The sequence below is a fragment of the Cnephaeus nilssonii genome (assembly GCF_951640355.1).
Source record: "Cnephaeus nilssonii genome assembly, chromosome: 4".
NCBI classification, from domain to species: Eukaryota; Metazoa; Chordata; class Mammalia; order Chiroptera; family Vespertilionidae; genus Cnephaeus; species Cnephaeus nilssonii.
Window position 1 is genome coordinate 44,014,863 of NC_137075.1, and position 288,358 is coordinate 44,303,220.

At 42.3% G+C, this 288,358-nt stretch overlaps 3 protein-coding genes and 4 pseudogenes across 7 annotated transcripts in view; 3 read left to right on the forward strand and 4 right to left on the reverse strand.

Moving 5' to 3' along the window:
* Positions 1–12,388: 12,388 nt before the first annotated feature.
* On the reverse strand, positions 12,389–183,419 carry INO80 (INO80 complex ATPase subunit). The gene is made up of 36 exons (XM_079768167.1): positions 182,890–183,419; positions 143,375–143,560; positions 142,964–143,133; positions 142,805–142,872; positions 138,576–138,764; positions 132,760–132,880; positions 131,460–131,674; positions 123,749–123,802; positions 122,343–122,546; positions 119,196–119,391; positions 117,979–118,046; positions 116,579–116,788; positions 116,031–116,111; positions 115,121–115,216; positions 106,568–106,627; positions 106,015–106,157; positions 104,009–104,093; positions 102,972–103,089; positions 101,062–101,147; positions 97,235–97,402; positions 96,887–97,020; positions 96,051–96,118; positions 95,251–95,344; positions 92,981–93,152; positions 74,392–74,532; positions 69,594–69,819; positions 64,553–64,680; positions 51,309–51,403; positions 41,890–41,962; positions 27,742–27,900; positions 26,466–26,568; positions 22,712–22,800; positions 19,847–20,002; positions 19,402–19,561; positions 18,479–18,694; positions 12,389–15,552 (listed from the first exon to the last, which is right to left on the reverse strand). Exons 2-36 carry the CDS (start codon positions 143,515–143,517, stop codon positions 15,335–15,337), a joined length of 4,707 nt encoding a protein of 1,568 aa, XP_079624293.1. The 5' UTR covers positions 143,518–143,560; positions 182,890–183,419; the 3' UTR covers positions 12,389–15,334.
* LOC307097904 (DNA-directed RNA polymerases I, II, and III subunit RPABC1-like) lies at positions 135,162–138,564 on the forward strand (annotated as a pseudogene). Its single transcript has one exon. The product of its transcript is annotated as a DNA-directed RNA polymerases I, II, and III subunit RPABC1-like (transcript).
* On the reverse strand, positions 143,965–149,929 carry LOC307098594 (cathepsin L2-like; annotated as a pseudogene). The gene has a single exon. The product of its transcript is annotated as a cathepsin L2-like (transcript).
* An 11,322-nt stretch (positions 183,420–194,741) lies between the features above and the next one.
* Positions 194,742–258,268, forward strand: LOC307097905 (large ribosomal subunit protein mL42-like; annotated as a pseudogene). Its single transcript, XR_013815249.1, has 2 exons — positions 194,742–194,844; positions 257,750–258,268. The product of XR_013815249.1 is annotated as a large ribosomal subunit protein mL42-like (transcript).
* On the reverse strand, positions 221,844–267,311 carry EXD1 (exonuclease 3'-5' domain containing 1). The gene is made up of 11 exons (XM_079768169.1): positions 266,668–267,311; positions 257,292–257,360; positions 251,074–251,131; positions 250,370–250,494; positions 247,003–247,061; positions 242,374–242,460; positions 234,051–234,155; positions 233,888–233,968; positions 230,703–230,846; positions 229,705–229,896; positions 221,844–222,589 (listed from the first exon to the last, which is right to left on the reverse strand). The coding sequence occupies exons 1-11, from the start codon at positions 266,798–266,800 to the stop codon at positions 221,933–221,935; spliced, it is 1,710 nt and encodes a 569-aa protein (XP_079624295.1). The 5' UTR covers positions 266,801–267,311; the 3' UTR covers positions 221,844–221,932.
* The window catches only part of LOC307097903 (ribosomal RNA processing protein 36 homolog), a 415,062-nt pseudogene continuing 379,266 nt past the window's right edge, over positions 252,563–288,358 (reverse strand). The window contains exon 2 of the transcript XR_013815250.1: positions 252,563–254,040. The product of XR_013815250.1 is annotated as a ribosomal RNA processing protein 36 homolog (transcript). The remainder of the gene's footprint in view (positions 254,041–288,358) is intronic.
* Positions 270,794–288,358, forward strand: part of CHP1 (calcineurin like EF-hand protein 1) — a 46,388-nt gene continuing 28,823 nt past the window's right edge. Inside the window, exons 1-2 of the mRNA XM_079767871.1 lie at positions 270,794–271,087; positions 288,297–288,358. The exon at positions 288,297–288,358 is cut by the window's right edge and continues 11 nt beyond it. Of these exons, the coding sequence (XP_079623997.1) occupies positions 271,021–271,087; positions 288,297–288,358 (129 nt within the window). The 5' untranslated portion in view covers positions 270,794–271,020. The remainder of the gene's footprint in view (positions 271,088–288,296) is intronic.

Consider the following 288,358-nt stretch of genomic DNA (forward strand, 5'->3'; position numbering starts at 1 on the left):
AAGAAAATAAACAAAAGGGACTACATCAAAATAAAAAGCTTCTGCACAGAAAAAGAAACCATCAACAAAACATCAAGAAAGCCCACTGCATGGGAGAACCTATTTGTCAATGTTATATCCGATAAGGGTTTAATCTCAAAAATTTATAGGGAACTCATACAATTTAACAAAAGGAAGATAAACAATCTAATAAAAAAAATGAACAAAGGACCTAAATAGACACTTCTCCAAAGCGGACATACAGAAGCCCAAGAGGCATCTGAAAAAATGCTCAAAGTCAGAGAGATGCAAATCAAAATGACAATGAGGTACCATTTCACACCTGTCAGAATGGCGATCATCAACAAATGGCAAGTGAGGATGTGGAGAAAGGGGAACCCTCATACACGGCTGGTGGGAATGCAGACTGGTGCAGCCTCTGTGGAAAACATTATGGAGTTTCTTCAAAAAATTAAAAATGGAACTCCCATTTGACCCAGTAATCCCACTTCTAGGAATATATCCCAAGAAATCAGAAAGAACATACACACCCCTATGTTCATAGCAGCATAATTTACAATAGATAAGGTTTGGAAACAGCCTAAGTGCCCATCAACAGATAAGTGGGATAAAAAATTGTGGTACATCTACACAATGGAATACTACGCTGCTGTAAGAAAGAACTCTTACCATTTGCAACAGCATGGAAGGACCTGGAGAGCATTATGCTAAGTGAAATAAGCCAGTCAGAGAAAGATAAATATCACATGATCTCACTCATTTGTGGAATATAATGAAAAAAAACAGATGGACAAAAATAGATCCAGAGACATAGAAGCATCAAACAGCCCTTCAAAGCTCAGAGGGAGGGTAAGGGAGGGTGGGTGGGTGGATGAGTGGGCTAAGAGATCAACCAAAGAACTTGTATGCATATAAGCATAACCAATGGACACAGACAATGGGGAGGGGGGTGAAGGCCTGGGGGGAGGGGGAAAGGAGGGGCGGGTGTGTGCTGGGAGAAGTCGATGGGGGGAAAAGGGGATATATATAATACTTTCAACAATAAAGAACAAAAAATAATAATAAATTTAAAAAAAGAAAAAAAATGCATTTACAATTTCACCACCAGGAAAATTTACTTCCTTTTCATTGTCCCTCTTAACAACTCTCCTAAAAAACTTGCATCAAAGTTGAGAAACTGTTTTACTCGATTATTCCCTGGAAATAGATCTCTAACAGTAGAATGGCTGGGTCAAAGGGCATGTATATTTCTAAATTTCTTGACACTTATCATCAAATTGTGCATATAAGATTATCACTTTACATTCCCACCCTGGCATCTGGGTGTATGAGGCCTAGAGCTTTTGCAATTTGGGAGAGCCCTCTTTAAGAAAAAGAATACAGACAGCTGGTGTGGCTCAGTGGTTGAGGGTTGACCTATGAACCTGGAGGTCACCGTTCGATTCCCGGTCAGGGCACATGCCTGGGTTGGGGGCTCAATCCCCAGTGTGGGGCACGCAGGAGGCAGCCAGTCAATGATACTTTCTTATCACTGACTAGAGGCCCGGTGCACGGATTAGTGCACTGGTGGTGTCCTTCGGCCTGGTTGCACCCTCTCGCAATCCGGGACCCCTCAAGAGTTGTCAGACTGCCGGTTTTGACCCCATCCCTGCAGGCTAGACTGAGGGACCACACCAGTGCACGAATTCATGCACCAGGCCGCTAGTGTGCATATAAGATCCTTGGTTAATCTCTTTCTGCCCTTCCCCCTTCCCCCTTCCCTCTGAGATTCATCAGTCTGTTCCATGTTTCCATGCCTGTGCGTTGAGCGTCTGCCCCCTGGTGGTCATTGCGCATCATAGCTATGGGTCAGGCGGTCGATTAGGCTTTTATATATATAGATGTTTCTCTCTCTCCCTTTCTCTCTGAAATCAAAAAATATACTTAAAAAAAGATACAAAATGAAGTACAAAAGCTAATATTTAGAATAACAAAACAGGAAAACTGACAAATACCTCAAAAATCATAAAATAACATTATGTTTAATTATCAATAGGTTAAAACATGAAATTGCCAAATTTGTAGGATATAAAGTCACATATGCTTAAAAGCAAACATTTTCCTCCTACATTTTTGGCTGCATCTTCTCCTATTTCTTAAGAACTTTATTGAAATACAAGTGGCCCGGTGCACGAAATTCGTGCACATTAAAAGGGGACCCAGAGTCAAGTCCCGCCCACCCACATGCGCCTCAAAATCGCGTGAGACCCAGACCTGGCCAACCCCCCCCCCCCCCTGCATTGGACTAGATCCAGACCTGGCAGTCCCACCCTTGTCAAGCCCCTCCAGGCAGGGGATGTAGCCTCAGGCCCCTTGGCCCAGCGCCAGGATGGGGGGCGTGGCCTGAAGTCTCCAGCCCAGACTCGGGCAGGGGGGCTTGCATTGAGGTCCCCTGTCAAGCCCTGCCAGGTGGTGGACATGGCCTGAGATCTCCCGTCAAGCCCCGCCAGGCGGGGGGGGGGGGGGAGGGTGCAGCCTGAGTTCCCCTGACCCATTAGTGGGGATGCACCTTGAGGTCCCCCATCAAGCCCCGCTGGGTGGTAAGCACGGCCTGAGGTCCCCTGTCAAGCCCTGCCAGGCAGGGGGGCACAGCCTCAGGTCCCCCCGCCTGGCGCTGAGAGAGAGATAGAAATATACATGATGAGAGAGAGTCATGGATTGGCTGCCTCCTGCAAGTCCTCCACTGGGGATTGAGCCCACAACCCGGGCATTTCATAATCATACTAGAGGCCCAGTGCATGAAATTCATGCACGGGGTGGGGGTGGGGGGGGTGTCCCTCAGGCCAGCCTGCACCCTCTCCAATCTGGGACCCTTTGAGGGATGTCCAACTGCCCTCTCACAATCCAGGACTGTTGGCTCCCAACCGCTTGCCTGCCTGTCTGATTGCCCCTAACTGCTTCTGCCTGCCAGCCTGATCAACCCCTAACCACTCCCCTGCCAGCCTGATCAACCCCTAACCACTCCCCTGCCAGCCTGATCAACCCCTAACCACTCCCCTGCCAGCCTGATCAACCCCTAACTGCTCCCCTGCCGGCCCGATTGTCCCTAACAGGCCAGGGCAAGGGTCTAACTCTTAAGAAAGCAGATGAACCTCCTCCCCAGTCTTCCTCCTTCCTATACAATGTTTCTGAAATCCAGCATTGACCATGCAGATGCGGACAATGCATGGAGATGGCAGAGAAACAAGATGGAACCTGAAACGATGGTGTAGAACAGATACAAATTCAAACTCTTGTGTGAGAGAGATACGGATTTATATCTTACTGAGCCACTGCATTTTAGGGTCTCTGTTACACGACGTGTGTTACTCTAACGTAAGCAGTGATATGATTTGGTCAGAGGATTTATGACCCAACCAGTGTGAGAAGGCACAGGGACCTGGACCTGGCATGAAATTACCAGGTGGCCAGGAAGCCAAGTTGAGACCAGGTGGACAAAGGAACTCGAGAAAAAGAGTCACCACCTCTCCACTCCCTACTCAGAAACAGAGCTAACTGGTTTTTACCTCCCTTTTAGCTTCACCGCCTGCTTAAACAACTGGCCCGCAGCGCAGATGATCAAGGTTTGTAGGACCTGCCTAAGGTGGCAGGAATGAGCAGGCTGTCATCTTGCCCCCACAGCACAGGTGCAAACATACCAGGCAACACAGTTGGAAAGGGGAGTCACCCAACACTGAAATGGAAAATTCCACAAGCCGGCCTTTTTCAAAACAGCTCACCTTTTCTTTTTCTTTTTTTAAAATCTTTATTGTTCAGATTATTAAAGATGTTCCTCTTTTCCCCCCCATAGCTCCCCTCCACCCGGTTCCCACCGCACTCCAGGCCTCCCCCCTCCACCTTGTCCATAGGTGTAAGCTCTTTGTCCAATCTCTTCCCGCACCTCCCACAACCCCTTCCCCCGAGAATTGTTAGTCTGCTCCCTTTCCATGCCCCTGATTCTATTACATTCACCAGTCTGTTCTGTTCATCAGGTTTTTTATTCATTTGATTTTTAGTTCACTTGTTGATAGATATGTATTTGTTGTCACTTTGTTGTTCATAATTTTTTATCTTTACATTTTTGTCTCTTATCTTTACCTTTTTCTTCTCCTTCCTCTTCTTAGAGAATACCCTTCAGCATTTCATATAATACTGATTTGGTGGTGATGAACACCTTTAGCTTTTTCTTGTCTGTGAAGCTCTTTATCTGACCTTCAGTTCTAAATGATAGCTTTGCTGGGTAGAGTAATCTTGGTTGTAGGTTCTTGCTATTCATCACTTTGTATATTTCTTGCCGTTCCCTTCTGGCCTGCATAGTTTCTGTTGAGAAATCAGCTGACAATCGTATGGGTGCTCCCTTGTAGGTAATTAACTGTTTTTCTCTTGCCGCTTTTAAGATTCTCTCTTTGTCTTTTGCCCTTGGCATTTTAATTATGATGTGTCTTGGTGTGGTCCTCTTTGGATTCCTCTTGTTTGGGGTTCTCTGCGCTTCCTGGATTTGTAAGTCTATTTCTTTCACCAGACAGGGGAAGTTTTCTGTCATTATTTCTTCAAATAGGTTTTCAATATCTTGATCTTTTTCTTCTTCTGGCACCCCCATAATTCAGATTTTGGTACACTTGAAGTTGTCCCAGAGGCTCCTTACACTATCTTCATATTTTTGGATTCTTTTTTCTTTTTGCTTTTCCGGTTGGGTGCTTTTTGTTTCTTCATATTTCAAATCTTTAACTTGATTCTTGGGATCCTCTAGTCTGCTGTTGAATCTCTGTATATTATTCTTTATTTCAGTCAGTGTATGCTTAATTTCTGATTCGTCCTTTTTTATATTGTTGAGGGTCTCACTAAATTTCTTGGAGGTTTCTAGAAGATTCTTGAGTAACCTTATAACCGTGGTTTTGAACTCTATATCCAGTCGGTTGCTTTCCTCCATTTCTTTTATTTGTGACTTGTTTCTTTGTCTCCGCATTTTGGCTGCTTCCCTGTATTTGTTTCTATGTACTGGGTAGCTACTAAGTCTCCTTGAGTTGATAGAGTGGCCTTGTGTGGTTGGTGTCCTATAGGGTCCAGTGGTTCAGCCTCCCCAGTTACCTGAGGTGGACACTCTTGGTGCACCCCTTTGTGGGCTGTGTGCACAGTCTTTTTGTAGTTAACCCTTGATTGCTGTTGGTATCACTGGGAGGAATTGACACTCAGGCCAATTGGCTGTGAGGACCAGCTGTGTCTATACTGGAAGATCTGTTGTGCAGGAGACACCCTTATGGGGCAGGACTTGCTTCAGTGGGGCTTTGGTGCTCACTGAGTCTGCCCCTTGAGTGTGTCCCTTATGTATGTGAAGAGTTATAATCCGGTCTGGTCTCACTCTGACCACTGGATACACTGGCTCTTGGGTCTCCAAGGAGGTGCAAGGTCAGCCTCTGTCTGGGCCGCCCAGCAGGAGCTACAGAGAGATCTGAAGATTCCTCCTCTTTGTATGGGGTTTTGAAGTGCCTAGACAAGGCCCAGCTGTGAAGCAAGACAGGCTGCTGCTGCCAGGCCTTGGGCCTTCTTTTGGAAGCTCTGGGGCTCTCTGACCCAGCTGCAGTTTGACAGGTTTTAGACGGAGATAGGACAGGCCATTCATATGCAAAAGCCACTGCACAGAGCTTGGGTAGGGTTGTAAATTGGGTGGGACAGGGTCTCTGGGAATCACCAGGGCGGAGCAAACAGCAATGTCTGCCAGTCAGCCCTGCACCAGAGAGGTGCCTGGGTCTCCGCGTCCCGTGCCCCCCATGTAGGAACAATGATCGCTGGGAGCACCTCTGAGAGAAAGCCACCCTTGCATTCCTGTACCAAGGCCAGACAGTCCAGTTTCTTCCCATGTGTGTCTGGGTCCCCCAGAGTCTTGCCCGGAACTGGAGTTCAGAGCAAGCGGGAGCTTGTATCTCCCTCCCGGTTAAAAGAGCAGCACATCCAGGTGCCAGCACTTTCCACGCCTCCACACCTCTTACCGGTCTCAATGCGCTTTCTTCACCTCTCTAGTTGTGGAACTTCCACTCAGCCAGCTTTCCCGCGGTTCTGGGTGGTCGTTGTTCTGCCGTTTAGTTGTGGTTTTGATGTGGTTGTGAGAGGCAGCAAGTACAGGTTTACCTGTGCCGCCATCTTGGTTCTCCCCCAAGAGCTCACCTTTTCGCACAAGCCCGCTTCATCCCCTGCGTGTGAGAGCAGCCAAGCAGAGCCAGCCCCTGGCCCCGCTTAGAGGCCCTTCCTCTCCTCTGTGTGCCTCCCTTGTGCTGGAGCATAAGCTTAATAACATCTGTCTGGGGATTTCTCTGGGGTTTCCTCTTTATTTCCATCTAGGGAACCCAAGCACCCCAATGTCAATAGCAAGTGTACATCTGCAGTTAGTCCCTCGGGATGACCAGCCTATTCCCACGACGGTGAAGCCGGGGGAGGGAAGGAGGCCAGGAGGTCAGCTTCAATGACACTGGCCTTTGAGATCACCCGTTTCAGTGTCCTCGCTCTCACTGAACTCGAATGATGGACTGTATTTGCTTACGATGCCTTCAGATTGCCTTCCAGTGGAGAGCGTGAGCCAACCTATCGCCTGCACCCCTTGGCAGACCTGTTCCTAGGTATTTAAATTTATCAATATGGCAGGGGGCGGGGGGGGGGGATCAACGAGATTTAGTGAACTGGTTCAAACCAGAACACGCCTATCTAGAACACTTGGCTTACCTAGAACATTGAGGTACTGGAGCCCAACAGAGGACCAGAAGGCAGGACAGACAGAGGCAGGCACTGAGCTCAATTACTTTTTTCCTAGGAGATCCCACAATTCCTCCTTCAGAGTACCTTTCATTGGTTCAGAAGTTCTGAATCAGGTAAAACAGTGAAGTTGCACAGGTCCTATTCTAAGCAGACTAAATTGCAGCAGTGTAGCTGTCAGCATCATTTAGTGTTAGGCACACGCAGTCACATCACAGGGGACCTGAGCACCGGGCGCTCACATGACCCAGGTCCTCAGGAAAGAATATGTTCTGTTTGGTTTGTTTAAGCAATGACATTAAAAACTCTATTAAAGCCCTAGCCAGTTTGGCTCAGTGGATAGAGTGTCAGTCTGCGGAATGAAGGGTCCTGGGTTTAATTCCAGTCATGGGCACATGCCCACCTTGCAGGCTCAGTCCCTAGTGGGGGGCATGCAGGAGGCAGCCAATCAATGATTCTCTCTCATCATTGTTGTTTCTCTCTCTCTCTCTCCCTCTCCCTTCCTCTCTGAAATCAATTTAAAATATATATATATTAAAGAGAGTTCTAGCCAAGATAAATCCTGGTGCTTCAAAGAATTAAATTTCAGCTCTCTGAAAGACTTAGCTATTCAGAAAGATTCTGGATAACAGTTTATGCTGCTTTTTCCAAATCCATTGCGCTGAGTGCAAACTGAGACCACTGTGCTGCACTGTCCCCAAACCCCTGCCCCCTCCCGCAGACTGCCCTCCTCAGACATTCCCAGGCCAGTGGCATCATGACTTTTCAAGGGTGTGTCCACAAAAATTACCAACCCGAGGTGGGGAGAGAGATTTTATTCAGCTGAGAGACTGTTCAGCTGAACAGTTTGCAAACCCAGGAAGCACAGCTTCAGGTGGAAACTGAAAGTGCACTCCACCAAGACAGAGGGAAAGCTGCCTTTATGGAGGAATTTCCCCACCCAGATCCCCAAGTGGTCCACTTTTATGGAAATGAAGCATCTACATTTGTACAGTTCTGATTGGTCCAAGTGGTGCAGTTCTGAATGGTCCTTATGGAGCAGTTCTGTGTAGCTGGTAGAGATGCAAATAAGGATATAGTTGCGCAGTTCTGATTGGATGGCAAGTCTCAGTAGAAAGCCGGAACTGGGAACTCCCTGATAAGGGTTGACTCAGGAGGCAGGAGGCTGAAAGCTCAGGGAATGGCTTTCCCTGAAGTGCAGGGTGCCGGAGAGGCCTTGTCAGCAATGGCTGTTAGACTCCGGTGACAAACTCGAGCCCAGTTAACCATGAGGAGTCCTTCTCGGTAGATAGATTCCTTCTCTAGGTTCACAGGTGCAAGGGGCGGAGTTCTTGGGGCGTGCAGGACCCTCACCCGGGAAATGGGAAGGCAGCCCTTCCCTCTCCTGCGGTAGCAGGAATAGCCACGGGGGTGGTGTTAGTGTTGGGTGCTGGTGGCAGTGAGGGGTGGGACATCCTCACAGAGTGCTCTGGGGGCCGTCAGCTGTCTGGGGGCTTAGAAAACTCCCCCTGGCTCCTTTGGCCCTCTGTGTCCCTGCTTCCTTTTCCTTCACAGGCTGCCGGCCTAACCCCAGTCCAGGTGAGACCCAGAGAGGCCCCCTGAGCCTTGAGGCCAGGCTATTTCTTCTGGAGCTTTGGGACCCAACACAATGAGATCCCAAGGGCAGGTGGGCAGAGGCACAGGCCCTGCAGGGCTGCTCACAGGAGCACATTCCCCTGCACTTTGGGAAGAAACTCTTACCTCCGAGGAGGGAATTAGGAGTTGGGAAGCCTCCCACTCAGGGATCTTTGTTTCTCTCACTCAAGGTGCCAAGAACTGTAGGCCAGGGACTGTGGGAAACAGATATCATCTTGAGCTTTGTAACAACCCATAAGTAAATAAAAAAAGTAAAATGCTCATTTGGGGCAGTAGCTAGTGGGGAACCAGGAGTACAACATGGAGCAGAGGGCCCAGCCAGTTTTGTTCAGTAATCAAGCTTCGGCCCACGGACTGAGGGCCGCGGGTTCTATTCCAGTCAAGGGCACGTACCTGGGTTGCAGGCTCAATCCCTGGCCCCAGTCGAGGTGCGTGTGGGAGGCAAGCGATCCATGTGTCTCAAACCAAAAGACCAAAACTAAAGTGAGATCATAGGAAGAGGCCAGGGGCCTGGTGATAAGGGAGGCATCCAGCTTCCTCAGGGCCCTTGACACCCAGGAAGTGGGCCTCAGGCATGTCTTCCCTCCTCCTCCTTTTCCTTCTCATCTTTCCTTCTACCTCCTCTATCACCCAGCCCTGGGGGCTGCCCCCTGGAATTAGCATCTCCACAGCCCAGTCCTGGCACTGTTTGCCCAGACTTTTCCTGGGTGCAGATGGGTAGGTCATTCCCATAAAGACTGAAACAGCCCAAGCTCCTGCATCCGAGTCCTCAGGAGCCGCCATGTGGGGGCCTCCCCCCCCCTCCCCCCCGGCAGGTGCCTTCCTTAGCACCATTTACCACCATCGAGCAAGTGCCTGGGCTCAAGGTTTCAAGACAGCCAGAGGCCCTGCTTTCTCTAGAAGGGACCCTGCCCTCCCTATGCCCTCCACATTTAAGTGGTTTGAATGTGCATCATGAAGATGGCTCAGCTGGGCAGCCGGCACTGACCTCGGCCGCCTCCCAAACTGCACGGCCTCACCACACTCCAGCAGCCTCAGAGAAGCATGGAGAGCAGCCAAGTTTCTCCATGTCCCCGAGAAGGGCTCAGGAATCCACGCAGAAAGACTGACCCTGAGGAGTCTGGTGGTCATGATAAGCAGCAGAAAATAGCGAATCCAGGGATCACAGACCCTCCAGGGAATGCCGGCAATTACAGAGGCTACCCCTTGGTGGAGGCCACACAGGACAGAGGGACAGCAGGTAAGAGAGCCTTTCTTGTACCTAATATGTCTTACAGGTGCCACCCAGGGGAGAAAGGTGATGGAAAAAATCATGGACTGACAGGTGTTTTTTTTTGAAATTTTATGTTTATTTGAGTCAAACTCATGATATATGCCAGGGAGCAAGATCTCAAATGCTCTATGAATTAACAGTTAAAAAACAAACAAACCCTGAGAAAACACGTATGGGACTGAATTTTCCTGGAGATGCTAAGATTTCATTTTCTGTCATTAGGTGGATTAAGACGAAAAACAGGGAAAATAAAGTTGTATTTCCCACATAGGGCCGCCTGGCTGGGGTGGGGGCAGAGGTCAGTTTATTCTGAATGGCAGGGCTGGAGGGTGCCCTAAAGCCTGGTAACTCCAGGGGTGGCCCAAGCACTAGCAGCAAGGCCATCACTTGGGATGTGCTGCAAATTCAGTCTCAGATCTCATCCTAGGTCTTCCAAAACTGAATCTGCATTTTAAGAAGATTCCAAAGTGATTCACATGCATATAAAAGTCTGGGAAGCATTGCTTTAAGGAATGATTTAGAGGTTTCTTTTTTTTCTCTTACAGCTAAACTCCACCCAAAATCTTTACCTGCAGTAGGAGAAAGCACAGCTGCTCTCTTCCATCTGGGAGGCTCAGAGCCCTTTAGCTCATCACTCAGGACAACCCTTGGGGCACATTTGAGGATCTCTGAACACCAGAGGCCAGCTAAAACCACTCATCTTGCCCAAGCTCCTCAGTTTGGCATTTTATTTTATGTATTTATTTATGTTTGTTAATCCTCACCCGAGGATATTTTTCCATTGATTTTTAGAGAGTGGAAAGGAGGGGGAGAGACAGAAACATCATTGTGAGAGAGACACATTGAATGGTTGCCTCCTGCACACATCCCGACCAGGACGGGGGATCAAACCTGCAACTGAGGTGCGAGCCCTTGACCGGAATAAAAACCAGGACCCTTCAGTACCCAGGCCGATGCTCTATCCACTGAGCCAAACGAACTAGGGCTTTAGTTTGGTATTTTATAAAAATACTAGTAGCCCTGCCCATGATTCGTGCACCAGTAGCTCTCTGCCCGATGCCCCGCCCTCCTGTAGCTCCCTCCCCACTCCCTCCCCCCGCCCCCCCCTCATAGCTTGCTGCCCTGCCCCCTCCTGTATCTCTCTGCTGATCCGTGATCCGGTAATTATGCGGTCAGGTCAGTCGTTATGCTTCACGGCTTAACGGCCATTTGCATATTACATCTTTATTATATCGGATGTTTTTATTGATTTTAGCGAAAGAGAAACAAACATGGATATGAGAGACACACCATCCCCTGCCTCCTGCCTGTCCCCTACTGGAGATGGAGCCTGGGCATGTTCCCTGACCTGGAATTGAACTGGCAACCTCTTGGTGTATGGGATGATGCTCAACCAACTGAGCCACACCAGCCAGGGCCTCAGGGAGCTAAGGAACTATTTCTAATGGCAGGTGATGTGCTGTGAGGGACCAAAGTGAGGGTGTGTGGACTACATCTGAAAGCCAGAGTGAGGCTTTCTGGATGGAACAGGCTGGCAGACACCAGGGCAAGGCTGCACAGAAAAACGCAGCTCATTGCTCAGAGCGGACTACCAGCCTCCTTGCCCAGCCCAACCCTCAGGACCAGAGAGACTCACGCAAGTCCCAGGGTGGGTCTCCAGAGTCCTGGATGCTTCAACAAAGCTCTAGGCACAGAAATGGATAGTAAGCTTAGTGCAGGCCCTGCATTTCCAGGACTGCTCAGACAGATCCACCATCTTCAAATCCACTTACCTAGGACTCCCAGAGCTGGCTCCCGTGGCAAGGCGGCCCTGAGGCTGAAGGGCCGGCCCTCACTGTGATGTAGCCCACACCTGCTCCGTGGGACACGGCTTCTTTTAGCTGGTGGGGGTGGGAGCCGGGAGCCCTCCCAGCTTTTTTGTATGTTAAGGGACTGGCTCCCTGGATTCATAAGGTAACCTGGCTCTCACATGGGAGATGGACAAGTCTTCAGAAAGTGGGGTAGACAGGACATGAATTCGGGACTGGAAATTGTTAATGAGTTTGAAAACTTCACTTTTAAGATTCAAGTTCCATCTCTACCCTCAGGTAAGGGAGGGACAGGTGAGAAGGCACATTAAGGCTGTTGGCTGTTTCTTCAGGGATTGAATTGAAAATGGCTGAAAGGGGAGTATGTTTGGGGTCAAAGGAGACTGGCAGGCTCTGATCCAAAACTTACACGCTTTTCTGGAGAGCACTAGCCTATCACGTCTGGGCAAAGCCGTGCAGGGACCTCAGAGCTGCCAGATCCCCAGAGGCAGCCATGTGGCCTTGGCAAGGCTCTGGCAGGATTGTCAGGGGCCTTGCTGAGTAGTAATTGGAGAGAACCCACCCTAATGGGCTTGTTGACTAGAAGCCACAGTGGTGATGACAATAGGGCAAGGTTAGTCGGGAAACTGACACTGGTTTGTTCTGTGTGAGGCCTTGGTCAAGTTTGCCAGGAAGAACAAGGCCCCGTGTATCTGACAATGCTACTTGAGAACAACAAAATGAGGAGGCGGGACCTTGTGACTGGGTGAGCAGCAGCTGCCCAAGAGCCAGCCCACCCCATCCAGGGTGCGCAGGGTGAGCCAAAGCCCAGGAGGCCACTCTGCCAGCAAACTTGGGAACAATGTGAGCCCTGCTCAAAGGTGATGCAATAGCACTCTAGAGTTTTAGCTCAGAGAAACACCAACTGCCAGCCCAGGCTGGGAACTCAACTCTTTTCCCAACTGATCAGAGAGCCGTTTTCAAAGCCTGGATGTCTTTGGAATTCCTAGTAACCCATTTCACTGTTTTCTTTCATGATTCTTACAAACACAGCTAACCTTGAGAATACTGAGTTCCTGTCGCAGTATGTTTTATAGCAGATAGCAGGTCCTCGAGCAAAGTTGTTTCATTATAAGGTTGAAGAGGAGAAAAAAAAATTCCCGGCAGGGCCACTGTCTGTGTAGTTTGCATGTTCTCCCATGTCTGCGTGGGTTTCTCGGGGAACTCTGGCTTCCTCCACACCCCAAAGACACGCGTGTCGGGTAAACTGGTGGGTCTAAGTTGTTCCGGGCTGAGCAAGTAGGGGGCTGAGTGTGCCCCGTGATGGAAGGGCCTCCTGACCAGGGCTGGGTCTTCCTTGCCCTCTGAGCTGCCGAACAGGCTCCAGCACCAAAGACCCTGAGCTGGAATAAGCGGTTTGGGAAATAATCATCTTGTTTTTATTAATCTTTATTAAATTTATGTATAGCTCATATTTATTCCCATGTTTAACATTAGAAATATTTTGGGACTTTATTTAGAAATTTAGTGATGTTTTGTGACCACAAATATGCTACAGGAACTTACTTCTTATTTGTATCACTTGGCATATGGTAAATCGGTTTTCTTATACTCATTTTGCTTAACGTTTCAGTTTTTAAGAACCTATCGAGGATGTTAGAGGACTTACTGTATCTCTGCTGGCTTAATGGATCCACAGTGTACTGAGACTTCAAATGGGCTACTTTCTGGGGTTTATACACATGTATTTGTATACATATCACTGGTTTTTGTTTATTTTTTAATATGTTCTTACTTATTTCAGAGAGAGGAAGGGAGAGGGAGAGATAGAAACATCAATGATGAGAGATAATCATTGATTAGCTGCGTCCTGCTTGCCCCCTACTGAGGATTGACCCCACAACCCGGGCATGTGCCCTGACAGGGAATCAACCGTGACCTCCTGGTTTATAGGTCGACACTCAACCACCGAGCCACACCGGCTGGGCCATATCACAGTTTTAGAAACTGGGACCAGGAAGTTGCTATTAGATGTAGATTTTATATACAGGGTAGGCAAAATTAGGATTACAGTTGTGAGTACACAAAACAGTTTATCCTTGTATTATTATTTGTTATTGTATTATTTTTCACACAAACTACTATAAGCCTACTTTTGCCCACGCTGCACTGCACACTGCCAGGATGTTCTGTCGCTGTGGTTAGGAGAAAGAACCCGTCAGTTACCACAATGTGACTGCCTGATGGGGGACTAGCCAAGCTGCCCACACCTACGGGTAAGTCCTGGAGTCTAGGTCCTAGTCGTAACCAGACCACACCCCAAGGGTCTTGGCCTTGGCACGCCAGGCAAATTCATAAATCCCATCAAGGATACCACCGAAGAAACGCCACAGGAACATCCTTGTCCCACTGATCACCTGTCCCCTCCGACCATAGGAATGATGTGGGGCTGTCATTTATCCTGCCATACACCCCCACCAAAACCCAAAATACCCCTAAGGAGAGGCAGCTGCAAAGACCACAGACACCCCAATTTACATAAAATTATCTCACTCCATTTTATTTAAGATTTTTTTCTCCAGTTAGTAAAAGAAAGATGTGTCTCTCTTTATACATATGTACAAGTTCAGTTATAAAAATAGACAGCACATTCAAAGAGAAAAAAGGCTTGGCATTTTTCTGATTCCCTCTAAATAGCATCTGTACATAGGAGTCTGGATTTGGGCAGGGAAATCTTAATGATTTAAATTAAATGATTCCCCTACCACCCCTACTCCAAAAAAAAGTTTTAAAAATTAATCTATCTAAATTCAATTCCGCGATTTTCATGTGTGCAAATTAGAGGCTGGCTCGCCTGGAAGCACCTGCTCCACCAGGAACATCAGGCCGGGGCAGGCAGAAACACCTCCCATGCAGACACCTTCCTTAGCCTCTCTTGGAGGGAAGCAAGCTCAGGCTGTGGGGCGGGGCTGGGAGGGTGGGTGCTGAGCTTGCCCCCTCTCCATCCTCTCCTCCTCACTCCTGCTGTCCCTTCCTTTCTCAGTGCAATACAGACAGTGCATACAGCCAAGCAGGGGGCTGAAGGGCAAGGGTGGGGAGACTGTGCATTCAGGAAGGGCAAGGGGAATCTGTAAGAGGGGCGTGAGGCTGTCCTGCTGATTGAGGTGGTTCCTGGTCTCTTTACTGGCTTCTGGGAGTCCCAAGGTGGGAGCTGCTGCTACTGTTGCTGGTGGGACCTGAAGGTTCCCTGGTGTGAACCATGCAGGACGGGGAGGAAATGCTAGGAAAACAACTGCCTCTAGGCCTGCTTCTATCACCCTCAGAAGCCACTACTGCCTTTTGCACTCACTGCTCTCCAACGGTGACACTGACAAATGGGGTTTAGAGACCTGGGCAGCTACCCAAAGACTGGGCATGCCAGATACACGATTTCCTCCCTTCCTGGTCCTACAGGAAATCCCAGCTCTAAAAGAAGTTTCCACCACAGAAGGCTCTTCACCACACTTGTGAAGCCTTTGCAAGGGACAGGACCAGAGCTGAAGAGCGGAATGGGAACGGAGACAGTGTGCCTGAGCATCTGCAGGGGCTCTGTCAGGCCCTTCCCCATATGAGGTTTAAGACGTTCATCTGAGATGCTGCGGGGCTGATCCCCGTCCTTGGGCCTTTTTCTTATAGGCAACCCCAGAGCACACTTCTTGAGCCACAGGTGATAAAAGTGCTCACACTAACCACCTGCCGTCCTTCTCTTGCTGCAACTGGTCACCTCTGCCCTCTGACCTGGGATGTAAGATGCTGCACTGGGCAAGCCATCCAAAGACCGTTGCAGGCTAGACCTCTAGCATGTGGTTTGGCTGAAGGAAGCTGGAGGCCTAGGTGGTTACCGTCCTCCAGACGGGTTGGTGCCTTTGCCCTGCTTCCGGACCAGGGAGTCTGGGGCTAGGCTGCTGGTCAAGTGGAGGCTCTTGGGAGTCCCAGGAACACTATTTCCTTTGCTCAGAGGGGAACTCAAGGGAGAAGAGGCGCTTGAAGGTCCAAAGTCAGCAAGGCCAGCAGGCCGAACCAGAGATGTCTGCAGAGGACTGCTGGCAGAGATTCCTGTAGAAATGGAGAAGGACAAGAGCGTGAGCACCAGTCCTGTCTGAGCTGCCTCAGGCATGACCTTGGTTATTGGAGTCTGGGTTGGAGGAGAAGTAGTGGGGAACCCCTCCTGCCAATCTCCTCTTAGCACATTTGCTTGCTCTTCCTGTCAACTGTTTTGTTTTTCAGTAAGAGGGATGTACTTTTTAAATAGAAATATGACACCTACCCAGCCCTGCCTACATGACCTCGTCAGCAGGGAGTTAAGATATCACCTTGGTGGCTCAAGGACAGAGCACACATTACACCATGTGGGGAAGCCAAGGGTGAGGGATGAGCTGTAACTTTCTAGGCACTAATGTATTTTTTTTTTTAAGAGAGAGGAAGAAAGGGGGAGAGAGAAACGTCAATTTGTTCCACTTATTTATGCATTTATCAGTTGATTTTTTAAAATTTTTATTGATTTTTAAAAAGGAAGGGGGAGAGAAAAAGAAACATTGATCGATTGCTCCCACACACACTCTGACCAGGGATTGAACCCACAACCTGGGTATGTGTCCTGACAGGGAATCAAACCTGCCAGGGCCATTGGTTGATTCTTGTGTGTGCCCTGACTGGGAATCAAACCCACAACCTTGGCACATCAGGAAGATGCTCTAACCCAGCGGTCTGAGGACCACTGGTGGTCCGTGAGGTCCGAAAGGTTGGCGACTGCTGCTCTAACCAACTGAGCTACCTGGCCAAGGCAAGCACTGCTGATTTTTCTGTGACGCTCTAGCCCTTGCTGCCTCCTTCGTCCCTCCTGCCCCCTTTAGGTCAGGCAGGGCTCCAGGAGGAAGTCTGATGAGTGAGACTCTGCCACAGCAGCCTTGACTGCTGGCAAGATTGTTGTTTTCCAAAGACGTGATGAGGGTTAAGAAACACTGGCCTAGGCTATTATCTTTACACTAGTGACCCGGTGCACAAAATTCGTGCACTTTATAAGGGGATTAATTAGAAGAAATAATTTAATATTGCTATTTGCCCTTTCTCTATAATAGAAGTGTCAGAGATGAAAGAAAATTAGTAAAATGTATATGAAAACCTTCCTCCTGTCAGAATCTGGGGCTCACCACGGGACCCAGAGTCAAGTCCCCGCCCACCCACATGCACCTCAAAATCGCATGAGACCCAGATCCGGCCGGTCCCCCGCACTGGGCTAGATCCAGACTCGGCCAGTCCTTGTCAAGCCCTGCTGAGCAGGGGGCGTAGCCTCAGGTCCCCTGGCCCAGTGCCAGGATGGGGGGCGTGGCCTGAGGTCCCCCAGCTCAGACCAGGGTGGGGGGTGTGCCTTGAGGTCCTCCGTCAAGCCCTGCCAGGTGGGGGACACGGCCTGAGATCCCCTGTCAAGCCCCGCTGGGTGGGGGGCATGGCCTGAGGTCCCCTGTCAAACCCTGCCGGGGGTGGGGGGGGGGTAACGCAGCCTCAGGTCCCACATCAAGCCCCACTGGCAGGGGGGTGCAGCCTCAGGTCCCCTGGCTCGGTGCTGGGGCGGGGGGCGTGGCCTGAGGTCCCCCGGCCTGGCACTGGGGCGGGGGGAGCAGCCTAAGGTCCCCTAGCCCAGCACCAGGACAGGAAGCGCACCTTGAAGTGCTGTGTCAAGCCCTGCCGGGTGGGGGATGTGGCCTGAGGTTCCCTGTCAAGCCCTGCCGGGTGGGGGGCACGGCCTGAGGTCCCCTGTCAAGCCCTGCTGGGTGGGGGACTTGGCCTGAGGTCCCGTCAAGCCCCACGGGGCTGGGAGAGGGCGTAGCCTCAGGTCCCTACTGATTGCTCGTTAAGGTTCCTTATGGGAACTTGGCCTCAGCTGTGGGTGCAGCCATCTTTGTGATGGAGTGATGGTCAATCAGCATATTCCCTCTTTATTAGATAGGATTTGTCCAATGAACAAATAAATGACAGCTGGCATCCCTACAGGAGGCGGAAGGGGAGGTGAACTAGCACTTACTGAGCACTCTACTCAATAAAGCCTTTACTTGCTACAAAAACCCTAGTAGCCAAATACTGAGCCCATGTTTTAAATGGGGAGAGAGGTCTGTAAACTGGAGCTCCCCTCCTACCATCTCGGATGTCTTGCATTCCATCGCTACAACTACTCCCCCTTGTCATGGTCACAACAGCCACCTCCTTTCTCAAACTTTCCAGAGCCCATTGTTAAATCCTTGGTAAGCTCTTGCCCCTCCAGTCTTGCCATGTCTTGCCAACCTTGACTCACATTGCTCTTTTCCAAAGCAGCCTGCCTGACCTGCTCGGTAACCCCCAATATGCCCACCTTGGTCACTGCCAACTTCGTCGCCAGTCCAAATCCTTCCTCACCCTTCTCCTTCTTTCTGAATTATGTGTCTGGCTACTTCGTCATCAGTTCTGTGGTTCCTCCTTTTGATCTACAACCACAATTAAGGCCTCTCTCTCTTTTTTGACTCAGTGCACACACTGCCTTGTACTGCTGTTAAACATATTACACGTACAGCTTTCCCTTCCTACTTCTATTATATAGACAAGAGCAGGGTCCATGTGTTATAGCCTATGCACACAGCAAGTGCTTAATACCTAAGGTGATGGATCACATTGCTGGGTAAACTTAACTATGCTAGCCTGCACTACTGAAATGTAATTACTGGAATATGGGGCTTGGGAAAAACATCTGTTCTCAAAGCAGAAATAATTCTGACTGTTTAAAGTAGCACAGTCCAGAAATTCAGCTCTCTTTTCACAGCTGCTTCCACCTCGAAGGTGGCCCTGTACTAGTCACAAGGACAAGGGGAGAGTCAGGACTGCTCAACGCAGAAGCAGAGCCTGATATGGGCTTTGGGAAGGAGATTCCTGGACTGGGGTGTCCTGCCTGCTTTACCTGGCCGAATGCTCAACAGACTGTCCCTGCCCTGAAGGGGGCCCTCCCAGCCCGTACCTTTAGACACATTGTACCCGTATGCAGCGAAGGCGGCCGCGGACGCTGCCGCAGCCCCTGCTTTGGCGCCTGCCATTGCTGCAGCACTGCCCGCGGTGGATTTTCTGCTCCGGCCTTTCGCTGTTCCTTTGGCTGTGCTTCCTGAACCTTTGGGGCGGCCTCGGCTTCGGGCTGAGTGACCACGTCCTGCAGTTGGCATTTCCTGGATGGAAATTCCTGTGGAAACAAATGGGCCAAGAGGAAAAATGTCAATCTCTTCCTACGTTAACAGAATCTTCCCTGACAGGGAAGGCTGGCTCTCAGGGTGTTTGTTTCAGGACTTCAAGGGAAGTCTATGTCCTCATTTAATGGCTGGGCCAGCAGGTCACACAGAGTCAGTAAGAATTCTAAACGGCTAACACAGGCCGACTCCTCAAGAGTGGTTCCATTACTCCCGAATCTCTTCTCTAATGAGATCATTACTAAGTGAACCCCAGGGACTGGCTACCTGAGACCCACCTGCACACTCCAATGCGCCTGCCTCGGAGAGTCAACCTTTACTCCCAAGCTTAGCCCTAGAGCTTCTCGAGACATAGAAGCCTGGGCCCCACAGAACAAAGCGAGGAAAGGCCCAGCAAAGCTAACTAAACTAGCAGAAATAAGGGTGAAATATGAAAGACTGGGATGACTAGAAAACAAGGAAGTGTGAAATCTTTATAAAGTTCTTACTTTGCTTTCCCTAACCCTTCTCTTTTTTCCTTTCACTTGACAGGGCTAATGAATGATCCTACAAATTCTTTTTGCTCCATTATACTCTTCTTTAAAGGAAGTAGAAAAAAAACATTATCCTAGAAGGAATCGGGACCTCATCTTACAACTAAACCAACACTTTTCTTGAGGCAGTGGCCCAGGTCCAAGTTGTACGGGATAGCAGCACCACTTACCGTTCACGGTGTCCGAGACAGAGCCTGTGATGGAAGCGGGAGAGTTGGTGGCTCGAGACTGAGGGGCTGAAGAGGCTGGGTCATCCACAATGACCAGCATGTCACTGCTGCTCTCGTCAGGCGGAATGGAGCCGGTGTGCAGCTCACTGCTGATGGAGATCTAGAGGAGGAAGGGTTGAGGTCACTACTCCTCCCTGCGCCTTGCTACCTATGTGAGGGCGTGCTTCTCAAGTCTTGCCACTATTTACCTCTCCTGCCTGGCTTCTCCTGAGCGTTAGGTCCCTGCTTTAACTCCTGAGAAGCCAGCCTGTCCTCATTTGCTCTCTTTCTTATGGATTTTATGTGCAACCCCCTTCTAAAAGGGAGGAATACTTCAGGAGAAGCAACGACTATAAGGTCAGGATAGTCCCCCTGCTGTGATGAAGGCATCTAAAAGGAGACTCACCTCACTGAAAGGGCTGGGCATAGCTGAGTCCACACTAATGAAGGAATCATCCCCATCAGCAGAGAGGTTGGAGTTATCAGCCGAGGGAACAAATGGGATCACCAAGTTCATACCCTCCTTTCTCCTTTTCCCATCCAATTCATCTTCTTTTTTTTTCTGGGAACACACAAAGTAAGACATATGGACAAAGCATGAGGATATACACCAAAAGAAAAGTGGAGTCAGGGAAGAAATTTGACTTTAAAAATTAGGTTTCATTTTTTGCAATTAATGTATTTTTAAGGAAAAAAACTCTTAAGGAAGCAGAAAAGGGACGGCTTAATAAGAGTTCACGTAGCCTGGCTGGTGTGCTCAGTGGTTGAGCATGGACCTATGAACCAGATGGTCACGGTTCAATTCCCAGTCAGGGCACATGCCTAGGTTGTGGGCTCGATCCCCAGTGTGGCCAAGAGGCAGCCGATCAATGATTCTCATCACTGATGATTCTATCTCTCTCCCTTCATTTCTGATATCAATAAAAATACAGTCTTTTAAAAAAAGAGTTCATGTACCCCTAACCGGTTTGGCTCAGTGGATAGAGCGTCGGCCTGCGGAATGAAGGATCCCAGGTTTGATTTCGGTCAAGGGCATGTACCTTGGTTGCGGGCACATCCCCAGTAGGGGGTGTGCAGGAGGCAGCTGATCGATGTTTCTCTCTCATCGATGTTTCTAACTCTCTATTCCCCTCCCTTCCTCTCTGTAAAAAAAATCAACAAAATACATTTAAAAAAGAAAAGAGTTCATGTATATTCTACCACAATAATACAGAGTTGAAAGGTAGGTTAGTCACACTGAAAGCTGCACCAAGCCTAATCCTCACAGGGCACAGCCAACTCTGGCGTGTGTGTCCAAGCTGCAGCACTCACCGGGGGTTGCACTGATGTGGTCTCACAAGACAGAGGGCTAATGCCTTTAGCATATTTTCTGCACATCTGTTTTTACTCTGCCTTCATTTATTTTATTTTTATTTATTTTTTAAGTATATTTTGTTGATTTTTTACAGAGAGGAAGGGAGAGGGATAGAGAGTTAGAAACATCGATGAGAGAGAAACATCAATCAGCTGCCTCCTGCACACCCCCTACTGGGGATGTGCCCGCAACCAAGGTACATGTCCTTGACCGGAATCGACCTGGGACCCTTCAGTCTGCAGGCCGATGTTCTATCCACTGAGCCAAACCAGTTAGGGCTCTCTGCCTTCATTTTAAATATGCATAAAGAGAATGAAGGTTCTTACCATACACAAGGAATAATGTTTTCTTTGGTCATTATTTCCTCACTTTACATGTAAAAAGCTTAAGGGGTGAGTGACTGAGCTCCACTTAGCAGGTCTAGATTAGGGACCTGGAATCAATTACACAATGTGCTTGGAAAATTCTGGGACTCACATCCACCTAACTACTTTTGTTTCTGCACCTATATTAGGGTTAATACGGTGTATCTTTGGCTGGTTTGGGTCAGTGGATAGAGGATCTGCCTGCAGACTTAAGTGTTGAGGGTTGGATTCTGATCAAGAGCACGTATCTCAGTTGCAGGCTCGATCCCCAGCCCTGGGTGAGACACATGCGGGAGGCAAGCAATCCATGTATCTCTCTCACATCAATGTTTCTCTCTCTCTGTCTCTCCCTCTCCCTTCCACTCTCTCTAATGATCAATAGAAAAATATCCAAGGGTGAGGATTAACAACAACAAAAAGGTATATCTTTGTGTAGGTCATATTGTCACTGGGTCTTTATCTGAAACTTCTATGCTCAGAGTAGGGATGGCACCTGATGCAAACCCAGTAAGCCCTACAATGTCCTGCATGAGAAAACAATCTTCCCTCCTTTGATATTGTTTCTGAATGTTAACAATATTTTAATTCTAAATAGCACTAAGTAATGGATTAGAGATTTGAGGATGGAGTCATACAAGAGAATCTGAGGAACTGGGTAGAGATGGCAGCCCAGGCTAAGCAGGAACATGATCCTTCATTTCTGGGACTTCTCAGGTTTGTAACCATAGTGGGTACAAACTGTAATGGGGGCATCCTTCAGGCTAAAAACAGTGTTGCTTAGCAGAAGGTACGATCTAGGGTGTGGGCTTTACAACTGAAAGAGCTAGTGTATCTACTGGAAGATGATATAATATACATAGGCTCTTAAGCTGCTGACTATCAAGGCTGTACGGCCCTGAGGGACACGAGGTCCAATACAAGTGTGGGTAAAGGGAAGACGCTGACCTCCACTTAAAACAAACAATTTTAACATGTTTAACATTGATTTTAACCAATCAATATGCTTCAGATAAACCAAAAAGTCCAAGGAAATGGGGCATATGCAATTGTCAGACTTGAGGGCCCAAAGCTACCAAGATGCCTGAAGCTCAGGTGGCTAACTTGTTCAAGAGTGGGGGCCAAACCAGGGCTGGGGAAGATGAGAAGGGCAGTACAACCCAAACCCACCAAAAAAAATAACTTACTAGAAGGTAGTAAAACCAACAGTCCTTGGACATATAATAAATGAGTCAAAACTAATGGGCTAACTCCTAAAATAAGGGAGACAAACAGCTCAAATCCTTGGCATAAATTGTAGAGAAAGAGATGTACAGACTAAGCTGGTCAGAGATTTATTTTTCCAGTGGTAGAGGACACTGAATGGTACACTAGCAGAATCATGGTAGAAGGATTGGATCTAATAACCTCTTAATATCAGTAAGAATAGAACACACAACTGGAGCTGTATAACCAACCAGTAACCAAGATGGCAAGCCACGTACTCCGAAGCCTTTTCTATAGGTACTGCCTTGCCCCCAACCAGTCCTTGTCAGCCACCCCAAACTTGAGGTACCTTCTCTGCATACTTTTCCCGCTTGCGCTTGCGCTCTTTGACTCGGTTGGTTTCTTCCTGCTGCCGTTTCTCTTCTTGCCGCAATCGTACTATCAAGAAAATCAAAATCAGATGAAGTATCTGGGGCAATCATAATTCTCATTTTGAAATTAAAGTGACCGTATCCCGTCCTGGCTGGTATGGCTCAGTTAGTTGGGCATCATCTGTGCACTGAGGGGTTGCTGGTTCAATTCCCAGTCAGGGCACATGCCCGGGTTGCAGGCTCGATCCCTGGGAGGGGGGCATGCAGGAGGCAGCTGAAGTTGCGCTTTCAGATTGATGTTTCTCTCTCTCCCTTCCTCTCTCTCTAAAAATCAATTTTAAAAATCTTAAAAAAAAAAAAAAAGAAATAAAGTGACCATATCCTTTGATATTTATATTCCAAAGTATGACTTCTATCTGTCCAAGTCAGATAACCGGTGGTTTTCTAGCTTGGAGAAGGAATAGAGTTTTTGGATTCTTTTATTTATTTAATTAATTTTTATTGATTTCAGAGAGGAAGGGAGAGGGAGATAGATGGAAATATCAATGATGAGAGAGAATCAATGATTGGCTGCCTCCTGCATGCCCCCAACTGGGGATCGAGCCTGCAACCCGGGCATGTGACCTTGACCAGAATCCAATCCGGGACCCTTCAGTCCGCAGCTCAATGCTCTATCCACTGAGCAAAACCGGCTAGGGCAGTTCTTGGATTCTTAACAGTTTTTGGTTCAAACCATGATTCAGTTTAATTATGATGGGCCTTTCCTTGCCTTTGCTTTTTTCTTTCAGTTATTCAATATCTCTGCATTGCACAGATCAAGTGTGGTTTTGAGCCCCAAAAGGTTTTTAGAAGATGGTGGCAAACGTGAGCACATAAGAAAGGAGCTTCGAGAAGAAACCCAGGTTCCCCAAGATATGTGATCAGTGCTGGGGCCCCGCCAGCAGGCGAGGGGATCCCAAGGCAGGTGCTGGGCGTGGAGGTCATGGGGACATAGGCGACCAAGGAGACAGAACTGAACCTCACATCACCCTGCTTGGCCCTGGAGGATGGCTGGTTAGCCAGAGACGGGTAAGATTCCTCAGGGAAGGAACAACCTAAGACAGGCACAGTCACAGAGGGGCCAACAGGAGAGAACCTGGAGGTCAACGAAGGTGGGGCACAGACCCTCACCCTCCAACTTTGCAGGGGCCTGAACACTCACCCCTTCTGAAGGAAGTCTCCTGCCCCCAGGGCTGCTTAACGTCCCATGCCCAGCTCAAATCGGGACCCGGGTAACAGACAGAGACTTGGCCGACAGCGGCTGCCCTCTCATTCCAACAAGAATTGTTTGAGTTGTCTTGTACCCATGGTGTGGGGAAGTGGGTTTATGATATCTAAATCCAGCCTACCACCAGGAATGCTCAGGACCTACTCAAGAAGGCAAATAATCCTTTCCACTAATATTTACAGGGTAAAATAAGATTGTTGTTAGAGTAATAAATTTGACAGTAAAATAGTAGTCAAGTTTTCAGGCAAATTTAAATTGGCTAGTTGAAACAAGCGAATATTCTAGAAAAATTAATTGTACTGGACAAAAAGATGTTCCTAAAGTGTTAACTAAAATTTTTATTGGTAGTTCATCTCATGATAAAATTGCGCACCATGTAATGGACCTAAAACAGTAATATTATAGTGCAAAAAATTAAAATTTAAAAGCCATCAAGACTACATTATAAAATTTTCAAAAGCCTCCTAATATTTAAATCAAAAAAGAGGGGGAGATAGTAGAAGAATATCATGTAAGGAAAAATATCCTGTAAGTAAATTACATCTGGAAAATTAATACTTTAGAAAATTAATTTAAGGCTAAAAACAAGACACCCATGAAAAACACACAAGGTGTCAAAACAAGCCAGAAGAAAATCATTTGGGCAAAAAATGAAATAGGATCCCAAGTCAAATTTATAGAAAATATTCCTTTATTAACTTTTGGTCGAGAATATGTTTGTATATTTTCAGAAAACAACTCCGAGGCCATGTGGATTCCAGCAACAGAGAGGAATCGACAGGACTACTCCAGCCATGAAGACAGAAGAGAAGCAGTCCAGAGATGGAAGACGCTGACGTCGCCTTGCCATACTAGCAGTTAGCAGCTGTACGTCACTGCAGGTTGCCCAGGACCAAACCAGAGAGAGTCGGACCTGCATTACCACCATTTGTCCACCATCCAGAACTGAAATGTCATTGCTGACATGTACACATAAGGAACTGTTTGACATTGAAATTGGGTCTCAAAAGAACTGTTAGCCCAGAAAGAAACTCACTACAGACTGATTCATTTGCCTGTCAGCATAACCATTATTGCTTGTCTCATTTTCGGTTCTTATAAGTGTATTTCTAATAGCACATGATCTCACTCATCTAGGGGAAATAATGAACAACATAGACTGATGAACAAGAACAGACCCAGAAAGAAGGAGGCATGGATCAGACTGTCGGGCCTCAGAGGGAGGGTAGGGGAGGGTGGGGGTAAAGGGGAGAGATCAACAAAAGGACTTGTGTGCATGCACATGAGCCTAACCAGTGGTTAAGGACAACAGGGGGTTGGGGGTATGTGTGGGGAGGGGTGTGGGATGGGAATGGGTGGATGAGGACAAATATGTGATACCTTAATCAATAAAGAAATTAATTAAAAAAATAAAAACAAATAAAAACATTTGGAATAAAAAAAAAAAGAAAGGAGCTTCGTCACGTGATGCTACGTAAGTCCTCAGAAGCTCACAAGGTGAGTCTGAAACCCACTATTCTCAAAAGCCAGTAGTAATACATGGGAGAATGGTTTGTATGTTACATCAGTAACATACAAAGGAAGCTACTTATAGCTTCTCCATCTTCTCCCCATAAAAAAATTTCTCTGGGCAGAACAGAGTAAATTTATTACTGCTGAGGAGTTGAGAAATATAGCCTTCCTGGTGCAAATTTATTTGAAGTCATATTAACTTAAAAATATATGGGAATTTTACCTTCTACTCCATAATACATCTTTATTTTGGTTTTAATATCTATAATAATAAAAGTGTAGTATGCTAATTAGACCAGACGTCCTTCTGGACAACTTTCTGGACGAAGCCGGGGCTGCGAGGGAGCCTGGGTTCTAGGTGCCTGCCGGCGGCCAGAGGAAAGCCCGGGTCTTGGGTGCCAGAGGGAAGCTGCTGCTGGCAGCCGGGGGAAGGCAGGCCTACTCTTGCACGAATTTTGTGCATCAGGCCTCTAATCCTATATAATAAAGAGATGACACGCAAATTGACCGTCACACCCTTGCACAAGATGGCCGCCCCCATGTGGTCACAAAATGGCCACCAGGGGAGGGCAGTTGTGGGCGACCAGGTCTGCAGGGGAGGGCAGTTAGGGGCCAGCAGTCCTGGATTGTGAGAGGGATGTCCGACTGCCAGTTTAGGCCCGATCCCACAGGAACAGGCCTAAACCGGCAGTCAGACATCCCCCGAGGGGTCCCAGATTGGAGAGGGTGCAGGCTAGGCTGAGGGACAACCCCCCACCCCCGACCCCCGTGCAAGAATTTTGTGCACCGGGCCTCTAGTATTAACATAAAAATATTTCCCCCCAAATACAGTCTTTGGCTTTGCCTACCCTTGGCACAGAGCCAAGGGTCTCTTCCATTTTCAGATGTGTGGGGCCAGAGAAACATCTTTTGTAGGGAGGAGAGAACACTGATAAGAGGTTTAGAGTACATACGTTTCTTTTCCAATTCTTCATCGTCTAGAAGAAGACTAACCACCTCTTTTGGTTTCAAGGTATCTGGTTTGAAGTTCCCACCAGAAATCACCATCCGCTGAATCTACACAAAAGCAGATCAAAATGTCACACCCAGCACCTATTCCATGATGGCAAACCTCCGAAGAAAGAAACATGTCTCTCCTTCTATCGGGGAGGCCCCTGGAGCCCCTATTTTCTTTTTCATTCCGCTGACTGGCTCATTTAGATTATTTATTCCTTTCTAAAGAGAAAGGACAATTTCTTTGGAAATTAACAAATCTGGCCTACTATTCAGAACCTGATCAAATTGAGAGTACCAGGGTGAGAGCTTGTGAAAGTAAGACAAACATGACGGCCATGATTGGTATCCTCTCCACATGAACAACAGCTAGATCTAGGCCAGTGGTCGGCAAACTCATTAGTCAACAGAGCCAAATATCAACAGTACAACGATTGAAATTTGAGAGCCAAATTCGCCACTTCTTCAAAATAGACTCGCCCAGGCCGTGGTATTTTGTGGAAGAGCCACACTCAAGGGGCCAAAGAGCCGCATGTGGCTCGCGAGCCGCAGTTTGCCGACCCCTGGAGCCCCTATTTTCTTTTTCATTCCGCTGACTGGCTCATTTAGATTATTTATTCCTTTCTAAAGAGAAAGGACAATTTCTTTGGAAATTAACAAATCTGGCCTACTATTCAGAACCTGATCAAATTGAGAGTACCAGGGTGAGAGCTTGTGAAAGTAAGACAAACATGACGGCCATGATTGGTATCCTCTCCACATGAACAACAGCTAGATCTAGGCCAGTGGTCGGCAAACTCATTAGTCAACAGAGCCAAATATCAACAGTACAACGATTGAAATTTGAGAGCCAAATTTTTTAAACTTAAACTTCTTCTAACGCCACTTCTTCAAAATAGACTCGCCCAGGCCGTGGTATTTTGTGGAAGAGCCACACTCAAGGGGCCAAAGAGCCGCATGTGGCTCGCGAGCCGCAGTTTGCCGACCACGGATCTAGGCGATAAACTCCATTCTGGTAGAAAAGGAGTGAGAAATAGCCAGGGCAGTAAGAGATTACTATTGTAATAGGACCTGATTTTTTCTTTCTTCTTTATTTTTTCCTTTCTGATTTTATTTTCCATCCAGGAAAAATTTAGCCCCTTCAGACCAACAAAAGGCAAGAGTCACAAGTCTAGTCAATGGGGTGGAACTTTGTATTTTCTTCACCGAGTAGTACTTCCTCTGCTTCATGCTTACCTCACTCTTCTCCTTCGCTCTCTGTAGAATGCGTTCTTCAATGGTGCCTTTACAAATGAGCCGGTACACGGTAACCTGCTTTGTCTGCCCCAAGCGGTGGGCTCTGTCCATGGCCTGCTGGTCCACAGTGGGGTTCCAGTCGCTATCATAGAAAATAACCTGCATAGGCAGACAAGAATACAGCAAAGATTAAGGGACTCAACGTAGGAGCAGAAAATCTGAGAGCAACCCAGCCACTCATCTCTTTGTATATGACATTAAGATGAGCAGGTATCCATTTATAAAACCAAGCTAGTCCTGGGCAAGAGAGCTACTCTGGACTTCTGGACTTTTTTCAGGATTTTCATTTAAAAAGTGGTGATAATATTAATAGTGAATACATACTTAATGCTTACTATTTGCTAGTCATTGTTCTACTTGCTTTGTGTATAGTCACTCACTTAAATCCCATAATCACTATGACTGAGGTACTATTAAGACCTCATTTTATAGATAAGGCAACGGAGGCACAGAGGAATTAGAGAATTTATCCAAGGTTACACAGCCTAAGTAAGCAGTGGGCCTGGTATGTGGAGACTGTGAAAAAGCCTTCTCCCTAACACCAGGCCTATCCTGGTGAGAGACAGACATGGCTTTCCTGGCATTCTCAGGCTCCCATCAATAGGGTCATTTCCTATCCCTTGAATTCCAAGGTAGAAAAGTTTAAAGATTCCCTGGAAGCTACTTATAGTTTGCTAAACAATAAATACAAACAGCAACAAAATGTACTGCTCCCTCCCCATCCCACAAGTGATCCTAAAACCAACAGATGCCCTGGCTCGTTTGGCTCAGTGGATAGAGTGTCAGCCTGTGGACGCTCAATTCTGGTCAGGGGCACATGCCTGGGTTGTAGACTCGATCCCCAGTAGGGGGCGTGCAGGAGGCAGCCAATCAATGATTCTCTCTCATCATTGATGTTTCTATCTCGCTCTCCCTTTCCCTCTCCCTCTCTGAAATCAATAAAAATATATTAAAACACACACACACAAACCAACAGACTCCTGGGTTCTCAGCCAACACAGTGCACATCCTGAAAGAAAGCCAGTTTCCAAAATGGCCACTTCTCATGCATCCTTCTCTATATTTAATCAAGTCACCAAATCCAATCAGTGCTTTTTCAGAAACGAACCTACCCTTTCTACAATTTCACTGTCCCTATCCTGGACTAGGCACTCACCACCTATGTCTGGTTCACTAATGCGATAAGACCAGCTCACTAATGCTTCCTAGATTTCTACTCCCTCTCTGCCAGCTATAACACATCAAGTTCAAACACCCCCCAATCATCAGGCCCTGCTATTTCTAACCTTTCCTAAAATATAAACATGCCCCTCACTTTCGTCAGACAGGTCTCTTCAGTCTTCCTGACTTGTATTACACATTTGTTTGTACCACTTTTGCTCAAGCTGTTTTTCTGACCTAGAATCCTTCATCTCTTCTCTACTGGTCCTTTAAGATTCTGTTCAAGCTTCACGTGTTCAGGAAGGCCTCCCTGATTTCTCCTGCCTCTGACAATGTCTTCTTTTCCTATTCCTCACGAATTTCTATTAGAAATAATAATGGCTAAAATCTGTTGAGCACTTACAATGTGTCTGGCACTAGTGTGCATACATATCTCATTAAATTTTCACAAAAACCTTATGTATTTCCTTCACCTTAAGTTAGAAAGAGAGTGACCTAACAGTGCTAAAAGTCTCCCCCTGCCTCCCCGCAACCTGCATTATCAACAATCCCTTGCATTGCCTACCCTGGTCCAAGTTTCCACTGAATCACTATCTTGTATGGGTGCTCATGTGTACTATTTAAATGTCTTCCCATCTAGACCTGAGGACAGACAAGATTCATCAGTGCAAACTAGAATCCCAGATACTAGTTGATTGATACTAGAAAGTCTAAAAATGTAAACTGAATACTGATTTGTCTCTCTTGAAACTATTTCTCTATGATGCCTTTTCCATTGCTTAACATTATTCCTAAGTAATTTATTAGTTTTCTCATTTAAAAACAAAGGTTTCATTTTCTGGTGACATCACAAGAGGGGGACTCCTTTGGGGTGAATACCGGGGATCCCACTTGCTGTCTGGACCAGGAAGCCTGGACTCTTTTATTTGCAGCACTGCCAGGAATTTTCTTGTCTTGAGTCCCAGTCACAGCCTCAGCAATCCTTGCCATCTCACCTAAGTCCTAAGTTGAATCAAGCATTTTTGTATGACACGAAAAGCATTTGCTGCCTCTTGTCTGAGCTTCTTTGTAAGGCACTGGAAGCATTTACTGTGTATGGTATGGGAGGCATTTACTGCCTCTGGTCTGGACAAGCCTGATCAGCTCTGGGAGGCAAGAGACCTCTATCGGTCCTTGCCTAGTCTCCAAGCTCGTAGCCTGGTCCGCTCTGGGATGAGAGACATTGCTTTGCTTCAGTGTTTTTGTTTTTTTAAACGCAGGGCATTCTGAGGTTTCTGTGGCTGGGTAGGTAAGAAGCATGGTGTAAAGCTCTTGTCTGTGGGTTGTGCATGCCTGTAAATACTGTACATAAGAGTGTCTCTGTTGTTTGGGTTAATTTGTTTAAAGATAGGGCATATCCCACTTGGCTGAGGGCCTCAGCTGCTGTGGCAGGCCGAACCCATCGCAAGGATTGCAGGAACTTCCCAGCAGCTGCCTGGAGTTCTTAATCTCAGACACCCTCCCTGCTCTCCCTCTCAAGGCATCAGCCACCTGAAACGTGTAGCTAGTAAGAGCTCTTGTCTGTCTGTAATGTAACTTTGGTTCTGATGTTCTTTGCTTGCTTTCTTATCTTTTGGGGACTTAGTTCACTCCTCGCTGTTTTATGAACACAGGGAATCCTCTGTCCCTGCTGTTTGGGCTTTCCACCACCCAGATCCTTCAGACGCTCAGACCAAAGAGCAAGACAGTCATTTGCCTTGCTGGGTAAATGTGAGGTAAGATTCTCAGGCTAATGTCCCAGTCTCACCTTCTGAGAGTAACCATTTATTTAATTTAGAGGTTGTTTTTGTTTCTGTTTTGAAATAGGATAAGATCTCTTCTTATATGCAAGATTTCCATGTTGTTGCATCACAAGGATTCTACTCAGGAAGAAAAATATGGAAATAAACCTTCTAACCCCCATGTCTTTCTCCTAGAAGGGCTGGAGCTGCAGAAGAGCCCTCAAGCAGGCTGCAAAAGCGGCACCCCCTTGGTAAAGGAAAAAAAAAAGGTACTTTCACATTAAAGCTGGAGTTGTTGCAGTCTTGGAAACAACTGCAGGGTCTGATATCTCCTTCTGCCCCCCACCCCTCCCCTTTTCTCCAGCCCCCTAAAAGTTGTCAAGGTCATGTTATCTGTTACAAAATTTGCCAAGAAAATACCTTGGGTAATAATTGGTTTTAAAATCTCATAAAGTTGTTAAGACATAATAAATAGATATAACTAAAATGAAGGGTTTCTAAAAAAATGTTTTTATCTCAGAGAGAGGAATGGAGAGGGAGAGATAGAAACATCAATGATGAGAGAGACTCATCGATTGGCTGCCCCCTGCATGCAGCCTATTGGGAATTGAATCATGATCTCCTGGTTCATAGGTTGATGGTCAACCACTGAGCCACACCAGCCAGGCTAAAATTAAGGGTTTTATAAAGCTTTTTAGTATTAATTATATATACCTAAACATAGTTTTCCGAAGTCTTTGGGTAACTTAAAACTTTGGAGTTTTGCTATGTTAAATAGTAAAAATTATTAAATATCTAAGTATTTTGAAATGACAGGACATTGAAATCCTATATAATAGAGGTAACATGCAAATGGTTGTTATGCTGTGACGCATAATGAACGATCAGCAGGAGGGCGGGGTGGAGAGCTACAGGAGGGCAGGGCAGCGAGCTAGGTATGGCAGAGCTACAAGCGGCGGTGTGTGGGGCAGCCAGCTGAGGCAAGCGGCAGAAAGCTACTTGCACATGGATTTGTGCACAGGGCTACTAGTATTAATATAAGTTTGCCTATGTTTGGCTTTGAATCTGTTAATGAGTATGTCTTGTAGTTTATTTAAATAGATTTCTTAAAAATGTGAATGCATTACTAATCTGAGAAATGTTAATTACTTGTCACAAAAAAGGTCAAGGTTTCTAATAATTAAAATTCTAATTACACTGGAAAGAAATTATATGGTTTTGGTAATATGGAATTGAAAATAGATGGTTCTGAAGTTGGTTATTTCTGAATGAGTTAAGAAGAAGGAAAAAAACAACAACTGAAAGGGACTAGGAAAATTGCAGAGGGTCTGTGCAAGTTAAAACAAATTATATGGAGGAAGAAGAAAAAAGAAATATATAGGTAAACTGAATAATACACTTAATTAGATAAATGAATCTACAGTAAACTAATACAGAATTTGGTCTTTTTCCAGTCTGTTAAAAGGGAAATAGCTTTTTCTGTATTTGCCTAGGAAGCAAAACTTCTGCAAAGTATTGAAATGGTTATATATTGTTATATTAATCATGTACTTGATTACTTTAAAAAAAAAGCCATCTTCTTAATCATGGGAACTGAAGTTTTATTAGCCTATGTTTGTTTTTAATACCCTTTTGTTGTTACTTTGAATGAATACATAATTTAATACTGTTTCGTCATAATAATTAATATACAATCTTTTGGTCAAATATGTTTGACAACCTTCAAACTTTCTTTAAAAGTTTGAATTTTAAGAAACTTTTTCTTGACCTAGAATTGGCTTTAAGTCATTCCAATAGGCCCTGGAATGCCTTAAGGACTTGTTTTCTCTCCTATAAAGGCAAATTTTATGCCTATGGTACATGGGAAGCTTTGTCAAATAAAGAAATAATTATTTATGTATGCATATTAAAGTGGATGCTCTGGAAATTATGTAAAAATCTCCAGGAGTCTATAAATTCAGATATACTTTCATTTATAACTGTTATTCTGGAATATTGTGTTTTGCAGAAAGGATAGGGTTCCATGTCAATTTCATTATAATCAAATCCATAACCGTGCCATTTTAAATTTCTTCTTGTTAGAGACAGTCTCTTTTGTTATAATGCATTTGCAAAAATGTTACATCTTCTGAGAGATCCATGGAAAGGACTCTGACTTATTTCTAATAATTAAACTTGAAATCCTATATAATAGAGGTAATATGCAAATGGTTGTTATGCTGTGACAACCATTAAGTATTGTTACATATCTCTTAGAATAGTTTCAGATCATCCCCTTCAAACTGGATGAAAATTATTAGAACTCTATAAAGTACCTAGATTTGCCCTAACTGGTTTGGCTCAGTGGATAGAGCGTCAGCCTGCGGACTGAAGGGTCCTGGGTTTGATTCTGGTCAAGGGCACATGCCTGTGTTGCAGGCTTGATCCCCATAAGGGATGTGCAGGAGGCAGTCGATGAATGGTTCTCTCTCATCATTGATGTTTCTATCTCTCTCTCCCTCTCCCTTCCTCTCTGAAATGAATAAAAATACATTTAAAGTATCTGGATTTATAGAAGTACTGGCAAGAAAAATCAAGAAAACCAAAAATTGATTATGGGACTGAATGAAGTGAAAATAACTATCGTTTTTGTTGTTGAAAGTATTGCTGATTTTTAATCTTTTGTTTTTCAGACATAAGGAAACTTGTTTCTTTTCTTAAAGCAATCTGATAAATTACACTTTCATAAGCAATATTAAGGCATTTACATTTTCCTCCCTACACGCCCCCTCCAGAATTTGGAAACTCTTAATGAGTAACTATTATTGTTCTCATGGCAGCATATTTATTTGCATAAATCCAGTAAGAATCAAATTTCTTCATAACAGGACATAAAGTCAGTTTCCAAGTGTGGTTTTATTAACCCAGACTCTGACTGGAATGTCATGTCTGAAAGTGACATGCCAGGACTCTGGATGTCACCAGAAAGCTTTGAGGAATGAAGATTGAATTTGAACCGATAAGCCTTGAAGAAACAGCCTGGTACGTTGCTTGGTCACATGGTTCATGACAGTCTTTCCAGGTAAGGAATGAAGGTTGCTTTCCTGAGAGATGGCAAGGTGTCCTCAAGACACTTTGGGAACCTCAAGGACTTGAGAATATGACCCAAAAATTCCAGGAAACCTTGCCTTTGGCTTCTCTGCCCTGAAGGGCCTACAGTTCACTAGAGCTCAATCTAAAGATTTCCTATCAATTAATGAAATCCAGCAAAGCAAATCTGAGAAAGCCCGTGTGATCAATTTGATCAATTGCTACTCTTGTGTTTATGCAAACCGGACAAAAAAACAACAAAATTAGACTTGAAGTAATCTCTTTGAAAATAAGGGTAATCTTAGGGAGAAAAATTAATGCTTTAATTAAAACTACAATGTCTAATTGTGGGTACTGGATTCCAGTATAGTTAAATGTCTTCAAAGTTTTTGTTTTGTTAATCCTCACCAGAGAATATTTTTCCATTGATTTTTAGAGAGAGTGGAAGGGAGGGGGAGAGACAGAGAGAGAGAAACATCAATGTGAGAGAGACACATGGATTGGTTGCCTGCATTCGAGGTATGTGACCTTGACCAGAATTGAACCCAGGATACTCCAGTCTGCAGACCGACGCTCTATCCACTGACCAAACTGGCTATGACCAAATTTTGTTTTTAAGGCTGTGTCTGTGTATGCCACATTGGTTCCAGACCTCACCAGAAATGTAACTACAATCTATCAGATTGTCACTGTGTGGTATCATTCCACGGGAAGCCTTGAATCTAAAAATCTTCTCAACTGGTTTATGATTTACTGCATGCACTAACCTCTGTGTTTTGTTTGCTTCTGTTTTCATAGAATATATGCCTATATTTACATGACTGCTTGCTCACACAGTATAGGGCTCACTGTAGAAGCCATCAGCATCATTGTGTCCTAAAAGTAAGACTAAAACAGTTTAGACTTATGATTCAGTCAATGAAGCATGGATTGTCTATTGACTTCACTTAAAACTGTTTTCCCCTTTTTGGCTCCCTCCTTCTTTTGTCAGACAGGGAGGACTTCAGAACTCTGCCATCGCATAAACCAAAAGCAGTTATAGGAGAGACCCAACGTCCCTTTTCCCTGAAATGATTCAGAGCAAAAAATCCATAAGGGGAAATTATAATAGGCCAGGAATAATACAATTCAGTAGCAAGACATTTTCCATATAGAACTAATCTCATAGATATAAGGTGATAATATTAACAGGGGAGAAATTATTGGGAGGGCACACAATAAGAACAGGACCACACCCTAGCCTGTTTGGCTCAGGAGTGAGAGTGTCCTTGGCCCGTGAACTGAAGGGTCGTGGGTTCGATTTCGTTCAAGGGCATGTACCTCCGCTGCAGGCACAATCCCTGGGTCGGGGCACACGCAGGAGGCAACCAATTGATATGTCTTTCTCACATTGATGTTTCTTTCTCTCTCTCTATCTCTCCCCTTCCCTTCCACTCTCTCTAAAAATCAATGGAAAAAATATCCTCTGGTGAAGATTAACAAAACAAAACACAAAAGAACCCTCTCTAATAAAATGGTAATATGCAAATTAACCATCACTCCGCTACATAAGCCACACCCACCAGCCAAGCCACACCCACCAGCCAATCAGGGCGAGTATGCAAATTAACCCCAATCCAAGATGGCTACAGCCACAGAGAGCAAGGTTTCCCAGGTAACAGAGGAAGCCAAGCTTTCCATAGCCGTTGCAGGCCTAAGCCTCCACTCAAGTTACAAAGTTTCAATTATAGAAGGTAAACAAATTCAAACAAATGGCGGCAGAATGGAGCTTGAGAGAGCAGGCCAGGGTTGCCAGCGGCAACAGGGGAAGCAAAGCTTTCCGCACACCCTGGCCGGGCTCACCCACTTAAGGCTACAAAGTTTCAATTGTAGAAGGTGAATTAACTGCCACAGAAATGGCTGCCGGAGCCCCAGGCTTGGCTCCGCTCCAGGCTACAAAGTTTCAATTGTAGAAGGAAAATAAATTCCAGATACCAGGGCCTCCCCTTGGGTTGCCAGGGGGCGTGGCCAGCCTGCAAACCACCACAGGCCCCTCGCTCAGGCCGCCCCACACCCCAAGGGAACCCCCACCCTTATCTGTGACACCCTTCAGGGCAAACCAGCTGGCCCCCACCCCTGTACCTGGCCTCTATCCTATCTAATAAAAGAGTAACATACAGATTGATCATCACTGCAACACACAATATAGCTGCCCCCATGTGGTCAAAGATCCTGCCCCCATGTGGACACAAGATGGCCACCACAAGATGGCCAGCAGGAGAGGGCAGTTGGGAGGCACCCGGCCTGCAAGGGAGGGCAGTTGTGAGGGACCAGGCCTGCAAGGGAGGGCAGTTGGAGGTAATCAACCCTGCAGGAGAGGGCAGTTAGGGGTGACCAGGCTGGCAGAGGAGGGAAGTTGGGGGCAAACAGGCTGGCAGAGGAGCAGTTAAGCATCAACCAGGCTGGCAGCAGAGTGGTTAGGGGGTGATCAGGCTGGCAGGCAGAAGCGGTTAGGGGCAATCAGGAAGGCAGGCAGGCAAGCAGTTGGGAGCCAGCAGTCCTGGATTGTGAGAGGGATGTCCCAGATTGGAGAGGGTACAGGCTGGGCTGAGGGACAACCCCCCGCCGTGCATGAATTTCATGCACCGGGCTTCTAGTAGGACCATAGTTGTTTAATGATTATTCACCTTACTAACTATAGATAAGAGGCTTTCTTACAGACCTTGGGAAACTGGAGGATGTGCCGCAAGAAAAAAGACGGAGTGGTAAAAAGGTAAGAGACACCCTGGGGCCTAGATGGGTCCATTCCTCAGAAAAGAAAATACATTTTGAGAACAAAGAACAAGATGTGCTGTGCTTTGATTTGGTTGCTGTACCTAGATCCTGACCTCCTCCGGAGTTTGCCTCAGGAATGCTAACCATTCTCAGGGTCCCAGGAACTGGTGGAGCTGGTTTTAACACCACTGAAAATTAATTACCTTGTTATTGGACTTCAAGGTCCTGGAAGGAGACACAAGGGACCATAGACCCTGTAGCCACCCCTGTCCCCTTCCCCCTTCCATGTAGCCTCTTTTCCTTATCCCTATATAATCAACCAGCTAGTAGGAAGTGTTAGAGCAGATTTTTTGTGGATGACCTGCTACTTTCCCATATTGCTGGCATTATTAGTATAATAATCATATATGATTCAACCCTGTCTCTGCTTAATTGGCTCAAGTAGTGACAGACGGCCCAGACCCATTTGTTGTCCGGTTTCACCTCTAGCTGCAAGAACCCCATTGGTTCTTCTTTTGTCTTGCTTCTATACCAGGTATAACTCCTCAGTGTTTAGTATAGGTTAGAATTCTTGGGGAGAAAATTATAAACTGCCTGCCAAAGAAAGAAATCATTGTGAAAGCTTATTGTTAATCCAATGTCCACAGAACTAGGATTTGGAAGTGCACAACACTTGTCACTTATAGAGGAGCACAGCAAACCTGACCACAGGGCATTTTGCAGCTTCAACAGATAGGCAAAATTCTAGAAAATCTGTTTAAACTTTGAGGAGAAGAGAAGGCTGGGTTAATAAAAAGGAGACTGTCAATTGGACTAGTGGGGAACATTACTTGCCTACTATACCTAAAATAACTACATATGTGGAAAATGAGGGCTTATATCACACCTAAAACATAGTACTTTTAGTGTCAAAGCCTGAGGCAATGGGTCAGCTAAATTCATTATGGGATGTTCCATTTCATAGGTGCTTCCAAAACATTTACATTTTTTTCCTGGAAGTGTCAGTGGCAACCAAACCTGATCCCACTTGCATTTTTTGAGCTCATAAACAGTAAGAAGATTAAAGCCTAAGGAGATAGGTTTGCAATTTAACTTCAACCTCCTCCTCCCCTGCCAAATTTAGTGGCTATTTATCATTTAAATGGATTAAAAGAGATGAGGAATCTGTGAGGAAGAGAAGACTAAAATAAGGTTCTATTTAGAAAAATACTTGCCTAGGGGAAAAGAATATGAAATATGCATAAGTTAATAAGTTAAAAGAAGAACAAGAATGAAAAACTAACCTAGTTGTATGGTTATTATCTAATTTTACAAATAAAATGAACAATGAATCAGCCATGACAGGAATTCAGGGTGGGGGCGGAGAATGAAGGAGACAATGACCAAGGCAGTGGGACAGAGAAGACACCTGGATTTGGTAATCAGGTTTATGGAACTGAGTGAGACATTCTGGAGAAAAACAAATAATAATGAAAGCATCAGAACAACTGACTTAATTAGGGAAAAATGACAGCAAGTCAATCCACAAAGCGTGGCCCAGCAATGACTAAGGGGAAATATATTAATAGTCAGTATCTTTCATGAAGTTGTAAACACCAGGCTGGACAGAAATGACAGGGGAAGGTGAGAGTTGAAAAGAGATCGAGGCACTTAGCTATAGGTCAATGAGAAGTAGTTTCAGGGGAGAGGAAATGAAATGGAAAACAGGACCAGCACTTGGAGGGTAGGAACGCCCCCCGCCCCTTCCCTAGAGCAGGGATGGAAGTTCAGTCCTTTGGGAGGGCTGAAAGCTGTCCCCATGTTGTCTCACAGGAACAAAGACTTCTCACATTGCAGCCAAGGGACAAAAGCTCCTCATTCTCTCCTACACTTAAGCATTTACACTGTGACACAGAAACAAAACAAACAGTGCAGATTGTAACAACCCCTCACTAAAGAGTCAAATGCAAAGAGACTCCTACTTCAGGAAGAACACACAAAGGACACAGACAGTAAGGGGCAGCTGCCATTAATCACATGCTAAAATCATGTTTTTACTAACAGAGTGGGCCAGAGTCCCACTGTTTATAAGCACGTTTATATATGCATTCTCGTCATAAGAGGAGAGTTTGTTCTGGCATTTTAGGCTGACTATCCTCTTCTTGTCCATAAATGTCTCTGGGGATCTTCCAAAGCTAAATAAACTCAGGACAAAGGAAAAACACCAGCCAAGCAGTTAAGCCTATTGTTTCTCAAATAACATACAGAGAGTATAACCTGACTTCACACAAACCATAACCTAAGAATTCATTTCAATCTGTGGTCTCATTTTTCTGAGGAGTATTCCAGAAGGTTTTAATTTACAAGTGAATCCCCAAACCCTCCCTTCAAAATTAATGTAAATTATTTTGGAATTGAGAACTCAGAATATTCAGAGCCTCTCTTTAGCCCCCGGGATGAAAAGGGAATTCCTATTTCTACTCCCCTAGCTATGGGTTAGGGGCCTATTTTGGTTCTTTGTGGCTGGCAGGAGCTCTTACCCCCACAAGGCAAACTATGTGAACATTGGAAGCATGATGCAGATCTCTCCCCCTCAAACCTGCTTATTTTTTTTGACCACTCAATTGGACAACTAGGGGAACTACTCCTTAAGAAACCATAGACCAAACCTGAAATAGGCAGGCTGCAAAGGAAAATACATTTTGATCAAACGAACTTATCCAGCCTCATGGTCTTAAATGATCATCTCTGACCTGATGATTCCAAAACACATCTTCAGCCCAATCTTCTTCCTGAACTCCAGAGACCCCGCTGCCTGGGTGATATTGCCATTTAGTGTTAGCTAAAAATCTTGAACTTAATCCCCCCCAAAACCAAACATGTGAGTCCCCCCAATCAAACCTGCTCCCCAAATATTCCCCTTAATTAGTAATTGGTATCTCCATCATTCCAACTGCTGAGGTCAAACACATTGGAGCTCTCCATCACACCTCCTGCATATCCCACATCCAATCTGGCAGCAAACTCTACTGGCTGGGCCTTCAAAATACATGCAGATTCCAATTATTTCTCACCACTTTCACTGCTTCAACCCTTGTCCGTCACCATCATCTGTGTCTAACTTCTAACTGAACTTATTTCTACCTTGCTCCCTATAGTTCTCCCCACCCCTATCCTATACCCAAGCCAGAGGGACACATTTAAAACCTAAGCCAATTCACGTTAGATCTCTGTTCTAATTCTTCCAGTGACTTCCCATCTCAAAATCCTTACCATGGCCTATTAAGACCTACATGACCTGCTTCTGTAACATTCATCTCACACCATTCTCCTCATTCATTATGTTCCACTTAAATAGGGCTGTTTGCTGTTGCCTGATTATGCCAAGCATGTTCTCACCTCAGGGCTTTGCATTTATTTCCTCTGCCTGGAATGCTCTTCTTTCTGATAGATATATGGTTGGCTTGCTTCCTTACTTTCTTCAGATCTTGGCTCAAATGTCATCTTAGTCATCTTACCAGAGAAGCATGACTAGGCCATATAATACAACAACCGCTGATCAAAAATGAGGTTTTAAAGTTTACCAGGTGGACAAAGAGTGATCTATGTTGAGGGAAAAGTTTATACAACAGTGTGATACAGGATGGTGTGTTCAGAAAAACTACAAGTGAATCATTTCTATAAGGTAAATTTCAGAAGGGGAAGTAATCTGTTTATTAGGCTGGAAAGGGAGATAAAGGCCACAAAATGAATGGCCTGTGTGCCATGTAAAGGAGCTTATCTTGTAGGTGATGGAGAATTCCTGAAGAGTTTTTTAAGCAAGGGAGTGGCATGGTTGTAAAGAAGGGTATAAATAGAGTAGGTATGAGGCTGGGGGCTGAGACTCGAGTCCAAACGATCAGCTAGGAGAAAGGGATGAATCTTTTATTCACATTGTCAGTATGACTTCAAGTTGAGACAGTACAAAATGCTTACAGAGACGCAAGGGGCAAAGAGAAAGCCAAGTTTCTGCTATCTGATATGCTATCAAGTGAGCCACCATATCAGAAAACCCGTAAGAACAGCACCTACCACCAATGAGAGCCTTCCCTTAAGATGACCGTGGCTAATGATGTGCATGTAAGACAAAATATACCTAGCTAGCTATGCCCCCGTGGGTCCTCAGGCCCTAGAGCCCTGTCCCAACCTGGTTAACTGGCTGAAGAGGTTCAGATGCCAAGGAAGGTATAGCTGATCCTATGTTTGATATTTAGAATCTGTTTTTCATTCTTTTTTTCTTTTTTTTTGTTAATCGTCATCTTAGGATATTTTTTTCGTTTGATTTTTACAGAAAGAGGAAGGGAGGAAAGGAAGAAGGGGGTAGGGGAGGAGAGAAACATCGATTGCACACACCCTGACCAGAGTCGGGGATCAAACCTGCAATCCAGGTATATGCCCTTGACCGGGAATCAAACCCACTACCCTTCGTGCATGGGCTGACGCTCTAACCACTTAGACACACCGGCCAGGGTGAAAGTAGGCAGTTCTATGGTGTAGTAGTGAATAAGGAAAAAGGGGGGACACAGCCTAGGAGTGGAGACTAGGACATGTGGGATCTAGTTCTAGCTCTACTGCTGTGCATCTATTCAAGCCTCTCCATTCTTGTATTTCATTTATCCATGACCCTCCATTATGCATCCTCCTATTTGTGGGAATTGTGATGCTCTGTATTTCATAGAGAGGCTCCACAACCACCACATGAGATGGCATTTTTAGAGGCATGCCTTCTGCAAAACAATTTCCCATTTATGCATTTTTATGTCTCAAGATTACGGAAATTATTAAATATATTTTCTTCTCCCTTTCAGATGCTGAAGTATTCCTACAAGGAGACTGGGTATGAAAGGATAGTTCATTTGATGAAATGTCTTTTTTTTTTCCAATTCCAATTTCATTGCTCTCCAACCACCTTTTGAAGTTTGGGATACAAAAATATGATGTTTTCCTATGATGAAATAATGTGTAAGAGTAATAAAACAATGCTTCCTTATTTGTTTAGTTAGAGCTCCTGGTTGACTTAGCTGATTTTTTTCCAGTGTTTATTCACTGACACATTCCAAGTGTTTAGAATAGTATGAGACACATAGTAGGCATTCATCAAATATTTGTTGAATGAATGCATAAAAAATTTATTCCAACAGAATGGATAGAAAAGTTCAAAGGAAAGCTAAAATGTTCCAGTTCCAGGCAAAGCACAACTACTGTCACTAATATAACTGAAGGCAAAGAAAAAAGTTTGTGACACAAAGCAAAGGGTGATACCAACCGAACAACATATTTATAGTAGAAAACCTGCATATCCAATGTATTGGCTCTCATGACTTACTGTATCTGCAGCAGTGAGATTGATACCCAGTCCTCCAGCTCGGGTGCTTAGCAGGAACACAAAGATGTCATTCCTGCAGAAGAGGGAGGGATATGTTAAGAGGAAAAAACTGAAAAATAAAAATGGCATGTGGCATAAGAGAGGAATCCCTGAATACAGATCTAAGGCTAGAAAGAGTTTGGTGGTTACCCAGGCCTGATCTAACATTTCTTTGACACACTGTACAAAGGTGCTCTGTTGCTAAGATCAGACCATGCTTATCACCTTCCAATTTGCAGATATACTTTTGCCGCCCACTAATACTGACGGAGAGGCAAGAAAGTTATAAACATGTAGCACATATAACAGAAAAGTATGTTATCATGGAAGTAGAGGCCTTTGTCTATATGTAACAGTCATATTTTTAACAAGTCAAACCATTCATAGTCCATACAGAGGATATAAATAAATCAGTATTTCCTGGTGTTTTCCCCAGGAATCATAACTTCCAGTAATTTAACTACTAATTATAATTCCAAAGCACTCATTTTCAAATGAATAAAGTCAGTCCCAGAAAAATGATCCAAGCTCCTGAGACTAAGATCTAGGTCATGACTTCTATGTACATATTAAGTTGAACTTAGGATCAACCCATGAAGACAGACTGGAATTAAAGTACTTTTTGATGAATGCCAACACAGCTCTTACAAAGAAATGATCAGATATAGTTTTCTGTTTCCCTTTACATTATATGTCCCTTTAAAGAAACCTAGAATTGCAAATAAAACAGTAGATACCACTGTCATTCATTCAGGCAACCAATATTTATTGAATATCTTCTAGGAACAAGGCCATGCCAGATTACAGAAAGCAGGCCCTGACTATAAGATTTATCTATATATACACATACAATTAGGGGCTCAGTCTGAGCCCAGTTCTTGCAGATAACATAAACTTTTAAGATTATCTCGCATTTCTACATTCCTGCCACCCAATGTTATTTTCTAGAATATTTCTAAAGGTTTGCATTATACTAATGAGCAAACTTTACTGCCCTCTAAATCAGCATCGCCAACCGGTGGTTCTCGAAGTCCAAAAGGTTGGCAACCGCTGCTCTAAATCAAGCTGCATACCTTTTTTTCATGACTATAATGAGAACTACAACTGGAAATTCATTTAGATGGGTGTTATTCAAATTGTAGGTCACACCTATCATTGGTCATGAAATCAGTTTGGTGGATCTGGACCACATTAAATAATGTTCACAGCAGCACAATTTACATTAGCTAAGATTGGAAACAGCCTAAGTGCTCATCAGCAGATGAGTGGATTTTAAAATCGTGGTACATCTATACAATGGAATACTACGCTGCTGTAAAAAAGAAAGACCTCTTATCACTTGCAACAGCATGGATGGACCTGAAGAGCATTATGCTAAGTGAAATAAGCCAGCCGGAGAAAGATAAATATCACATGATCTCACTCATTTGTAGAATATAATGAACAACATAAACTGATGAACAACAACAAAAAAAGATCTAGAGACATAGAACCACTGAACAGACCGTCAAACCTCAGAGGGAAGGCAGGGAAGGGTGTGGGGGTAAGAGATCAACCAAAGGACTTATATGTATGCATATAAGCATAACCAATGAATACAGACAGTAGGGGGATGAGAGCATGTGCTGGGGAGTGGGAGCGAGTGGGAAGAGGTCAATGGGGGGAAAAAGCAGACATATGTAATACTTTCAACAATACAGAATTTAAATTAATAAAATAAAATAAAAAGACATAGTATAGTGCTATTACTCATGTGAAAATATATCTACAATGTATTATACAATTAAAATGCAAGTGGAATTATAGTATGAAGTTTTGTAAATAAATTTTAAACTATAAAAAAACAAAAGAAATAGAACAGATTAGAAAACATAGTCATGGCCGGCGTGGTTCAGTGGTTAGAATGCCAGCCCAAGTACCGAAGGGTCGCAGGTTCGATTCCTAGTCAAGGGTATGTACTTGAGTTGCAGGTTTGATCCTGGCCTCCAGTCGGGAGGGGGGGAGGAGAGGAGGGCAGATATGAGAAAGCAACCAATCAATGTGTCTCTCTCACATTGATGTTTCTCTCTCTCTCTCCCCCTCCCAACCTCCCTTCCACTCTCTCTGAAAATCAATGGAAAAAATATCCTTAGAGAGGATTAACAACAAAAAATTACAATACATCATTACAGGTCACAAGGAAAAGGACTGTCTTGTGAAATTTCAGAGATGGTATACAGGTACTAAATCCCAATGTAAAATGAATTTTATTCTGTAGATTCAACTAAAAAAATATATGGAAACATGTTGACATCAGGATGCATTCATCCCTAGATGCTGTTCTTCCTTGACAAAGTCACTTGACTGCTGAAGGTCTACTTCCTGGATATAAAATAGAGATGCTCTGAATACAGTTGAAGCAGCTAACTGATGACATAGCAAGCGCAAACATGAATATGAGAGAGGGAGTTATTTTTTTTAAAATATATTTTATTGATTTTTTACAGAGAGGAAGGGAGAGGGATAGAGAGTTAGAAACATTGATGAGAGAGAAACATCCATCAGCTGCCTTCTGCACACCCCCTACTGGGGATGTGCCTGCAACCCAGGTACATGCCCCCGACCGGAATCGAACCTGGGACCTTTCAGTCCGCAGGCCAACGCTCTATCCACTGAGCCACACCGGTCAGGGCGAGGGAGTTATTTTGAAATAAGCATCCTGGTTAATTTGTAAAGACAGGTCCTAGTAGAAATCTGTCCATTATCTGCATTTAGTTAAACACAACTTTCCTAGAGGCACGCATGGATAACAAACAGAGCATGTTTGGAGGCCTCTTGTAGGGCATGATTCCAAAAGCACTATACTCTTACAAAAGTTCTACTAGTTTATCCTTGAATTTTATCATGAATCTTAACATTTCATAATTTTATTTACATAACTTATTAGATGTCTCTTTTATGGTTAAATCATACAGGGCAAACCAAAAAGTTAAAAGGCATTTGCCAGTTTATAAACACATTTTCCCACAGATATGGGATGATGTAAATGGAAGTTTGATACCTCACAGCCCATAGGAGAATACTTAACCACAATAAATCTTCAAATAAAAACTGAGCTCTCTAGGCTGTACTAATCTCTACAGGACAATCCTTCCCACTCTGGCCCTGAGAAGACTGCTCTTCCCCATACATCTCTCTCTCCTGCTTTGGTGGGTACAGAGGTGGGATTAGGGATCAGAGGCTTCTCTCCAATACTGTGTGAGAGCTGATGGGAGTCACCCAATGGCTAGAATTTTTTTAGTAAATCTGAAAGAATTCCACAGGCTGAGCTTGTGTGGGGGCTGGGAAACAGGGGTGAGACAGGGTGGGAGGGAGAATGCAGTTGGTAACCACAATAAAAGAAGGGGTAGAGGCAGAAAAATGAGTCTGGACAGTCAGAGAGATAAGATCCAAGCTCTGGTCATCACTTACACACAAGGACTATACATAGAGGGAAAAAAAACAAAACACCAGGGAAAGGAATCTAGGTAAAAATAAATTAGCAAAACTTAAGGCAACATGATGGTTTGGGTGCCCTCTAGAGGGCTGAAAAGGGATATCAACTAAGGGTCCTTGATGGAATAAGGCCTTAGATTAGAGACCAGGCTTCTAGATGGTTTATGAAATCATGTAGTAAAGACATGTCTAGCTACACTCTTACTCTTCTTTAGTTAATGGCCCACTGAGGCCACTTTGCTTTAAAATACCCAAATAGTGCTGGGCATGTAAATAAAGACTTGCTGAGCCAGAATGAGACAACACTGGAGCTCTACAACACTCTCACCAAGAAAGAAAAGTCCACACCACACTCACTTTTTCTCATGTTTTCCAAAGGCCCACCCTGAGTGATCAGATAATTGGGGGGGGTCCATTTGGTAAATGTCATGGGGGTAGAAAGAAGTGAAGCCACGAATAAGGCACACCAGAGCAAAGAACTTGTGAATGGCTTCTAGGATCACGCACTGGTCACATGTTCTGAATGTTGCCCAGTCAGGACATCCTGGGCAAACAGTCTTTAGTCTCAGTCAGACTCTTTCCTGGAAGGATCCCTCATAAATAAATCTTGTATGAAGGGAATGTAAATGGCTTTTTATAGGAGTTCTTGTTTACTCTGGCTGACCTTTGAGCCACAGGGCTTTCCAGTTGAAGCTACAATTTTTTTCTTTTGATGTCTTTTCATGAATAATGGAAATATTTGGCAAGGCATGCTTTTTTGTTTTCAAAAACACCTGTCTATTTCTCTATATTGGCCTACTGTAGCCACTCAAATTTGTAAGTTGAAAACTCCCCTCCACTCTCCAACCCCCACCCCAATTTGGAGGAATCTGCCTGGTAAGTTTCTGGTCAGCACAGGCACAGTTCATTCCTATACGTGAGACACAGGAGATTATTTCTTAGTCATCTGTAATTTCCTATCCCAACTGTAATCTAGCTCATAATGTAGGCAGGGAAAGAGATTTTAGTCTGTTTTTTTAGTTTGTCTAATATTAGATGCAGAGTGTTAAAGTGATTATTTAAATGTTGACTAAAAAAAAACCTCACTGCTAAAAAACAAACAAACAAAAGAAAAAACACACCTCACTATTCTCTAAGTAATTCTTAGCTGCAGCGTTTGGAAGCTCAAGTAAGGTTTGCCAGAAATGCTGTGCAAAATAAGATATTTACTAAGTAAAGAATAGTATAATTTAATGGTGAAAATACCCTTCTTTTAGAGCTAAGATTTTCAAAACTATTGTGTGCTAGTGGGATTGCCCAAATAATTGCTTCACAAGTTAAATAAAAGATTTTAGGAACCATTAATTAGATATATCTACTGATTTTTTTTTCCACTAAAAAGGTCACTAAAATATACTGAGCTCTAAATTCATAGTCCAGTTTTCTGGGAATTGGGTCAGCTAGAAGAACAGCTGTAGCTCTACAACCCAGAAATCCAAATCATGACAAGCCAACATACTACAGCTTTGGTTGGAATCTAAACCAGTAGAAATTTCTATAAAGCAATCTGACAAAATGCACAGTTTTAATGTTCACATCCCTTCATTCACTGATTTACCTTGTTTGAATCTATATTAATAACCTAAAATGGTGACAAGGCTTTATAAACAAAGATATGCACTCACCATTAAAAAAAAGTTTATTGATTTTTAGAGAGAGAGAGAGGAAGGGAGAGTGAGAGAGAAAAACATCGGCTACCTCCTGCACGCCTCCTACCAGGAATCAAGCCCACAACCAAGGCATGTGCCCTTGACTGGGAATCAAACCAGCAACCTCCTGGTGCACAGGATGACAGCCAACCAACAGCCACACCAGCCTGGGCTCACTCACCATTTTTAACAATTATAGTATACCCAGTATAATGGAACACTGGTCATTAAAAATAATGATTACAAAGACTTTTTTAATGATATGGGAAAATGTTTGTTTTTTTAAAAAATATATTTTATTGATTTTTTACAGAGAGGAAGAGAGAGGGATAGAGAGTTAGAAACATCGATGATAGAGAGACATCGATCAGCTGCCTCTTGCACAACCCCTACTGGGGATGTGCCCGCAACCAAGGTACATGCCCCTGACCGGAATCGAACCTGGGACCCTTGAGTCCGCAGGCCGACGCTCTATCCACTGAGCCAAACTGATTTCGGCGATATGGGAAAATGTTTATATTATAATGATAAGTGGAGGAAATCAGGACACACAATCATATCTATAACATGGTATCAACCTATAAGTATAACCACAAACATACATTAAAGACTAGAGGGAGCCCTGGCCGGTTTGGCTCAGTGGAGTGTCAGCCTGAGGAATGAAGGGTCCCAGGTTCGATTCTGGTCAAGGGCACCTGCCTGGGTTGCAGGCTTGATCCCCAGTGGGGGTGTGTGCAGGAGGCAGCCGATCAATGATTCTCTCTCATCACTGATGTTTCTATCTCTCTCTCTCCCTCTGCCTTCCTCTCTGAAATAATAAAAATATATTGTAAAAAATAATAAATAAAAGACTAGAGGGATATTCCAAAATGTTAATAGTAATGGGATTGTGGGTGCTTTTTATTTTCTTCATTAACTATTTCTCAAATTTTCCTCAATAGGCATCTATATATATAAAAGGCTAAGTGTCCGTCCGTCCGACCGGTAGCTATGACGCGCACTGACCACCAGGGGGCAGACGCTCAACACAGGAGCTGCCATGACACGCACACTGGTCATTTAAAAAGAAACGGTACCACGAACCTGGCGCCGACAAACCAACACTCAGCTTCCCCCAAGTGGGACACAGGCCCAGCCAACCACCCCGGAAAGACACCCCACCAAATCGCAGCCAACGCTGCCAAGACCTCGTGGCGCAAAACGTGGCCCACAGCCCAGACCAGCCCGGTAATGGTTGCTGTGGGTGCTGGGTAATGACATCACACAGGAACACCCAGCTTCCTCTCCCTAGCAATTAGCCTCCATGGAATTTCTTCAGCCCAGGAACCCGACTTGCTTTATAGCCAGGTGCAAACATTTACAGTTTAACCAAATGTTTGTGAAGCGTTTTCACATGCCTCATCTCATTTGATCCTCACAGAGGTCCTGGAGTAGGTACATAGGAGACTTGGTAGAATCCTATTTTATTTTCATTAGCAAGACAATGGAGATTTAGAAAGTTTAGAAACTTGACCCCACTGAAAAGAAGTAAGAAATGGTGGAACTTGAAAATGACTTCAGGTTTTCTCACTGTGCAGAATATAGTCAAACACTGCTGCAGTTAAATATTTTACCGTTTGTTCTCCCTGCATGATCTACAATGATAATCTGCTTCATGTTGATATTTACTGCTGTGTTGCTAACAATTACCTGAAAGAGAAGTTGGGGTGCTTCACTGGGCTGGAAAAAGTTTAGCTAAATCAGAAAGCAGGTCTAATTAAGCAAGTTTATTCTATCCTATATAATAAAGAGCTAATATGCTAATTAGACCAAATGGCGGAACAACCTTCCGGAATGACCTTCCTGAAAGACCAGTGGGCGGGGCTGCGATGGGCTGAGTCCCTTGCATGAATTTCCTGCATTGGGCCTCTAGTCATAGATAATAAAAAGGTAATATGCAAATTGCACCACTCCGCTACGCCCACGATTGGGCCGGCTGAAGGTGCGGGGGACGGGACTCAGGGTGGCCGATTGGCTGACGGGAGGAGCGGCCTAAATGGCCAGTGCTGCGGGAGGACCCATGGGGCCGGCGGAAGGCGCCGGTGGCGGAACTCGGGGTGGCCGATTGCGTGGCTTCCGGCATCAGTTTTCCGCCACTACCAGTTTTCCTCTAGCCACCTGCCGATAGGAGCGCCTCCAGCCAGCACCATCGGCCACCCCAAGTCCCACCCCCAGCCTTCGGGAGGCGCTCCGATCGGCGGGTGGCTAGATGAAAACTGGTAGTGGCGGAAAACTGATGCTGGCAGCCAGGTGAAGGAAAGTCTATTGCACGAAACTTCGTGCAATGGGCTTCTAGTATATATATAAAAGGCTAAGTTGACTTGCGCATGCGCGACACATATAAAGCTCTCGCTGGCGCCAATTGCACACGTGTGTTTCCATCTATCATTGTCAACTGTGAATTTGGTTGACATTTCTACTATAGAGAAAGGGCAAATAGCAATATTAAAATAGTTCTTCTAATTAATTTCCTTTCAATGTGCACGAATCCATGCACCGGGACACTAGTTTCATTGTAAAATATAACAATGCCAATTGTAAGTGGAAAATAATAGCTTTGCTGTTAATGAGATCCTCAAATGTATAATATCAAACATGTTAGTGAAAAATAAACACAAACAGTAGTAGGTGAAATACTCATTACTTAATGGAGTTTCTTCTAACACACAACTCATGCCACCTCATAACAGTGTGCCCATACCACAGAGGTGTTGCCATGCACAGAGAAATTAAAGGCACCCTGGGGAAAAACATATAATCTATACATCTTGTATGTAAGATTCTTATCTATTGGAGCGCTTAGGTTGGAGTAGGTAAGGACAAAGTAAAATATGTTTCATTTTATTTCAGAATCATGAAAAGATGAAGATTAGCTGGTAAACTTTTTTTTTTTGGGGGGGGAGTTCATAACAATGTGGTGAGACTAGGAGGCACTACTATGCTTACACATGTCTCAAATAATCAATTTAAAAATCTACTGATAGCTTCTGCTAGGTGAGAAGCTAGGTTAGGCCAGGTACATACTTGCACCCATGTAACAAATTGAAATAGGTACAAAGTAGATCTTCCCTTCCATCATTGGTCAAACAGCCTCCTAAATTCAGATGTATAGTTTTAATTTACACAAATATACACTGTAAACCAAAATGTCAGGATATATCTCCTTACCTATGCTCTATTGTAAAGGATCATGCAATAGCAAAAACTTTCAATCAGAGGACATTCTATGTTGAACTATGGATTTGTTTTATGCGAAATTTTTACATTTGAAGTAAACTATGCATTAAAACGGAAAGAAATTAAAATAATTGTAACCTAAATACAAATGGCTATGTGCTTAATTTTCTTCCTAAGAACTCAAAAGTAAAATAGTAACAGACTACACAATTATAGGCCAGAAATTCAGAATGTTCTGATTTATAGAACAGTAAGATCCACTCTATTCTTTAGCTCTTCAGGTTTAAGGAAGAAAATTAAGGGTGGAGTTCAGCAGACCTGTCACTAGCAGAGCTTGGCTTTCTCCTTGGAGAGAGCAGTAACCAGACTCTGCTTATTACAATGAGAACCTGCACTTAGGATAATTATGGCTTTGTGAGCCATCAGCATCCAGCAGGCAGCATTTGAAATTTCATAGGCTCATTATCAGGTAGGAGAAGTACTGAAACTGAGAGCTGCCATCTGAATAGATTACAGACTACTTGCAAGTTGTCATACTGCACTGTACTACAATGCTAGAGGGAAAGCAAGAAAAAGGAAGGTTTTCTTTTTTAACTCATACAAAGTGAAACAGGTAAGCAAAAATGAACTAAGATTAACAATAAGTTAACACCCAGAGATAGCCACTGTTAACATTTAGCAACTTTTTTCTACATACATATTACCCACATAAGGAGGGTCTTGGTTCATACTCAGAAATCATTTATTTTATTGCCTAAAGAAATAGGCACTGATTTGGTAAGAAAGCAGATTTCAAACACAAAAATTACCAAGCATTCCTTTTTTCTCTCTCACAGACACACAGATCTGAACTGCTATAAGCAGATTTAGCTACCTCTTAAAATGGCAGGAACTATCATGATCACTTAATAATATGAAATGTATTGGTATTTTTTAAAAACTCATCATCTGAAGCTCTAGAGGAAAACCAAATGAAGATTTTGTAATTCCTATTAAAATTACCTGTTCTGAAAATCAGCAACCATGTCCCGCCTCTCCGAGATCTTGGATGAGCCATCAAGTCTCATATAGGTATGCTTCCTGTAAACCATATATTCCTGCCAATCAAGAGTAAATGATATAATTAGTATGATGAAAATTACTGTATTCCAATTCCCACAAGCATCTACTCACTTTCTACCTCATCCATACTGTGAGCAAGTCATTATATCCAGAATGAGGAGAAACCAATCTCAAAAGTATGGGAATTTAATTTGTGAGTTTACTGCCAACATGTAAAAATCCAGGGTAACCTGAAGACTACAACCACTCTCAATATCAACTTGGAAACTAATCTTATTTCTCTAAGTTTCTGTAGGTTTCAAGATAAACAAAAAAATAAACAAAATGAAATCACCAAACCAAAATGGCAGGGAGCGGGCCTAAGCTGCAGTCAGGCAGCACGAACATCCTTAGCGCTGTCACGGAGGCGGGGGAGGCTCCCGCCACCACCGCTGCACTCGCCAGCTGTCAGCCCAGCTGAGTGGCGCTCCACCTGTGGGAACGCACTGACCACCAGGGGGCAGCTCCTGCGTTGGGCATCTGCCCCCTGGTGATCAGTGTGTGTCATGGTGACTGGTCGTTCCGCTGTTTGGTCAATTTGCATATTACCATTTTATTATATAGGATATATATATTTTTTACTATATCTATTTGTCTCCAGGTAGTTCTGTAAGGACTTTGATAATCAAAGAGAGGCAGAGCCCCACTGGCGTGGCTCAGTGGTTGAACGTCAACCTATGAGCCGGGAGGTCACGGTTCGATTCCCTGTCAGGGCACATATCCTGGTTGCAGGCTTGATCCCCAGTAGGGGTTGTGAAGGAGGCAGCTAATCAATGATTCTCTCTCATCACTGATGTTTCTATCTCTCTATCCCTTTCTCTTCCTCTCTGAAATCAATAAAAATATGTATTTTAAAAAGAGATTAATACTGAGCTAAGAAAAGAAATTTAATATTTCTTTTATTCACAAATTCTGGCTATATCCAAGTTACTTAGCCACATCTCCAAAAGTCTAGGCTATTGCCCAGCCTGTGTGGCCCAGTGGTTGAGCATCGACCAATGAACCAGGTCACGATTCAATTCCTAGTCAGGTCATATGCCTGGTTTGCAGGCTCGATCCCCAGTAGGGGGCATGCAGGAGGCAGCCAATCAATGATTCTGTCTCATCATTGATGTTTCTATCTCTCTCTCCCTTCCTTTCTGAAATCAATAAAAATATATTTAAAAAATAAAAGTCTAGGCCATTTAGAGATTTTTTTTTTTTTTTTTTTTTTTACAGAGAGGAAGGGAGAGGGATAGAGAGCTAGAAACATCGATGAGAGAGAAACATCGACCAGCTGCCTCCTGCACACCCCCTACCGGGGATGTGCCCGCAACCAATGTACATGCCCTTGACCGGAATCGAACCTGGGACCTTTCAGTCCGCAGGCCGACGCTCTATCCACTGAGCCAAACCAGTTTCGGCCATTTAGAGATGTTTAATCAAATGTTCGTCTGGAAAAAAATGCCTAATTTCTTCTGTTAATTTTAAGAACTGTGCCCATTCCCATTCTTAGTTCAGCGATCCTAAAAACATCTAATGATTTAGTGCCAAATTAAATTTTATTTTGTTAAAATAAAAACACAAATTCTAATAAATTTGCTAGAACTCATAGCATTTTTGAAATTTTATTTAAAAAATTGATATAGCCCTGGCCAGTGTGGCTCAATTGGTTGGAGTGTCGTCCTGTGCACCAAAAGGTGGCAGGTTTGAGTCCAGTTAGGGCACATGCCCAGGTTGTGGGTTCAATCCCTGGTTGGGGCAAGTGTGGGAGGTAACTGACCGATGTTTGTCTCTCACACTGATGTTTCTCTCTCTTTCTCTCTTCCTCCTCCTCTTTTTACCAACCTCCCTTACCACTCTCTCTAAAGTTCAATGGGAAAAATACCCTCAGGTGAGGATTAGCAATAAATAAATAAAATAATTAATTAATTAATTTACTGAAGAAGCCAAAGAGGTTTTGGACAAGATGTACTCTTGGCATTTAAGTAGTGATTCTCAACCAGGATTAAAAATACCTGTGCATGGACCCACCCCAGGAATTCTGAGTCTGTAGGTCTGGGCTAGGGCCTGGACTGGTTTATTTAAAAAAAATTTTTTTTCAAACCTTCACCTGAGGATATGTTTTTATGATTTTTAGAGACAGAAAGAGAGAGAGACATCAAAGTGAGAGAAAAACATCGATCAGTTGCCTCCCACACATGCCTAGACGGGAGCTCGAACTGTAACCTAGGTATGTGTCCTGACCGAGAATCAAACCTGCAACTTTTTGGTGCACAGCACAATGCTCCAACCAACCAAGCCACCCAGCCAGGGCTGGACAGGTTTATTTTTAAAAAGCTCCAAAGATGATTGCAATAGGTGCTCTGTATCGGCAGCTAAGAAAACTTCCTACAGAATCTTACTATTTCCAATATGGCCCTCAGATGAGGAGTACTGGCAACACCTGAAGTGTGTTAGGAATGCAGAATAGAGGGGCACGCCCATACCTAGTGAATTAGAATTTGCATTTTAATTTTAACGTGTGTGACTTATAAGTACACCTAAGTCTGAGAAACACTGTTGTAGAACATATCCTTATGCTGTTTTTAAAGCACTGAAATACTTTTTTCCAAGTAAAATCTTATAAATCTCTACCTAGGTCTGTTATTCTCTAACCCACTCCACAAGCTTGAAAACCAGTGTCTTAGAATACAAGTTATCTATCTATACTAATAAAAGGGTAATATGCTAATTAGACTGGGAGACCTTCCGGATGTTCTTCCAGACAAAGCCATGATGGTGGGGCCAAGGCAGAGGCAGTTAGGGGTAATCAGGGGAGGGCAGCTGGAAGCAAGCAGACCAGAAGGGGGCAGTTGGGGTCGATCAGGCCAGCAGGCAGAGTGGTTAGGGGCGATCAGGCAGGCAGGCAAGCAGTTAGGAGCCAGCGGTCCCGGATTGAGAAAGGGATGTCTGACTGCCGGCAGTTGGACATTCTCTGAGGGGTCCCAGATTGGAGAGGGTAAAGGCCAGGCTGAGGGACAACACCCCCCACCCCCCCCCGTGCATGAATTTCATGCACCGGGCCACTAGTACTAAATAAAAGCAAGCATTCACATACCCAATGGTGTAACATCAAGTGACTAGGTTCATCTTAAAGTAGTAGTGATGATGATGGCTCGCACTTATACAGCATTTACCAAGTGACAATCACTATTCTATGTACTTTATCTGGTTTTGCTTATCTAATCCTCACCATAGCCTTCAAAGGGAGGTGTTATTGTTACTCTCATTTTACAGATATTAAGAAAGGTCTTGAGGAAACCAAGATGGCGGCATAGGTTAAACACCTAACCTACAGCCGGGCACAACAATTTCAAAAACACAACTAAAAATCAAAACGGACATCATCCAGAACCACAGGAAAGCTGGCTGACTGAAATGCGCACAATTAGAAGGAAAAAGAAAACCACAAGGAAAATCAGGGAAGCCGTAAAAGCTTGAGGTATGGAGACACGGGTGGAGACAGGAGCCCGCGCGCGTGCGGGGAAGCCGGAGCCGGAGAGGAAGGGGCGGCTGACGGCCTGGCTGGCGTTCTCTGGCGGGAAGGAGATAAAAGCGCCAGATTGTGCTGAACCCCAGCTCCGACTGCACTGAACCCCAGTCCCGGGCGAAACCCTGGGAAGCCGGGCTCATGCTGGGGGAGTCTGGGCTGTGGGACGGAGACACAGAGGAGCTGCGCCGGAGCCGCGCACGGGAATGTGCGCAGAGGAGGGACTGTTGTCTGTGCCGCTGGATTGCCCTAGCGGGAGGGAGACAAGGGCTCCGGACTGTGCTGAACCCCCAGTTCCAACTGCACTGAACCCCAGTTCCGGGAAAGACCCAGGGAAGCCAGGCTCATACTGGGGAAAGCTGGGCTGTGGGGCAGAGGTGCAGAGAGGCGGCGAAGAGCAGAGCACCGGAGGCGCGCAGGGGATTGTGCGCGGAGGATGGGCTGCTGACTGTGCCGCTGAGTCGCCCTGGAGGGAAGGAGACAAAAGCGCCAGACTGCGGTGAGCCCCAATTCTGACTACACGGAAACCCAGTTCTGGGCGAGAATCTGGGAATCCAGATTCATTGGGGGAGAGACTAGACTGTTTGGCAGCGCGCGAAACTCCAGGGCGCTTTTCTCTCAGAGGTGTTTGCTGGGAGTACGGAGGGACACTGAGACACAGGAACCTCATAGGGCGGGGCTGACGGGAAGCCAAGGCGGTAGGCTCCGCCCTGTAACTCCGCCCCATCCAAGCTGAACACAGAGGCTTTTACAATTTTGCAAGTCTAGTTGAATGGGGCTGTCTCCCGGCATAGACACAGCTGATCCTCACAGCCAATTGGACTGGAGGTCACATCCTCCCAGTGTACCAACAGCAATCAAGGCTTAACAACACCAAGACTTTGCACTCAGCCCACAAAGGGGGGTATCAAGAGCGACCACCTAGGGAGAATGGGGAAGCTGAGCGATAGGGAGGCAGCCAAAAGGGGAAGACACCGAAACAGGTCACGAATATAAGTGATGCTGTAATTCATGCTGAGGGGCCACAGGCAGTAGCTGACCTACACTCCATTGGAGACCCAGAAACGAAGGCATCTAGTGGTCGGTGTGAGATGACACCAGATTTCAACCACTACCATAAGGGACACATTCAAGAGGCAGACGCAGTGAGCGCCAAAGCCTTGCTGCACCAAGACCCGGCAAATAAACGTGTCTCCCGCACAGCAACTCTTCCTTTATAGACACAGAGGGTCCGCACGACCAATTGGCCTGGAGGACAATTCCTCCCAGTGACACCAACAACAATCAAGACTTAACTATACAAACAAGGACCAAGATGGAGGCATAGGGCAGAAGCCTGATTGCTGCCTACCACAACAATTTTGAGACTACGACGGGAGAGCAGAGCAGACACCATCCAGAACCACCGGAGGGCTGACTGAGCAGATGCTCTACAACTAGAATAAAAGAGAGGGGTACGCGGGATGAAGCTGATGCCGGTGACCCAAAGACCACACTTTAAAAACTACGGCTCAGGCGACACAATGGCGGCCTGGATCGTGCTCGGCGCAGTTCCCCCAGCGGTCTCCGGCTGAGGGGAAGGCTTCACTCGCTGCCGAGCACGGACAGACGAGCCCCTGGGAGACATGGGGTGGGAGACTACGCGCTTGCTGACCTCCGAGTCCTTCAAGAATCTCAACGCCCCGGAAGCGGCCAGGTGCGCATGCTCGGCGACCGGCCACCGCTGCAGACCCAAGGGCCGACGCAGCCACCCCGGACCAGCCCGCCGCCGCGCACCGGGCACACCGTAGCTTCGCCGAGCCCGCCGCCCAACGAGTTCTGCGGTGGCTGCCCTGGAACTCTGAGAAAATGGCCGAAGGAATTGCTGAGAGGGAATTGACCAACAGGAATTGGGATCAAGAAGATGAAACCCCGCTGGGTCCCGGAACTGGGTGAAGCCGCGCGCCTCCGGGTCCGGGTGAGGCTGGAAACTGGGTCAGGGTGAGGCTGGGCCCCGGGTCCGGGTGAGGACATGTGCCCCTGGGTCAGGGCAAGGCCATGCGCCCCTGGGTCCGGGTGAGGCTGAATCCTGGGTCTGGGCGAGGCCGTGCACCCCTGGATCCGGGTGAGGCTGAATCCTGGGTCCGGGCGAGGTGGTGGGCCCCGGGATCCGGGTGAGCCTGGGTCCCGGGTCCGGGCGAGGCCGTGGGCCCCTGGATCCGGGTGAGCCTGGGTCCCGGGTCCGGGCGAGGCCCTGGACCCCTGGATCCGGGTGAGCCTGGGTCCCGGGTCCGGGCGAGGCCCTGGGCCCCTGGATCCGGGTGAGCCTGGGTCCCGGGTCCGGGGGAGGCCCTGGGCCCCTGGATCCGGGTGAGCCTGGGCCCCGGGTCCGGGCGAGGCCCTGGGCCCCTGGATCCGGGTGAGCCTGGGCCCCGGGTCCGGGTGAGGCCGTGGGCCCCTGGATCCAGGTGAGCCTGGCCCCGGGTCCGGGTGAGGCCGTGGGCCCCTGGATACGGGTGAGCCTGGGTCCCAAGTCCGGGTGAGGCCGTGGGCCCCTGGATCCGGGTGAGGCCACGCGACCCTGGGTCTGGGAGAGGCCACGCGCCCCTGGGTCCGGGTGAGGCCATGTGCCCCTGGGTCAGGGCAAGGCCATGCGCCCCTGGGTCCGGGTGAGGCTGAATCCTGGGTCCGGGCGAGGCCGTGCACCCCTGGATCCGGGTGAGGCTGAATCCTGGGTCCGGGCGAGGCCGTGGGCCCCGGGATCCGGGTGAGCCTGGGTCCCGGGTCCGGGCGAGGCCGTGGGCCCGTGGATCCGGGTGAGCCTGGGTCCCGGGTCCGGGCGAGGCCCTGGGCCCCTGGATCCGGGTGAGCCTGGGTCCCGGGTCCGGGCGAGGCCCTGGGCCCCTGGATCCGGGTGAGCCTGGGTCCCGGGTCCGGGCGAGGCCCTGGGCCCCTGGATCCGGGTGAGCCTGGGTCCCGGGTCCGGGCGAGGCCCTGGGCCCCTGGATCCGGGTGAGCCTGGGTCCCGGGTCCGGGCGAGGCCCTGGGCCCCTGGATCCGGGTGAGCCTGGGTCCCGGGTCCGGGCGAGGCCCTGGGCCCCTGGATCCGGGTGAGCCTGGGTCCCGGGTCCGGGCGAGGCCCTGGGCCCCTGGATCCGGGTGAGCCTGGGTCCCGGGTCCGGGCGAGGCCCTGGGCCCCTGGATCCCGGTGAGCCTGGGTCCCGGGTCCGGGCGAGGCCCTGGGCCCCTGGATCCGGGTGAGCCTGGCCCCCGGGTCCGGGGGAGGCCCTGGGCCCCTGGATCCGGGTGAGCCTGGGTCCCGGGTCCGGGTGAGGCCGTGGGCCCCTGGATCCGGGTGAGGCCACGCGACCCTGGGTCTGGGAGAGGCCACGCGCCCCTGGGTCTGGGTGAGGCCATGCGCCCCTGGGTCCGGATGAAGCTGAATCCTGGGTCTGGGCGAGGCTGTGTGCCCCTAGATCCGAGTGAGACTGGATCCCGGGTCCGGGTGAGGCCGTGGGCCCCTGGATCCGGGTGAAGCCGTGCCCCTGGATCCGGCCGAGACCAAACCAGAGGGAGTCGGACCTGCATTACCACCATTTGTCCACCATCCAGAGCTGAGGGGTCAGTGCCGACATGTACTCATAAGGAACTGGTGGACATTGATATTGGGTCTCAAAAGAACTGTTGGACCAGAAAGAAACTCACTACAGACTGATTCATTTGCCTGTCAGCATAACTATTATTGCTCGTCGCACATTCAATTCTTATAAGTATATCTCTAGTGACACATGATTTCGCTCATCTAGGGGAAATGATGAACAACATAGACTGATGAACAAGAACAGAACCAGAAACAAGGAGGCATCGATCGGATTATCGGGCCTCAGAGGGAGGATAGGGGAGGGTGGGGGGAGGGGGGAGAGATCAACCAAAGGTCTTGTGTGCATGCATATGAGCCTAACCAATGCTTAAGTTCAACAGAGGGTTGGGGCATCCATGGGGAGGGGGGTGGGATGGGAATGGGGGGATGAGGACAAATATATGACACCTTAATCAATAAAGAAATTAAAAAAAAAAAAAAAAAAAAAAAAAGAAAGGTCTTTAAAGTGACATAGGCAGTAATGAAGCTAGGATTGGAACTCAGGTAGACTTGTTGCAAGCATGTCAAACTTGTGGCAGTTTGACATGCTTGTTCTAAAGCCTTTGGTTTAACCCCTCTACTGCTTAAATGGAACAGAAGCACACCACCACTAGGGTGTAAAGGGGGTACGGGGGCCGGGGGGAGGGGAGGGGAGGGAGAGAAGCCCATAAGGTTTTTAGTATATTTTGTTCATAACCCCCATCCATCGTCATCATAAAGAAAGGATAATTGGGCACTTGAAAAAATAAAGAAAAATGCTTACATATCTATAACATGAACTTCCATTCTGACACTTCTTTTCCATTTCAAAGTTGCCTCTGATGTTCATTTTAATGCAATTTCACTTTCATAAAACGTTTTGGGAGGAAAGACTCAGTATGATCCACAAACCTGCAGATGTGGTGTAACTATTTTCCTGGATGTGTCCCTTTACATCTTTGGAGTCTATCACCAGCAAAAAGTGAGGCTCCTCTCAATGTCTATTACAACCTCTCTGTTGTCCAGGTAAGTTGCACCAAGTGAATGAAATATGGCAGCCATCCCTCTTATATCTAATACAGAACCCTTAGGAGCAAGACCCAATCACGAGGCATTCATGGGTCCAACATAACCTGCCTTCACACTACTTGTGTTATATCCTTTTCTCCTATACCCCATGCACCAGTCACAGTGCACTACTTCCCCAAATGTCATCTGCCTTCCCACCTCTGTGCCTTTTTACACCTGGCTTCCTTAGTCGGGAATGTACATCTCCCTGATGGCTGAAATTCTATTTAAGTTCAGTTCCAATGTCACTGTGTATGTAAAGCCTCCCCCAAGTGACGCAGTTAGAAATAAATGTATCCTCCTGTTATGTTCAGCAATGTTTATGCTTCAGTATTTTTGGCACCAGTTCACGGTACACTTGAGTTATTTGTCTGTGATATATATATAGGTACACACACACACACACACACACACACACACACACACACGCCTGCCTCCCACCCCAAGATACATTCCTAGCAGTCAAAGACCACAGTGAACTGATATTTACATCTGCCCTAGCTCAATGTCTTACTCACAGTTGGCATGAAAAAGAAGTGAACTGCCGAAACCGGTTTGGCTCAGTGGATAGAGCGTCGGCCTGCGGACTGAAAGGTCCCAGGTTCGATTCCGGTCAAGGGCATGTACCTTGGTTGCGGCACATCCCCAGTGGGGGTTGTGCAAGAGGCAGCTGATCGATGTTTCTCTATCATCGATGTTTCTAACTCTCTATCCCTCTCTCTTCCTCTCTGTGAAAAATCAATAAAATATATTAAAAAAAAAAAAAAAGAAGTGAACTAAACAGGATATAGGGTGATTGTAAGTTGACAAATGTCCTTCTACCATGCTTAAGACCTAATGAAAATGCTAGTCAACAGTGATTGCAATTTGCTTTATATTCCATGGGACAGTTTTAGAATACCCAGCTTTCCGGTATGTTCAGAATCACAGCTTCAAAAGGTAACTTGAAGCTCTAAGAGAAGCCAGCTCATAAATGATAGAATGTCTGTTCAGGATGAATCCTTCCCTAGTGAGGTACTTGCTGACTGGGCAAATCATACAACCCAGTGTCTCAAATGTCATTATTAGTTACAGATTATCTGGACTTAATTCTGCGTTGTACTATTTTCATATATTGGTGCAATTCAAGATCTGTCTGGGTTTAGTACTTAGCAATCACACCACATACATGCACCAGCTGGCTAAACCTTTCCAAGTACCTTTGTCGTATTTCATAGAAAATACTGAGGCTTATTTCCTTACACTACAGACTCAGTTACTTGATGCATCAGGAATGAATCTCAAAAGAGATGACCCAGAGATAATGTAAGTCATCTGCAGAGAATTAAAAGCTCTCTGCAACAACCCAAACTGGGGTAAAAATGAAGGTAGTATGAAAAGTTTTGTCTGACATAAAGTTGGACACCACCATCCCAATTGCACAGGGCCTGTCTGCTTCCACAGTACCCCCACCAGCCAAGGCCCTACAGGTGACTCAGTAAATCTATCATATGCTCCCCTATTTATGTCCTTCACTTCTGCCCATGGTACACTAAAAATTCTTGGCCCTGGAAATTAAGCAGTCTCCTTTTACATCCACTATCCAGAAATACTATTTGGATACCATGGGGAAGGATAAAACATTTCAGAATACAGAATTCTATTTGGAAGAAGATCTGATATATTTGTAAGAAATTTAAATTAAAGTCAGACTTTTGCCCAAAGAAGGAGGCTATCGATCACTTTAGAAAATACTGAGCAAAAATTAAGTGCCTAGATCTAGTATTGCTCACAAAATGGAAACCTGGCCATATAGAAATATGTGAACATTTATTGTCTTCTAGTTCTGTGAGTCCCAGATATAGATAGCCAAGGCTGAAGCATTGAACACAAAACCCCAAAGGTATGAAAGAGATGCTGACATGCTCCACAGCTCCACAACAGAGCATCAATGCCCGTCTGAGTTTCTAACTCTGGCTCTATTGAAAGCTTTTTGTTCCCTCTTTGACATACAGGGTACAGGATGTCAAGGGAAAAAGAGAATTCTGGGAAAAAAAGTTAAAAAAAATCTTAAAAACCACAACACACAAGGTGAGGGTCAAGGTATTTCTTTAAAGAACAGGTTACACGTACTAAGGGAAAGCACGTATATAGAAGGGCCTTTCTAAAACCTGCCCCTTAGGTTCACGCACCAGTTATGTTTTAAAACTGAAATGACTCTAACAAATGTTTACAGCGAAAGATTCCATTATGAAAGTAAACCCACACTACTCTGAAAAGGTAAAGAAATGTAGACCTAATCCTGGACTGTTCCAAGATCCATATTTCAATAAATGATAAGACATACACTAAACATTGTGGGCATTGTAATTCTACGTCCACAAAATAAATTTCATTTACGTACTAACCTCTTGGAATACAGAATGTGGTTCATTTGGGTAAATATTAAATGAATAGACCAAAGAAAAAAATAAATGAACTTTTAGGAAATTTAACGTAGAAGGAGAAAGAACAGAACAGTATTAAGAAATCTAAACAACAGTGTCATTTTAATTTTTCAGTAAAACATACAAACAACAGCAACATTTTTGGCTTCAGCTTCCTAGATGCATGTTACACATATGGCTAAGGAATGTTAGCAGTTATGAAATTCAGCCTTTGAATTTGCTTTTCCCTAATTCAGAATTCCTCATAGAGACGCAACTACATTTAGAGGTCTTCATGCTGCCTTGTTTGCAAAGTCTACCCACAAAGTTTACCTCCCCTTCAAAAAACCTGCTGGATTAGAGAGAGATTGGAAGTGACTGTAGGGATAAAGTTTAAAGCACTCATCTTGAACAAAATTCATTGTTATACTTTGATTTACTTATTTTAGTAATATTTACGAGGAACTAGAAGTGTGTAATATACAAGATGACGAACTAAAATGTAGGACTATATCAAACTTAAACCACCCACACTCACCTTCATCTACCAGAGCTAGCTTTTTTGCAGTTTACCCACTTTCCTAGAATTTCCTATAATATGAATCAACTTTTATGATTCTATAACATACTCATATAATCTTAGAGAAAGAATGTTCATCATCTCCCTTACAAAATCCTTAACATACTGCTTTTCTGTAATTCTTAGCAGTAAGATCACTATTTCATCTATACTTCCCTGACTCTAGGGCAAGGCCCACATGCACTTTATCTAAAAAGAGCCCCAATGAAGGAAAGTTAACTCACTGTTTTGGCTGTTGGCATCATCTGCTTTGAACAGAACATTAAAGATGCAAGCAATCCTTTTATTTTAAACTAGTAGCCCGTTTGCACGAAGATTCGTGCAATAGACCTTCATTCACCTGGCTGCCTGCACCAGTTTTCTGCCGGCACCGGGGACCCAGGCCTTGGCTGTGGCCACCGCCTTCTGCCTTCTTTCAGGGTCGGGGCTTGGCCCCGGGCGGTGGCCTTGGGCTCCGCCGCACCCAACATCCCTGCTAAGGATCGCAGGAGCCAACCCCCAGTGGTTTCCTGCGATCCGTGCAGGCTCCCCGCTGGTGCCCAAGGCCGGGAAAGCCTCGGGCGGCTTTCCCGGCGTTGGGCTCAGCCGCACCCAGCATCCCTGCTAAGGATCGCAGGAGCTGACCCCCTGGTCATTGCCTGCGATCCATGCAGGCTCCCTGCTGGTGGCTTTCGGGCGGAGGCTTTCCCAGCCTTGGGCTCCGCCACACCCCAACGTCCCTGCAATGGTTTCCTGATGGGCGTGGTTGGTGGGCGTGGCTTGGGTGTAGCAAAGGTGCGGTCAATTTGCATATTTGTCTATTATAAGGTAAGATTACTGCTATTAGGACCTTTAATACAGTCAAGATTTACATCAAACACAATGGCTTAATCACCTCTCTTACAGTCACATAAGCATTCTCCATCATTTAGAAATAAGTAACCTACTTATCATACAAACCAGAAAGTTTGGTTTGCTAATAGCATTCTGGGGCTAAACACTACATTTAATAATATAAAAGCCTAAGCGACTATTCGACCGGTAGCTCTGATGCATACTGACCACCAGGGGGCAGACGCTCAATGCATAGGCATGGAAACATGGAACAGACTGATGAATCTCAGAGGGAAGGGGGGAGGGCAGAAAGAGATTAATCAAAGATCTTATATGCATACTAGAGGCCCGGTACATGGATTCGGGCACCGGGGGAGTCCCTCGGTCTGGCCTGTGGGGATTGGGCTGAAACTGGCAGTTTTTTTAAAGGCAGAAGAGCCGGCTGGTGTGGCTCAATTGGTTGGGCATTGTCCCATGCACAGAGAGGTTGCCTGTTCAATTCCGGGTCAAGACACATGCCCGGGTTTCAGGCACATGCCCCAACTGGGGATTGAACCCAAAATCCAGATGTGTGTGTCCCGACCTAGAATCGAACTGTGTCTTCCTGGTTCATAGGTCGATGTTCAACCACTGAGCCATGCCAGCCAGGCACCTTAGGAGCTTTTAAATGTCCTGATGCCTAGGCCTCATTCCAAACTTATTAAATAAAAATCTATGGGGATGGAACCAGACATCAGTATTTGTTAAAGGTCCCCCAAGGGACTGCAATATGTAGTCAAGTTGAGAACCATTACATTAACTCAAGATGAATAGCCGCTTTCTATTTTTTTACCTAAAGAAAAAATCTCAAATCTTATTTTCCATATACAATTTCAGAGGACTTTTCAAGAAATTCCTAGGCTCTGATGTACTTTACAATTAGGGAATTTCTTCCCTAGTAAAGGAAGGGAATAGGGAGTGTTCTATTTCATTGGAATAAGGAAGGAAGCAGAAATCCTATGCATACTCTCACATCTGCCAGGAGCTCTTTTACAGACAGTAAAATCACAAAGCTATTTGAGTTCCCATTAAAATCACAAAGCTGTTTGAGTTCTCATTAAGCAGTTCCCATTAGTCGTAGATATCTGATTTCTACAAGGTGTCCTAGGTTGCCAAGGTTCCTTCTCCTACCTCCAGTAGGTCTATCATCCTGGTCATCTGGGAGTAGATAAGGACCCTATGTCCTTGAGACTTGAGCCGAGTCAGCAGGACATCAAGGGCATACAGCTTTCCACTGTCAGTGATGAGGCTCTCCTTGCCTAGGGAGAAGAAAAGGGGAAGGGGAAACTGTATTTAATTGAAGCAGCAAAATCACTCACTGCAAAGCTGTATGCAGCCAAAATTACTGCAACCAGGATGCGTGTCATCATGAGAGCAGGAAAGTATTCTAGAGGAGAATGCAAAGCACTGTTAAATCGTGATCCCATAGTGCTCTGGGAAGAAACATCCTGAAAGAGGGAAGTGTAGGTACCTTCCCAACTGATAGTTCCCAATCAGACACAGGCATCTGAAAACTTCCCCACTCCAACCCTTACTCAGGTACACATGGGCATTTAAAAGTGATGTCCATGTCATATCTTCTGTAAGTGACCTGAGAAACCTGCTGTTTCTTTTTCCATATTATCTCTCGATATCTGTTTCTGCTAGTCTTGTGGCTAAATGGTTTACTTTCTGGAAGTATGAGAATGTAAAGAAACAAGGCCTGCTCTTGCCAACCCCTGGAGTCACTTAAACACTAAGAAATGCAAATAAACATACCCTCTTCTGCCTTTTTTTTTTTAAAATATATATTTTATTCATTTTTTTACAGAGAGGAAGGGAGAGGGATAGAGAGTTAGAAACATCGATGAGAGAGAAACATTGATCAGCTGCATCCAGCACACTCCCTACTGGGGATGTGCTCACAACCAAGGTACATGCCCTTGACTGGAATCGAACCTGGGACCTTTCAGTCTGCAGGCCGATGCTCTCTCCACTGAGCCAGACGGGTCAGGGCCTGCCTTTTATTTTAAAAATATTTTTATTAAACTTTAGAGAGAGAGGAAGGGAGGGAAAGAGAGAAAGAAACATCGATGTGAGAGTGAAACATTTATCGGCTGCCTCCTGCCCTCCCCCTCAACTCCCTCCACTTGGGATGGAGCCTGAAACCCGGGCATGTGCCTTGACACGGAATCGAACAGGCAACCTCTCTGTGCATGGGACAATGCCCTACCAATTGAGCCATACCAGCCGGCTCTTCTGCCTTTAAAAAAACAACTCAACTCACTCTCCCGGATGATTTCAAATAGGTTGGCTGGTAAATGCCATTATCCAAAGCTATAATTTAATAAAGACACTCTAGGGCTTGTTCAGCTTTTTAAAAAGACTGATGTTGGGTTTCTGTGAAATGGAAGCTGCTTTCACTCACTAACTTGTACTGTCTCCTTCCTCTTCCCATTAAAAAAAAATAATTTCAGCCAAAGATCTTAAAGAATACTTAACTCACAAATTTTCATCTTATCCATTCAGTATCATTCAACTCCCATCACATTTCAGGAAGTAGAGTTTCCTGTTTGCAGACTGGTCCATAAACATGCCCTGAACAATTGCTGTTATTAAGAGGGGAAGAGATGAGGCTTAAGGGGCTGGGAGATTTAAGAGCATATGTGGAAGTGACTGGGGAACACAAAAAGGGACAGAGAAAGGCTAAAGTTATTATACAGACAACTAACTGCTAAAAGTAAAAGAGAAAACTATTAAGAAAAAAAAAATAGTCTATCCTTAGTTTCTAGGTTTGAATCCATGGATTTTCCTCAGAATTGTGAAGCAATCCAAGGGTTCTCAATGGTCATTTCTCAGTTCTTGCTACTATTTGCCAAGTGCACAATTATTGTATAAACTGAACAAGAACGGATGTGCTGACAGCACCATAACAAATCATCAGCCACTCTGTTTTGCTACAAAGCCACAGGCCCTGGATGTTTACTCCTCTGCACTGTAGCCTGCCTTTTCCCACCTTCGGAACGCTGCCAGGCTACATCTCTCCCTCCACCCCCTCTACCCCGACGCTGTGACACACACCTTTGTTCAGCCTCTTTGTTTGGTCCTGTTTAGATTATTGAAATGCTCTTCTTTTTGTTGGTCTCCTTACCAACACAATCAAATGACCACAGCTGGGACAGAACTGATTGCTAAGCCCTCTCTCTGGCACCAGACAAGGAGAACTGTACAAATTCCAAGTCTGATGAGGGAGCAATGCTTTCATAGCAACTTCAAGGTTTTCTTCTTGTCACAATTACCCTTCTTCTTTAATTGGATTCCCCAGGGTCCCTCAATTTTGATGGCTCCTAAACATTCCCCACAGAGCTACCAATCAATTTTAGAAAATAAGTTTCTTTCTTTTCTCATTAAAAGTACAGCAAGGTGAAAAAAAAAAAAAGCCCATATATTTTTCAGTCATTGAGCAAGAGTGGGTAAACTAAGCTCATCCGATTTCTACAGCCTGCTAATCTCTCTCTATTTGCATATACTCCCTCAACACAAATATTTAAGGGTATACAAATGTCTTGCATCTGAATTTTTAGAAGTTTCAATTCATCTCAAAATCATGATTCAATGATTGTCACATATTCCTGTTTCCCACATCTATTTTAATTTGCTAAACAGAATGAACTGATGCTAGAATTGGGAAACCTCAGAGATGATGATGTGCATACACTTTGATGGGTAGAACTCTGATGCACCTGAGAGAAGCAAGAAGTGGTACCTGTTATTAGCCTGTCATTGTGTAGGTGGGGTGTGTGGAAGTGGACAGACTGGATTTCTTTGGACTGCCCTGAAGGAAAAGGCCTAAGAAGAAAGAGACTTCTGTAATAGTCTTAAAACACCTAAATAATGAACAGCATTTGTTTTTCTGATGAACATGATAGATAGAGGAAGTCAGCCTCTAGTATTTGTCCTTATAAAGATATGCAGAAAAATTGGTTTCTTTGTACACATTGGTGTCTTCTGGGTCTGGCATCCTTTACACAATTTTTTCATTTTTGTTTTTGTTTTGTTAATCTTCACTTGAGGGTATTTTTTCCATTGATTTTTTTTTAGAGGGGGGGGGAGATGGAGAGGGGAAGGGGGAGTGAGAGAGAAACATCTATTTGAGAGACAGATCAATTGGTTGCCTCCCGACTGTGCCTCAACTGGGGTAGGGATCGAACCTGCAACCCAGGTATGTGCCCTTGACCAGAATCAAACCCATGACCCTTCAGGGAGCAGGCTGACGCTCTAACCATTGAGCAACTCGGGCCGGGGCGGTTACTCAATTTTTTAAGAGCTAGCGAAGTTGCATTGGGCTAGAGTACAACCTATTGCTAAGCAGGGCGTAGAGCCAAGAACACAATTTCCTAGAAATTAGGCTGATTTTGCCAAGTCAAACCTGTGCCCAGCCCCTTCTTTATCTCAAGAAAAATGTTGAAATGAGCAGACTTACTTTCTTGCAATCTTTCCTACAATTCTCTCTTATATTCCTATAGTCTTATAGTATTTTCGCTTTGATACAGGTTCTTACTGACCACAGTGTTAAGATCCTGCTCAGAGACAAAACAAATATATCTCATGGCAGTAAAATCAGGGTAACATTAAATAATTATCTCCTTTTACCAAGGGGAGGAGACTAGACTTTTGAAGGGATTGTAAATCCTTCTTCCAGTGAACATGAAGACACATTCAATGTGTGAAATCCAGGAGATTTTGGTTAGTTTCTCAAGGACTGTAATGGAACCAACCCTTCCCAGGAAAACAGAAAATGTAAAAGTACAGAGAAAAGAGATAAACTATAGGTTTCCAGTGGCCCCCTCCCCTGCTGCCCTGCCCCAGCCAGTCTACAGAGCACAATAGGGTCAGTGAGGAGCTGGTTGGTTCTCACAGTAAACAGCCAGTGAGGCTGGTGCTTTTTATCGATGCGAAAAGAACTCAGACACTTCCTGCTATTTAAACAAGGTCCATTTTTCTTTCAAAGAACAGGAAAAGCCACAAGAGATTCCCACAGCGCCAGCAATAAGTCTTCTACTCCTGTACTGGGAACTAAGCAGCCAGAATGAAGACAGGAGAAAAGAAATAAGGTGTTGTCTTGCTTCTTTCAACACCTGTGTTCATCTTCTGCCTGGGATTCTGTGGTTTCCATATCTGCTGGATGCTATACCTCTATTCCCACCAGTACTCAAGCATTCTTTATACTTGGGGTTTCCCCTCATTTTACAACAATATACCTTCACCCACTGCTTTCACATGTTCTAAGTCAGTTATGAGGCCATTTACAATACTGTTCTCATATACCCAAAAGGTATCTTCCAGTTTATAGCACCCCTAAAGCTACTATAGCAGGTTGACCAGAAGTCTTTTGACACTTGACAAAGTTAACATTAAAATGGAAAAACCAGGCCTTAAACCCTGATCCACTTATCTCTTAGAAATAGCAGATTCTTTCTTTTGAATGTTTATCTCTAGTTTACTTCCGCTATATGCCAATAAGATGAATACAATAAAAATATCAGAGAGTGTGGACAACCAAAACTAACAAGACAGCTCTAAGCTACTGTTTCAGTTTGCCTGCAGGTGTAAGCAAAGAACATGAGCTCATGACCCCTGTGCTCAATTTCCTTAAAAGTAGTCTCACTAAAGCAAAGATGAAAACCTAGTTTCCTTCCACCCCATGACCATGACCCTGGGAGGACTGGGACTCTGCTAGCATTTTGACACAAAACACCCTGTTTTCCTTCTGGTTATCATTCAGATCTCCAGTGTCTCATGCAGGACACTGTTTACGCTACTTGAACTAGGCTTTCTGTGAGTGACGACATTCTCCTTCATTCCCGTGGCAATGGCACAAGACAACCATACTCACTTGACTGAAGCCTTTCCTACCAAGTATATTTCTACCTCCTCCCCTTTTGTAAGAGTGGCGTTCACAGCTATAAGCTTATCTAAGGAGAGTATTTAAACACAAATCTAAAACACATTTCTCTACACAAGTCACAAATTACTTAAATATACTTACCAATAAGTTAGTTACTAAGGGCAGAAGAAGAAACAGAAACCCAAAACTTTGAATTCCAAATATCTGAAACCACCACATGGAGCATCTCCCTGGTTTTGTCCTTGCCAAAGCTGTTAACATATTTCAAGAGAACAGAGGACTCACCTGGAATCCTGATGAAAGACCAGCCATTCTGAGGCCTGATGCTCCACAGTCCTCCAGCTGGCTCTGGGAAGAACTGGGACCGTTGATTTAGCCAGTCTGCTGCCAGTTCAGGGGCCCCATTCAACAAACACTGCTTGGCTGCCAGACTCCCTCCTTCCTTCAGCACTCGCCGCTCATACTCTGCACTTCGGTCATTGCAGTAAGAATCCAATGGCACTGCGGTGACCTACAGTCAGAGTCAAATGAGATGGTTCTTTCACATTTTCCACACCCACTAAGCCCTTTGGGAACCTCAACTTTGAAATCAACTAATTCTTGGGCTATGTGTTTTACCTTCCCTGTTCTAACAAACTAAACTTTCCTTAATAATAATTTAGTGAGCCTTCCCAGGTAAAAGGTCAACCTCTTATAACATGAACCTACAACAAAACTAAAGATCCAAAGAGTGTTGGAGTTTGTGGATAAACTGGGATATCAGGTCAGGAATAATTCTATCATTCATATATATATGATGGCTTTGCAACTCCCTTCAGTGCTGGATGTTGCTTTGGCAAAGTTGTATTTGCCAAATAGACTCAGAAAGCAAGATTTAAGTAGAAATGGACTTGTTGCCCCCTATTGGACCTCATGAGTTTGCTGCTTACGCATTCACATCATGACATTCTATGATTCTGTGTATATCTTGATCCAGGGCTCCTGCCAAAGAAGCTTACCAAAACATTAAAAAATCTTTCACTAAGAACCGTTTTTAACAAGCACCCAGCATCTTAGGTTGAGCCTTGAAAATACTGCCATGGGGTATATGAACAGTCAGCTAGCTTACTATGGAGCTGCAGGTGTCTCTGCAGAGGACTAGAGAATACAAAAATCAGAGAAAGAGCATCATTTACCAAAACCCACAGAATATGCTCTCGGATGAAGCTGACCGGAGTTTGCTAGGGCGCAGTGCCATCTATGGTCCAGATGTAAAACTACAGAGGGTCACAGCAAGCTGGGCCCCTAGAGCTCCAAAATGCAGACAGGCTCATACAGAAATTGGCTTATCCAGGTAGCACTAAGAGAAGGCTTTGATCATCTCATATCACATCTATTCTCTCCACAGGAGTTTATTTCCAAGTTATATTTTTCCCACTTAAAGTTGAGCATAGGCAAATAAATACTGAAATACAAAACAGGTGGATAAAAATTGGGCCTTTCCCTGCTATGGTTTGTCCTGACAGTGGCCCGGCAGATACTGGACCAGAGCCAACATCTACCCTCTAAGGTATGAGTACCAGAACCTCACAATCAATATCTGCTAATTCCATAAAAATGGCTAAGCAAGCAGTGGTCTGGACTACAGAAGTATGAGCAGTTCTATTTATCTCAAATAGCATGCATACTCTTGGATGAGTAAAACAGCCTATGAGAGACTCATACTGGCCAATTTTACACTCAAAGATAACTGCTTTGGGTTGTTTTGTTGTTTATTTTGTAGATCAGCAGAACTTATATAAAAGACTTTGGGCCCACGGTCTCAAAATGAAAAATCAAAAGCTAGAAAATCAGCCTGAAGGAATATGGTGAACAGTGACACAGGGGAAAACGGTTTCCCTGCCTGAGACTCATTACTTAGGCAGTCTTACTAGTTTAAAAACAAACCAACTTTTTTCAGTTATAAACTTTCACCCATTTCCCAACTTTCATTTTGCTGATATCCTTCCAAGTCCAGGACTGAAACTGGGAGGTTTGCAAGGCACAGTTCTTAGTGAAATATTTTTTAATGTTTTGTTAAGCTTCTTTGGCAGGAGCCCTGGATCAAGATATATGCAGAACCATAGAATGTCATGTTGTGAATACGTAAGCAGCAAAGTCATGAGGTCCAATAGGGGGCAAACAAGTCCATTTCTACTTGAATCCTGCTTTCTAAGTCAGCTCTGTCCTAGATAGTCTTGACCCACGTGGCCTTCCTGATGGTTCAGAAACAGGGGGCGATGAAGCATGACACGACATACTATTTGCCCTTTCCCACAAATGGAAACGCATACTCCTTTCAGTACCACATAAGCTAACCTGTTTCTTGCTTCATTAACTTCCTAAACTCAAGTATCTCAGGGGCTGCCTCCTCAAGCATTCAGCGCGTCCTTCCTGAGGACACGTATATTCCTGCTCTAGCTCTAGGAAGCGTGACCGCTCCAAGCGCTACAGTTTTTTAATAAGATGAATTTCCAGGTCTAGTTTATGACCCCTGCAGAATTATGTTCTGGGCTAATGAGAAAACAGCTCCTATAATTCCTTCCTTAATGGCACAGTTCTTCCTGAACTGACCCTAGTTTTCATAGCATGTGCCAGAAAAATTTATTTGTTTTAATTCAAGGCTAAGGTTGAGAATTCAAAGGAAGTCAGTTTCTCTCCATCAGAGATGGGTGAGAAATAAATATAATTAAGACATTGCATGAAATGTTGCCTTACACCCCAGGCCTGATCTGAAAGGTAAGAATTCGTGTATGTGTATATAAAATATCCAGACATGTTTAAAGCTCTTTTTCCTGGCCTCAAAACCATCATGTAAGTACTCCCATTTTCAGGAGGGGCTGAGTAGGATGCTAGAAAGGAGCCCTTGGTCCAATGATAAAAGCTTTCTCCTACTCCAACTGCAACCACATCTTTATACACCATGACAGTCTCAAGCTACTGTTTACTGTTGTTTATGGAAACAGCAGCAAAATGCATGACAGTTTAGACCAGCGGTTGCCAACCGGTGGTCCACAGACCACTGGTGGTCTGTGAGGTCTGAAAGGTTGGCCACCACTGATTTAGACTTCTGCCTCCTCAGAAAACAATACTCCGAAGTACAGTTGGGGTGCATATGTGTGACTATGTTCAGAAAATTGGGTTGTTCTTCAGAGTGGTTGGCTCTAGATCTTGGAATGGTACAAACGAAGAATTTTTATGTCCATAAATGCAATTACAGTTCAAGGCAGTTCACTTTTTATTGGCTCCATAAAATACTGTGAATATGAGAAGTAAAAATATCTTGACATACTGCTCTCAAAAATCTCGACTTCCTCTTATCAGGCCTTGCGGTATACACATATATTAGGAGAGTGAGAAGGAAACAAACCACACAACCATGAAGCCTGAAGGCTGCTTTCTATGGAAGCACGTGGCTTTAGATGTTTCCTAAAAAAAGTGCATTTCTGTATCAACTGAATAGTCAATGTAAATCAAATGAAGAGGACAGTAAGTAGCAAGGGAATCAAATTCATGTAACACATGACCAGCAGAAAGAAATCTAGGCAGGCAGGAGTCCATGGGTCTCAATAATATCATCTCATTTCCAGTCATCATCTTTCTTTGGACCCTCTGCCAGATTCCGATCTTTGATAACTTAATAAAGATGCAAGCTGATATAAATGATGGTAGAAAAAGTCACTAAGGAAGATTCAAAAGACTCTACCTTCTCTGAATAGAACTGTGAAAAAATTAAACTTGCTAGGATGAGTGAAGGAAACAAGAAAAAAGCACACAGAAGGGTATAAGAAATGTCAACCTCTTAAGAGTCTCCTGGCTACATGAAAGTTGCCCCTTAAAGCAAAAGAAAACAAGACAGAAAGACAGAAACTTGATCTTTGCTCAGCGAGTCTAGTCACATCTCTATTCTGCCTCTCTTCCCTTCATATACTTCTTTGAGGTTGTATCTGGCATTGATCAGTAAGGACAGAAAGAGAGAAGATGTAAGCGAAGTAAACCACCACAGCATGCCAAGGGGGCAGCCTTTGCAGCAATGCTGTCACAATCACCCGAGTGCCCTGTTTTAGTAAACAGGGTATAGGAAGAATCCAACAGGTGCTCAAAGTTAAAACTGCAATATAAACTACCCCCAGTCTATAAATAAGATCATGACTGCTGAATGGCAAATACTGCACAACAGTCACTTTTCAGAAGGAACATACTTGTGAACCACAGTCCAGGCAGGACTGCTGAGGAAAGTGAGAACACTAGACTAAGAAGTTTCTTGAAGCCAGAGTGTTATGTTTCCTTTTGTTATTTGGAGACTGCACTGAGGCGATAAGGCCAGATCAAATCTCATTGCCAATCTGGCCCCCTCCTCTGAAAAACCCTCAAAAACCTCAATGCAGGTGACAAATGGCTCCCTCTTCTTTTCAAATATTCCACTGTCCCTGACCTGTTGTCAAATATCACAATTGTTGTTGGGTGATAATCTACCTGACAGATGGCTTGCTGCCATGGTAGATTAGAGCCCCTGACTAAATGAGAGGAACTACAGAGGAGAGACAAGGTCAGGGGGGAAAAAACCACAACTATCTACCATTCAACTATTCTTTTTAAATTTTTTATTTTTTAATCCTCACCTGAGGATATGTCTTCACTGATTTTAGAGAGAGACGGACAGGTGAGAGAGGGGAGGAGAGAGGGGAGGAAAAAGGGAAGGAGGGGCAACGATGGGTTGCCTCCTGCATGTGCCCTGACAGGGTGATCGAATCCATAACCTGGGTATATGCCCTGACTGGGAAGCGAACCCATGACCTTTCGGCACATAGGAGGCTGCCTCCAACCAACTGAGCCACACTAGCTAGGGTCAATACAATTCTTAAACTAACCCAGTTCAAAGTGAGAAGTGCTGTCTTGGGAAAGCCAAGACTGTGGTGAGGATGCTTTTTCTAAATACTAAGGATTTATATGTTTCTCAAGGTCCAAATAGCTTAAAACAGTCGTTTAAGATATGGATGCCTTGAAAATTTGTTTATTTCTTCTAATACCATCTACTTTGTCTCTTCCCTTCTGTGGCACTTACTCGTGGACTGGCCACACACAAAAAAGATGGCAGCTCAGTGAGCAGGCAGCAACGAAGCGAGGAGGTAGCTGATCTCCGCTGATGGATGACCTGGTCTGAGTAGCCACTCACTGCTTTACAGTGGCTGCTGAAAACCAGAGACTACAAAACAAAAAGTCAAATTAGTGCCATTGATTATTATGGTTAATGTAATCAAAACTGGAGAAAATATCACAAGTTAAACATCTGATTTAAAGGCATTCTTCCTAGTATATATTATTAATTCTAATAAACAAACACTACTTAGAACCAAAAGTATATTATAGACTAAGTCCATACTAATTTCAAAATGTGGTTTTATTAAAGTACCTAAGCATCATTTCTAATTCTACCTTTTTCTGGAAAAGATGCTGTTAATTATAAATGGTGATAGCAAAACCTTCATTAGAGAAAACACTATGTATGTATGTGCAGTGAAGTTTGGTTCATTTGTTATACCATGGATGCAAACTCATGTCTTTTTTTTTTTTATATGTATTTATTGATTTTAGAGTGACAGAGGAAGGGAGAGGGAGAGAAACATCAATGACAGAAACATTAATTGGCTGCCTCCTGCACAATCCCTACTGGGGATTGAGCCCGCAACCCAGGCATGTGCCCTGACCAGGAATCAAACCGACGACTGCTCGGTGCATAGGGCAACGATCAAACTGAGCAACATCGGCCAGGATGCAACCTCAATGTCTTGAGTTAAAAACAATGACCACCAACAAAATTTTCTTTAAATTTTTCTTTAAGGCAAATCTGCTTGGCATCACATGTGTGTACTAACATAGTGTAGTGTAATTCTCGTGAGGTTAGCTATTTTATTTATGCAGTGACATCAATACAAGTGGTCAGGAAGAAGAAACAGTATCTCTTTAGTTCCTCTACCTATCATTTAAAAAATATAAATTCATTTAGATTACTGTATCAAAAGTACGTTTTCTTTTTAGTTTATTTTATTGTTAATCCTCACTGGAGTCTAGATATTTCCCCCCTCCCCCATTGACTTTTTTGAGAGTGGAACGAGAGAGGGCAGGGGAGAAAGAAATATCGATGTGAGAGAAACACACCGATTGGTTGCTTCCTGCATGTGCTCCAACTGGGCCCGGGGATCAAACCTGCAACCCAGATACATGTCCTTGACCTTGAACCTGAGACCCTTCAGTGCTCAGGCTGATGCTCTAACCACTGAGCAATGCCAGGCAGGGCAAAAATGTATTTTCAGAGACTCCACAGCTCATGTTAAAGCTTCAGTTGACAGCCATTCATATAAAAGATATAAAGTATGGAATTTGTCAGTGAGATTACATTATTCTATTTTTTAAAATATATTTTTATTGATTTCAGTGAGGAAGGGAGAGGGAGAAATAAAAACAACAATGCTCTAGAGAATCACTGATTGGCTGCCTCCTGCATGCCCCCCACTGGAGATCGAGCCCACAACCTGGGCATGTGCCCTCGACCAGAATCGAACCTGGGACCCTTCAGTCCGAAGGCCGATGCTCTATCCACTAAGCCAAACCAGCTAGGGCTACATTGTTCTATATAACAGATGCAGTTCTTTCTTCGGTGTTAGGCATTTAATGTTGGATCCTCATTTTTTATTACTTCTGTTTTACTGGTTTCTTAAATAAGGCAGGTTGATAACTTAAATAACCATATAGATGAAGATAATACACAATGTAGTCAAATTTATACACTGCTGTAAAGTCAATTAAAAACAAACTGCTAGATGAACAGTAACCAGCATCCTCTGCAGGACAATAGTTACAGTTCCAGTACCAAAAACTTCCATTACCATATCTTCAAGGTGTCTTTATTCAATACATATCTTTTCCCAAAGTAAATGAGTTCTTTAGGATCATAGTTTGATAAGTCACCTCAAGTTGTCTAGTAGGACATGTGTAACATAATCAGCTTCCATGAAACAATCAACATCTAAATAATGGTCATGAACAAAATAAAAGGCTTTAACTGTCTCCAATACAGGTGGGCCAGCTTCAGTGGTTTCTAATCACACCATAGGCAAGTCTTTGCAATGCTTTATTACAATGGTGGGTCCATGTAGTTTTGCCCAGCCAGCGTGGCTCAGTGGTTGAGCATTGACCTATGCACCAGAAGGTTGTCCAGTTCAATTCCTGGTCAGAGCACATGCCCCGGTTTCGGGCTCAATTCCCAGTGTGGGGCATGCAGGGGGCAGCCAATCAATGATTCTCTCTCATCATTGATGTTACTCTCTCCCTTCCTCTCTGAAATCAATTTAAAAAAACACACAAAAAACACACCACCACCAAAATAATGATGGGTCCATGTAGTTTTGATGTGCTTGACTTTTTTCTCTAGATATTGAGGTCCCTGTTATTACCCACAAAAGAATTTGAAGCTTCTGATAGTTTTTTGTTGTTGTTAATCCTCACCTGAGGATATTTTTTTCCACTGCCTTTCAGAGAGAGTGGAAAGGAGGGAGGGAGGGGGAGATAGATAGATGATAGATTAGACAGACAGACAGACAGATAGATAAACATCGATGTGAGAGAGACACATCGATTGGCTGTCTCCTGAACACGACCCAACCAGGGCCTGGGATGGAACCTGTAACCCAGGTACATGCCCTTGACCAGGAATAAAACCCGAGACCTTTCGGTGCAAGGGCTGATGCTCTAACCACTGAGCACATCAGCCAGGGACTGATAGTTTTTCAACATTGTCTGTGTACTCATCTTTATGTTGGCTAGCATCTACATGGAAGTTTATTCATCTCTCTACACGTTTATGTCCATTATCCTCTGAATGCCTAGTGTGAGGATCATTATGATTATCAGACTGGGTGTCACCTGATTCTTCCAATGCTGAATACTGAATAGCAAGGAGCATTACTTTAAAAACCCTATTAATGATGCACAGGTAAAGGTAAAAAAAAAATGTAGCAAATTTTATGGTTTTCTGAAAGCGCATTTCTGATTATCAGTGACAGCTACTCTTGCCCCTCCTGGGGGTGAAGAGAAGACACAAGTCTAGCAACCATTGCTCATGTCACACCCGGCTACGTACTAGTAGGTCTGCTAGTTGGGATGTCCACTGCCACTAAGGTAGCTGAGGTAGCAGCAGTAGCTGACCTAAAGACCTTCTTATTTATTTATTTATTTCATCCTCACCTGAGGATATTTTTTCCATTGATTTCTAGAGAGTGGAAGGGAGGGAGAAAGGGGGGTGGTGAGAAAAACACAGATGTAAGAGAGACAGATCAATTGGTTGCCTCCTGGATCCTTTGGTCAGCAGACAGACGCTCTAACCACTGAGTGAACCCACCCAGGGCAAGGCTTGTATTAAAAATCCTCACCTGAGCATATGTTTATTGATTTTAGAGAGGAGTGGACGGGAGGGAGGGAGGCGGGAAAGGGTGGAGAGAAACAAACATTGATGCGAGAGAGAAACATCCATCAGTTGCCTCGCATATGCACCCTGACTGGGGATTGAATATGCAACCCAGGTATGTGCCCTGACTGGGAATTGAACCCACAACATTTTGGTGTAGGGATGATGCTCCAACCAATTGAGCCACCCAGGCAGGGCTTACCTAAAGACTTTGAATTCTTTACTAACTTCTAAAGAAAAATAACTAAACAATGTCTCTGTCAGGAATTTAAGTCACCCTCATTTTAAGTATTCTCAAATGGCAAAAACCAACAGAACCCTCTTTTTATTTCACTCCTAGCTTATAAAAGTAAAAGATGAAAGCATAGCCCTAGCTGGTTTGGCTCAGTGGATAGACCATCTGCCTGCAAACTGAAGGGTCCCAGGTTCGATTCCAGTCAAGGACACATGCCTGGGTTGCAGGCTCGATCCTCAGTAGGGGGTGTGCAGGAGGCAGCCGATCAATGATTCTCTCTCATCATTGATGTTTCTCTCTCTCCCTCCCCCTTCCACTCTGAAATCAATAAAAAAATATTTTTTAAGATCCTTAAAATAAAAATAAAAAAACGATGAAAGGATAAATATTTCCTTCAGTTATTTTCTCTTCAACATTATAGTGATTAGTAAGAAAGGGATACAAATTTCACGGTAGAAAGTCCTTTTAACACAATATGTCATTTGCCATACAGTTCTGGAAAAAGTCCAACAATTCTATTTCCAGAGGTGGTCATTCTAATTAGGACATGGTTACTTATCCTATATGAGCTAGGTTAAGATGGTAGTCTCATCCTAGCTGGTTTGGCTCAGTGGATAGAACATCCACCTGAGGACTGAAGGGTCCCGGGTTCGATTCCAATCAAGGGCATGTGCCAGGGTTCCGGGCTCTATCCCCAGTAGGGGGCGTGCAGGAGGCAGCCGATCAATGATACTCTCTCATCATTGATGTTTTATCTCTCCCTCTCCCTTCCTCTTTGAAATCAATAAAGTATATATTTTAAAAAAAGATGGTAGTCTCATTGGAAGTCACTAAGTCAAGGTGATTTATAAATTTCTGATTCCTGATTTTTAAAAAAATAATTCACAAGTCAAAATGTTCAACATATACAGCCTTTAGCTTTAGAGAAACCCTGACTGCCCACCCTATTTTACTCAATCTATACTTTTCTAGATTATATTCTCTTAACATTGATTCTACCCAACCTTCCTTAATACAGCGAGTGCATGGTACCACACTATCCACATTCTCTTCACATAAATGACATGAACTGCTAGACACAGAAAAATTCAACATGTAAAAAAGGACACAAAGGACACCTTAAACGCCACTGTGTAGGACAGAAAAGAAGGGTCATTATTTCTTTAGTCTATTTTGGCCTAAAACAAATTAGAAAAAAAGAAACAGAATGTCACACTATAAGAGATGTAACTTGGTTATAATGTGTCCTAGCTTTTGCTATTCTGTTGTCCCTTCCTCATGTTTTTGAATGTCTCATTACATTATTGACAATGGCATCTGTATGCATCTTGCTGCCAGCACAATAACGTACACAGCAGTGAAATCAGGCTTTTGTAATTCTTTTGGCCCCATGTAAAAGTCAAGTGAAAATAAGTAGGGCAGAATTATAGAAAACACAGACGTTTTCCCCTCAGATACAGACGTACCCATTCATACATAAAAAATAAAAATAAATAAAATATATATGTATATTGATTTCAGAGAGGAAGGGAGAGGGAGAGAGAGAAATAGAAACATCATTGATGAGAGAGAAACATTGATTGGCTACTTCCTGCAACCCCCCTACCCGCAATGGGGATTGAGTCCGCAACCCAGCATGTGCCCTGACCGGGAATCGAATCGTGACTTGTTGGTTCATAGGTTGATGCTCAACCACTAAGCCACACAAGCTGGGCCTATTTATACATTTTAAAATTGATATTTAGAGAGCGGAAGGGAGAGAGAAACATTGATGTGAGAGAGAAACATGGATCGGTTGTGTCCTGCACATGCCCCGACCGGGGATTGAACTCAAAACCTGGGTATGCCCTGACCAGGGATCGAACCTGCGACCTTTCAGTGTATGGGAAGATGCTCCAACTGAGCCACACTGGCCAGGGCTGGACTTACCCATTTAAAATGGGCTCATATTTTGCTCTCCATGTCTTATTTAAAATTTAAAAGAATGCTTATGTTAACATTAGTTCTTGGTTACTTAGAAATTGATTTTTTTGTTCTTAAATAACATCAAATTTATTCACACTGGTTGGGCAAAAAGTCTCATTTCAAGTGAAAGGGCATAATATTTATAAATCAACTGCTAGACTACATGGATTCCACTTTCAGAGATATTTTAAGTGACCAAACAAAAACAGGGAAAGTAAAATAGAGACAAAGCCTGAACACAATGGCTTCCCAGAGCTTTCTACAAGAGGTGTTGGCAGCTTTCACAATCTAAGTAAATGATAGATAGATAGATAGATAGATAGATAGATAGATAGATAGATACTGTAGTTGCAAATTAACATTTAGTGAAAAAGTTTTTGAAAACTTCCTGTTTGGGGGATTCTTCATCAATAGTCAAAGCTCTCTAAGCCTTTAATAGAGAATAGTGTTTAAAACTTAAACACACACCACTCTTTAAAAAAATATTATGTTTAGATCCTTTTGTATATTTTAAATTGCAAAATCTGAAATGTCCCCAATTTCATGAGTTAGTTGGCTTACTAAAGTTGGAGCATATATAAGCTTTCAATACATATGATGCCTAATTACCATGAAAAAGTTTGAGACTGAGATAGGAGATAGAAACAATGCTGGTACTCTGTTCCTGTCAATCATCATTCTTAATGTAACATTTAACTGGTTATAGTATAAAATCTGTTTTTCCTCCCCAAAAGATGGCTAAATGGTATATTTCCTACAGAATCTGGTTTTTGTCTAAAACAATAACAACAAAAAAGATTCATATGTGTGAGACTTGCATTCTTTTTTTTTTTTTTTTTTGGACACTTGCATTCTTTAATCCCTGCAAAACCATACAACAAAGGAGTTCTGTCTAAAGCCCACAGAGGCAAGGGAAGTATGTAACAACTAGAGGCCCGGTGCATGAAATTTGTGCACTTGGGGGAGAGGGTCCCTCAGCCCAGCCTGTGCCCTCTTATAGTCCGGGATCCCTTGGGGGATGTGCAACTGATGGGGAGCGGGCCTAAGCCGGCAGTCGGCCATCCTTAGCGCACCAGGGAGCAGCTCCTGTATTGAGCATCTGCCCCCTGGTGATCAGTGCACATCATAGCAACCAATTGTTCTGCCATTCAGTCGATTTGCATATTAGCCTTTTATTATATAGGATAAATTTATGAAAGTTTTTAACTAAATACTATTTCTTCTTGAAATTCTCACCAGCAAAGCAGGATGGAGCACAATGAAATTAATTGGAACATAGCATAACAAAAGAAGAAAATATCAGATAAGCATTCTTGTCAAGAAAGAGATTTTTAAAAGGCCCCAAACTTTGTTCAAAACAACAGTGTCATCTGTTATTCCTTTGATATTTATGTATTATCCCAAAGACATATTATGAAAATGGTACTTGAACTCTGTAACACAGAATTCAAATTTCATATTCACTGCCAGGTGAGAACAAGGGTATGCTGGAGGGAAAAAGGGAGGTTCTCACTGTCCAGATTCATTGCATTCATGTGGGGTCGGGGGTGGGGGTAGAGGGAGAGGAAGACATTAGGATTGGGTTAGAATGCTGAATATGATCTCAATAGTATGTGACCTGTGATAGCTCACCAAGAATAAGATGACAACATGTAGCTAAGTCAACACTCATTATGTGTCCTCAGAATAATAAGAACAAAGCCTTCACCTCAGTTCTGATGACAGAAAGCTGTATTTAGGAGACAGGCTACTGGAACAATACCTACTACTGTTTATAAAAGAAAGGAAGGCATAAAAGGGAAAAGAATAAAGGATTCTCTGCCTTAAGAGGATAAAGCTGACTATGTGAAAACTGATTCAAAGCTAATTTGGTAGCTACAAAGGAATTTTAATTAAAAATTATTATTTGAATAGTGCAAGAGAAAGATTCCCGACACTCACTTCTGATTTTAGCATTTCCCCTCTCTCTTTTCTCAGGTCTGTCTGTCTGCTTGAGAATAACACCAACCTTTACTTTTAAGACTGATCTTGAACATGGAATCTAGATTCAACTCATAGGTTCTTCCATCAAAACTTTGAAACGTAATTTGTGTTTACTTGATTATTAAAACAAGGCTACTCCACTTCCTAGTACCACAAAAGAAAGCAAAACAGAGTTGGAGTAACAGCATCTCTTCAGCATTATGTTTATGAATAATAAAATTTATATAATCAGAAGTAAATTGGCAAATCAAATGAAAATGAAAGATACAGAAGAGAACATAGCTTGCAAGGAAAAGTTCTGCTCACAAGGGGTTAGGTCTTATGAGCAATGAATTCCTCCTGTTGGAGATGAAAGCCAGATATGATACTGTATATAATATAAATACAGTTGACATTTGCTGTGGCTAATAAAACTGTAGACAAATGAATGACCTGGAGAGCAGGGAGAAATACCAACATCTTCTCCAGTTTAAGAACTTTCATGGTGTCACAGTCAGAACCTGTCTATAGCCTAAGCCAAAATCTCAGAACAGTGAATACCAAAACAAACTTTATAATGAAGTAACCAATATAAAGGCATCGGCCCAGCAGTAAAGGTCTATGGTCCTTTTGAGATGTTCACAATTTTTTGGATACTCCTTTCTTCAAAAGGTAGAATGTAATTCCCCTCCCCTTGGGTGTGAGCTAGATGTAATGACTCCCAAAACTAGCTCATAAGGCACTGTGGCTCCTCCTCACTCTTTTTCTCTTGAGTCATTCACTCTGGGGGAAGCCAGCTGCCATGCCATGAGGACATTCAAGCAGCCTCGTGGAAAAGTTGATACAGCAAGGAACTGAGGCCTCCAGCCAACAACAACTTGCCAGGCATGAAAATGAGCTACCTTGGAAGCAGATGCTATGTCTCTAGTCAATCTTTCAGGTAACTGTAACCCTAGCTGTTATTTTGACTTCCTAAGAGCCAGAACCACCTACCTGAGCTGCCCCCAAGTTCCTGACCAAAGAAACTGTGAGATATTAAATGTTTATTGTTTTAAACTGCTAGGTTTTAAGGTAATCTGTTATGTAGGTATCCTACATAATAAAATGGTAATATGTAAATTACCATCACTCCGCTACGCCCATGATTGGGCCAGCGGGAGGCTCAGGGGGCGGGACTCAGGGTGGCCGGGGTAGCTGATTGGGCCAGCAGGACGCTGAGCGTCTGCGCCATGGCTGCGCTGGAGGCTTTCTAAAGGCCTGGTGCACCAGCGGACAGACAGCCAGCTCCCCCGCGATCGAAAACCAAAGCGGGGGAGCTGGCTGTCTGTCCGCTCTGGCACAAGGCCTTTCGAAAGCCTCTGCCGCGCCGGAGGCTTTCGAAAGGCCTGGTGCACCAGCAGACAGACAGACAGCTGGTGCACCAGGTGCATGATTAAATCATGCACTGGGCCTCTAGTCTGTATAATAAAAGCCTAAGCAACCGTTACGTCTGAATGACCAGAAAGACCGGTCACTATGACGCACACTGACCACCAGGGGGCAGACGCTCAACACAGGAGCTGCCCCCTGGTGGTCAATGCACTCCCACAGGGGGAGCGCTGCTCAGCCAGAAGCCGGGCTCACGGCTGGCAAGCGCAGCAGCGGTGGCGGGCACCTCTCCCACCTCCGTGGCAACACTAAGGAGCAGCGAGCCGAGCGATAAGGAGCCAGCAGGCAGGCGGTAAGGAGCGAGAGGTCCCGGACTGCGAGAGGGTGCAGGCCAGGATGAGGGAATTTTGTGCACCGGGCCGCTAGTAGCTATATAAGGGCTAATATCCATAATTGACCATTTTTGCAATTACTCTTGAGATTTCCATTCATTAACTACCTCTACAAGTATTCCTCAGTGTCAAGAAGTACATTTAGTTCTCAGTTCAAATGCAGGAAAAAAATAACTGATGTACAAAAATAAAAAGAAATCAATAAATGATTAAACAGGTTACCAATACTACTGATGTTTCCCAACCCATAAGAAAAAGTTAGGATTCTTCACAAAATTCTATTTTAAATACTGAGAAAGATTACACTTTTTTTTTTTAAATCCTCTCTTGAAGATATGTTTTTATAGGTTTTAGAGGGAGAGGAATCGGAGGAGAGAGAAACATTGATGTGACAGAGAAACATCGATTGGTTACCTCCCATATGCTCCTCAATTGGGAATAGAACTCGCAACCTACATAAGTGCCCTGACCAGTAATCGAACCCTTTTGGTTTATAGGATGATGCTCCAACCGAGTCACTCGGTCAGGGCAACACTAGACTTTTAATTTTAGGCTGAAGGACATTGCCTGAGATAAGAATATACACCAAGTTCCAAAGAGAAAAACAATAATACAATGCACCAACACTCACAGGTCCTTCAGCAAACATTTATTTCACCTTCTAAGTGCAAGGTGCCTAAAATAACCAGACCACAAAGACAAGAGGGACTATATAAAATGCCCAAATATCTAAATTGTATTCTTACTTGGGGGGGGAGGGGGAAGGAATGAAGAAAAAAAGACAACTTGTATTAACAGTGCCCTTTTTCATGTTAATTAAGCCTAGTTTTTGTCTTTCTGGACATTATAAAACATTCTTATGGTAGAGAAGTATCTTCCTATTAATTATAGAGCTCCTACCAGTATTCACTAGAGTTTTCTACCACATAAATTACCCCTTCTTCCTTTCCAGGCTTCAAATCTGAGTCTCCTCTTATAAACTCAACTTTGACTTAAACCCAACTGTCCCTCCTGAAATACCTTCCTTTATATTTTCTTTCTTTTTTTTTTTTTAGGGCTTAGTGCCATTCGGGCTGGTTTCCTTGGTCTTTCCTATATTTTTTTAATTGTCATCCTTCATTACCCACTTGGTACACTTTCTAATCAGAATCTTTCTCCCTGTAAATCCCTGCATCTGATTCCTTCTGCACTCATCCCAGGGATTGAACCTGCAACCCAGATATGTACCCTTGACTGGGAATCAAACCTGTGACCCTTCGGTGTGCGGGCTGACACTCTAACTACTGAGACACACTGGCCAGGACAAAAATGCCATTTCTATAATGACTTTTTCATCCATTTCAACCTAAAGCAATCTTCCTTGCCTGGCTGTGTGGTTCAGTGGTTGAGCATCAACCTATGAACCAGGGTCACAGTTAAATACCTGGGTTGTAGGGGGCGTGCAAGAGGCAGCCAATCAATGATTCTCTTTCATTATTGATGTTTCTCCCTCTCTGAAATCAATAAAAATATTTTAAAGCGATCTTCCATTCTGAACCTTACCATTAATCATCTACCTCTAATCTAGCAATTAATTATGTCTTCTTTCAACTTTTTTTTAAAGAGGAATATGTATTTAAATATATTTTATTGATTTGATTTTTTTACAGAGAGGAAGGGAAAGGGATAGAGAGCTAGAAACATCAATGAGAAACATCGATCAGCTGCCTCTTGCACACCTCCCACTGGGGATGTGCCCACAACCAAGGTGCATGCAATTGACCGGAATTAAACCTGGGACCCTTCAGTCCGCAAGCCAACGCTCCAGCCACTGAGCCAAACCGGTTAGGGCTCTTCTTTCAACTTTTATCTTGAATTGTTTTTATTTAAAAGTCTTTTTAAGTTTGTACATATATTTTTCCTATGTGCGTGAATGGCTTTTCAAACTTGACTATTAACACACCTTGCCCACAGTAGACATTGGTGCATGACAGGTTTGTTTACATATGCTTTCCCATTGGGAGGAGACTATTCTGAAGGTAACTAGTACCAGGGGGGAAAAAAGGAGTATTAGTCAACTCCCAACCACTAAGCCAAGATCACATTCTGTCACGGGAGATTCAATCAATCAATAAGTTCTTCTGACATACAAATCAATCTGCCTATTTACTCAATCTCATTGGCCCTTGGGATCAAAGAATTGAAAACAGCATGAGATAGAAAGAATGAAGGCTGTGTGAAAAAGAATGCTGGGTCCTCCCTTCTATCACTATTTCTTACTAAATTAGGCGTCTTTTACTGTGCAGATTAGTGGTCTCCAAAGAAAGCACATGCAAGTTTCACAATGTAAATAATATGAATATGTTAGTATGTTTCTCATTTTAAGGAAAATAATACATAGGTATTGATGAAATGGATTAAGAATGTTTTAATAAATGGGGACATAAAAAACATTTGGGGACCACTGGCCTACACTATCTACTCTACAGAAAAGAGTTTAAAATAAGTTTTATAAGCTGATTCTAAAATTTACATGAGAATTTAAAGGGCCACTCTGGCTGGTGTGGCTCAGCTGGGTGGAGCATTGTTTCATGCACCAAAGGGTCACCAGTTCAATTCCGGATTAGGGCACATACCCAAGTTTCGGGCCTGATTCAGGATGCATATGATGTTTCCAATTGATGTTTCTCTTTTGAATCAATGTTTCTCTATCTCTCCCCTCTCCCTTACCCTCTCTCAAAAATCAATAAAAACATATTAAAAAAAAAAAAGAAAATGTAAAGGGCCAAGAACAGTCAAGGCACTACTGAAGAACAAAGCTAGAGAACCTGTGCTATCAGTTATCAAGACTTATGAAGCTATAGTTATTAAGATAGAGTGAGACTGGTTCGAAATAAACAAATGGAACAGAACTGAGTCTAGAAACCAACCCAACACTGTAGTGCAATGGGTAATTATGTTACAGTAAGGATGGTCTTTTCAATAAATGGAGTTGGGTAAATGGAGTTGGATATCTATATGTAATAAAAATGACAACCCTTAACAGAGACAAAAAATCCCAATTCCTTGTACATCTGAATTAGAAAGTAAATTGAAAATTCACTCAATTGGTTAGACCATAATCCCAATACGCCAAGGTTTCAGGTTCGATCCCCAGTCAGGGCACACACAAGAATCAACCAATGGCCCAGGCCAGTGGCTGTTGGTTGGAGCATCGTCCCATACACCAAAAAAGGGTTGCAGGTACGGGAGGCAACCGATCGATGTTTCTCTCTCACGTCAATGTTTCTCTCTCTCTCTCAAATCAATAAACATATCCTCAGGGGAGGATTAAAAAAAAAGAGAATCAACCAATGAATACATAAATAAATTAAACAAATCGATGTCTTTCTCTCCCTATTAAAAAAATCAATTAAAAAATACTTTTGGCCCTAATCGGTTTGGCTCAGTGGTTAGAGCAGGGGGTCCTCAAACTTTTTAAACAGGGGGCCAGTTCACTGTCCCTCAGACCGTTGGAGGGCCGGACTATAGTTTAAAAAAAAACTATGAACAAATTCCTATGCACACTGCACATATCTTATTTTGAAGTAAAAAAACAAAACGGCAAAAACACCCGCATGTGGCCCGCGGGCCGTAGTTTGAGGACGCCTGGGTTAGAGCATCAGCCTGTGGACTGAAGGGTGGAGGGTTCGATTCCAGTCAAGGGCATGTATCTCGGTTGCAGATTCAATCCTGGCCCTGGTCGGGGCGCATGTGAGAGGCAACCAATTGTTATGTCTCTCTCACATTGATGTTTCTCTGTCTCTCCCCTTCCCTTCCACTCTCTCTAAAAAACAAAACAAAAAAAACTTTTGGAGAAAAACATAGAGAATTATCTTTAGACCTTGGTATAGGCAAAGATTTCTTCAACAGGACACAAAAATGCTAACTTCAACATAAGACACCACTGAGAGTTAAAAAGTAAGCTACAGAGTAGAAGATATCTGCAGTACATAAAGAACTACAAGTCTCTAAGAAAAATACAGACAGCCTAATAGAAAAATAAGCAAGGATCTTCAATAAGCATTTCATAAAAGAGGTTATCTAAATGGCAAATAAGTATTAGAAAAAGTATTGAATATCATTATTCATAAGGGAAATATAAATATAGCCTCAATGATATACCAACACCCAGAAGGGCTAAAATGAACTAACAATACCACATTCTGACAAGCATGTACAGCAACTAGATCCTCTGGTACACTGTCAATGGGAGTGAAAATTCATGCAATTGCTTTAGAAAACTGTTTGGCATTATCTATTAATATTACCATATGCATACCCTATGACCCAGAAATTTGCCTAACAGATAAATGCCCCACAAAAGTGCATATAAATTTCAATAAAGGTACGTAGAGTAATGTTCATAGCAGCACTATTTGTAATAACAAAAACTAAAAACAACCCAAATATTTGCCTAGAGTAACTTGGGAGGGCATTGGAGAGGATCAGTGAATGGAAGTGAGCACAAAGGGGCTTCTGGAGTAGAGTTCTGGTAGTATTTTGTGAAGTTATTAAGCATGTCAATATCTCTAGAAGGAAAGATCAGGCAACAAGAGAACAGGCTTAAATGTTTTAATGTATTATACTTACTAACTCTCCCTGTCTCTCTAATCTACTTGACCTGATATTTACTAAAGGAAAGCAAATGTCATCTTTTTAAAAAGTTAGTTGCTTCTTAGAATCATGAGATCAAATAGTTACTAATTAATTTTGGTAGGAAAAGATATTTTTAAACCTCCCAATAACTTAGGGTACTGGTTATCATTTCCAAGTTTCCTACTCCCCCAAGCTTTAAAGATGGTTCGCACATTTATATATTAGCCCCTTTCTAATCTTTCTAGACTTTTCTTGTCTTCTGAGTTTCTAATTCACCATATGAATTATAGCAAATACCTCTCAAGTAATATTTTCAGAATATTTGCTGAAAATAATAAGCATAATTGTAAACCTGTTTTCTCTCTGATGTCACAGTAGGGCCCCTATTTAAACAAAGGGTCCTTCCTAGAATTTTTAAATTGTACTAACAATGACAAAAGTACTTTTGTAGACCTCAATGACAGCAAACAAGTCATAATAGCAATGAAAGGCACAAAGCACATACACGATGAATTTATCTCACACAAAACAACAAACAAAAAGAATCCAAAATCCAATTGACAAATTCAAACATCAGCACAATAGATAATTATTACATTTAAGTTTCAGCACTGTTAATATTTGATGAATTACTATGTTTTTAAAATATACTTGTATTGATTTCAGAGAAAGGAAGGGAGAAGAAGAGATAGAAACATCAATGATGAGAGAGAATCATTGATCGGCTGCCTCCTGCATGTCCCCTACTGGGGATCAAGCCCGAAACCTGGGCATGTGCCCTGACTGGCATTTGAACCTTGACCTCCTGGTTCATAGGTAGACGACCACTAAACAACATTGACTGGGCTGATGAATTATTTTTAAAAAGACTAATTTTTGTCTTTTTCTTCACTAATCATTAAGAAAATAAAACAATTAAAAACTTGCAGGACCAGAACAAACTATGACATTGAGAAGTGTGATTTTGATATATGTATGCAAAAATATCATGAACTTTAAGTTTTAACTTTTATACTCTTTTTTTTTTTTTAGCTTTTAAAAACCAGTGTTTATTTTGCAAGTAAAATGTTCAAGAAACTTAAAAAAGGTTTAAAGGCCTAGGGATATCCAGGTTTAGGCAGGTGCTGACTATTGGTTTCCCGTTACTAACGCCTAAACATCTATGTGCTGGATTCTGTAGTTCCATGATTTTTCTTGTTAGGAAGTTAATTACTCCGACTCTCAGCGGTGTACATCAACATTTACCACAATAAGAACGATATAAAAACAGTGGCGGTAGCTATCTATGTCATTGCCAAGGGAAACATTTTCTGACCCAGGGAGAAACCTGCCACAGCAAATCCAAAAATCAAAATCGTTAATCCAGTAAAGAAGAAAAAGCGTTGTTTGCAGAATCTATATGAACACTTTCTTTGGATTATTCTCTGCAACAGAGTCCGCTGACCATAAACTCGAGGTGTTATGATCACGATGAGTCTTCTCTTGGCTAATGCAGCTCTTGAATAACCAGAAAAGTCAAACTCCTTTCAAGACGAGATCAACTTTTATACTCTTAACTAATGAATTTTGAAAATCTGTACTAAAGGATAAGGTGTCCAAAATTTCCTTCTTTACTCTTCTTTGCAAAACAAACAAAACCAATTTTATCTAGATGAATGTTTCTTGAATAAGAAAAATTCAGTTAAGAGAAAGCACTATGAGAAACAGTATAATAATGGTGAGAGGCATATTCTAACAAGGCCATTCTTGGGGGCTGGTTCCCATAATAAAACTGTTCAAGTTTGAATCTGTTGGTTCTTTCAAAATCACCTATTTTTATTTAAACTATCTTTGAATATCAGGGATATAACAGATATATACCAAAATATACTAAGACACAGATGGACTTTGATCACTAGAGCTACATGTCAGGGTAATTCTGGAATGAAATAAACACACTGCTCTCTGAGCAACTTCTGGTCTTCTCTTTCATATTAAGAAAGTGCTACTATTCTGTAAAGTCCAAAATGTCAGTTCCTTTCCTTTCACACTATTACAAGAATGATCCAGAATCTTCTACATAGTGACTTCTCTTTATCTAGTCCTCTAGCTATTCTAATATTGGGCAGTCATCTAGTACTGTATTTTTCAAACCATGAGTAGGGTTGGTCATGAAATCATGTTTTAAAAATATATCTTTATTGATTTCAGAGAAGAAGGGAGAGGGAGAGACAGAAACATCAATGATGAGAGAGAATCATTGATCAGTTGCCTCCTGCGTGCCCCCTACTGGGAATCAACAACCCGGGCATGTGCCCTTGACTGGAATCGAACCTGGGACCCTTCAGTCCACAGGCTAACGCTCTATCCACTAAGCCAAACCAGCTAGGGCATGAAATCATTTTTTAGTAGGTTCCCACCAACATTTAAAAAAAGAATAAAAGAAAAAACAACCAGGGTACACTGTATATGTGGTTACATATAGTTTTGTGAATTTTTTGTTTTAAAATTTTATGTATGTGTAATATTTGGTATATCTACATACTTATCAGGTGGTAATATAAAATATTTTTAACTAGAGTCATGATCACAATTCAATAGCCACAGATATAATGGGCTTTATTATATTTTTAATAACTGTTACACATGGAGTTTCAACAACATAATTCTTTATTTAGAACCTGAGCTAACCTTTAAGGCAAGATACCATGTAAAGATCATCCTGCTTATTTGAAAGCAGAGAGTTCTTAGGATAGATAGATCAACAAATTACAAAATGCACTGCCTGGTTGGTATTTTAATATATGTATGTTGTAGACTAAAAGCAGAACAGTGTTTCTACACTTACATAATTAGCTTTCAGGTTCCTGTGGCCTACTATAGTGCTCAGTAACTCAGTACACATTCTAAGCCACTACAAGAGCAAATATCTATCCATAACAGAAAATAAAATTTAAAAAGAGAAAATGGAAGTGACTATAACTTCAATTAGATGAACTTTCAGATTTCACCACCAATTTCCCATAAAGCATATTGCCCACATCTGAATTTATCAGAAAATTCATTAGTTGTTATAAGGACCTCTCTGAAAAGGTGCTCTGAACAAACTACTATATTTTTCATAAAGCATAAGAATACAAATAAGTGATGCTTATCTTTGAGTGTTAAGGTGCAGGTGTCTACATAAAGGGGCATAATAAACTCTTGGGAGGATAGTGCTTTCTGTACCAAAAATTAAACTACTAAAACTTTGTAACTGTAGTGTAATACTATATATTACTGAATGTCAGGGAATTGATCTGTAAGAGGTTAGGTATCTCTTCATGAGATAGATCAATATTTCACTTGTAGGAAGTCATTCTGCCACCACTGACATTATCCCAAACAGGTTGGGACCACTTCTATTCTCTTTTTGCATTACTTATCTCCAAGAAAGTACATGGAGCAATGTTTGAGAAAGCAACTGAGAAAACAAAAGAGAAGGAAATCATATGGGTTCTCCAGTGTACAGGGGGCACAAACCAGATCCAGCCAAAGAACATCAGGTACTGGATAGCATTTAAGAATAATGACCCGTTAAATGTTAAAAAAGATACAAGAAAAATGTCCTACCTTCTAATCTAGTTAAGGAACTATAATATAAACATGCAAATCTCTTTTCAATTCTCCAGTGGTACCCATTTCATTCAGAATAAAATCCAAATCCTTAGCAATAATTATGAGGCCCCCTAGGATCTGGACCTACATCTATCACCTTATTTCCTGTCACTTTCCCCTTCACCTATTTTACAATGGCCAACAATTATATGAAAAAGTACTCAACATCATTACTTTCCATGATAATGCAATTTAAAACCATGAATTACCACCACAAATTTAAAATCATGGACTGAAAATACCAGGTATAGGCAAGGATGATGAACACAACAGCAAATCTCTCACATTGCTGGTGGAAGTGTAAATTGTAAAACCATTTTGGAAAATGTTTGGTAGTGGCTACTAAATCTAAACATACATATACCTGATTATACAGCAATCCCATTTCTTTGGGACATAAACCCCAAAGTAATTAGTGCGTATGCTCATCAAAAGGCATGTATAAGAATGCGCATAGCCCTTTTATTCATAATAGCTCAAAACTGTAAGCAATCTAAATATCCACTAACAGAACAGATTAATAGCATTAAAAAAGAATGCTATAATGCAACACAGATGAATCTCACAGATATAATATTGAGGGGGAAAAACTAGACACAAAAGAGTACATACTGATAATTCTATTTTCATAAAGTTCAAAAGGCAAAATCTGTGATAACAGAAGTAGAATAGTGATTACCTTTATTGATTTGTTCTGAATTAGAGGTATTAAATCAGAAGTAGCATGAGGGAGACTTCTCTGGATGCTAGAAATGTTCTATATCTTAATGTAGGTAGTTGTTGCACAAGTATTTTACACATGTATAAATTCAGAGAGTTGTGCATTTAAGGTCTGTGTTACAGTAAGGTTATGTACAAAATATATGTTTTATATATACACATAAGTATCAATATACTGCTCCCATTGCTCTGGGAACTTTTTGGCTCCGTCAGGCCATTATTTACTTTATTGCTTCTTTTACTGAAAAGGGAATGGAGTACTACTTGGATAGCTGATGCTGAAGTAATTGCTTACCTTTAACAAAGGGCAGCTGCAAAGGTTGGGAAAGGAGAGTGGAAAATTAACTCCTAGAAGGAAATCCTTGTTGCTCAGATATCTCTGCTGGCTCTCCCCTTCTGGATCTCCCCAGGAGCGCAGCTGATGGAGCCTGTAGGAGGCTTTCAGAGACAGGAAAAGAGCTAACCATCTGAAACAAATCACAGCAAACATGCTTATTCAGTGCTCCATGGAGGTTTGAGGGTAGTTCACAGCAGTGAGGAACTTTGTCTCTCATTAACATGTCTCTTTTCTAAATCTTGAGCATTTTAGAAACAGTTCTTTCCTACTTTGAGATAAAACCATTTCATATTTCTGTTCTATAAATTCTACCTTTTGCATGACTTGGCTTGCTACTATGAAAACTAAAATCCTCTGTAAAGCTCATCTCAATATTGAAGAATATTCAATCCTATCACAAAAACTCTATCATGAAAACATCTTCCTATTAGGGAGAGAGCTCTGCCTAATGAGGTCACTATTTATTACATAAAGGCAAGGTAATAAAATAAGGAAAAGCCATTATTACAAAGAATAAGATCATAGAACTAAGTTTCCCAGAACATTTAAGGCAGGCTATGCTGTAATCACTACTAACTAAAGGAATCATTAGCCATCATTTGCCCTATAGAAGCGAATAAAATATAGTAGACTAGCTAGAAATTAAGAAGACCTGAAGACATGGTAGCACTTGGGAAGAGAGCCTGATGTTTTTATTTATGGTACTAGAGGCCCGGTGAATGAAATTTGTGCACGGGGGTGTGTGTCTCTCAGTCCAGCCTGCACCCTCTCCAATCTGGGATCCCTCTCACAATCCAGGACTGCTGGCTCCCAACTGCTAGCCTGCCTGCCTTCCTGATTGCCCCTAACCGCTTCTGCTTGCCAGCCTGATCACCCCCTAACTACTCCCCTGCCAGACTGATTGATGCCTAAATGCTCCCCTGCCAGCCTGATTGCCCCTAACTGCCCTCCCCTGCAGGCCTGGTCCCCCCCAACTTCCCTCCTCTGCCGGCCTGGTCACCCCTAACTGCCCTCCCCTGCAGGTTTGATCGCCCCCAACTGCCCTCTCTTGCAGGCCTGGTCCCTCCCAACTGCCCTCCCCTGCTGGCCTGATCGCCCACAACGGCCCTCCCTTGCAGACCTGGTCCCTCCCCTGCTGGCCATCTTGTGGTGGCTATCTTGTGTCCACATGGAGGCAGCCATCTTGTGTGTTGGAGTGATGGTCAATTTGTATATTACTCTTTTATTAGATAGAATATCATGAGGCATCCAGCAATTATTAAATGATTAAAAGAAAATTAAGACTTCCTAATATAAATTTTCTTTTTAAAAATATATTTTTATTGACATCAGAGAGGAAGGGAGAAGGAGAGATAGAAACCTCAAAATGATGAAAGAGAATCACTGATCGGTTGCCTCCTGCACGCCACGCACTAGGGATTGACCCTGCAACCAGGCATGTACCCTGACATGGAATCGAACTCTGACCTCCCAGTTCAGAGGTTGATGCTCAACCACTGAGCCATGCAGGCCAGGCCCAATTATAAATTTTCAACAACAGAAAAAGAATGAGAGGCTCTGTAAGATATAACATTAAGTGTTTAACCTTCACAGTATTCAACCTTTGTCCTTGTTTGTTTCCAACTAGAGGCCCGTTGCAGGAAGATTCCTGCAAGAACAGGGCTTCTGGCGGGCTTCCCTCCCGCCCCCCGCACTTTCCCTGCTGCCTCTACCCCTCACCCCCCACCCCACGCTTTTCCTCCCGCTGCCGCCGCCCCCTCATCCTCCGCGCTTTCCCTCCTGCAGCCGCCGCCCCCCCCTGCGCTTTCCCTCCCACCGCCAACGCTGCCCCGCACTTTCCCTCCCGCTGCCACCTGGTGCTTTTCCTTCCCTCCCGCCGTCTCTGCCCCCCACCCCACGCTTTCCCTCTCGCAGCAGCCGCCCCCCCGTGCGTTCCCTTCCGCTGCCGCCCCGCACTTTTCGGCCACCCGGCGCCGCATGCCCCGCCCGCTCTTTCCCTCCTGCAGCCTTCTTGCTTTCTGCTTTCCCTCCCTCTTCCTTCTATGCTGTCTTCAGTCTTCACTCCTCCCTCCCTCAGCATATGCAAATTAACCGCCATCTTTGTTGGGTTAATTTGCATACTCACTCTGATTGGCTGTGGGCATCGCGAAGGTACGGTCAATTAGCATTTTCTCTTTTATTAGTGTAGATGGCTCTCTCATCAAACAACGAGCAAACTCCTCACTCACCTGGCCAAAAGTCCCTGAAGCATGAGGTTTGCCATTTCTGCTGGCGATACATCAATAAAGCGAAGGAAAGAAAAACAGCTTTCTTCATTAACACCTAGAATATCAAAGAACAAAGTTAAACACAATAACAAGCCAAGAGATAATACTCAACTAAAACCTGTTTGCTGAACTGATGAATTTTGGCTTAATAATAAAAACATATTTTAAAGATTCTGAATCACAGCTACTTTGATGGAAGTCAGGGTGTCATATGTTTGTACCACAATCATAAGTAGACTAGGCAGACCTATGAGATATGGCACAGATGAGCTACAGTGAAGTTGGCTCATTAGTTACATTTGGGGTTTTTGGATCCTTGGATAACCGCCTTCCTCCTTTTATCATGCCAGACCAAAAGAAAAAAGCAAAGGACAGAAGTAAGAGATTCTGAACTATGGAACCTTTACTTTAATACTACGGAAAATGTTCTAAGTTGAGCAGCTTCTTTTCCTTAGACTAATAAGAATCCTACACTGTCTCTGTCATGTCTCAAGAGTGTTAGAAATTCTTAAGAGTCAGGTATGAAATAAAGCTGGAAGGTCAACGTAATTTTTTTTTTATTGCTTCCTGTTACAGTCACAAATCACAGCATCTATAGATGAAGATGACTAATTTACTTAAATCTTATTAAGACTGTATAAATAAAAACCTAGCATGCAGGCAAACCACTATTAGTTCCAGATCTGTCACTCAGCAAAACAAAGAGAAACACCCTGATAAATCCTTGGCAAACTATCCTTCCCAAAGATCAAAACACCTACCTTTTCTGTGAAAGAGAGACTGTTGGATATAGTCCGGTGCAAATGGAGAAAGTAGAACCCTTAACCACCTGTAAAGTAAGTAAATAAAATAAATCCAAACCCAAATTTGATTTTTTAAAAAATATATAGCTCTGCCGAAACCGGTTTGGCTCAGTGGATAGAGCGTCGGCCTGTGGACTGAAAGGTCCCAGGTTCGATTCCGGTCAAGGGCATGTACCTTGGTTGCGGGCACATCCCCAGTGGGGGTTGTGCAAGAGGCAGCTGATCGATGTTTCTCTCTCATCGATGTTTCTAACTCTCTATCCCTCTCTCTTCCTCTCTGTAAAAAGTCAATAAAATATATATATTAAAAAATAAAATAAAATAATAAATAAATAAAATATACATATATTATTTATTTCAGAGAGGAAGGGAGAGGGAGAGATAGAAACATCATCAGAAAGAGAACAATTGATGGCTGGCGCCTGCACGCCCCTGACTGGGAATCAAGCCTGCAACCCGGGCATGTGCCTGACCAGGAATCAAACTGTGACTTCCTGGTTCATCGGTTGATGCTCAACCACTGAGCAACACAGGCCTCTTTTACAGATCTCTTTTGGTGCAAGTGCATATTTGCACACAGGTGCATATTTCTCATGTGGAAAAGCAACTAGAAGTGGCTGGGGCCTTTAAGGTCATCCAGTTAAATCCTTTACAGTGCACAGATTTTCCTACCACAAGATCCCTTAATTATGTTTTAGTGAGGAATTCAAACATTCTCCACTAAAATTTTCTCCACAATCCCACATATTACAAAAACACTCTTTTAGAGTAAACAGATATTAATATTTGCTCACCTATCTCGTGAATGGTTGAAGACCCTGATCTGTCCGTGATGGTAGATAAATTTTGAAATCTGGTATGGCTTTAGGGAAATATGAAATGGAGACCAAGTTTCTTGTCGTTCAAATAACTCTGGGTGATTACACACCTAAGAGAAAGGGAAAGAACACAACATTGTTATGTGCAAACATCACTCTATAAATGATGGGGGAATCCCAAACCCTGAATGTTTACCTTTGTGAATAAATACTCTGCCATTTTCATCTCTTTTTAACAGTATTTATTTGGAATCAAGGTTAGAGGCCTTTTACTTGAAGTGGGTTAATAAAGACAACTCCAGGGCAACTGATCTAAGCTCTTACCTTTCTAAACTGCATGACCAGATTCATGAGGCTGCTGGTGGTAGTCTGTGCTTGCTGGGTAGAGCCCATAGAAGATTGCAATAAATCCTCAATAGAAATTTTGTTCTTTAGTGCCTGATATAGTAGCTTTTGTCGACTGGTCAGTTGGCAATACATTAGAATCTCAATCTAAAAACCAGTGAAAACATTTATATTTTGAAAAACAGTTTAGAAGGAAATTCAGTATCAACACATGTAAGCCAGATGATTGAAAAAATATATATGCATCTCTAGAAACACATTATCCCTATAAATCTGTGATGTGGTTAATTATCCAGAAATGTGTTTTTTTTCCTTGACTCTCTTTCCCTGTCACTCAATCTACATGCTGTCCCTGGGCAATTTCTTCCATTTCCAATAGCACAATCATTGCCCATTACAGTGACTTACAACAAAAATATATCCCTAAACTCCGCTAGCCCCATACTGTCAACTGCCTACTATAATAAAAATAGTATCACTCAGAGAATTCACAGCAGTTTTATGTTTTTAATAAAAAATCTGTTTTTTATTTTATTTCAGACAGAGGAGGGGGGAGGGAGAGATAGAAACATCAGTGATGAAAGAGAATCAACTTCTATCGGTGTCTCCTACTGGGGATCGAGCCCTAAACCTGGGTATGTGCCCTGACCGGGAATTGAACCGTGACTTCCTGGTTCATGGATTGATGCCCAACCAGTGAGCCACACCAGCTGGGTGAAGCAGTTTTATATGTTACATATCAGAAAACAATTATCTTTTCCACAATTTACTAAACTGATTAACAGCATTACCATTCACTGAGCTGCCCAAAGAGAAACATTAGTCAGCTTTGATTTCCTCTCTCATACCCCATGTTTAATCATTTCCTAAGTCCCTCAACTCAACCTAGAAATTTACTTCTTTATTTTTATTTTATTTTATTTTATTATTGATTTCAGAGAGGAAGAGAGGGAGAGATAGAAACATCCTATATAATAAAAGCCTGATATGCTAAGTGTCCAGTTGTCCGTTAAACCAATTAAAGCCTTATATGCTAATGATATGCTAAGGCTGCTCAACCGCTCACTATGACGTGCCCGGAATACCAGGGGACAGACAGTCGATTGGTCGACCAGTCACTATGACATGCACTGACCACCAGGGGGCAGACACTCCAACCAGTAGGTTAGCTTGCTGCTGGGGTCTGGCTGATCGGGACTGAGAAAGATGGGCTGGACACGCCCTGGAGCCCTCCCGCAGTCCCTCTCTGACCCCCGATCATGCACCAGTGGGTTCCCTCAACCTGGCCTGCTCCCTCTCACAATCCAGGACCCCTCGGGGGATGTCGGAGAGCCAGTTTCAGTCAGATCCCACAGGTCAGGCCGAGGGACTCCACTGGTGCACGAATTCATGCTCCGGGCCTCTAGTCAATGATAAGAGAGAATCATCGATTGGCCACCTCTTGCATGCCCCTTCTGGGGACCGCAACCCGGGCACATGCCCTTGACTGGAATCGAACCTGGGACTCCTCAGTCCATAGATTGATGCTCTATCGACTGAGCCAAACCGGCTAGGGCTAGAAATTTACTTCTAACCACTTTTTATGTCTTATTCTGGAATCTTCCTGCTGCCAGCCAGTCTCTGCTGATTCTAAAAAAGTTTCCTTACAAATTTTGTAATTCAACTGCTGAAAAAACCTTCAATGTACATTTCTGCCTATAGTAAAATATTAAAAATTCTCCAATAGGTAGAAAAGACCTCCCATAATCTAACCCACCCAATTGTCCCAGTCTTATCACTACGTCTTCCTTAGCAAGCATGGTCTAAATAATGTCTGCCAAACATACTGTATATCTGAATGTTGCTCCACCTTTGTTCACATTGTTCTTGTTGCCTAGCACCCCCTTTCTATAATTTTCCTAGTAAATGCCAACTCTTTATTCCAGATCTACCTCACATGTCATCTCTTTGATGCCTTCCATAACCCTCCCTAAGAGAACTACTCCCTTATCTATGTTCCCATTATACAGTAGTTCACATAGACAATCACTGTATCTCTATGACACAGTATTAGTTATTTGTCTCCTTTGGAAATCTGAACAGAAACTGGAGACTTTACATATCAATAAGTACCAGTGCATGGCATGCAATAAGAGTTCAATAAATAACTATATTAAATATTATTATTTACTAGATCAGAAACATTACTGATGCCTAAGAAATGTACACTCTATACAGTGATTAAGAACCATGCTACATCTTCTGATCACCTCCCTACTGACCATTAACAGTATTATGACACTGCTATTGTTTTCTAAGTCCTCTGTGATAAGAAAAGCCTCAAGGATCTATTTTTTAAATAAAGTATATTCCTTCCATCAGGTACATCTGTGTGACAGTGCTCTTTAATTAAAATCTGCCAGTTTCACAAAACAGCCACCCAGATTTTTAAAAAAAGATATAAAACAAAGGTACACTGCTCCTTTCTTTGAAGGTGTGCATCACCACCACAATCTTCCAAAGAGAGTTACTAATTTCAAAACAACCCATCCTTCTGACAGTGATGGAAAAGAACTGATATTATCAAGGATCTGGAAAGCTGCCTTTGTTAGAAACAGGTGGACTCTATGGAATATGGAAAAAAACTCCAAAGGACTGAGAACTGGTAGAAAAAAAGGAGAATATGGGGAGAATTATAGAAGTCTGGTAAAGATACCTGGCCTGCAATATTTATAAGCCAAAATTATTGGCTTTGTATGAGAAAAATGTTATAACCCAAAGCACATTAAAATTCAAAATCTAACTCTCAGTTGCAGAAATACAGGAGAGAGAAGGAACATGTCTGACACCACCATGATGATGTAATTTGCAAAATCCAGTATGTGGGAAACTCTATAGGACAAATAACTCAGTTTCTTCAACAAAGAATGCAAGGGAAAGCCGAGGGAGGGATTAAAAGATACTTAAGCCCTGGTCAGTTAGAGCGTCAGCCCAGGAATGGAAGGGTTGCCGGTTTGATTCCCAATCAAGGGCATGTACCTTGGTGCAGGCTCAATCCGTCCCTGTCCGGGAGAGTGTAGGAGGCAACCAATCAATGTGTCTCTGTCACATCTATGTCTCTTTCTCTCTCTCTCTCTTCCTTTTCCCTCCCTCTCTCTCTAAAAACCAATGGAAAAATATGCTCAGGTGAGGATTAAAAAAGATAAAGAAATACTTAAGAGACATGTCACCCAAATGCTATGTGTGGATCTTGCTTGGATTCTGATTTCAAAAATCTAATTCTGAGAGTGAGAGTGAGAGAAAAAGAGGCGAGAATCAACTGGGGATATCTGAGCACTGACTGCTATGTAATACTACAATAAAGTAAATGTCATTTTCAGTAGGGGCAACAATGATATGTGGTTATGTATTTTTTAAAAGACCAAATTTTTAGAGATATATATGAAAATTTTTATAAATGAAATAAAAGACGTCTGGGATCTGATTCAGAATAATCTAGAAGGGTGGGGGATGCTAGTATCCATGAGTTGATCATTATTGAAGCTGTATGGTGACTACAAAAAGGTTCATTATATTATGTTTTCTACTTTCATAATATTTCAAATTCTCCACAAATCAGACTATAAAACAAAAAGAAAAAATATTACTTGCTGTGATTATTTGACTCATATGAAATCTTTGATCCACTCAGGTTTAAAGGTCTTCTCTCAATCAAACTAATTTACTTTTCAAGTAAACATTTATCAAGAAACATTTTTTCTCCCTAGACCCTAAGGTGGTGCCTAATTAATAAGGCTTAATAAACTCATGAGGTTTTCTTTCCTTACCTTGTCAGACAATTCATTTTCTACATCTTTCTTGATTCTCCTCAGCATAAATGGCTTCAAGATCATGTGTAAGCGAGAGAGTTGATCTGAAATGCCAGGAGGAACCCCACCATAAGTAATACATTATTTCAATTTAACACAAACAAAAGAAAAGTCACAAACATCTCTCACTAAACTGTGTTAACACCTTTTGGCTTAATGATTCTATGAAAGAAGACTGAAACAAATTTTCCCCCCCAAGTAGGAGACCAAGGGATCTGAATTTTCCATAGTATCTTCGTATAGTCAACCGGGCAAATGCATTTTGCTCTCACTCAGACCAAAAAGACCACCTTATTTTTATTAGAATTCACCTTTATAATGTTTAAAGGAACATTTTTATTAATAAAATAGAGTTCTCATATAGGTCTAATGCAAGCTATCTGTGGCCCCTAATGTTCCCCAAAATCATGTTTTCAAATTATGTCAGCAAATAACAACTGTAGTATAAGAAATTACTTAAGGACTTTTCTAATAGTTAAAAGATGTCACTTCATGTTTCTATAACAAACACTACATGAGTCTCTTAAAAAATAATACTCAACAAGATCAACAGTATTGACACATCATGTTAAAAATGTTCACAGTAGAAACAAATTTTAATATAAACAGAAACTAACAAAAATGAACCTTCTAGTATTTTCAGTTTTTATCACAGGAAAAAAACCTTACCCCATTCCACAAAGAACAGAATTCTGACAGGAATTTTTCAGGAACTATGTGGAAATCTGACTCTGCCTACTCTGTCTTGATTACCCAACAATACAGTAAAACCTCGATATACAGACTAATTTGGGTGAGGAGGTGTCTGTTAAAGCTGAAAATCTGTTGTATAATAAAGTAGGTTTTCTGAATGTGAATGTTAAAAAATTGACAAATTAGTTAGTTTACCTGTTTTTACTCATGTAGACACATTTGTGTAATTAAAATTACGTATGTATGAAAAGCTTAATTTCACAGAAAAGTTTTCTGTATGTGTTCCTGTAATTTTACATTTATACTGAATGGGTCTAATGAAGGTGTGCATTCACCAGTCACCTTAAGTAAACAAATGCATGCAGCTAGGGTGTAGTTTAGTGAACATGGAAACAGCCGGCAAGGCATGCGTTAAAACTGCTGCAGAAAGTCACACCACAGGACAACAGAACCAATTACTGCGCCCAAAGAGATGTGATCGCGTGCTAATCATTCACTGAACATTGTTTACAAGCGCTGACTCTTGGATTTAAATATGTAAACTATAGTTGTAGATATGTAATATTTATTTATTTCGGCAAAATTACTACAATGCTTTAACAAAAACAAAAAACTTGTTAATTTAATTATAAGCAAATCTTGGTTAAAAGCATTTTAAAATTAACAGGGTTTTAATTTTCACATATGACATACGGACCAGAAATTTTGTCCGTTAAATCAGAAGTCCTTTAAATCAAAGTCCACAAAATTGAGGGCTTACTGTACAGCAACATCACCTGAATCAATTAGTCCATTTTTAAATTCTTTTAAACATAAACAAAGTACATAATTTTTTTTTTTACTTTTAAAATTGTTTATTCAACTTGATTGGTAAAGATAATGTCCTTCAAACATGAAAAACTGATCTAAATATGGCATCTGAACAAAGGACCATAAAAGCTTCTAGTTACTATATCTATTATTAAATTGTTCTTTTTAATCTCAATTATTTCTTTCTCTTTAGACAAATATCCCAATCAGGAGGAACCTATTCTTTTTTTTCTTTTTCTTTATTGAAAAAGAAAAAAAAGAATAGGTTCCTAAGTATACAAGAAAAAAATTCTACATATAGAAAAGGCATACAATATGTTTTTGCCTATACTGATCCGTAGAAGAAAGTTCATAAAAGTACTCACTCTCATCAATGGCAGATTTGTTTTCGGCATGGCTCTCAATGTCCTTGGAAAACCACTCATTAAATTCCTCATGTGAATCAAATAATGTTGGCATAATGAAATGCAGCAGAGCCCAGAGCTGGAAACAAAAGAAAAGTGAAATAGCTGCAGAGCAACAAAATGACAGTGTGAGGGTTTAGAGAGAAAGTTGCAGGTATGTGTGTATGTTTGTGTCTTGGTGCATGTGTATGTATGAGTGAATGAGAGGGACAGAAACAGTGTGTGGGCACATACCTCATCACCCAATATTAATTCTATAAAGTGCTATAGCAAAATGTAGTTACTTTTCAATTAATTTCAAACTAAAAGTCAGAAAGTGTACGTCCCCTCAGATTTTGCGGTGGAATAGTTTTAAAGATCTTACACATATTAAAAAACCCATTCCACAATTGTATAAAATCTGAGGTAACATAACTTGCTAATAATAACTCCAGATCAGGAGTTAGCAAATTATAATCTGCCGTGCCAAGTCTGGCCTGTCATCTTATTTTTACAAATAAAGTTTTATTGAACATACCACATTTACTCATTTATGGATCATCTATGGCTGCTTACATATTATAATAGCAAGGTTAAATAGTGTGACATTGACTGTATGGCAGGTAAAGTCTAAAATATTTACTATCTGGCTCTCTACAGAAAGTTTTCTGATCCCTGCTATAGATGATCAAATATCTTTCCTAAAGAAAAAAATGTTACCTTTTAATTCTAGCATAAAAACATCTCTGCTTTGGAAAGGGTAGCATCCCAATGTGGTCACTGTTTATTACATAAATACAAAGAAATAAAGTAACTTATTTGCTTTTTGCCAAAGAATTAAAAAATAGGAACGATGCCAAAAAACCCACTTAGGGTAAGCTATGTTCAAATTCTTCTTTATGTGGGAATTATAATTTGCACAGAGTATTAATACTCAAGATTGGCATGTGTGAAGACTTCTATTCTCTGCTGGAGCCATTCTGTTTAATGCAGACCTAAAACTGAGACCTAGTGCCTACCTCTGCCATGGTGTTCTGAATGGGGGTCCCAGTTAGCAGAAGCCGATTCCGACACTGGAACTGCAAGAGGATCTTCCAACGAACACTGTCCAATAGGATGAATTACAAATTCCAAGTTAGCTACAAATCTTTCTCCACCCTACCAAGTCCCCATATTTCTAAAAATTTTTTCCAAAAAAATAACAAACACTCAGAATCAACTACTCCACTATGTACACAATTGAAAAATACTATTCAACAAAGCTGAGGATAGGAAATTTCAGAGGACTGACTTCTGCCTCTATACTGAAAATATGGGACTAGACTTTACGAAAAAAAGCCCCAAACAAGCAGAGAAGGATCCTTTCTGGCTTGATAAACTCCTCTTTGTGTTGACACAAACCAGTTCATTATAAGGCACTCATCAGTAGTAGGAAGCTTTAAAATTGATTTTAGGGGAAGCCCGTGAAAAGAAAATGCAAAGAGAATCTATCATCTATGGCAATGAACATTTCCTACTTTGAAAGTGCAATATGAAGAACTGCCCTTCAGATGATGGAATGTTCCATGGAAAATACCATCCTGCCAGTTAACATGGACCTTTAAAGAAGTCCTATGTGTTCACCAACAGTTAATAAAAATGCCTCAAACCTAAGGTTTAATACTACTGAATAACACTTTATAGTCAAACACTTGTTTACTATTCAGTTTGGGAACTTAAAAGTATTAGAATATTTTCCCTGGCTGTTGTGGCATACTGCACTGGAGGGTTGCTGGTTCAATTCCTGTCAAGGGCACATACTTGGGTTGCAGATTCACCTTTGGCCCCAGTAGAAGTGCATGAGGGAGGCAACCAATTGATGTGTCTCTCTTACATCCATGTTTCTCTCTCTCCCCTTCTCTCCCCCTCATCCAGTCTCTCAAAAAAAAAAAAAAATGGAAAAAATATTCTCGGGTAAGGATTAACAACAACAACAAAAAATTATTGGAATGTTTTAAACATATAACTTCCAATAAAGATTCTTGGGAAATTCTAATAACCATCCAGGGACTAGGACAACTTACATAAAGCAGACAGAACCTACAATCCACATAAATGTAACATTCTACTTCCTACTAAGACCTGTTTAAAATAATCCCTAGAGGAAAGGGCAGACACTACTTCCTCCACAAAAATTTTCCTTGAAGAACAAAGATCTATTAAAATGTCATAATTATTGAGTAGAGAAATAGAATTAGAAAAATCCTTATATTTTAAACATTAATATTTATGTTCCATGAAAAATGCAAAAGGGAACTTCTGACTTCTGGTCAGATGAATGGCTTATGGGGAGACCATATCATTCCATCTTCTGAAACCTCTCTGATCTTTATTTTCACGTGTGTATATAGCACACAGATACAGTTGACCCTTGAACAACATGGGTTTAAACTGTGAGGATCCACTAACATGGATGTTTTTCAATAAATATAGTAAATGTATTTTCTCTTCCTTATGATTTTCTTAAGTAACATTTCCTTTTTTGTTGTTGTTTTTTTGTTAATACTCACCTGAGGATACTTTTTCCATTGATTTTTTTAGAGAGTGGAAGGGATGGGGAGAGACAGAGAGAAACATTGGTTTCTTACTGCACATACCACAACGGGTCCAGGGATAGAGCTTGCAACCAAGGTACAAGCCCTTGACCAGAATCAAACCCATGATCCTTCAGTCTGTAGACTGACGCTTTAACCACTGAGCTAAACCAGCTAGGGCAGTAACATTTTCTTTTCTCTAGCTTAGTTTACTGTAAAAATTCAATATATAATACATGTAACATACAAAATATGTGTTAATCGACTGTTTATGTTATTGGTAAAACTTCCAGTGTTTGGAGAGTCAAAAGTTTTATGTGGATTTTCAACTGCAGGGAGTTAGGGGGACTGATTTTGGCACCCCTAACCACCACACTGTTGAAGGGTCAACTGTATATCATATTTCTACATATCCTCAGTCCAAAGAGTTTGGGTTCTACTACTCATGTTACCTGGAGCTACTCTTGAGCGCCTGAGCCTCGTCCAGTACCATGTACTGCCACTTGACCCGCTGGAAATACTTTACATCCTGCACCACCAGCTGGTAGCTGGTGATAACCACGTGGAAGGGAGCATCCTGAGTGTAAAGGGTCTTCTGTAAATATAAGAGGGCAAGGGTGAAAAGAGATACCTAACAATTCATATAAGATAATGAGGAATAAATTGTATTTTCTAAGGCCAAGTTTATAATAGCTCTAAAGATGTGCTTCTCCCATCTGGGAGATGTACAGTGAATTAAACTACAACTGTTTTTAAAGTAGTCACCTTAATCACAAATCATCTTAAAAACTAGTATTTAGCTTATTAAAGAAAAAAGTTCTTATTTAATCCTGGACTTCAATCAAATCCAGCTGACTGTCTATATTAGGAAAAACATTGTAACAATGTAAAAGAAAAAAAGTGCACTTGCCTAGTGCCAGAAATATGTAAGAAGATTTTGTATATGAAAAATTACTCAAATCAATTTAAGAAATAATTATCTCATATATATACATTGAGAGTTACCTGACTCCAGAATCTCCTTATGACTTTTCTATCATGAGGATTTCCCCAATATGGTAGCACCTGGAAAAGGACCAATACATTACTCAGAATGATTTTAAAAGAACCTAAAACAAAATAAATCTAGGAATTCCTCTTCTGTCATGGCTTGACTAGCACTCCTCCTGCTGACCAAATTAAAAACACATATTCAAAACATCTGTTTGAAAGTATCGAAGAGCTAAGCTACTGAGGCAGTGGAGAATTAAAGAGACAAGATCCAGAAAAGAAAGCAAGCCCAGAAAGAAAATCCTGGCACCTGTACATGTTCCCCCTGAAGGTGATCCTTTCAAAAAGTTCTGGTTGAGAGGCTAAGAAACTGAGCAGAGTTTTTTGTTGTTGTTGTTTTTCCTTAAGAGATGTGGAGCCCACAGAATAAAAACTGTATTTCAAGGAGGAGGGATTCTGATAAGCATCAACCTCCTTGGCTTTAAGTTAGGATCAAAGAGTATATACACATAGTAGTAATAAAGATAAACTATACACAGGCTGCCTTAACAGACACAGTCATCCCTCAATATTTATAGGAAATTGGTTCCAGTACCACCTGAAGATACCAAAACCCATGGATGGCAAAGTGTTTGCACATAACCTACGCATATCTTCCTGTATACCTGCAATCATCTCTAGTTTATTTATAATACCTAATATAATGTAAATGTTATGTAAATCATTGTTATACTGTATTGTTTAGGGAATGACAAGAAAAAAGTCTGTACACGTTCCGACTTGTACATTGTAGGCCTAATAATACAGTACACATTAGCACAATGTAACTTTCCCACCAAATATTGTTTGAATCCACAGTTGGTTGAATCCCTCAGATATGGAGGGCCCACTATACTGAATTTCAGCTTCAAATCATCTCAATTCCTGACTAGATTAAGGAGATTTGGATTATTAGTGTCCCAGAAAAATAATTTAGTGACAAAAAAACAAAACAAAACCCAAAACACAGAAATCCTCTCTTTGGAAGAAAATATTCTAGAACCCACAAATATCTCTAGAATTTTCCCCATACATTGTCTGGCATACAATTAAAACAAAAACCAAAACCAGACATATGGAAAGATCAGACCATTTGATTGAAAAGAGAAAAAAAGAAACAAAGCCAGGAGAGATCAAGATAATGAAAATATCAGAAAAAGACTTAGAAAGAATTCAATGACATGTTAGATGCAGCTTAAGAGAAAGTTAGTGAACTAGAAGAAAATATCCAGACTAAATCATGGAGAAACAAAAGAATGCAAAGTTCAGCATTTTTGTGTGTGTGATGTCTCTAGGGCTTTCTTTCTTTTTATCCAGACGGGGGTCAAAGTATTTCTTGAATTTATAGCTTGATGTCTTTTGTAGTTTTCAAAAATCTCAGCCAGATGGAAGCACAAATATGCAGAAAGGAATGAATATCAATTAAAACAATGAACATGTAATATGAATAAAACTAAATAAATTTAAAATGTATAAATAATAGAATGTCTTACGTGATTTAAAATATGCTACTTTTAAAAAGTGGTACATGTATTCTCCTAGGTATCTACTGAAGAATAAAATGAATATATAATTAGCAAGTTAAGAGGGGAAGAAAAAAAAGGTAATAAAATCTAATCAATCCAAATGGAGCCAAGAAAGGAGAGAAAAAGGAAAGCTGAACATGTGAAAGAACCAGAAAGCAAACAGCAAGGCAGATTTAAACTACATACACAATAATTACATTACAAGTAAGCATAAATATCTGTCTATAATAATAAAAGCATAATATGCTAATTAGACCGGACAGCCGGACGACCTTCCGGACGAAGCCGGGGCTTCGAGGGAAGCCCGGGTCCCGGGTGCCGGAGGGAAGCTGGTGTCGGCGGGAAGCTGGTGCCGGCAGCTGGGGGAAGGAAGGCCTACTCTTGCATGAATTTCGTACACTGGGTCTCTAGTTTCATAATATTAAAAGGTTCAATTCATCAGGATTATCAAATAATTATAAATTTGTATATATCTCGAAGAACCTCAAAATATATAAAGCAAAAATGAATAAATCCATAATTGTGGAAAATTTTAACATCTCTGTCAGTCAGTAATAGGACAGGCAGACAAAAAAAAATCAATAAAGATACAGAAAAGCTGAACAAGTTAAAGTTAACAAACCTGACCTACTTAACATATATATATAACACTACACTCAACAACTATAGAATAGACACTATTTTCAGACATTTATAAAAACTGACCATATTCTGGGCCATAAAAGCAAAGTTCAACAAATTTTAAAAGATTAATATCATAAAAAGCATGTTATCTTATCACAGTGGATTTAAGCTATAAATTAATAAGAAAAAGGTACCTAGAAAACCATGCTTTGTTTGGAAATTAAGAACCACACTTTTATTTTACTTTAAAATATTTTTGTGGATTTCAGAGAGGAAGGGAGAGGGAGAGAGACAGAAACATCAATGATGAGAGAAAATCATAAATCAATTGCCTCCTGCACACCCCCTACTGGGGATCAAGCCCACAAACTGGACATGTGCTGGGGCCAGGAAATGAATCATGACCTCCTGGTTCATAGGTCGACACCCAACCACTGAGCCACACCAGCCAGGCAGAAACCACATTTTTAAATGACCAATGAGCCTATAAGAACTTGCAGTAAAAGCTAGAAATTATTTTGCATTGAAAGATAATAGAAAATGTGACCCAACAAACCTTTGCATGGCTATACTCATGCTTAGAAAGCAATTAATACCCTTAAATACACATATTAGAAAAAAACAAAAATCAACCATCCAAGTTCCATCTTGAGACGTTAGAAAAATTTTAAAGTTTACCAAAAAAGTAGACAAGAATAACAAAACAGAATAAATAAATGAAATAGAAAACATACAGAATAGCCTGTATCAGGGATGAAAAGTGGTACATTAACTATAAAAAAATAAATCATATTTCATGGGAAAAATGAGGACATCAGAGGCAATGATCACACTAGAACCATAAAACAAGTCTTACTTGCCAAATAAAATGAACTTTCAGATATTATCATCATAGATCTAAGTATCTTTTGAATGTAAACTAACTGTAAACCCGAACAGAGTCTACACACCTATGTTCTTTAGGGAGGTGAAAACATTTCTGACAATCTAAAGGAGTAGTAGCAATAGAAACAATGAATCAATAAAACAGAGGTCATCAAACCTTTTTTGTAAATGGCCATATAATAAATATTTCTGCTTTGCAGGCCATACAGTCTCTGTCACAACTACTGAATTCAGCCATAAGTAATACATACACAAAAGAGCATGACTATGTTCCAATATATACGATTTAAATTTCATACATCCTTTGTTATGAAATATTTTTAATCAACAATTTAAAAATGTAAAAACTATTCTTAGCATGCAAGCTGTACAAAAAAAACAGGTGGCAGATTCCCCAATAAGTTAAATATTGAATGATTTAGCAATTCTGCTCCTAAATACATACCCAAAAGAACTGAAAAACAAGACAGGTGTTCAAACAAAAACCTGTACACGAATGTTCACAGCAATGCTATTAACAATAAGCAAAAGGTAGAAACAACCCAAGTATCCATCAATAGATGAATGGATAAACAAAATACAGTATCCTATATAATAAAAGCCTAATATGCTAAGTATCCGGTTCTCTGGTCGGCCATTCAACCAATCAAAGCGTTATATGCTAATGATATGCTAAGGACGCTCAATTGCTCGCTATGACATGCACTGACCACCAAGGGATAGACAGTCAACCAGTCGCTATGACATGCACTGACCATAGGGAGTAGACGCTACGACCAGTTGGTTAGCTTGCTGCTGGGGTCCGGCTGATCGGTACTGAGCGAGACGGGCTGGACATGCCCTGGAGCCCTCCCGCGGTCCCTCCCCAGCTGGCCAACCTCCCGTGTTCCTCCCTGGCCCCGATTGTGCACCAGTGGGGTCCCTCGGCCTGGCCTGTGCCCTCTCACCATCTGGGACCCCTTGGGGCATGTCGGAGAGCTGGTTTCAGCCTGATCCCACAGGCCAGGCTGAGGGACCCCACTGGTGCACAAATTTGTGCACCAGGCCTAGAATCCAGATAATTATTCAGTCAAAGGAGTGAAGTACTGATATATCCTATAACACAGATGAACCTTGAAAACATTATGCTAAGTGAAAAGAAGCCAGACATAAAAGCCCTTACATTGCATGATTCCAGTTATATGAAATATCTAGCTAAAATAAGCAAACCCATGGACACAGAAAGATTTGTGGTAACCAGGGTCTAGAGGAGGTTTCTGTTTGGCACCATGAAGGAGATTCTGCAACCAGATATCAGTGATCACTGCACCATATTGTATATGTACTTAATGCTACTTAACTGTACACTTTAAATTGGTACATATTATGTTATGCGTACTTTATCACAATATTTAAAAACTGGGAGAGCCCTGGCTGCTCTGCACAGTGGTTAGAGCACTGGCTGTGCATCAAAGTGTTGTGGTTCGATTCCTACTCATCCTCCCTTGGGGCATTTGTGGGAGGCACCAATTGATGTGTCTCTTTTACACTGATGTTTCTTTCTCTTTCTTTTCTCTCTTTCTCTTCCTCTTCCTCTTCTTCCTCTTCCTCTTTCTCTCTCCCCACCCCCCGCCACTCCCTCCCTTCAACTCTCTCTAAAAATCAATGAGAAAAAATACCCTTGAATGAGGATTAACAACAACAACAAAAAAACGATAAAAAATTGGGACAAACAAATGGAAATTGGGATGGGCCCAAAGGTCATATTTTACTGACCTGTAAATTACAGCATCAAAAGAAAATTCAACATGCAAATGAAAGTTCAGTTCACGGATAGGTATAAAGTCAAAAGAGAGATAACAAAGATATAAATAGAACTTCATTGCCATCTATTGGTCAATGAAGGAAATACTGAAAACTTAATTTGATGGTAAATTTTAAGACTTAATTTCTAACTTCCTGATCGTTCAACTTGTACTGAACACCACAAACAACAACAACAAAGGTGGAAAAAAAGATGGACCCCAGTCAGGTGGCCTGGATGGTTGGAGTGTCAACCCGTGCACCAAAACATTGTGGTTCGATTCCGGGTCAGGGCATATACCTGGGTTGCAGGTTTGAACCCATCAGGGTGATAAGAGAGGCAAGTGATGAATGTTTCTCTCTCACATTGATGTTTCTCTCTCTCAAATCAATAAACATATCCTTGAGTGAGAATTTTTTTTAAAAAGATGGGGAGCTCCATATCCCACATGACAAATAACTACAGAAAATATTCAACTAATTGCCTTACTTGATCTCATCTTAGAACATTAAAAATTAGTCAGCCAAGTTAAAAGTTATACTCTTTTTAAAATATATATTTTTTTTAATTTCAGAGAGAAAGGGAGAGGGAGAGATAGAAAAATCAATGATGCCCTGGCCTGTTTGGCTCAGTGGATAGAGCATCGGCCTGGGGACTAAAGGGTCCCAGGTTCGATTCCCATCAAGGGCACATGCCTGGGTTGCAGGCTCTATCCCCAGTGTGGGGCGTGCGGGAGGCAGCCGGTCCATGATTCTATCTCATCATGGATGTTCCTCTCTCTCTCTCTCTCTCTCTCTTCCTTCCTCTCTGAAATCAATTTAAAAAAAAAAAAAGAAAAATCAATGATGCGAGAGAATCATTGATTGGCTGCCTCCTGCATGCTCCCCACTGGGGATCGAGCCCGCAACCTGGGCATGTGCCCTGGACGGGAATTGAACCTGGGACCATTTAGTCCACAGGCTGATGCTCTAGCCACTGAGCCAAACCGACTAGGGCAAAAGCTATACTCTTAATGTGCTATGTAAAGTTTCTAAATCTTCAAGATTTAGAATATGCACTGTGCACAGGGAAAGGAAATAGTGCACTTTATGATACTGTAGTGTAAAGTGGAAAATGTGATGTCTAATATAAAACTATTTAAAATTGGGGGGAAACAACAATGCGGTACCATCTCACACCTGTCAGAATGGCTATCATCAACAAATCAACAAACGACAAGTGTTGGCGAGGATGCGGAGAAAAAGGAACCCTCGTGCACTGCTGGTGGGAATGCAGACTGGTGCAAACACTGTGGAGAACAGTATGGAGTTTCCTCAAAAAACTGAAAATGGAACTCCCATTTGACCCAGTAATCCCACTCCTGGGAATACATCCGAAGAAACTAGAAACACCAATCAGAAAGGATATATGCACCCCTATGTTCATAGCAGCACAATTTACAATAGCTAAGATTTGGAAACAACCTAGGTGCCCGTCAGCAGATGACTGGATCAGAAAACTGTGGTACATCTACACAATGGAATACTATGCTGCCATAAAAAAGAAGGAATTCTCATCATTTGCAGCAACCTGGATGGAATTGGAGAACATTATGCTAAGTGAAATAAGCCAGTCAATGAGAGAAAAATACCACATGATCTCACTCATTTATGGATAATAAAGAACATTATAAACTGATGAACAAAAATATAGATACAGAGACAGTAAAGCATCAAACAGACTGTCAAATTATAGGGGGAAGGATAGGGAGAGGTGAGGGAGATAAGAGATCAACCGAAGGACTTGTATGCATGCATATAAGCATAACCAATGGACACAAAACTCTGGGGGGTGAGGGCATGTATGGGTGTGGGGTGGGGGGGACAATGGTAAGATATGTACACATATAATACCTTAATAAAAAAAAAAAGTGAAAAATAAATAAATAAATAAATAAAATAAAATAAAATAAAATTGGGGGGAAAGGTTTCTAAATCTATAATTCAGCCACAAATGTGGGACAGAGTCATAAAGGTGTCTTAAAGTAGAATATCCCAGACACATTCCTATTCCTTAACAAAACATATGACAGAAAAATACCTGCTTCCCATTTCCACTATACTAGAGGCCCAGTGCATGATTGAATCATGCACGTGTAGGGTCCCCTACACGCTTTTGCTTTTGATCACGGGGAGCTGGGTGCCTGTCCGCTAGTGCACCAGGCCTTTCAGAAGCCTCCAGCACAGCGGAGGCTTCTGAAAAGCCTGGTGTCTGAGCGGACAGGCATCCAGCTGCCATGCTTTCGCTTTTGATGGCGGGGAGCTGGGTGCCTGTCTGCTGGTGCACCAGGCCTTTCAGAAGCCTCCGGAGCGGCGGAGGCTTCTGAAAGGCCTGGTGCCTGAGCGGACAGGCACCCAGCTCCCCCACTTTTGATGGTCCATGGCCGCTGAGGGGGGCTACCCTGCTGTTGAGAGGCGCAGGGGGCAGGACTCCCGCCCCCTGCGCCTCTCAACGGTCGCTGAGGGGGGCTGCTGCGGACACCTGGCTACCTTGCCGTTGAGAGGCGCAGCTGGGTGTCCGCGGCAGGCCCCCTCAGTGGCTGCGGATCTGGCCGTTGAGAGGCACAGGGGGCGGGAGTCCCGCCCCCTGCGCCTCTCAACAGCAGTGTAGCCCCCCTCAGTGGCAGCGGATCCGTGCCTCTCAATGGCCGGATAGGCCACCCCGAGTCCCGCCCCCCAACCTCCCGCCGCCCAATCGTGGGCGTAGCGGAGTGATGGTAATTTACATGTTACTCTATTATTAGATAGGATTATGTGTACCCTTTAAATTGCACAGGACCAACAATTACTATGGAGACCCAAAATCAGAGCAATCATGTAAATATCCCCATACATAATCTCCATAAAATCCTCCTCACCATGCAACTTCATTATCATTATATCTTAGAGGAACAGAACACATACTTAACTTATTTTCCCCCTTTTACTTGCAAACAATAAAATAAATCCTACCCATTCTCTTATATTCCAACAACTTTCCATAATTAAACCCGTTTAAGTCTTGTTCATGTCTTACCTTGATGCAACATACTTCTGTATTGATCACTTCTTACCTCAATCTAAATTTTTATCCTCTGAATTAGTTAAAATCAAATTTCATATTATCAACGTTAGACATTACCATATCTATCTTAGTACTAATCTGGACTAAGACTAAAGATCTGGTCCTGGAGGATGAAGAAAATGGGTAATTTATGAATACACTAGAGGCCCGATGCACAAAATTCATGCAAGGGGCTCGGCCCCCACCGCCGCAGCTTTGTTCGGAAGGACATCCAATCTAATTAGCATATTACGCTTTTATTATTATAGATGGGGGAGGAATCACGACCATGCCATATATTACAGGACATGTGCCCTGATGATGATAAGCCAAAAATCTACATTAAACCAGCAAGGTAGATATTTTCTATTATGGAAGTTTGACCAAGAGCATCAATTCATTTGGACAATATAGCACATCACTCAAATTGGACTTTGGCTTTCTCACTTATGATGCACAAAGATTTATTGCTTCCATTGTAACTTTTATATGAAATGTATGCAAGTTATTTTTGGGGACAAAACAGTAAGAAATTAAAAACTATTATGAGCACTTTAATAAGCAAGGCAGCAAAAGAGTCAGAAAGTTTATTTTAAAGAGCAATATAATTTTTTGTTGAATGATTTTTACCTTGAATTTAGGAACAAATCTAGTAAACTCCTGATGCCAATTGTTAAGTGTAGAAGCAGGTGAAATTATTAAGAAAGGTCCCCAAATGTTCTCTCTCTGAAACAGAAAAACTGGGTTAGCAAACTGCAGGAAAACTGAAGATATTTAATTCAAAATTATAATTAACTACAAGAGCTGTTTAAGAATAGAAAGTACATTGTAACAAGAGAAATGGTGTTTATCCCAACATATCGGCACACTCAATAATATTCTACGTTAATAATAACACAGGAAGGAAGTTGCTCATACACACCTTGAGAAAAAAATAGCAAGCAATTACTGCCCTCCCCATCCACCTCTTATAGGTCCCAAGTTACATCATTCACAAAGCACTTAGAACATACTGACTTTGTGTTGCTTTCCCCTGTACTAGATTATCATATAATTTTACTATTATCTAAAGCTTTTGCTTTTTTCAAAATGCTTTTACACATATTTTCTCATTTAATTTTTAAGAAGAAGTTTGCAGAAGTGGAAACAACCTTAGAGAGTTAAAGTGAAGTCAGGTCAAAGAGGTTACATGAATTGTACAAGTTTACACAGCCAGTAAGTGTAGAGTTGAGATGTGAACTCAGGTCCTCTGATCTAACCATACATTGTCTTTGCCACCACACTGGTGGTTCTCAACTGAGGGTGGAGGTGGTGGGGGAGCTTGCCAAACCATACATGCTCAAAAATTGTCCTCGTCTTCTTGGAAATCAAAATGTTTCAGTACATTATGTTATGCTGTAAAGGCTTTGAAGGCAAGGAGCAAATGCTACTGACTTGGTATGCTATAGAGCCTAACATAGTGCTTGATAATGGCTGATTCTCAATAGAAAATGACCCTAGGATCTAGAGAGAGAAAAATAGAAAGATAGCATCTACCCACCTCAGCCAGATGGGCAAGGAGGGCAATGCTCTGTACTGTTTTACCAAGGCCCATTTCATCTGCAAGAATGCCATTGATACCCTGGAAAAAAACACACATGGTTAACACCTCTCACATTCCATCATACACGGTTCAACCTACTGCCAAAAAGAACTGACCAAAATGTTAAACTTGTTCAAACAAATGTGACTAGAGATTCCAAGCTTCAGCACTTTATCCAATGCTGTAATGATTCATTTGCCAGCTCCACAGCTACAACTGTGAATCACGAAGCCAGTTTTTTAGCTAATCTAATCCAGGCACAGAAGCAAGCAACCACTTACCAAGACCACCTAAGACAAACTATACATATAATACAAATATTATCCAATAAAATCTCCATGTTAAAAATAGACATCTTTTTTACTCTTGCCAAAGGATAAAGCTTTTTAAAAGGAATGAAATCTAAAACATTATCTTGTGCTTATTTCACAATATATTGAACCAATGACTTTAGGAAAACAGGTAACAAGTAAAGATAATGGGTATAACATAATTCTAAAATTTACCTGTTCATAGAGATTTGCTAACCAATTCATGCCTTTCAGTTGATAACCTTTTAATTTGCCATTAAAAATTGTGGGCTGTGGAATATCCTCACCAGCCCGGATAGATGGATTTGCCAGGCTGTAACTCTCCCCAAACCCACTGCCAGACTTGTTTGCTGCCCGTAGGGCAGCTGCTCGACTTTCTTTTGCATCTTCATCAAATGACCTTGTCTGGAAAATAAAAATTTATTAGAAGAAAAATGTAACATCTCTTGGGCTAACTGGAACAAAATGACTGATAATATAATATGTTATAAAATAATATATCATATTATATGTAAAGCATAATACATTAAAGTAGATTACTAATATTTTTAAATCAATTTAACAATTATATTAAAAATATGCTCTTAATGGACAGACACTAAGCCTTATATATGATTACTTGCTTCATCAAGAAATTTATTGAAGTTTTAATATATACATATTTTTAATTATATTTATTGATTTTAGAGAGAGAGAGAGGGAGAGAAAAAAACATTCATTTGTTGTTCCGCTTATTTATACATTCTTTGGTTGCTTCTTTTTATGTGCCCTGACAAGAGATTGAACACCCAACCTTGGCATACTGGAACTACACTTTAACCAACTGACTTACCTGACCAGGGTCTAGAAATTTATTAAAGTTTTTAAAAAATATTTTTATTGATTTGAGAGGAAGGGAGATATAGAAACATCAATGATGAGAATCACTGATCGGCTGCCTCCTGTACTCCCCTTACTGGGGAGCAAGCCATGTGCCCTGGCTGGGAATTGAACCATGTCCTCCTGGTTCATAGGTAGACACTCAACCACCGAACCACACCGGATGGGCTTATTAAAGTTTTGATATAAAATTTGGTTGGTTGGGATTAATGGAAAGTAGGTCAAGTTTATGTCTACCCTTGGCTTGTACCCACCCTACTAAAGTTACATATGGGTTCCTAGGCAGTCTATTCAACTGTTTATTTAATTCAATCCAACTGGAGTTTCTTCCTGACTTCATTAAATATCACTATATCATGAATAAGCAAATTATTACTGAAGTGAATGAAGGTACTAACTTATCAGTTTTCTTAAGGCATAATATAGCTCTCTTAACAAGCAGAAGTGTGGTCTTTTCTAATGCATTTCCAATGTGTTTCCCATGATTTCTCAAGAGAACAAAAAATAGGAAACTTCCTAACTTCAATCAACACACTCCTGAAGCTTAAAATATGAAGGCTCATTTTCCACCTTTCCTCAGTCACCTGTAGATACACACATTTGCCAATGTTTTTCATATAAAATATAATTAAGACTAAAAGAAGACCACCTAAGTAGAAGGTTGTGGGTTATTCCCAGGGCCCATTATAGTTTATCTTTTCATTTTTAAGACTCACCCGAGCTTGATGAATTTGGTAAGCATTTTCAGCATTCTTCAGGGCCTGGGCTTTGAAATGGTTACTATCTGAAAAGGAAAACTTATAGATTATCTACCTCATTAATTGATCTCATTCAAAGATGCAATGCACATCAACATGTTTGGATCCGTGACTCCCCCATTCTACTTATCCCTAGATTCATAGAGGATGAGGAAGCATAAAGGCTCAAATTAAGTATCTGACAGAGGTAAGGAAGTTACAATGGAGGCAGAGGGCTGCCATGGTCTCCCATAACCAAAGCCAGCACACAAAAATCACCAGGAGCCCTGGCTGGGTGACTCATTTAGTTGGAGTGTTGTCCTGTACACAAAAAGGTTGTAGGTTTGATTCCAGTCAGGGTACGTACCTAGGTTGCGGGTTTGATCTCCAGTTGGGGTGTGTGCTAAAGGCAACAGATTGATGATTTTCTCTCTCACATCGATGTTTCTCTCTCCCTCTCTCCCCCTCTTCCTCTCTCTAAAATCAGTAAATACATATCCTCAGGTGAGGATTTTTTTTTTTTTTTTTTTGCCAGGAGATTGAGCACATCTCCTAATTCTGGGTTTCTTGCACGAAGCAATGTCAAAGCCAATAAAACAAGACAAGGATTCAAAATTGTGATATATTTATGCCAGGTGAAATTATTCCAAAAGAAGAAATACAGACACGTGTAACGCCCCCCAAGATACTCTGAAGCACCCCCATCTCTCTTTTACTCTTAGCGCAACATGATTTTGATCACTATTCTCTGTAAAATTCCTCTCTCACTCCATCCCTATGCCTCCCTCCCTGTGTTCACAAAAATACTAAAACTGAACAGTCTCTTTCTCATGCCTGACTTGCATCACCAACAACCTTGTTATGTGAGAGATGATGTTCTCTTCTGAGACATGTTCACTGAATTCTTCCAATTTAATACCTTTTATTTCTACTAATGTATAAGAGCATATAAAAATTCCCAAACTTATAAGATCATATAACCTGACCCTTTCCTTTTCAAATTCTCGAATAAAAGTTTATATTCTTGTTTTATAGAAACACTCACATTTTCCTATGCTGGTATAATAAATTCCCCTTTACTGATCAATATTACCTATCAGTTAAGACAAAACTTGCAAGAATTAATCATGTGTATAACCTTAGATATGAAAAAATGGAGGGTATCTGCTTCCTATAACTTTTGATCTGGGACTCACCATAATCTTCCTGTGTGATGTTAACTACCACCCCTCCACCAATGTCAATTTGTCTCTGGGTAGAACTGTCTTCCAGTTTCCTTAGGATTTCCTCCTGGATCCCATCATGACCCATGTCTCGTTTGCGACTCATAAAATGGGCATACAACTCTGTCTGGGTGATTAGGAAGTTCAGTTTTCGCTGTTGCCTCTTGGCCTAAACAGGAAAAACATTGAAGTGAAAAGAGTCACACCATTAATCACAAACAAAGAGATAGTCAACAGAATTCACCAAACCTAAATATGCTTTAGAATGTAATTCCTTTACAAATTCTTTGTCATTAGAAAGGTGAAAACTGCTAATGAACTATTTTTATAATAACCAAGTCCTGGTACTAAACACAAATAATAACCTTCATTTATAGTCTAATAATAATCTATATTTTGCTCTCCTTTATAATATGAAATCTTTCTCCATTTGGCTTCTGTCTAAAATGTTTATTTCTACCCTAGCCAATTTGGCTCAGTGGATAGAGTGCCTGCCTGCAGATTGAAGGGTCCCGTGTTCAATTCCAGTCAAGGGCACATGCCTGGTTGCAATCTCGATCCCCAGTAAGGGGTGTGCAGGAGGCAGCCAATCAATGATTGTCTCACATCATTGATGTTTCTATCTCTCTCTCCCTCTCCCTTCCTATCTGAAATCAATAAAAATATATTTATAAATAAATAAATAAATAAATAAATAAATAAATAAATAAAATGTTTATTTCTGCCCAGCCAGTGTGGCTCAGTTGGTTGAGCATCGGCCAATGAACCAGGAAGTCACATGTCCAGGTTGTGGGCTCAATCCCCGATAGGAGGCATGTAGAAGGCAGCCACTCAATGTTTCTATTTCTTTCTCCCTCTCCCTTCCTCTCTGAAATCAATAAAAACATATTTAAAAATAAATAAATACATAAAATAAAATGCTTATTTCTTTACTATATTACTTTTTTATAGTAGCACTGACACAGCAACTAAATTCAAACTACATATTTTATTTCATAACCTGGGTGGTAAATACATTTGTATAGCTTCATTATATTACAAAAATGTAAACATGTCAAAAACTCTTCTTTATCTATCACCAAAAGTCAAAGTAAGTGCTAGGAGCTATAAATTATTCTTGAAGTCAATGCAGAAGGTATCTGAGAAGAATAAGCCAATGAAAGGAAGAAAATGCTCTCCAAAACAAATACAGTTTATGTGTGATAATGATAGTTACAAAATATGGTTATAAACCAAATACATGCTCACAAACACATACTTTTTTTTTTTAATTGTAAAAAGCTAATTCAAAGTGCCTCTGAAATAACCTGGTAAGGAAAATAATCATTGTGTCAATAAATAAAGTCATTCATCAAACTAAACAGTAAAATGAGCAAACAAATACCATAAAGATGGAATAACATGAAATATAGCACACGCAATAAAAACAAAACTAAAGAAATTTTTCATTAACTATTTTATAATAAAATCCCTACGAATTGTATGTGACTCATCCTTAGATCTACTTTCCCCAAAGAAAAACAGCAATAATAATATATGGAACAAGGCCAAGAAAGACCCAAGTCCCAAAGTAAGCCACATAAAACTATTCTTTTTTTTTAAGGGTTTTATAGCATTTGAGCCAGATTCATATTAGAAGAAAATCTGAGAGTTTGAGAAAACACTGAGCTTATTTTTCATAACAAATATAAATGCTCATGATCCAAAGCTAAAGTACAGTCAAGAAAACCTTTCTAAAACTAAAACAAAAAAGAGTGATGTCCGGGCCCCTAGCTGGTTTGGCTCAGTGGATAAAGCGTCGGCCTGTGGATTGAAGGATCCCAGGTTCGATTCTGGTCAAGGGCACATTCCAGGGTTGGAGGCTCGATCCCCAGTGTGGGGTGTGCAGGAGGCAGCCGATCAATGATTCTCTCTCATCATTGATGTTTCTATCTCTCTCCCTCTCCCTTCCTCTCTCTGAAATCAATAAAAAAAATATTTAAAAAAAAGAGTAATGTCACCTTAAAGAATGCAACTACTAATGTTTAAATAAACAATGTAAATAAAAGGAACAATAAATATCCATCAAAAATAGTTTTATTTCAAAAGTTCAAAGAAAAAGACACACAAGTCAACATAACTGTAGATGAAACTGTCATCAGTTAGCTATCAACATAATTATAATTGGGACCATGTCTCACAAACCTAGATCATAATAAGCCAAGTCACTTATAAAACTTTAAGATCTGTAACTAACTCTTAAATGCCTCTAAACTCAGTAAGTATTCCCAATAGCATCAAATGCTTACTAATTCAATAATACTGTATGTTCATCTTGCAAGCAAAGATAAAAGTTACCCAGGGGACTTAAGTGAACTGAGCAAAATCCATATTCATTCTCAAAGGCATGATAAAGGAGGGAAGATCAAAAGCTCAAGACAGGTTCCACAGCTCTGCTTGGCTAGAATACTACCTATACTAAAAGAAAACATCCAATCCTTTGAATCCCTTCTTTCTCAGACCTCAACTTTCCTTCCGTTCATCCCAACTGGTTTCCCAAAGGGAACACAGTAACTTTGTCCTCTTATTCTCCCCTCTTGCTTCCCTAAACAACATACTCAACCTACCTCAGACTTAGCAAGAGTACTAGCTGCAGTTTAAAACAGCAAAGTAGGTTAGGGGGTGGGTCTCAGAAAACTGGGCTAGTTGTCCATTGTCCCTATCTGGCCCTAAATTTGGCAAAACAGCCCTGATCTTCTAACAAATCAAAACTGCAGCCAGCACCTGGAACCAAGCCAAGATAAGCTGTAAGCTAATTCCTTTTACTTTCTTTCATTTTTCTTCTCCTCTCTCTCTCTCTCTTTCTCTCTCTCTCTCTTTTTTTTTTTTTTGGTCCTAGAGAAATATACAACGAAACAGGCTGCAAAGAATAGAAGAAAATGACATGAAAGAGAGGTAAAGGCCAGGGAGAGGGCCTTATTGAAAGAATACGAATATAATTGGTTTTCTGGACTAAAATCACCATCCTCAAAACATTTTTACACAACTTCATTCATTAGATTTATAAATTCTGAAGTGCAAACAATCTCTTAATATGGCTGCAGCAATTAGGATTTTCAAAATATTATGCTACTGTCCTACCTCCCGCATTTCCTCATCCAACTTCCGTTGCTCTAAGGCTTCCTTTTCAGCCCGCTTACGGTGTTCCTTCTCCACCTTCTCGTACTTCTTCCAGTACAGAAGCATCTCCTTGGTAAGGCGGCGGGCACGAGGCAAGGTCTCCTTACAGTTCTTCTGGGCCTGCAAGGCGGCTCGACGTACCTCCTTCATGCACTGGTGGGCAAGCTGCAAATAACAACATTACCACAATGGCGGACCCAACACCAATGCCAGTGCTCCCTGGGCTCCAAACCCTAGCATTCCTCATTCTATTCAGTGCACACAGTCCTCCTACGGACACTTCTCTTTCTGCCCCAAACTGATTAACATCCCTGTACTATACTATGATCCAGTTTTAGACCCTGGGGTAGTATCAGGGATGAGAAATCTATGTAATAAAAGCCTAAGCAACCTTTATGGCAGAACAACCAGAACAACCAGTCGCTATGATGCGCACTGATCACCAGGAGGCAGACACTCAACACAGGAGCTGCCCCCTGGTGGTCAGTGTGCTCCCACAAGGGGAGCGCTGCTCAGCCAGAAGCCAGGCTCACGGCTGGCAAGCGCAGCAGCAGTGGCGGGAGCCTCGCCTGCCTCCACGACAGCACTAAGGAGCAGTGAGCCGAGAGATAAGGAGCCAGCAGGCAGTGGTAAGGAGCGAGGGGTCCTGGACTGTGAGAGGGCGCAAGCCTGACTGAGGGAACCCCCCCACACCCTGAGTGCACGAATTTCGTGCACTGGGTCTCTAGTCTGTAGATAAAATGCCTTAGAAAATTAAAAAGAAAAAGTATAATGATCTGAGATGTGCTAGGAAGTTACAAAGTGTTATCACACAAAATAATTAAACCTATCAATGCTTATTATATGCTAAGCACCAATCTAAGTCTAATATACATTAAGCTAATTATTCTTCACAAAACCCCTATGAAGTTGGTATTATCATCATCCTCATTTAATAGATGAGGAAACTGAGGATGAGTGATGAACTAGCTCAGGGAAATACAACTAGGACCATTACCTCACCTAATCCTCACAGCTCTCAAAGGAAGCTGGGTTACTCCCCTCAAAGGGAAGGTATTAATATAATCATTGCTTAGTTGAACACAGGAAGATTCCATGGTCTGCCCAAGGAAGTAAGTATAGGCTAAGTAAGATCTTACCAAAAAAGGTTCAAATACCAGAAATGTGAGGGAGAAAATGTTACTTATAAAATCGATTGAGAACATTTAGAAGAAACTCTCTTAGGTACTGTCAGATTCGTTATCAATAGGTCACAAGAGACAAAAGTAGCAATTATGTATCCAGACAAGAGCAGGAATTATGTATCCAAAGAACAAGAGCACATTCCAGCAAAACATAAAATGGAAAATAGAAAGCTACAATTTTACCTTTCGGCTATTGGTGAGAAACAGGTTACGAGCTGAAGCTTTCTGCTTGTTGGCCTAAAATATTTAAAAAACAATTATTTCATTTAGGATTCCTTTTTGAAAAGATATTATATACAGATATTGTCTTTTATCCAACTTGAGGTTTAAAAATAAAGCATCATCCTGGCCAGTTTGGCTTAGTGGTTAGTGTCAGACTGAATGGTCCCGGGTTCAATTCTGGTGAAGGGCATGTACCTCAGTTGCAGTTCAATCTGAGGTCCCAGTAGGCAACCAAAAAGAAAAGCATCGAGTGAAGCATATTCAAATATATTACTGACTCAAGAACCACATATAAACCTACTAAATTAGCATTAAAAATAATAAGCTAATGCTGTCACTGCCTTAAGAGTCTTCTGTATACTTTTGGAAAGAATTTAAGTTATATTTAAGGCTAGAAGTGGACTAGGAAAATGTAACAACATATCCTAATTCTAATATCACCCTGATTAAAATACACTGCTTTCCTAGGCTGATCTGCAAAGAAGCTGAGTTACAGGGCACTCAGATACAGAAATTGTTAGAAGAAAGATAAACTAGTCCCCCAGTTTGTGATTCTAGCTCCACCCCCAGCCAGGGCAAACATGCTGCCACTATTACTCAGTTTCTGCCACCACTTAAGCATCATTTTCTACAACAACAAAAATTCTGAGGCAGACCTAACAGAAGATGACTCAGCAACCTCGAGCTCCTTATTATGTCTTCCACTACAGTTTAAAGAAACCGAATTTCCCATGATGGCTCATTTGTCATAGGAGAAGATACAGAAGAGGCAGAGGTGAGTGGCTCTCTGACTATTAAAAAGCACTCCCTAATTTTGAAGAAACAATGGATTGAAAATTATAGAGGGGCCCTAGCTGGTTTGACTCAGTGGATAGAGCGTTGGCCTGTGGACCAAAGAGTTCCAGGTTTGATTCCGGGTTAAGGGCACGATTCCGGTCAAGGGCACGTACCTCTGTTGCAGGGTCCTACCGGGCCCAGGCCCTGGTCAGAGCACATGCAGGAGACAACCAATAGATTTGTTTCTCTCACATCGATATTTCTCTGTCTTTCCCTCTCTCTTTCACTCTCTCTAAAAATCAATGGAAAATATTCTCGGGTGAGGATTAGCAACAACAAAAACAAAGTTACAGAGGGCATGAAAGCTGTTTCTATAATATTCCCAAATCAGACTGTCTGCTTAAGGAGTTTTTAAGGCATTTTACCAAAACTTCCTCTTACTGATTCTTCTTTTCTTTCCTTTTGTTAATCCTCATCAGAGGATATTTTTCCATTGATTTTTTTTTTAGAAAGAGTGGAAGGGAAGGGGAGAGAGAAAGAAATATCAATGTGTCTGAGAGAGACACATTGATCGCATGTGCCCCGACCAGAGCCAGGGATAGAGCTTGCAACTAAGGTACGTGTCCTTGACTGGAATCGAACCCAGGATCCTTCAGTTTGCAGGCAGACATTCTATCCACTGAGCCAAACCAGCTAGGACTCTCCTACTAATTCTTCATCAGTTTTTAAAGAATCTCAAATACTTCCACTGAATTCCTTATCATAGGAAAGACATCATCTGAAGCCTCATCACCAGATACCTAAAGCATGTTTCCTCATAACTTTTCCCATAAGAATGCTCATACGTAAACTCTCTCTCTGGATATTCTTATAAATTTCTAGACAGAAAAACCATACCAAGGGATTAAAGCTAATAACACTAATATTGGTTCAGGTGTGTCATGTGCCTCCTGATGTGATATACAAAGAACACATCTCTTCCCTAGTAATCCTGCCAAAAATGTAAAACCCAAGCCTAATCATGAGGTAACATCATACGAACCCAAATTCAAAAACATTCTACAAAATACCTGGCCTGTACTCCTCAGAATAATAATGTCATGAAAGATGAAGGCTGCAAAATTGTTTCAGATTCAAGGACATGAGAGACATGAAAACTAAATGCAACATGTAGTTCTAGATTGGATCCTGGAATGAATCAGTAAAGGAAAAAAAAAACACTGTAGAGGACATTATTGAAACAACTGATAAAATTTGAATTATGGTCTGTGGATCAGATAATTTTTATAATTGCATTGTGGTTATATATGACAAGATGTCCTTTTTCTTAGGAAGTTCACACTGAATTATTAGGAGTAAGTTTAGCACAAAGTCTCAAACCTTCAAAATGGCTAAGAAAAAGTATACATTTAGGTAAAAAAGCAAATGAGACAAACAACTGCTAAATATGAGTAAAAGATACTTGGCAGTTCCTTTCATTATTCTTGCCATATATTTTTTAAAACTGTTTTGAACAAATTTTAGACTCACCGTAAAACTTGCAAAAAATAATATAGTTCCCTTACACACCTCCCCCTGCTTTTCCTAATTTTAGCATCTTATATAACCATAGTATAATTAGTAAGAAAATAATTTAACACTGATAAAATATTAACTAAACCATTGGTTTTATTTGAATGTCAACAATTTTCTCACTAATATCCTTTTACTGTTACAGAATCCTAAATAGGATCCTAGATTGCATTTAGTTGCTTTTCTTCTTAGTCTCTTCCTGTATTTAACATTTCCTATGTCTATCTTTCTCTTGTGTCCTTGACACTTCTGAAAAACACCAGTTATTCTTTTAAACATGCCAAAATTTGTGGTTCTCTCATGGTTGAAATGGCATGCATTTTGGCAGAATTCCATAGAAATAATGTGTTACTCTCAGTGCATCACATCAAGGAGTTCACGATGTCAAAATTTTTATTAGTAGTGATGTTTACTTGGATCATTTGGTTAAATGATGCATTTGGTTAAGGTGCATTCTGCTAGTTTTCACCACTATAGTTACTATCTTTCGCTTTGTACTAAAATATGTATGCTGAGGCAGGTGCTTTGAATTTATGCAAGTTGTTTCTCCTCTAACTTTTGACCTCTAAATTTTTTTAAAAAATTTTTTTATTGATTTCGAAGAGAGAAAGGGAGAAAGAGAGATAGAAACAACGATGATGAAAGAGATTCATTAATCAACTGCCTCCTGAATGCCCCCTACTGGGGACCTAGCCCGCAACCTGGACATGTGCCCTGGCCGGGAATCAAACTGTGACCTCCTGGTTCATAGGTCGACACTCAACACTGAGCGACACTGGCCGGGATGCCCTCTAATTTTAGCATTCATCAATGGTTCCAATCTACAATAATTATTACTGTAGTGTTTGTGTAATGGTTCTCTATTTCCTTCCTTCCTTCTATACTTATTTATTGGAATTCTACTCCTAAGGAAGAGTTGTTCCTTCCACCTTACCTTTTTGTTTATTCGTGTTTTTTTTTACAACAGTATGAATTCATAAATATTTCTTTATTCTAGGAGTTAAAATTCAGAATTATTATTATACTAGGATCCCAGCGTGCGAAATCGCACGGCCCGCCCACCTACCCACCGCCCTGCCTTGACACCTGAACCTCTCCACGCAGAGCTCCAGCGCGGCCGTCCCCGCCCCCCCCCCCCCCCCCCCACACACACACACACACACCCCTCTTGCCTTCTCTGGCTGCTTCAAGCCCTGCCCTCAGTCCCTCGAGTCGCCTGGGGCTGGTCCCGCCTTCTCTGGCACCTCCCCACTTCTGCCCCATCTCTGTCTCCGGAGCAACGCGGCAGCTCCGCCCTGTCATGGCGCTGGAGGAGAACATGGAAACCTCCCGCCTGCTACGCTGTGCTCCTTCCCCAGTCAACTGAGCGGCGGGGCGCTCTGAGTGCGAGCGGTGGGTGGTGAAGGGCTGGTGATGGGGGCTCTACGGGCTCTCACCCCTGCCCTCCCGGGCATAGGCCTCCTCCGGGTGCCTCCCCGCTTCCACCCTGTCTCCGGGAGCAACACCCCACCGCACACGCGCAGGCAGCCTCCTCCTTAGCGGTAGTGACTATGACACCATTAGGACTAATTAGCATATTACCTCTTTTTAAATATATAGATATTTTGTTGCTCAAATTACTCTAACTTTGGCCATCTCCTTCAGGTTGGTTGCTATGTTCTTCTGACAAGCCTCCCCCCACCCTACCCATGCCCAATCCTCCAACTTTTTTCAATTACTTCCCTCTTTTCTGATACCACGAGATGTTTAAGGCTCACCTTATATTTCCTCTGGCAAGTTCTGGAATAAACTACTCCTCTAGGAACTAGAAGCCCTAGTTCCTTTTATTAGAGAATAAAAGGTGTTTAGAAATCAAGGTCTGAGTGCTAATATACTCACTGTTACTGGAGTGTCACTGCTACTAGGCCCTCTCAACAAACAGAGGTAGGGAAAAAATGCATACTAATCCATGCATATACAGCCAAATATATTTCTAAATGTATCTATAGGTATATATGAAAAAACATGAATTTATACTGATATCTCTGATTCGAATCAAACTTAATAAGCTTCATTTTAGCTCCCCCCCCTTTTCCTTACTTACTTCATTTTTCAACAGTGATAAACTGGCTCTCATCTACAATGTATGTATTTGTTCAATCCTAATCCTATAAAGAGCTAATATGCAAATGCCATCAGGCCATAATGGTTCAGACACTAAACACTGGGGAGAGAGGAATGGGGACCAACCAGGCACAAATGAGCTCACGAGAGAGGAATGGGGACCAGCCAGGCTGTGGCCCGGGAGAGGGACAAGCCGCCTGCCCCATGGTCCCGGCCACCAGCAGTTGGGGCTGCGGCCCGGGAGAGGGACAAGCTGCCCACGCCGTGGTCCTGGGCACCAGTGGCTATGTCTGTGGCCCAGGAGAGAACAAGCCACCCACTCCATGGTCCCGGGCGCAGCCACCTGCCCATGGTCCCCTGCGGCTGTGGCCGGCCCGGGCGAAACCAGCCTGCGTCCCAGGTGCCTGCAACTGGCCAGAGGAGGGAATCCTGGGTCGCAGGTACGGGGCGAGGCAGAGACGGTTAGGGGTGATCAGGCAGGCAGGCAGAAGTGGTTAGGGGCGATCAGGCAGGCAGAGGTGGTTAGAGGCGATCAGGCAGGCAGAGGTGGTTAGGGGCGATCAGGCAGGCAGAGGTGGTTAGGGGCGATCAGGCAAGCAGAGGTGGTTAGGAGCGATCAGGGAGGCAAGCGGTTAGGAGCCAGCGGTCCCAGATTGTGAGGTAGTCGGACATCCCCAGAGGGGTCCTGGATTGTAGAGGCTGCAGGCCAGGCTGAGGAGACCCCCCTGAACCCTCCCCCACCTGTGCACGAATTTCGTGCACCAGGCTTCTAATATATACATAAAGTAGTTTTAAAAGTGCCAACTCATTTTCCTGAGAAACACTTTTACTTTGTCAATTATGGCATTTAGGTATTGCTCTTTTGGTCTTTAGCTTTACATATTCAGTCAAAATACTGTTCTCCTGTTACTATGTGAGTTTTTAAATTCCCCACTTGCTGCAACTTAAGCATAGTACTCATCCTATATAATAAAAGGCTAATATGCAAATCGACTGAACGGCAGAACAACTGGTCACTATGATGCACTGACCACCAGGGGGCAGATGCTCAACACAGGAGCTGCCCCCTGGTGGTCAGTGCGCTCCCACAGGGGGAGTGCCTCTCAGCCAGAAGCCGGGCTCATGGCTGGCGAGCACAGCGGTGGTGGCAGGAGCCTCTCCTGCCTCTGCGGCAGCACTAAGCCATCGGTCGGACCATCCCGAGGGCTCCCTGGCTGTGAGAGGGTCCAGGCCGGACTGAGGGACCACCCCCCCGCCACCCCCCCTCACCACACCCCCACCCCATGCATGATTTTCATGCACCGGGCCTACAGTTTCTAATACAATGAAGTTCATTTGTTCCTTATTATTCCTTTTACCTACATATACATCCTTCTCCACCTACATTCTGCACAAATGAGTAGATATTTGTGCGTTTTCCGTGTTCCCTTTTTCTTATATGAAAGGTAAATGCTCTAAATGCTTGTTTGTGTTTTGCTTTTTTTCACTTAATAGTATGTCCTAGAAATTGTTCATATCAGTTCAGAAAAGTCGTCCTCATTCCTTTCATTTAACAGCAGCATAATAATCCACTGTGTAGATCTACCAGTGTTTAATTCAAGCCCCACATATGGACATTTAGGTTGTTTCTTTACTATGCAATTACAAATAATGCTGCAACAAATAACCTTGCTTACAAGTTTTTGCACTGTTGAAAGTTTAGCTTCAGGATAGATTCCTAAAAAATGGAAGCACTGGTTTAAAAGATAAGTGCATATGTAGATAGTAAAATACTGCTAACTTTACCTCCAGAACAGTTTTCTCTAATTTGCATTCCTAGCAGCCATGTATGAGTGCCTATTTCCCCACAGCCTCCTTAACAGAATGTGTCATATTTTTAAGTTTTTGCCTGTGTGATAGGTGTCATTTTAATTTGTATTACTCCAATTATGAGAGACTTATTGAACATTTTTACTATGTTTGAGGGCCATTTTTAAAAAAATGTTTTTACTGATTTTCAGAGAGAGTAAAGAAGAGGGAGGGAGAAAGAAAGAGAGAGAGATTAATTAGTTGCTTCTCATATGCACCCCCCTACTGGGAATTGAGCCTGCAATCTGGGCATGTACCCTGACCAGGAATCAAAACCATGACCTTGTTGTGTAGGACGACAATCAACCAACTAAGCCACAGCAGCCAGCTTAAGGCCATTTCTATATCTTTCTTTGTGAATTGTCTATTCATGTAATTTTCCCATTTGTCTACTAAATTTGTGGCCCTTTGTCCCTCAAATTTTAATAGCTATTCATTGTTAGCAATAATTGCCTTTTGACCATGGTATACAATGTAAATAATCTCTACGTTTGCCAATTGTCTTTTGTCATGCAAAAATTTATTCTATGTAGTTAAATTTACCAATATTTTCTTTTATTGCTTCTGAATACTAAGCCACAATTAGAAACTCTTTTCCTACACAAAGGTTAAATAGGAATGCAATCATTTTCTTCTAGTATTTGGATGGTTTCATTGTATTACATTGAGATCCCTAATGCCTTTGGAGTACATGTGTGAGACACAGATCTAATTTTATTCTTTTCCAAATGGCTACCCCATTGTCCCAGCACTACTTTTTTTTTTCTTTTATTTAGTTTATTGGGGTGATATTTGTTAACAAAATTATACGGGTTTCAGGTGCACAATTCTATAAGACATCATCTGTACACTATAGTGTGTTCTCCACCCCAAGTCAAGTCTCCTTCTATCACCATCTATCTCCCTATACTTTCCTCCACTTCCCTGTCCACCTTCTACAGCACCACTTATTAAAAGACTAAAAAGAATGCTTATACATGTGTCTCTTGAATCATTCACATTTTCCTTCTAATGCCTGTATTATTCAGTAACAGCCAAATGTTTATAAATTCTCTAACGAACATCTCCACCATTTTATTTTAATTTCCTCTATTATCACCTATCTACTTGCTATCAATCTCTATTGCTCTATGTAATAAAACTATGTGTCTTCCTCAAGGCCAAGGAACATCACACAATTATTTGTCTTGTGAATTCTGATCAAATTCTAGAAAAACAGTGAACTGACGAGAGTACTACTCAGCATTCTTTCAATTTCAACAGATTAGTTTCCTTTCTGAAGTGTGAAAGTATCTAGCTCTCACAGCTCCTCTTTAGAGAGCAGGCAGAAAAAATATCCTTGCCACTGCCTGCACTGGAGGCACTCACTTACCTTTGGTAGTTCCTTTTTCACAATGCTGAGCCATACTTTCCTGCGACGAGCATTAAGCTGTTCAATGGATAAGTGCTTCTTCTTGATGCCAGGAGGAGGTGCATCATGAGAGAACTTGGCAAAGACTTTGGTCTGGTGGTGGTGGCGACGAGGGGATTCTTCAGAGGAAAGTTCTTCATCCCTTCGCCTTTTTTTCTTCACTTTTTTTAACTTGGCTACAAAAGAAACAGTCTTTCAGAGGTTGCATTTCTTCCCTTCCCCAGGAGATAGCAACAAAACAACCTCATCACTTTAAGAAAATTCAAGGTTCTTTCCTCATTCTACCGGAAGTTAGCAATGTTTATCCGTATATCTATTCAGGCCATGAATCTTCCAAGAGGAAGATCTCACTACCTTGGAAAAGAACACTGGATACTCCCTTTGTTTACATGAAAGAGAAACACAAAATAAAACATAAAAACTGACTTTCTTTTGAACGCAACAACAGGAAAGAAAGTTTATGAAGTATCATGGGCTCAAGTAATGGTCAAACGGAAGAAAACATTTCTACTTGGTAGCAATGTAAGGTAGCTAAAGAGAAACAACAGAGAAAGAAAAAGTGCATTAACTGATATGATGCTAAGACTTGTGAAGAGAAAATTATAAAAGGAACAGAAACCTAATTAGAGGGGGAGGGTGTGAAGAATGAGAAAATAGAGATAAACAAGGAGGATGTGGGAGAAAGAAGGGAAAAAGGCTGAAAAGAATCTTTCTGAGTAGAGTTCATACCTTCAAGGGATATAAAATCTGTCTGTACAGATAATTTAGCATCCCCTTCCTATTTCCTTCCTGATTTCCAGCTGCTGAGAGCTCAGTAAGATAGGAAAGGACATTTCCTGACAAACATGCAAAAATACTACATAGGATCATCAGGAGGTAATTTGTTTTAAACAACTCCATATAGCAACAATTACAACTTATTCCAAACACTTCAGGTTACTCTTCATATTAACTAACTTTTTCCACTCCCAGAGCATTTTCAACATTTGGAGAATGTATAGAAGAAAAAAGGAATAAACTAATTGGAATAAACTAGGAATCCATAGTTCTTATGTCTTCATTATTCTAGAAAAGATCATAAATCAAATACAAAAGAAAGTCAATAGTACTTACAACTAATTAGATAGAGGAGACTAGTGTTTTTCAGATAAAGCAAATTTCTACTACACGGATTATGTTCAAAGTCCAAATGCATCAGGAAGCCATACAAAATCCTGAAACAAAGAATGAGTAAATGTGGAAGGCAGGCCAATATGCTCACCTTTAAGTTTCTTTTCCTCCTTAAATTTCTTTTTTTTAGGTCCAAGTAGGTGACGTTGTTGCTCATAGAAAGGGTCATATGTGGAGAGCAGGCCTGCACTGTAGTACTGGTATTGCTGCAACTGAAGCAAAGACAGATCCTTAGAAAGGCCTACCTATGTTCTACAGCACAGTCTTCAAATCATCTTTACTATAGAAAGCTGAGCCAGAGAAAAACCCTACCTCCTAAATACAGTATTCTTCCCACAAAGAGACCAATAAAGATTTAGTACATCAAAGTGAATTATTTTCTAAACTTCAAATCAAAATGGATTCATTGGCCAAGGACATGCAAGTTGCTGGAAATAATGTCAGAGACGAAAACTCTTCAGGCTTCTGAGTCTCCACCAGAATATTTACTTAGTCCTGACACACACAAGGTAGATCAAAAGTAGGTTTACATTTGTTCATATGAAAAATAAAGCAATTATCTATATATATAAAAGCCTAAGCGACTGTCTGACTGTTCAAACATCTGTCCAGTAGCTATGACATGCAATGACCACCAGGGGGCAGACGCCCCAAACAGTAGCTATGATGCGCATTGACCACCAGGGGGCAGACGCTCAATGCAGAAGCTGTCGAGCTGTGGTGACTTGGCAGCTACGTATCTCGGGTGATGCATCAGAACCAGAGAGGAGGGAGCCCGATTCTGGGGTGTGTCACCCCAGAAACACCCTCTTGCAATCCAAGACCCCTCGGGGGATATCAGAGAGCCAGTTTCAGCCTGATCCCTACAGGTCAGGCAGAGGGACCCCACTGGTACACGAATCCGTGCACCAGGCCTCTAGTTAATAAATAATAATACAAGAATAAATTGTGCTTTTCCTATACATAACTGTAAACCTACTTTTGCCCTACCTTGTATTTGAGGCAAGCAATTCGTTGCAGAAAGATCTCCTCTTGGAATTCATCAATAAGATATAAACCATATTTCTACCACCAATAGATCCTCAGATTTTCCAAGGTTTCTGATGCCCTCTATTCTAGCTTTTAGTCTTATATTTGGTTCGAACAGTCACCAGCCATCCCAATTCTTCAATATTTCAAGTCTTTTCTATCTTCGTCTACCACTAAGGGAGTCTGACAATATTATGAATAGTGCCTATGTTGCCAGAATTATAACATACAAATAATTCCTTTTGTTTTCCAGGGAGTAGTTAATACTTTCAAACATTTCATTTAAATTGACCTCCAAAACTCACATTAATTCCATCACAATTATTATTAATGGATAAATATGAATTAAAATTAAAATTATGTAGTCCAATGTCAAATCTCTTTTCCTGGATTATGGCCAAATGAGTTTTCCAAGAAATTAAACTAGAATAGAAGAGTGACATGGAGAACTATTACAAGGTCACCTGTCAAAGGTCAAAATTAAATGAGCATTCATCAAGCTGTATACTTAAAACCTGTGAACATTTCTGTATGTATGTTTTATTTCAATTCAAAAAACCACAAATAGCCCTACATGGTTTGGCTCAGTGGATAGAGTGTCAGCCTGCACACTGAAGGGTCATGGGTTCAATCTTAGTCAAGGGCACATCCGCAGTGGGGGGCATGCAGGAGGCAGCTGATCAATGGTTCCCTATCATCATTGATGTTTCCATCTCTCTCTCCCTCTCCCTTCCTCTCTGAAATCAATAAAAATGTATTTAAGATAATAATCCTCTCTAATAAAATGGTAATATGCAAATTAACCATCACTCCGCTACATAAGCCACGCCCACCAGCCAAGCCACACCCACCAGCCAATCAGGGTGAGTATGCAAATTAATCCCAATCCAAGATGGTTACAGCCACAGAGAGCAAGGTTTCCCAGGTAACAGAGTAAGCCAAGCTTTCCATAGCCGTTGCAGGCCTAAGCCTCCACTCAAGCTACAAAGTTTCAATTATAGAAGGTAAACAAATTCAAACAAATGGCGGCAGAATGGAGCTTGAGAGAGCAGGCCAGGGTTGCCAGCGGCAACAGGGGAAGCAAAGCTTTCCGCACACCCTGGCCGGGCTCACCCGCTTAAGGCTACAAAGTTTCAATTGTAGAAGGTGAATTAACTGCCACAGAAATGGCTGCCGGAGCCCCAGGCTTGGCTCCGCTCCAGGCTACAAAGTTTCAATTGTAGAAGGAAAATAAATTCCAGATACCAGGGCCTCCCCTTGGGTTGCCAGGGGGCGTGGCCGGCCTGCAAACCACCACAGGCCCCTCGCTCAGGCCGCCCCACGCAACAAGGGAACCCCCACCCTGATCCGGGACACCCTTCAGGGCAAACCAGCTGGCCCCCACCCGTGCACCAGGCCTCTATCCTATGTAATAAAAGAGTAACATACAGATTGATCATCACTGCAACACACAATATAGCTGCCCCCATGTGGTCAAAGATCCTGCCCCCGTGTGGACACAAGATGGCCACCACAAGATGGCCAGCAGGAGAGGGCAGTTGGGAGGCACCCAGCCTGCAAGGGAGGGCAGTTGTGAGGGACCAGGCTTGTAAGGGAGGGCAGTTGGAGGTGATCAACCCTGCAGGAGAGGGCAGTTAGGAGTGACCAGGCTGGCAGAGGAGGGAAGCTGGGGGCAAACAGGCTGGCAGGGGAGCAATTAAGCATCAACCAGGCTGGCAGCAGAGTGGTTAGGGGGTGATCAGGCTGGCAGGCAGAAGCGGTTAGGGGCAATCAGGAAGGCAGGCAGGCAAGCAGTTGGGAGCCAGCAGTCCTGGATTGTGAGAGGGATGTCCCAGATTGGAGAGGGTACAGGCTGGGCTGAGGGACAATCCCCCGCCGTGCACAAATTTCGTGCACCGGGCTTCTAGTAATAATAATAAACCACAAATATTTCAAGCACCAAGTGCATTAACATTGTACCTTAAGGAGGAACTTTTCGTCTTAATCAAAACAGTCAGATATCTTAATGTTTATCACTTCTACAGGCTTATTGCCTTTAGCATATTATCCAAAGTTTTCTGAACTAACTCTGGACCTTAACTAACTGATGTAAAGTTTTTAGATCTTCAAATATGCTACTACCCATTATGTACAAAGTGCTACACTTCTGTCAAAAATCAGAAGGCTTTGCCTGGTTAGCATAGCTCAGTGGTTGAGCATTGACCTATGAATCAGGAGGTCACGGTTCGATTCCCAGTCAGGGCATATGCCTGGGTTACAAACTCAAACCCCAGTGTGGGGCATGCAAGAGGCAATCAATGATTCTCTCTCATCATTGATGTTTCTATCTATCTCTCTCTCTTCCTTCCTCTGTAAAATCAATAAAAATGTTTAAAAAACAAAACAAAACTGTATCAATCTAATGTTAGTATATGAAGAAAATAAGTTTTTTTCAAGATAGGAACATTTTCAAAGAGCAAATGTATTTAAAACAAACAAACAAACAAAAACCCAATAAATTCAAAATGGTGTAGCCACTTTGGAAAATAATCTGGCAGTTCCTTAAAAGGGTAAGCATAAAATTACCATATGACCCAGTGATTCCTAGATATATACCCTAGAGAAATGAAAATACACGTCCATAGCAAAAACTTGAACTCAAATGTTTACGGCAGGACTACTCATAACAGCTTAAAGTAGAAACAACTCACTATTCATAGGTATGATTCATAATAGCCAAAAAGTAAAAAAAAAAAAAAAAAAAAAAAAATCCAATTAGTTCAACTGATGCAAATAAAATACAGTATGTCCATACAATGGAATATTTGGCAATAAAAAGAAGCAAAGTACGGATTTATGCTACAACATAAAATTTGAAAACATTATGCTATGTGAGAGAAGCTGAATACAAAGGACACATGTTTTTCCACTTGTATGAAATATCTAAAATACACACATTTATAGAGACAAGTGGTGAACTGATGACTGACTGCCTGGAGCTGAGAGGAATGGAGAGAATGGGGGGAGGGCAACAGCTAATGGGAATAGGGTCGTTTCAGAGTGAGAAAATACTCTAAATTAGATAGTGATAATAGTTACACAACTCTATGAATATACTAAAAACCACTGAACTGTGTACCTTGTATGGACATGAATTTTTTTGGTGTGTGAAATATATTTCAATAAAGGTATTGTAACCACCACCACCACCACCACCCTATATAATAAAAGCCTAATATACTAAGTGTCCGACCGTTCGTTCAACCGTTCGACCAGTTGCTATGATGCGCACTGACCACCAGGGGGCAGACGCTCCAACCAGTAGGTTAGCTTGCTGCTGGGGTCCAGCCGATTGGGACTGGGCAAGACAGGCTGGACACACCCTGGAGCCCTCCCCCGGACCCTCCCTGGCTCCAATTGTGCACCGGTGGGGTCCCTCGGCCTGGCCTGCACCCTCTTACAATCCAGGACCCCTCAGGGGATGTTGGAGAGCTGGTTTCGGCCTGATCCCTGCAGGCCAGGCTGAGGGACCCCACCAGTGCACAAATCCTCTAGTCTAAATATAAAGTTAAAATGATGTATCTTGAGGCACAGTCACAAGGGTCCTGGCCAGCACAGGCGCAGTGAGTGTGAGCAGCAGTAGGCATGGATGACAAGGAAGAGATATACTGGCTGTAGAAGATTTGTAAGACAATTATGCAGCTGTGCCATGACCGAAGCTACCTGATGATTCAGGATGAGCTGGACCAGACACTAGAGGAGTTCAAGGCCCAGTTTGGGGACAAGCCAAGTGAAGGATGGCCACAGTGCACGAACCTCACGGTGCTAGTGGCCCACAATGACAACCCCACTGACCAGAGGATTGTCTTTTTCCCAGAGGAGCCCAAGGTGGGGATCAAGACCATCAAGGTGTACTGCCACCGCATGCAGGAGGAAAACATCACCCAAGCCCTCATCGTGGTGCAGCAGGGCATGATACCCTCCGCCAAGCAGTTCCTGGTCGACATGGCTCCCAAGTACATCCTGGAACAGTTTCTGCAGCAGGAGCTGCTCATCAACATCACGGAGCACAAGCTGGTCCCAGAGCATGTCAACATGACCAAGGAGGAGGTGACAGAGCTGCTGGGCAGATATAAACTCCCGAGAAAACCAGCTGCCCAGGATCCAGGCTGGAGACCCTGTGGTGCACTACTCTGGGACAAAGCGAGGGCAGGTAGTGAAGATCATCCGGACAAGCAAAACCGCAGGCAGATATATCACCTACCGGCTGGTACAGTAGCCATCCTACCACCTAGCAGCCTCTGGGAGACAGCAAATGGACTGTAGCCACCTTACCCAGGCAGCTGAACTGCTGGCGGTCTGCCCTGCTGTGATCTGCTCAACCCTGGAAATCTACCTGCTGCTCCTCTGGAGCCCAAGGCAGGGTGCGTGCTTGCCTTCCCTGGGCCAAAGGCCCTTGTGGCCTCACACTGACACTGAGCCCCACCTGGGATCCTGTGTAATGATTCCTCAAGAGGACAGGATGCTGAGGAGAGGCCAGTGAGCCAACCAGCAACCAAGATAGTCCTAGGTTCTTTCCCATCCCTGCCAAGCACTCCAAGCTGGATCCCCACAAATGGGACCTGGGTCCGAATCTTCGAGTAAGCCCCACTTCCAGCTTCTGTTCTCCATGCTCCTCTCACAGTGGCCCTATCCTTGACAGGTTGTGCACTCTGAGGTCAGCAGGCAGGGAGATTAAAACACATCTGGATTTGAGTTGGTATTGAAGCTGAGTGTTTTTAAATTAAAGGTGTTTTGAGTAAAAAAAAAAAAAAAAAAAAAAAAAAGTATCTTCAATGAATATAACCCAGAGGGTAAATACCCAGTATGAAGGTCTGCAATGTCTCCTGAAACTCTTACCTCCTTGTCTTTACTATATTTATTCTGGTGAAGTTTCTTATATTTGTGCAGCCGCAGCATGTTATGAAGTTCTTCTCTGTTGAGATTGAGTTCTTCCTCCTCCTCTTCTTCTTCCTCTTCTTCCTCTTCTTCATCATTCTCTTCACTCTGAGAATCTGCCTCACTGGATTCATCACTTAGCAGAATGTTCTGAAAAAGGGAGAAAATGGAACTTCCACTTTGAAACAATTCCTTTTACAATACAATAATTTTTTAATTGAATTTATTGGGGTGATATTGGTTAATAAAATTATATAGATTTCAAGTGTATAATTCTGTAATACATCATCTGTATATATTGTACTGTGTGTTCACCACCCCAAGAAAACAAAAGCATTTTTTTCCAGATCCTAAAACAATGACAAAAATTGCTGGAGGGCAGTCATTCCAGTTTCCCTTATACTATTCTTTGCCAATCCAACTGAAAAACAAAAGGATACCCATTAAACCCAGTACACATAAATTAAAGAGCACTAAAACATGGGAAATGCTATAAACGTCAACAAAGCTAGATTTTACTAACTACTTACACTATATATACGATGGTTTAACTAAATGTCAAATACCAAAGCAAAACCAAAACCAAAAAAAAGCTATCTATATATATAAAAGCCTAAGTGACAGGCCAACCAGCCAACCAGTAACTATGACGCACACTGACCACCAGGGGGCAGACACTCAATACAGGAGCTGCCAAGCTGCGGTGACTTGGCAGCTGCGGTTCTCGGGTAACCCAGAACCAGAGAGAAGGGAGCCCAATTCTGGGGTGCGTCACCCGAGAACCGCCCTCTCGCAATCCGGGACCCCTTGGGAGATATCAGAAAGCTGGTTTCAGCCCAATCCCCGCAAGCCAGACCAAGGGACCCCGCTGATGCACGAATCCATGCACCGGGCCTCTAGCCCATTGGCTCCCCACCAGGCCTCCAGCCCATTGCAGAGGTCGTGGATCGGGCCCTTACAGAAACTTTTCAACTCGATTAGCTAAATGATGAGACGTGCAGGACCTATTGGCTGCGGCCCCGACATCTAAAGCCCATGCTGGCCCACCCGCTTAATATCAATTTCCAGTGGAGGCAGTGAATTTTCCCACTACCACTCTCAGCTGGGAAACCGGCCGTGGCTCCCGTCCTTCCAGTAGCGCCAGCAGGCAACCTCTAGGGAAGGAAGGAGGCAAAGGAGCAGTTCAAGTGGGAAGAAGGAGGTTCCCACCGCCACAGGACTCCACTTGGGTGGAAGGGCCTGGCCGGGGAAGCCTGACATTGAGCAGGGTCCTGCCCTAAGCTGACTAGATTCCAGGCTTAGTAAATCCTGTTTGCTAAATAACTGCATTTTGAAGCTAAATGCCCACAAGTCGTCAGTTACCTTGAAACGTAGGGTAAAGTGAGATGAAAGATACGAGACAGATATAGAAAGTGACATAATATTGGGAGAAGAAAGGAGGGAGCCTGATTCCGGGGTGCGTCACTCAAGAACCGCCCTCTCGCAATCTGGGACCCTCGGGGGATGTAGAGAGATGGTTTCAGCCCCATCCCTGCAGGCCAGGCCAAGGGACCCCACCAGTGCAAAAATCCATGCACCGGGCCACTAGTAGGATATAAAAGAATATAGAAAGCAAGCTGTGATGGCTAATAAAGAAACAATCCCCAAATTCATTCATGAATGGATAAACAAAATGTGGTATTATACAGATAATCAAATATTATTCATCAATAAAAAGGAATAAAGTACTGATATGTGCCACAACATGAATGAAGTTTGAAAATGTTATGCTAAGTGAAAGAAGCCAGACACAAAAGGCAACATATTATATGATTCTGTTTATATGAAATGTCCAGAAGAGGCAAATCCATACAGACAGAAAATAGATTAGTGGTTGCCAGAGGCTGAGGATGTAGAGAATGGGGAGAAAATGCTAATGAGTACAGAGGTTTCTTTCTGGAGTGATGAAAATATTTTATTGGACAGTGATGATTGATGCACAAAACTTTATGAATATACCAGAAATCACTAAATCATACACTTTAAAGGGGTACATTTTATGGCATGAGAATTTTATCTTGATTTTTTATTTTTTATTTTTTTTTTAATATATTTTATTGATTTATTACAGTGAGGAAGAGAGAGGGATAGAGAGTTAGAAACATCGATGAGAGAGAAACATCGACCAGCTGCCTCTTGCACACCCCTACTGGGGATGTGCCCGCAACCAAGGTACATGCCCTTGACCGGAATCGAACCTGGGACCTTTCAGTCTGCAGGCCGACGCTCTATCCATTGAGCCAAACCGGTTTCGGCTTATCTTGATTTTTTAAAATGTGATGGCTAGCCCTAGCCAGTTTGGCTCAGTGGATAGAGCATCAGCCTGCGGACTGAAGGATCCCGGGTTCGATTCCAGTCCAGGGCACATGCCTGGGTTGTGCGCTCGATCCCCAGTAGGGGTTGTGCAGGAGGCAGCCAATCAATGATTCTCTCTCATCATTGATGTTTCTATCTCTCTCTCCCTCTCCCTTCCTCTCAAAAATCAATAAAAATATCTATTTTTAAAAAGTGGTGGCTAAACAAAGATTTCTGCATTCCCAAAAGCTTAAAGCCTCACTGATCTGAAACAAATCTGGACTTTTGCACTTGAGTTTTTAAAAGGGCCTATTGATAATAAAAGAATACCTTTAAGTTACTTTCCATTCTTCTATTGATAATAACAAAAGAATACTTTTAAGTTACTTTCCATTCTTCACAAGAGAAGTATGAGATAGAGAAAAACTAGTTTCAATAGAAGAAATGCTATCCTTAACTCAGTTTGGCCAATGACAGTAATATTGTAAGCGTCTTAACCATACTGTGCCACTCTCTTGCTTATAAAGACTCCAATAACTTACTACTGTAACTAGAGTAAAATACAAATTCCTTGACATGGTGTACAAAGGCCCTAAGTGATCAGGTTCTCTAACCTCATCTTCTACCATCCCCTTATTCACTGTCCTCCAGGTATAGGAGTCTTCTTTCTCCCTCAAACATACTGAGTTGCTTCCTTTCTCAGAACTTTTACAGTTATTCCTTCTGATTGAAATGCTCACATCTTAAACCTTTACATAGTTCTCTCTGATCACTGAGAAATTGTTAAAATGTTACTTCTTTAAAGCCATATTTATTTATTTGTTTACAGGCTTACTCACTGCCTCCCTCCGTTAGAATGTAAGCTCCACAGGGTAGGAATCCTGTCTATGAACAACAGTATCTGGCACATAGGATGCACTTAATCAACACTTGGCGAGTGAGTAAACTACTCAAGGACAGATGAAAAGTAGATTAAATATCCCGATTACAATGTGAGCCAGTGAGGGCAAGAATCTTATCTAAGACTAGAGGCCTGGTGCACGAAATTCGTGCACTTGGGGGGAGGGTCCCTCAGCCTGGCCTGCGCCCTCTGGCAGTCCAGGAGCCCTTGGGGGATGTTCAACGGACGGCAGTTGGACATCCTCAGCGCTGCCACGGCGGTGGGAGAGACTCCCGCCACCGCAGCTGCTCTCACCAGCCGTGAGCCAGCCTTCTGGCTGAGCTGAGCTCCCCCTTTGGGAGTGCACTGACCACCAGGGGGCAGCTCCTGTGTTGAGCGTCTGCCCCCTGGTGGTCAGTGTGTGTCAAAGCAACTGGTCATTCTGCTGTTCAGTCTATTTGCATATTAGCCTTTTATTATATAGGATGGTCTTTGGTTGATTACCTCCCGCCCGCCCACCCACCCACAATCGGGGTAGGGGAGGGACACGGGAGGTTGGCCAGCCAGGGAGAGATCACGGGAGGGCTCCAGGGCATGTCCGGCCCATCTTGCTCAGTCCCAACCAGCCGGACCTCAGCAGCAAGCTAACCTACCAGTTGGAGCGTCTACCCCCTGGTGGTCAGCGCACGTCATAGCAAGTGATCGAACTCCCAGTCTCCCAGTCGAACTCCCAAGGGGACACTTTGCATATTAGCCTCTTATATATATATAGATATTTGTACTCAACAATGTTTACTAAAACAAACTTCATTGTGTCTTTTAGATCCTTCTCTATAATCTCTTCAAAAAACCACACCCAGAAAAAAGACTCATGTGTATAAAAATTTCTGCCAATGTGCCAGAATGCATCAATATCTTTCCCTTTTACTTATTGTTAATAGGTTATTTGAATTCTAAACATTCTGTCTTCTCTTACCTTTAGCCACTTCCTGCTTTTCTTCAACTTTGAGAAATTATATAAATTCCCTTTGTCAGATTTTGATTCTGTGTAAAGAAATATAAAGAATAATAAAATGAAAGGATGACTACCCCCAAAGAACTGATAGTCCAAAGAGGGATCTCACACCACACTGACCTGACTGTAGAACTCCATTCAATGAGTACGTGTTTAACATTCCAGAACTGCTTGCTCCAGAAGTTTCACCAAGCAATGAATTTGGAGGTTCTTCCTTAACTTGTATTAAGGGATCCCCAGACTGGGGCAATAAAGGATTACTGTCATCCAGTCCATCTTCACTTTCATCACTAGAAATTAAAGAATGGTGAATCCACAATCAGGGCTGACCCAGCAAAATATTATAATTTATGGTTAGTAGACTGAACATTTTATAGGAGAAATTGATCATTTGAAAAAGTTCAGTTTTATTTGAAAGGAAATATATCAAACATGCTAAAAATCATGAAGTATTTTAACCCTAAAATCTACAGTGAAAATGGGAATCAGAAATATGACTAAACATCATAGTAGGAAGATGGACTAACATACCTAGAAATATTCCTGTTGAAGATGGCTGATGTCTGTCGCAGGAAATGGTCCAACCGGAGGGCCCTCTCCAGGTACTGAAGATAGAGGGGCTTTGCCAGCTCAGTGCAGCCGCCATCGTCCCCGGCACCCAACTCCGAGGCCATAGAACAAATCTGTCTTCATGCACAAGGGTCTCTGCTTGCACGGCTATAGAATGGAGGTAAATAGTGAAAAATGAAATACTATTGTTGTCCCGTTATCATAACTGTTTTTTATAAAATGTCAAAAAAAATCAAACCTTGTCCATAGAAAGATCATTATAAAGCTCACAATAGGCACTGCCTTCTAATGCAAAGGTAGAAGTTAAAAGGATGAGAACATCAAAATACAGAAAAAAAATGTCATATGTCACAATGAAAATTCACACTACACTTCTTTGAAATAGTACCTTACAATTTATACCCATTTCTCTTTGCCCTACAATGAACAATTACTAACATTAATCCAAATCTATACCACAAGCTCACTGTTATACACCTCACATCACCTTCAACAGCTGCTCCCTTTTTTTTTCACTTTACATTTACATTTGTTCATATGTGTGACGTATTCCATTTACAAGAGATTAGATATATTGGCAGAGTATTTTACATCCCTTGTAGACATGCCACGAAGTACAAGATTTAGAAATGATTTAGAAAACTGGAGCAAAAAGAATGAAAGTGAGGACAAGAGACATAGTATAGCCTGAGCATTCTCTTTGCTACTTTAAGTTGTTAAAGACAATGTTAGAGACAGAATATATTCATTAGAGAAACAATCAGTGTAACGATTTTCCATCTTTAAAAATTAAGAGGTTGAGCCAGGATTAAATAATAAGATAATATAGAGCAATTAGATTATCCTCTGATATACAATGAGTACTCAATGTTTTAAAAGTACATGATCTATGCATAACCCATTGTCACAGACAATAATGTGGTGAAGGTCTAAGGGGGCAGGGGTAGGTTGGAGGGGGTCAATGGGGGAAAAAAAAGGGAACATCTGTAATACTTTCAACAATAAATTTAAAAATAAATTTCATTATCCAACAAACTCAGGTATATACTTTCAAAGAAACCTTAGTATCTTTTTTAAAATACATATTTGTTTTATTGATTTCAGAGAGGAAAAGGGAGGGAAAGAGAAATAGAAACATCAATAATGAGAATCATCGATCAGCCGTCTCCTGCATGCCCCCCCCCAGGAGGTCACAGTTCAATTCCTGGCCAGGGCACATGCCCGGGTGGTGGGCTTGATCCCCAGTAGGGGGCATGCAGGAGACAGCCGATGGATGATTCTCTCTCATCATTGATGTTTCTCTCTCTCTCTTCCTCTCCCTTCCTCTATGAAATCAATAAATATATATATATATTTTTTAAAAAAGAACACCTTTCTCAAATTATTCAAAAAAATTCAAAAGGAGGATAGACTTCCAAGATCTTTTATGAGGCCAGCATTATCCTAACTCCAAAATCAGATAAAAATACTACCAAGAAAGAAAACTATATAGCCAATATCCCTGATGAACACAGATGCTAAAATCCTAAACAAAATATTAGCAAACCAGATCTAGCAATACATTAAAAGGATTATACACCATACCAAATAGAATTTATTCTGGGGATGCAAGATTGGTATAATATTCACAAATCAATAAATGTAATACATTACATAAACAAAATCAAGGATAAAAATCACATGATCATATCATTAGATGCAGAAAAAACATTTGATAAAATCCAGCAACCATTTTGATAAAAACTCTTAGCAAAGTGGTAATAGATTATACCCTCAACATAATAAAGGCCACCACATATGACAAACCCAAAGCCTACATCATACTCAATGGGCAAAATCTAAAAGCATTTTCCTTAAGATCAAGAACAAGACAGAGATGTCCACTTTCACCACTCTTATTCAACATAGCACTGGAAGTACAAGCCATAGCAGTCAGATAAGAAGAAATAAAAGGCACCCAAATTTGAAAGAAGAAAGTAAAACTGTCATTATTTGCAGATGACGTGATATTACACATAGAAAACCCTAAAAGAGTCCACTAAAAAACTGTAGATCTAATAAATGAATTTGGCAAGTAGCAGGATACAAAATTAATATTCAGAAATTGGTGGCTTTTTTTTGAGGATTAAAAATAATAAAAATTTTTATTTTAAAAGGTAACAATTTATACATCCTTATAAAAGAAGTGGTAACATTTTACCAATGTAAAACATCACAGAATTCAAATCACAGTTTGGATCTTCAAGATTCAAGTGTTGTATCCCATTAAGTAAAATGTGGTCAGTTTTAAGATAAAAATTCCTCCTCTGGATATCCTGTTCTCAATCAAGTCTTTCTTTATCACCATCCTCTCACACAGTAGGATAGCTAGCCACGGAGGCGATTCCACAGTGGTTGTTCCGGTCTTTGGCCATCTTTATGTAGCCATTCTTGCCCCAAGCTTTACCCCAGATGTTCTTGACAATCCAATATTTATTGTTACTTGATTCTTCTCCTTCAAAGCCATAGCCAACCACCAGTACACCATGATCTAGATCTACGCTGCTCCAGTGCCGCTCATAATAAATGCCATCTTCATAGAACCAAAAGCTAAGATGGCTTGCATCCATAGCAACAGAGATGGGCCCCACAGTTGCCACTGCCTTCATGAGGGCACTCTCCTGCTCAGGGATGTCCACGAAGCCAGTGTCATTGGCAACAGAATCCTCGGGCCTGTATTTGCAGGGTCCAACCTTTGCACGATATGGATAGGACTCCTCTGAGTCCAGGCATCCATTGGACTTCACATACTGGAAGGCATTATCCATTAGGCCACCACTGCAGCCCTCATTGCCTTGAGCCTGAGAGCAGTCCACAAGGTTCTGCTCACTCAATGAGATAAGTCTGCCAGTTTTCCGGAATATCTATCCTTCAAGGGCATCAGTTGCACTAACTGCCCAACAAGAACCACAGTGACCCTGGTTCTTCGTGGGAGTTACATAGCCTTCTTTTCTCCAATCCACAGTTGGGGGGATTTCAGCAACGTAAGGTTCCCAGAACACTCTCCTTTTCTTGTGCTTCTGTTTTTGATGGCCATTCATCACCTACTGAATTCTTTGTTGGTCATGTCACCAAAAGCATTCATTGCCAAGGTGAAGCTCTGTCTCCCTAGGTTGTATTCCTGGTTGTGCAGGTCAATCATTTTCATATTCTTCTCCCACCCTGTTCTCCTCCATCCTTCTTCATTCGAGCCATATAGCTTACTGTGTGTTGCCTTCCATCGGTGCCATTGTGCCTCTAAACTTCCATCAACTTTTGGAGAAGCTGAAGCTATTCCTAAGTAAAGGGCAATCAAGAAGAATGAAGGATTCATGTTTCAAAACCTTCGGGAGCGCAGCAGAGCAGGCACAGTCAGCACGTACTGGTCCAGGATCTCCCATCAGTGGCATTTTTATACACCAATAATGAACTATCAGAAAGATATTAAGAAAACAATGCAGCCCTAGCTGGTTTTGCTCAGTGGATAGAGCGTCAGCCTGCGGACTAAAGGGTCCCAGGTTCAATTCTGGTCCAGGGCACATGCCGAGTTGCGGGCTTGATCCCCAGTGGGGGACGTGCAGGAGGCAGCCAATCAATGATTCTCTCTCATCATGGATGTTTCTATTTCTCTTCCCCTCTCCCTTCCTCTCTGAAATTAATAAAGATATTTTTTTAAAGAAAGAAAGAAAATAATCCAATTTACTATTGCAACAACAACAAAAAAGGTACATAGGAATAAATTTAACCAAGGAGATAAAAGGCATATACTCGGAAAATTATAAGACACTGAAGAAAGAAATTGAAAAAGATACAAATAAATGGAAATATACACTGTGCTCATATATAGGAAGAATTAACATCATTAAAATGTTTATAATACCCTAAGCAATCTATAATTCAATGCAATCCCTATCAAAATACCAATAGCATTTTTCACAGAACCAGATAAATAATCCTAAAATTTAGATGGAATCACAAAAGACAGCAAATAATAGCCACAGCAATCTTGAGAAAGAAGAACAAAGTTGGAGGTATCATGAGACCTGATTGATATCAAACTATACTACAAGGCTCTAGTAATCGAAATAGCATGGTAACGGTTTTAGAAACAGACACATAGATGAATGGAACAGAACAGAGAGACCAGAAATAAACCCATTTCTATAAGGTCAATTAATATTTGACAAAGGAGGCAAGAACATACAATGGAGTAAAGACGGTCTCTTTAATAAATGGTGCTAGGGAAACTGAACAGATACATGCAAAAAAATCAAACTAGACCACCAACTTATACCATACACAAGAATAAACTCAAAATGGGTTAAAGACTTAAATATAAGTCATAAGACTATAAAAATCCTAGAAGAAAACATAGGCAGTAAAATTTCAGGTATTTCTTGTAGCAATATTTAATTCAGGAAAGGATGACTATGTATGACTGTTACACCATGGTAAATGTTATGTGAGAAATTTGTAGCTCCTATTCATTATTTACAAATATTTATATCTTTATTTCTCCACAGGCAAGAGAAACAAAGGAAAAAATAAACAAACGGGACTAAACTAAAAAGCTTACAGCCCAGACCAGTTTGGCTCAGTGGATAGAGCATTAGCCTGCGGACTTAAGGGACTCGGGTTCAATTCCGGTCAAGGACATGTACCTTGGTTGTGGGCACATACCCAGTGGGGAGTGTGCAGGAGGCAGCTGATCAATGTTTCTCTCTCATCGATGTTTCTGACTCTCTATCCCTCTCCCTTCCTCTCTGTAAAAAAAAATCAATAAAATATTTTTTTTAAAAAAAAGCTTTTGCACAGCAAAAAAACCATTGGCAAAATAAAAAGGGAACCCACTGAATATATTTGCCAATGATACTTCTGAAAGGGGTTAATTTCCAAAATACATAAAGAATTATACAACTCAACATCAAGAAGACAAACAACCCAGTTTAAAAATGGGCAAAGGACCTAAATAGAAACTTCTCCAGGGAACATACAGATGGCCAAGAGACATATGAAAAAAATGCTCAATGTGACTAATCATCAGAGAGATGCAAATTAAAACCACAATGAGATATCACCTCCCACCAATCAGAATGGCTATCACTAATAAATAAACAAGTGCTGGCGAGGATGTGGAGAAAAGGGAACCCTCATGCACTGCTGGTGGGAATGAAGACTGTAGCAGCCACTGTGGAAAACAAGTAGTTTCCTCAAAAAATTAAAAATGGAACTGCCGTTTGACTTCTGGGAATATATCCAAAGAAACCCAAAATACTAATTGGAAAGAATATGTGCATCCCTATGTTCACTGCAGTGTTATTTACAACTAGAGGCCTGTGCACTGGTGGGGTCTCTCAGCCTGGCCTGGGCCCTCTTGCAATCCAGGACCCCTCGGGGGATGTCAGACTGTGGGTTTTGGCACGATCTCCGCAGGCCAATCCGAGGGACCCCACCGGTGCACAAATCTGTGCACCAGGCCTCTAGTATGCATATAAGATCTTTGTTAATCTCTTGCTGCCCTCCCCCTCTCCCCCCTTCCAATATTCATCAGTCTGTTCCATGTTTCCATGCCTGTGCATTGAGTGTCTGCCCCCTGGTGGTCAGTGCACGTCATAGTACCAAACGGTCCAACGGTCACTTAGGCTTTATATAGATAGATAGCCAAGATCTGGAAAGAGCGCCAATGCCCAACAGTAGATGAGTGGATAAAAAAGCTGTGGTACATTTACACAATGGAATACTACTCAGCCATTTAAAAAAAAAAAAAAGGAAATCTTACCTTTTGCAACAGCATGGATGGACCTAGAGATTATAATGCTAAGTGAAATAAGCCAGTCAAAGACAAATACCATATGATATGACCTCACTTATATTTGGAATCTAATGAACAAAATAAACTGACAAACAAATAAATTGAAACAGAGGCATGGATACACAAAACAGACTGACAGCTGTCAGAGGGGATGGGGGCGGGGACTCTACATCGCATAGACACAGACAATAGTGTGGTATTGGCCAGAGGGAAAGAGGGATGTAGGTAGGTGGAGGTGGACAAAGGGGGAGGGAAATGGGGACAGAAAAAGACTTTTCTTGCCATTGTGGGCACAATGCATGGTTTTTTGTTGTTTTTAATTCTTTGTTTAAAGTATTACATGTCTCTTTTTCCCCCCACTGACCTCTCCCCAGCCACTTCCACCCCCAGCACATGCTCTCACCCCCCTACTGTCTGTGACCATGGGTTATGCTTATATGCATGCATACAAATCCTTTGGTTTGTGCACATGATGTTTTACTAAGTTGTACACTTGAAACCTGTATGATTATGCAAACCAATATCACCCCAATAAATTCAATTTAAAAAAATAAGTAGCCCTAACCGGTTTGGCTCAGTGTAAAGAGCGTAGGCCTGCGGACTAAAAGGTCCCAGGTTCGATTCCGGTCAAGGGCATGTACCTTGGTTGCGGGCACATCCCCAGTAGGAGGTGTGCAGGAGGCAGCTGATCGATGTTTCTCTCTCATCGATGTTTCTAACTCTCTATCCCTCTCTATTCCTCTCTGTGAAAAAATCAATAAAATATATATTTTTTAAAATAAGTACACGCAAAGTCACTTAAGAGATGTAGAAAGTGCCATGAGAGTTCAAGAAAAAATGATTATGTATGTGTTACACCATATTAAATGTTATGAGAAATTTGTAACTCCTACTGATTGCATTATTTACAAATATTTACATCTTTAAAATTTTTTTAAATATTTTTGTATTGATATTTAGAGACAAAGGAAGGGAGAGGGATATAAAGATAGAAACATCAATGAGAGAGAAACATCTTTGATTGGCTGTCTCCTGCACAACTCCCTACTGGAGATTGAGCCCACAACCTGGGGCCTGTGCCTTGCCCAGGAATTGAACCATGACCTCCTGGTTCATAGGTTAATGCTCAACCACTGAGCTACACTAGCAGGGCACAAATATTTTACATCTTTTGATGAGGAAACTGCAGGTTAGGCTTCTAGGTATGTATGACCAAAATAATAATAAATGAAAAGCCAGATGAATATGATAAAACAAAATTTAAAGCTTCCAACTTCCCACTAAGAAATACCCAGTCCAAATGGCTCCACTGGTGAATTTTATCAAACATTTAAAGTAGAATTAGTACCAATCAATCACAAATTCTTCCAAATAACTGAAGAGAAAAGAACACTTGCCACATTATTCTATGACTCTGGTATTACTCTCATTCCAAAACCAGACAAAGACATCACAATAAAACTATAGGCTAATATCCCTTATAATATAGGTTTTTTAAATCCTCAACAAAATATTAACAGTTCCAGCAACATGTAAAAAGGAATATACACTGAGTATATTACCAAGTAGAATTTATACTACAAATGCAAGGCTGGTATAACAGCTACAAATCAATCAATCAATATACTACACCACATTAACAGAACAGAGGATAAAACTCATTTAATTATCTCAAGTCTCAAAAAATGATTTGACAAAATCCAATACCATTTCAAAATAAAAACACTCAATAAACAAGGAACAGAAGGGAATTCCCTCAACCTATTAGAGCATCTATGAAAAATTCACAGCTAACATCATAATCAAAGACAGAATGCTATCCCCCTTAAGATCAGAAACAAGATGAGGTCCACTTTTACAACTTCTATTCAAAATTGTACCAAAGTTCTAGTCAGGGCAAAAAAGAAAAAGAAAAAAGATGCCGAAACCGGTTTGGCTCAGTGGATAGAGCGTCGGTCTGCGGACTGAAAGGTCTCAGGTTCGATTCCGGTCAAAGGCATGTACATTGGTTGCGGGCACATCCCCTGTTAGGGGGTGTGCAGGAGGCAGCTGGTCGATGTTTCTCTCTCATCAATGTTTCTAGCTCTCTATCCCTCTCCCTTCCTCTCTGTAAAAAATCAATAAAATATTTAAAAAAAGAAAAAGAAAAAGAAAAAAGAAACAAAAGTCATCCAGATTGGAAAAAAGAAAACTATAGTTATAGATGACATGATCTTGTATACAATCCTAAAGAATGCACTAAAAATGATTAAAATAAACAAGTTCAATAATCTTTTAGGGTACAAGATAAATATACAAAAATCAATTATGGAGGGAAAAACAAGATGGCGGCATAGGTTAAACACCTAACCTACAGCCGGGCACAACAATATCAAAAACACAACTAAAAGTCAAAACGGACATCATCCAGAACCACAGGAAAGCTGGCTGACTGAAATGCCCACAATTAGAAGGAAAAAGAAAACCACAAGGAAAATCAGAGAAGCCGTAAAAGCTTGAGGTATGGAGACACAGGCGGAGACACGAGCCCGCGCGCGTGCGGGGAAGACGGAGCCGGAGAGGAAGGGGCGGCTGATGGCCTGGCTGGCGTTCTCTGGCGGGAAGGAGATAAAAGCGCCAGATTGTGCTGAACCCCAGCTCCGACTGCACTGAACCCCATTTCCCGGCGAAACCCTGGGAAGCCGGGCTCAGGCTGGGGGAGTCTGAGCTGTGGGACGGAGACACAGAGGAGCTGCGCCGGAGCCGCGCACGGGAATGCGCGCAGAGGAGGGTCTGTTGCCTGTGCCGCTGGATTGCCCTAGCGGGAAGGAGTCAAAAGCTCCAGACTGTGCTGAACCCCTAGTTCCAACTGCACTGAACCCCAGTTCCGGGAAAGACCCGGGGAAGCCAGGCTCATACTGGGGAAAGCTGGGCTGTGGGGCAGAGATGCAGAGAGGCGGCGAAGAGCAGAGCACCGGAGGCGCGCAGGGGATTGTGCGCGGAGGATGGGCTGCTGACTGTGCCGCTGAGTCGCCCTGGAGGGAAGGAGACAAAAGCGCCAGACTGCGGTGAGCCCCAATTCTGACTACACGGAAACCCAGTTCCGGGAGAGAATCTGGGAATCCAGATTCATTGGGGGAGAGACTAGACTGTTTGGCAGCGCGCGAAACTCCAGGGCGCTTTTCTCTCAGAGGTGTTTGCTGGGAGTACGGAGGGACACAGGAACCTCATAGGGCGGGGCTGACGGGAAGCCAAGGCGGTAGGCTCCGCCCTGTAACTCCGCCCCATCCAAGCTGAACACAGAGGCTTTTACAATTTTGCAAGTCTAGTTGAATGGGGCTGTCTCCCGGCATAGACACAGCTGATCCTCACAGCCAATTGGGCTGGAGGTCACATCCTCCCAGTGTACCAACAGCAATCAAGGCTTAACAACACCAAGACTTTGCACTCAGCCCACAAAGGGGGATATCAAGAGCGACCACCTAGGGAGATTGGGGAAGCTGAGCGATAGGGAGGCAGCCAAAAGGGGAAGGCACCGAAACAGGTCACGAATATAAGGGATGCTGTAATTCCTGCTGAGGGGCCACAGGCAGTAGCTGACCTACACTACATTGGAGACCCAGAAATGAGGGCATCTAGTGGTTGGTGTGAGATGACACCAGACTTCGACCACTCCCATAAGGGACACATTCAAGAGGCAGACGCAGTGAGCGCCGAAGCCTTGCTGCACCAAGACCCGGCACATAGGCGTGTCTTCCGCACAGCAACTCTTCCTTTATAGACACAGAGGGTCCGCACGGCCAATAGGCCTGGAGGACAATTCCTCCCAGTGACACCAACAACAATCAAGACTTAACTATACAAACAAGGACCAAGATGGAGGCATAGGGCAGAAGCCTGATTGCTGCCTACCACAACGGTTTTGAGACTACGACGGGAGAGCAGAGCAGACACCATCCAGAACCACCGGAGGGCTAACTGAGCGGATGCTATACAACTAAAATAAAAGAGAGGGGTACGCGGGATGAAGCTGATGCCGGCGACCCAAAGACCACACTTTAAAAACTACGGCTCAGGTGACACAATGGCGGCCTGGAACGTGCTCGGTGCAGTTCCCCCAGCGGTCTCCGGCTGAGGGGAAGGCTTCACTCGCTGCCGAGCACGGACAGACGAGCCCCTGGGAGACATGGGGCGGGAGACTACGCGCTTGCTGACCTCCGAGTCCTTCAAGAATCTCAACATCCCGGAAGCGGCCAGGTGCGCACGCTCGGCGACCGGCCACCGCTGCAGACCCAAGGGCCGACGCAGCCACCCCGGACCAGCCCGCCGCCGCGCACCAGGCACACCGGAGCTTCGCCGAGCCCGCCGCCCAACGAGTTCTGCGGTGGCTGCCCTGGAACTCTGAGAAAATGGCCGAAGGAATTGCTGAGAGGGAATTGACCAACAGGAATTGGGATCAAGAAGACGAAACCCCGCTGGGTCCCGGATCCGGGTGAAGCCGCGTGCCCCTGGGTCTGGGTGAGGCTGGGAACTGGGTCAGGGTGAGGCTGGGCCCCGGGTCCGGGTGAGGCCACGTGCCCCTGGGTCCGGGCGAGGCCATGCGCCCCTGGGTCCGGGTGAGGCTGAATCCTGGGTCTGGGCGAGGCCGTGCGCCCCTGGGTCCGGGTGAGGCTGAATCCTGGGTCTGGACGAGGCCGTGCGCCCCTGGATCCGGGTGAGCCCTGGGCCCCGGGTCCGGGCGAGGCCGCGGGCCCCTGGATCCGGGTGAGCCCTGGGCCCCGGGTCCGGGCGAGGCCGCGGGCCCCTGGATCCGGGTGAGCCCTGGGCCCCGGGTCCGGGCGAGGCCGCGGGCCCCTGGATCCGGGTGAGCCCTGGGCCCCGGGTCCGGGCGAGGCCGCGGGCCCCTGGATCCGGGTGAGCCCTGGGCCCCGGGTCCGGGCGAGGCCGCGGGCCCCTGGATCCGGGTGAGCCCTGGGCCCCGGGTCCGGGCGAGGCCGCGGGCCCCTGGATCCGGGTGAGCCCTGGGCCCCGGGTCCGGGCGAGGCCGCGGGCCCCTGGATCCGGGTGAGCCTGGCCCCGGGTCCAGGTGAGGCCGTGGGCCCCTGGATCCGGGTGAAGCAGTGCCCCTGGGTCCAGCCGAGACCAAACCAGAGGGAGTCGGACCTGCATTACCACCATTTGTCCACCATCCAGAGCTGAGGGGTCAGTGCCGACATGTACTCATAGGGAACCGGTGGACATTGATATTGGGTCTCAAAAGAACTGTTGGTCCAGAAAGAAACTCACTACAGACTGATTCATTTGCCTGTCAGCATAACTATTATTGCTCGTCGCACATTCAATTCTTATAAGTATATCTATAGTGACACATGATTTCGCTCATCTAGGGGAAATGATGAACAACATAGACTGATGAACAAGAACAGAACCAGAAACAAGGAGGCATCGATTGGACTATCGGGCCTCAGAGGGAGGATAGGGGAGGGTGGGGGGAGGGGGGAGAGATCAACCAAAGGTCTTGTGTGCATGCATATGAGCCTAACCAATGCTTAAGTTCAACAGAGGGTTGGGGCATCCAAGGGGAGGGGTGTGGGATGGGAATGGGGGGATGAGGACAAATATGTGACACCTTAATCAATAAAGAAATTTAAAAAAAAATAATAATAATAAAAATAAAAAAATAAAAAATAAATAAAAAATAAATCAATTATGTTTCTATACTCTAGCAATGAAAATGAAATTAAAACATAACCCATTAGCCCTAGCCGGTTTGGCTCAGTGGATAGAGCGTCGGCCTGCGGACTGAAAGGTCCCGGGTTCGATTCCGGTCAAGGGCACATGCCCGGGTTGTGGCTCGATCCCCAGTGGGGGGCGTGCAGGAGGCAGCCGATCAATGATTCTCTCTCATCATTGATGTTTCTATCTCTCTCTCCCACTCCATTCCTCTCTGAAATAAATAAAAATATATATTTTTTAAAAACCATTAATATTAGCATCAAAAAGAAGAAAATACGTAGGAATAAATTTGACCAAAGACTTATATATACTGAAAACAAGACAATTAAATAAATAAAAGGACATCTTATGATTCATTAGTATCAAAATCTGGCCCTGGCTGTTGTCGCTCATTGGTTAGCAGGGGTCCTCAAACTTTTTAAACAGGGGGCCAGTTCACTGTCCCTCAGACCGTTGGAGGGCCGGACTATAGTTTAAAAAAAACTATGAACAAATTCCTATGCACACTGCACATATCTTATTTTGAAGTAAAAAAACAAAACGGCAGAAACACCCGCATGTGGCCCGCGGGCCGTAGTTTGAGGATGCCTGGGTTAGAGCATCAGCCTGCACACCGAAGGGTCTCAGGTTTGATTCCCAGTCAAGGGCATATATCTGGTTGCAAGTTAAATGCCCGGCTCCGGTTGGGGAGCATACAGGAGGCAACTAATCAATGTGTGTGTGTGTGTGTCTGTCTGTCTGTCTGTCTCCACCTCCCTCCCTTCCACTCTCTCTAAAAATCAATTAAAACAATATTATCAGGTGAGGATTAACAACAACAACAAAATCCAAGCTGGTTTTTTTATTCTTCCAGAAATAAGCAATCTGACCCTACAATTCACATGGAAATGATGCAAGAAACCTAGGATAACCAAAACAATGTGAAAAATGAAGAACCAAGTTGGAGGACTCATACTTATGATTTAAGATGTGTGGTACTGAAATAAGGCTAGATACATAGATAAATTAATAAAACAGAGTTCAGAATCCAGAAACAAACACATTTACAGTCAAATGATTTTCAAACAAGGGTGTCAAAATAATTCAATGGGGGAAAGAAAGAACAAACAGCCTTTTTAACAAATGGTGATGTGACAACTGGATAGCCATATGCAAAAGAACAAAGTTGGACCTCTTCCTTACACTATACACAAAAATTAACTCAAGAGATCACAGATATAAATTTTTAGAGCTAAAATTATAAAACTCTTAGAAGAAAACAAAGGGATTATAAATATTCATGACTCTGGATCAGATAATGATTTCTTATATATCATACCAATAGCAAAAGCAATAACAAAAAAGAGACAAATAGGGCTTCATCAAAATTTACTTTAGTGCTAAAAATGATAATATCAAGAAACTGAAAACCCACAAATGGGAGAAAATATTTGCAAATCATGTATCTGATATGTGACTGATAACCAGAATATATTTTTAAAAACTAAATAATAAAAAGACAAGTAATCCAATTTTAAAATGGGCAAAGGTTGTGAATAGACATTTCTCCAAAGATATACTAATAGCTAATAAGCACATGAAAGGTGCTGGCCAGGTAGTTCAGTTGGCCCTGCAGTCCCAGGTCAAGGGTACGTACCTCACCTAGGTTGCAGGATCCTACCTGGCCCAGCCCTGGTCGGGGCGCATGTAAGAGGCAACTAATCAATGTGTTTCTCTGTCTTTCCCTCTCTCTTCCACTCTCTCTAAAATCAATGGAAAATATCCTCAGGTGAGGATTAAAACAATAAAAAATAAAATAATGTATCATTTCTGCATACAAAAAAACCACATAGCTAAAAAGTAAATGATAAAAGAAAAATGCTTGCAATACTTTACAAATTTAAATCTCATAGAGGGTTCTTACAAAATTTTAGCAGTAGTATAAATAACTCCAGCATAGAGAACCCACCCAATAATATTCTGTTTAGCCCTAAATGGTGTGACTTAGTTGGCTGGGTGTCATCCCATACTCCAAAAAATTGCCAGTTCGATTCCAGGCCAGGGTACATGCCGGGGTTGCGGGCTCAATCCCATGTAGGGGGCATGCAGGAGGCAACCAACTGATATTCACTCTCACACAGATGTTTCTCTCTCTCCCTCTCCCTTTAAAAATCAATGAAAATCTTTTTTTTTTAATTTCCTGTTTAAAGAGATTGTTACTATTATTATCCGACTTACTACAGATAAAAAACCAAAAACTTACACATTAAGTAACTTGCCCAAGCTCATACAATTTAATAGGAAGTGTGGATTAGAATCCAAATAATCTGACCCCTCACCTTTAACCACTACTATTAAGACTAGAAAATGTCTGAAAAGTTACATTCCGTACAAACAAAGGTGTTTATTTCTGGGAATTAGACTAAAAGAGACCTCCTCTACTTTCTTTTTTTTCAATATTTTTAAAAATTATTAATATGTATGTTATTTTTCAAATAAAGTTACAAAGATTTTTAAACTGCAGTATAATTTATATATATTGAAATGTACAGATATTAAGTACATATATGTTTTGACATATGCATATACCTCTATAAATTACACTCCTATCAATATATATCAATAGCTCATTACCCAGAAAGCTCTCTCAGGCTTTTGCTTCTTCCCAATTCTTACTTCTTGTTCTAGAGGCCATCACTGTTCTGATTTCTACCACCACAGATTAATTTTGTATGCTCTAGAAATTTATATACAGGATATCACACTGTACATACACTTTTATGTCTGGGTGGTTTTTCATCTATCCACCTATTGATGGATATTTAGATTTTCATTTCTTTGGTTGATTCCTGGGAATGGAACTACTAGGTCAGAGGTAGATATGTTTAACCTTATGAAAACCCACGAAATAATTTTTACACTCCCAACAAAGAGTTCTAGTTGCTTCCCATCTTTGCCATCTTGGTATTATAGTGGTATATCAAATCTCAAAAGCATTGTTTTAATTTGCACATCGCTAATGACAATAAAATTAAGCACCATTTCACATGCTTATTAGCCATCTGTATAACTTCCTTTGTGAAATGTCTGGTAGCTGGGTTTTTTTACCACATTTGAAAAAAATTATAGTCTTCTTATCACTGAGTTATAGAAATCCTTTATATATTACAGATACAATTCATGGATTAGAATATTCATTACTATTATTAAAATGTTAATTCTCCCTTAATACCCTATATCTTAATAGATATAGATTCCCAATCAAATCCCAGAAGTTTTTTAGGAAACTGACAAGCTCAGTCTAAAATTTATATGGAAATACAAAGGATCTAGAATAGTCCAAACAAGCTTGAAAAAGATGAAGAGTTGTTTACACTATCAGATTTTAAAACTTACCAAAAGTTAATCAAGGTGATGCTGCACTGGCATCTGGATAGACAAATCAAAAAATGGTACAGAATAGAATCCAGAAAGAGACCCAAAGTTACATAGTCACACTGATTCCTGACAAAGACACTAAAATGATCCAAGAGGGAAAGAAAGGTTTTTCCAACAAATTTTGCTGGAGATCCATCTGGAAGGGAAAAACTAAACCTCAAACTCCTACCTCATACCATACACAAAAATGAAGCTGGGGGGATGAATCACAGACTAAAATGTAAAGCTAAAAAGATAAAGCTTCTAAAAGAAAACATAAGAACATGTTTTTGTGACCTTGAATAAGGTAAAAAAAAGATTTACTTTTATTTTAAATTACAGTTTACATTCATTATTTTGTATTAGTTCCAGCTGTAGAGAAATTTTTCTTAGAACACAGAAAGCACTAACCACAAAAGAAAATACTGATAAACTGACCTCATTAAAATTAGAAACTTATACATTTAAAAAGGTTGTTAACGATTCTTTCCTCTTCATCAGTTTGCAAAGGGTATTTTAAAAATCAGCCTGCAGAGGACATTGCAAATAATATGCGATCAGGCTTTGGTTTCCTTTTCTAAAAATCGCAAATAATTAAAATGCATTAAATTAACAAAACATCAAAAATACAGGAGCCCTGGCCGGTGTTGCTCAATAGAGCATCAGCCTGCGTACTGAAAGGTAGGGGGTTCAATCCCCAGCTGGGTCGGAGAGCATTTGGGAGGCAGCCAACACAGGTGTGTCTCTGTCTGTCTGTCTGTCTCTCTGCCCCACCCCTTCTACTCTGAAAATCAATGGTTAAGAAGAACAAAAAATACAGGAGGAAAATAATTCAAATACCAACAGAGACTACATAATTTTGATAGTATAAATATTGATAAGAAACTTAATGAAATTCTCATTTAACTTATTTTTTTTAAATATATTTTATTGATTTTTTACAGAGAGGAAGAGAGAGGGATAGAGAGCTAGAAACATCGATGGGAGAGAAACATCGATCAGCTGCCTCCTGCACACACCCCACTGGGGATGTGCCCGCAACCAAGGTACATGCCCTTGACCGGAATCGAACCCGGGACCCTTGAGTCCGCAGGCCGACGCTCTATCCACTGAGCCAAACCGGTTTCGGCTAGCCTATTTTTTCCCTAACCAATAAAATTTATTTGTATCACTCTATTTAGTTTAAATAAAGGTTACCAGTGACTTCCATATTTTGGTAAATCTAAGCTATTAAAATATCGTTTAAGAAAGGGGATCCAAGATGGCAACCGGCAAGAAGGTAGGGAGGGAGAGTGTGTGAGAGAGTGAGGGAGCGATAGAGGAGTGTGTGGACGTGTGTGGTGTGTGTGAGTGAGACCTAGGGACAGTTAGATCCTGCAGGTCTTCCAAGGGGCTGCCAAACCGGGCAGTCTTAGACAGCGAAACCCCGCTGCCACTGCAAACACTCTGGGGAGGACATTGCCGGCACAGAGACCACGCCATCTTCAAGAACAACTGCTTGAGACTAGGATCCTAGCCTCGCCACTACCCAATCTGGTCTCAGTCACAAACCGGGACCCTACAGCCACTTGGGTAAAAGACCTGCGACCACAGCTGCAGACCCACGGACACCAAGACCCCAGGCACCCGAGCTGCAGATTTCTGAGAGTCACAGAGCCAATCCCCCTCCCCACCGCCTTCCCGGCAGTGGCATAGGAACTGCCAGACCCTCTCCACACAAACAGGCCTCCTGCCCACACACAGCAGTGGTGGCTCTACCTGAATTTGAGCCTGGGTGTGCGGACACGGGAAGTTTGTTTCCCACAACCAGACCCCGCGCCCAGACCCCGTGCCCATTCAGGGAGGCTGTGCTGAATTTGAGCCTGGGCACACGAACTTGGGGAGTTTATTTCCCGTGACCAGACCCCACGCCCACACAGGGAGGCTGCGCTGAATTTGAGCCTGGGCACGCAAACTCGCGGAGTTTGTTTCCCCGCAATGCACACCCACGTGACCAGACCCAACACCCACACAGGGCGGCAGTGCCACCTGACTTTGATCCAGGGCAAGTGCACACAGAAGGCTGTTTTCCACAGGACAGGAGTGGACCTCCTGCCGACACAGTGCGACTGTGCAACCCGGTCCCCCAAGCAGACCGAGGACCCTGATTCTCCGCTCAAGAGGCAGCACTGATAATTACCCCAAACAAACTTACAAACTAATTCTTTGAATGTGTGGCAGCAATTTAAAAAGGACATGAAAGGGTTTAATCCCTTCCACTATGTAGAGGGCCCCCTGGGAAGGCACCTGAGCATTCTAAATTGGCCCCTCTTGCCCTTTTGGCCAAGAGGGACCTGCTTCTCACAATCCAATTGTCCACAGCTGTTGCCTGAGCTTCTGTTCATGCCAAGGTTGAAACCTCGTGATGGCTGGTACCATGGATCTGTCTCTCGCCCAGTGGGGTGAGCTGGGCCTCCTTGGAGAAGAAACCTGGGTTCCACAAGATATGTGATCAGTGCTGGGACCCTGCCAGCAGGCGAGGGGATCCCAAGGCAGGTGCTGGGCGTGGAGGCCATGGGGGCATAGGCGACCAAGGAGACAGAACTAAACCTCACATCACCCTGCTTGGCCCCGGAGGATGGCTGGTTAGCCAGAGACGGGTAAGATTCCTCAGGGAAGGAACAACCTAAGACAGGCACAGTCGCACAGGGGCCATCAGGAGAGAACTTGGGGGTCAACAGAGGTGGGGCACAGACCTTCACCCCCCCCAAGTTTGCAGGGGCCTGAACCCTCACCCCTGCTGAAGGAGATCTCCTGCCCCCATGGCTGCTCAGCTTCACATGCCCAGCTCAAATTGGGACCCAGGTAACAGAGACTTGGCTGACAGCAGATGCCCTCTCACTGCAACAAGACTTGATGGAGATGTCTTGCACCCATGATCCGGGAAACTGGGGTCTAGGATATCTAAATCCAGCCTAGCTCCAGGAATGCTCAGGGCCTACTCAAGAAGGCAAATAATCCTCTCCACTAAAACAAGTGGAACAAGGGTAAAACAAGATGGTTGTTAGAGTATTAAATTTGACAGTAAAATAGTAGTCAAGTTTTCAGACTAATTTAAATTGGCCAATCAAAATAAGCAAATACTCTAGAAAAATCAATTGTACTGGACAAAAAAGCTGTTACTAAAGTGTTAACTAAAATTTTTATTGGTAGTTCATCTCATGGTAAAATTGCGTAACATATAATGAACCTAAAGCAGTCACATTTTAGTGCAAAAAAGTAAAATTTAAAAGCTATCAAGATTACAGCATAAAATTTCCAAAAGCCTCCCAATATTTAAACCAAAAAAGGGGGGATAGAAGAATATCATGTAAGGAAAAATATCCTGCAAATAAATTACATCTAGAAAATTTCTACTTTAGAAAATTAACTTTCATTTGTAATGCTAACAGCAAGTCACCCAGGTAAAACATACATGGGGTCAAAACAAGCCAAAGGAAAATCATTTGGGCAAAAAAATGAAAAAGGATCGCAAGTCAAATTTATAGAAAATATTCCTTTATTAACTTTTGGTCGAGAATATGTTTGTATATTTTCAGAAAACAACTCCGAGACATGTGGATTCCTGCAACAGAGAGGAATTGACAGGAGTACTCCAGCCATGAAGTCAGAAGAGAAACAGTCCAGAGATGGAAGACGCTGACGATGCCTTGCCATACTAGCAGTCAGCAGATGTGCGTCACTGCAGATTGCCCAGGACCAAACCAGAGAGGGTCGGACCTGCAATACCACCATTTGTCCACCATCCAGAACTGAAATATCATTGCTGTTATGTACAACTGTTGGACATAGAAACCGGGACTCAAAAGAACTGTTGGCCCAGAAAGAAACTCACTATAGACTGATTCATTTGCCTCTCAGCATAACTATTATTGCTTGTCTCATTTTCGGTTCCTATAAGTGTATTCCTAGTATCACATGAGCTCAGTCATCTAGGGGAAAAGATGAACAACATAGACTGAAGAACAAGAACAGCATTGATCAGACTGTCAGACCTTAGAGGGAAGGTAGGGGAGGGTGGGGACAAGGGAGATAGATCAACCAAAGGACTTGTGTGCTTGCATATGAGCCTAACCAGTGATCACGGGCAACAGGGGGAGGGGGGCATGCGTGTGGGGGGGTTTGGGAAGGGAACGGGGGGAGGGGGTTGATGACAAATATGTGATACCTTAATCAATAAAGTAATTAAAAAAAAAAGAGGCAGCACTGAGCACCAGTGACTTGACTCTTGTTTCTTATCGCGTGCACCTGGGATCCCTGATTCCCAGTGCATTCTCACTAAGAGCCAGTGACTCCAATGCTTGGCGCATGCGCACACAGGGACCCTGATTCTCGGCACGAGGCCGCACCAAGCAACAAAGACTCTGATACTCGATTTTCAGCACACACCAGTGGGGTCTCTGTTTCAGCGCAGCACAGGCAGGCTTCCTGATTCTAGGTGCACACACAAGGCCACAATAAGCACCTGTGACTCTGATCCTGGGCGAGCGTGGCTCCCACCAACCCACAGCAGCCACACATCTTGGTGTTGGAGCTCTTCAATGACACTCAGGAGGTGCAAAGCTCCCACTGCACATGGCCCAGGCCCCCGCAACTTGACATTTGAACCTTCTGGTGATAGTCAGAATGGGGAGACAACAAAATAATCACCAGAGGAAAGAAAATGAGGAATTGCCAAGAAAGGAAATAAGTGAAATGGAAGCATACAACATGATAGAAAAAGAATTCAGAGTAATAGTCATACAGTTCATACATGGGATGGACAAGAAAATCAACACCCTATACAAAAATCGGGAAGAAATCAAAAGTGATATAGCTACAATCAAAAACACCATGGAAGGTTTTAACAGTAGACTAGAAGAAGCAGAGGACTGAATTAGTGAGTTAGAAGATAAGGTAGAGAAACAAGCCCAAACTGAACAGCAACTGGAGAAAAAAAATTAAAAAGCAGGATGAGAGCCTAAGGGAGCTTTGGGACAACGCAAAACGAAGTAACATATGTATAATAGGGCTGGCAGAAGGACAAGAAGAGCAGTAAGGATTAGAAAATCTATTTGAAGAAATAATGACAGAAAACTTCCCTGACATGGGGAAGAAAAATGTTACACAAGTACACAGAGTCCCAAGCAAGATGAATCCCAAAAGACCGACACCAAGACACGTCATAATTACAATGGCAAATGTTAATGACAAAGAGAGAATCTTAAAGGCTGCGAGAGAGACAGAGAGTTACCTACAAAGGATCCCCCATCAGATTATCAAATGATTCCTCAACAGAAACACATCAAGCTAGAAGGGAATGGAAGGAGGTATACAAACTGATGCAAAGCAAAGGACTGAATCCAAGAATACTCTATCCAGCAAGACAATCAATCAAAACTGAAGGGGAAATCAGGAGCTTCGCAGACAAAAAAAGGCTAAGGGAGTTTATCACTACCAAGCCAGCAATGCATGAAATGCTAAAGGGAATGCTGTAAAAAGAAGAAACAGAAAGGGAGGAAGGAACACAGGCATAAAATACAGAAATGGCTATAAACAAGTACCTATCAATAATAACATTAAATGTAAATGGATTAAATACTCCAATCAAAAGACATCGAGTGAATGAATGGATAAGAAAACATGACCCATATATATGCTGTCTACAGGAGACCTACCTCAGAATAAGGGACTCACAAAGACTGAAAGTGAAGGGATGGAAAAATATCTATCAGGCAAATGGAAATGGAAAAAAAAAGCTGGGGTAGCAATACTTATATCTGACAAAATAGACCTCAAAGTGAAGACCATAACAAGAGACAGGAAAGGCCACTTCATAATTCTAAAGGGATCGATACAACTAGAGGATATAACTCTGGTAAACATGTATGCAAGCAATGCAAGAGCACCCAAATACATAAAAAAAACTTCTGTAAGATATCAGGGGTGAGATTGACAGCAACACAATCATAGTAGGAGATTTTAATACCCCATTAACATCACTAGATAAATCCTCTAAACAAAAAATTAGCAAAGAAACATCAATCCTAAACGACTCACTAGATCAGATGGACTTAATCAACATCTTTAGAACATTCTACCCCAAAACTACAGAACATACATTCTTCTCAAGCGCACATGGGACATTTTCAAAGATAGACCACATATTGGGACACAGGCAAAGTCTCTCCAAATTCAAGAGGATTGAAATCATATCAAGCACCTTCTCAGATCACAATGGCATAAAATTAGAAATCAACTACAGTAAAAACAATCACAAAAAATCAAACACTTGGAGGCTGAATAGCATACTATTAAACAATGAGTGAGTTATCAAAGATATCAAAGAAGAAATAAAACACATCCTGGAAACAAACAACAATGAAAACACAACAATCCAAACTCTTTGGGACACAATGAAAGCAGTACTGAGAGGAAGTTCATAGCATTACAGGCCTACCTCAAAAAACAAGAAAAACTGATAATAAACCATCTAACTCTGCAACTTGAAGAATTAGAAAGAGAGCAACAAGAAAAGTCCAGAGCAGAAGGAAGGAAATAATAAAGATCAGAATGGAAATAAATGACATAGAGACCAAAAACAAAACAAAACAAAAAAACACAATGCAAAAGATCAATGAAACCAAGAGCTGGTTCTTTGAAAGGATAAACAAGATTGATGAACCTCTAGCCAGGCTCACCAAGAAGCAAAGAGAGAGGACCCAAATAAACAAAATCAGAAATGAAAGAGGTGAAATAACAACAGGCCCCACAAAAATACGATCATAAAAAAATACTATGAGCAACTCTACTCCAACAAACTGGTCAACCTAGAAGAAATGGACATATTCCTAAAAAAAAAATACGACCTCCCAAAACTCAACCATGAGGAATAAAAAATATAAATAGGCCGATAACTATGGAGGAAATTGAAGCAGTAATCAAAAATCTCCCAACAAACAAAAGCCCTGGACCAGATGGCTTCACACGGGAGTTTTATCAAACATTCAAAGAAGAAATAAAACCTATTTTCCTCAGACTATTCCAAAAAATTCAAGAGGAAGGAGAACTTCCAAGCTCTTTCTACAAAGCTAGCATTACCCTAATCCCAAAACCCAATAAAGACAATACAAAGCAAGAGAATTATAGGCCAATATCCCTCATGAACATAGACGCCAAAATCTTCAACAAAATTCTAGCAAATCGAATCCAGTATTACATTAGAAAGATCATACACCATGACCAAGTGGGATTTATTCCGGGGATGCAAGGATGGTACAATATCCGCAAATCAATAAATGTGATACACCATATAAACAAACTGAGAGATAAAAACCATATAATCATATCCATTGATGCAGAAAAAGCATCTGACAAAATCCAACACCATTTCTTGATAAAAACCCTCAGCAAGGTGGGAATAGAAGGATCATAACTCAACATAATGAAAGCCATATATGACAAGCCCACAGCCAACATAATACTCAATGGGCAAAAAAATAAAACCATTTCCACTAAGAACAGGAACAAGACAAGGATGCCCACTCTCACCACTCCTGTTCGACATAGTACTGGAAGTACTAGCCATTGCGATCAGACAAGAAGAAGAAATAAAAGGCATCCAAATTGGAAAAGAAGAAGTAAAACTGTCCTTATTCGCAGATGACATGATATTGTACATAGAAAATCCCAAAGACTCCATCAAAAAACTACTAGACTTAATAAATGAATTCGCCAATGTAGCAGGATACAAAATTAACACCCAGAAGTCTATGGCTTTTCTATACACCAATAATGAACTCACAGAAAGAGAAATTAAAAAAGCAATCCCATTTACCATTGCAACAAAAAAATTAAGATACCTAGGAATAAACTTAACCAAGGAGGATAAAGGACCTGTACTCAGAAAATTTCAGAACGCTGAAAAAAGAGATAGAGGAAGACATGAACAAATGGAAGAATATACCATGTTCATGGTTTGGTAGAATCAACATCATTAAAATGTCCATACTACCCAAAGCAATCTATAAATTCAATGCAATCCCCATTAAAATACCAACGGCATACTTCAAAGACCTAGAACAAATTCTCCAAAAATTCATCTGGAATAAAAAAAGACCCCAAATAGCTGCAGCAATCTTGAGAAAGAAGAACAATGTTGGAGGGATCACAATACCAGATATCAAGCTATACTACAAAGCCACTGTTCTCAAAACTGCCTGGTACTGGTACAAGAACAGACATATAGACCAGTGGAACAGAACAGAGAACCGAGAAATCAACACAAGCCATTATGCTCAATTAATATTTGACAAAGGAGGCAAGACCATACAATGGAGTCAAGACAATCTCTTCAATAAATGGTGTTGGGAAAACTGGACAGATACATGAAAAAAATGAAACTAGACCACCAACTTACACCATACACAAAAATAAACTCAAAATGGATAAAGGACTTAAACGTAAGACGGGAAACCATAAAAATCTTAGAAGACACCACAGGCAGCAAAATAGCAGACATTTGTCGTAGCAATATATTTAATGATACAGCTCCTAGGGCAATGGAAACTAAGGAGAAAATAAACAAAAGGGACTACATCAAAATAAAAAGCTTCTGCACAGAAAAAGACACCATCAACAAAAACAACAAGAAAGCCCACTGCATGAGAGAACATATTTGCCAATGTTATCTCTGATAAGGGTTTAATCTTCAACATTTACAGGGAACTCATACAACTTAACAAAAGGAAGATAAACAACCCAATAAAAAAAATGGACCCTAACCGGTTTGGCTCAGTGGATAGAGCCTGTGGACTGAAGGGTCCCAGGTTCGATTCCAGTTAAGGGCATGTACCTTGGTTACGGGCACATCCCCAGCAGGGGGTGTGCAGGAGGCAGCTGGTTAATGTTTCTCTCTCATCGATGTTTCTAACTCTCTATCCCTCTCCCTTTCTCTCTGTAAAAAAATCAATAAAATATATATTTAAAAAAAAAAGGACAAATGACCTAAATAGACACTTTTCAAAAGAGGACATTCAGAGCCAAGAGACATATGAAAACATACTCAAAATCACTAATCATCCAAGAGATGCAAATCAAAACAACTATGAGGTACTACCTCACACCTATCAGAATGGCAATCATCAACAAATCAACAAATGACAAGTGCTGGAGAGGATGTGGAGAAAAAGGAACCCTCCTTCACTGCTAGTGGGTATGCAGACTGGTGCAGCCACTGTGGAAAACAGTATGGAGTTTCCTCAAAAAATTAAAAATGGAACTGCCATTTGACCCAGTAATACCACTTCTAGGAATATATACCAAGAAAACAGAAACACCTATCAGAAAGGATATATACACCCCTATGTTCATAGCAGCACAATTTACCATAGCTAAGATTTTGACACAACCTAAGTGCCCATCAGCAGATGAGTGGATTAGAAAACTGTTGTACATCTACACAATGGAATACTACGCTGCTATAAAAAAGAAGGAATTCTTACCATTTGCAACAGCATGGATGGAACTGGAGAGCATTGTGCTAAGTGAAATAATCCAGTCAGTGAAAGATAAATATCACATGATCTCACTCATTTATGGATAATAAAAAACATTATAAACTGATGAACAAAAATAGATACAGAGGCAGAGAAACATCGAACAGACTGTCAAACTACAGCAGAAAGGCTGAGGAGGGTTGTGGGGGAGGAGGTAAGAGATCAACCGAAGGACTTGTATGCATGCATATAAGCATAACCAATGGACGCAAGACACTGGGAGGGGGGTGAGGGCATGTGCCTAGGGGTAGGGGAGGTTGGGGGAAGGTCAATTGGGGGGGGGGGGAGAAAGGAGACATATGTACTACTATTTGTAATACTTTAAACAATAAAAAATAAACAAATAAAATATCGTTTAACAATTCTGAAAAATAATAATTGGGGGGGAAGTTTTTCTTAAATTTTTTGAGAGTGCAAGTAATTAGGTTTGATAGGGCATTCATTTCTGCCCACCATAAATTATATAACTTGAACAAAAAACAAGCTCAGCTAAAAAACATTTCTGCATTCCCTGAAATGTTTCAATTAATCTGAACCATAATAAAAGCTTTCAAAGCTAGTCTCAGTTGAAAATAAAAGCTCTAACTATGGCATGATGGGAGGAGAGGACAAGGAACCTAACACTGAATAAGAACACATTACAGCACACCTAGGTAGTCGATTTAATCATACAAGATCAGCAGCCAGTGTGGCTCACTGGTTGAGCATCAACCCATGAACCAAGAGGTCCCCAGTTCTATTCCCAGTCAGGACACATGCCCCGGTTGAGGGCTCGATCCCCAGTAGGGGGTATGCAGGAGGCAGACGATCGATGTCTCTCTCTCTCATTAATGTTTCTATCTTTCTATCCCTCTCCCTTCCTCTTTTTCTAAAATCAACAAAAACATTTATTTAAAAAAATAAAAAATAGCCAAAACCGGTTTGGCTCAGTGGATAGAGCGTCGGCCTGCGGCCTGAAAGGTCCCAGGTTCGATTCCGGTCAAGGGCACATACCTTGGTTGCGGGCACATCCCCAGTAGGGGGCGTGCAAGAGGCAGCTGATCAATGTTTCTCTCTCATCGATGTTTCTAACTCTCTCTCCCTTCCTCTCTGTAAAAAAAAAAAAAATTAAAAAAAAATAATAATAAAAAAAAAATAAAAAATAGCCCAGCCAATATTGGTCAGTGATTGAGCGTTGACCTATGAACCAGGAGGTCAAGATTCCCAACCGGATTTTAGGTTCAATCCACAGTAAGGGGTATGCAGGAGGCAGCCAATCAATGATTCTCTCTCATCATTGTTGTTTCTTTCTCTCCCACTCCCTTTCTCTGAAATCAATAAAAACATATCTATAAAAAATAAAAATATAAAAAATACAAGCTCAATTAATCCTCACAATAATTCAAATCTTATTCTCATTTTAGTTAAGTTCAAGAATTTGCAAAGCTAAAATTAAAGCTCAGATCTATTACCACTGACTCCCAACACCCAATTCTTCACCAAGGGACTCTGCTGTAACAAAAATAAAAAAGCATCATGACTAGGGTGGCCATACCTCCTAGAGATGGTTTGACCAAGACCAAGCTTATGCCTATTGTCCTAAGCATAATTACTAATAGTCACTCTCTCTTTGTTTTGAAAAGAACCCACATTTGAACAATATATTTTTGGTCACCCTGCACATAGCAAATAAACTTCTTCTAACACCACTTCTTCAAAATAGGCTCGCCCAGGCCATGGTATTTTGTGGAAGAGCCACACTCAAGGGGCCAAAGAGCCGCAGTTTGCCAACCACGGGTCTGGTCCAACACCACATGTGGCGTGTTTTTAATCGGGAGGGAAATCTCCACTGCAGAGGCCTCCTTTGAGAAGCAAGGGATCCGAGCCCCACACCAGACCCCTAGCCAGGATTCCAGAACTGTAAGAGAAGTCCCTGGAACTTCGGGCTGTAAAATCCAGTGGGGGTTGTGGCTGAGTGACACAGAGACTGCTGGAGTTACAGGCAGTCCCTCTTAAAGGGCTGGCACATGGACTTCCTCAGACTCAATCCCTCTAAGCTCCAGCACTGGAAGCAGCATGGGGAAACCAGAGACATATGGGGAGGAACTGGATTGCCTGGCATCAGAGCAGGAACTCAGGGGCGGCTTTCTCACAAAGGGAAGTGCTCGCAGGGGTCATTGTTCCTGTGCTGAGACCTCCCCTCCTCCCCATCCCAGAGCTAACTGGCAGCCATATCTGAGTTTCCATCAGGGTGGCTCACACTGTTTGCTCCACCCTGGTGATTCCCTGGGACCCGCCCCATCCAAGCTGTTTACAGCAGCTTTTCCATATGAATGGCCTGTCCTGGCTCAGAATTCAGGTTTTCCTAAAATTTCTTAAATAATCAGCAACTGGCATCAGTATGCCCCATCCCTATCAATAAGAGACCCAAGACCCAGTACTAGGATAGCTTGCCTTGCTTCACAGGTTGGCCTCCCTGGGCCCTTGCAAGCCAAAACAAATAGTAGCCATCTGCAGGTTGCTCAGTAGCTCCTGCTGGGTGGCCCAGGGCAGTGGCTAGCTTTGCACCTCCCAGGAGGCCCCCAAGCCAGTGTACCCAGTGGACAGCTTCAGACCATACGAGATTACAACTCTACACATTCACAAGCGACACACTCAAGGTGCAAACTCAGTGAGCACCAAAGCCCCACTGAAGCAAGTCCTGCTCCACAGGGGTCTCTCCTGCACAGCAGCTCTCCCACTATAGTCGCAGCTGGTCCCCACAGCCAATTGGCTTGGAGGTCAACCCCTCCCAGTGATGCCAACAGCAATCAAGGCTCAACTACAACAAGACTGTGCACACAGCCCCACACAGGGGTGCACCTAGAGGGCCCAGCTCAGGCGACTGGGGAGGCTGAGCCACTGGGCCATACAGGACACCCACTACACAAGGCCACTCTAACAATTCCAGGAGACATAGCAGCTCTACCTAATACATAGAAACAAGCACAGGGAACATGCCACAAATGAAAGAATAGGAGAAATCTCCAGAGAGAAATAAATGAAATGGAAGCAAGCAAATTACTGGATACAGAGTTCAAAACAATGGTTATAAGGTTGCTCAAGGATCTAAATGAGAGCTTCAAGAGACTTAGTGAGACTTTCAAGGATCTTAGTGAGAATGTCAAGGACATGAGAAAGAACCAGTCAGAAATTAAGCATACAGCCCTAGCCGGTTTGACTCAGTGGATAGAGCATCAGCCTGCGGACTGAAGGGTCACAGGTTCGATTCCAGTCAAGGGCATGTACCTTGGTTGCGGGCACATCCCCAGTAGGGGGTGTGCAGGAGGCAGCTGATCGATGATTCTCATCGATGTTTCTAGCTCTCTCTCTCCCTTCCTCTCTGTAAAAAAATCAATAAAATATATTTTTAAAACAAAAGAAATTAAGCATACACTAACTGAAATAAAGAATAATTTACAGGAATTCAACAGATTAGAATATTCTGAAAATCAAATCAACAATTTGGAATATGAGGAAGCAAAAAACACCCAATCAAAAGAGCAGAAAGAAAAAACAAATCCCAAAATATGATGACAGTGCAAGGGGCCTCTGGGACAATTTCAAATGTACCAACATTCGCATTATGGGGTTGCCAGAAGGAGAAGAGAGAGAGCAAGATATTGAAAATCTATTTGAAGAAATAATGACAGAAAACTTCCCCTACCTGGTGAAAGAAATAGACTTACAAGTCCAGGAAGCACAGAGAGTCCCAAACAAGAGGAACCCAAAGAGGTACACACCAAGACACATCATAATTAAAATGCCAAAGGTTAAAGACAAAGAGAGAATCTTAAAAGCAGCAAGAGAAAAGCAGTTAGTTACCTACAAGGCAGCGCCCATATGACTGTCAGCTGATTTCCCAACAGAAACTTTGCAGGCCAGAAGGGAGTGGCAAGAAATATACAAAGTGATGAATAGCAAGAACCTACAACCAAGCTTACTCTGCCCAGTAAAGCTATCATTCAGAATTGAAGGTCAGATAAAGAGCTTTACAGACAAGGAAAAGCTAAAGGAGCTCATCACCACCAAACCAGTATTTCATGAAATGTTGAAGGGAGAAGGAGGAGGAGAATGAGGAAGAGGAGGAAGAGGAAGGTAAGGAGGAGGAGGAGAAGAAGGGTGAGGGGAGGGGGAAAGAGAGGGAAGGGAGGGAAGGGGAAGTAAGAGAAGGGGAAGGGAGAGGGAGGAGGAGGAGGAGATATTATTCTCTTCACTACACAGTCTACACAGTCAATTTGAACAAGGCAGATATGTTTACATCAGACTAGGTGCTCAATAAACACTTAAAGTTAGATTTTTTTTCCTCTATTCAAGAAGTTTGGGGGGTTGGGGAAGAGAGATTCTATGATAAAGAATTCCAATTGGGAATCCAAATTCTTTGAATGCTACTGTAGTAAGAAGGCTATATACACATTCAATTGAGAGCTATATGCCAAACATTTTATATGCATGACTGTTTTTACATATCATTAACTCATTTAATCCTTTTATAACATAGACACTGTTATAACCTCCATTTTACAGATAGAGCTTAAGTAACCCACCCAAGGTCACACAGCCAGAAATGGTAGAGCCAGGATTGGGATCCAAAAAGTTGAACTTCAAAGTCCCACATACTTAATTATTCCAATACTCTCTGAAGGCCTTCTAGTAAACCAGAGGCTCCTAAGGCATAAAACCATGCTAACACAGTGTTCCAAGCAGTATATTAATTTATTCAATCATTTATTTAGATCAATATAAACTCTTAAATATTGATTTTATATTATGGATAATCCAGTGTTGCTTTGTTTATTCTGCTGCTCAAATTGTTCCAAGTTTTGGCATTTGGGAGCTCTTTTAGTTGACTCCTGTGCTCCTCTGACATATCCTCATCAATGTGGGATTGTAGTTGTAGCGGTGGTGGTTGGAGTACTTCCTTACTTTCTGGCACTATAAGATGCTCCAGGCTCATCTTGTATATTTCTTGCCCCAGTCCTAGAATCAGCCATTTCTCCAACAAGCTCTAGTTCCTTTTATTAGACAATGGCATTAAAAACCAAGAAGTGGGTACTGAGTGTATTCCTGGGTTTCTTTTAACTTTCCAGCTGGCAAGAGCACAGAAATATATCTGTATCTAAACCCCACTGTGCACACATATCTATAAATATTTCAATATGTAAGCACCTATATCTGTATTAAGCTAAACATGGGTTCATAGGCATGTCTCCAACTCTAATCCATTACCACATGGACCATCCTAGCCTCCTCCCCTTGCTTATCTGTAAAATCCTACTCTAACAGTGAGAAACCCGTCTCCCACGATCCATTTGCTTAATTACTCAATTATAATATACATATATATCAGTATCAGAATTAACCTGTAGTCCTATGGAATACAATTTTATCAATTAGACAGCGCTTATGTGCAGTTCCTTTTGTCTTAGATTCCACTCCTTTCCTAATTTACTTAGGTCAACACTACCCTCCTTCCTCTGTAAGGTTGTTTCATACATTTGTAATACAATTAGATTCTCTGGTCACCGTTTGCATTCCTCCTTCCTGGGATCCCTGACCTCCTAAATGATTTTTGCTTGATTTGTACACATTAGAGTTTACTCTTTGCACTGGAAAGCCCTATTTGTTTTGACAAATGCATAATGTCATGTACCCACCATTACAGTATCCAATAGAATAGTTTCATCAAGCAATATGTTAACAGAATTAAATCCTCTATGAAAGTAGTGTGGTTGGGTAGAAAGAGAAACTAAAGTCAAGCACTGTGAGTTTAATGCTACTGACAAGCCATAGACTTTAGAAATAGCAGCTATCCTATCCTCTCAGGGTCCCAACAGCCTTATTGTAAAATGAGGCAGTTCAATTAGATGATAATAACATACAGCATTTACTAAACACTTACTATGTGTCAGGGATGGTGCTAAGCAATTCAGATAAATTATCTCATTTCTCACAACTCTACATATAATAGATACTGTTATTATCCCCCGTTTTAAAGATGGAATCAAGGCTTAACATTAACTTGCACAAGATCATCTAGCCTGGGAGTTGTAGAGCCAAGACTCTAGAGTAGGAGTCAGCGCATTATGGACTGATGTCAAATCCAGCCCACTGCCCATTTCTGTAAACCCTTGGCAGATAAGAATAGTTTTTACATTTTTAAATAATGGGGGGGGGGGGGGTCTTATTTCATGACACATGAAAATTACATAAAATTACAATTTTAGTGCCCAAAAGGTTTTATGCAAATACAGCCCCACTCATTCAACTCATTCATTTATAAATTGACTATGGCTGCTTTCACACTACAATGGCAGAGTTGAGTAAGCTGCAACAGAGAAGACATAACCAGCAAAGCCTAAGATCTAGTATTTGACCCTTTACAGAAAAACTTTCCCAAACCCTGCTCTAAAAGCCTGGCCTACAATTACATTCTAAGAATGATTCTTAAAAGGATAAACTATCAAAACATTAGAACATCCTGGACAGAAATATTTTAGAGCCTGAACTAAAAAGTTCTATGTTGCAAAACACCACCTTTTTATTTGAGCTATAATCTTATTAAATAGGAAGATATTTCTAATCACATCTACTGGTATTCATTACATAAACAGAGGTTATTGCATAACTATCTTATTGATGTATTTTTCTCTACCGTACCTAAAAAAAGATGTGATATTTTCTATTCATAATAAAAATGGTTCTAAGTTCCATGCTTTATAAATTAAAACTCTTGATTAAACTATAAATAAAAACTCTAGATTAAGCTCTTGATTAAACTGTCAAAATGAAATGGTATCTATAATTATAGCTAATACTTGCTCAGCACTATGTGTCAGTACCATTCTTAGTACTAGTATGTATTCCTTGCTGTCTCCCAATTATCCTCTAGAGTAGGGACTATTATTATCCTAATTTAAGAGATGAAGAAATTGAATAGCTATCCAGAGGTCACACAATTAATAAGATAGAGAGCCAAAATTTGAACACAGGTCATCTCACTCTAGGATCTAGAACAAGCATGTCAAACTCACGGCCCACAACAAATATTTTTGCGGCCCAGCCAATATAATGGTATGTAAGAAAAATTTAATAAAAATTTCATAACTGCCCTGGCCAGTTTGGCTCAGTGGATAGAGCGTTGGCCTGTGGACTCAGGGGTCCCAGGTTCGATTCTGGTCGGGGGCGTGTGCCTTGGTTGCGGGCACATCCCCAGTAGGGTATGTGGAGGCAGCTGATCGATGTCTCACTCTCATCGATGTTTCTGGCTCTGTCCCTCTCCCTTCCTCTCTGTAGGAAATCAATAAAATATATTTTTTTAAAATTTTTTCATAACTTAATTTTTACAATATCCTGTTATACATAATTATTAATAACAAACTACAATGTTCGCTACTAATGACTGATTCGTGTTGCATTCATTTCCCTTACACGCCTTACCAGCAGGCGCACCATTTCTCTCCACTAATACTAGCAACAAATATTTTAGCAGCCGATTGCCACGTCATTAGCCTTGTACTGACTTGTTTGGTGTGCGCAACAGGTAATATTTTGCAGTTATTCAGTCTCTGGTAGTTACTGTTCAAGAAAAAATATTTTTATTAAAATGTTCTATTATTTATGTTAATGATTACTTATTTATTTCAGCCCTTTGTATTCAGCACATCTCTACCAAAACAAACCACCGTTTCTTTGAAAATTAAAGCTTTTGGGGTTTTTTGCAGCACACATAAACTTAAACCTTGTTTATTTGGCCCGTGTTAGCCTTTGAGTTTGACATGCTTGATCTAGGAGGAGTTGTGCTATACTACATTGCCAGTGGATTACAATGCAGATTAGGGCCTTTAAACAAATGAAAAGAATGTCTTCATACATATTTTTTTAATATTTTTATTTCAGAAAGGAAAGGAAAGGGAGAGATAGAAACATCAATAATGAGAGAGAGCCGAGGCCGGTTTGGCTCAGTGGATAGGGCGTCGGCTGGCGGACTGAGGGGTCCCAGGTTCGATTCCGGTCGAGGGCATGTGCCTTGGTTGCGGGCACATCTCCAGTGGGGGATGTGCAGGAGGCAGCTGATCGATGTTTCTCTCTCATCGATGTTTCTAGCTCTCTATCCCTCTCCCTTCCTCTCTGTAAAAAATCAATAAAATATATTTAAAAAAAAAAAAATAATGAGAGAGAATCATCGATCACCTGCCTTCTGCACACCCCACACTGGGGATTGAGCCGGCAACCCCAGCACGTGCCCTGACCGGGAATTGAACCGTGACCCCCTGGTTCTTTTTTTTTTTTTTTTTTTAATATATTTTATTGATTTTTTACAGAGAGGAAGAGAGAGGGATAGAGAGTTAGAAACATCGATGAGAGAGAGAGACATCGATCAGCTGCCTCCTGCACAACCCCCACTGGGGATGTGCCCGCAACCAAGGTACATGTCCTTGACCAGAATCGAACCTGGGACCTTTCAGTGCTCAGGCCGACGCTCTATCCACTGAGCCAAACCGGTTTCGGCGTGACCCCCTGGTTCTTAAGTCAACACTCAACCACTGAACAACACTGGCCAACCTCAATATATTTTTTAAAAACCTTAAATATGCCTGGATAGTGTGGTCACTAGTTCCATAAGCCTAGGTTTGAGGCTCCATCCCTGGTGAGAGGCATGCAGGGGTAGCCAATCATTGTTTCTCATTGATATTTCTATCTCTCTCTCCCTTTCCCTTCCTCTCTCTCTAAAAAGAAAATCAATTAAAAAAATGAATAGAAAACGCTAAGTACTAGTAATTCATATCAGCACCTTAGAGAAACATTTAGGTTTATTCTCTATGGCACTTAGAATTTGCATAACTGGCCCTGGCTGGTTTGGCTCAGTGGATAGAGTGTCAGCCTGTGAACTGAAAGGTCCCAGATTCAATTCCGGTCAAGGGCACATGCCCAGGTTGTAGGCTAGATCCCCAATAGGGGGCGTGCAGGAGGTAGCCAATAAAGGATTCTCTCTCATCATTGACATTTCTATCTCTCCCTCTCCCTTCCTCTCTGAAAGCAATAAAAATATATTTTTAAAAAGAATTTGCATAACTGTGTTTATCTTTGCAGAACCCCTCCATATGCCCCATACATATAGCTACAACTGTATTAATTCACTGTACACCCTCAGAGTCTACCACAACCCCTTGAGTGTGGCAGATGCTCAATAAATGGTTATTGGGAAGATCAAAAAACATTCACTTGGTGTTCAATAAGTATTTATTGAATGAATGAAAAGAACAAGGAGTTTCATAAACCAGCAGTCATTGTAATCCTTAAATTATGCCTGGTCTGTTCTTAAGCCTTAACCACCTTCTGTGCTAATAAATTTCATAAACAAACCACTCATTATTCAACCCCTGTCAAACTATATTCATCTTTCAAACTACTTCTAATTTTCCAGGATTATTATTCATGTTTTTTTCCTAATTCAATACAATTTAATCATAGTCCATCTTAGTCTTCATCATTCCATTGTAGAGTCTAATTTCTTAATCTTCATACAAAAGTCTCACTATTGCCTTCATCATTTATATTGCCATTTTCTGGAAACTCCCCTCCTAAATTTCTTTTATATATATATATATACACACACACACACACACACATATATATATATATATATATAATTGATTTTTTACAGAGAAGAAGGCAGGGGGACAGAGAGCTAGAAACATCAATGAGAGAGTAACATCAATCAGCCGCCTCCCGCACACCCCCCACTGGGGACGTGCCCACAACCAAGGTACATGCCCCTGACCGGAACCGAACCTGGGACCCTTCAGTCCGCAGGCCGACGCTCTATCCACTGAGCCAAACCTGTTTCGGCTCCCCTCCTAAATTTCTTCTTCCTTGAGATACAATAATTAGAATCCACTCAATAGTTTAAGTGTATTGTGGTTTCATACCAAGATAATGCAGTCCATTTTTAAATTTTATTTTTCCATAACTCTCTTGGGAATGACTAACATTTTGTTGGCCTTTTGGGAACCATTCAGGCAACATTCTCAGAGATAAAATGACCACTTGGCCTAGCATTCTTTTTACCATACTGACGGTCACTAGCCATTTTTCTGCTCATGTACAAAGATATGAGATTTACCCAGTATATCCTACTTATCAACTAACTTCTTACTCTGAAAAGCTTAAGTTGTCACACGCAAACCAAGACATTTTATTTGTTCTTTTATAAGAAATAAGAATAGTTTTAGTACCATTACCAAAAGGTGAACTCCACTTGAATACCCTAGGAAAACCCTATATGCCATTCATGTCGTTCCCTCCTACTACTTAATAGTTTCCCCTCATCTAAACCAAAACTAAATGTGTATCACAGCACGGGGGTGGGGGAGGACTAGAGGGGATCAATGGGGGAAAACAGGGGACGTATGTAATACTTTCATCAAAAAAGAATTATTTTAAAATAAATAAAAATAATGTATATCACAGCCTTTTTTAAAAAATATATATTTCATTGATTTTTTACAGAGAGGAAGAGAGAGGGATAGAGTTAGAAACATCGATGAGAGAGAAACATCGATCAGCTGCCTCCTGCACACCTCCTACTGGGGATGTGCCCGCAACCAAGGTACATGCCCTTGACAGGAAATCGAATCTGGGATCTTTCAGTCTGCAGGCCGGCAGGCCGAAGCTCTATCCACTGAACCAAACTGGTTAGGGCAATCACAGCCTTTGGTATGTTAATTTCTTCAGAGATGAAAATAAACTATCATTCATCAATATGCTGTTTTATAGTTAATATGTCTTTTAATCTCAGAAGTGAAAATTATTATCCCCATTTTACAAATAAGGAGAACTGAAACTCAGAAAAAGTTCCGTTACTTACCCAGTGGCAAGTAGAACTCAAACTCAAGTCTTTTTATCTCCCAACCCAATGTCTTTCCATTATACTACCAGGTTTTTCCTTAAACTAGCACTTGATATCACTGTAAGAAGTCTCAGTCACGTTCTTGTGAACAAGTATTTAAGAATCAATAATCCGCCCTAACCGGTTTGGCTCAGTGGATAGAGCATCGGCCTGCGGACTGAAAGGTCCCAGGTTCGATTCCGGTAAAGGGCATGTACCTTGGTTGTGGACACATCCCCAGTAGGAGGTGTGCAGGAGGCAGCTGATAGATGTTTCTCTCTCATCGATGTTTCTAACTCTCTATCCCCCTCCCTTCCTCTCTTTAAAAAATCAGTAAAATATATTTTAAAAAAATAAAAAAGAATCCATAATCCTTCTTCTTCTTATGGAAACCACTGATTTCTCCATATGAAATAACTTAGTTACATGTGCAGGACTCTTTAGGGCAGAGGCTCTAAAACTATAAGTCTTGCCCTAGCCAGTGTGGCTAAGAGGTAGAGTATCAGCCCATGCAATGAAGGATCAAGGATTCGATTCCCGGTCAAGAACACATACCAAGGTTGCAGGTTCAATCCCAGCCCCAGTAGCATGCTTGAGTGTAGGAGGCAACTAATCAATGTGTCCTTTGGGAGGATTAACAACAAACAAACAAACTATTAATCTTAAACTATGGGTCCATGAATTTGAATGGAAGAAATTTACATCCTTATAGCCTATAGCTGAAATTAGCATTTCCTTCAATTCTGAATGTGATGGGCAACCTTTTGAGCTTGGTGTGTCAAACTTTGCCAAAAAACTGAGCTTAACTCGGGTAGTGTGTCACTTTGAGGAAAAAACATTATTTCACAAATGTTTCATCCTCAGGAGCAGCAAATGTTTCATCCTCGGCATGCGGCCGCCTCAGCAGCCGCGTGTCATCAGAAATGGCTACGCGTGTCAGTGCTGACACAAGTGTCATAGGTTCGCCATCACTGATGTAGGCAGTACACCATAGCAGTATTAGTAGGACTATCACTAGTTGTTATTTAATTCAATAATAAAAGCAAATGTCTTACATCATAAACTTAAATATTTGAACTATATACATTTAAAAGTCATATTCTGAGAAGAGGTTCACAGGCTTCTTTAGACTGCAAAATATGTAAGAATCCTACTTGCTCTAGAGACCATTACAAAGGCTGTCAGTCCTTGGTAGTGAAAGTTTATAAAGGCATGTCATAGTTTACTCACTGTCTAAAAATATGAATAGCATTTAGTCCGAATTATTTTTTTTTATATTTTATTGATTTTTTACAGAGAGGAAGAGAGAGGGATAGTCAGAAACATCAATGAGAGAGAAACATCGATCGGCTGCCTCCTGCACACCCCCCACTGGGGATGTGCCCGCAACCAAGGTACATGCCCTCGACCCGAATCGAACCTGGGACCTTTCAGTCCGCAGGCCGACGCTCTATCCACTGAGCCAAACCGGTTTCGGCCGAATTATTTTTTATATTTAAGTTGTCAACTACATTTAGTATTACTGATTTCCAACTTCTGACCTAACATATATGGAAATCTCTTATGTACTTATTAATTAAGCACAGGCAGTAAGCTTCTTTGTGACCAACTTTTCAATACTAAGCAAGCCTACTGTATCATCATTAGCAAGTGAAGCCAATGCTTCTCTAAGTGAATTTCTGACTTAATGTACAGCTCTGGTCTGAATATTTATGTCCCACCCCAAGTTCACATATCCCCAAGTTTATGATACCAGGAGGTAGGACCAGAGCCCTCATGATTAGGATTAGTGCCATAAAACGTGTTTAAGTAAGTATTAGCAACTATGTTCTCATCCTCTGCATGCTACAGCCTATCATATCAAAATTCTTATACTTAAGATGCAACTTTGAAACTTGTCATCAATTTCACTTATTTTCCTACAGAAACTCAAAGTTTCCTATTAACTCTATTACATTTGCCCTCTCTAAAATTCACTGCATCCCAGAATTTATGTTTTGTGTGAACTTGTAAGTTGACATGTTAAATCCCTAAGCCAGTTTTAACCTTCTTGTGGGCTGAAGAGGTGTCTAGTAGTCCTTTCCTTGCCCTACATTTACTCAAGTGACCAATCAAAAGCTGTTATGATCAAAAAGATACAGAGACAGTAAAGCAACAAACAGACTTTCAAATTACAGGGGGAAAGTTAGGGAGAGGTGGGGGAGATAAGAAATCAAACGAAGGACTTGTATGCATGCATATAAGCATAAACAATGGACGCAAAACTCTGGGGGGTGAGGGCATGTATGGGTGTGGGGTGGGGGGGGTAATGGTAAGATATGTACACATATAATACCTCAATAAAAATAAATAATAAAAAAAGCAATGTAAAAAAAAAAAAGCTGTTATGATACCTTCCCTCAGAAGTAATATGACAAACTCTCATTAAGTGAAATTATATCACCAGTTTATGGTCTGTTGCTTAGACAATCCCATTTCCACCTTTGATACACTCAAAATGTTTTTATTAGTCATAAACTTCTAATCACATTTGTGCTATTAACAGTTATTTCCTATCAAAAGACACATCTTTGAAAATTGGTTTGGATTCTTTTGAAATAAAAATGTAGAGGAAAAGAACACAGTAAACTAAAATAATGGGATTTAATCCTTAAAAACAAATTCATTTTAGAATCTAGTAGGTATCCAACTTTTACCATATATAATAACCTCAAATTGTCGTTTTATATGAAATATTTGTATATTTTAAGCACAAAACAATCTGAATGAAATATTATTTGGCAATAAAAAGGAACAAAATTCTAATACATGCTACAACATAGATGAACTTTGAAAACATGTTAAGTGAAAGAAGACAGTCACAAAAGTACACGTGTGATTCCATTTATACAAAATATCCAGAATAGGCAAATCTACAAAGACAGAAAATAGATTAGTTGCTAGTGGCTGTGGTAAGGAGGAATGAAGAGTGACTGCTAAAGGGGCTTCTTTTCGGTGTGATGAATTTGATAGTGGTGATAGCTGTACAACTCCACAAGTATACTAAAAATCACAGAACTGTACACTTTAAAAGGGTGAGTTTCTAGATATGTAAATTATGTCAATAAAGCTGTTACTAAAAAATGAATTAAAAGCCACCACTAGTAAACCACAATGAAAATTTCCTTGTGGGAAAGGAAATCATGAAAGTTACTGATTAGGAGAAGTAAGCTGGTTACCAGTTCTGTTAGCGAGGTCAACCCCCTAATTCTCTCTCCCACTCTTACCAACAAGTATAGGAACATGAAACCAGGTAGTGTTTCAATCAAAGAATTCGGTACAGTTGGCCATTAACTAAAACAGTGAGTGCCTTCTGAGGCTCTATCACTCCCAAACTGTAGGGGGCTTCTACCCTCGGTGATTACGGAAGTAGTAGTTTTCATCAGCAAGCTCAAGAAGGAATGTCAAATAGGATGACATTTGCCTAAACCCCCTAAGAAAGCCGAAAAGACTAGGAGTGTCACCCACACACTCCTAAATCTGCACGTGTTAGGCTGCCCCCACCTAGCACCAACAAGCAGCATGCACCATAGACCCATACTCCAACTTACTCCCAGAAATTGACACGCTATCAAGCCCTTAGATCTCGATTGCTTTGGATAGGTATAACCCTCGCGGGGTTCCCACTCGAACCTAGCCAGCCCTCGCCCTGCCCCACCCCACCCCCAACCCACACACGTGTTAGCCCGACACCGCCCCACCGGGTCCCACGTGCACCTGGTCTAACACACTCCCCACATGTGGGCGCCCCACGGGCTTCCTCGGCTGGCTGAGGTCACGGCGTGACCCCTGGTCTCCAGAGGTCTGAGAGGGAAAGAACTAGGCCCAGGTCCCTGAGGTCCCAACCCTGCGAAGAGTGTTCACACCCATCCTCCCCATTAAGCCCAACAAATCCGAGGGCCGGGGGCGACGGCCCCTTTAAGACGCGGCCCAGTCGTCGCCCGCAGAGAGGGGCGCAACGGGGCCTACACGACCCCCACTCCGTTCGCCCGCCCACGTCTAGTCGCCTCACCTCGGGCCGCCGGGCCCCGCCGCCGCGGCGGCGGCGGAGGGGGTGCGGGGTGCGGGCGGGGTCCGGAGGGGGGGGTCGCCCCGCCGACGGTGGAGCCGCGGTTCGCTCTCTGAGGCCGCAGGACGGTGACTGCGTTGGGCGTGGACGCTCCTAGCCCGCTCCCTCGGCGGCTCCTGGGACCCCAAGATGGCGGCGGCGCTGAGGCGGCTGCGGGCGCTGGGCCGGCGGCGGCGGCGGCCACTTTCACTCACTGAGAGGAGCAGAGCAGGGACACGGGGAGCCATGGCGGGGGGGAGGAGAGGCGCCATAGCCAGGCCAGAACAATCGAGCCGCTACTCAGCTGGCTTACCCCTACCCCGCCCACGCTCACTGCTCATCTCCGGCCCGTGCCTTCCGCAGTGCCGCTGCTCACGGCCTCGAGCAGCTCGCACCCCGCCGCTGCCGCCTGACGCCCCGCGTGGACCGGGGTTCGGGGGGAGACCCTGATCCATGCCATCTGAGTGCAGATTGGTCGGGGCTGGGACTGGCGAAGATTGCCGAAAGGCGGCGGGGAGGAGGAGAAGGATGTCGTCGCTAGAGTGAGCAAGCAGATCTCGCGGGAGTAAACGTCGCGAGACTTCTCCAGGCCTGCAACTGCTGAAGAAAGGTTACTTTTCCCGGAAGTAACGTCAATCGTAACGGCCCGGGATCCTGGGAATATTCGTTCCCCGCAGGCAGGAGAGAGAGAGGGTGCATGTGATTAATTTGTTAAGGGTTACCGAACACTGAGAAGATCCATTTGAAAGGATAGGTCCGGGTGTGATGTTTTAATATGTTTCTGGCCTCTTGGGGCAGGGTTTTGCACCGTCGGCGAAGTGCCTGACGTGTAGAGCACTCTTACACAGCGGTTTGGGTCTCTAGGCTCAGACCAAGACCGCTATCCTGTGACATAGGCTAGATGTCTGAGTGAGAGCTTAGGATTCAGGGACTTGGGAACACACAGACTTCAATGAGCCTCTGGAAAAAGGAATAATTGATTTGTCTGTACCATCTCCATATTTTTAGCCCCACTCTACTCATGTTTACTAAACTCAATTAGCAGGATCTGTCATGAGAAGGACCTACTGTATATATAACCTAAATGCAACTAAGGATTCGAACTTCCCGAAAGTTAACTATGCTATTTCAATTCCTTCGGGTCTCAAGCTTTTTAATTCATTTCAACGTGGCCCTTAGTATCTAAGCAGAACATTTGCCTAAGGTCATTAAGTAGACTTATTGCGCTAAATTCACTGGACTTAAAAAAGTTAACTTTGCCTCAGGGCAAAATACTATCCTTTGTGTAAGAAAGAAGGGAGCATAAGAAAACATCTGCTCATTTATGCAAAAGAAACAAGAATAAACCAGAAATTTAAATGACTGATTTCCTAATGGGAAGGGTGGGGAAAAGGGGAGGAATTGGGAACAAGGTAGAGGGTTGATGAGGGATTGGTAAAGATTTTTGTATTGGACTGAACCTTAAAATCATAGTTAATGTTTCATATACCTTCCAAAATGAACACCTGCAACCCAGTAGGGTAATATATGAGTAACAGTGAGCTGTCTGTCTGGAGTATAGACCAAAGGGAAAGAATAAAAGGAAAAAAGTAAGTTAGACAAGGACCAAATTGTAGTTTTTTTAAAGTTCAAATGTAGGTTTTCATTTCATATTACTGTGCTAACAAATTAACACAACAAGTGGCTTAAAATAACACAATTTATTATCTTAGAGTTCTGTAGGTCAGAAGCTTAATACCAGTCTCACTGGACTAAAATCTAGGTGTTGGCTGGTCTCTAGGGAAGAATTTAGCTCCTTTTCTAGCTTCCAAAGGCTGCTCTGGTTTCTGGCTGCCTTCTTCCATCTTTAAAGCCAGCAATGGAAGGTTGGGTCCATCTCACATATCTAACCAATCTTACCCTTTTAAAGATCCTTGTAAAACAAAAAAAAATTCTTTAAGGACCCTTGCAATTACATCAGGCCCACCCAGATAATCCAGGATAATCTCCCCATTTTAAAATCAAGTGTTTAGCAATCTTAAATCCACCTGCAACCTTACTTTCCCTTTGCCTTGACACTTAACATACTCAAAAGTCCTATTGACACCCTTGGAGGTGGGGATAGAAAGGCACTATTCTACTCTCCACATTTGTCATAGAACTTCTGACATACAACTCGGTACATCTTTAATCTATAACTGTCATGCTAGAATCCAGTTTTTTCCAACCTCTCGTACAGTATTGAATTCGTTTTTTAAAAAGATTTTTAATAGATGTTTAGAGAGTGGGGAAGGGAGATGGGGAGAGAAACACCGATATGAAAGTGAAAAATGGATCAGTGGGTGCCTCTTGCATGCCCCTACCAGGAATTGAGCCCACAATCCGGGAATGTGCCCTGACCAGGACTTGAAACCAGCAACCTTTCAGTGCATGGGATGACACCCAACCAACACCTGCCAGGCCCAGTCTTGCATTCTTGATTTAAAATCTTTGTACACAAGAAAACACACACACACACATCTTTGTACATTCTTTGCCTTAGAACAGTGATTTTTCAACTAGAGTGCTGTAAAAATTTTTTAAACATGCAATACCTGACTAATCAGGGACACTGACCTCTTTTCCCTTAGATTGTCAAAAAAAAAAAAAGTTAACAGCCAACACAACAATAGCTATCCAGTGTGAATGAATTAAAATTACACCATTTTTTGTCAGATCAGCAAAAAATATATTTTTTTGGTATGCCACAGAATTTTAGTAACTAATTTGTGTGTGCCATGAGATTAAAAATGTTGAAAATTGCTGCCTTAGAGATTTAGTAGATAATACTAGTAGCCCGTTTGCACGATGATTCGTGCAATAGACCTTCATTCACCTGGCTGCCTGCACCAGTTTTCTGCCGGCACCAGGGACCCAGGCCTTGGCTGTGGCCACCGCCTTCTGCCTTTTTCAGGGTCGGGGCTTGGCCCCGGGCGGTGGCCTTGGGCTCGGCGGCACCCAACATCCTTGCTACCGATCACAGGAGCCGACCCCCAGTGGTTTCCTGCGATCGGTGCAGGCTCCCCACTGGTGCCCAAGGCCCGGAAAGCCTCGGCCCCTGGGACCCCCGGGAGCGGCAGGAGGGGCAGGGCCACGCCCCCCCAGGTGGCCGAATCGACCCCCGGAACCCCCGGGAGGGGCGGGAGGGGCCCGGACACACCCCCCTAGGTGGCCGATCGCCCCAGGCACCCCCCGGAGCGGCGGCATGGGCTCGGCCACGCCCCCCAGGGTGCGGATGGCCCCAGGCACCCCCGGGAGCGGCAGCATGGGTCCGGCCACGCCCCCGGGGTGCTGATCGCTTCAGGCACCCCCAGGAGCGGGGGCATGGGCCCAGCCACTGGGCACCGCCATCTTGAACTTCTCAACGGCAGATATGCCACCCGGAGTCCCGCCCCCAGCCTCCTGCCGGCCCAATCGTGGCCATAGCGGAGGTGCAGTCAATTTGCATGTTTCTCTATTATAAGGTAAGATAAGATTTAACCCACAATTTCTTTGTAGTTTGGATTTAAATTGGGATTTGTTTCCCAAAAATATCTTGATCTTATTTTATAGTTCATTGTAACATATTCTGTTTTCTATCCAAAAAGAGGAGTCACTTGGGCTTTATTTAAATACTAGAGGCCCAATGCACGAAATCGTGCATGAGTAGGCCTTCCTTCCACTGGCTTCCCTCTGGCACTTGGGACCTGGGCTGGCTCCTCTCCAGCTGCCCGCAGGCACCCAACACCCGGGCTGGCTTCCCTTCAGCCCCGGCTTCATCCAGAAAGATATCCAGAAAGACATCTGGTCTAATTAGCATATTACCCTTTTACTATTATAGACTAGAGGCTCGGTGCACGAAATTCGTGCACTCGGGGGGGGGGGCACCAGCCTGCCCTGTGCCCTCTCACAGTGCGGGAACCCCGTGATCAATCGCCCCAAAAAGGTAGGCCCCATCCACCCATCTGGGGCTCCTCAATGGATTACCCCAAAGAGGTAGGCCGGAGCCGGGGGACCCACCTCTGCACACGCAGCGTCAAGCCCCGACCCACCTGCGTGTGCACGCAGCCCTGCCCACCTACACGCACCCGCTGCACATGCAACCTCCTGGTGATGGATTGTTACAGCATGAAGGCATCATAGCGTGAGGGCGTGACGACCACATAGGCTTTTATTAGTATAATTTGTTCACAATCGTTCCATAGGCCATATTTAATTTTAATGTTTAAAATATATTACAAAACAGAACAGAATATTATTTAATGATCATTTTGAGGAAACTGTGTGGTTTACTTAGGTTATATAATTATTTTTTAAAACAAAGTAATAAAACTAAATACCACAATGTGTGGGGGGAGACCCAAAACTGAATATAAGCACTAAGGAATGAACAATATTACAAATAAGTAAGACAGCCACTCTGTAGGGAGTGCAGAAGAAAATAACTCACCCAAGTAGCTGAGGGAAATAGTATTCTGGCTGGATCCCGAAAAATAAAATCAACCAATCTATATATATAAAAGCCTAAGAGACTGGCCAACTGGCCAGTAGCTATAATGTGCAATGACCACCAGGGGACAGATGCTCAACGCAGGAGCTGCCAAGCGACAGCAACTTTGCAGAGTGCCCTCTCCCACGCCAGGACCCCTCGAGGGATGTCGGACTGCCGGTTTCGGGCCCATCCCCACAGGCCAGGCCGAGGGACTCCACCTGCTGGAAGGAACCTGCTCACTCCGCAAATGTCCATCGAACCCTGGCGCTGCCCCAGGTGCAGCCACCCGGGAAGGGAATGTGGGAGGTTGGCTCCAGGGCGTGTCTGGCCCATCTCGCTCAGTCCCACCCCGCCAGCCACCTTCTAATTAATTTCCTTTCAATGTGCATGAATCCATGCACTGGGCCTCTAGTCTGAACATAAATGCCCTGATCCACATAATGTTTGGGGGAGTCAGGGAGACATGTAAGCAAGTTGAAACCACTTATGTATATGCTGTTAAAATTAGACAAATACATTGTAGATCATGAGCTAGGTTTCTCATTGTTGGAGAAAAAAGTTTTTAAGGAAAAGGGGAAAGCTAAAATGAAGCCTAAGGTGTTGGACTAGAATCTGGTTGATTCTTGTATGTGCCCTAACCAGGGATCAAACCCACAACCTTGACATATTGGGATCACATACTACTGAGTACCTGGTCAGGGCCTTGTTTTTTTATTAATAAAACATTACAAATATAGTTGATGCTGCCTATATAGCCCCTTTGTATCCCATTTCCCCTCTCTCCTCACTCTGCAGATGCCATCAATGTGAAAAACACAAATCAATTGGTTGCCTCCTGCATACACCCAACTGGGGCCCAGAAAGGAGCCTACAACCGAGGTGTGTGCCCTTGACTGGAATCACACCCCGGGACCCTCTGGCACCCGGGACCCGGGCTTCCCTCCAGGCACCAGCAGGCACCTGGGACCTGGGCTTCCCTCACAGCCCTGGCTTCATCCAGAAGGTCGTCCGGAAGGACATCCGGTCTAATTAGCATATTAGACTTTATTATTATAGACTAGAGGCCCAGTGCACAAAATTCGTGCACGGGGGGTGTGTCCTTGAGCCCAGCCTGCACCCTCTCCAATCTGGGACTTCTCGAGGGATGTGCGACTGCCCGTTTAGGCCCAATCCTACCGGGATCGGGCCTAAACGGGCAGTCGGACAATCCTCTCACAATCGAGGACTGCTGGCTCCCAACTGCTCGCCTGCCTGCCTTCCTGATTGCCCTTAACCGCTTCTGCCTGCCAGCCTGATCACCCCCTAACCACTCCTCTGCCAGCCTGATTGACGCCTGAATGCTCCCCTGCCAGCCTGTTTGCCCCTAACTGCCCTCCCCTGCAGGCCTGGTCCCTCCCAACTGCCCTCCCATGCTGGCCATCTTGTGGCGGTCATCTTGTGTTCACATGGGGGCAGCCATCTTTGACCACATGGGAGCAGCCATATTGTGTGTTGGAGTGATGATCAATTTGCATATTACTCTTTTATTAGATAGGATAGAGGCCTGGTGCATGGGTGGGGGCCAGCTGGTTTGCCCTGAAAGGTGTCCCAGATTAGGATAGGGGTTCCCTTGGGGCGTGGGGCGGCCTGGGTGAAGGGCCTGTGGTGTTTTGCAGGCCGGCCACGACTCCCGGCAACCCAAGTGGAGGCCCTGGTATCTGGGATTTATTTATCTTCTATAATTGAAATGTTGTAGCCTTGAGTGGAGGCCTGGGCCTGCCAGGGTGTGCGGAAATTTTTGCTTCCTCCATTGCCGGGGAAACCCAAGCCTCATGTTCACTCAGTGGCTGCAGCCATCTTGGTTGGGTTAATTTGCATACTCGCTCCTGATTGGATGTGGGCGTGGCTTGTGGATGTAGCGGAGTGATGGTTAATTTGCATATTACTCTTTTATTAGATAGGATAACTCACATACCAAAAAATACACCTATTTAAAAGTAAATAATTGAGTGGCTTTTAGGTGTGCAAATTACCATTATCTAGTTTTAGAACATTTTCATCATTCCAAAAAGAAACACACACCCATATCCATTAACTTCACTCCCCATTCCCAACTCACCTCCACCTCAAATCTTTATGTCTCTAGATATTATTTCATTAATTTTTAATGTAGTGTAACTAGAGGCCTGATGCACGAAGATTTGTGCAAGAATAGGCCTTCCTTCCCCTGGCTGCTGGCACCACCTTCGCTCCGGCCGGAGTCGCCTTTCCACCTTCTCTCCGGCCCAGAGCCACCTTCTGCCTCTAGCCTTGTCACATCAATTTGCATATTCCCTCCTTGGTGGCTGTGGGCGCCGCCATCGTTTGTGGCTGAGTTATGGTCAATTTGCATATTCCGTCTTTATTAGATAGGATAGTATTTTATTTATGAGACAGCTTATTTATCCACTATCCCACTGATGGACATTTGGATTATTTCCAGGTTTTACAGTTATGACTAGCGTTGTTTTGAATAGTCTTGTATCTGCATTTTCATATATGTTTTATATACATAATAGTAGCCTCATAGAATAATGGATATGCAAGTGCTCAGTATAGTAAACAACACTATTTTGAAACTATATCCTGAAATAGTTGTGCAAATTTACACTCTCACCAGCAATAAAAAAAAGAGATCCTATGGATTAATTGCTCTCCAAAATTTTGTAATGATCACTTATAATGTTGAATATCTCTTCAAATGTTTATTGACCATTTGTGTTGCTCTTCTGTGATATTCTTTTTTTTTTTTGTGAGTGTGTGTGATATTCTTTTTTATGCCTTTTGCCTGTGTTTTTATTGGTTGTGTGTGTGTGTGTGTGTGTGTGTGTGTGTGTGTGATTTTCTAATTGATTTGTAAGTGTTCTTAATTCTTTTTTAAATATATATTTTATTGATTTTTTACAGAGAAGAAGGGAGAGGGATAGAGAGTTAGAAACATCGATGAGAGAGAAACATCGATCAGCTGCCTCCTGCACACCCCCCACTGGGGATGTGCCCGCAACCAAGGTACATGCCCCTGACTGGAATCAAACCCGGGACCCTTGAGTCCGCAGGCCGACGCTCTATCCACTGAGCCAAACCGGTTTCGGCTGTAACCAGTTCTTCATATCATGCATTCACATGTAAAGTCCAATTTTTTTTAATAAATCTTTATTGTTCAGATTATTACAATTGTTCCTCTTTTTTCCCCCCATAGTTCCCCTCCACTCAGTTCCCACCCCACCCTCTGCCTTTACCCCCACCCCCACAGTCCTCATCCATAGGTGTATGATTTTTGTCCAGTCTCTTCCCACCCCCCCGACACCCCTTTCACCCGAGAATTGTCAGTCCACTCCCTTTCTATGGCCCTGATTCTATTATATTCACCAGTTTATTCTGTTCATCACATTTTTTATTCACTTGATTTTTAGATTCACTTGTTGATAGATATGTATTTGTTGTTCATAATTTTTATCTTTACTTTTTCTTCTTCTTCCTCTTCTTAAAGAATACCTTTCAGCATTTCATATAATACTGGGTTGGCAGTGATGAACTCCTTTAGCTTTTTCTTATCTGTGAAGCTCTTTATCTGCCCTTCAATTCTGAATGATAGCTTTGCTGGGTAGAATAATCTTGGTTGTAGGTTCTTACTATTCATCACTTTGAATATTTCTTGCCACTCCCATCTGGCCTGCATAGTTTCTGTTGAGAAATCAGCTGACAAACGTATGGGTGCTCCCTTGTAGGTAACTAACTGTTTTTCTCTTGCAGCTTTTAATATTCTCTCTTTGTCTTTTTCTCTTGGCATTTTAAAAATATATTTTATTGATTTTTTACAGAGAGGAAGGGAGAGGGATAGAGAGTTAGAAACATCGATGAGAGAGAAACATCGATCAGCCACCTCCTGCACACTCCCCACTGGATATGTGCCTGCAACAAAAGTACATGCCCTTGACCAGAATCAAACCTGGCACCCTTGAGTCCGCAGGTCAATGCTCCAGCCACTGAGCCAAACAAGTCAGGGCTGCTCTTGGCATTTTAATTATGATGTGTCTTAGTGTGATCCTTTTTGGATTCCTTTTTTGGGGAGTTATCTGTGCTTCCTGGACTAGTAAGTCTATTTCTTTCACCAGGTGGGGGAAGTTTTCTGTCATTATTTCTTCAAATAGGTTTTAATATCTTGCTCTCTCTCTTCTTCTGGCACCCCCATAATTCGGATGTTGGTACGCTTGAAGTTGTCCCAGAGGCTCTTTACACTATCTTCATATTTTTGGATTCTTTTTGCTTTTTACCTTTCCGGTTGGGTGTTTTTTACTTCTTTGTATTTCAAATCTTTGACTTGATTCTTGTGATCCTCTAGTCTGCTGTTGGATCTCTGTATATTATTTTTTATTTCAGTCAGTGTATGCTTAATTTCTAGTTGGTCCTTTTTCATATCCTCAAGGGTCTCGCTAAATTTATAGGCCTTTTCTAAAAAATTCTTGAAAAACCTTATAACCATGGTTTTGAACTCTATATCCAGTCCTTTGCTTTCCTCCATTTTTTTTTCATTTGTGACCTGTTTCTTTGTCTCCGCATTTTGGCTGCCTCCCTGAGTTGGTAGAGTAGCTTTGTGTGCTAGGTGTCCTATAGTACCCAGTGGCTCAGCCTCCCCAGTTACCTGAGGTGGACACTCTTGGTGCACCCCTTTGTGGGCTGTGTGCACAGTCTTGTTGTAGTTAAGCCTTGATTGTTGTTGGTATCACTGGGAGGAGTTGACCTCCAGGCCAATTGGCTGTGAGGATCAGCTGTGCTACGCTAGGAATACTTCTGTGCTGGAGACATCCTTATGAGACAAGACTTGCTTCAGTGGGGCTTTGGTGCTCACTGAGTCTGTCCCCTGAGTGTGTCCCTTATGGATCTGAGGAGTTGTAATCTGGATGGTCCCACTCTGATCACTGGGTACACTGGCTCTTGGATCTCCAAGGAGGTGCTAATTTAGCCTCTGCCTGAGGCCACCCAGCAGGAGCTATGGAGAGATCTGCAGATTCTTCTTCTTTGTTTTGGTTTTGGAGGTGCCCAGATGAGGCCCAGCTGTGAAGCAATGCAAGCTGCTGTGGGGCCTTGGACACTCTTTTGGATGTTCTGGGTTTCACTGACTCAGCTGCAGTCTGTTAGGTAAGTTTAGAATTCAAAGGACCAGGGCATTCATATGCAAAAGCCTCTACGCTCAGCTTGGATGGGGCGGAGTCTCAGGGTGGAGCAAACAGCAATGGCTTCCAGTCATCCCTGCCCTAAGAGGCCCCTGGGTCTCAGTGTCCCGCGGTAATCGCTGCAAGCACCTCTGAGAGAAAGCTGCCCTTGAGTTTCACCCACTGCCAGACAGTCCAGTTTCTCATTGTATGAGTCTGGGTCCCCAGAGTCTCACCCTGAACTGGAGTTCAGAGCAGTCGGAAGCTTTTGTCTCCCTCAACTTGAAAAAGACAGCCGCATACTCAGTTGCCAGCCCTCTCCGCACGCACGCCTCGGTACCTCTGCCTTCCGCAGCTCCTGTGAGTCTCAGTGTGCTTTTCTCTTTCCTTCTAGTTGTAGAATTTCCTCTCAGCCAGCCTTCCTGTGGTTCTGGATGATGTTCGTTTTGTCTTTTAGTTGTAGTTTTGAAATTGTTGTGCGAGGCAGCAGTTCAGGTGTTTACCTATGCCACCATCTTGGTTTCTCCTCATAATGTCCAATTTTCTATGCTGTCCAATTTCTTTAAGATAAAAGGAGTGACTCGCAGCAGGGCTACGTAGATGAGGAAGTTCCGTATGGAGGAGATCACGTCCTTGCACATCTTCTGAAATAAAAACATATTTTAATAAAATAGAATCCAGATATATAGACTCACATATATTTGGTCAATTCATTGTCAATCAAGATTCCAAGGCAATTCAATGGAGAAAGGATAATCTTTTCAAAAACTGGTTGTGGGAACAATTGGGCATCCATATATAAAATATGAGCTTTTACATTTGCCTTGCAACAGATAAAGTAACTCAAAATTGATCACAGTCCTAAAACCTAAAATATAACTTACTGAAGAAAACACAGGAGAAAATCTTTGTCATCTTGATTTAGGAAGCGTTATCATAAAGAGGATACAAAAAACACAAGGGCACATGCCTGGGTTGCGGGCTCCATCCCTAGCAGGGGGGCATGCAGGAAGCAGCCAATCACTGATTCTCTCTTATTATTGGTGTTTCTATCTATCTCTCCTTCCCTCTCTGAAATAATGAAATATATTTGAAAAATAGCCATTCTGAGAAGTGTGAGGTAATATTGCTGTTGTTTCCATTTGTATTTTCCTGATGATTAGTGACATTGAACATCTTTTCATGTATCTGTTGGCCATTTTTATGTCTTCTTTTAGAAAATGTCTATTCATTTTTTTCTGCCTACTGTTCAATCAGATTGTTTGGGGTTTTTTTGTTTTATTTTGTGTTGTTGTTTTTTGCCATTGAGTTGTGTTTTTTGTATCCTCTTTATGATAACTCTTCCTAAATCAAGATGACAAAGATTTTCTCCTGTTGCAAGGCAAAAGTCAAGCTCATATTTTATATATGGATGCCCAATTGTTCCCACAACCAGTTTTTGAAAAGATTATCCTTTCTCCATTGAATTGCCTTGGAATCTTGATTGACAATGAATTAACCAAATATATGTGAGTCTATATATCTGGATTCTATTTTATTAAAATATGTTTTTATTTCAGAAAGTAAAGGACAGGGAGAGAGACAGAAACATCAATGATGAAAGAGCTATTGGCTGCCTCTCACACCCCCTACTAGGGATCAAGCCTGCAACCTGGGCATGTATCCTGACTGGGAAGCCAACCATGACCTTCTGGTTCATAGGTCAATGCCCAACCACTGAGCCACACCAGCTGGCCTGGACTCTATTTTTTCCTTTGATATATACCACACAGTCTCGGTTACGATAACTTTAGAATAAGTCTTGAAATTAAGTTGTATGAGTCCTCCATCTATGTCCACTTTTAAAATTGTTTGGGCTATTCTAGATTTATTTTTTAAATATAAATTTTAGAATAGGCTTACAAATTTCTACCCAGAAAGGCTCCTGAGATTTTCATTGGGTTTGTATTGAATCCACAGATAAATTTGGGAAGAATCAATAGCTTAACAATATTGACTCTTCCATACATATTTAAGTTTTCTTTATTTCTCTCAACTATTGTAATTTCAACATACAAATCTTGCACATATTTCATTAGATTTATCCTTAAATATTTCGGGCTTTTTGCTGTTGTAAATGGTATTTTTTTTTAATATATTTTATTGATTTTTTTACAGAGAGGAAGGGAGAGGGACAGAGAGCTAGAAACATCTATGAGAGAGAAACATCAACCAGCCACCTCCTGCACACCCCCCACCGGGGATGTGCCCGCAACCAATGTACATGCCCTTGACCGGAATCGAACCCGGGACCCCTCAGTCCGCAGACCGACGCTCTATCCACTGAGCCAAACCGGTTTTGGCGTAAATGGTATTTTTTAACATTTTAATTTCAATTGCTTGCTGCTATTGTATAGAGATGTGCTTGATTTTTGTATATTATTCTTGTGTCCTACAACATTATAATATTCACTTATAGTTCTAGTAGCATTTTTATAGATTTGGGATTTTTTACATATATGTCTACATGTTGTCTTCTTTTTTAAGTAGAAAGAAATAACAGTATTTCTTTCTTCCTTTCTTTTCTTTTCTTTTATTTTTTGTTATTCCTCACCTGAGGATATTTTTTCCATTGATTTATAGAGAGTGGAAGGGAGGGGGAGAGACAGAGAAAGAGAAACATCGATGTGAAAGAGACACATCAATTGGTTGTCTCCCGCATGCGCCCCCAACTGGGGCTAGGGATGAAGCCTGCAACCAAGGTACGTGATCTTGACTGGGAATAGAACCTGATACCCTTCAGTCCCAGGTCAATGGTCTAACCATTGAGCAAAACTGGCTAGAGCTCTACATGTTGTCTTTGAATACAGACATATCACAGAGGGATAGGAAGCAACTAAGGAGAGACCCATTGGTCAAATCTGAGATAATTTGAGCATCAAAATAAGTAATTATAGTAAAGTATCATTACTTATAAGAATTCACACACTGATAGATATATAGATAAATGAATGAATGAATGAGTGAATGAATGGTACAGAAGAGAAAGCTTTTCTTTCAGTTAAACATAAATTAATAAATAACAAAGGAATGATAAAATTGGAAAATTATCATTTGAAAGCCATCATAATAATTGATTCAGAAAAGTGTTATCAGTGTATGATGCTAAAACTAGTGGGTGAAAGTTTGAAGAGTGAGAAGATATTTGCACAGTCTCAAAGTATCTCCCTACAAAATACTTATTAACCTTAAAAGGTAAAATAGTAACTTCATGGTGGAGAAGCTTGGCAAATATCACCTTAACCAAGTGATCCAAGTTAACATCACTGGTAATGATACTGATTGACAGCATGTGCCTTCTGCTATGATGCACTAAAAAAAAACCCACTCAGCATCACTTCAGTGGAACTATAGCCAAATTAGCATAACCCAAATCTAATCCTGAGGGAATATCAGAGAAACTCACATTGGGAAATATTAACTCACAAAATAATTGCATTTCTAGGAAGGTAGAATAAACAAACATTTCCTTATTCTCCTAACTGATTACAACTAAAACCCCTAAACCCTATATATAAAACAAACTTAAGACTCTAAAAGGTAGAGAGAAGATCAACCAGCAAGGAACCTCAAGACCCAAGGAACGACATATGGCGGGTTCAATGGATTTTCTCTTTGGCTCATGTGCATACCAGACTTGGATCTGAAAAGTTGACAACCCTAAAACCAATGGTACAGACAAGAAAAGGCCCAACAAAAGCCCATTTCTTAAGCCAAAGGACCAGGAAAAGGGCAGCCTAGCAGGACAGAAAATTATTACACAGCAGTCACTTTACTCCACCCAAATTCCACAGAAAAAAACGATGGGCCAGCACCCACCCGGGCCAGCAAAGGCTGAATGGGGAGCCTGGACTTCCACTCTTGCAGCCCATAACAAGATGCCCCAACACCCCTGCCAGAGAGGCATGAGAGAAAGCCCAGTAGGGAGCCAGAACTTTCATCCCCATCTGGGGATAACAAGAACCCCTACCACAGGGCATCAGTAGAGACCATGTGGCCATCTGGAATTCCAACCCCCAACCAACAATGACGAGGAGCACCCCATTCATATATCAATGGAAACCAAGCAACGAATCTGGATTTCTACTTCCACCTAACAGTAACAAGATGGTACACCCAACTTCCCCTGCTGGAATGGTGTAAGAGAAAGACACCTAAAATAGATTTAAATAGCCCTGGCCACTGTGGCTCAGTTGGTTGGGTGTCATCCTGTGCACCAAAAGGTTGCTGATTCAATTCCTGGTCAGGGCACATGCCTGGGTTGCCGGCTTGATACCCAGGAGGGGGCATGAAGGAGGCAGCTGATTATGGGTCCACCCTCACATAGGTCTTTCTTTCCTTTTCCCGTCTGGTCTCTCTAAAATTTAAAAAAGAAAATAGGCTTATATAAGATCTAGAATTACATAAGGTGTCCCCCCAAAAATGTATACACACTTTGAATACCATTATTAATTCCAATGGGTTAAATCGGAAAAGAAACATCAATGGAGCTGTTAAAGTGTGTGTACATTAAAAATAATAAAAATAAATGAAAATAAAAGTGTGTAGACATTTTTTGGGACACCCAAATATTTAAAGACATAATATGAAAATGTCATATTTCAGTGGAGAATCACTAAGAACCAAGATCTCAACTTGAGTGAAAGAGGACAACCAATAGAAGCCAACACTCAGATGACACATCGCCGGTTCAGGAAAAACAATTTGAATGACAGTGAATTTCTTATGAGAAACCATGGGGGGTTGTGGAGTTGGGTGAAAAAGGGAAGGGACTAAGAAATACAAATTGGTGGTTACAAAATAGTCACAGGGGTGTCAAGTACAGCTCAGGGAATATAGTCAATAATACTGTAATAACTATGTATGGTGGGTACTTGAAATATTGGGGGGGGGAATCACTTTGTAAAGTTTATTATTATCTAACCACTATGTTGTACATCTGAAACTAATACAAAATAACAGTGAATGTAAACTGTAATTGAAAAATAAATTTAAAAAAATAAAGAAACCATGGAGGCCAGAAAGAAATGGCATAATATTTTTCCAGTGATGAAAGAAAAGAATTGACAGCTCAGAAACCTGGGGAAAAGTCACTAGAGTCAAATGGCATACATTCAGGATTTTATTTTTTTAATTCTAGGATTCAATTGCATACACACAATGAAATATTTAACTCTGTCAGGGGGCCAAGATTTTGATGAATTGCTACATAATTCCTAATAATAAGAAGGGCTCCAGAAGTGACCTTGTTAACCCAGACCAGTAAGTTTCATTTTCCTTACTTAGCACTGATTTCTCAAGTTCCTTTCAAATTCTCACTCCTCCACAAAAACTTATCCTGATTCCCACTTCTCTTTCAATCCAATCGGATCTATACCTTTCTTATGCAAAAAGCAGTGTTAGATGAACTGTTTCATGCTAGTTCCAGCCCCCGCCCCAGACGTTTGTAGGTACAGAGAGCCTGCTACCTGCAGTTTCCTCCCACCATCGACCTTCCTCCCTCCGTCCCCCACCCCCGTCCTCTCCCTGCCCCCACCCTCCCATCCCCCCACCAGCTCCAAACTATGGAGGACCTCGCCTGGCACAATTTCTGTCCCTCTTCCTCTAGTGAGGATGTAGTGGGCTGCCCTTGGCCTGGTGTGAACAGTCTTGGATGTCCGCAAGAACACTGAATTGAGTCTTCCTGTTTACTACTCCGATGTGCACGGCGAGTCTAGACAAAGACCTCCGACTTGGGTCCCTGGTTCTCACTCCAGTTTCCTTCCGGGACTGTAGCCTGTCCCAGCAGTTTGTTTTTCAGTCAAAGCTCTGACCCCTTACACAGTTTCTAACTATTCCTTTCTACAGTATTGCTTACACTGGCTCATAAGATTCTGAGCTCATAAGATATGTACACATATAATACCTCAATAAAAAAAAAAAAAAAGAAGAAAACAATCTGATTTAAAAATGGGCCAAAGGCCCAGCTGGTGTGGCGCAGTGGTTGAGCATCAACCCATGTTTTAAGAGATCGCTGTTTTGATTCCTGGTCAGACCACATGCCTGGGTTGTGGGCTCAATCCCAGTATGGGGTGTGCAGGAGCCAGCCGATCCATGTTGATGTTTTTCTCTCATCGATGTTTCTATCGCCCTCTCCCTTCCTCTCTCTTGAAAATCAATAAAAACATATTATTAAAAAATGGGCCAACGACCTAACAGACATCTCACCAGAGAAGATATACAGATGGCAATTCAACATGTGAAATGCAAATTAAAACAACGAGATACCACTACATACCAATTACAAAGGCCAAAATCTGGAACACTGACACCAAATGCCAGTGAGGATGTGGAAGAAACCAAACCCTCCTTCAATTGCTAATGAGAATGCAAAATGGTACAGCCACTTTGGAAGACAATTTTACAGTTTCTTACAAAACTAAACATACTCTTAGCATATGATTCACCAATCATGCTCCTTGATATTTGTCTCCAAAAGCTGAAAACTATGTCCACATTAAAACCTGCACATGAATGTTTATAGCAGCTTCATTCATAATTGCCAAAACCTGGAGGCAATCAAAAGGTCCTTCAGTTAGGTGAATGGATAAGTAAATTGTGGTACATATTGTCTACAGACAATAGAATATTACTCAGTGCTAAAAAGAAATGAGCTATTAAGTCTTAAATGTATATTACTAAATGAGAACAGCAAAGCTGAAAAGGTTACATAATGTATGATTCCAACTATATGACATTCTGGACAAGGCAAGACTATGGAGACAGTAGAAATTCCAGTCTTTGACAGGGTTGGGATTGAGGGGAGAAGAGGGATGAATAAGTGGAGCACAGACAATTTTTAGGGCAGTGAAAATATTCAATATCATGCCATTATGATGGATACATGTCATTACACATTTGTCCTAACCTATGGAATGTACAACACCATGAGTGAATCCTATGTAAACTATGGACTTAAGTTGACTGTGATGTAGGTTCATCAACTATAACAAATGTACCATTCTGGTGGAGGATGTTTATAATGGGGAAGGCTATGCATGTGTGGAGGCAGAGAGTATGTAGGAAATCTCTGTACCTTTTGCTCAATTTTTCTGTGAGCCTAAACTGCTCTAAAATTAAAGCCTTAATGAAAAGAACAAAATGTATGTATAATCTCAAGCCCTTACAAGTCCTTGAGTACTGAGGAACTGAAATAGCTATTTATAAGCTTGGGGTATTGGTTATATAATGAGCTGCATTCATAAAGTTCTATTCTATCTAAGAACTGTTTATCTGTACTCAGAAAAGAGTGGCATTAATAATAACTTATTTTGTTAAAGGCCAAACAATTTTTGAGATATAATTCACATATCAAATTTACCCTTTTATAATGTACAATTGAGTGGGTTTTAGTATATTCATAAGGTTGTGCAACTATCATCTCTATCTATGTCAATAACACACTGTCTTAATTATTGTAGCTTTATAATAGATCTTGATATCCAAAACCAACTCATTCTTCTTAAATCCTGAACATTTTGATCACCATCCCCCCTGCCAAAGAAACCTGGTACCATTAGCAGTCACTCCTCATTCTTCCTCCCCACAACCCCTGGCAATCACTAATCTACTTTTTGTTTCTATGGATTTGCCTATTCATTTATGGAACAAATATTAAACAAACATTTATGGAGCACCCTCTATGTGCCACACAATCTTCTAAATACAAAGATGTATAAAACCTCTATAGGAAATAGACTAGAACTTCACTGAGAGTTGTTAGAGAAAACATAAAATGAATAGAGAGGTATTCCAAATTCATGGTTTAGAATTCATGATTTAGTAACAATGTTAAGTCCCCCCAAAGTAATTTGTAGATTCACTATTCTCCCAAATCAACACTCTAAAAGATTTTTTTAAAATATATTTCTTTATTGATTTCAGAGAGAAAGGGAGAAGGAGAGAGCGATAGGAACATCAATGATGAGAGAGAATCATTGATGGGCTGCCTGCTGCACACCCCCGACTGGGGATCAAGCCCGCAATCCAGGCATGTGCCCTCGACTGGAATCGAACCTGGGTCCCTTTGGTCCGCAGGCTGACGCTCTATCCACTGAGCCAAGCTGGCTAGAGCAACACTCTAAAAGATTTGTGGAATTTATATGCTTAACTTTTTTATGGATATACAAAAGGCCAAGAAGAGCTAAGATACTTTTGAAGAAGAAGAATGAGTTGGTTTTGGATATCGAGATCTATTGTAAAGCTACAATAATTAAGACGGTGTGTTATTGACATAAGATAGACAAAAACCCAATAAACAGGAGACCCCAGCAGCAGACACTGGCACTGGTTGCACAGCTTGTAGCAACACTATTTATCTGACAGTGGGGACACTTTTGTTTTACAATAAATGGCACCAAACAATTAAGTAATTATATACAGAAACTGGTAAAATTTTATCTATATCTCGTACTGTATTTAAAAGTCAATCTCAGGTGTATTATAGACCTAAATGTGAGTGCAAAACAAAAAGACTATAACAAAAGAAATACCTTCAGCCCTGGCCGGTGTGGTTAGCGCATTGGCCAGGGTCTCGGGTTTGATTCTGGACAAGGGGAGGCAACCAGTCTCTATGTCTCTCTCACCTAGATGTTTCTCTCTCTCTCTCCTTCCCTCCTTACCTCCTTTCCACTCTGAAAAGCAATGGGGAAAATATCCTCAGGTAAGGATAAAAAAGAAAAGAAAGGAAAGGAAAAGAAATATTTTCAGACCCTTGCAGTAAAAAAAGAGTTCTTTCTTTCTTTCTTTCTTTCTTTCTTTCTTTCTTTCTTTCTTTCTTTCTTTCTTTCTTTCTTTCTTTCTTTCTTTCTTTTGTGTGTTTGTTAATCCTCACCCAAGGATATTTTTTCCAATGATTTTTAGAGAGGGTGGAAGGGAGGGGGAGAGAGAGAAATGTAGATGGAGAGAGACACATTGATTGGTTGCTTCCTGCACACACCCCAGGCCTGGGATCAAACCTGAAACCTAAATATGTGCCTTTAACTAGGAATCAAACCCAGGACCCTTTGATGGGCAGGCCAGTCGTCTAACCATTGAGATCACTGGCCAGGGCAAAAAAAAGTTCTTAAACAAGACAAAAAAAAAATGCACTGACTGTGAAAGAAAGTAATAATATACTGGACATCATCAAGGTTAAAAACTTATATTTATCAAAGGATATCATTACAAATGAAAAAGGAAGTAAAAAGAGCAGGAGAGGATATTTATAATACTATATCTGACAAAGAACTTATATATAGAATAAAGAATTCCCAAAACTCATTAAGCAAAAGACACATACTCAACAGAAAAATGGGCAAAAGATTTGAACAGGCACTTAAAAATTCCTAGTCAATCCTATATAATAAAAGCCTAATATGCAAATTGTCCCCTCAACCGGAAGTTTGACTGAGAGTTCGACCAGAGTTCAAACAGGGGGCGGGGCCAGCCAGCCAACCACCCATGGCCCCTTCCCCCCTGGCCCTGCCCCAGTTGGCAGCTGTGACAGCCGGCAGCCGCTAGGGACCCTACCTTTGCATGAATTTTGTGCACTGGGCCTCTAGTTAATATATAAAACAGCCCTAACTGGTTTGGCTCAGTGGATAGATCATCAGCCTGCAGACTGAAAGGTCCCAGGTTCAATTCCAGTCAAGGGCATGTACCTTGGTTGCAGGCACATCCCCAGTAGGAGGTGTGCAGGAGGCAGCTGATCGATGTTTCTCCCTCATCGATGTTTCTAACTCTCTATCCCTCTCCCTTCCTCTCTGTAAAAAAAATAAATCAATAAAATATATTAAAAAAAAAAAAAAATATATATATATATATATATATAACAGTATTCAATCTCATTAGCACTTGCAGAAATGTAAATTAAAACCACACCAAACTACAAACACTTATTCACCAGATTATATTACCTAAAATTTTAAAAGACTATACCTAAATACAATGAGAATGTGGCACATTTGGAACTCTTATACACAGTTGGTGTATAAGTCAGGGAAACCATTTTGCAAAACAATTTGACATCATCTAATAAAGTTGAAAACATATATAACTAGCAATTCTACTGCTGGATAAATTCATGCATATTTGCATCAGGATATATGCACAAGAAAACTCATAATAACACCTGTGATAACCAAATATGGGAACATTGACAGTAGTGGCAAATTGCACCACCTTTCCTTTGAAAAGAACTATATATCTCTCCACACCACGTGCCTTGTCATGCCTCCTGTGGGAGGAGTATACATTCTACCTAATTGACTTTTGGCTTGGACTTGAGACATGCTTTGACCAACAGAGTGTGTGTAGAGCAGACATCTATACTAATAAAAGGGTAATATGCTAATTAGCCCCGGAGACCTTCCAAACGTCCTTCGGACAAAGCCATGTTGGCGGGGAGGAGGCAGAGGTGGTTAGGGGCGATCAGGCCAGGAGGGGAGGACAGTTGGGGGTGATTAGACTGGCGGGAGGGGCAGTTGGGGGTGAGCAGGCTGGCGGGGGGGGGGGGGAAGTTGGCGGTGAGCAGGCTGGCAGTGGGGGGCAGTTGGGGGCGATCAGGCCAGCAGGGGGGGTCAGTTGGGGGTGAACAGGCTGGCAGGAGGGGCAGTTTGGGGCAATCAGGCTGGCAAGGGGGGGCAGTTGGGGGTGAGAAGGCTGGCGGGGGGGCAGCTGGGGGCGAGCAGGCTGGCAGGCAGAGTGGTTCAGGGCGATCAGGCAGGCAGGCAGGTGAGAGGTTAGGAGCCAGCAGTCCCGGAATTCGAGAGGGATGTCCAAGATTGGAGAGGGTGCAGGCTGGGCTGAGGGACACACACGCCCCCCTCCTTGTGCATGAATTTTGTGCACTGGGCCACTAATACTATATATAACATCCATAAGAATCTTAATGAGTTTCTCTCAGAGCTATTGCTTCTACTTCTGTCACAAAAACTCATGTCCCAGCTGAAGCCAGTTTGGCTCAGTGGCTAGAGCGTCGGCCTGCGGACTCAAGGGTCCCGGGTTCGATTCCGGTCAAGGGCATGTACCTTGGTTGCGGGCACATCCCCAGTAGGGGGTGTGCAAGAGGCAGCTGATCGATGTTTCTCTCTCATTGATGTTTCTAACTCTCTATCCCTCTCTCTTCCTCTCTGTAAAAAATCAATAAAATATATTTTAAAAAAACAAAACAAAAAAAACTCATGTCCCAGACAGGGTTGCTACCTTTTTTTTTTTTTTTTAATTTGATTTTAGAGAGAGAGAGACAGAGAAAGAAAGAGACAGCAAGAGAGAGAGAGAGAGAGAGAGAGAGAGAGAGAGAGAGAAACATCAATTTGTTGTTCCGGTTATTTAAGCATTCACTTGTTGATTCTTTCTTGTATGTACCCTGACCGGGGATGGAACCCGAAACCTTGGCATATCGGACAGAACAATGCTCTAATCAACTGAGCAACTCGCCAGGGCTCAGAGTTGGCTTTTTTAGTCTATGTCCTGAAATGACAAAACACATGGAAAAGAACCTAAGATAATACAGTTTACAAGTATCAAGAGCAAGGCCCTAGCTGATTTGGCTCAGTGGATAGAGCATGGGCCTGCAGACTGAAGGGTCCTGGGTTTGATTCCGGTCACAGCCTCTCAGTGATTCTCTTTCATCATTGATGTTTCAGTCTCTCTCTCCCTCACCCTTCCTTTCTGAAATAAAAAAAACATATTTTCTAAAAAAAGAGCAAGAAACAAATGTTTGTCATTGAAGCCAGTGATACTCAGGGGTTGTTTACTGCAGCAAAGCTAATACCCAACAATAGAGTAGACAAATTGTGGTCTATACCAAAGATGGAATACCATACAGCAATGAAAATGAATCAGACATTGACACGCACAACATGTAACAACAAGATAATATTGAATAAAAAGCCAGATACAAAATAATATATACAGTACGATTCCATATATATAAAGTTTAAAACAGCCTGGCCGGTATGGCTCAGTGGTTGAGCATCAACCTATGAACCTAGTTTGATTCCTGGCCAGGACACATGCCCCGGTTGCTAGCTCCATCCCCAGTAGGGGCATGCAGGAGGCAGCCAATTAATACTTTTTCTCTCATCGATGTTTCGATCTCTCTATACTTCTCCCTTCATCTCTCTCTAAATCAATAAAAATATATTTTAAAATAAATAAACAAACAAACAAATAAAGTTCAAAATAGGCAAAGCTACTTTCCTGTTGGGGAATTCATAGGTGGATGGTAACACTGTTAAAAAAAAAAACACAAAAAACAAGGACATGATTGCCATAAAGGTTAGGATAACGGCTGTCTCCGGAGTTGGAGAGTTGGAAGGGAGTTGTGATGGAAAACAAACACAGTGTAAGATTCTATGGTGCTGGCAATGTTCTAGCTCTTGAACACAGTGTTCACTTTATATTTTTCTTTAAACAGTGCATTTTCATTATATAAACTTCTATATATATTTCACAATAAAAAAAAAGTTTTTTTAAAAATTCCCTGTCATTGCTCATTTGTTCCTCTAAATCTTCCTTAAAAGTTTCCAGTTACCACTCTCACCTGGAAATCACTATAAATTAATTTCGTAATTGAGATTTCACAAGATGCTAGATCAGAATGCTTTACTGATAGCCAGTGTAGAATATTCAACACGTCTCTTCTCTTGTTACTGGAATTCATAATCCAAAAAACCCCCAGAAAACCATTCACGCCAATCTGGCAAGGTCTGCTATTTATAATTCATCACTGCTGTTGATTAGTCAGAATTCCTTCATCCTTTAGAAGCTTACACATTTTTTCTTTTTAAATATTTATTCCACTATTTAATGTTGACATCATTGTTGCATGATGGTGATTTCCAGAATCATTTTTTGAAATTCACGTATTTATTCCTCATTCTTCTCTAATTCTTAAATGTATTCAGGACCTGCAGTGTAGATGAAAATCACAATGACATCCTGTTGAAATTTTAGAAAAATTACCATAAATAGAATATTTAACCTATGTATATAATGAGAAGCACTACTAATGGACAATACTTTGATTTTTCCTGTTGTTTTTTTAAACATTCGCAATGAGTCAGACAGCATTACTGGTGTTTACATTTCATCATGACTGGGCCTCTTTTTTTCTAACGGAAAGGAGCCTTTCAATGTACATTCAGCTTTTCAGTCATCTGCCTGACTTTTAATTTCCCAGTTCCTCCTTGGGTATCAAGTTTCTTCTAATCTCATTTACAGGATATCATTCCAAAGACCACTCACTTCCTTTCCTATAGTTACAACTCATTAATAAGTCATTTTCCAAAATATCATTACTGTAAGTTTTCATCATCTAATTCCAACTGCTTCTTTGAAAACGTGGTTTCTCTTATACCTCCAGGTGTTACCTGGGTGGCAGGGATCAGATAAGCCAACATACCCATGCAATATAATTTCCTGTCTCTGCAAGAAATCACAGATGAATTAGTCAACACTACAGGTACCCTCTTATGACATATCTTCCTCAAAAATTATGTGGGATATCCCTTTATCAGTCAGGATCTAACCAGGAAAACAGAAAGCACTCTAAGTATTTGAAACAGAGGAAATTTAATGTAGGAAATTAATGTCATAGCTGATGGAAGAGTAGAGAAGCCCACAATGGATGGTGAGGCAGTCCAGAGCTCGCCAACAAAAGAAAGACTCTACTATACCTACGCTGGAGGAACAAAGAGAGGAAGTAGTATTACTGGGGCCAGGATTCCCTAAAAAAGCTGACCCATGGCAGGATTGTCTGGCTGATAATGGAGCCATGGAGCAGACACAGTCTCTGTTGGAGATTTCAACCGGGACAGAAAGAGTGGGTGCTGTGTGAATATCCTGGTTTCTCCCTCCCTCTAATCTTCTACCAGTGCTTCCCACTAGCTGGAATCAGTTGGAAAATAGCCAAAGTGGGAGAACAGGGGAAGCCTGAGAAATGAAGGGACTAGAGAAAAGGGGATTCAGAGAAATCTTTTTTTTTTTAAATATATTCCATTGATTTTTTTACAGAGAGAAAGAGAGAGGGATAGAGAGCTAGAAACATCGATCAGCTGCCTCCTGCAACCCCCCCACTGGGGATGTGCCCGCAACCAAGGTACATGCCCTTGACCGGAATCGAACCTGGGACCCTTGAGTCCGCAGGCCGACGCTCTATCCACTGAGCCAAAGCGGCTTCGGCGGATTCAGAGAAATCTTAACACTTGTCTCCAAATAGTCAAATTACTGTCACTTGGGAGAGGGAATGAATTTATGTTCCATGGCACCATGGGAGGAACAACAGATGAGAAGTTAAGTAAAACAAATCTAAATTCAAAATAAGGAAGAATATTTTAATAAACAGAACTGCCTGAAAAGGGGAACAATTTGCCTTGAAAAGAGACAAACTTGGAGTCTATAACTTGTTAAATTTTTTTGAAATGTTTTCCTACAAGTTCTATATGATGCCATTAAAATCACAGAAAATTTTTGATGGAATCTAGGTAGTGGGTATATGGCTGTTCACTGTAAAACCTTGTGATTTTGTCACATGTTTGAAATTTCCTAAAATAAAATGTTGAAAAACCATCACTGAGGTCAGCAAAACATAGGCCTACAAAGTGGGATCATTTGTTCATAAATATTTTTATTTTCTGTTACTCGGTAACAAATTACTCCCAAACTTAGCACTTAAAGCAGCAAACATTTATCTCACGGTTTCTGAGGATCAGGAATCCAGGATCCGTTTAGCTGGGTAGTTCTGGTTCAAAGTCTCTTATGATGTTTCAGTCAAGCTGGGCCAGCAATCATCTGCAGGCTTGACTGGGAAGGATGCACTTGCAAACTCACGAATGTTGTTGGCAGGACACAGTTCCTCATAGGATGTTGGCTGGAGTCCTCAGTTCTTTGCCAGGTTGACCTCTCCACCGGCTGCCTGAGTATTCTCCCAACATAGCAGCTGACTTCCCTCAGAACAAGTGATCTGAAAGACAGAGTATACCCATGAAGGAAGCTCCAGTATTTTTTATTATTATTCTTACTAGAGGCCTGGTGCATGAAATTCATGCACGGGTAGGGTCCCTAGGTCTGGCTGGTGATCAGGGCCAATCGGGGCCTTCCTTCATTCCACGCCGCCCCCTGGTGGTCAGTGCATGTCATAGCGAGCGATCAAACTCCCAGTCTCCCGGTCAAACTCCCGAGGGGACACTTTGCCTATTAGCCTTTTATATATATAGACTAGAGGCCCAGGGCACGGATTCGTGCACCAATGGGGTCCCTTGGCCTGACCTGCAGGGATCAGTGGACCTCTGCAACACCACAGCCCAGCCTTACCCACCAGCTCGAGGCTCCAGCCCACTGTCCCCGTCAATCCCACACGAAGTAGTGCGTGAAGCTGCAGGCAGCAGGGGAGGAGCCGGGCCCAGATTGGGGAGAGGCCCGCAGCTGTGCTTGCCAGCCAGCCATGAGCCCGATGTCTGGTGCCTGTTGGTCAGCTGAGTGATGCTCCCACTGTGGGAGTGCACTGACCACTGGGGGCAGCTCCTGGGTTGAACGTCTGCCCCCTGGTGGTCTGTGAGCATCATAGTTACTGGCCAGTCATCTGGTTGTCCAGTCGACAGGTCAGTCGCTTAGGCTTTTATATATATATAGATTATTATTATTATTATTATTATTACTAGAGGCCCAGTACACGAAATTTGTGCACTTTGGGGGGTGGGTCCCTCAGCCTGGCCTGCACCCTCTCACAGTCCAGAAGCCCTCGGGGGATGTCTGAATGACAGCTTAGGCTTGCTCCCCGAGGGGAGCAGCCCTAAGCCAGCAGTTGGACATTCTTAGCACTGCTGCGGAGGCAGGAGAGGCTCCCACCACTGCACTTGCCAGCCGTGAGCCGGGCTTCTGGCTGAGTGGCACTCCCCCTGAGGGAGTGCACTGACCATCAGGGGGCAGCTCCTGTGTTGAGTGTCTGCCCCCTGGTGGTCAGTGTGCATCATAGCGACTGGTTGTTCTGCTGTTCGATCAATTTGCATATTAGCCTTTTATTATATAGGATTATTTTGTTGTTAATCCACACCCAAGGATATTTTTCCCATTGATTTTTAGAGTGAGGGTAAGAGAGGGAGGGCGGAGAAAGAGAGATCCATCAGTTGCTTCCTGCACAAGCCTTGACCAAGGCAGGGATCGAACCTACAACCCAGGTATGTGCCCTTGACTGGGAATTGAACCCATGACCCTTTGGTGCTCAGGCCAACGCTCTATCTACTGAGCCACACCTGCCAGGTATTAGACCTTCCATATATTAGACGTTTCAGTGAAAATAAAAGTATATACCAAGATTCTGCAAGGATGGCAGCAATGGTTATGGTGGTGTAGGTTTTAGAGCTTCTCAAATTCCCCCACAAAAACATAATGATTAGATAGCAAAACGCAAAACTCTTGAACAATATTTACAACAAAACTAGGTGACCAAGTATCCTATAAACCTGAAATTACAACCACGTAGGGAACAAACCACCAAGAGCTACTGTCATCCATGGAAGTTAAAAAAGGTAAATGGAAACAAGGTATTTGACATCCCTAAGAAGAAAACCCTAAAATAGCTAATAGGTATTTACTAGGAAGTATTAAGGGCAAACCCCACTAGCAAGGATCTCACAGTATGAAGGTCTGTATAGACTGGAGCAGTTTAGAACCTATACTCTAGGAAATAACCAACCATGGCTCCTTTCCAGGATAGGGTTCCACACTGGGAAGAAACTGCTGGAAATGGAAGCAAAACTGAGCAGGGCAGGGCCAACAAGGAAAAAGGAAGGAGACATTCCAGATGAAAATGGGGCAGGAAAATAGAGCCAGGAAATCTCATAAACCACCTTTGTTTTAACATTATACAAAAACAACAAAAGAGGGAGCGCTGCGACGTTTAAAAAAAGACAATCAAACCAAGCCTCCTTCCAGAATTTTAGGGCTACCAATTTCACATAAATATGGGCAACAGAAATCCCATATTTGAATTTCATACTCAAATCCCAGACAAGCTTATAATAAAAAATAGAAAGAGAGAGAGAGAGAAAATATGGAGCAGAATAGCATCCCAATGAAATCATGCTGGAAAGAAATACTGAAAAAAAGATTAACATGCTAATGTACTGTTGCATAAATTGCTAAAAGGCATCAAGAACATGAAAGCACGAACAGGTGCCATTTTGGGGCTCAGCCTATCCAGTTTTCCAGATGACCTAATAAATTCATAATTCTTTACCCTTAAAAAGAAGAATATGAAAGAACATAAGTCAACATTAGAAATATTCAGAAATGAGGTGACAGAACAACAACAAAAAGAATTAGAAATACAAAAATTTTAAAAGCATTTAAAAAGGAAAGACTAAACTAGGATGAACCCAGTGTAAGAAAAAGAAGATGAAAAGGAAGAGCATTCTTTGAATAAAAAAGAAATGAAGAAAACTAAAGAATTTGAGAGAAAGTTGCAAATATTGAAGACAGGCAAAGAAAATTCGACACATGGATAACAGAGGTCCTTAAAGAATAAAAACAGAAAAAAGAATAAATACTCAAAATATAATTCAAAAAAGCTTTCCTAACATGTAAAAAACGTCTTAAAACTACATATTGAAAAAGCACATTGTACATCTTAAAAATGGTGATACAGAATGAGCAACACAAAAATATAATCTAGTAAAATTATATGGCTTTAAAAAAAAGAAAAAATCTTTGGAGAGTCTATACAGGACCACATGACATAAATTTTTAAAAATATATATTTTATTGATTTTTTACAGAGAGGAAGAGAGAGGGATAGAGAGTTAGAAACATTGATGAGAGAGAAACATCAATCAGCTGCCTCCTGCACCCCCCCCCCCCCCCCACACTGGGGATGTGCCCGCAACCAAGGTACATGCCCTTGACCAGAACCGAACCCGGGACCCTTCAGTTCGCACACCTACGCTCTATCCACTGAGCCAAACCGGTTAGGGCACATTACATAAAATTTGAAATAAAATTAGATTAGTATATTTTGATTCAATGGCAACATTTTATGCCACAAGGAAATGGAATAACATATTTAAGACACTTAAGGAAAGAAAATACAAATCAAGGATTTCATATCTAGCAAAACCAACCTTTATATATAAAGAGCACAGATAAATTTTTACATCATGAAAGTACTCAGGGAATATTGTTCCTATGGGCCCCTGATAATGAATCTACTAGAGGAAGAGTTGGAGACGATCAAAATGACAGCGTCATTGGCATTAGAACCAGTGGTAAACATTAATTATTAAGCTCCTTATAGAACAAAGACTAAATGAAGGTAAAAAAGAGAGATTATAGTATGTAGTAGATTAAATCTTGTTCATATATTTATTCCTCTCCATCTTAACAACTTCTGTATCCTGATCAAATTCAAGCATTCACCATCTCCCACTTGAATCAAAGTAAGAGTTTTATTCAAGTCAGCCTCATACTATTCCTGTCATCATTTCAGTCCATCCTCCAATTTAAACCAGGATGATCTAAAAATCTACATTTCTGATCATCTTAGTTTCATATTCATAATCCTTCAATGGTTTCCCATAGTCTATAGCATAAAACCCAAACACATAAGGCATGTCCTTAATTCCCCCTTCCTTTGGTGGTGCACTTAGATTTCTTTGGGGAATTACCTTTCCCCCATTGTGAGCAGTGTTGGTAGGACAATTAATCAGAGTGCCCTACACGGGTGGGTCCAGGATATAAGGTCAATTATAGTCTCGCAGGATTTTGAACCCTGAGTAAAACTATGCAGGGATGGAAAAATGTATTGGCGATCACTCACTCTGATAGACAGTTGGGTAGTTCCTGCTGCCTAGGGTTCTGCAGCTGCCCTTGATCCTATTTCCAAGCCTAGTTCTCCAACTTTGCCATCAATTCTGTGAGTTACACATCTTTCCAATAAATTCTCTTTTTGTTTACATTAGCCAAGTCAGTACTTTTGCTTATGACCAAAAAATTGTAACAGGCATAAGGGCATTATTTTCCAGCCTTACCTCTCACCATCACATACTCTATGTTTTCCTGTCTTGTAATAGTGAACTCCTTGTAGTTCTCTTACCCCAGTGGTCGGCAAACTCATTAGTCAACAGAGCCAAATATCAACAGTACAACGATTGAAATTTCTTTTGAGAGCCAAATTTTTTAAACTTAAACTCCTTCTAATGCCACTTCTTCAAAATAGACTTGCCCAGGCCATGGTATTTTGTGGAAGAGCCACACTCAAGGGGCCAAAGAGCCGCATGTGGCTCACGAGCCACAGTTTGCTGACCACGGTCTTACCCAAAACACACCTTTACCCTACCTCATATATATATATACTAGAGGCCCGATGCATGAAATTCATGCAAGCGTAGGCCTTCCTTCCCCCAGCTACTGGCACTGGCTTCCCTCTGGCACCTGGGACCCAGGCTGGCTTTCCTCTGGCCGCACGTAGGCACCCAGGACCTGAGCTTCGCTCCAGCCACTGGCAGGTACTCAGGACCTGGGCTTCCCGCTGGCCCCAGCTTTGTCCGGAATGACGTCTGGAATGACATCCAGAAGGATATCCATTCTAATTAGTATATTACCCTTTTATTATTATAGATTTTTTTTAATTGATTTTTTTTTACAGAGAGGAAGGGAGAAGGATGGAGAGTTAGAAACATCGATCAGCCGCCTCCTGCACACCCCCTAACTGGGGATGTGCCCGCAACCAAGGTACATGCCCCTGACCGGAATCGAACCTGGGACCCTTCAGTCCACAGGCTGACGCTCTATCCACTGAGCCAAACCAGTTAGGGTTACCCTACCTCTTAAGAAGCCCATTGACATACACCTAAGTTATAGGCCAAGTGCTTTGTCCAAGGCTACTCTACCTTCCCTGTCTGGCCCTGATCCTCTTAACCAATACACTGTACACCCTGAACATAACTATTGTTTCTATTTTAATTTTTTGTATCTGTCTCCCACTAGTCTAAGTTTTTTGAGAAGAGGGACTGTGTCTTTTCTTTTTTCTTTTTTTAATAGGGTGTACACAATAGTGGATGCCGGAAGCCAATTCCAGCATGTCATAATTGCAAGAGTTTCATCGAAAGGTTGATGCAACTTGGGGACTCAACAAGGGCTGAGTCACATATGTTATCGCCTGCTGGGAATGGCTGAAAGGCATTTCCCCAAACCTGAAAGGGATGCATAAATTGATTGTTTGCTGTCAGACAGCTCAGGGCATCTTAATCTACATGTTATTGCCTCCTCCTGGCCAAACACCTGAACAGAGGAGGTAATTCTTCCAATCTGACAATGGATTCTGTACCTAACCCTACCCTTTGATGTGTATATCTCCACCTTGCCTTAGGACAAATTGTGTTAATAAAAAGCAAGGGGTCCTGAGACAAAGAGAACTTGGTTTCTTCAGCCAAGCTCCTCTGACTCCCTATAATACCTTTCAAAATTATGTTTCGTCTCTGGACTCTTGATTAATTTACGCACAGCCGCTTCTCCAGATTGCTGAACCCTTCTATATGCCAGATCAAGACCACCAGCATTAAGTGGAATAATCGTCAACCCTTATAAAGTACTTAGTTTTTTTTTAAAATTGATTTTAGAGAGGGAGAAAGGGAGAGGGTTCGAAAGATAGAAAAATCAATGAGAGACATTGATCAGCTGCCTCCTAAACATCCTCTACTGGGGATGGAGTCCACAATCTGGGCATGTGCCCTGACCAGGAATTGAACCCTGACCTCTTGTTTCATGGGTGAACACTCAACCATTGAGCCACACTGGCCGAACAGGACTGTGTCTTTTTATCTCTGGTTCTCCAAGCCAGCTGTGCCAGTACCTGACTCCAAAAGGGGCTTCAAAATAGTTGCTAATGAATGCACAAATGAAGCCTACTATGTAAGACACTGCAATGAAGCAGCTTTACAGCCACAGTTCAGTGTTCTCTATTTTAAAGGCAAGTATGAGTACATGCTCCTCATACATGTAATATTTTCATTTAAATTTTACTTCTTTTAAGATGACTTTCTCAAAAAAAAAAAAAAAAAAAAAAAGGAGCCGAAGAAGGGTTTCCTTTCCTCTATAAAGATTTTTCTATTTCAATAGCTTCTCAAAAAACAAACTATGGATGGCATCCCAACAAGTTACACAATAATGAACAGAACTTCTCTCTTATTTCCCTCATTCCTGGAACTTGCAGATTTGGCATTTCCTAAGGGATGTTTTAATTAGAATTTGTTTCCATTACCAAGATTTTTATTTAAAACATTCAGGGTTTGGCCATCAGGTGGCTTTCAAGTTATAAACAAAAATGTACTTTGGGGAATTTGAGAACTCCAGAATGTGGAAGTATCTCATACAAATCAGAGAAGCTACTGTTGCCATGTGGAGAGATCAGCAGCCTTAAGCTTAAGTTACTGGCCCTCCTGGTTTATATCACAATTAAATGTCTTTCATCCGTATCTAGCAGTTTATACTCTACTTCTTTGAGGAAAATGAGGGGGAAGGGTTAAAATATAAAAAGTGGGTACCTCTGGGTAAAATTACTGAGGTTGGGAAAGAAGGGGGGAAGGGGATATTTATTTTCATTATAATCCCTTCTGTACTATTTATTTTATGACCATGTTCATGTAATACTGTTTCTTCTTAAATTTTGATTAAATTTTATCTGACTATATTAGCAACATATATTTGCTTCTTCTGTTCATTGATAGCATTTAACAAAATGCTATAATTCTAACTATTATAGTGTGGCTTGTGTAGCGGAGTGATGTTAATTTGCATATTACTCTTTTATTAGAGAGGATAGTTTCTGTAAAGATAATCTCTCTTTCATTCCTGACATTGGTAATTTGTGTCTTTTTTCTCCTCTTGGTCTGTATGATTGATTAAAGGCTTAGCAATTTCATTGATCTTTTCAAAGAACCAGGTTTTGGTTTTATTCATTTTTCTTCATCTACTTTTAATTTTGTTTCCATTCTTATCATTATTCAATTCACCTCCTACTTACTCCAAGTTTAATTTACTCTTCTTTTTCTACCTTAAGGTACAGGTGAGATCACTGGTTTTAGATCTTATTTTATTGTATCAGTATTTAAAGATATAAATTTCCTTCTATGCTTATCTTTTTTGTTGTTGTTGTTGAATATCACCCGAGGATATTCTTTCCACTGATTTTCAGAGAGAATGGAAGGGAGGGGGAGACAGACAGAAACACTTCAATTCACCAATTGGTTGCCTTCAGCATGCTCCCAGGCTGGGGTTTGTACCCTTGACTGGAATGGAACCATTGACCCTTTAGTCTGAGGGCCAATGCTCTAACCACTGACCCAAACTGCCTAGGGCCTTCTATGCTTATCTTGAGCTGATTTTACTGTAAAAAAACAGTAAAAGCACACATGCCCCAGGCATACAAATGAGAAGGAAAAGTTTCATAGAACAATACTTTTTCTTAATATGTGCAATGTACTCTGATATTTTCTGTTCTGTTGTTTAAGAAATGCTGTTCATGACTGATTAAATTAAAGCATAGTTTAGACTTTATTTTTTTGCAACGACATGTTATTTTATTTTAAATGTATTTTTATTGATTTCAGAGAGGAAGGGAGAGGAAGAGAGAGATAGAAACATCAATGATGAGAAGGAATCCTTGATTGGCTGCCTCCTGCACGCCCCCCAGTGGGGACCGAGCCCACAACCCGGGCATGTGCCCCTGATGGGAATCAAGCCCAGGACCCTTGAGTTCACTATACACTGAGCCAAACCAGCTATAGCGACATGTTATTTTAATTTGGTTGCTCATTATGCCCTCATTACAATTTAACAGCACTTCCTGTTTGAAGAGGTCTATTAAATTGTAGAGCCAAAAGCTCAAATCCTATGAGTATGTAGAATAAAATATATATTAAACTTTATCTTAGAGTGAACCTAGCAATTTAGCTAAGATTCTTATTTTATATAACAGTATAATTTTCTATGCTATTCCTGATGAGAGCTCTGAAGATATTTATCATGAGTATATTAGACTTTGGTTTTATTTTAGTGTTTCTATGGTTAAATATGTTACCCATAGTATTGTCCTTAACTTAGATATCAAATATTTTACCCATAGTATTGTCCTTAACTTAGATATCAAAGATTCAAATGTTCCCAATATTTATATTCTTATTAATCACCATAGTATTCAATGCAGGTAAGCTACAGAAAATGATAAGAAATCTTCAGATTTATGGATGAAGATTTTTGAAAGTCAAAAAAGCATGCCATGCCACTCAAGATAAAAATTTAATGCTCTCAGTGGTGCATCATTACCACAAAAATTAGTGGTAGGCATATAATTTACTAACTTTCTTGTAAAGTAACTTAGCAAGAGCTATAAAACTTTTATAGAAACCAAAACAAGAAAACTTCTTTGACCTGCTATTTCTATTTCTAGAATTTCATTCTAAGGAAATTATTTAAAACATGGGAAAAAAACTTTTAAATAAGCTTTGAAGAAAGCATAAAGTAAGGAATTGAAAACAATTTCAAAATGCCAAAATACAGTTACATAAACTGTACTGCATCCTCTAAGAAATATTTTGTAGTCATTAAAAATCTTTACAAAGATTGTGTAACAGCATAAGAAAATATTCATAAGGCAGGATATATACATGAATGTATGATTACAACCATGTAGGGGAAAAAACACGTATGCATAAACACTGGAATTAACAAAATGTTACCTTTTTGTCAGGTTAGAGAAGTAAGAGTAATTTTTCTTATTGTTCATATTTTCCAAATTCTACTTAATAGCATATGAATTTTAAAATAAAACATCTAGCCCTAGCTGGGTTGGCTCAGTGGACAGAGTGTCAGCCTGCAGACTGAAGGGTCCCAAGTTGGATTCCGGTCAAGGGCATGTTAATGTAAAAAAAAAACATTGAAACCTGTAAAGAATTTTGTGAGTTTATTTGAACCTCAATGAATTGAGATAATGCTCCAGAGAAAGGCAGGTTACATTTATACTTATACATTGTAATCAAAGGAAAGCGGGGGTGGGGGAGATGGGAGGGTGTGGGGTGGGGGGGTGGAGAGGGAGAAACCCCTGGATTGGATAAAAAGTAAAATGATGGACACATACTTAGGTGGGTGCAGGAACAATTAACATGATAATGAAGGAGTTTGTGGTATCTGTACTGGCGCCCAGCACATTAGGCTGTGCCCCAAGGGGTCCAGAAAAAGGGAAGTTACAAGTTACCCAGACATTTCAAAGGGTATGTTATCATAGATGCAAAAGGACAGATAGGCTCAGTTAAGATAAAGGTTGACCTTGTCAGTGAAGATACCGGCCTAGGATGTAACTACCCACCATAACTGCTTTTAGTTAAAGTTTAATTTCAGACCATCCTTTGTTAGGTTTCTGAGTTTGCAAGACTGCCATGCAGGCCTCCCCTGAGCAAATGGTCCCTTTCGTCAACAGGCACATGCCTGGGTTTGGGGCTCTATTCCCAGTAAGGGGCATGCAGAAGGCAGTCAATCAATGATTCTCTCTCATCATTGATGTTTCTGTCTCTCTCTCCCTCGCCCTTCCTCTTTGAAATCAATAAAAATATATATATTTTAAATCTATTAAATATGCTAGGTGTTAGGATTATAAAAAGGAAAAATACATGATATAAAAAGCACTTTTAAGTGTATTTACTGTATAGTAGTGATTATATTTCAGATATGTGTGTGTATGTGGAGAGAGAGAGAATGAGAAAATTGAAAGAAAATATCAAAATGCTAGGAAGGATTGTATAATGTGCGATGATAGTTAAGTCGTTTTTCTCGTTATTTCCTAAATTTTATTTTTATAACAGTACAAATGCCTTTTAAAAATGTTTTTAAGAGCTTTTGAAGCCTTCGTAATGGTATCATGACCTAACATTTAGGGGAGAAATGCACTGTTAACTCATTACATCTCATGAAAATTTTTGCTAGTAACATGAATTATAATCTTTAATTAGAGGTATGATTAAACTATATATTTAAGGTAATTTAAAAATGTTTTTATTTCAGAGAGAGGAAGGGAGAGGAAGAGTCAGAAACATCAATGATGAGAATCATCTATCTGCTGCCTCCTACAAACCCCCTCCTAGGGATCAAACTGCAACTCAGCCAAGTGCCCTGACCAGGAATCAAATCGTGACCTCCTGGTTCATGGGTGGATGCTCAACCATTGAGCACACCAGTGGAGCTATAAATGCCTTTTTGATAACTATGCATAGCTATAAACCCCCAAGAGCTCTAGGTTTGCCCTAGGCCTCTTCTCAGTTTGCCGTTGGCACTTACCTTGTGTCAAAACAATGAGACACCAATAGTGAGTTAAAATTCTGTTGTGTTAAGATTTATCAAGCCCACAGCCAGTTTGGAGGCAAAGCTGCTGCAGTGATTTTTCTTACTATAGTTGAAAGAACATTTAATGAACCAAGTAGCAAGAAACACTGGTTCTATTCTCAGTGGTGCATTTTTGTTCAGGGAAGTCATTTATCTCTGTTTTCTAAATCTCAAACTAAAAAGGTCAGATTATTTGTAAGAATCTCTAATTGTAGTTCATGTATGGAAAGGTTAGACTTGAGTAGGATTCAGGAAAATTTTATAGACTAAAGCAAAACCCCAAGAGTTTGAGTGTGCTGCGCCTACACGGCCAAGGGTGAACCTGAGTGGGGTCGGTGAAGGAGTTAGAAAAGACAGACAAGAGAAGAAAGCTGGGTCTGGGTGGAACGCTGCCCTCTCTGATGGAGAGAGACAGTGCCACAGCCTGTGAGCTGTCTCTTTATTTTATAGCCAGATTCCACGAGGTAAAGTAAGGGCGTGGTTACAACGTTCTCGTGGGTTTCGAATCTACTCAATTACATGCACCTGAACTCTTGGCTATAACTTTGGCTATAATTGTGCTGGGAGGGATTTGCCCTCCAAGCTGGGACTTGCACATGACTTTGCCATGAGAGGACCGTGCCCTCTCATTAGTCTGAGGCTTGAACCTGTCCAAACACTGTAGCCACTTTCCACATTTGAGAAAGCAAGCAGTATGGTTTATGAGCTCTCAAGTAGAAAAATACAGTCAGTAAAGAACTTGACCATGGGTTGGGATAAGAACCCAGCGTTTCCCCAAATTCTGGGCAAATTTTAGATATCTGAGTAATGGTACAGAGTATTATCAACAGGGCTTGAACACCTAGAGAGTAGGATCTGACAGTACACATGGAATTTAGGTAGGCACTTCACACTAGATGAGGATGTGGAGAAAAATGCAATTTCAGGACTATGAGTGTTTCTCTGACAAAATACTGTAATGAAACCCAAAGATTCATTTAGTCTGGGAGTCAAAATACTGTGTTGCCTCCCGCATGAGCCCTTACTGACAACACAGGTACATGCCCTTGACTGGGAATTGAACCCATGAACCTTTGGTTTGAGGGCTGATGCCATAACTACTGACCAACACTAGCCTTCCTTCATCTTAACCTTAGACTAGATCTGGGCTCTGGAGTTTGGAAGGGCACAGCTCTGCTCTCAGTGAAATGCATAATTGAATCAGCTGATGCAGACAAGGAGGTTCCTAATCATAGATTGTCCCTAAGTTTTCCCTAAGCGAAATAAATAATAGAGCCCTGTAAAAATCTAATTACATATTTCTAAACTGGACTTGGAACCTATATATCCAGACATATTCCAATTTATTTATCCTGACCCAATTAAGAAATGTAAGAGATAACCTAATGTAAAAACAGGTTTACTGGTTATTGTACACAAAAGAATGTGAGCAACTTGCAAGTATCCTATATAATAAAGAGCTAATATGCTAATGGTCGTGACGCCCTCATGCCGTAATGACCATTCAGCAGGAGGCTGCGTGCACAGTGGGGTGAAGCCACCGTGTTGCTCTGGAGACTGGGCAGAAGCGGGGAGGCACCCAGAGGAGGCAGGACCATCCCGTGGTGGGGAGGGTGGGGGTGAGAGCCCATAGCACCCTCCTCACTAGTCCTTCGCCACCCATCGCTTGCACTCAAGAGTGCTCCACCACCCACCTGCCAGGGGAAGGAGTGCAGCATGCGCGCCGCCAGGAAGCGGGCGCTCAAAACTCTGCAGCAGGCGCGAGGCTTCCATGCTCTCCTCTGGCGCCATGATGGGGCAGAGCCGCCATGTTGCTCTGGAGACGGAGAGGAACGTGGAGGTGCCTGGAGGAGGCAGGACCAGCCCGAGGCGACTCGCAGGACCGAGGGCAGGGCTTGAAGCGGCCAGAGAAGGCCGGAGGGGTTGGGGGCGGGGCCAGGCACACTCAAACTCTGGGTGAAGAGGTTAGGGTGTCAAGGCGGGGCGGCAGGTGGGTGGGCAGGGTGTGCATGGGAGGGCGGGGTGGTGCAATTTCGCACGCTGGGCCTCTAGTCTATATAATAAAAGCCTAAGTAACTGTTATGGTAGAACGAGCAGAACGACTGGTCACTATGATGCACACTGACCACCAGGGGGCAGATGCTCAATGCAGGAGCTGACCCCTGGTGGTCAGTGCGCTCCCACAGAGGGAGTGCCACTCAGCCAGAAGTTGGGCTCATGGTTGGCTGGTGAGTGCAGCGGCGGTGATGGGAGCCTCTCCCGCCTCCACGGCAGCACTAAGGAGCAGCGAGCTAACCAGTAAGAAGCCTGCCGCTGCCGAAGCCGGTTTGGCTCAGTGGATGGAGCGTCAGTCTGCGGACTGAGGGGTCCCAGGTTCGATTCCGGTCAGGGGCATGTACATTGGTTGCGGGCGCATCCCCGGTGGGGGGTGTGCAGGAGGCGGCTGGTCGATGTTTCTCTCTCATCGATGTTTCTGGCTCTCTATCCCTCTCCCTTCCTCTCTGTAAAAAATCAATAAAATATATTTTTAAAAAAAGAAGAAGCCTGCTGCTAAGGAGCAGCAAGCCAAGCGGTAAGGAGTGAGCAGGCAGGCGGTAAGGAGCGAGGGATCCCAGATTGAAAGAGGGATGTCCGACTGCCCCCCAGGGGGATCGGGCCTAAGCCAGCAGTCGGACATCCCCCGAGGTGTCCTGGACTTCGAGAGGGCACAGGTGGGGCTGAGGGGCCCCCCACCCCAAGTGTATGAATTTCATGCACTGGGCCTCTAGTCAATATAATAAAAAGCTGCCTTCCTTTCAGCCTAGAAAGTATACCAATTCCAAGCTAATAGAGTAGAACCAAACTTCAAGTTTACATAACAGACATACTCAAAGGAAGCCCTAGCTTTATTAGAAAATAGACAAAATCTTCTAAAAGTAAATGGGCCGAAATTAAAACTGGAATAGTGCTTCTGATAATAACATTAACTATTGTTTGTTTATGACATAAGACAGACAAAACTTTCAAAATTCAAAAACAGTTAATATTTTTTCATCTTTATTGACGTATAATTGACAACTTAAATATTTTGAAAAGGTAAAAGAGCCCTGGCCAGGTAGGTAGCTCAGTTGGTTAGAGCGTTGTCCTGATATGCCAAGGTCTAGGGTTCAATCCCTCATCAGGGCACATACAGGAATCAACCAATGCATGCGTAAGTTTGAATAACAAAATGATGTTTTTCTCTCTCTAAAATAAATTAATTAATAATTTTTAAAAAGAATTATGAGGCATAAAAAAAAGAAAAGGCAAAAAGAACTAATAGTTGTCAGGTACCAATTATTTTTTAACTTATAGCTAAGAGTTTTACCAACACTCTTCAAACCAAAAAACACAACAAAATTTTAAAAGTATAGATTCTTCAAGATATTAAGCCCAAGATTTTTCCCTTCTTCAAATCCTCTAAATTCAAATTATGAGAAATAATTCACTCTAGCCACTGGGAACATTTCTTCTGCCCAGTGATATAATCAGAAAATTTACTTCTTCTGCCGAAACCGGTTTGGCTCAGCGGATAGAGCATCGGCCTGCGGACTGAAAGGTCCCAGGTTCGATTCCGGCCAAGGGCATGTACCTTGGTTGCGGGCACATCCCCAGTAAGGGGTTGTGCAAGAGGCAGCTGATCGATGTTTCTAACTCTCTATCCCTCTCTCTTCCTCTCTGTGAAAAATCAATAAATTATATTTTAAAAAAAAAGAAAATTTACTTCTTCTATTATTTAACTTATTCACTCCCAGGAATAAGCAAGAGGATATAATTTCCCCTGAAGCCTATGACTGAGGCATAACTAAATTTATAACATGAGAAATTTAAGCACTGAGGGAAGCCCTGATGGTAGGGGGAAATGAGCCACTTTTTGGCCTAAAGAACAAACTGTAGCTCTCTAAGGCAGATTTGAAGAAGAATTTATCCAGGAATCAGTCTCCTCCAAAGCTGGACAGGGAGGAAGTGTGGGAAACACAGCTTTTCTAAAAGGATGAAAGGTGTCACTTGGAGACATTCTGGTTTCCTGAGGAAGGGAAGGAGACACTGGGACATCTTGTTTTGTGCGTTTTAGATCTTCCTTGTTTTCCACCATTAGTAACTGTTCTATCTCCTCTTTCAAAGATAAACCTGCTTGAAATTCCTGTTTGGGTATCTTAAGGTGTTCTTTCTGGTTTATTCTCTTGTCCTCCAACCGCTCTGATTCAGGGCAAATGACTTTGTTACTGGAATCCTCATGGACTTCCTGCTTTATGTGAGGTAAATGTGGAGGTTCTGTTGTAATTTGTTTACTCTTAGCTTCTTCTTTCAGCAAATTTACATCCTCATGAGATGTAAAACTTTGAGCTTTATCAAGCCTAGCTTTTTCACAAAGTAAGACACCTCTTAATTTTTCCTCTTTCTTTGTTGTCTCTGTCACGGATTTCTTTGGATGTAGCAGTGTCCTTATAAGGAGTCCCTGTGCATTCATCCTGTATTCTTTTGCAGCTTTCTCTCTGCGCTGTTTCTGGAAGTCCCTGAGTTGAAGCAGTTCCTCTGGAAGTTCCATACATGTAGGCTAAGAAAAGAAATTAAACACAAATCTCCTATAATTAAACTTCTGATCTTGCCTTAAAATCACTTCTGCTATACTTAACAGTATTTGGCAAGAGAAGTTCTATTCAAATGTATTCTTATAGTACCCTCTAGTGTCTTTAACTGTAGTAGTACTACTTTTCAAGTAACATATTTTGAATCCAGTTTTGTGTGTGTCTTTGTGTGTGTATGTATCAAGATTATACAGTGAGCCCGGCTGGTGTGGCTCATCAACATATGAACCAGGTGGTCAAGGTTCGATTCTCGGTCAGGGCACATACCCGGGTTGCGGGCTTGATCCCCAGTAAGGAGTGTGCAGGAGGCAACCAATCAATGATTCTCTCTCATCATTGATGTCTCTCTCTCTCTCTCAATCCCTCCTCCTTCTGCTCTCTGAAATCAATAAAAATATATTTTTTAAAAAGAAAAAAGAAAATGCCCTCTTTGTTGCAAGAGGTAAATAATTTTCCCAGGTTGCCTGCCTTTGCTTTTGTTCACTATCTTTTTGCCATACAAAAACAAATTTAAGTCTAATTAATTTTTTAAGAACTCTTGAGTATTTCTTTGTTGCATAGAAAAACACATACACCTACAACTCCATAGCAAAAGAGCAAATAATCCAAATAAAAAATGAGCAAAGACCCTAGCCAGGTGGCTCAGTTGGTTGGGGCGTCGTCCCGTACACCAGAAAGTTGTAGGTTTCATTCCAGGTCTGGGCACATACCTTGGTTTCAGGTTCAATCCCAGTCAGGGAGTGTATGGGAAGCAACAGATCAATGTCTTTCTCTCACATCTCTTTCTCTCTCTCTCATCAACAAAACAATAAAACATATCCTTGGATGAGGATTTTAAAAAAAAGAACAAAAGACCTGAATTGACATTTTCCCAAAGAAGGCATTCAAATGGCCAGTAAGTATATGAAAAGATGCTCTGATAACACTAATCATCAGGAAAATGCAAATCAAAACCACAATAAGATATCACCTCATACCAACTGAGCCACCTGGCCAGGGTTTTTGCTCATTTTTAATTTGGATTGTTTGTTCTTTTGCTATGGAGTTGTAGGTGTATGTGTTTTTCTATGCAACAAAGAAATACTCAGAACTCTTAAAAGATAAGAAATAATAGTGCTTGGGGGGCGAGTATGTGGAGAAAAGGGAACTCTCATACAGTGTTCATGGGAATGTAAATTGGTATAGCCATGATCAAAAGCAGTATGGCAGTTCCTCAAAAAATTAAAACGAAAACTACCATATGGTCCAGCAAGCCCATATCCGGTATATATCCAAAGGAAATAAAATCACTGTCTTAAAGAGATATCAGCAATCTAGTTTACAATGCATTATTCACAATAGCTAAGAGTCTATCAAGGGATGAATGAATTAAGATGATGTGTCTATATGTACATACAATGAAAAGAAGGAAATCCTGCCGTTTGTGACAATATGGATGAACATGGAGGGTATTATGCTAAGTAAAATAAGCCAGACAGAGAAAGACAAATATTGTATGCTATTACTTATATGTGTGGAATCTTTAAAAAAAGCTAAATTTTATAGAAACAGAGGATAGAATGGTGGTTGCTAGGAGTTGGGGGAAATGGAGAGATATAGTTCAAAGGGTACAACTTTCAGTTATAAGTAATTTCTAATTAATGGATAGCATGGTTATTTATTATAGTTAATAATTCGGTATTGTATACTTGAAATTTGCTGAGGGTAGATCTTAAGCATTCTCAGCATACACACACACTAAGTAACAATGTGAAATGAAGGATGTGTTAATTATCTTGGTCTCAGAAGCATTCCACCAATGTGTATGTATATTTTAAATATATACAATTAATTTTTTCAATTATTCCTCAGTAAAATTGAGGGGAAAGAATGAAAAGCATTCCCTATTGTGAGATCATTTTTTAAATTGTTTCCCCCCCGCACTAATTTTATAATTCCATTTTTTACAAAAATACTTGATCCATGGAGTTTGTTTCAATGTAATGAAAGAGATAGTGGGAGGATCCAAGATGGCGGCATAGGTAAACACCTAAACTGCTGCCTTGCACAACAATTTCAAAACTACTGTATTTTCCGGCATATAAGACGACTTTTTAACCCAGAAAATCTTCTATACGCGCAGTCATCTTATATGCCAGAAAATACGGTACAACTAAAAGACAAAACGTCTATCACCCAGAACCACGGGAAAGCTGGCTGAGTGGAAGTTCTACAACTAGAAGGCAAGAGAAAAGAGCATTCAGTGCACAAGCGCTGAAAAGCTGAGGTACGGAGGTGCGCGATCTGGGCTGGCGGCGGGTGTTGCTTTCTTCAACCCGAAGGGAGACAAGCTCCAGATTTCTCTGAAATCCAGTTTCTAGGGAGACGGGGGGGGACCCAAAATCCTACGGGAAGAAGCTGGACTGTCTGCCATTGGGTCGGAAAGTGAAGGTGGCTTGCTTGCAGAGCTGCACGCAGGAATAATTGCTTGCTGCGCTGGGGCGCGGGACACGGGGACGAGGTCGGAGGCGCAGGGATGGCGGGCTGGCAGCCATCGCAGTTTGCCACGCCCTAGCCTGGTGACACCCTGAGACCCTGCCCCACACAACCTACAAACCCACCTAAGCTCCAAGCAGCAGCTTTTGCATATGAATGGCCTTCCCTATCGCAGCTTAACCTAGCAAACTTGCAACCCGGTTCAGACAGCTCCAAAACCTCCAAACCCCAAGCAAAGAGGAGAAAACTGTAGTTCTCGCTGTAGCTCCTGCAGGGTGGCCTCAGACAGTAGCTGACCTGCACCCCATTGGAGATCCAGAAGTCAGTGTACCTAGTGGTCAGTGTGAGACACAAGATTTCAACTCCTCACATCCATAAGTGACACATTCAAGAGGCAGACACAGTGAGCACCAAACCCCACTGAAACAAGTCCTGGACCATAAGAGTGTCTCCAGCACAGCAGTTCTTCCATTATAAACACAGCGGGTCCTCACAGCCAATTGGCGTGGAGGTCAATTCCTCCCTGTGTACCAACAGCAATCAAGGCTTAACTACACCAAGACTTTGCACTCAGCCCACAAAGGGGTGTACCAAGAGCGTCCACCTCAGGTGATTGGGGAGGCTGAGCTACTGGCCCCTATAGGTCACCTACCACACAAAGCCACTCCATCAACACAGGGAAGCAGCCAAAATGCGGAGACAAAGAAACATGTCACGAATGAAAGAAATGGAGGAAAGCAAACTACTGGACAACATAGAGTTCAAAACCACATTTATAAGGTTACTCAAGAATCTTCTAAAAACTGCTGAAAAACTTGATGAGACCTTCAAGGACCTTAATGAGAATGCCAAAAAAAAAAAAAAAATGGAAAAGGACCAGTCAGAAATTAAGCATACACTGTTGAAATAAAGAATATACAGAAACTCAACTGTAGATCAACGTACCCCAAGAATCAAACCAAAGATCTGAAATATGAGGAAACAAAAAACACCCAACCAAAAAAACAAAAAGAAAAAAGAATCCAAAAATATAAAGATAGTGTAAGGAACCTCTGGGACTACTTTAGGCGTACCAACATCCGAATTTTTGGGGTGCCAGAAGAAGAGAGAGAGCAGAATATTGAAAACCTAGTAGAAGAAATAATGACAGAAAACTTTCCCTACCTGGTGAAAGAAATAGACTTACAAGTTCAGGAAGCACACAGAACCCCAAACAAGAGGAATCCAAAGAGGACCACACCAGGACACATCATAATTAAAATGCCAAGGGCAAAAGACAAAGAGAGAATCTTGAAAGCAGCAAGAGAAAAACAGTTAGTTACCTACAAGGGAGTACCCATATGACTGTCAGCGGATTTCTCAACAGAAACTATGCAGGCCAGAAGGGAGTGGCAAGAAATATTCAAAGTGATGAACAGCAAGAACCTACAACCAAGATTACTCTACCCAGCAAAGCTATCATTCAGAAGTGAAGGTCAGATAAAGAGCTTCACAGACAAGAAAAAGCTAAAGGAGTTCATCACCACCAAACCAGGATTGCATGAAATGCTGAAGGGTATTCTTTAAGAAGAGCAAGAAGAAAAAGGTAAAGATAAAAATTATGAACAACAAAAAGACATCAAACACATACCTACCAACAAGTGAATCTAAAAATCAAGTGAATAAAAAATCTGAAGAACAGAATGGACTGGTAAATATAATAGAATCAGGGACATAGAAAGGGAGTGGACTGACAATTCTCAGGGGGAAGGGGGTCTGAGGGGTGCGGGAATAAATTGGACAAAAATCTTACACCTATGGATGAAGACAGTGGTGGGGGGTAAGGGCATGGGGTGGGGTGGGGAATCAGGTGGAGGGGGGCTATGGGGGGAAAAAAAAGAGGAACACCTATAATAATCTGAACAATAAAGATTTATTAAAAAAAAAAAGAGATAGCAATTCAACTCTGAATTCTCCTCCCCCACAATGGTTAATCAATTGCCTAAGGTCATTTTTGGAATCATTATCTTTTATCTCATGGATTGAAAAGTCTACCTTTATTACAACCATCTTGGCAAATATATATTGGATCTATTTTTGGGCCTTCTACTCTTTTTCATTGGTCTTCCTACACTGGTACCAGTCGCAAACTGTTTTATTTATTGTAGACCTATATGTTTTACTATGGTTATTGATCTCTATAAACTCTATAATCACAGTTTGCCTAAATAATGCTGGTGTTAATATTTTTATTGGAATAGAGTTAAATTTATAAGTTAATTTAGATAGCTAAAAATATTTAGTGTCCCTGTTGAAGTTCTCTTTTATGTCATTCAGTAATATTTTAACACTTTCTTCATCTCTATATTCCACATTTCTTGTTAGACTTATTTCTAGGTAATCTACCTTTTTTTGTTACAATTACAAATTGATGTTTTCTTTCATTTTCTAGCTGTGTATATGGGTATAGGAAAGCTATTAATTTTTATGTCATATTTTCCCCCACTTTACTAAATTCTCTTTTTGTTTGGGGTATTGATTCTCTTCAGTTTTCCTATGTATCATAGGCATGTCATAATTCTAATTCCTCCTATTCAATTTTTATAGTTCATCTTTTTTAAAAAATTCAATTGCCTAATAACTTAAAAAAATATTAAAGTAGTCTTGCTGGCGTAGCTCAGGGTTGAGCATCAACCTATGAACCTGGAGGTCACTGTTTGATTCATGGTTTGATTCCTGGTCAGGGCACATGCCCGGGTTTAGGGCTCAATCCCCAGTAGGGGGCATGCAGGAGGCATCCAATCAAAGACACTTCTCATTATTGATATTTCTCTCTCTCTCTCTCTCTCTCTCTCTCTCTCTCCCTTCCTCTCTAAAATCAATAAAAAAAAAGTATTTTAAAAAAGCTTTAAAAAATATTAAAGTAGTGGTAATATTCACCATTTAAATTTTTTTCTTTATATTAATGTGAATGCTTTTAGTGTTCCTAAACATTATGTAGTCTTCTTGCTTGAGAAATATTTTATCATGTTGACATATCTATTCCAACTTTAATTAATATTGTATGTAAAATAATATGTTTCTAGCATTGCCCTAACCGGTTTGGCTCAGTGGATAGAGCATCAGCCTGCGGACTGAAAGGTCCCAGGTTCAGTTCTGGTGAAGGGCAAATGCCTGGGTTGTGGGTTCGATCTCCAGTGGGTGGCATGCAGGAGGCAGCCGATCAATGATTCTCTCCTATCATTGATGTTTCTATCTCTTTATCCCTCTCTCTTCCTCTCTGAAATCAATAAAAATATATTAAAAATAAATAAATAAATAAATAAATAAATAAATAAATAAATAAATAAATGTTTCTAGCATTAAACAGTGAGAGCAAAATACAAAAAAGTTATAAAACTGTCATTGGTTTTACAATGATAAATAAAAAAACATTAAAATTCTCCAGTCAAATAAGGTATGCAAGGATTTTTATGTTTTGTTGCTGTTGTTGCTGTTAAACAGTGAGAGCAGAATACAAAAAAGTTATAATTTTTTTTGACATTTATGAGATAAACATGAGAGTTTCTTGGCTCTAGTAAAATGGAGACTTTCCTAACATTAAACTATGCTTGCAAATAGAATCCTGCAACACATTAGAAGAAAAGTGAAATACATCTAGTGGGGTTCGTACCCAAAATGATAATATTGTATTTAAGATTCTGCATCATAATTTCTAATGGAGAATCCAACAACCTGCAAACTTTTTATGTAAGGAGCCAAATAGTAAATATTTTAGCCTTTCTAAGCCACAAACCATCAAACCATCTCCACTGCATACTTTTTTTTTTTTTTTTTTAATAATCCCTTAAAACTGTAAAAACCATCCTTAGTTTGTGAGCTATACCAAAATAGGTCAGGGGACAGGTTAGGCCTTAAGGGCAATAGTTTCTTTTTTTTCTTTTTTTAAGGTGGGAATGGGGTAGGGTTGGTCCTGTGTGGATGGGTTTTTTGTGTGTGTGTGTGTGTGTGTGTGTGTTTATTTTTATTGATTTTTTACAGAGAGGAAAGGAGAGGGACAGAGAGGTAGAAACATCGATGAGAGAAAAACATCAACCAGCTGCCTCCTGCACACCCCCTACCGGGGATGTGCCCACAACCAAGGCACATGCCCTTGACCGGAATCGAACCTGGGACCCCTCAGTCCACAGACCGACGCTCTATCCACTGAGCCAAACCGGTCCTGGTGTGGGGCAATAGTTTCTTAACTCCTGGTCTATAATTTTTCTTATATTGTACTGGCATCATAAAAATAACTAATGAGCCCTAGCCAGTTTGGCTCAGTGGATCGAGCATTGGCCTGCGGACTGACTAGTCTCAGATTCAATTCCGGTTAAGGGCACATGCCCAGGTTGCGGGCTCAATCCCCAGTGTGGGGTGTGCAGGAAGTAGCTGATCAGTGATTCTCTCTCATCATTGATGTTTCTATCTCTCTCTCCCTTCCTTTCTGAAATCAATAAAAAAATATTTAAAAAAAATATTTATCATCAAGTCTGCCTCCTGAAATTTGCTGTGGCTGTGGATATCACTCCATGAGGAATAAGGCAGAAGCATAAGTCCTCAAGACACAGCCACAGACAGCTGCACCTACCTCCATGCCTCCCAGCCAGTCTGCAGACCCTTCTCGGTAGGTGTTTAGGTACCCATCCACCAGGGTGGTTAGGTCAGACATCATCTCATCCAGGAGTACCAAGCGAAGGGGTAGCAGGTAGGTGGCTTCTAGGGCCAAAATTTTCAGCAAGGAGGGTGAAAGAGGTCGTGTGAACCACACTTCTGTATTTTCCTATAGACACCAAAACAATTTTCTCTGAATAGTAAGCAAAACATTAAAGGAAATAACTGTAAAAAAGAAAATAACTGTTCATGTAAGTGCTGTTTAACTTAAAACACTATTACTGTCATTTTCCTCAATTATTATTACCTTCTACTTTCACACTATGGCTAGCCTTCTGAGAACACACACACATACATACACACTTTATGATTCAGGGAAGACAGGGAAAAGGAGGGAGAGGGAGAGAGGAAAGAAGGGTGAGAAAGAAAGAGAGAGGAGAGAGGAGAGAGGAGAGAGGAGAGAGGAGAGAGGAGAGAAGAGAGAAGAGAGAGGAGAGAAGAAGGAAGAGAAGACAAGAAGGAAGGAGGGAGGGGGAGAGAAAGATAAATCAGGATTTATTTAAAACTGAAGGCAGCAGATTTGGTTATATGGCCAAAATTATAGCCAAATGATCTAGATCCCAGTTTATCATGAGAGACTATCAGGAGCTAAATAAAATCTACCTTACTTTGGGATAAATAATTGGAATTATTTTTGTTCTATCGCTTAGTCCAAATTTCCAACCTAATCACCCTCTTGTCCCCACTTAACAATGTATTTCAGAATGCTTTTAAATTGACAGACAACAAATCTGGATTCTGGCTCTTATCCACTTGAGCCCACAAACAAACTGTTGCCATTTGGAACAACTAAGATTTTAGCAATGCTCAAATGCTTACATGGCAGCTGTCATTTCTCTATAGAATATGCTAATAACCTCACTCAGAAAGCACTTGAAAAAAACTAATATCATATGGGACATCCTTTATACTCACCTGAATCAGTTTTTGTTTCTCTTCCAGAAAGGAGAGATATTTAGGGGCTACTTTAAGGTGTCTGATTAAACTCTCCTGTAAAGTACTGATGCAGTTTGGAAGAAAGCCGCCTGTTTCCATGGAAAACTGAAGGACATCTGCCACCTATGGCATTAAAAAAAGACACACAGACCAGTCTGTAGAATATATACACAGAGCTATCACCTGGCAGAAATAGCAGAAGTATATTTAGATAATGTCTTTAAATACCATTTTCCCCAATGACCCGTATGAAAACTTAAAAGTTGTACAGTCAACTTATTCTGAAAAATAGGAAAAAAGAAATAGAAAAATGATCACCCAATTTTAATGTGTACTTGTCTACTTTCTTTTCCACTTCTTTTATTTGCCTGCCTTATGGTTATTTATTATTTTTTGGTGCCTTTAGGAAATGGGGAAAGGAAGATAAAATTCAAGAATTATTTTGCCAGGCCACAGTGGCTCAGTTGGTTGAATGTCATCCTATGCACCAAAAAGTTGCTGGTTCTATTCCTGATCAGGGCACATACCTGGGTTGCGGGTTTGGTCCCATGTTGGGGAACATATGGAAGGCAATCTCTTGGTAACCTCTCTCTCTCTCTCTCTCCCTCCCTCCCTCCCTCTCTCTAAGCATGTCCTCAGGTGAGGATTTCAAAAAACAGAATTATTTTTATTACATAATAGAGGCCTGGTGCACGGATTCGTGCACTGGTGGGGTCCCTCGGCCTGGCCTGTGGGATTGGGCCAAAACCAGCTCTCTGACATCCCCCAAGGGGTCCTGGATTACGAGAGGGTGATTCTCAGGTGATGCACCCCGGAATTGGGCTCCCTCCTCTCTGGTTCCAGGTGCATAACCCAAGAACCGCAGCTGCCAAGTCACCACAGCTTGGCAGCTCCTGTGTTGAGTGTCTGCCCCCTGGTGATCATTGCACATCATAGCTACCAGTTGGTGAGTCAAACGGTCAGATGGTCACTTAGGCTTTTATATATATATATAGATTAGCAACTGTGGTAAAGTTTTGGTAAGGAAAGCTAATAAAATTAAGAATTAAGCCCTGCCGGTGTGACTCAGTGGTTGAGCGTCAACTCATGAACCAGTAGGTCACAGTTCAATGCCTAGTCAGGGCACATGCCTGGGCGTGCAGGCGGCAGCCAATAGATGATTCTCTCTCATTATTGATGCTTCTAATTCTCTCTCCCTCTCTCTGAAATCAAGTAAAAAAAAACATATTTTTTAAAATGTGAAATAATTATTTACCTGTATGTGATAGACTAGATAATGGCCACCTAAGATATCTACATCCTAATTCCTGGAACATATGAATGTTATTTTATGGAACAAATGGACTTTGAAGCTGTAATAAGTTAAGGATCTTGAGATGGGAATATTATCTTGAATTATCAGGATGGGCTCTAAATGTAATCACATGTTCTTATGAGAGGGAAGCAGAGGGAGATTTTACTATGGCAGCAGACTTTGGAGTGATGCACTTTGAAGATGGAATAAGAATAATCCAAAGAGCCTGAAACCGGTTTGGCTCAGTGGATAGAGCGTCGGCCTGCGGAGTGAAGGGTCCCAGGTTCGATTCTGGTCAAGGGCATGTACCTTGGTTGCCGGCATATCCCCAGTAGGGGGTGTGCAAGAGGCAGCTGATCAATGTTTCTAACTATCCCTCTCTCTTTCTCTCTGTAAAAAATCAATAAAATATATATTAAAAAAAAAAAAAAGAATAATCCAAAGAATATAAGTGAAAACTGAAAAAGCAAGAAATCAGACTCCTTTCCCATCAGTCTTCAGAAGAAACCAGCCCTGCTAACACCTTGACTTTAGCCCGATAAAAATGATTTCAGACGTCTAACCTCCAGAATGGTAAGAGAGCAAATTAATGTTGTTGTGTTTTTTTAAGATTTTAAAAAATTGATTTTTAAAGAGAGAAAGGGAGAGGGAGAGAAACAATGTGAGAGCATAACATCTATCTACTGCCTCCCAAATGCCCCCCCACTGGGGACCTAACCCTAATCCTAAACTCTAACCCACAACCCAGGCATGTGCCCTGACTGGGAATCAAACTGGCAACTCTTCATGCAAGGGACAACACCCATCCAATTGAGCCACACTGGCCAGGGCAAATTAATGTTGTTTTAAGCCACTAAATTTGTGATTTCTTACAACAGCAACAGGAAACTAATACATTGTGCTAGTGCTAAGGAAAACAAATTAGAAAAACTCTCAATACCTGCTTCTTTCACTATGAAAATATGAGAAGAAAAAATGGAAAGATATGCCAGTGTCTTCATTACACAATACATAATCAAGAATCCTGATGGCCTCAAGGGAACAATGAGCAATTCTCTTATGTTTTGGAATAAGCACAAAAGCAATCTCTCTAGAGTGAAAGATCCTGAAAGAAGGCCCAGAGGACATGTAAATGGGGAGATACATACAGGGCAAACTGAATCACACAAATATAATAATAAAAATAAACTTTTAGGAATTTGTTAAGAAGTAATTGGCCAGCTCATTAGTTTCACCCCTATCCAAAGGCTCTAGGACTTATATATTCAATATTTTACTTTCACTGGCATAAACCTAGAAGAACCTAAGAAAGCATAATGAAAACTAATGGTTTTCCTGCTCTCACAGCCAAACCAGCTCTAAGAGGTAGTATTGTGTAAGAATTTCTCATTTCTCTAGGGTCCTTTAGAGCAGAGAAAAATCATATATCTTCAGGTTATGTTGGGCCAAAAGAGGCTTTTTGGACATATCTAGGATGACCTGCATCCCTGAGCTAGATGCCAACTAGCCACTAGCCTTAACTGGTACATATGTGGGTAAAGGCAGAGATGTGATTGTTCACCTCATAATAAGGTCTCATTTCAGACTTCTGAATGACCCCCAAATTGTTTGTTTCTGAATATTATATACTAGAGTACAGAGCAAATTCTGGAGCAAAATGAGAGGAAAATACTAAATACTTTTAAGTAACTTTTTTGCAGTGATTTTACAGTTCACCAAATGATCTCACATATTGTACAAACATCTTACATGAGAAATGAGCAGGAATGGGGCACACACACACAAAGACTTTCAGCAACTCATCAGACAAGGCCTATTTTCTACAGGAGCTATGTACAGTAGATTAAACCCAATATTTCCCTCCATGTACCTGTGTGTCAAAGACATTATTCAGCAAAATTCCATACTGATGAGAGAGGCAATCAGAAAGCCAACGACAATCATGGATAACCTAAGGCATCAGAAGACAGGGACAGAGTAATTAGAACCGGGCTACTAGTTTTATTAGCAGAGGAATCAGCTTACACACTCACCTTCAAAATTTTCTTGTCTTCTAATACCATCTGGAGTCCATTGTTGAAAGCACGATTTCCGAGAAGGAAAATGTCAAATAAGTAGACACGGCTGTTTGTGGCCACCTACAATAAATCATCCAGTCACACATGTTACAGAATAAGGAAGAACTAGGGAAAGGGATCTGAAGATCAAGAAAGACGTGATAAAATATTTAACATCCTCACTTTTAAAGTAAACAATAGGCATTCAATATTCTTAGAGAAAAATGGGTTTACATTGATCTTAAGTTAAAAAAAAAAAGAAGACACTACAACTGTGATTTTTCAAAAGAAAAGAAACAGACTATCTGGTAATTTAGCTTTTCACTTTTTACTGTCCCAACTTCAATTTTTACCAGTCTCACCTATGGCATTCTAATACCCCAGGGATTCCAGGTTTAAGGGGAATATGAACAATATATTTTGTTGTTAACAATACAAAATGTATTTTATTTTTTTAGTTCCATAGTAAGCATGAATGTGTTAGGTATCACATGAAATTACTCATAAGAGGATCCCTGTTCCTCATCAGTATAAAACAGGCAATAAATACACTGGCACAAATGGCAGGATATGAAACACTGTTTTATAGATCAATTTTATACAATCATAAGAATTCTAGATAGTTTTTGTTCATAAAAGCCACAAAAGCTGTACAGCTGGATAATCTACTGAGTCAGAGAGTACAAGGCCAAAAAGGATCTAAGGAGATCTAGAGAGGCAGCCACGTGTCATTCTGATGCCATCTTTGTCATTTCAGGAGCTAACGGTTGTTACAGCCACAATTGCCAGGCCTACCTGTACCCATTCTCAGATCCTTCATGATTATTTGCTAGAATTTGACACATAAATAATCAACCCCTGCTCTTTCCCCCTACATCTTTAAACATAAAAATTGAATAGACACTAAAAGTTTGGAAAATAATTCTCTGCTAGACTTTAAGCTCTATGAGAGAAGAGATTAGGTCAAATTCACCACTATACATGCAGCTAGAACAGAGTCAGGCACATGGATGGCTGTTACACATTTCTTCAGCGAATCAACGCATGCCATACAATTCTCCTTTCCATTTTTTTTCATATGCAAAATATGTACATGGCTCCAATAATATGCATTCAAATCTATATCCTGCTTTTTCCATTCATGAACTTTCAAATATTTTTCTATATTGCATTTGTCATCAGTTTCTGGCATCCATAAAGGAGTTATAAAATATACTGTAACTTCTATTATTAACTATTTAAGTAGTTTCTGACTTTTCATCGTCATAAATGATGCCAGGATGAACAGATCCTCACATATTTTTTCTTCATATTTTGAAGATAGATTCCTAGAAGTGGCCCTGAGAAGTAGGCCAAAGGATATAAAAAATCTTTGCATCTCAACAAAGATTTGCTACTTTTATCTTATTATTTTTTAAATTTTAAATAAATTTATATTTGCAATTACAGTTGATATATATTTTATTAATTTCACATGTACAACTCAGTGATTAGACATTTATATAACTTATGAAGTGATTACCCTGATAAAACTAGTACCCATCTGACAACATATATAGCTATTACTTGACTATATTCTCTATATTATACTTTACATCCCCATAGTTACTATTCTGTAACTATTTTGTACATATTTTTTTATTGATTGATTTTTAGAGAGAAGAGAAGAGAAATATTGATTTGTTGTTCCACTTATTTATGTATTCATTATTGTATGTGCCCTGACCAGGTAGGTACCCACCCGCAACATTGGCATATTAGGATGACGCTCTAACCAACTGAACTACCTAGTCAGGGCCCAATTTGTACTTCTTAATCCCTTCACCTTTTTCACCCATTCCCTCAACCCCTCTCCCATATGACAGCTGTCAAAATGTTCTCTTTATGAGTCTATTTCTATTTTGCTTGTTCATTTCTTTTGTTTTTTAGATTCCACATATAAATAAAATCATAGGCATTTGTCTTTCTCTGACTTATTTCACTCAGCACAATACCCTCCATGTTGTTGCAATATCCATGTTGTCGCAGATGGCAGATGGCAAGATTTTTTGTTTTGTTTTGTTTTGCTAATCCTTACCCGAGGATATTTTTCCATTGATCTTTTAGAGAGAGTTGATGAGAGAAGGGAAGACAGAGAGAAACATCGATGGGACAGAAACACATCAATTGGTTGCCCCCTGCACACACCCTGACCAGGGCCTGGGCTAGGGAGGAGCCTGTAAACAAGGTATGTGCGCTTGAACAGAATTGAACCCAGCACCCTTTGGTCCACAAGCCAACCCTCTATCCAGAGCCAAACCAGCTAGGGCTATATTTTTTTTAATGGATGAGTTATATCCCATTGTATATATGCACCACTTCTTTTTTATCCATTCAATTATTGATTGACACTTCAAGTTGGTTCCATATCTTGGCTATCCTATATAATAAAACCCTAATATGCAAATTGACCGAACGGAGGAATAACAGGCTGCTATGACGCACACTGACCACCAGGGGGCAAACGCTCAATGCAGGAACAGCCCCCTAGTGGTCAGTGCACTCCCACAGGGGGAGTGCCACTCAGCCAGAAGCCGGGCTCACGGCTGGTGAGAGCAGCGGTGGTGGCAGGAGCCTCTCCCACCTCCAAGGCAGCCCTAAGGACCCCTTAGGGGATGTCCGACTGCTGGCTTAGGCCCATGGGGAGCGGACCTAAGTCAGCAGTCAGAGATCCCCTGAGGGGTCCCAGACTATGAGAGGGTGCAGGCCGGGCGGAGGGCTCCCCCCAGTGCATGAATGTTGTGCACCGGGCCTCTAGTTGTAAATAATGCTACAATGAACATATGGATGCATATGTCTTTTCATTTTAGTGTTTTGGGTTTCTTCAGTAAACACCCTGAAGTGGGATGGTTGAGTCCTTCTTTGTCTCTTGTTGTAGGCTTTGTTTAAAAGTCTATTTTGTCTGGTATAAGTATTGCTACCGCAGCTTTTTTTTTTTTTTTCCATGAAATATTTTTCCATCCCTTTACTTTCAGTCTCTGTATGTCTTCATTCTGAAGTAAGTCTCTTGTAGACAGTATATGTAAGGATTTTGTTTTCTTTTCCATGTGGCCACCCTATGTATTTTGATTGGAGCATTTAATCCATTTGCATTTACAGTAATTGTTGTACTAGCCAGTTTGGGAAGAATGGACAAATATAATGAGAATTTTAGCAAAAAGATGGGAGATATAAGAAAGTACTAAATAGCAACAACAACAAAAAAGAAAGTACCAAATAGGTCCTGGCCAGATAACTCAGTTGGTTAGAGTGTCATCCCAAACACCAAGGGTGCGGGTTCAATCCCCAGTCAGGACACATACAAGAATCAACCAATGAATGCCTAAATAAGTGAAACAACAAATCTCTCTCTCTTTCTTTCCTCTCTCTGTCTAAAATCAATAAATAAAAACAAGAAAGAAAAATAGCCCTGCCGAAACCGGTTTGGCTCAGTGGATGGAGCGTTGGTCTGCGGACTGGGGGGTCCCGGTTCGATTCCGGTCGGGGGCATGTGCATTGGTTGTGGGCACGTCCCGGGTGGGGGGTGTGCAGGAGGCAGCTGGTCGATGTTTCTCTCTCATCGATGTTTCTAGCTCTCTATCCCTCTCCCTTCCTCTCTGTGAAAAAATCAATAAAATATATTTAAAAAGAAAGAAAGAAAGAAAGAAAGAAAGAAAGAAAGAAAGAAAGAAAGAAAGAAAGAAAGAAAGAAAGAAAGAAAGAAAGATAGCCCTAGCTGGTTAGGCTCAGTGGATAGAGCATCGGCTTGTGGACTGAAGGGTCCCAGGTTCAATTCCGGTCAAGGATACATGCCCAGGTTGCGGGCTCAATCCCAGTAGGGGGTATGCAGGAGGCAGCTGATCAATGATTCTCTCTCATTGATGTTTCTATATCTTCCTCCCTCTCCCTTCCTCTCTGAAATCAATAAACAAGTATTTATTTAAAAAAACAAGAAAGGAAAATATACTAGGAAGTTTAGTAATAACAGACAAGATGAAGCAGAAGAAAGGAACAGTCAGGCAATGGAACAGGCAATGGAACTCAACCAATCACAGCAGCAAAAAGAAAAAAGTATGAAAAAAAGTAAAGATAACTTAATGGTCTAATGAGACAATATCAAACAGACTAACATTTGCATAAAAGACACTCTGAAGAAGAATGAAATTAAAAATGTAAATGTTTGTCAAATTGCTTTGTAAACTGTACAGAGCTATATAAATGTACTTTGTTTTAATAAGCCTGTTACTAGATTCTAAAAAAAACAAAACAAACAAAAACAGCCCACATCTCTGAAGTAGCAGGTGGAATTCTCATAAGCCTTTACCATTATTTGATATTTTTCCTTTAAGATAATGTGATACTTTGATTTTAAAATTAAATACACAAAGAGGGTATAGAAAGGATAAATGGTGATGGAAAAAATAAAAATTAAACACACAAGCTCAAGGACTTAGTTAGAGAAAATGTGCCTAATTTGTCTTCAGAGGACAATTTAACTAATTGGATGGTCCCTTCTAATACCTAGACAACCAAAGGGGGCAAATTAAGAAATAACCTATAGCTTTCCAGGCCCCTGTTACCATGAAGTCCACCCTTTTATTTTGGTAGAGAGGTTTTGGGTTGGTTTCTTCCTACTAACACCCCCAGCTTTATTGAGATTAAATCTTATATAATAAAAGCCTAACATGCAAATCGACCAAACGGTGGAATTACTGGTCGCTATGACATGCACAGACCACCAGAAGGCAGATGTTCAATGCAGGAGCTGACCCCAGCCCACAGGCCCCAGGCCAGCCAAGGCAGGTGCCAGCAGGGACCCCCCAATCACCCCGCCAGTAGTCCTACAGATCGGCCCTGATTGCTGGCCAGGCCTAGGGACCCTACCCATGCATGAATTTTGTGCACCAGGCCTCTAGTTAACATATATATTGCTTTTCAGCCTTTTGGTTAAGATCAAGTGCAGTATCTGTTCTTATCAGTTTAATATCTGATATATCCTCTATCTAAGGATATAAAAAAATAACATAACTTTGTGTAAGTTTAAAGTATACAATGTGATGATTTGATATAAGTATACTGTGAAATGATTACCATAAGGGAGGTAACACATCTTTAAGCTCACAGTTAACTGTGTGTGTGTGTGTTGAGAACTTTTAAGATCTACTCTCTTAGCAACTTCCAAGTATTCAAAACAGTATTATCTATAATCACCATTATGTACATTAGATTCCCAGAATTTTTTATTTTTATTTTTTAAAAAATATTTTTATTGATTTCAGAGAGGAAGAGAGAGATAGAAATACCAATGATGAGAGAGAATCATTGATCAATTGCCTCCTACTAGGGGTCAAACCCACAACCTGGGCATGTGCCCTGACTGCGAATTGAACCATGACCTCCTGGTTCATAGATTGACACTCAACCACTGAGCCACGGTGACTGGGCTTCCAGAATTTATCTTATAACTGGAAGTTTGTACCTTTTGACCATCTTCATACATTGTCCCCATTCCCCCAATTCCTGGCAACCATCAATCTACTCTGTTTCTGTTAGTTCCGTTTTTTTTAGGTTCCACATATATGTATTTTTCCTCTCTGTCTGATTTCCCTTACCATAATGCCTTCCAGGTTCATTCATGTTGTCACAAATGGGCAGGATTTCATTCTTTTTATGGCTGAATAATATTGCACTTATACATTTACCACATTTTCCTTATCTATTCATCCATCTATAAATCGTTTATTTCCACATCTTGGCTATTGAAAATAATGCTGTAATATGAACATGGGGAGGCAGGTATCTCTTTGAGAGCCTGTTTTCGATTCCTTCAGAAATATAACCAGAAGTGAAATTGCTGGATTATAGGGTAGTTCAATTGTTAATTTTTTTTGAGAAATCACCATACTGCTTTCCATAGTGGATCTACCAATTTACATTCCCAGAAACAGTGCTAAGAATTTCCTTTTTTCCACATCCTCTCCAGTACTTGTTATTTTTGTCTTTTTTATAACAGCCATCCTAACAGGTGTGAGGTCATATGGTAGTTTTGATTTGCATTTCCCTGATGATTATTGATGCTGAGAATCTTGTAATGTATCTGTTGGCATTTTGTATACCTTCTTTAGGAAAATTTCTATTCAGGCCCTTTGCCCAATATTAAATTGGATTTTTTTTTTTTTGCTATTAAATTGTATGAATTCCTATATATTGTGGATATTAACCCCTTATCACATATATAGCTTGCAAATATTTTCTCTCATTCCATGAGTTGCCTTTTCATTTTGTTGATCTTTTCTTTTGCTGTGCAGAAGCTTTTTAGTTTGATATAGTCCCCTTTGCTTATTTTTGTTTTTGTTGCTTATGTAATTTTATTTTAAGAAATTTGGATTTGTGCCCCAGGTGGTTTGGCTCAGTGGATAGAGAGTTGGCCTGCAAACTGAAGGGTCCCGGGTTCGATTCTGATCCAGGGCACATGCCTGGGTTATGGGCTCAGTCCCCAGTAGGGGTCATGCAAAAGGCAGCCAATCAATGATTTTCTCTCATCATTGATGTTTCTATCTTTCTCTCCTTCTCCCTTTCTCTCTGAAATCAATAAAATATATGTAGCCCTAGCCGGTTTGACTTGGTGGATAGAGCGTCGCCCTGCGGACTGAAGGGTCCCTGGTTCAATTCTGGTCAAGGGCATGTACCTTGGTTGCAGGCACATCCCCAGTGGGGGGTGTGCAGGAATCAGCTGATTGATGTTTATCTCTCATCGATGTTTCTAACTCTCTATCCCTCTCCCTCCCTCTCTGTAAAAAAATCAATAAAATATATTAAAATATATATATTTGTAAAAAAAAGAAAGAAGCCGAAACCGGTTTGGCTCAGTGGATAGAGCGTCGGTCTACGGACTGAAAGGTCCCAGGTTTGATTCCGGTCAAGGGCATGTACATTGGTTGCGGGCACATCCCCGGTAGGGGGTGTGCAGGAGGCAGCTGGTCGATGTTTCTCTCTCATCGATGTTTCTAGCTCTCTATCCCTCTCCCTTCCTCTCTGTAAAAAATCAATAAAATATATTTTTTTAAAAAAGAAAGAAATTTGCATTTGTGCTGCTAACTCAAACTTAGTCGCCTAAAAACTAAGGTTTGCCATGAAAGTGCATGAAATGAGAGAGGCAATCTGATCCCAGAGCAAAACTGGGCTTGATATCTCCATTTCTTTTCCTTTGAGAAGATGAATACTTCAGAGAGAGAAGGTCAAGAGAGCAGACTGCCAATCCTAATAAAAAATATCTTTTCAGTAGCTGGAGGTAGGTGTCTACTCAAAGGATAGAAGACATTGTTTGGGTATTCAGCCCTTTAAATGCTGATGCTGCTGAGTGTGATCCAAAGGTGGCTACCCAACCTAGCTATGCAAAGCTCATTATAAAGTTCTTTGGATATAGTGGGGACCCTCACCTGACATCTCTCAGGTCCAGGAAAATAAAAATGATATGGTAGAAACCTGCTGTGGAAAGCTAGCAAACAATAGGAAAGATGAGAAACTCTTCATAGAGCTAAGGCAAGAAAATAGAGCTGGGAAAGAAGACCTCAAGCAGAATCTGTAAGACAGCAATCTGTAATAATAAAAGCGTAATATGTTAATTAGACCAGACAGCTGAAAGACCTTCCGGACGAAGCCACAGCAGCGGGGGCCGAGGCAGAGGCGGTTAGGGGTGATCAGACAGGCAGGCAAGTAGTTAGGGGCAATCAGGCAGGCAGGCGAGTGGTTAGGGGCAATCAGGCAGGCAGGGGAGCGGTTAGGGGTGATCAGGCAGGCAGGCAGAGTGGTTAGGGGTGATCAGGCAAGCAGGCGAGCTGTTAGGAGCAATCAGGCAGGAAGGCGAGCAGTTAGGGGTGATCAGGCAGGCAGGGGAGTGTTTAGGGGCCATCAGGCAGGCAGGCAGAGTGGTTAGGGGTGATCAGGCAGGCAGGTGAGCGGTTTAGGGGAGATCAGGCAGGCAGGCAGGCCAGTGGTTAGGAGCCAGTGGTCCCGGATTGCGAGAGGGTGCAGGCCAGGCTGAGGCCCAGTGAATTTCATGCACTGGGCCTCTAGTAATGATTATAAAAGTGAATCTATAAAGAGACAGAAGCTCTTTTCTTTTGAAAATAATAAACTGAGTAGTAAAGAGAATGAAAGACATTCCAAACAAGTTCTAGTACAGTGACACTTGGGTGATACAATGAAGACAATTAATATAAATTTCCAAGTGATCTATAATTATTTTCAAAATAAAAAGTTTTTTATAACTATGTTTTACCTGAAGCCAACATAGTTTCCCATGACGACACACATTAGCTCCTTCTGCAGCCACACTCAAAACACTCTGCTTCTTGATGTGGAGCATCTGGTAATAAAAGAAGAAAATAGAATTCTCCAGGGAGTTAATTTTGCAATTATAACCTCATGAATGACACAAGTAAAATAGCTAGCAGTGAACAAAGTGGATCATATTTTTTAAACTCATAAAATCTGACTGATCCAAAACAGGTGTCTGCTACACACACACACACACACACACACCATCACTGAACACTTCTGATCCTCTTTTTAGCTTTCACAAAATTATTCCACAATTGGAAAATAAATCACTCATATGCCAAATACTAGTAAGAATTAAAAACTCAGATACCTTATGTTACCAATGATGTTACAGAGAAAGATTTCTAGTCTTTATGGCCAAACTCCACATCAAAGAATAGCACCCTAACACAGAGCAATTTATTGTTCCTGATGGGAACTCACATGGTGGCTGAGTTTCACAGTACCTACTGTTCAGAATCAGAGAAACAAGGACTCAACAGGTCCCTTTAAGTCCTGGATTCACTTAATTTCTCAAAATTGAAAAGTGGTATGTCTGGTACATATGCTAGTCCTTTGACTATCTACAATATTACCCTATTCCAAAACATTACATAATTCTAAGATACTTAATCCACAATATGAAAATATCTACATGATACAACATTCTCTCCATTTTATAGGTAGGTAAATTACTCAAGAATACAAGGGCATTGGTAACTACTATACACTAAGCACAATATCTTCCTTTAGAGAGCATAGTGTTCTACATGCTGAGTATCTTTTATCACTGATGAAAAAAGGGGAATGAAGGTTAATTCCATCCTCAAACAACAAGAAGGCTGCAGAACTGAGAACAAAAACTGTATTTCCCTATTGATAAGAATTTCCAACTACCTCTTCAAATCTCCAAAGCAAAAGTTCTTATCCCATTTTTGTTGTTGTCATAGACCCTTTAAAGAATCTTTTGACTATAAAGAATTCTTATAATTAATTTAAAAGTGGGCAAGAGAATAGATACTTCTCTGAAGAAGATATACAAGTAGCCAAAAAGGACCTGAAAACACAGTCAACATTATGAGCTATCAGAGAAATGTAAACCAAAACCACCGGATACCATTTTATACTACTAGGATGGCTATACAGGCAGTCCTCGGGCTATGTCGGACTCGAAGTACCTCGTTTCATGGTTACATCACCATCTCCCATTTATTTATTTTAAAAAAAAGTTCCGTCATTTTGACGTATGTACGTATGTACATATGTGCTTTATGTTTTTTATCATTTGTTTACCATAAGTAAAGGTCAGGAATTGTTATCTTTCTTTTAAATTTTTTTTACTGTTTCACTTCATAACTGCTATGCATGTGCTCCATGTGAGTGACCTAGGTGATTATGTAGTTGGGTTCCGGAAAATCGCTGTAAGTCGCACCATAAGAAGGATCTCTGACGTAACCCGAGGACCTACTGTAATTAAAGTGACAAATAACATAGTCTCAAGGCTTTAAATATCATTAGAAGCTAACTTGAATTTATATCTCCATCTCAAACCTTTCTCCTCATCTCTAGACTTAGGTTGACAGAAACTAAACTCCTAAGTATCTCCCCCAATACTTTTCTACCCATAGTCTTTCCCATCTCAGTTTAATAGCCACACCACATTTCAGAGGAGAATGTGGAGAAATTGGAACGCTCATATCCTGTCGGTGGGAATATAACTTTGGAAAACAGTATGATCAATCAAAAATTAAACATAGAGCCCGGCTGCTGTGGCTCAGTGGTTGAGAGTCAACCCATGCACCAAGAGGTCACCAGTTCGATTCCCAAGCAGTGCACATGCTCTGGTTGTGGCTTGATCCCCAGAAGAGGGCATGCAGGAAGCAGCCATTCGATGTTGATGTTTCTCTTTCATCAATGTTTCTATCTTTCTCTCCCTTCCTCTCTCTCTAAAATCAATAAAAACATATTTAAAAAGAAAATTAAACATAGTTACAATATGACCCATCAATTCCACTCCCAAGAAAAATGAAAACGTATGTCCACACAAAAACCTGTATGTGAATGTTCATAGCATTATTTATAATAGCCAAAAAGTAGAAACAACCCAAATGCCCATCAAATATCTAAAGGATAAATGAAATGTGGTATATCCACACAAAGGAATATTTGGCAATAAAAATAAGTGAAATACTGATACAAGCTATTACATAGATGAAAATATTATGCTAAGCAAAATAAACCAGTCACAAATGTCAATATAATGTATAATCCCATTTATATGAAATGTTCTAAACAGGTAAAACCATAGAGGCAGGAAATAGATTAGTGGTTTCCAAGGGCTAGTGAGGGATTAAAGGTGATGGCTAAGGAGTATGGGGTTTCTTTTGGGGGTACTGAAAATATTCTAAAATTATTTCTGGTGATAGATGTGCAATTCTGTGAATATGCTAAAAGCCAGGGAATTGTACATTTTAAATAGGTAAATTTTTTGGCATGTGGATTAGATCTCAATAAAGCTCTGTGTGTTTTTTTAAAAAAAAGAGAATTTGTTGAAAGTTTATGCTCCCTCCCTGGCCAATAATGGCTGTTGGTTGGAGTGTCGTCCCTTACACCCAAAAGTCATGGGCTCAATTACTGGTCAGGGAACATACCCAGAATACAGGTTTGATCCTCTCCTCAGTCAGGGTACGAGCAGGAGGCAACCGATCGATATTTCTCTTTCTCACATGGATGTTTCTCTCTATTACTCTCTCTCCCTCTCCCTTCCTCTCTCTAAAATCAATAAAAAAAACATACCCATGCAGGAGACAGCTGATCAATGATTCTCTCTCATCACTGATGTTTCTGTCTCTCTCTTCCCTCTCCCATACTCTCTGAAATCAATAAAAATATATTAAAAAGAAAACAAACATATCCTCGGGTGAGGATTATATATATATATATATATATATATATATATATATATATATATGAAAGCTAACTCTTCCTTAAAAAATGCATCCATGCAGATAAAAGCATAACCTTACACCTAAATAGAAAGTGTAACCCTGGAAGTCCATCTGAGAACAGTATCCTCAGCTAAATAATTAGTTACTGCCATGTCTCAAATTAATAAGTGCTTATAGAGAAATTGCCTAAACAGACCATCTAGAATTGTCTTTTTAAAATATGAGTAAAAAGGAATTTCTTATTCTCTTCTAAAAGTGCCAATGATGCCCAGGCACAGTAGCTCAGTCAGAGCGTCATCCAATACAACAAGGCTGCAGGTTTGATCCCCAATCAATAAGGACACATACAAGAAGCCACCAATGAATGCATAAATAAATGGAACAACAAATAGATGTCTCTGTCTCCCTTCCTCTCTCTAAAATCAGTAAATAAAATGTAAATCCTACCTAATAAAATAGTAATATGCAAATTGACCGCACCTTCGCTATGCCCAAGCCATGCCCACCATCCAAAGCCACGCCCACCAGCCAATCAGGGCGAGCATGCAAATTACCCAACAAAGATGGCGGTTAATTTGCATACACTGAGGGAGGAAGGAGTGAAGACTGAAGACAACTTAGAAGGAAGACGGAGGAAAAGCGGAAAGCAAGATGGCTGCCAGAAGGGAAAGTCCGGGCGGGGCGGGGCAGGGCGGAGCGGGGCGGGTGGCAGCGGCGCGCCGGTGCAGGCACGGCTGCAACAGCGGCGGCAGCAGCTGTGCATGCGGCCGCAGCGGCCTCTTGCAGGATTTTTCCTGCAAATGGGCTACTAGTAAGTAAATAATTAAATGTACGAATGGCCCTGGCTGGTTTGGCTCAGTAGATAGAGCATCGGCCTGTGGACTGAAGGGTCCCAGGTTCAATTCCCAGTCAGGGCACAAGCCCGGGGTTGCGGGCTCAATCCCCAGTTGAGGGTGTGCAGGAGGCGACCATTCCCTGATTCTCTCTCATCATTGATGTTTCTATCTCTCTCCCTCTCCATTCCTGAAATCAATAAAAAATATTAAGAAAAAAGTATGAATGGCTATCCATCTCACTCAAGTCAAACTTAAAATTCTTATGATGTCTATAAAAGCCCTAACTGATATACTTCCTGTCTTTTCTCATTTCCTATCACTCTTCTTCATTGTGATTCCTGCTGTTTCTTCACACAAGCCAAGTGTGCCTTAGTCTCAGGGTCTTGGCACTTGCTAATTACACCTTTTTTAAGTTTCTTACCTAGATAGCCACATCACTGGCTCCCGTCTTTCAGGTCTGTGTCCCCAACTCACCTCTTCATAAAGATTTTCTCTGTCTAAAACTAGGAATTGCCTGTCATTCTATTTACTACATTACATGTATTTTTCTTCATAAAACTTATCACCAGATTATATACAATTATTTGTTTATTTCCTTACACTAAAATGTATGCTTCTTGAGGGCTGGGAATTGAAGACTGTTTTACCCCACACTTCAGAACAGTGCCTGGCATACAGCAGGAACTCAAATATTTTGTTGAATTATTAGAGAAAACATCAATGATCTTATAAGAGAAAAATTTGTGAGACACAGACATGATACTCATATGGAGACAATACTGGGAATGATTGAAGGCAACTTACTGCAGCACCAAACTTCTGCTGGAATTGATCAATGACTGTGTATGTCACCTCTTCTTCCTCTACAGGGAAATGATGGTATTAGATATATTTGTCTTTCTTGGAAATAAAATAGCTCTCCCACTAATTTTAGCCATATTAATAGAATCCTACTCTATTGCAACTCAAATGTTTAATGTTATTTCATTATCACCTGTGGCATCAGCCCATCACACAGTGAGCACTATTAGCATCCTGTTTATCAACTGAGAATAAACAAAAGCCTCACTAGTGATAATCTTATGAATTGGACAATTTAGTCACTTTTTGTAATAACCCAGTAATGTTTCCCTCCTCATAGGTTTATGTCTTAAATACTTAAAGACACACACTTTTTAAAAGCATGTTCATAATTTTAAAAAATAACAGTTTAAATAAATTAGTCCTGAAGATGGGCCAATGTCCACACTTTTGGGATTCTCTGGGTTCTGAAAGTTAATTACTTTTTAATTATGTAATTTAAAAGATTATTTGGATAGCCCAGCCAGTGTGGCTCAGTGGTTGAGTGTTGACCTATGAACCAGGAGGTCGGGGTTGGATTCCTGGTCAGTGTACATGCTCGGGTTGTGGGCTCCATCCCCAGGAGGGGGCGTGCAGGAGGCAGCCGATCAATGATTCTCTCATCATTGATGTTTCTATCTCTCTCTCCCTCTCTGAATTCAATAAAAATCTATTTTAAAAATGTTTAAAAGATTATAGGTATAGTATAACATATAGTTCTTCATCTCTCAGCCTCTGAATCTTTGGGGTGACAGAGGATACAGTCCATGCATCTTTCTTTTTTCTATCTATACTCACTCCCTTGGTGACTTATCTCATCTAGTCTCAAGGCTTTAAATATCATTTATAGGCTAACTCTTAAATATGTACCTCCATCTCAGACCTTCCTCCTCATCTCTAGACTTATATTCAAACTTAGGTAAACAGAAACTAAACTCTTAATTATTTTCCCCAAACCTTTTCCATCCAGTCTTTCCCATCTCAGTTTCAGCAACACCATACTTCAGGATACTCAGGCCCAAACCCCTGAAATCATCCTTGATTCTTCCCTTTCTTTCACATCCATATCTGATCTACCAGTAAATCGTGTATGCTTCACCTCAACATACACCCAGAATTCCACCACTTCTTACCAATCATACTGCCACCACTAGGATCCAAGTTTCACCATACTCACTCATTATAAAATTATTTCAATAGCCTCCTAAGGGGTATTCATGCTTTCACCCTTGTCTTCCTTTCAGTATCTATCCTACATAATAAAAGCCTAATATGCAAATCGACCAAATGGCGGGAACGATTGGTGGTACAACTGGTCAATATGACACGCACTGACCACCAGGGGGCAGATGCTCAACACAGGAGCTGCCCCCAGCCCACAGGCCCCAGGCCAGCCAAGGCAGGTGCAGTGAGCACCCCACCACCACCACCACCGATTGCCCCGCCAGTTGCCCCACAGATCGACCCTGATTACCGGCCAGGCCTAGGGACTCTACCCATGCACGAATTTCGTGCATCGGTCCTCTAGTATATATATAAAAGACTAATATGCTAAGTGTCCTTCCCACCATCCAACCTGTCACTATGATGTGCACTGACCATCAGGGGACAGACGCTCAACGCAGGAGCTGCAGAGCTGCAGTGACTTGGCAGTTGTGGTTCTCGGGTGACGCACCCCAAAACCAGAGAGGAGGGGAGCAGCAGGCAGCACAGATAGGGGACCAGGGGCCATGGTGCGAGCGGCCGGGCGGGGGCACAGAGGATGGGCTGAGACCTGCCCCTGTGTCCATTGCAGCCTCACGGCCCACAGTTCCTTTCAAGGTACACAAATTCATACACTGAAGCCCTAGTACTTCAATAAGAAGATGAGCAAAAGATATGAACATACATTTTACCAAAGATATTCAATGGCAAATAAGCATATTAAAAATCCTCTACATCCTTACTCATTACGGAAATGATAAATTCAAGAAATCCTTCAGTGGCTTCTCACTTCAGAGTACAAGTCCCTCCAGTGACCTACAACTTCCTCCATGATCCACTGACCCCACTTCATCTCCTACTACTCTCCTTGCTCCAGCTAGACTGATCTCTGCTGTTAAGATCCTGGCATGTTTTTTTCTCAGGGCCTTTGTATTTGTTCTTTATTCTGCCTAAAAAATATTTCCCATAGATATCTATACAGCTCCATCCCTCACCTCCAGGCCATTACTCAAATGTCACCATTTCGATAAGGCCTGTTCTGGTCACCCTAAATTGTAAAACCACCCTCTCCACAGACTTCTACTCTTTTTTTTTTTTAATATATTTAATTGATTTTTTACAGAGAGGAAGGGAGAGGGATAGAGAGTTAGAAACATTGATGGGAGAGAAACATCGATCAGCTGCCTCTTGCACACCTCCTACTGGGAATGTGCCCACAACCAAGGTAATGCGCTTGACTGGAATCGAACCTGGGACCCTTCAGTCCGCAGGCAGATGCTCTATCCACTGAGCCAAACCAGTCAGGGCTACTCTCTTTTTTTAAAATATATTTTTATTGATCTCAGAGATGAAGAGGGGGAGAGAGAGAGAGAAACATCAATGATGAAAGAGAGTCATTGATCAGCTGCCTCCTGCACACTCCACACTGAGGACTGAGCCTGCAACTCAGGCATATGCCCTAACCAGGAATCAAACCATGACCTCGTGTTTCATAGGTCGATGCTCAACCACTGAGCAACACTGGCCAGGCCAGACTTCTACTCTTTCTTCTGTTTTTTCTCTCTATATCATTTGGCACTGGCATACTATACGCTAAACTATTTATCTTAATTATTTAGTGTCTATTTCCTCCACCAGGGTTCAATGAGGTAACAGTATACCCAATGTCTGAATATAGTGTGCACTCCAATAATAAATAAACAACTGAATCATGATATTTTATCTTAATTCAGGACTAAGAACCAATGGCTTAGCTGAGCATTCCATATGGAACCCTGACTTAGGGTTATGCCAACTCTGAAGAGTGCTGAACCACAATAAAGAAAGCCCAGCCCTGGCCAGTTTTGCTCAGTGTTTAGAGCATCGGCCCTGGGACCAAAAGGTCTTAGGTGTGATTCCTGGTCAAGGGCATGTACCTGCGTTGCAGGTATGATCCCTGGCCCCGGTCTGGGCATGTTCAGGAGGCAACCAATCCATGTGTCTCTCTCACAGGGGTGTTTTTCTCTCTCTTTCTCTCTTTTCCCCTTCCCTCATTACCTCCCTCCACTCTCTCTAAAAAAATCAATGGAAAAAATATTCTTGGGGGAGGATTAACAAAAAGCAAACAAATAGAAAGCCCAGTACTCACCTGATGGGCTGTACTTGAGGTCACTCAGAAGAGAGGTGGTTGGTGCCTCAGGGGCAGGAGGAGGCTCACATACATTTAAGTCTTCATCCTTCATTTTATCCAAACTGGTTCTTTCTGTATTTAGACTATGCTTACAAAAAACAATACTCAGGCGAATTGTTCTTTGTTGCTAATGCCATACACAGATTTTGCCACACATCAATGATAAGAACTCTAGATCTCCATTTCATAGAGGCCCCATTCATCCACTGCTTACACTGATTTGAATGGAAGAAGCCCTAGCCAGCATTGCTCGGTGGTTAGAACGTCAGCCTGGGCACCAGAGGGTTGCCGGTTCTATTCTCAATCAAGGGCATGTACCTGGCTGGGTAACAACAGGTCCCATCTCCACCCCTGGATGGGGTGTGTGCAGGAGGCAACCAATCAATGTGACACATCGACGTTCATCTCTCTTTCTCTCTCTTGCTCTTCCTCTCCCCAGTCCCTTCCACTCTCTCTCTTAAAAAAAAAAAAATCAATGGAAAAAATATCCTCACTCCTTAGGTGAGGATTTAAAAAAAAAAGATTTGAAAAATAATAAAATACATATGGAAGAAAATATCCATCTATTTTTTTTCTCATTTCTATTACCCAACTAGTGAATTAGAGTCAAGGCATTTTACTCTAATGTGTACATAATAATTAAGAAAAGTATTCCATCATACCTAACAGAGGATGCTTTTTCTCCCACTGTACCTTGTTCCACTTCATCCAGTAGTTCCACTGTAAAAGAAACAAATGGCTTCCAACAGTTTCCAATCTAAAAGCAATTAACACCCCCATCTGCACCTGTCCACAGTTTGTCCGTGTACCACAAACAGTAATTGGAAATGAAATATTAGTCCCCAGAGGCCTTTATATACTAGCAACAGAGTAGAAAAGACTATCCAAAGTACTGATGACTCATAATATTTTTTTTTTTAATTTCTTTATTGATTAAGGTGTCATATATTTGTCCTCATCCCCCCATTCCCATCCCACCCCCCTCCCCATGGATGCCCCAACCCTCTGTTGAACTTAAGCATTGGTTAGGCTCATATGCATGCACACAAGACCTTTGGTTGATCTCTCCCCCCTCCCCCCACCCTCCCCTATCCTCCCTCTGAGGCCCGATAGTCCGATCGATGCCTCCTTGTTTCTGGTTCTGTTCTTGTTCATCAGTCTATGATGTTCATCATTTCCCCTAGATGAGCGAAATCATGTGTCACTAGAGATATACTTATAAGAATTGAATGTGCGACGAGCAATAATAGTTATGCTGACAGGCAAATGAATCAGTCTGTAGTGAGTTTCTTTCTGGTCCAACAGTTCTTTTGAGACCCAATATCAATGTCCACCAGTTCCTTATGAGTACATGTCGGCACTGACCCCTCAGCTCTGGATGGTGGACAAATGGTGGTAATGCAGGTCCGACTCCCCTCTGGTTTGGTCTCGGCCGGATCCAGGGGCACGGCTTCACCCGGATCCAGGAGCCCACGGCCTCACCCGGACCCGGGATCCAGTCTCACTCGGATCTAGGGGCACACAGCCTCGCCCAGACCCAGGATTCAGCTTCATCCGGACCCAGGGGCGCATGGCCTCACCCGGACCCAGGGGCGCGTGGCCTCTCCCAGACCCAGGGTCGTGTGGCCTCACCCGGATCCAGGGGCCCACGGCCTCACCCGGACCCGGGACCCAGGCTCACCCGGATCCAGGGGCCCACGGCCTCACCCGGACCCGGGGCCAGGCTCACCCGGATCCAGGGGCCCACGGCCTCACCCGGACCCGGGGCCAGGCTCACCCGGATCCAGGGGCCCAGGGCCTCACCCGGACCCGGGGCCCAGGCTCACCTGGATCCAGGGGCCCAGGGCCTCACCCGGACCCGGGGCCCAGGCTCACCCGGATCCAGGGGCCCAGGGCCTGACTCATAATATTTTTATTTTTCAATTACAGTTGACATTCAATATTATATTAGTTTCAGATGTACAGTATAGTGGTTAGATATTTATATCTTATGAAGTGTTTACCCCAATTAGTCTAGTACCCACCTGGCACCATACATAATCCTATATAATAAAAGGCTAATATACAAATTGTCCCCTCGGGAGTTCGACCAACCAGGAGTTCGACTGCCCACTATGACATGCGCTGACCACCAGGGGGCAGTGAGGAATAAAGGAAGGCCCTGGCTGGCAGCTGGCAGCCAGCAGCCAGGGGAAGGAAGACCCCTATAGGCCCTGATCACCGGCCAGGCCTAGGGAGCCTACCCATGCACAAACTTCACGCACCGGGCCTCTAGTTATTACAATATCATTGACTATATTTTATATGCTGTAATTTACATCCCCATGACTATTTTGTAACTGCCCTTGAACTAGATTGGCTCTGCTCGCCTGCCTGCCTTCCTGATCCTTGTCCTTGAATGGGAAAGATCCAGAACAGGCCAAGCTCAAGTCTGTCCCCACAGATCCATTTCTCACTGGGGCAGTGGCAGAGCTGAGGTCAGTGTGTTACTAGTCTTTATTTAAAGGAAGATGTCGCCTGTCTTTGCCTGCGTTTCGGCGCCTTTTTCGACTCAAGAAGCTGTCTAGCTTCTTGCTGCATTTCAGCTCCTTGAACTTCTCAGCTAGGACCAACTGGTGCTGTTGGTCCTGAGCCTGCCGCTCCTGCTTCAGAGCCAGGTGCAGCTCCTGCTGCCACTTTCGTTCCTGCTGTGCCATTTCTTGCTGCTCCATTTGCTGAAGCAGCTACTGCAGCTTCTCATGCTTCTCCCCTGAACGGTGCTTCTTCAACTGCTTTTTCACAAGCTCTTTCTCTTTAACTCGGACGTCATTCAGGAATTGATACGTTTTGTCAAACACTTCAGGATTATATTCCCCTGACAAATCGTCAAAGCGGGGGTCCCGGGCTACCTTCTTACTGATGGGGACAACTTGACGCAAAAATGGAACTCGGACCTTGGCTGACATTTCTAGAGGCCTGTGCTTATCTGCAACAATGCATTTTGGACAGGTGGTCTAGAGCCTTGCTTCTTAGTGCTGCTTCCAGCTACCAATGGTTTGTATGTCTTAGTCCCCACTTGGCTCTGTAATTCCAACAGCTCCTCAAATGACATGTTAGATGTGTCCTTCCGCAGGCCCCCACCGTCATCGACGCTATGCCCAGCCCTGCGGGGAGAGCCGGCGGCCGGCCTGGAGCGAGACCTCACTCTCGGCATCAGCTCGCACGGCGCGGACCAACGGCATGGTTCCTGTTTGGGGTTTTCTATGAAATCACTTACAAACTCTCACAGGCTAGTACATTAATATTTCAGTGACATGAAAAGTAATAAAAGCTAGATTCAAAATAAAAATATATATATGAGAAAAAACATTCCATGAGATTCTGAAACCACTTATTTTTAACCTAGCAGTGCAGGAACGTAGGAAAATATTATAGACTAGAGGCCCAGTGCACAAAATTCGCGCACGGGGGCAAGGGGTGTCCCTCAGCCCACCCTGCCCCCTCTCCAATCTCCTGGTGGAATCGGGCCTAAACGGGCAGTCGGACATCCCTCTCACAATCCAGGACTGCAGGCTCCCAACTGCTCGCCTGCCTGCCTTCCTGATTGCCCCTAACTGCTTCTGCCTGCCAGCCTGATCACCCCCTAACCACTCCCCTGCCAGCCTGACTAATGTCTAACTGCTCCCCTGCCAGCCTGTTTGCCCCCAACTTCCCTCCTCTGCCAGCCTGGTCACCCCTAACTGCCCTCCCCTGCAGGCTTGATCGCCCCCAACTGCCCTCCCTTGCAGGCCTAGTCCCTCCCAACTGCCCTCCCCTGCTGGCCTGATCGCCCACAACTGCCCTCCCTTGCAGGCCTGGTCCCTCCTAACTGCCCTTCCCTGCTGGCCTGATCGCCCACAACTGCCCTCCCTTGCAGGCCTGGTCCCTCCCAACTGCCCTCCCCTGCTGGCCATCTTGTGGTGGCCATCTTGTGTCCACATGGGGGCAGGAACTTTGACCACATGGGGGCAGCCATCTTGTGTGTTGGAGTGATGGTCAATCTGCATATTACTCTTTTATTAGATAGGAATCCAGAGGCCTGGTGCTTGGGTGGGGGCCAGCTGGTTTGCCCTGAAGGGTGTCCCGGATCAGGGTGGGGGTTCCCTTCGGGCGTGGGGCGGCCTGGGCGAGGGGCCTGTGGTGGTTTGCAGGCCGGCCACGCCCCTCGCGACCCAAGTGGAGGTCCTGGTATCTGGGATTTATTTATCTTCTACAATTGAAACTTTGTAGCCTGGAGCAGAGCCAAGCCTTCTGCTTGCTCCATGTAGGCAGCTATTTCTGTTGGGATCTATTTATCTTCTATAATTGAAACTTTGTAGCCTTAAGCGGAGGCCAAAGCAGGCCAGGGCTGCAGAAGCTTGGCTTCCTCCATCGCCAGGGGCAACCCTAGCCTCCTGCTCTCTCCAGCTCCGTGGCTGCCGCCATTTTTGTTGGGATTTATTTATCTTCTATAATTAAAACTTTGTAGCCTTAAACGGAGGCCTGGGCCGGCCAGGGTGTGCCGAAAGCTTGGCTTCCTCCATCGCCAGGGAAACCCAAGCCTCTCTCCTGCTCTCTCCGTGGCTGCAGCCATCTTGGTTGGGTTAATTTGCATACTTGCTCCTGATTGGCTGGTGGGTGTGGCTGGTGGGTGTAGCGGAGTGATAGTTAATTTGCATATTACTCTTTTATTAGATAGGATCATTGATTCTAAGATGCACATTTTAAACAGCTCTGAAATTGGATATGACTGACAATTGAAAGCCTTTATTTTTTTTTCTTAGGGTGGGGAAATAATAGTACCTTACAATTAATGGCATCTTAGATTCAATTGTGTATACTTAGTTACTTTTGAGGGACAAAGGCTCTCAAGGGCCACTCTCAAATGTCTCTTTCCCCTAAACTACCTAGAAGTGTGGAGTCTTGGGCAGAGAAAGTGCAATTCACTAAAAACACTGAAATCAATTATTATCCTTCATCATGACAATTTCTATTCAAGGTGTTTTTCAGGGAGACCCCTCCATGTCTGATTGAGCTACAGGACAAAGAAGGAGAAGGCCAGCTTTTGCATTTAAAAGTTATGAACGAAGACTAAGTCCTGAGAAAGAATTTAGGAGGAGATGAAATCCATGTGTACAGATCACAAAGTTGATCAGTGGTTAGTATTCTCCTGAGTTAGGAGATGGTAGTAGTGATTCCTTCACTTCCCTTTATAAACCCATCCATAGCCTAGCTTTGTGCCAGATCAGAGCTCTGCTTTTCTTCAAAGGCTAATACTTAAAACACACTTAAGAAGCCCAGCTGGTGTGGCTCAGTGATTGAGCATCGACCTATGAACCAGGAGTTCACAGTTAGATTCCCAGTCAGGGCACATACCCGGGGTTGTGGGTTTGGTCTCCAGTGTAGGGCAATCCATCAATCATTCTCTCTCATCATCAATGTTCCTATCTCTCTCTTCCTCTCTGAAATCAATTATATTAAAAAAAATTTTTTTTCAGAAACCCACTATTGCCCTAGTCAGTTTGTCTCAGTGGTTACAGCATCAGCCCATGGACTGAAAGATCATGGGCTCAATTCCAGTGAAGGGTATATATAGGAGGCAACCAATTGATGTGTCTCTCTCACATCAAAGTTTCTCTCTGTCCTTATCCCTCCCTTCCACTCTCTCTAAAATTCAATGGAAAAAATATCCTTGGGTGAGGATTAACCAAAAAAAAGAAAAGAAAAGAAAGAATCCCACTACTGCCACCACCATCACTGACATTGTAAAAAGTTGTTCAAGGGACAGAGTTTTACAGTAGCATACTCAGTGACAAAGGACAGTTAGATAGCTGGCTAGAAGTGGATCTGGATTGGCAGTCATTAATTTGGTGAGATTTTCATCTCTCCCTAAATTCTACTTCTCTCACAAAACAAAGTAAACTTTCAAGCAGCAGCAATTTCTCATTTACAAAAGTCCTTTCCTTTACTCATATTTGCCCCAATGGTAAGAAATGCAGAGCTCTGTGCAGTCCCAGATCTCCAACTCCACCACCTTCTCTTCCCTGCACTGAACTTTATTCCTCCTTGGAGGGATTTCTGCTTTTGAGTTCTTGAAAGCAAAAACAGTTCTTGCTCCCAGCCCTTTTCTTAGCCCATATTGCTTGTTTGAGACACACTGACCAGATGAGCTTCTATACTATTTCAGGCAAACAATTGGACCTACTCTTGCTAAGTGGCTTTTGTTGGCAGAAATAAAGAACAGAGCTACTTCCTGTGATTCCAAAACCCAAAAAGCTCTGAAAAAATTTTTTTCTGTGATTCTTTTGGCAGCAAAACATAAACTGACATACTACTTATAGTCCTATTTTATTCCACTTAGTATGATTATCCACCCATTTCTCTGTAGCAATGTGTTTTATTACAGAGTGCTGCCTAGATCTGCTTGAGGTGCTATGTAATATGAACAGTATATACTCTGTGTTAGGTTTTCCAAATGCCCAGTACAATTCTGGATTCTGAAAAATTTGGCCCCAAGGTTTCAGAAAAGAGACTGTGAATGTACTGTGTGAACCTGTAGTGTTAAACTCGCTTGCTGAGCAAGACAATTCCTTTCTGTTCAGATTCCTAACTCTGCCTCTGGCTGAGTTTCTAGTAATGAGCACTAGCAATCCTCACATTGTAAAAACCAGGATAACTAAAATTCTCTAAGACTATTTTTGCTCATAATATCCATTGAAATAGTAAGTAAGGATCAATTCTCAAATACTAACTTTAAGAGTTCATAAATGCAATCTTAAAGGCAAGATAACAATCATTTTTTTCAAATATTGGAATGCAGCAGTGCAGTGAGTTTACCCCTGCAAATCCCAATACCAGCATTCAAGGACAATGAAGCTCTCACCATTCACAATCTCATGTCCAAAAAACATCTTCACTCCTGGGACACTTCGACCAGTCTCCACATTCTTCACTGTTATAGAAAATAATTCAAATGGTTAATAAAAAATAATACTCCCTAAAACTGTAAGAAAATATGATACTTCTCAAAAGTGCTCAATCTGAGTTTTAGAAAAATCCCCAAGTTAATTTCCCCCAAAGAATGAAGAGTCAGTAACAAATTGCAAAGCTATAGCCTTGAAACCAGCAGTATAAAGAACAAGGGAAACCCCAGAGAAACTAAAAGGGCCATGGTAGTACACTGAATTTAAACTTCTCCAAAGAAGCCCTGACTAGGTAGCTCAGTTGGTTAGAGCATCATCCTGACACACCAAGGTTCTGGGTTCAATCTCCCGTCAGGGCACATACAAGAATCAAACTGTGGGAGGCAAGATGGCAGGCTTGTAGTGAGCAGCTGTCAAGGGATGAAAATAGGTATGCCTAGAAGCAAATTTTAAAAGCATTTCCTCTTCAAATCTTTTTCCATACCACCTGATAAGCATCTTGATTCACTATGGCCATATCAGCAGTGAAATGGGCAGTATCAAGCAGAACTATCTTGAAATATTTATTTCCAATTCAAAATGGAGCTTTATACTGTGTTTGTCATAAATCCACATACTCTTCTCTTCCAGATGACTATAATTGCCAAGTAGAACTTGCTTTGACATCTGATGGCAGGACGATAGTTTGCTACCATACTTCTGTGGATATTCCATATGAACACACCAAGCCTATCCCTCAGCCAGATCCTGTGCATATAACTATGAAGAAACACAGGATCAAATACTGAAAACCAGATTAGAAGAAAAAGATAAACACTTTGAGCAAGGACTCATGATAGAACAATTTAGCAAAATGTTTACTACTAAGCACCGTTGGTATCCTCATGGACAGTATCATACATGTCATAAGAAACTGAATCCTCCAAAAGACAGATGATATTGAGGTTTTCAGTACTCAAAGAGAAATGCTGTCATGTGTCTCATTTGCCATTTAAGAAAATGCAATCAGGTATATTCACTACTATGTTATACAGTAAAATAATAATGTCTTTTCATCTAAAAAAAAAAAAGAAACAATGAATGCATAAATAAGTGGAACAACAAATCGATGTTTCTCTCTCCCCTTTCCCTTCTCTCTCTAAAAATCAATAATAAGCCCTGGCTGGTTTGGCTCAATGGATAGAGCGTCTGCCTGCGGACTGAGGGGTCCCCGGTTTGATTCCGGCCAAGGGCACCTCCCTGGGTTGCAGGCTCCATCCCCAGTAGGGGGCGTGCGGGAGGCAGCTGATCAATGATTCTCTCTCATCATTGATGTTTCTATCTCTCTCTCCCTCTCTAAAATCAATAAAATATTTAAAAAATAAATAAATATCAATAATAAGTAAAAACTTAAACTTCTACCAAGAATATGCAAGGGCCTTTAGGGCTAAGAATTATATCTATTTACTATATTTCCATTGAATTTTAGTCCACCTAACTCCAGAAAAATTTTCAGGTAGCTATTTCTAGAGTCCACACTCTGTTTCATGCTACATGCTCAAAAATACTAATTGTCAGGGATAACAATAAAATTCCTGGCCCAAATACAGGGCTCTTCTCTGAGCAGATAAGGGAATTAGGAGAAGAGATCTCATGTCTACAGCATGGTGTTATTTCTCTAGAAGGAAGTGCTCTCAGCAGTTGTATATTTCCACATTTCTCAGCAATCCAAAATAATTGAGTTTCACCCTCATGATTCCACTGAATATATTTTTACTGAGGTCAAAGATCACCAGCTGCCTATTTCTCAAATCCAAAAAAAAAGTTTACAGTATTAACATACTTGGCTGCCACACATCCTTTGATACTGTTCTCTCCTTTCTTCTTGGCTTTACAGGACACTCTTTCTTTAGTTCTTTCCTACTAGTGACCTAGAACTACCATACTGAGCACCCACTCCACGCCAGGCACCATGCTAATTATTTGCCTACATTTAATTATCCAGTAACATAATAAGACAGGCATTTCATTATCTCTATTATGGAGGAATCTAAGGCTCAGAAAGGTTGAATAATTTGCTTCAAGTCACACTGCTAGTAAGAGACAGAGTCAGAATTCAAACCCAGGTCTCAATGATTTTAATATGCATCTCATAACCAGTGTTGTACTGTCACCCTGGTTTGCTTCCAGTCTCCTTAGCTGCCTCTACCATCTCTGCTTGCACGTTGATAGTCTCCAGGGTTATGTGCTTCATCCTTTCTCCTTCTCCTTGAATGATCACATCAACTTCCTAGCTGTAGCTGTCCTCACATGCATTATTTCTCCAATATGGACTATTTCTCTGAATTCTACTCACATTTTCAACTGACTAATAATAGTTACTTAAGACTTTCAAACTGAATCATATCTTCTCCTAGTAACCAATAAACCTGCTCTTCCCATTTCTATCAATTAATAACTACTATATATCTAATTTTCTGTGTCATAAAAGTAGGAGTCATTTTCCATTGCTCTTTACCTAATGATCACTCGGTTACTCATCCCATCTCCTAAGCATTTATAGAATTTGTCTTCTGTTTTCCATTCCTTGCCAAGCCCCATCATTTCTCCTGCATTGGGTCCCTTGACTGTCTGAATAGTTCCTGTCTATTCCCTTTGTGTCTAGTTTCTCCCTGCTTCAATCATTCCTTCACACTGCTAACACAGTGATGTCACATGCTAACTTTGTTCAAATAGTACATAAAATCAGGAAACAAGTGTAAAGAAATATGTTCAACCTCTCTAGAAATATTTTAAAACATGCCAAAATGAAATCTCACTTGTCTATAAAACTAGCAAAAATCAAGGAAAGATACACATGAGCATTTTTAAAAAATCCAATGCTAGATTATTTACTGTAATTTCCTCATATGTTACTAGAAGCAAAATAATACACAACCCTTTTGAAAAACTATTTGGAAATATGCATCAAAAACATTTAAACTGCCCTAGCTGGTTTAGCTCAATGGATAGAGCGTCAGCCTGCAGACTAAAGGGTCCCAGGTTTAATTCCAGTCAACGGCACATGTTCAGGATGTAGGCTCGATACCCAGTATGGGGCGTGCAGGAGGCAACCCATCAATGATGCTCTCTCATCATTGATGTTTCCATCTCTCTCTCCCTCTCGCTTCCTCTCTGAAATCAATAAAAAAAAATTTTTAATCTCAAAAAAAAAAAATTTAAACTCTCCCCGGCCAGTGTTGCTCAATGGTTGAGCTTCGACTTATAAACTAGGAGGTCATGGTTGCATTTCCGTTCAGGGCACATGCCCAGGTTGTGGACTCAGTCCCCAGTGTGGGGTGTGCAGGAGGCAGCCAATCAATGATTCTTACTCATCTTTTTTTTTTTTTTTTTTTTTAATATGGAACACTTCATGTTATCCTTGTGCAGGGGCATGCTAATCTTCTCTGTATTGTTCCCATTTTAGTATATGTGCTGCCGAAGGGAGCACTCTTTCTCATCATTGATGTTTCTATCACTCTTTCCTTCTCCCTTCCTCTCTGAAATCAATAAAAAATATACTTTAAAAAAAACATTTAAAATATCCATAATTTTCACCCAGTAATTTCACTTCTAGAACTATTCCTAAGAAAATGATTATGAAATATATTAAATTTTATTTTATAAAGTGTAATAATATATAACTATAAAATGTCCAAATGTAAAATTGTATAAGTAAAATTTATTATAATTATAAAATATAACAAATATTTTGAAAGTTTTTAAGCTTTTTGCTTTAAAATAGCCTTATTAAATGGAAATTTTAAAACATGAGAAAATGCTTGTTAGTGTTAACTAAAAAATTGTATATGTGATATACTACAAGATTTATGTCACCTATATAAATCTGTGTTATTAAAGACTAGAAAAAAAATACCAAAATATATCATCAGGACTGAAGGCTTTATTGAACAAGCATGAGACATTTACTGATTGTTGTCTATTCAATGCCATTTATTCAGGCTAGAAACGTGCTCAATCTCCCCACAGAGAGTGGTGATCTACTGGGCTTCCAGGGCATTTCTTTAAGGGGACTGATTCAGCTGGATAGAACACCGGTTTCCCCATCTTCCCTCTTCCTCCTGTCTGTAACTCCAATTATTCTGAGATTTGAAGCCATGTGCTAAAAATATGGCAGAGCAGAAAAATGAAAAACCCTGGGTCCTTGCCAACTTTGGGGAGTATGCCTGGGATGTCTACCTTCTTTAATATGAGAATAAACTCGTAATGTATTTAAGCCCCTGGAAACAAATCTGTTTCTAGCACCTGGTCAAGGTTCCTAATAACACAGCATTAAAAATTTCAAGCAACTAACTTGAAAACTTACCTGCCTTCCACTTAAAATTCTTTAAGATTGTTCCTCATTGCTTTCAGAAGTGTCCAAATGCTATATAACATGTAAGGTCCTTCTCATCTGTCTATGCCTATTTCTCCAGCCTTATTTCTCACATCTTCATACTGAAATTTACTTAGGTATTCCAAATGCACCAAATTTTCATGTCTATATTTTTGTACATACTGCAAGTTCTGCTTAAAACAATAGTTCTCTCCATGTTCTCCAGCATCAGCATCACCTGGAAATGTCAGAAATGCAAATTCCTGATCCCCACCCCAGACCTAAGAATTGGAAACTCTTGGAGGGGGGTCAAGCAATCTGTGTTTTAACAAGTCTTCCATGTGATCCTGATGCACTGATAAAGTTTGAGAACCACCGACTTAAAACAGCCTCCCTTTCTTCCCATCCAGTTAATCCCTATTCACCTGAATGAAGTTCTGCATCAATTCTGCCATTAGGGAAGCCTTCCCCACTATACTAATCCTACCACACTCAGATCTAAGTTAGCTGAACTTTTGTTTTTCCATAGCATCTTACATGTCGCTCTATAAAAAATGATATAACACTACATTACTGTATATTTTTCTACTTGTTTATGTCTCCTTACCAGACCAAGTTTTTTGAGAACAGGGACTATGTCATTCTTTTTTTACCAAGAGGAAGGGAGAGGGATAGAGAGTTAGAAACATGGATGAGAGAGAAACACCGATCAGCTGCCTCCTGCACACCCCCTACTGGGGATATATCCGCAACCAAGGTACATGCCCTTGACAAGAATTGAACCTGGGACCGTTCAGTCCACAGGGCGATGCTCTATCCACTGAGCCAAACTGGTCAGGGCAGGACTATGTCATTCTTATCTATATCCCTGGTACATTGCACAGTGCCTGAGATATACAATTATCAATAAACTAGAGGCCTGGTACACAAAATTCGTGCACAGGGGAGAGGGGTGTGTCCCTCAGCCCAGCCTGCACCCTATCCAATATGGGACCCCTCTGGGACATCCCTCTCACAATCCAGGACTGCTGGCTCCCAACCGCTCGCCTGCCTGCCTGCCTGATTGCCTCTAACCGCTTCTGCCTGCCAACCTGATCACCCCCTAACCACTCCCCTACCAGCCTGATCAACACCTAACTGCTCCCCTGCCAGCCTAATTGCCCCTAACTGCCCTCCCCTGCAGGCCTGGTGGCCCCTAACTGTCCTCCCCTGCAGGCCTGGTTGCCCCTAACTGTCCTCCCCTGCAGGCCTGGTCGCCCCTAACTGTCCTCCCCTGCTGGTCATCTTGTGGTGGCCACCTTGTGTCCACATGGGGGTGGCCATCTTTGACCACATGGGGTGGCCATCTTGTGTTGGAGTGATGGTCAATTTGCATATTATCTCTTTATTATATAGGATGGTTACTGAATGAATTATTCCTAGGCCACAAAAGTCATAATATGGCTTAACAATAACACTAATCTCAAATGCCGTTTATGTATTATTATTTTTTTTAATCCTCACCTGAAGATATTTTTCCATTGATTTTTAGGGAGAGTGGGAGAGGGAAAGATGGAGAGAAACATCCATGTGAAAGAAACACATCAATGGGTTGCCTCCTGCAGGAGCCTCGACCAGGGACCAGGCCAGGGAGGAGCCTGCAACTAAGATACATGCCACTGACCAGAATCACACCCGGGACCCTTTGGACCACAGGCCAACGCTCTATCTACTGAGCAAAATAGCAAGGCCATTTATGTATGTTTTAATTATGAACTTGAAATTTATCACGCCAGGAAAACAACTATCCTAGCAAGTCAATATTTTGGCTTAATAAAAAACATGTTGGGCCCAGCTGGTGTGGTTCAATGGTTGAGCATCACCACATGAACCAGGAGGTCAGGAATCGATTCCCTGTCAGGGCACATGCCCAGTAGGGGGTGTGAAGGAATCAGCCAATCAATGTTTCTATCTTTCTATCCCTCTCCCTTCCTCTCTCTAAAATCAATTTTAAAAACATTTTTTAAATCTACATACTGTAGCTTCAAGGTGAACACACGGAGGAGCTAGGAGGATGGCACACCCAGAGAAGGCATGGAAACTCTGAGCCTCTTCCATTGGCTGTTCCTGAGTTGTATCCTTTATAATAAACCAGAAATGCAGCTGGGAGAGAGAGAAGTTATTTTATGACAAAGGATAATAGATAATCACCGAGGTTGCAGAGCAGGAGCACAAGACCTCTGGTCCCTCCTGGTATCTTTGAGCCTTTGCACTATTCCTAAGCAGACTACCTCTGACTTCTTTTTTGCATGGGAAAAATAACTGTCTTTGTGAATTTGTCTGTTAAAGCCAAAAGCAACCCACTCTCACCACTCCTGTTCAACATAGTACTGGAAGTACTAGCCATTGCGATCAGACAAGAAGAAGAAAGGCATCCAAATTGTAAAAGAAGAAGTAAAACTGTCCTTATTCGCAGATGACATGATACTGTAAATAGAAAACCCTAAAGACTCCATCAAAAAATTATTAGACTTAATAAATGAATTCAGCAATGTAGCAGGATACAAAATTAACGCCAAGAGCCGAGACCAGTTTGGCTCAGTGGATAGAGCGTCGGCCTGCGGACTGAAGGGTCCCAGGTTCGATTCCGGTCAAGGGCATGTACCTTGGTTGCGGGCACATCTGTGCAGGAGGCAGCTGATCGATGTTTCTCTCACATTGATGTTTCTGACTCTCTATCTCTCTCCCTTCCTCTCTGTAAAAAATCAATTAAAAAATATATTTAAAAAAAAATTAACGCCAAGAAATCTATGGCATTTCTATACACCAATAATGAACTTACAGAAAGAGAGACTAAAAAAGCAACCCCATTTACCATCGCACCAAAAAAATTAAGATACCTAGGAATAAACTTAACCAAGGACGTAAAAGACCTATACGTGGAAAACTATAGGACACTGAAAAAAGAGACAGAGGAAGATGTAAACAGATGGAAGAACATACCGTGTTCATGGATTGTTAGAATCAACATCATTAAAATGTCCATACTACCCAAAGCAATCTATAGATTCAATGCACTTCCCATTAAAATACCAACGGCATATTTTGCAGACCTAGAACGAACTTTCCAAAAATTCATCTGGAATAAAAAAAGACCCCGAATAGCCTCAGCAATCCTGAGAAGGAAGAACAAAGTAGGTGGGATCTCAATACAGATATCAAGCTGTATTACAAAGCCACTGTTCTCAAAACACCCTGGTACTGGCACAAGAACAGACATATAGATCAATGGAACAGAATAGAGAACCCAGAAGTCGACCCAAGCCACTATGCTCAATTAATATTCGACAAAGGAGGCATGAACATACAATGGAGTCAAGACAGTGTCTTCAATAAATGGTATTGGGAAAATTGGACAGATACATGTAAAAAAATGAAACTAGACCACCAACTTACACCTTACACAAAAATAAATACAAAATGGATAGAGGACTTAAACATAAGATGGAAAACCATAAAAATACTAGAGGAATCCAAAGCAGCAAAATCTCAGACATATGCCGAAGCAATTTCTTCACTGATACTGTTCCTAGGGCAATGGAAACTAAAGAGAAAATAAACAAATGGAACTACATCAAAATAAAAAGCTTTTTCACAGCGAAAGAAACCATCAACAAAACAACAAGAAAGCCCACAGCATGGGAGAACATATTTGCCAATGTTATCACCAATAAGGGTTTAATCTCCAACATTTACAGGGAACTCATACAACTTAACAAAAGGAAGATAAATAACCCAATCAAAAAATGGACAACGGACCTAAATAGATACTTTTCAAAAGAAGACAGAAGGAAGGCCAAGAGGCATATGAAAACCTGCTCAAAGTCACTAATCATCCGAGAGATGCAAATCAAAACGACAATGAGATACCATCTCACACCTGTCAGAATGGCAATCATCAACAAATCAACAAACGAATAGTGCTGGCAAGGATGCGGAGAAAAAGGAACCCCCGTGCACTCCTGGTGGGAATGCAGACTGGTGCAGCCACTGTGGAGAACAGTATGGAGTTTCCTCAAAAAACTAAAAATGGAACTCCCATTTGACCCAGTAATCACACTTCTAGGAATATATTCCAAGAAACTAGAAACACCAATCAGAAAAGAAATATGCACCCCTATGTTCATAGCAGCACAATTCACCATAGCTAAGATTTGGAAACAACCTAAATGCCCACCAGCAGATGACTGGATTAAATAACTGTGGTACATCTACACAATGGAATACTACGCTGCTATAAAAAAGAAGGAATTCTTACCATTTGCAACAGCATGAATGGAACGGGAGAGCATTATGCTAAGTGAAATAAGCCAGTCAGAGAAAGATAAATATCACATGATCTCACTCATTTATGGAATATAATGAACAACATAAACTGATGAAGGAAAACAAATCCAGAGACAAAGAAACATCGATCAGACCATCAAACCTCAGAATGAAGGTAGGGGAGGGTGGGGGTAAGGGGGAGAGATCAACCAAAGGGCTGCATGCATGCATATAAGCCTAATCAATGGACACAGACAACAGGGGGGTGAGGGCATGAGCGGGGGGGATGAGAGGGGGGGTAATAGGGGAATAAGGACACATATGTAACACCTTAATCAATAAAGAAATTTAAAAAAATAAAATAAAGCCAAAAGCAATTCTATCTAATAGAGCAGTTATTTTAAATTTCAAGATGCATATGGAGAAAAATTAAAAGAACTACCCAATTAAATAAATATATTAAAATTTTCTACTATCATGTCAATAAAAGTATAGAAGTGGGACAAGCTAGCATATGCAGCCATGTTGCTGTTAGGGAAAATAGCATTCTAATCTTCCTACCCTTTCCTAAAATAGGAATGATGCCTACTAATAATCCTAGTGGAGCCCAGTGTCATCATCCAAACTAAGCTATGAATTTCTTAAAAGGCAGAAGATTATGAGAAATAAAAAGAGACCTTTCTTCAAGATAACAATCTTGTTAGGGTCCACATGCTGGAGCACTCCCTCAAAGATGCCACAAACCAATGTGAGTTTCACCCTTCTCCACAAAATCTGATTGAGGTAATGGTAGTCACTGCTGGGATCCATGCTTTTTTACTCCAAAAGCAGTCTTCAAGAAATCTTCTTTAAGTCTCTAAGCACTTGAAAATAAAAGAGATCTATGACTTTAAAAATATTTTGTGGGGGAGTGAGATTATTTTTTCTTTCTCTATACCTGTAAGAGACAAGAAAAATAAAAATGTAACAGTAATTCAGTTTTGTTTATCTTTTTAGAATGATAATGAGAAAAAGATCATTGTAAGCACCAACTCTAATATATACTTGGGGAAATGAAAACCATAGGACTTAAGGCAAGGTAGGCTTGATAACTTCATCTATTAAATGGGGTAATACCACATTTCCCTCCTTAGCTAAATGAATAAGCAGAATATTTAGAAACTGTTTAATGGCAGATACATATATTTTTCTAATATCAACCATAAAAACCTTTAAAAGAACAAATGAAAAAAATTGATATTGGCAAAACATTTGCAATACAAACTGTTTACCCAGAAATGTCTCTAATCTATCCTCTTCTAGGTTAGTAACATTTGCAGAGTTTGACGTTTCATAAAAAATCTATTTTTATTGATTTCAGAAGGAGGGGAGAGGGAGAGAGAGAGAAACATCAATGATGAGGGAGAATCATTGATTGGCTGCTTCCTGCACACCCCACACTGGGGATCGAGCCCACAGCCCAGGCATGTGCCCTAACTGGGAATTGACCCATGACCTCCTGGTTCATAGGTCAGTGCTCAACCACTGAGCCACACTTGTCAGGCCAGAGTTTAACATTTTAACCAACCAAAGTATAAGTGAGGGGGGATGAGGACAAATATGTGATACTTTAATCAATAAAGAAATTAAAAAAAAAAAGTATAAGTGATTTAAAACTATCACAATTTATTCATTACCACTCCAGCTGCCATTTCACTGCAAGGGCCTTTCGATCCCACTCTGGCCACAGCTCAGGCACTGGGCTGCTGTAGTATCACCAACCAGTCATTTGCAGCCTAACAGATTAAACTGCCAAATACCACACACTAGTTTTGTAAAATTCAACGCTTTTTGTGAAAATGATGCATGCTCATTATAAAAAACTAGAGGCCTGATGCATGAAGATTTGTGCAAGAATGGACCTTCCTTCCCCTAGCTGCCAGTCCAGCCTTCGCTCTGGCTGGAGCCACCTTTCTGCCTTCCCATGCTGCTCAGAGGCCCGGAGCAGCCGAGGCGGTGCGGAACATCTGCATCCCACCCCCCACCGCTTGGAGCCTGTGTATGCAAATTAACCCACCAGCTTTGTTGGGTTAATTTGCATACTCACTCCTGATTGGCTGGTGGGTGTTGCAAAGGTATGGTCAATTTGCATCTTTCTCTTTTATTAGTGTAGAGATGATAATGCAGAAATGTACAAAAATACTTTACCGTTAAGACTGGTTACTATGATGTGCACTGACCACCTGAGGGCAGACGCTCAATGCAGGAGCTGCCCCCTGGTGGTCAGTGCACTCCCACAGCCAACCTCCTCTGGCCGGCCGGGATCAGCCCCCATCGGCCCTGATCTCCGGCCAGGCCGAGGAGCCCCACCCATGCATGAATTTGTGCACCAGGCCTCTAGTCTCTCTATAGAAAAGCCTAATATCCAAACTGTCCCCTCAAGAGTTCAACTGGGAGTTCAATCGCTCACTAGGAAATGCGCTGACTACCAGGGGGCGGCATGGAACGAAGAAAGGCACTAGCTGGCAGCTGGAAGGTCCTGATTGGCCCTGATCGCCGGCCAGGCCTAGAGACCCTACCCGTGCACAAATTTCGTGCACCAGGCCTCTAGTTTAACTATAAAATAAGACATTGATGGAATTATTAAGGCATACTTCAACTAGGAAGAAGGAGAGAAGATACATAGCAATTTTAGTCAGATAAATTACCTATATTTTTAAATTTTAAGATCTAGCAAGTACTTTCACAAATGTTATTTGTTGCCTACAACAATGGTTGCCTAATTTACACATGCAGAAACTGAGGCTTAAACATTTAAAACACCTGCCCGAAGGCACACATTTAGAAGATAATGGAACCTGAACTACTAGTAAAACCAGGCCCTTAGTGAAGAGCAGATGTAGGGCAAGACCAGGTGTTAAGCATCCAGAGAAAACATGTCACCAGAGTGTCTGAGAAAATCATCTTTCATTGTTCAAGTCAATCCAAAGAGGCAAAAGGGGAATTTTTACAGACACAAAAAAGGGCATGAAACTGGAAAAAACAGCCCTTCATAGAGGTAAAAAATTAATTTATATTTTTAAATGATACATAAGAAATAAAAGTTTGTGAAATGCTTGGAGTGTAAGGAAGCTTAAAAAACATTAAAGTAAGAAAAAAACATTAACACAAAGAAAGTTTTCACAGAGGACAGCTGCAAACGGTAGATTCAAGATTAGGAAGTAAAAACTAAGGTCAAAATCCAGAAATGGGCTTCGGGGCAGACTCAGAAAAGGGACCTTCACTCGGCTGACATCAAGTCTTTTCTACCACACCTACACTTGCAAGACAGACCGGCATATCCGAAAGATCACACTCTGCATACAAAGGCAGACAACACTACCGACAGGAGCGAATCAGTCCTGACAACAATCCGGTGAGAGTAGGACCTCCCTGGGTCCCACGCTAAGCCGTCAGAGCCTCGGCTGAAGCTTAAAGCTGGGAAGCCCAGCTGCCTCGGGCAGCGTGCGGAGCCCCCTAGCGCTCAGGCGCTAAGGGATGGAGGGCGGCATTGGTTCCAACCGCCTCCACCGGTTCCGTACGAAACAACACCGGAGGGGCGGGGAGGAGGGGCGAAGGCACTGAAGCCACGGGCAGAGAACTACACTCGTTCACCGCGAGGGAGTACTCATTTACCGAGTGCGTCTGTTTTCAAAGAAACAAAAATACGCCATAAGAATAAATTGCAGCCCTGGCCGACGTGGCTCAGTGGGTTGGCTCGCGGCCCCCGGCGGAAAGGTGGAGTCACAGACACCGGGCCGGGGCCGTCCCCTCAGGGCACGCACCCAGCGTTCCGGCTCAGTCCCCCGTGCGGCGCGCACGGGAGGCGACGGATAGGTGTTCCTTTCTCTCCCTTCCTCTCTCTAAAATCGATTTAAAAAATAATACAGGGTGTCCCCCCCCCCCCCCAAAAAAATGTACACACACTTTAAGAGCTGAATGCTCAATTTTGGAAATGATAAGTACTTTAATAAACACTGCCTTTGTAATTATTCCAAATGTGCATACATTTTTTAGGATATATATATATATGTGTGTGTGTGTGTGTGTGTGTGTATCTTCGGGTGAGGGTTACAGACAAGAATTAAATCCAAAATTCCTCGTTTTTAAGGCAAAAATAACAAACTTCAAATAAAAGGCGAGCCATACGCTAGGAATTCACTCTTCTCTGTCGGTAGGGGTTTTTATCCAAAGGAAGTTTGGGAAATTCTGTCCCAATTTTCGCCAAATGGTGAGTTCCTGGAGCCTCCGTCTTGAACTGCGAAGAGGGACTGCTGTGACGGGAGAACTCCCGGCCGCTTCCCAGCCCGCGGCGCCAGTTACCTGAGGACCCGAGGCCACGACGCTGCCGTTGGCCTCCGGCCGGAGCCAACGAGAGGCCCAGCTGTTCCTCCGGAGTCCATCAGCGCGCGGCCCCGAGGCCGATTTCAGAGCGCCCCCAGCGGCCAGGAGGAGAGAGGGCCGCCCTGGAAAAGGAGGAAGCGCAACTCCCGGCAAGCCGTTCTCAGGAGACACCCTAGAGGTCCCCAAGCGAGCCTTTGTCTATCTGTCTTTATTGTTTCTCTGTGCCATCCGTAGGGTGGGGATTTCGGTTAGAGCTCTGTGAGAAACCTGTCGCGGGTTAGCTTGTCAAGTGGGTAAAATGGCGTTGCCCCTTTAATTGCAGTCACTAGAGCCAGAGTGGCATTGCCCTTTTAAGGCCCGTTGCGTCACAATTCCGGGGGCGGGTCCGTTTCCAGCAAGACGCGGCTGGGTGCTGAGGTGATTCATTCGGGGGCTGGAGCCGGGAGCGCCGACGTCGTCTCCTGCGCCCGGCGCAGCCCCGCTCCTCATTGGCCGCCCTCGGGGACGCCCTCGCCCGCGCACCACCCTCGGGTACCTTTCCCCAGTCCGCTGTGGAAACACTGCCCTCTTCCTTCTTGACCCCTGGCCCGGCCTCTCTTCCCTCTTTCCCTCCCGCTTCCGCCGTCGCTTCAGGAGCTCCTGCTCGCGGAGGAGCTTCCGGCTCGGCGATGGGGTCTCGGGCTTCCACGTTACTGCGGGACGAAGAGCTCGAAGAGATTAAGAAGGAGACTGGCTGTGAGTTGGGGCAGCGGGTGGGAACGCGGCCGGGCGCCTCCGGCTGGCTTCGGGACGACCGAGGGCAGATGTCGCCGAAGTCTGGGGCTGGGGTGCCCGGAGGTGGCGGGGATCCTGGGCAGCCTCCAGCATTAGCTTTGGGCTCGGTAGCTAGAGAACCTGCTCCTCCAGCCACGGCTCCCCGGTCGGGGTCCTGGCTCTTGGGGACTGTTCTTCGCCTCAAAGGCGGGAGTCGCGATTACCTTAGAACACAGACACCGCTCGTTTCTCCTCTCCCTGCTAAGGAGAGCCCCCGAACTCCTTCATCTTTTCTCTCACCAGCCTCAAATTCGGGAACTCGGGGTAGATAGACCCTGTAGAAGATATAATCCCTTACCGTGACGTTTCTGGGCAAGGACTTAACACCACTTACATCTTTGGGAAATCACAAATACTTGCCACAACTGGAAGAAGAAACGCAGAAAGCCAGATTATATAGTAAGACTTTGAAATACATGAACTGGTGATAGGAGACCATGAAATAATCAGGGGTCTGAGGGTGTAAGACTTATTCTGAACTTGTGGAGGAAAAGCATGGGTATTGTGACCACCAGTTTTTACTTACACTGGGGATGCTTTCAGTCCCGATTTCAGATGTATTGATTTCTACTGTGCTGGTACACTTTATGCAGTCACTATGGAAATTGGATGTGCTCCCAAAATCTCAGTGTGAATTTGAATTAAGAACTGATTTTTTATAGTCCAGTCTCTTCTTCATTAACCTGAACAAAGGGCAATAGGCCTTTGGAGATTCAGAAGCTCTGTAAAACACCATCACATACATTTATATAGTCCTTAATAATACATATACTATTTTCTCTTCTCAGTAATGCATTATGACTCGTATTTTACACGAGTTATATAAGCATTTGAGTGTTGTCTCTCCTTGCTACTTGTTTTTGATAGAGGTGGCCAGTAAGTAATTCAGTGGCCTATATGCAGGTAATATTGGAGCATGCTGGGGGAAACTACAGAATTACTTAGGCAGTGGTGACCTGAGATAAATTAAATGCTGTCCAGTGCTTTCTGACAAATTCAACTTTCTAGAACCTTCAATTTGGAAGGAGTGTTACATGGTCCCAGCCCTTGTCTGAGTGGTTTACTGCTTTCATTGTCCCCTAATACACTGAGTGGCCAGATTATTATGATCTCTGAATGCATAATAATCTGGCCACTCATTGTCTATCCTATATATTAAAAGGCTAATATGCAAATTGTCCCTTCAGCCAGCAGGCAGGCCGGCCAACCGCCCATGTCCCCTCCCCCTGGCCAGGCTGGCCGGATCCCACCCATCACGAATTCATGCACCGGGCCTCTAATATATCTACACACACACACACACACACACACACACACACACACACATACATACATACACACTGAGTGGCCAGATTATTATGCGTTCAGAGATCATAATAATCTGGCCACTCGGTGTATATTGGCCATTATGCTTCTCCATAAAGGCTAATGATGATGAGTGCTGTCCTTTTTCATGATTTTGGATGAATGATGGAAAGTAGTTATTTATAATGTGCAGTATGTGTTTGGCCACTTTACCTTATAGTCTGTTTATGACACTCTTAACTCCAAGAGTAGAAATATAAGCAGTTTGTATTTAGCAAGCATTTTATTACATTTTGGGCCATGACCCCTATGTTAGGACTAAGGTGACACCAGGGTTAAAGCATTTGTGCTTAAAATAAAAAGTCACATTAGTGAGGAAGTGTAAAGCATATTGAGGATTGGAAAAAGCTAGTTTTGCCTCAAGATAAAGGGAGCAGTAATCCCATTCTGGTTTATTTGCATTTGACCAATGATAGGGGCCTGGATGCTATAGGACTCTGGGTTATTTTACTGTGTAACTTGTGAACACAGAACTAAGTACTCCTGGAAAAGCTGTTTTCCTAGTTGACAAAAAATGAAGCAAGCTTAAAGGAGAGTCTTAACCACAACCAGTACAAATGTATGAAAGCCTAATGAAACAAGTACTTACTGAATTTTTTCAATGTCTATATTTAGTACTGTGCTAGGTACTCAAAGCAGATGGTGACAAAAGATGCCCACAACTTGGTGGTAGAGATAAATCCACAAGAGTTAGGATTATCATCAGGACATAAGGTAACTGAAATTGTGTAACACCCACCTGCAGGACTCAGCGAGCCTTGTGGGCTGGCCTCGTAGAGGACAGGAATTGGGCCTTTATACATGCATGAATGGATTACACTTGGGTAAATTAACTTAAGGCATTTTTGATAATTCCAGGAGCATTATTCCCCAGCTTGCTCCACAGTTATTCCTCCTCCATGGGAGTTAAGCCATCAGTTTATTCAGTTAGTGCCCATCAGCAGAGTTGATTTTTATTTTATTTTTCTAAATATTTTTTTAATTTTCCAATTATAGTTGACATACAATATTAGTTTCAGGTATATAACAGACTAGACAGTTATTAAGTTATGGTACAATTACCCCAATAAGTCTAGTGACACCATGCATAATTATTACAATATTATTGCAGAGTTGACGTTTAAAGCAATAATTTTAGCATGATATAAAAGTTTAGAAGAATAAAAACTGGTATCTGAGGGCGGGGTAAAGAGGTGGAATTTATCTTTTTTTCACCTGCTTCTTAGTTTGGGGAACTATCAGAAACACTTCAAGTGTAAGTGTTTTATTGTTCCCTTTGCCTATAAGAAAATGTATTATAATTGAGAAAAACTGACTTTATATATATTTTGAATATATATTTTTATTGATTTTTTTTTTTTTTTTTTTGAGTGAGAGAGAGAGAGAGAGAGAGAAACGTCTATCAATTGCCTCCTGTACTCACCATGAAAGGGGACCAAACCTGAAACCTGGGCATGTGCCCTGACCAGGAATCAAACTGGCGACACTTTGGTGCACGGGAAGACATTCAACCGCTGAGCCACACCAGCCAGGGCAAAATTGACTTTATTTTTCATATGAAAGCTTTGCATTGCAATCATTGAAAAATTTAAACAATTTTTCCTAAGTGTAAATTGATTAGAATTCATGTATCACTAGTTTAGCCAGTGTTTGAAATTTAATCTAAGTGATTCTAGGGAAATAATTCTAGGGAAGAATTACCTGTAAGTCTTAGTTTCATCATCTGTAAATGGGAATAATAATAGCACCTACTGCCCTAACCGGTTTGGCTCAGTGGATAGAGCGTCGGCCTGCGGACTCAAGGGTCCCAGGTTCGATTCCGGTCAAGGGCATGTACCTTGGTTGCGGGCACATACCCAGTGGGGAGTGTGCAGGAGGCAGCTGATCGATGTTTTTCTCTCATCGATGTTTCTGGCTCTCTATCCCTCTCTGTAAAAAATCAATAAAATAAAAAAAAATAATAATAATAGCACCTACTTTATAGGAGTATTGTGAGGATTAAACTACTTAGAATAGTGCTTCGTGTATAATAAGTACCAGGTTTTAGCATGTATTATTTTGAACCATCGTATAAAATAAAAGCCTAATATGGTAAGTGTCCAACTGTTTGTTCGACCAGTCGCTATGACATGCACTGACCACCAGGTGGCAGTCGCTCTAATTGGTAGCTGCTGGGGTCCCGCCGATTGGGACTAGGCTAGATGGGCCGGAAACGCCCTGGAGCCCTCCCGCGGTCCCTTCCTGGCCTTTGCAATCCAGGATCCCTTGGGAGATGTCCACAGGCCACACCTAGGGACCCCACTGGTGCACAAATCCGTGCACCAGGCCTCTAGTAGATAATAATCATCTTATAGGGAAGATACCGTTTGCATGTGCTAGTTATACAAACCATGTCTAGGACTGTATAATTGGGGAAATTACAGCATTTTATACATTTCCTAATTTCAGGGGGGCATTGGATTAGGAATCAAGTACAAATGTTTTCCCAATTCTAAGGAAATGTAACTTTTAAAGGAGTAGAAATCCCAGTGTTTTTAACAGTTTAAAAAGCAGTAATAAGCCTGGCTGGTGTTGCTCAGTGGTTGAGTGTCGACATATGAACCAGGAGGTCACAGTTCGATTTCCAGTCAGGGCATATGCCTGGGTTGGGGGCTCGATCCCCAGTGTGGGCCATGCAGGAGGTAGCTGATCAGTGATTCTCTCTCATCATTGGTGTTTCCATCTCTCTCATCCTCTCCCTCCCTGTCTGAAATCAACAAAAATATATTTAAAACAAAAAACAAAACACTTTGTGTTGGCATAAAAATTTTCTATTATCTTTTTTCTTTTACCTTTTTTCACATGTTAGCATTCCATAAATTTAAGCTAATTTGAATGAAAGTTGTCATTAGGGGAAAGGCCACAAGTGTCTTGGGAGTTTCTGTAATCTCCACCCTTAGTTCACCTAACCATAGCAATAATCTAGCTGTGAGTTATTTAAAACTTCTTTTTTAATAGCCATTTATATTATATATGAACTTCTATGTTCGTTGCAGCATTATTCACAACTAGAGGCCCGATTCACGAAGATTCGTGCAAGAATAGGCCTTCCTTCCTCTGGTTGCCGGCATCGCCTTCACTTGGGCTGGAGCCGCCTTCCGCCTCTCGCCTTGTCGTGTCAATTTGCATATTCCTTCCTTATTGGCTGTGGGTGCCACCATCTTTGTTGCGGAGTTACAGTCAATTTGCATATTCCATCTTTATTATATAGGATAGCCAAAATATGCAAACTGTGTCCATCAATTGAGCAGTGGATAAAAAAAGTTGTGGTACAGCCCTGGCTTATGTTGCTCAGTGGTTAGAGTGTTGGCCTGTGCACCAAAGGGTCTCTGGTTCAATTCCCTGTCAAGGCATGTACATGGGTTGCACGTTTGATCCCTGGCCTTGGTCAGAGTACCTGCAGAGGCAACCAATCAATGTGTCTTTGTCACATCAGTGTTTCTCTCTCTTTCCCCCTCCCTCACTCCCACTCTCTCAAAAAAATCAATGGAAAAAATATCCTCGGGTGAGGATTAACAACAACAAAAGTGGTGGTGGGGTGTGTGTGTGTGTGTGTGTGTGTGTGTGTGTATAAAATAAAAGCGTAATATGCTAATTAGACCGGACAGCTGAACGACCTTCTGGACAAAGTTGGGGCTGCGAGGGCCGAGCCCCTTGCATGAATTTCGTGCATCAGACCTCTAATATATATATACTAGTGGCCCAGTGCACGGGGTTGGGGGGAGTCCCTCAGCCTGGCCTGCACCCTCTCCAATCTGGGACCCCTTGGGGGATGTCCAACTGCCGGTTTAGGGCTGATCCCGCAGGATTGAGCCTAAACTGGCAGTCGGACATCCTTCTCACAATCCAGGACTGCTGGCTCTCCTAAACGCTCGCCTGCCTGCCTGTCTGCCTGATTGCCCCTAACCACTTGTGCCTGCCAGCCTGATTGCCCCCTAACCACTCCTTGCCAACCTGATTGACGCCTAACTGCTCCCCTGCTGGCCCAGTCACCCACAACTGCCCTCCCCTGCCGCGAGCCACCTTCTCCTCCGGGACTTGCCTCCTCTGCACGAGGGGGCGGAGACTCCGGGACCAGCCTCTGGGCTGCGGGACCCCCAGGCCTCACTGTGCGGAGCAGCTGCTTTGCCCCGCCTCCGCTGTGCGTGTGGCCATCTTGTGACGACGTCTTGCAGGAGGGCCACCTAGGCTTTTATTAGTATAGATATGATGGAATATTACTCAGCCATAAAAAAAAAGAATGAACTCTTACCATTTGCTCTACAGCATGGATGGACCTAGAGGGTATTATGCTGCTAAGTGAAATAAGTCAGAGAAATACAAATACCATATGATTTCACTTATATGTGGAGTCTAAAGGGCAAAATAAATGAAAAAAACACAAATAGAAAAAGATTCATAGATACAGAGAACAGACTAATGGTTGCCAGAGAGGGAGGGGGTTGTGGGGCTGGGTGAAAAATGCGAAAGGATTAAGAAATACAAATTGGTAGTTACAAAATAGTCACGGGGATATAAAGTACAGCATGGGGAACATAGTCAATAATATTGTAATAACTATGTAGGGTGCCAGTTGGGTAATTGAAATATCAAGGGGAATATTTTGTAAAGTATATGATTGTTTAATCACTATGCTATATGCCTGAAATTAATATAGCATGATATTTGATGTCAACTGTAATTGAAACAAAATAAAAAGGGAAGACAATTAGATTCAAGTAAGGAAAAATTTGAATTCCCAAATCACTTTAGACAAATTGTGTAAATAAGTAGAGGATATTTTTTTTTTTTAAATCTTTATTGTTCAGATTATTACAGTTGTTCCTCCTTTTTCCCCCCATAGCTCCCCTCCATCTGGTTCCCACCCAACCCTCTGCCCTTACCTCCCCCCCACTGTCCTCATCCATAGGTGTACGATTTTTGTCCAGTCTCTTCCCGCACCCCCCACACCCCTTCCCCCCTGAGAATTGTCAGTCCACTCCCTTTCTATGCCCCTGATTCTATTATATTCACCAGTTTATTCTGTTCATCACATTTTTAATTCATTTGATTTTTAGATTCACTTGTTGATAGCTATGTATTTGTTGTTCATAATTTTTATCTTTACCTTTTTCTTCTTCTTCCTCTTCTTAAAGAATACCTTTCAGCATTTCATATAATACTAGTTTGGTGGTGATGAACTCCTTTAGCTTTTTCTTATCTGTGAAGCTCTTTATCTGCCCTTCAATTCTGAATGATAGCTTTGCTGGGTAGAGTAATCTTGGTTGTAGGTTCTTGCTATTCATCACTTTGAATATTTCTTTCCATTCCCGTCTGGCCTGCATAGTTTCTGTTGAGAAATCAGCTGACAGTCGTATGGGTGCTCCCTTGTAGGTAATTAACTGTTTTTCTCTTGCTGCTTTTAATATTCTCTCTCTGTCTTTTGCTCTTGGCATTTTAATTATGATGTGTCTTGGTGTGGTCCTCTTTGGATTCCTTTTGTTTGGGGTTCTGTGTGCTTCCTGGACTTGTAAGTCTATTTCTTTCACCAGGTGGGGGAAGTTTTCAATCATTATTTCTTCAAATAGGTTTTCAGTATCTTGCTCCCTCTCTTCTTCTGGCACCCCCATAATTCTGATGTTGGTACGCTTGAAGTTGTCCCAGAGGCTCCTTACACTATCTTCAAATTTTTGGATTCTTTTTTCTTTTTGCTTTCCCGGTTGAGTGTTTTTTGCTTCTTTGTATTTCAAATCTTTGACTTGATTCTTGCAATCCTCTAGTCTGCTCTTAGGTCTCTGTATAATATTTTTTATTTCAGTCAGTGTATGTTTAATTTCTAGTTGGTCCTTTTTCATATCCTCAAGGGTCTCGCTAAATTTGTCGGCATTTTCTAGGAAATTTTTGAAAAACCTTATAACCGTGGTTTTGAACTCTATATCCAGTTGGTTGCTTTCCTTCATTTCTTTAGTTTGTGATCTGTTTCTTTGTCTCCGCATTTTCGCTGCTTCCCTGAGTTGGTAGAGTAGCTTTGTGTGCTAGGTGTCCTATATGGCCCAGTGGCTCAGCCTCCCTAGTTACCTGAGATGGACACTCTTGGTGCACCCCTTTGTGGACTGTATATACAGCCTTGTTGTAGTTAAGTCTTGATTGTTGTTGGTATCACTGGAAGGAATTGACCTCGAGGCCAATTGGCTGTGAGGATCAGCTGTGTCTACGCTGGGAGAACTTTTGTGCTGGAGACAGCCTTATTCAACTAGACTTGCAAAATTGCAAAAGCCTCTGTGGTCAGCTTGGATGGGGTGGAGTCTCAGGGCTGAGCAGACAGTCTTGGCTTCTTGTCAACCCTGCCCTATGAGGCCCCTGGGTCTCAGTGTCCCTCGGTAATCGCTGCAAGCACCTCTGAGAGAAATCCGCCCTCGAGTTTTGCCCACTGCCAGACAGTCCAGTTTCTCCCCCAATGAATCTGGATTCCCAGATTCTCGCCTGGAACTGGGGTTCAGCGCAGTCGGGAGCTTCCGTCTCTCTCCCGCTAGAGAAAGCCAGCCGCGCACTCAGCAGTCAGTCCTTTCTGCACGCACTCACGCGCGCGCCTCCAGACCTCTGCCTTTCGTGGCTCCCCTGAGTTTCTGTGTGCTCTCTCTTTTTCTGACAGTCCAGATTCCCCCCGTATGAGTCTGGGTCCCCAGGATCTCGCCCAGAACTGGGGTTCAGTACAGTCGGAACTGGGGTTCAGTGCAGTCGGGAGCTTCCGTCTCTCTCCCACTAGAGAAAGCCAGCGGCACACTCAGCAGTCAGTCCTCTCTGCATGCATTCGCGTGCGCCTCCCGACCGCTGCCTTCCACAGCTCTCCCGAGTTTCCGTGTGCTCTCTCTCTTCCTGTCAGTCCAGACGCCCCCCGTATGAGCCTGGGTCCCCAGGTCTCGCCCGGAATTGGGGTTCGGTGCAGTCGGAACTGGGGTTCAGTGCAGTCGGGAGCTTCCTTCTCCCTCCAGTCAGAGAAAGCCATCCAGGCACTCAGCCACCCTTCCTCTCTGCGTGCATGTCTCCGTACCTCAGCCTTTTGCAGCTCCTCTGATTCTCCGTGAGCTTTTCTCTTTCCTTCTAGTTGTAGAATTTTCACTCAGCCAGCTTTCATGTGGTTCTGGATGACGTCGGTTTTGTCTTTTAGTTGTAGTTTTGAAATTGTGCAAGGCAGCAGTTTAGGTGTTTACCTATGCCGCCATCTTGGTTTCTCCAGAAGTAGAGGATATTAATACAAAGTCTGAATATCAGAATACATACATCCACAAGAAAAAAATAGCCATTTAATCTGTGAAAATTAATTTATGCCAACTGAGTGCTAATGAAGAGTTCGATTCTTTCTTTTTGTGTATGTCTGTTCATCCTCACCCAAGGATATTTTTTCATTGATTTCTAGAGAGAGTGGAGGGAGAGAGACAGAAACATCAATGTGAGAGAGACACATCGATTGGTTGCCTCCACACTGCAACCAAGGTCCTGCCCTTGACACCAGTCTGCAGGGCCGATGCTCTATCCACTGAGCCAAACCAGTAAGGGCTCATTTCTTTTTAGTCCCTAGCTTCTGTTGTGTCATTGGTATGGGGAAAGTGTTGAACAGGTTTAGGAAGTAAGTTGAGGTTTTTGTATGTTTGGTGGGTGTAGTGATAGAACTAGTATGGGTTTCTGGATAGTTGCAACAAAGAACACAAGCCTGGGGAAGGCAGTTGCTTGAGAATGACTTCTTAGGCTAGAATATAAGTGGAAGTTCAACTTCAGGCTGCAGACGCTACTACTTTCTAATGCAAGACCCTTTCGTGGCCCTCACCTGTCATGCCATAGTCCCTGAAGGTTCTGTCACTACGGAGACTCTTCTGTCTTCTGACTTTAATAGAAATGGAAATGTAGATGGTATAACTTAGCATCTGTAGCTGGTTTGGGATTACTAGGTGTACTGGTTAATAATGGCGGATTTTGTAATCAAAGAAAACATAATTTCAAGAGAAACATCAAAAGTGCTTTATTCAAAGTAATGTCCATCGCTAGCTACACATTTCCCCCATCTTTCAGGTAATTTGTGGATACCGTCCCAATAGAACTTTTCTTGTTTTGAGGCAAACCATTCAGAGACCCAATTTTCCACTTCTTTGTACGTTTTGAAGTGCTGCTCAGAAACTGCGTATGCCACTGATCGGAACAAGTGGTAATCTGAAGGAGCAAGGTCTGGTGAATACAGTGGGTGGGTTAATACTTCCCAGGTGAGATCTTTTAACATGTCTTTAACTGGTTTTGAAGTGTGTGATGGTGCATTATCATGAAGCAAAATTACTTTGCCGTGTCTTCTTACACATTCTGGTCGTTTCACGATCAAAGCATGGTTCAAATTGATTATTTGTTGTCGGTAGCAATCAGTATTAACGGTTTCACCTGGTTTTAGAAGCTCATAATACACCACACCTTTTTGATTCCACCAAACAGAACATTGTCTTCTTTCCGAAGCCATTTGGCTTTGCAGTCGATGTTGATGGTTGACCCGGATCAACCCATGTTTTTGTGCATTTGGGATTCTCAAAATAAATCCACTTTTCATCGCCAGTCACAATTGGATGCAAAAGACTTTCTTTTGTGCCGTTAAAGCAACATTTTACTGATGACTTTTCGGTTTTCCATTTGTCTTTCGTTCAGTTGATGTGCCACCCATTTTCCTTCCTATAAAATCTTTCCCATTGCTTGTAAACAATGGGAAATTGTTTGCTGAACAACGTTTAATCTTTCTGCAAGTTGTTTTTGAGTTTGACACGCATCTTTGTCCAATAATGCTTGTAATCGTTGGTCTTCCAACTTTTTTGGTTGACCTGGATGTTCTTTGTCTTTCACATCGAAATCATCACTTTTAAAGCATTTAAACCAACGTTCACAAGTATCTTGAGTTGGAGCATGTTCACCATAAGCTTCCCGAAGTATATGATAACTTTTTCTTCAAAATAAAGTAATGAATTAAAACTTCCTGCAAATGCTCTTTTTTTGGCAGTGATGATAGAAAGGTCTGGAATATTAGCAGGGTCTTCTAAGTAATCTTTCAACAATATAAAGTAATTATTTGCCCATCTTTGGAGAAAAATATAGCTTCATTAAAGACGTCCATGTGCACAGTTTTTTCTGAGAGTAATTGGCAACTTCTGAGACTTCCTTTGAGTTTACCAGACTTGTGCAAGTTTGGGGTACCTGTCCTGCCTGCTGGTTTAGTGCCTCGTGGTGAGAATAGTTTACTGAAAACTTGTCCTGCCTTCATTTGTGGTAGTTCCAAGACCTTTCTGCTTTTTGAAGTTGCTCTGAGCACTATGTCTTGAAGATTGCTTTATATTCTTGGTCATGGTGGATTTCACACCTAAATTAAAGCTTTAAAGTCCTCCCTCCTTTCTTTCTTCCCTCCCCTCTGTTTTTTTTCTCATTTCTCCTTCTCCTCCTTCTTTTTCCTCTCCTTCTTCTCACCCATCCTTCTCCTCCTCTCATCCTGATGTTCTCCTCTTCCTCCTCCTCCTCCTCCTTATAAAAGCCCTTTGTAACAATATCTTTATAACACTGAGATGTATTAAATAACATTTCGTTGTACATTTCTCCACTGATTTCCATATAGCCCAGTTTGTCCTGGAAGATATCAGTTTTGTGGGGTTCTGGCTACTTATTTACATGTTTATTTTTAACACATTGGTAAATTATGAACTCTAGCAGCCATAAACTGATCTTTTAGTCTGAAATATGGGTGTAAGTGCCATAGTGGTACTTACTTAAGGGCATTTTAAAAATAATACTAAGAGGTTTCAGTGCCAGTTCTTTTTTGTTGTTGTCAGTTCTCACCCAAGAATATTTTTCATTTTCATTGATTTTAGATAGAATGGGAGGCAGGGAGGGAGGGAGGGAGGGAGAGACATAGATGTGAGAAGATGTGAGAGAAACATCTATTTGTTGACCCTTTGGTGCACAGGCCTATGCTCTAACCGCTGAGTCACACCGGCCAGGGCAAGTGCCCAGTTCTTTCAGATAGTGATCTGTATTAGAAGGATATCTGATGGTTCATTTATTAGTTGAAGGGGTTGGACTAGATGATAACATTGCTTCCCATTTAAAAATTGTATAAATCATTATACAGTAATTGCTTGTATATACACATGTGGATTTTGTAGAAGGATTCACAAGTAACTGGTAATAGTGTTTGCCTCTGGCAAGGAAGACAGGGAACTGAGTAGTTACGGAGACTTTTCAATTTGAATGTTTTCCTTGTTAAAGAAAAGTAACCTGGTCCGGGTGAGGCCATGCGCCCCTGGGTCCGGGTGAAGCTGAATCCTGGGTCTGGGAGAGGCCGTGTGCCCCTGGATCCGGGTGGGGCTGGGTCCCGGGTCCGGGTGAGGCCACGCGCCCCTGGGTCCGGGTGAGGCCACGCGCCCCTGGGTCCGGGTGAGGCCATGCGCCCCTGGGTCCGGGTGAAGCTGGATCCCGGGTCCGGGTGAGGCCATGCGCCCCTGGGTCCGGGTGAAGCTGGATCCCGGGTCCAGGTGAGGCCACGTGCCCCTGGATCCAGGTGAGGCCACGCACCCCCTGGGTCCGGGTGAGGCCACGTGCCCCTGCGTCCGGATGAAGCCGTGCCCCTGGGTCCGGCCGAGACCCAACCAGAGGGAATCGAACCTGCATTACCACCATTTGTCCACCATCCAGAGCTGAGGGGTCAGTGCCGACATGTACACATAAGGATCTGGTGGACATTGATATTGGGTCTCAAAAGAACTGTTGGTCCAGAAAGAAACTCACTACAGACTGATTCATTTGCCTGTCAGCATAACTATTATTGCTCATCTCACATTCAGTTCATATAAGTATATCTCTAGTGACACATGATCTCGCTCATCTAGGGGAAATGATGAACAACATAGACTGATGAACAAGAACAGAACCAGAAACGAGGCATCGATTGGACTATCGGGCCTCAGAGGGAGGTTAGGGGAGGGTGGGGGGAGGGGGGAGAGATCAACCAAAGGACTTGTGTGCATGCATATGAGCCTAACCAATGGTTAAGTTCAACAGGGGGTTGGGGCATCCGTGGGGAGGGGTGTAGGATGGGAATGGGGGGATGAGGACAAATATGTGACACCTTAATCAATGAAGAAATTAAAAAAAATAAAAGAAAAATAAAAGAAAAGAAAAAAAAAAGAAAAGTAACCTGAAATATATAATACTCTACTAAAAAGTGATCCAGTGGACTAAATATTATGCAATTATTAAAAAGGACTCCAAAGCAGTATAGGAAAATTATGAATTAATAAATGAAAAGTAGCCGAAACCGGTTTAGCTCAGTGGATAGAGCGTCAGCCTGCAGACTGAAAGGTCCCAGGTTCGATTCTGGTTAAGGGCATGTACCTTGGTTGCGGGCACATCCCCATAGGGGGTGTGCAAGAGGCAGCTGATCGATGTTTCTCTCTCATCGATGTTTCTAGCTCTCTATTCCCTCTCCCTCTCTGTAAAAAATCAATAAAATATATTTTTAAATAAATAAATAAATGAAAAGTAAGCTATCAGAACTAGGTAAAGTATACAAGTAACTGACATTAGATGATATATGAAGAAATTAAAACAGTGTTGTTGAGATTGTGAACAAATTTGGCTTTCTCAAAAAATCTTTTGGGAAAGTTAGTCATTCATTAACTAATTTTGTTAAACTAAAAGGAACTTGAGTTTTAGAGCAGTCTTTGAGGCCCGAGGCCAATGCTAGGGTAAACTCGCCTCCTGAAGAATATGGCTGTGGCTGGCAGAGTCAGGAGAAAGGTGGAGATTAACTAGTGCAGCAGTAAAACTGTACCTTCAGGCTCATAATGTAAGGATGATGATAAGACTTGGAGTGCTTACCATGTGCCAGACACTTTGCCAAGCACTCTCATGGACTCCGTTAATTCTGTTGTAGGCGGCTGGAACAGCACTGGCTGTTAGACCCATGGGGGTCAGACTGGACCTGGGTTCAGCAACTTCGGTACTTGGGTTCCGGCTAGGAAAGAATTGAGAGCCAAGACCCAAACTGTAAGAGAACATTTATTGGGTAAATGACAGCGGTAGAAGAAGTCATTCCTAGAAGAAATGGGCTCAGGAAACAAGTTATAAAGGTAAAGGAAGGGCCCTTGGAGCTTGGGAGTGAGGAAGGTAATGGTAATGCACCTGGGAGATAGAGACGGGGAAGGGAAAAGGCTGTGCATGGCCCCAGGAGGGAAAGTGCGCTACGTCCTCTGTGTCCTCCATCCTAAGGGTTTTAAGGGTGGAAATGTTAGGGGAGATCCCAGGAGAAGATCTCAAAAGAGTATTCAGCAGTTTTTCAGGTGTGTCCTTTCAGGTTTGTGGTCTCCACTGATTGATTGGCCGGCACTAGGGCATGGAGTCATTATTCAATGCAGTTGGTCCTGTGGTCAGCTGTGGTTGGTTTGGTTGCTCTTCTAGGCCCTAGAGCTGAAATACAACTGAAGCTTAGATGTTATCTCTAGGGAGGAAAGGTCAGAGGGTCCAAACTGCATAACCAGCGATATGCTAGGGGAGGAAAGGTCACCCTGGTGGCAAGGTCCCACCCTACATTTTGTCCTTTGCTAGGCACCGACAGCCTTCCACTCTGATGACCTTTTGTACCTAGCCCATTGTCCTCGCTCTGCTCATGTCTGTCTAACTGCCTACCATAGTTCACTCCACAGCCCTCCTGTTCATGCACCCCTCACTGGTAAGCTTTGGTGCCATGAACGGAATCATTCTGTCAACCTGCTCCTCCCAAGAGTGTACTGTTTACACCAAGCTGTTCACATCTGCCTGGTTGGCAGAAAGGTCCACAATGCTTCCTCAGTGCCTGAAATCCCACTGGCTTTGCCCTGGCTGGGGGTAGGTAATTCCGCCTCCTCTGCTCTCCTTAGAGAACAGAACAGAGCCCAGTTTGGGGATGAAACCTGATGCTGAAGCATTCACAGCTGCACCTAGTGTGTCCTCCCAGCCTAGCTCTGGACCACTCACTTCCTGCTTCTCCTGCTGTGCCCCTGTTTACTTTTGTCCTATTGTTTCTACAACTGCAAGTAAATTTTTGTTTCTAGAGCAGAGGTGAGGAGGACAACTATCAGAACTCTTTCAGCCTCTCCTTTAAACCCTGGAAAATAGCCTGGGACAAAGTCCACACTTGCCACACCTTCTTTGGCTGCCGTCTTTTTCTTTTGATAACTTTTTTCCCTTCTACCTCCAGTCTGCCAGGAGACTATTTCCCAGAAATTCCTTTTATCATTTTTTATTACCTCATTTTACTTGTCAGTTTATGCCTGGGTTATTCCCAAATGATGAGCAAAATAGGTTCTTTGTAAATGTCAGCTGATGATAACATGCCAATTTTACAAATTGCCTAATTTGTTTCCTTGGAGCCCATTCTTTGAAACTGGACAACCAATGCGTCTGGGCTGCCTGTCACTACTTGAGTCAATTAGGCAGAGACAGGGTTATATCATATATGAGCGTTTATTCCAATAATGTCAGCAGTATGGGAGAGCAGCAAGTAGGTCATCCACGAAAATCTGCTCGACCCCACCTCCTACCCTCAAGCCAGCTGCTTATATTGGGTAGGGCAAAGATTACATAGGGAAGTAGGCAAAAGGAATAAGAATGGTATGCAACCTGGCCAGCATAGCTCAGTGGTTGAGTATCAACCTATGAACCAGGAGGTCATAGTTCGATTCCTGGTCATGGCACATGCTTGGGTTGTGGGCTCAATCCCCAGTGTGGGGCATGTAGGAGGCAGCCTATCAATAATTCTCATCATTGATGTTTCTCTCCCTCTCCCTTCTCTGAAATCAATAAAAATATTTTTAAAAAAATAATGGGTATGCAAAATGGGTATTATTACAGGCATGGGGAAGTAGGCTATTCGGGCTGGGGAAGGACTCTATTGTTTGAGCAACTAGGCCAGGTCAAGGTTAACAGAGCATGATTAATGTTTCTTATAACCATAGCTAGTTCCCAATATGCTATTTCTGCCCCTAACACCTATACTGAGAACTCAGTGGAGATCATGTAATCACAGAAAAGAGGCTGATCCAAGGCTCTGGTGTTCTTTTACTGAGGGAAATGGTAAAGCCACTAATGCTTGGTGCAGAGGTGAACCAGATTTTTAAAGATAAAATCTGTTTGCCCTGGCCAGTGTTGCTTATTGGTTATGTTTTAGGTGGTAGGAACGGCACCATGTGTCTGACTGGTGGGGGTCAGCAACCTCGGTACTTGGGTTCTGGTTAGGAAAGAATACAGAGCCAAGACCCAAACTGTAAGAGAACATTTATTTGGTAAATTATAAAGGTAGAAGGAGTAATTCCTAGAAGAAATGGGCTTAGAAAACAAGTTATAGAGGTAAAGAAAGGGTCCTTGGAACTCGGGAGTGAGGAAGCTAATGGTAACGTCCCTGGGGAGGAGGAAGGAAAAGGGAAATGGAGAGGGAAGGGAAAAGCAGGGTGTCCTTTCAGGTTTGTGGTCTCCACTGATTGATTGGCCGGCACCAGGGCAGGGGTCATTATCAATGCAGTTGGTCCTGTGGTCAGCTGTGGCTAATTTTGTTGCTTATCTGGGCCTGGAGCTGAAATACAACTGAAGCCTAGATGTTATCTCTAAGGAGGAAAGGTCAGGGGGTCCAAACCTCATGACCAGCAATTGCTAGGGGAGAAAAAGTCACCCTAGGGACAAGGTCCTATCCTACATTTGTCCATTGCTAGGCACCTGGGGCTTTCCATCCTGGTGACCTTCTGTACCTGGCCCCTTGTCCTTGCTCTGCTCATGGCTAACTGCCGACAGCAGTTAGAGCATCGGCCCGTGCACTGAAGGGTCTTGGGTTCCATTCCTGGTCTGGGGCAAGTTAGATCCCTGCCTCCATCTGAGTGAGGGAGGCAACCAACCAGTCAATGAATCTCTCTCACATCAATGTTTCTCCCTCCCTTCTACTCTCTCTAAAAATCAGTGGTAAAAATATCCTCAGGTGAGGAGTAACAAAAAATAAAATCTGTTTGAGTGCCCAGCCTTAAATTCAGTACCAGTTCCCTACCCTACAGTGCCAGCCTGAAACCTCAAACTGATTAATAAGTATGTGTTTTTAATCAAAGTATGCATTTTCATAGCCTATAAGTTAGAGCAGTGGTCGGCAAACTCATTAGTCAACAGAACCAAATATCAACAGTATAACGATTGAAATTTCTTTTGAGAGCCAAATTTTTTAAACTTAAACTTCTTCTAACGCCACTTCTTCAAAATCGACTCGCCCAGGCCGTGGTATTTTGTGGAAGAGCCACACTCAAGGGGCCAAAGAGCCGCATGTGGCTCGCGAGCCGCAGTTTGCCGACCACGGAGTTAGAGGACTGAAAGGAAAATTTTACAATTTCCTTTTCAACTAAAATTGGTTTTGTGTTGTCTTAACTACCTGCCATTTAACACATAGTTTTAATTAAGCATAGACTTCATTCCCAAGAGTCTATTTTGATTGCTCTTGATTTAGTTTGCATACTAATTCCTTTTATTTTTTTAGCTGTTAAATTTTCTCCTTTGACACTCTAGAGATGAGTTAGAGTTGAGACATCTCCCCATTTTGTTCACTTTGAAGCATTCAGTGGTGGGTTCAGATCAAAGGGTCAACTGGCTTCCTAAGGGCCACAGGAATGCTGTTTGAGTGGAGGGCAACTTCTCCAACTGGGACTAATTTTGTGTTCTTTAGTTTCCCACAGTCAGATCACCCGCCTCTACAGCCGGTTCACCAGCCTGGACAAAGGCGAGAAT

What these genes read in the sequence shown, in the direction of transcription:
- INO80 (XM_079768167.1), bottom strand. Translation starts at nt 143,517, where the DNA reads ATGGCCTCGGAGTTGGGTGCCGGGGACGATGGCGGCTGCACTGAGCTG. An exon ending in CAAATCTGCCATTGATGAGA is followed by an intron (nt 101,148 to 102,971) that starts GTGAGTACTTTT and finishes CTGGCATTTCAG; the next exon opens with ATCAACTCTCTCGCTTACAC. An exon ending in GGGAAAAGTATGCAGAGAAG is followed by an intron (nt 20,003 to 22,711) that starts GTACCTCAAGTT and finishes GTGTGTTCCCAG; the next exon opens with AAAAAAAAAGAAGATGAATT.
- EXD1 (XM_079768169.1), bottom strand. Translation starts at nt 266,800, where the DNA reads ATGGATCCCAGCAGTGACTACCATTACCTCAATCAGATTTTGTGGAGA. An exon ending in TGGACATGAGATTGTGAATG is followed by an intron (nt 251,132 to 257,291) that starts GTGAGAGCTTCA and finishes TTTCTTTTACAG; the next exon opens with TGGAACTACTGGATGAAGTG. An exon ending in GAAAAAGCATCCTCTGTTAG is followed by an intron (nt 250,495 to 251,073) that starts GTATGATGGAAT and finishes TTGTAAGCATAG; the next exon opens with TCTAAATACAGAAAGAACCA.